Genomic DNA, 223,338 nt, shown 5'->3' on the forward strand with positions numbered 1-223,338 from the left:
GTATTCTTAGAAAGTCACTCTTTGCAGAAGAGAAAACTGTGCTCACTTGTTCACTCTAGACAGCAGCATCTGGGATGTTGGGAGAAGCAGGGTTAAGTCTATTCCTCACTGTTTGCTGTAACCAAACCTAAAATATTCAGTACTTTCAATACTAAAAAAAAGTCAATAACCTTGTTATAATTTTACTGGGCAAACATGTTTCACTGCAAACATTTCATTTTATAGGGCTCTTGCTAAAGCCGAAAGCACGGGCAGCAGAACAGAGTTGCCCATCAAACATTCTGCATCCAATTCATTAAACAGGGTTGTAATTGTTATTGTTGGTATTTATTGTTTGTGTTACTGTAGCACCTAGCAGCCCCAGTTAAGGACAAGGGTCCCATTGTGCTAGTCACTGTGCAAACACAGAACAAAAAGCCAGTCCCTGCCCCAAAGCGTCTACAGTTTAAGTATCAGATCGGGATCTCCCTGGGGGAAATGCTAACATGCCCCACAAGTAATATCCCCTTCTCCTCATCCCCAAGGAGGAACAATAAAGCAGAACAGGGAAGGCACTCAGAACACCTTATCCAGCCACTACTGAACTCAATGGGAGTCTTCCTATTGACTTCAGTAGGCATTGAACTAGTTCCAGCGAGAGCATCCCTCCATCATGAGGAGAACAATATTATCATTAAGGTTGTGTTTAGAAGCCTCAATCAAGACTGAGGCTCCACTGTCCTAAGCATTGTACAAAAGAGAGAGTTCTTGCTCCATAGAGCTCACAGCCTAGAATTGGGATAAGACTCAGCAGGTAGATAAACGGCTAAAAGGGGATGGACTGGGCTGGGGAACAGGGTGACAGTACAGATGGGTATGTTTGCCTAAGTAAGCAGCGTGTCAGTGGTTAGAGTAGTCATATGTGACTGCCAGCCTAGCCAAAGGCAGACAGTTGGGATTTGCAGGAATTAAAGCAGAGGGAGATTTTAAGGGGCTAATGTAGTGGCTTCGTGAATTTAGATGGAGGGTTCTTCCCATGCATACATGGCTAGTCACACTGTGTCTCCGGATTGTGGAGGTTTAGATCATAGCATATTTCTGGGATTTCAATTTAGTGGTCTGTACAACCCAAATGGTTTGTGGGTTGTTGTTATATATATATGCCTGCCTGTGAATAAACCATAACTCCTTGGTGCTTGAGTTCCACCCTAGCTGTGCAAATTCCTCTATGACTCCAGCTGACCAGTCACTGAAAATAACTTGCCAGGTATGAGGTACATTTGGGTCTACAATCATTGGTGGTCCAGGGGAAAGTCTCTAGCTTAATCAGAATGGTATGTGGCTGCTGCGGGGGGCGGAGGGGTCCACATAACTCATTGGATTGGCTCACATGTTGATTGTGAGCTGTGTGTATGAGTACCACTGTCCTCTAGTAGATGGGATACAGCAAACGTGCATGGGGGTATATCAGTCAGCTCCAGCTCTCACAGCTTTTGGAGGAGAAACCTGGACTGAAGCCAAAGGTGGTGAATCCTACTCTCTATGCCACATGTAAAGAGACAGTGAAATCCAGTGTTTTATATACACACCATGGATTGTTGCAAGACACATAGGCAAGAGCTGCCATTTATGATGCTACAACAGAACGGGAGGCTGTTGAATGCTGGAGGGAGATGCCCATCAGAAGTTGGAGTTGTGTGCGAGTGTGTATTTGCAGGGGAATTAAATCAACCCTCCCATTATCATGCAGAACGAATGCTGTTATATGAACATATATGAGAGTTTGCTTAGCAGCAAGAGAGGTTTCCTGCCACAGAGCTACACCCAAGCAGGCAACTTGGGTCTAATCACGTCAGCTGAAACGGAAAAAGAAATTTAACCACAACAAACAGATCCAACTTCTCCTTCCAGCAGCTGAGCTGAAGCAAGGATAAGGCCCTTTAGGCCAAGTCTACACTTAAAAATTAGATCGACCTAGCTACGTAGTTCAGGGCTGTGAAAAATATTGTGCCCTGTGTGACATAGTTAGGTCAACCTAACCCTCACTTTAGGCACAGCTAGGTCCATAGAAAAATCCCTTCCATCAATGTTGGAAGTGTCGACACTACAGTGGCACAGCTGCAGCGCCGAAGCTGTGCCACAGTCGTGTAGGAAAACCCTTAGTAAGGTTGCCAACAGTTCCTTATAAATAAGGGATGTCCTTTATTTTTTTATCTCTTTGTACAGGAGTTGTTGAGTGCTGCAAAAAACAGCAAGAAATATCCCTGGTGAATATAGGTGAGTACCAGACTATTAACTATTATTAATAATAATAATATCAAGAGGAGGGGTGGGGTAGGAGTGCTAAGAAAACAACAAACAGTCTCTTATTTTTTAAATACAATGTTGCCAACCTTAGTGTCTGAAATGTTACTTTGTTCTTGCAAGTGATGCTGGTCTCTGCCTCTGTCCCCCTTACCCTCCTTCAAATTGGTCTGCCTGTTCTTCTGTATAACACGACGTTTGTTTAATTTCCATCCTACTACACACACACACACACATAGACACAGACACACAGGGGCCAGCTTGCAAGCTGATTCATGCTCATTTGGGAAAGAGCATGTTTCTTACAGACTGCCATCAAGGCAGGACACAAGAGCTGTCTATAAACACACAAAAGCCATACTCACTGTGTGTGCTCCCTCCAGTCTCCAGTGCAGCTTGTAGCAGCAGTGGCACCAGCATCCAAATTTTAAAAGAAGATATTGCTTCACTTTCTATATTTCCCATCCCTGGCAGGAAGCAGAAATGAATGTGGCACTGCCTATGCTCAGAGAACCCACGTAGCATGCTGGGATTTGTAGTCATCTCTGCCGCTCTGCATCCTCTCTGTCTGCAATTCAAACAGGAAGGATTAGACTTCATTTCCCAGGCTGTGCTGCCTGGCAGGCTGAAAGGTTGTGGGGAGAGGTTTTAGTCTTTAGGGTGGATGCCAGGACACTTCTCTGGTAATGACAAGGGCTGGGCTCAGCCAGGCTACTAATGAAAAGGCGGCAATAATCTCAGAATGAGAGTACAGCTGACACGTTCTGTTATTTTTCAGTGGTCTGTTTGGCCATTCCTGCAATTCCGTCCGTTTTTAAATTCAGAGCTGTTTATAACTCTCTTTCAACCCTTTCATTTCATGCCCCTTGAAAATGGAACAGTCATAATTTAGACCAGTAAATATATATATACTCACCTACCCAAGAATACAAGTCATTCACAAAATATATATATATATATATATATATATATATATATATATACAGAAATGGTGAGCGGTGATTACACAGGCAAAGGGGCAAACACAGAATATTAATAGAATACAAGAAAAGTTGTCTTTTTATTATGTGAAAGTTTTAACATTTCTCACAGTTTTTTAAACATATTAAGCACTTTCCTCCCATTTTCTAAAGACCGTATTGAACTCCTCTCATCATCGGTAACCTTGGAACACTTAAAACTGCTGCTGGGCTCCTCTCTGGGGGCATCAAGGTGACAGAGAATGTTTTAGGGACACTTTGACCATCTAACAATGGTTCAGCTTCATTGCTGTTAGCAGCACTGGGAGTGCTCATGTAGTAGACAGAGGGCCAGATAATATCCAGCTCTTGTGGAGTGCTTTTCACCTGTAGATCTCAAAGGGCTTTACACAGTATAATTAGCCCCATTTTATTGATGGGAAAACTGAAGCACAGGAAGTGAAAGGACTTAATCAAAGTCACTCAGCAAGCAGGGAAGGAATAGAAGAACCCTGCACTCCTGAGTTCCAGCCCAGTGCTTTATCAACTAGGTCACACTACCTGCATCTAACAGTTTAAGCACTGTGTCGGCTAGTCCTTCTCAAGATAGGTGTAACTGATTTGTGCACAAACGCAGGAAAGCACATAAGTATGTGCTTAACTTTAGACATGTGTTTAAGTGCGGTCCTGAACAGAGATGCTTTCCTCACTAGGCCTTGGCGTTATAATGGTGCTGTTGTAACAGGCTTGGTGAAAGCACTATGTTAATGTGGGGTAAGATACATTTTCCCCTTTCGTGTGCCTCCTCAGACCTCTCTGCAAGGGTACAGCCCAAAGTTTAGCCTTTTCAGGACTTTGAGATGTCTATCTCTATATGTTACACAGAGTTAAATCTCTGAGAGAAGGAGAGTGACACAAAATCTCTAAAGAAAAAACATTTACTAAATCTCTCAATATGTATATATACACATGCATAACAGTTTACTTATAACTCATGAAACAATGTGAATATTATTGGTAACAACTCTTTTAAAGATAACACTTTCAAAGTTTCCCTCCCAAGTTTTAGTACTTGTTACTATCACATGTTCAAATGCAATATATAATTATGCATGGTCATATACATACTCCTGTAGGGTTCTTCTCCAGGAGTACCTACTCTTCACGGTCTCTGGGGAATGGTGTCCAATGTAGGTTCCTTAAAATTTGGGAACCAGTGAGAGTCCTACAATCACCTTCAAATTGCCTTAAAGTATCTGCAATGACAGTCTGTCATTTGCACAGAGCATAGCAATTCTAGTCCTCTGGTCCTCCAGTGGGGTGAGGGAATCTGTAGGCTAAATCCAACAAAACAGGCAATGTCCCTGGAATACAATGCTTATAGTAGACCTTTCTGGTCTTTGCGCTGCTCTACCACCAAGTAGTCCTCTTCAAGGGCAGTGTGCAATTCCCCCCTCTTTGTATTCATAAACTCTTCCCCTCCCCTTGAGTTCCCATTGGTTCCAGTCTCAGAGAATGACTCTGGGTGTGTCCACCCAGTCTGCTTGCCCACAATGGAAATCACCCAAGATGATAGCAAAGGAGCATGCCTAGTGTCTGTCAAACCCAATTTCTGGATGATTCTGGCCCATCCAGCAGAGTCATCCCACCCAGCTCAGGCAAGTTTGCAGGCACAAGGAGTACCATAAAACAAAATCAAGAACTATGGCCCAGATCCACAAAGGTATTTAGGCTCCTAACTTCCATTGAAATCAATGGCATATGCATCTTCCTCACCCTTTCTTCCTTTATTTACATCACTAAATGCTGTAGTGAAAGCATGTGGGTTAATCTAATGGTCTATCAAGACTCCAAAAGTTGTGAAGATTGGTGGATTCTGAACTGACGTTATCAATGGTGGGATATTTTTAGAAAATGTCCAAGGGTGAGAGCTAGTCTTAGGATCATAGCCTGAGAGAGAGGTGTAGGCCAGTGCTTTACGCATGAGAAGTCCTTTATTCTAATCCTAACACTTATTCCCTTTGTGGTCTCAAACAACTCTCTGCTTGTCTCAGTTTCTCTACCTGTAAAATGGGGATAAAAACCACTCCTCCTCTGAAATCTGTACTCCTCCTTCTGAAATCTGTACAAGAACTAGACTCCAGTTGATGCATTGTTCTGTTCCTCTAATCTCTTCATCTGACCTACTAAAAAGTCTGTTTTTGCTTTTAAAACATTTTCCTTTTGAAAAACAAACTAAAAGCTTTTTAACCTACCATGCCATTGGCATGACACACTGCATTCTCTACTGCACAGAAGCAGACTCTGCTTCTGTGTCTCACGATACTCCAGATCAGGCACAGATGGCCTTGATAAAATTGGCAGCTATGCGGAAGTGCTCATTGCTTCTTCATCACAGCAGGGTGGAGCCGATAAAATACCTGGGTGGGATGGCCTTCTTATGTCATACAGGTTAAGGAAGCAAAGTAGGATTTTAACCCTTTTGTTCCAGGCTGTATGACTGAGCCATGGCTGGGCTGTTTTCAGGCAGTACACAGCTGCGTAAAGACATACGCTCTACGGTTTCAGGCTCACATCCCTACCCTCATTCTTTTGCTGAACCCCCTTTCTCAATTTCTGCTATTATTGGTGTCTGTGTCGGTTTCAGGGGCCACATCCTCTGCTGAAAGCAGCATAACTCTGGTGGAGTCAATGAATCTGTGCCGATTTATGCCAGCTGGGATCTGGCTCTGCGTGTCATGTGTGAACCACTTGTATGTATGTTGATTGGCCCCCTGTTCTGAGTTCATAGCTTCTTTCACTATTGTTTTTTATGAACAGCTCACCCCTTCTCTTGAGAAATCCTCACTGTCTACCTTTAAACCACCAAACACCCTGAAATAGGGTTGCCAACCCTCCAGGATTGCCTCGGAGTCTCCAGGAATTAAAGAGTAATCTTTAATTAAAGATTATGCCGTGATGAAACCTCCAGGAATACATCCAACCAAAACTGGCCACCCTACAAAGGGGTTGGGTTTGTTACAGTTCCTATACATTTATCCAAATGCTGAGCACTTTTTATACTCCTGCCAGCTCCCACAGCGCAGGGACATCACTCTTTGTTTGGCATGGTGAATCCTTTGCCATGTTATTTTCTGTAGACCCTTATGTGCATCCACAGGAAGGTTATTCTTGAGGTTAAGGTTCTAGGCTATGATAAAGCAGATCTGAGTTCAATACATGGCTCTGCAGCAAGCTTCCTGTGTAACTTCAGGTGACTCATTTGATATTCCTCTCCCTCAATTCCCCATCTGTAAAATGGGGACAGTGATAATACTTCCCTGCCTTATAGGTGGGTTGGGAGCATTCAGTTGTTTGTGTTGTGCTCTCATATTATGGCCATTGGGGTCCTAGATCATTATGTAAGCGGGGGAATGGGCCCGCTATTGTGGGGAACATTCCTTGCTTGTACACTACCCCGGTAGAGTTGGCTAGCAAAAGGATCTGAGTCCCTGCTCCCACTCTCTTTACCCAGAGGCCCACCTGACCTCGAGGGCTTCCCTCCCACTCTCCTGTGTGGTGGAGTCCCTGTAACCCCGACAAGGCTGGGCCCAGGATTCCTGGGGCTCAACCCCCACTCTTGCCATGGTTCCTTAGGGCAGGGGCTAGGGTGTCCCCACTCCGGGGTACTAACTCTGCACTGGGCGCTTCCCTGACCCACTAATCATTGCATACAATGCAAAGCGATACTATTTATTAAACAAACTGCAATCAAATCATATAAAAAAATTAAGAAAAGAGGAGAAAGGTTAAAGGAAAACACCCAACACTGCCCCCTGGCACGGGGCACCACAAACAGTGTCTCTGGGGTTCACAGTCTGTGTCACACATTGCAGGCCCACTGTCCAGGCCTTAGCTGCGCTGCAGGGATGCCGAGTCAGATCCCTGCTCTGCCAGTAGCCACACACTCCCAGAGTCCCCTTCGCTCTTCCCAGCAGCTCAATGCACCCACCTCCAGACAGCTCCTGCCCCAGCTCACTCTGCTTCAGTGCAGCTGCGCTTGGCTCTCTGGGATGCCCCTCTGGTTCTGCTGCTGTGGGTCAGCTGGCTCCATTCAACTTTCTGTGTTCCTCTTCCAGCTGTTGGCTCCTTTGTCCTTAGCTCTGGTCAGTTCCACCCCTGCATGTCCAAGCAGGCAGCTCCAGCACACAGGGAGGGCTGGGCTCCCCCCACCCTCCTTAACCTCCCTCATTGGCTTCCTCATTAGCCTGCCCGCCCTGTCAATCAGGCTGACCTGAGTTGGCCTCTCTCCACTGGCCCTGGGGCTGTCCGTTCCAGGGTCCTGCTTCCTCCAGAGATGGCCAACCAAAAAGACCCACTAAGTTTCAGTAAGGGGCTAATAGACCCCTTACATATAGCTAGGATGTTTACACAGTCATGAGCTATGTGCCCCTCCGTAAGGAATTTGTCTATACTTATCTGTGCTGCTGTTTGTTCTGGTTCTTGGATTATGAATATTGCCTTTTCAAATGTCATATGCATCCCCTTAAGTAGCCTTTAACTGCAGCACCCTGAAACTAGTTGGCCTCTACTTAGGCAGTCTTCTAATATTCCAGATTCAAAAGACCGTGGGCCTGATTCTCCTTTCCTGAGTCACTGTGTTTGGAGTAGGGAATGGCAGGGGCAAAGGGATTTTTAAGCTATCTACGTGCTCCTTATATTCTGGGACTGTGCAGGGGCCTTCCTGTTTCCCTGTATCAATTAGGGCAGCCGCAGGGCTGCTCTAAGTGAGGGCTTGTTTACACTTACCTCCGAGATTTGGCAGCAGTCGACTGGAGTTATGCAAGCTACGCAAAAAACTTGCATAACTCCCGTCGACTTCTCTGCTTCTCTTCTGCGCATCATCTTCACTGCACTGCGCCACTTGAGAAGGTGGTCTTAATACGTTGATTTCTGGATCGACTGAGCGGGTCTTCACTGACTGCTCAGTCGATCCAGAGAAATTTATCTGATGGTGCCTTAGACTTTGTGTTGTGTCCCATAGCCCTTGGGAAGGAGACAACAGCCATGAGCACAGTGCATTGTGGCCAAACCAGCAATCCACCTCCTGTACCAGGCGCTGGGAGCAGAATCAGAGTTGAGCCGTTATGCAAGCCCTAAGAGAGGCCCTTAGTGCGGGGGTATTTTCAGAGGGCCATTTCTGCAACTGTTAACACCCCTTTAAATTGCCAGAGTAGCACAAAGGGGCTTTAGGGCTGTGGAGAATCAGGCTTTGATTCTTTGTCTTTTCTGCTTTCTTCTCTCCATTTTGTTCCTTATCCAGAAAATACATCTTTCACTGGTAAATTTTTTGCCAGGTTACAGTGATCTTTGCACTTATTACTTCTTCAGAGCTTTCATCTCCTGCCCCTTCATCATGCTTGGTATGAAATGCACTGTCTGGATGCAGTGCTTCTGCACCCTCAATAACTGGGCTTTTCTTTTTTTCCGTTTGACTCACTCTGTGGCCCTGGTCTACAGCTCAGATTATTTTCTGAGCCTTTCCTCAGATCTCCTTAGCATTCCCCAGGAGTTTTTGGGCAAGTGGAAGATTTATGGGTCGCGGTCACATAGCGCATACAGCAGCTGTTTTTTATTGTGCCTGTCTCCTGTTGGAGTCCCTTTCATCAGAGATTTGCAGTCAGGTAGAGTTTTCCAGCACTCCATTTTTTCCACTTCAGGCCCCATATCGTATTTCAGTGGTGACACAGGTAGCTCTTAGGGTAATTTATTTACAGACTGCTGCTGGTGCTGTAATCTAGCATGGCTGTATTCTCTGTGTCAGGCCTGCAGCTAGTTCACGTCTGCCAACAGTATGGCATTGCAAAACCTGGCCGGCAGCACATGTGGCAATTTCACACTTCCTTCTGAAGCATCTCTTTATAGCAAAAGTGTCAGCAGAGAGAGGGGCTAGCACCCTGCAGTAACACATCCTTTTGTGATAGTGGAGTGTTTTGACGGGGAAGGGATAAAAAGAAGTTGTGTTAATAAGAGGGTGTGTCATGCCCAGCATGGGTTGAGACGTTAATGAAAACCTTATGTCCACTGTAACAACATTAAACAGTTAAATGTGGCTTCTGTGTCAATTTATCACTAGAGCTGAGTGAACAATTGATTTTTCACTCAGGGAACTAGACTGAAAAATATGAAAAAAGAATTCAGGTAGTTTTGAACTGAAACTGATGTTTTTTTGGTTTTTCTCACCAAAATGAAAAAAAAAAATCATTTCAGACTAAAAACCACCCGAAACGCAACACTGGAATGAAATGAGATTTTTTTTTAGGGAGTTGTTTCGTTGAACTTTTCAGATGTTTTTCACACTTAAAAAAAATAAATCTGGCTAGAGTTTGAAATGACACATCATTTCAAAATGAAAACTTGAAATGTTACATCTTGAAATGGTTGAAACCAACTAACATAAGTTGGTCCAATAAAAGATATTCCCTCACCCACCTTGTGGTATTAAAAATGGTATTCACTCTCCTTTTTGGGGGGAAAGAAAAAGGTTTGTTTGGATGGTCTCAAGCTGCTTTGGTATCCTTGTTGTTGTCTGATCCTGTTTTCTTTAAGGCAAAACAAACACAAAAGAGGAGAGAAAAGAACAGGTAAAAAAAAAAGCAGCTTCTGTCTCCTGCTGATGTTACCTTGCAGCTTCAAAGCTGGGAACACAGGCCAGCACACTCTGATCAGCCACTCCTAGATCTGGCAAACTCATACCAGTGTTGGGCTGTTGAAGGTGTTATTTTTAGCTAGCTATTTGGTCATTGGTTCACGGCAGTGTTGCAAAAGGTGGAGCTGTCTTGGACGAGTAAGCCACACTCTGAGATAGGGAAAAGGAGAAATAAAATGGGGAAGGAAAATGACAGATGAGGGAAAGGGTGACAGCAGGAAGTCAACTCCTCACCAGAGACATTTTCTGTCTTTGCTGTTCTCTTCTCTCTCCTTTTGTTCAGGATTTAGCTGAAGATGGTGGAAGTGGTGATGTCATGTGGTTCCTGCTCTGTGGCTCAGCCTGGTCAGGATATCTTTCAGGATCAGGATGACAATGGCTCAGCTGTGTTATGGTGGACCCCAGGAGATGGCAGGATGGCAGCAGCTATGATGGTGAATCTTGCTTCTTCGAGTGCACCTATTTAGTTATTCCTCATATATACAATGTTCAACCAGGGGAGGCAACCCATTCCATTAAAATTAACTAATCAAACTCATTTTGGCAATTTAACCATAAGCATTTCCTCCCATTTCTCTAATCTTTCTTATCGTTATTATGCCAACATGTGACTTACCAGGAGCTTTGCAGACCATTCATTATAGTTTTTTCAAACAATCCAGTTTGTACGACTTGATTTGCCTCCAACTTTAATAACAATTTTATGTAACAACCTGATTTGGAGTTTTGTTAACTTGGACAACTTAAAGTATAGACCTCTGCACATCACCGCTTCCCACAGCCTCTATGTGGTTTAGGGGTATCTGTTGTGATTCACCAAGAGGCACTGCAATAAAGATGATATAAAATAGCTTTTCAGCATAGGAGGCACAGACACAGAGTCTACTGTAAAATGGGCTAGCCCAGCAGATTAGAAGCCATTCAGTGAGTTACCAAGAGGGGGAAACAAAGCTCATGAATACTTTTGTTCTAAGGCTGAAACATACTGGATCCAGTGGCAGTAGCTGGTCAGAGGCTAATATTCCACCATCATTTTAGCCCTTAGTAATTGCATCTTTGAGCCACTAGACATCTCTGTGTACTGTGTAGTGTTTCAGAACAGTGTGGACCCTGGTAAAACAAAGACAAAGCTGGAACCAAAGCTGTTGGGATGTCTGTTTGTTTTGTAAGCCAGGTCTGAATGTCTCAATGACACTCTCCCTGCTCAGCAGCTGAAAGGGGGGCACTTTATTTGCATGGGCTTTGTATCTGCATGAGTACAATTAAGTATTTAGCATAACTTACCTAGGTGCTGAGCATAATGGGAAATGGTTAGCAGGGCTGGTTTTGGGCTACAAACCACTTTTGTGTTAACTGCTGGGGTAATGAAATGTGTCCTTCAATTGTATGAACAGATGTCAGCAAAACTGTGCTTAGTTTGTTATGATAGAATCTGCACCCTAAACTAAACAGAGCTCCACAAGGGTGGCAGACAGATGTTTCAGCCTGGAAACATGGGGGTGTGGGAGAGGTGGAGTAGTGTCCTATTGGGATCACACTGGCCCTGGTAAAGGGCTGGCCCCAGGCATGGAGTGATTCTCTCTCCCCATTTTTAAAAGATAGAATTAATGACTCATCTTGGAGTCTTTTGTTTCTTGAAAGCAGGGACATTGCCTGTATGTCAGCAGAAGGTTTACCCATGAGCTGAAATCACTAAGAGCTGAACCAGAGAGGATCTGGGAAACCTTGCCTGACAACTAACAGAGCTGAGTGAGCACCAGGCAACTCTGATGAGAGGCTGGCACAGTCGGTGCCAGCTTGATGTGGTCGGCGGAGAGGCCGGCACAGTCGGTGCCGGTGCGGTCGGTGGAGAGGCTGGCACAGTCGGTGCCAGCCCGGTGCAGTCAACGGGAGCCAGGTGTGGTCGGAGCCAGCGGTAGGTGGGAAACAGGCGTGGTTGCTGCCAGCGGTCGGGGACTCATCGAGGCCCGAAGGCAGTAGGAGACAGCAGCAGAGGGGGCCTGGTCAAGCCCGTGTCGGACAGGAGCGGCATAGGGGGTGGAGCCACTCCCAAGAGGTGGACATTGCAACCATGCCGGTCAGTACAGGGGGAAGAAGGAAGGGAGAGGCGAAGGACACGCCCCGTACTCTGGGAGGGGTTTGGTTCATTGAGTTCATGAACTCTGTTTGCACTGTTCCCCAAACCAGTGCTGTGTTACCTCTGTTTTGCTATTAAAAGGTTTCTTTCTACACTCAGACTCTGTGCTTGCGAGAGGGGAAGTATTGCCTTTTGGGGGCGCCCAGGGAATAGTGTGTAATTTCCCAGGTGACTGGGTGGGGCTCGAGCCAGTTTGGTGTTGTATCATTGAGAGGGACCCCTAGATATAGAACCTGGCCCTTGCTGCTGCCGACGCGGTCTGGCAGAAGGGTTACAGGTTGAATTGATAATTTGTAATTTTCTTTATCAAATGTACTATTCTATACATCACAACACAGACCACTAACTTGTTGTTTATTGAACCAATGTTTTTTTCTTTCTCCTTCATCCTCTCTCAAAAAAGCCTTTTATTCATTCTGAATTTTTTTTAAGCAAATAACTAGAGCAGGGGCAGCCAAACTGTGGCTCGTGGGCCTCATGCGGATCTTTTACAGTTAAAGTGCGGCTCTCAGAGCCCCATATGCCCCTCCCCACCCATTCTTTGCCTACCAGATCTCAGGGGATCAGTAAGTTTGGCCACCCCTGAACTAGAGACAGGCTTAAACCAATCCCACTCCACTGCTTCTCTCTCTTCCTTCTTCTCCATTCCCTGAGCTGAACATACTGAATTTTGTGGCTTGAGCCCATTTCTGGATATAACAAAGAACTAGCTTACCAGCTTGACGTGTTGTTTCCCTGGCTTTAAACATTACGTATCTAAACATTTGTCTAAATGCCTTTACTGCCAGCGTTCCTGCATAGCTAGGACACAGCCTTGTCATTTATCTTCTGTGTAGCCATTTTCCGCATCCCAGTTGATGACTTGCTATGGAAAGGTTTCCTGACCACAGTGGTTATTATGGTTCAGTGTTAATAATTAAACAGGCCTGTTTGCTATGGGCTATTATCCTAAATGCCACACAGGAGAAGACTACAATAGGCATGATATACAGAGCAAAGTTGACAAAGAAAGGAAACTCCCTCTCTCAAGATAAAACCATAAGTATGATGTAATACGAGTCCACTGCACTGGTTTTTGTGACATGCCCAGTGGCTCAGAAACTTTGTCTGGACGGATAAAATTATTCTGCTGGTGGGAGGCAGCTCGCTGGCCACAGTCTTGATAAATTAGGCAGTGAGAGAGTGAGTGAGAGGGGCAGTGGTAAGGGAAGGATGGGGAGGATGTGATGTGCTGATTCCCACAGTTTCACATCTGAGAAGGGGATTTTAAAAGAAAAACAAATTGTGGGCATGCTTTCCGCAGAAAATAATGTTTTGCAGAATAAGCGTCCACACGCAACAATGAGCAAAAAATGATGTAGGCGCACTGGCTGTGGAGACCCCCTCACTGGTCCTCCAGCCCCACCAGGAATCATGATCAGCCCTGCTGCATCTCATTCATTTTTTTTAACCCTTTTGCACTGTCAAATGCCCCTGTGGGGAATTGTGTTAGAATACAATTGCAAGTGGAGAGTTTTACAGCGGGGTTTGGCTTGCCTGTGTAAATGGGAACAAATCATACTACAAGCATATTATATAATGTTACATCTCTGGATCCTGATTCTCCACTGTGCTCCTAAGGAGGGGGACATAGATGCTATACTGCGCCCCCAGATCCTGGGGGCTGGAGCCTCAGAGCTATTCTAACTGCACTAGCTAGAGAAGCTTCCGATGGCCAGCTTGCTGTCCTAGCTTTACACCAACCTGCACGTTCGGCTATGAAAAGGGAATTGCTATCTGCCTTGTCAAGGCAGCTCTCCATCCCCTTCGTGCAAAATGAATGGAGCAGGCGCCAACGATCTTGAACATAATTGTTCCAGGAGGGCTCCTAGTTAGGCCATGTCTACACTACAACATTACGTTGATCTAACTTGTGTCGGTATACAGCTGCTGCAGCAATTACATAGCTTGTGCGTGTCGACACTTTGCTCCTTGCATTGGCAGTGCACGATCCTCAACAGCCGTGCTGGTATTGATTGTACTGTCAGTGTGGGGGCATTGTGGGACTGCTCTCAACAGCCAGTGACAGTTGACGCGAGCAATGCAGTGTCTACCCTGACAGTGCGTTGACCTAACTACATTGACCATGACTCTACGCCTCTCGTGGAGGTGGAGTTATTAAGTCAGCATAGCGGAGCAGTTACATCGGCAGGAGATAAATTTTAGTGTAGACGGTTTCATAGTTAGGTCAACATAAGCTTCGACCTAGCTCTGTAGTGTAGGCCAGGCCTGAGAGTCACTCTTGGAAATGATGTAGGAGTGCTGGCTGTGGAGAGCTCCTGAGTACCTCAGTCCTGGTCACTGTAGAGAGACATGTAGAAACGCTGGCTGTGGGGCAGCTGCTAATGATTCCAGCCTCAAACTTCCCCAGTGAGGAGAAGTCTGTAACAAGCGGCTATGACAGAAGGTGGGGGTGTCAGGTGTGCTGATGTGGGTCAAAATAAGGAAGATCATTAACACCAAGTTTAATTAAGCTTCCCACTTCAGAGGTTCCTGTCCTCCGGATGCAAACAAGCAGCATAGCAACAATACCTGTCACCTCCAGTTTCTTCAACCTGTTAGCTTGTCCCCAAACTCCCCACACAGAGAGACAGTTTCTTGATTTTGCTTCCTGGTCCCACTGGGAGTTCCTTTAGTGGCTTTTTGTGTGCATAGTTTAATACCTGAGGTGGGGCTTCCTACAGCCTTTCCAATCGGTCTAGTTTCTCAGCTGGCAAAGAAGAATTTCCTGTTTGGGCTGCACTGTACAGAGAGACAGAAGGTGATTCAGGCTGTGCGCCACCAGCTCTGTGAGCTGAGGGGCAATGGCCCCAACAACAAGGTGTCCTTTTCAGGTTCCAAGGTAGGGAGAGGAATCAATATACCCAGGAGAAGGGCTTAGCTACTGCTGCTGCTGCTAAGGTGAGAAAAAGGGAGGCTGGAAACAAAGAGGTAAGTGGTTTTCTTCCCCTTATATAGCCCCCACCTGCTTATCTGGTGCAAAATGACTGGCCAAATGCCACTCTCTGTGCAACCCCATTGACTTCTATAGGAGCTGTAACTGATATCACAGTCTGGTCTCAAGCTCAGATGTCCCTCCCTCCATGATAATGACTGTCTCTCTCTTCAGAAATCCCAGAACGAAGCCAAGCTTTATCCCATCTGATCAGCTTAGTGCCCTGTGGCTTCAGTAAACTCATTCTTGTGCACGGCATTCATTTCCTGCCCACCAGAGCAGCACAAATCAGCTAGTAGGTGCAGACGGCTGGGGGCCTGTATACGGAGAATGAAAACCCATAGTAGGCTTTGATTTGCAAGTTTTGATCTGCTTCATTACAGCATGGCAGGAAGCAACCTGTTCAAATCAGAGAAAATCCAGCAGATGCTCTTTAGTTGCTAGCACAACTTGGCCAGTAATGCCTAACGAAGCATTTATTCCACATAATTCTTTTTTTTTCCTGTGTGCGAATTCTCCACAAATGAATTGTGATTTTTCTCCAGTTTATTTATCGCCAAAGTTATTCATTGAGTAACGTCTCCAATGAATTCTTATTCTGTAACCTGGTCCTGAGTAATTTTATTGCAAGTGTTCAATCTTCAAATTCGTCCTTCTCTGTCTGGATACATGCTACATTCCCTTTATCTGCTTGGATTGCATTGTGCAAATGCACATGACTGTGAATTCTCAATTTGATTTCAGTTGAATATTCTTCATTTTTTGTTCAACATTCCCTGTTTCACAAGAATTTTTGCCAGGATCATAATTGTTAATTATTTGTATGACAATAGCACCTGGTGGCCAGAACTGAGATAGAGGCCCCATAGTGGTAGGTGCTGTACAAATACATACATAAAAGAATAAGAATGGCCATACTGAGTCAGACCAGTGGTCCATCTTGTCCAGTATCCTGTCTTCTGACTGTGGTCAATACCAGGTGCTTCAGAGGGAATGAACAGAACAGCAATCGTCAAGTAATACATCCTGTCACCCATTCCCAGCTTCTGGCAATATGAGCTACTCTGATGTACACCCATATGAGACAGACCCTGTCCCAAAGAGCTTACAGTCTAATAGACAAGTCAGACAACACGTGGGAAAAAGGGAATTATTGTCTCTGTTGCAGACAGAGAGAGATTGAATGACTGGCTCAAGGTTACACAGGATGTCTGTGGTAGAGTGGAGAACTGAACCAAGATATCCTAGGTCACCATCCAGTGCTTTAAACACAAAACCATCCAGGAAACTCGTTTGTTATAATATCCATGGAACATAAACACAGAAAGGCTGGCAGTGTCAGCTGAAACGAATGCAAATAAATAGTTGAGAAAATATCGGCAGAAAAGAGTTTGCAGTATTCATTCATAGCTAGTTACTAGCCAAACAAAAAGTATTTATTTGCTTGTGTAGTCTGAGTAGAAAAGAATCTTCCTTGAGGGGCTGATGTTTGCTTCTACTTGTCATTCTCCTGATTAGATAGGTTATCAGATATGAACTATGAGCCAGCCTCTGTCGATGTCCATTGAAGAGCTACTCTGATGTACACCAGCTGAGGAAATGGTTCAGTATATATATGGTTCAGTGCAGAAGACCCTCTAATTTCTCTGTTGCTTTGGTACTCAACTTAGTTGGAGTAGAGCAGTCCCTCCTTTCCAAAATCTCATAGTTAACTGCACCTGCAGTTCTTGGGGGTCCTCCCCTGCCATATCAATGGATGTGAAGGACCTCACCAATGCCAGCTTGCAATCCACCAAGATGGCCTAGTATAAAAAGATCTGGCACTATCACCAGCAAACTGTATTACAGAACTTTCTGCTTACCTCCACCATGACCCCTGGCTTCCACGCTACCAGCCTAAGCTGGAACAAACATAGCTTTCCAACTTCACAGCAGCTTCCCCCATCCCCAGAGATTTACCCATGCAAATGAACAGGATGGAAGGGCCTGCTGCTACCTTATAAAGCCCAGAGACTTTTCACTATTCTCCTTACCAGAACAGTAGAACCTCTCCCGCTCTGGACTAACTTTCTTATACAGAAGCATTGGGTATTGCAATGTAAAATACTAGGGCAGGATATTTCTCTCACCTGATAGTGGTAACTGTGACTGAAGTCAGTGACAGCTGCTCAGACACAGTAGAAGAAGAATGGGGCCCTGGGATTTGAAGCTTAAGGAGGGAGCAGGGAGAAGTAAAAGGTGGCTAAAATGTCTTGCTTGTCAGTTCTTCCTACTGGAGGGGAAACAGAAAGTTTTACAATTCTGCTAAAGCAACTCTGCTTTACCTGTCCTATTACACACACAGATTGACTTCAATGGGACTGCATGTGACTAACTGTTTTTGATTGATGTTAAGCCTCATAAGATCAACCTGGTGTCCTAGCTATCAAAAACAAGATATCCTATCACGCTGGCTTTCTATACACAGGGACAGGCCTTTACTGCTGTTTTAATTAGCAGAGTGCCATTGATGGGAAGGAATGTTGATAGGCTGATACCAGTTGAGGAGCTTAAATATAAATTATATAAATGTGTGTATATATCTGTATATAAATGTATATATATGTATAGGTGTACAAATTTATATGTATGTGTGTGTATATATATGTATATAAATTAGAATCTCTCCATTCATATCAGTGGTGCTATGCTAATTAGCACGATCTGAAGAGCTGGCCCATAGTGTTAATAGAGCCCTTGGGCTAAAGAAGGAGTTGAGAGGAGAACAGCACCAGAAACAATTTTTCTGCAATGTTAAGTAATTAGTTGCCTGGAAAGGCTCCTTGGGGAGATGGCCTTGGGACACCCATTTCTGACTTTTAACAACCCCCAGTAAAGCAGGAGGGTTGCCATGCAATTAACAATCAGTGGGAAATTGCTGCTGCGGACACCTGGTCCCTACCTTTGTGCGTACACACACACCCACACGTTAATCTGTGACAGGCACACACCCATTCTCCCGCTGTACGTCACTCCAGGGTGTGTGGGCAGGCATTAATGTCGCATTTGTGGCAGATGAGGTGTGCGCCTGAGAAGAAAGCTGTGCCAGAGGAGTTGGGCAACAACACCTAGAGGAGGAAACGTGATGGTTCATAACTGGTGGAGCCAGCTAACTTCCTCCACGGCCCCTGCCCCTGGGCCTCACTACTGTCCTGAAGCCAAAGTATTAGAAAGTCTATGGCACTTATTTTAAAATGAGCAGAGGATGTTAGTCCCTGGTGTCCCACCCAAATTCCGTCCTCCACTCCTCTTACCTATGTTTTTCAGTTCTTTACTTCCTGTCTTAAACTGCTGTGTGGTGTTGCTGTGTGCTATTTAGCAGTTGCTGTGCTCCAGTCCAGAAGTGGATGATGAAATCTGTTCGCTCCCTCGCAGCGGTGTTGTAGAGCTAGTGACTTGAGACCCGGTGAAAGATGATACAGAATTAATCTCTGTGCTCTTCCTTCTTCTTACCTTATTGTTTTCTAGTGTTGAGCCCTAGCCATTTGAGCACGGGTTTCCCCCGGGCCACCATCACCACCATTTCTAAGGGACCTACCAATAAACAGTTATACAGTCTGCCTGGTTCCCATAGCAGTGCATAGATGCAGACCATGAGCCTGATTTTCATATACAGCCCCTTTTAAACCACTCTGGCAGTGGAGTAATGCACTCCTACTTTAAGGCCCCTGTAGGCTGTCACAATATAAATGAGAATCAGGCTGTGTGTGTGTGTGTGTATGCATGTATATGTGTGCATTTGCAGCTATCCATTATGTGTGTGAATGTATTTGTAAGTGTATGTCTTTCTTTAGGTGTGCTTGCGTGACAGCGAGTCAGCTGTCTATTCTTAATATATGCATATGTGCATGTCTGCAGGTGTACATTCAGTATACAATATGTGTATATGTGTGTGAGTCCATGTGGGTGCATGTCTACATCTAGTATAAGTATCTCTGAGTCTCAGATCACATGCCTGTCCCTTTGCATGCTGGCATCTGTATCAGCGCCTGTTTGTTCAATTGCACTTGCATGTTCATGGACTGGCTACTGTGAATTTGATAAAATCCACATTATCCAATGCAGTGGGGCAGTTTTCCTGACACTTTTCTTCTTGCTCTGTTCCGGATGCCAGCTGAGGGTTAATCACTGTTTGTTTATCACAGTTATCTCGAGGGCGTGGCACATGGCAAAGATCTGTTTGTTCCACGTTTACAGGAGGAATCAGCTTATTGTTCCTCAACTTGTATATTCTTAGGGCTAGATTGTGACTCCAGGCACAGTCCTGAGCAAGGGGTGAGGCAAAAACTGAATCAACCGGGGAATAGCCTGAGGAGACATTGTGCCTCAGAGACTTCCCTTTGGGTCCCAATGTGTCCTTCTTGCTCTCCTGGGGTAGTAATTTACTATACCATAAGTAAAGTCCTACTCACCCCAAGCTGGATCAGTGAGTAGGGAGTTGGAGCCAAGGCTATGCTTGTTCCTCACCCATTCCATACCCTTCCTTGCCCACCTGCTTCATGGAGGGAGTATGCAGGCAAATAAAGATGCTTGGACCCATCTGGCTGTCTTAGACAGAGGGGTGTAAGCAGCGTTTTTGTTCCCTCATCTGGGTGCATAGTCTGAGTCACAGTCCAGAAATTTGGGCACCAGTACAGAAGTCATAAGACTATTATAGAGCAAAAACAGTAGAAATTCCTGCACTGGCTTTCTTGAATTAATTGTGAATGGGAATAAATTTCTTAACTGATAGTTTACACAGACAGTTGAGGGGGAAAATGCACACAATTAGAAACCCAAAGTTCTTTACCTGTGGTGCTGAACACACCATATTGGATTATTAAAAGTGCAAGACCATTACAAATCTAATTTACTTTGCACCATTTTTATGGATTCTCTTTTTGCATTTCATGGAGCTTGGAGGGACATAGGTGCACAGGTTACTTTTCACTTTTGTTTATAGTCAGTTTCACTTTCTGATTCACAGTGCTAGCTGCTGGTTAGGGTTGCTGTCACTGCAGGGGAATATTTAAATGTAAAGAGAATTTTTTCACTGAAGTCAAAACAAAATTTATTAAAGTACTTTCTAATGGCTGCTTTGGAGCAATTTTACTTCAGAAAAAAGTATGCTCAGAATTCTAAAATGTCTTTCTTCAGCACTGAATAGAGTCCATTCTTTGTCCTGCCTGCCTGATGTTTGGAAATTTACATGAGATTTTCAAAAGTGCTCAGTATTAGCTGAACTCCGATCTTAGTTGGGGCCTGTATGTGCTACTATATTGCAAAAAATAATAGCCTTGTATTTAATTAAATTGTTAGTTAAGGTTTGCGAATCACTTTGAAAACAAAAAGCTCTGTGTACATTTATTAATGTTATGAAACATTCTCAACAAAACCTGAGTCAAGGGAAGTTTCTCTTTTGGAATATTCTCTGCACATTACTTGTCTCTCTGCTGAGTGGCAGCGTGGCAGGCAATATACACTTGCATTTTCTCATTCATTGGAGACATGCTCACATTCAGTAAGTGGTTGCTGGGAGCCAAGGTAAATAGACACATACTTTGCAGTGTCCATCACATCAATCTGGCGTGGCATTTATGAATATGATTCCAGGAGGAGATACACACACCTGGCTTTGATTATTGAACGGCCAGCACTCAGCACATTCATGGAAGGGGAGTTGAACACTCTTGCTTGGGGGAAGGACCTTGTATAGTGTAACTGTGCAGACATTCCTAGTAATAATGCTAATAATATGTAGAGCTTTTCAGCCGCAGACCTCAAAGCACTTTACAGAGTTCAGAATCATTATCCCCCTTTTACAGATGGTGAAACTGAGGCACAGAGGTGAAGTAACTTGCCCAAGGTCACCCAGCACGGCAGTGGCAGAACCAGGAATAGACCCCATGTCTCCTGACTCCCACTCCAGTGCTCCATCCACTAGCACACACTGCCTCCTGCTGACCTCCCTACTAAGGGCTTCTGTGATTGCTGACTCACTATCCCAGCGATTTTTTTCCTTTGCTTCCCACTCAGCCAAAATTGGGCCAGATGGTGACCCCTTTGTGCACAAGGCTGAGCTATTATTCATGACTGCCAGGGGAGACAGTGCTGACAGGTCCCAGATGCAATGCTCTCATAAAGCAGAGGTAACGCAGTCGCGGCCTAGGGATTAAGGATCCAACACTAGATTCTATGGTGCACTTTTATAAAGGTAATGAGATGCTCTCTGGCCATGTCTATACTGACGGTGGCAAATTCGCCCCGCCGCCAGATCGATCTTTCTGGATCGATGGAGCGGTCAGTGTAGACCCGCTCCATCGATCAGGAAGTCGATGCTGGTAAACCACCCCCTCAAGTAGCGTAGCGCTGCGTCGATGGGAACGCTGTTCCCGTCGGCACAGCGCAGTGTAGACAGCACACAGAAGAGAAGCAGAGCAGTTGACGTGAGTTACGCAAGCTACTCTGCGTAGTTTGTGTAACTCCCGTCGACTGCTGCCGAATCTCCAGGTAAGTGTAGACCAGGGCTCAGTGCTGGATGCTGTGATTAACACAGCAGAGGTGATGATGCGGTCATGTCTCAGGGCTGGAGACTCCCAGATCCTGCATAGCATATGATGAAGATGGTGTACTACGATGCAGATCTTAATGTCTAATATGCTCCAAGTTTACTAATGTGCTGTAGTTTCAACTGGACACAGTGTTCTTCACTTCCTGTGCTCAGCTGCAATGTGGAGTTACAGCCTGCTATTAATCATCTGTTACGTTCCACCCCAGACGTGGCTGCATTTCAGTGAGTGATAAACAGAGCTGCCTCTGTTTGCTTTGTGACACCTCCCAAACATGTTGGAATCCTTAGAGACATATGGGTGCACTATAAAAGAAAGAGGCCCATGATTCTGTATGCAGAGCTGGGCACTCCATGTATGAATCACTGACTTTCCTGTTTCTCCCTCCATTGCTTCATTTGAATACTCATTTGCTCCATGAATGGAATTCAGGAGCAGGAGAGAAACTGCTCTCAGTGGCATTATCTATTACCTCTCATGGGTCCCCTCTAAGGCTGCTACTGAGCAAGGGGATCCAGCCAATGCAAGTGCAGTTGTTGTTGCATCCAGCTATGCTGCCACAGGGAGAGATTAGTACAAAATGTATCCTGTTTCTGCGGAGAAGGAAGTTCCTTTCCTCATGGCTCCCTAAGATTTGCAGAGTTGGGAGGGAGCATGAGCTCCTACACCTACAGCTCCCCAAATCTCTCAAACCTGAGGGGATAGTTGCAGGAAAACTCCTTGAGGGTAAGCTAAGCTTTCCTCCTCCCTGTACCTTTCTCAGGAGTTTTTCTGCAAGAGGGGATTGTCACATTACATGGAATTACAGTCTTTCTTAAACAGGAGGTATTTATTAAAGAAAAGCACAAATGACAGACACAATCAAACAGATTTCCGCATAGCTTGAGTCCCAGCTTTGTCTCACTTGCTTATCAGGGATCACATCTTGCCTGGAACTCTGTCCAGCACACAGATACACCAGTGGTTGAATAGTTTAATGCAAATTAACACATTATTAATTAGGTGATCTGGTCCAAGGTATCATATTTTACTATGTTTGTTTCATGTTTTATCTGTATTTACTCTTACTGGAGTCTTGGGTTAGAGACACAACAGTGAAAAGGAAATGAACCACCCATTTATTTTATTTGTTTCTTCAGGTTGCCCACACTTACTCATGGCTAACAAAATGAGTTCAAACATCACTACTACCTCTCCTGGTCCCAGTTCCATCACGGCGACTACTGCTCTGACTACTGCTGAGCCTGGCTTCATAGATGGCATTATTAACAAAATACCATGTGAGTAAATTAAAGGAGGCAGAGTGGGCACAAGTGCCGGGTTCCTCACTCAGAGAGTTGCAGGAGTTCTGGTTGCAGGGGTTAACTTGTTTGCAGAATTCATCATGAGTCAACCAGGCTTCCTCCTGGTCTTATCCTTGATCTCAGTCTAAAAGGTCTTTCTAATGATCTGCCACTGCTCTGATCTGAATGCTGTATTAGTCTGCTCCTATGCTCCCATTCAAACACTCTTCTCTTGACTCCCTCCCTGGCATGCTAATGACATGAACTGCAGTGGGCCAAAAAACAAAAGAAAAATGAACACCAAAAAACCCCAAAAGCATTAAGCTAGATTGAGAGTGGGGCTAGAAAGTAACAACCGAAAAGGTGGCAATGCCATTGTAGCGATCAATGGTGTGCCCTCGCCTGGAGTCCTGTGTTCAGTTCTGGTCACCCCGTCCCCCCAGAAATACAGGAGAAGGAGAAAGGGCTTCAGAGACAGGCAGTGAATGTGTTTGGAGCCATGGAAAGGAGTGACTGCAGCGCCTGGGACTATTTTGTTTTGGGAGGGGTGATTAAAGGAGGACATGCTAGAGGCAAACAAGATAATGGATGCAGTTGCAATTTTGTCACAGATCTTGTGACATGCGGGTTTTCCCCCTAAAGCCCCATCTCCTGGGGTTATGAGAACCTAGCTTTCGCTTGGAAAAAAAAAAAGAGGACGTTTCTAGCCCTTGCGGTTGCAAAAAAAAGCTTGAAATCGTGATCCCTAAGGACTCAAAAAGCAGAAGGTGAATTAAAAAGAACACCTCGTGTATTATTTTAATGATTTGATTTAATGATTTGGAAGCCGATCTCATGATTTTTGGGGGCCCTGACAGGATTTTTAAATGCTTGGGCTGGCAATACATGGAATAGGTCCTGCAAGTGTCCCATCCCCCTCCCTTATCTAGGACCACATGCAAATGGCTGCCCCCAGGTCCCCCTAACCTCTGCCAGCAGCAGCCAGGCAGGGAGGGAGGTGTACCCTATGGACTGAGGACACTCCTCCTGGCCTCAGAGCCTCCTGGGACATTCTCCCAACCATCTCTTTTGCCTTTTCACCCCTCCAGCTCCTCTCCATGGTGACCTGAAGTGAAAACCCAAAAATGGGATGTCTTGATGTGATGACTTTGTCCTAAGGACCAGGTTGGAATGGTAGCTCCCTTAGCGACTGAGCACCTTAGAAAAAACAGTGAAGAAAAAGGGAATTTAGGAAATGATGGCAATGCCACCTAGTGGCACCATAGTTTAAGGTTGTGTTCAGCTGTACAGTATAAGCATGGTGCCGTGAACCTGGCCACAGGATGGACTGAAATTCTATGGCCTGATTCCTGGATTCTGCTGCATTCCAGTGGCAGTTTCTGATACATTTTTAAAATAGCTGTTAACCAAATTAAATCTAAAAGTGACTCGTACAAGCAGCACAGTGTTTATTTTGGGGTGGCAGGATGAGCAATTTTGCTGGATGTTTCTACTAGAAAGATCAGCCAGGAAAGAGTGAACAATGCGGCCATGAAAACTGGTAGCTTTAGCTTTCAGGTTTAATAACTTATTGAGATGAATACAGTGGCTCATGCTTGTCAGAATGCAGTTGTTCCAGGTGGCAACAGTGCAGCTGTTGTATCTGGTTATGTTCTGTATGTTTAGGTTTTTTAACCATAAACACTTTTTTCAAAGGGAAAGTTTGTATTTTGCAGCTCAGTTCTGCAACAAGGGAGGGAGTTCCCAGGCCAGGTCCATTGCTGCAGAACTGCAGGCTGAACTCCATCAGGAGCACAAGACTTAGCAAAGCCAATCTTCAAAACATTGGAACAAATATAGCTCAACTGGGGGCCCACATATCAACCTCTAAATAAATATGATGTCGCTTTGACACGAAGCTGGTTGTGTCACACTGACCTGTACTGATTCCTCAGACAGAGGCAGTAGGTCCCGTGCCATTAAACGGACTCATCATTGAATGATGGCTGGGAACGTAATACGTGACATTGCTGGATCTGATATTCACAACTTGTTGTCATCTCCCAAGCCCACGATGCTGATGATCAGGAAGCACATAAAGGGACCTGTCAGGATCTAAGTAGTGGGATTTAAAGGACATGGCAGCGTATGTGCAGGATATGACCTGTTTGCTTACTGCTGTCTCCTTGTAAAGATGAGAACAGCCAGCACTGCAGTGGTAGTAGGACATACTGCATTGGGATAAAACAGGCTGCGCGGGGCAGTGAATGCAATATCGGAGTCTCTGTTGACTTGACTTAGTGGAATTCCTTCTGCACATGCATATTTCCTTCTCCCTATGGCACAAACTGCTAAAGCAGCCAGTCAGTGGTTGAGATTTACAGAGCAGCCTAGGAGATTTAGATAGATATCTCCCATTAATTTCAATAGGAGATTAGTGTCTAGGGCCGGTCTACACTAAACAGTTAAATTGACCCAGTTACGTCACTCAGGGGTGTGAAAAATCCACTGCCCTTAGCGACATAGTTAAATCAACCTAACTCCTGGTGTAGACAGCACTAAATTGATGGAAGATTTTTTCCGTCGAGCTAGCTACCGCCTCTTGAGGAGGTGTATTAACTATGCCAGCGAGAGAATGCCTCCTGTTGCTGTAGTGAGTATTTACTCTGAAACACTGCACTTGTGCTGTTGTAGCGTTTCAGGGCGCATCTACATTTAAATCCCCTAGATTGCTTTGAAAACCTCAATCAGTTTCTCTACCCAGCTACCCATGTTTGAAATGAAGTTACACAGATCATTTGGCCTTTGATGATACTTCTCACTTCCTCCACTGGTCTCAAAGCACTGTACAAACATGGGTGAATTAACTCTCACTCCATCCCCATGGGGTAGTGGAGTATTATTTCCCCCACTGACAGTTGGAGATCTTAGGCACAGGAAAGATAAAGCCAGACTTTCCAGATGGGTGTGCCAAGCGTTAGACAATTATTTACTCCATATTCCAGCACATCAGTCACAGTGGCCTAATTTTCACAGGTGCTGATCACACGCAGCTCTGAATTACTTCAGGGGGAGTTGCAGAAGCTCAATATCTCTGAAAATCAGACCACTTTTATTTGGGTGCTGAAGTGTGGATGTAGGCACTTGACTTTAGGCACCTATGATTTCCCATTTGGGCCCAAGTGACTTGCCCAGGGCTCAGATTCTAAATCAGGAGTTCTGCTAACATCCTCTCCCTAGACACAGGGATTATTTAGACAGGCATTCCATAAACAGTGATGTAACCCCATTTATTTCTCTCTTTGTTTCCCACATGGTGCAACAGTACCCAAATGGGCTCTCATCGCCATTGCAGTTGCAGCAGGCCTTCTCCTCATCCTCTTTATCATCTGCATCATTAAGTGCTGCTGTTGCAAGAAGAAGAACAAGAAGAAGGAGAAGCTCAATCTGCAAAATGTCAATGGCTCCACCACTGCCAGCCTGGTATGCCCCTTCCGCCACCTTACTCCACAGCTGGTAGATGCACTCATAAGCAGCCGCTTGTTTTAGTGAACTGAGCACAGGGCTGGAGAGCCAAGAACTTAATGGGTTCTGCCACTGACATACAGCTGGGGTAGCTCCTGCTCAGAAAAGCCCTCAAGCTAAGTTAGCAACGTGTGCTGCAGGCCAGAACGATCATGGTTTGGCAGAGATGCATATGGAAAACGTCCCCAGCATCTGCCTGTCTGATGACTTGATGCTTCTAGTTAGTGCTCTCAGTTTTCATGATCTCCAAATTAATCAGATATGGAAAAAGAGGAAGGAAAATGGAAGTACAGGATGCAGTCTGTCTTTGAGTCTGGGAGCAGCCAGCATGAGAGAGATCTATGCTTAGTGTGGCAGAATAAGAGGTACCAGGGTCCCTTTTTGGAGCATTGGGGCTTAATGATGGAGCCTTCATGATCCTGAGGCTGTCCTGATTTTTGTTTGCTTGGTTCATTTCAATGTGGCCAGGCCTCAGACTTGTATACCCAGAATGTAACAGGGATCCTTTCATGATTTGATTGTGACTTTAAAACAGTGACCTCCAGGATTGCAGCATACATCAGGCCTGGCAATGCAGTGTATAGAAGTTAACATTCTCAGCTTGGTGTTCGCTCTTATCTGCTCAGGAAGGAGCAAGCAGCTTGGGCTGGCAGCCTCATTTCTGGAAGATGGTGACATGGTTAGAGAATTGCTCTGTTGCCCCTAGCTTTCAGCCATGGAGAGATATCCCAGAGATCCCAGCTTGAACCTCCATGAGCACTGTTATTTTGGAAGACACGATGCTGCTTTCTTGCTGTAGGTCCAGCCAGATATGGAAGATTTGGAGTCTGGACTTGAGGACAAGAATCGAGGAAGGCTGCAGTATTCCCTGGAGTATAACTTCCGTAGCCAGGAGGTAGGACTTGCTATACCAGGGGTGAGCTACTGAGTGCTGGTGGAAGTGGCAGGAAATGCTTTTTCCTTGCATGGTCAGATTCCTTCCCCTCACGACATTTCAAACCCTTTCAGAGCTGGCTCCACACCTCTTCCCAGTCCCTTTCACATGCCCCACCCCCACAACAGCCAGCCAGCATGCTGATCCTCCACGATGCACACAGCTCCAGCTCCTCCCCTAAACCTGTGGGCACAGTTGCAGATACTAAATAGGTCCTAGCCCACCAGCTGGCCAGCAGGGTCCCTTCTGCATCCCTGGTTACTGAGCTATAATGGCACCTCCAAAATTGCTTCCCACCACAAGAAGCACCTGGTATGCTTTTCTGTGTCCCGTTTGCCTACAGCCCCCCCGGGAGGATGCAAAGCTGAGCCAGATCTCTCTCCTTATATGGAATAACCTTTTGCTGTTGATCTTTTTTCAGATGAAGGTTGGAGTGAAGCAGGCAGCTGATTTAAAGGCCATGGACAGCACAGGGACCTCTGACCCATATGTTATTATCTACTTAACATCTGATATGAAGAAGAAGTATGAAACCAAGGTTTACCGCAAGACATTGAACCCTGTCTTCAATGAGAGCTTCACCTTCCAGGTGAGAAACACTCTCAGCTACTCCCTCTCATCCAGATCACTGCTGGAAGCGGCTCTTGACTCATTGCTTGTGAGCTGACAGCAGATCTCCGATAGCTAGTGCTGATCCTGCAGATACAGTGTTGCACATGCAAGAGTGAGGTAAACTGGTGAGCAGGATGAGAGCGTGATCATGTTAGTGAGAGCATGCTGCACATCCAACAAATTCCTCCTGCTTTGTGGCCAGAGTAAGGCCAAGGAGGAGAGACACAGAAGATGCATGTCTCCCCAGGCTAACCCATTCTTACCCATAGGCCCCCTTTTATACTCTGGATTCTTGAGATTAAGGAAACAGGGTCTGAGATTTTCTTACATTCACACTTACACCTTTCCCCCCATCACAGGGAGGCTCTGTCACTCCCATTGTAGCACACTGCCTGACCTGTTTCTTGGTCTCTTAACCACAAACACACATCAAGTTGGTACCCTTTTACCATGTGTGTATTTATTCTTCACTTGCACCGAATAACAGGATGCACTGCAGGCTTGCAGCGGGAGGAGATTTCTGTCTTCACAGCCATCTCTCCTCAGCTCAGACTTGCCCTCTGAGCTTCCCACTCCTGTTCCTCCCAATGTCATCTTCTCCATTACTGAACCAATTGCCTCCTGAGCCCAGCAATTACCACCCAAGGGTCATTAATCCCCAGCAGAAACTGACTAATTGGCTTCAGTGAAGCCTACACTCTTCCCAGTGCGGCAGCAATCTCAGCAACTAGAGTGCTACTAATAGTGCCGTGTCACACTCTCCCCCCGCCCCATCATGAATCCCTCACTTGGGTGTGCTGGAGCACAATCAGTTTGCTCTCCTGTTGTGCAGCACCATACATGCAATGGCAGGAGCAAGGCTCTGGTCTCCTGCACAAACACTGCTATGTCCTTCCAGTTTTTTCTGCTGAGTCTGAGCGGAAAAGGGGGACTTGTCACCTCTCATTGGTCCCTCCTGAAAATGGTCACGGCAACACGTCTCTCCTCCTTGCTTTGGGTTCCAGGATCCAGAGATCCATCCTGCTCAGGGCTTAGGGCCAGCAGAGCAATGTGTTGGGCATCCTAGAGGTGAATGAGTGTGGAGGCTGACTCTCACTCCGGGAAAGGAGGGCCTGCGGGGAGTGGCAATGGAGTGAGGGAAGCTCTGTTACAACTCTGCTGCCCCAGACTCATGAGACTGAGCTCTTAACAGAAGAGCACGACAGTGATCTCTTTACCTCCGCCGCAATTCCATTCTTGTCTCCTCCCTGGCAGATTCCCCAGGCGGAGGTGTCCGAGTCCACCCTGGTGATGCAGATCTATGACTTCAACCGCTTTGCCAAACATGACATCATCGGTGAGGTCCGGCTGCCTCTGGGTGATGTCGACCTACAGCACGTGATTGAGCAGTGGCAAGAGCTCACCGCTGCCAGTAAGATTGAGGTGGGTATCCAAGTCAAACCCTGGAGTGAGAGGGGCCAGCAAGTGGGCAATATATCGAACCAGTGGCAAAATATCTCACAGATCTCCCCATGAAAATCTTGATCCACCATCTTAACTCCTGCTGAGCAGCATCTCCATCTGCAAGAATTGCTGCTAAAGTTCCCCCGGCTAGGACTGTTGCAGCCCTTACTCAGTTGCACAGGGGAGTAAAGCCTGCCTGCTTGGCCCTGCTCAGAGTTCCCCTACAGACACAGTGGGGAGAACAGGGGCTACTCCATCCATATTCCATGCAATGAGCCAGTAGGTGAGGAAGAGGGAATGGAGAGGGGTGAGGAATGGGAGGAGTCTTCCACCACGCACTAGCCAGAATGGATGGCCAGGCACATTGTGGATATAAATTGTTCCATGAGCCTGGGTGAAGTAACTCATTCCTCCCCCAGAGGAGTAGGAAAAGAACATTTTGTAGCTGGAGTATTTGCCAAAAACAAATGTTGAATTGCTCTGTTTGATGTATAACCAGAAAACTGCAACTTTTGCTGAGATGCCTGATTGCAGAAGCAGGATGGCCTAAACCAAGCAGTCAAAAGTAATGAGTCAGTCCCCTACCCCCAAAATCATTTATGGCCTGACTTAAAAATCATGATATTTTTTCGAAATAATAAACATTGGGTTCTTTTTATTTGTCTTGCTTTTTGAGCCAGTAGGGATCACATTTTCAAATTTTCCTCTGCAATCACGAGGACCAGAAGACTAGAACTGTACTTTAAAAAAGTTGTAATGAAAATGGAAATTTTCTTATAATCACAGGGGCCCTGGAACCTTTCTTAAAACCCCACATATTGAGACTCATGATATAAATCACAAGAATTTGCAATGCTGTCTAGTCATGTGGAATTGTTTCTCTTCTCTGATTGGATAAAATGCTGCTAACCCACGCAGTGTGAAATGCAAATGTTGAAGATTAGTCAATCTACAGTTCAAAATTCATGCCATGCTGCTTATTCATTTTAAATTATACCACTTATGTAATTAGAGTTACATAAAAAATTGCATAAGTTAATTAAGAGAAAGTTACGTAAATGAGTCACATCAATTATAGCATGAACTATAGTTTGTAGTCCTGGTTGTAATAGTCATAATTCACAATTAGAATGAATTGCTGGTCAAGGAATATTTTCTAAATAAGTTGGCTATTAATTTTATCTAGTCACAAACCAGGACAATTCCTTGGTGTGTGTGTAGACTATTTGCAAATAGGGGAAAAAAAGGTAAAATTCAGTGAATAAAAGATTAATTTTAAATTATTTATTCACCTGATAAAAATCTAGAATGAAGTGTGAAGCAGACATGGTCAAAAATTTGCCAATTTGTGAAAATTTCAACAAAAAACTGGGACATTTTCAGTGATATTTCCCCTGCAAATATTTTCTCCCACTTTTCAACTAGCTGTATAGCTGGTGAAAATGTTGAGAAATTAGCAATCTCATCAAAATGTCCACAAAAAAGACAACATTTTCAACAAACTTTACCCTCAGAGGAACATGGCCTTTGTTGAGCTGAGGCTGTATGAGGCTGTAACTCCACACTATAGCAGATGAGAAAATGGGACATCATTTTCACAAAAGTTTTCACGTTTTGATCTTTTCTTTTCATTGCAATTTCAACCAAAAAGTGTTGTCCAAAATTTCAAATTTGGAAGTTTTCTCCCACTTCTGTAACCCTTTGACAGAATATCCTGGAGCATGAGGTGTAACCTGTGTCCTTACTGTAGTGGTCATGGGCACCCTTCTGATGGCACCCTTCTGAGAGAAATGATAAAATGCTGGTGAAAGATGCTGCATTCACAGGCCAATTCCTTTGTGTATCCGGAGGATAGGTGCAGCTAAGGCAGTGACAGAGAACCCTACCCTTAGTCACCCTAACCCTAGATGGGGATCCCTACTGGCCCCAGGCCTAGGGGGGGATCCCCACCCTTAGTAACTCTACCCATAGCCTGGGGAAACTCACTAGCCCCAGGGAGCCCTACCCTTGGTAACCCTAACTCTAAACCAAGGACCCCTAATGGCTCCAGGCCCAATCCTAGCCTGGGAATCCCTACTCATAGTAACCCCTATCCTAGGCCAGGAAGCCTTACTGGCCAGAGGCCTAACTGTAGACCGGATATCCCTTTCCTAACCCTAACCCTGATAGCCCTAATGGCCCCTAGCCCAGGAAGTACTACCCATAGTTACCCTAATCTTGCCTTGGAGAGGCCTACACATAACAACCCTAACCCTAAATCAGGGAAGCCCTAACACCCTGAGACCTAACCCTAGCCTGGGGGGCTTTCACCTTAATAAAGCTAACTCTAGTTTGGGAATCCCTCCTCTTAGTAACATTAACTCTAGCTGGGGGAATTTTACTGGCCCCAGGCCTAACCTGACACCAGGGAACCTTACCCTTAGTAGCTATAACCTTAACCTGGAAATCCCTACCAGCCCCAGGCTGAACCCTAGCCCAGAAAAGCCTATCCTTAATAACCCCAACCCTACCCCAGAAAGCCCTACTCTCAGTATCCCCAACCTTAGCCCAGAGAGGCCTAGTCTTAGAACTCTAACCCTAGCCCAGGGAGCCCTACCTGTCCCAGGCCTAATCTGACCCAAGGAAGGTCTATCCCTGGTAATACTAACACTAGCCTGGGCAGTCCTAGTGAACCCAGGTCTAACCATAGCCAGTAAACGCCTACCCTTAGTAACCCTAACTCTACTCTGGGAATTCCTACCCGCCCCATACATAATCCTAGTCTGGAAAAACCTCCCTTTGTAAATCTAACCCTACCTGATGTTCCCTACTGGCCACAGACCTCACCCTAGCCTGGAGAGCCCTACCCTTGGTAACCCTCACCTTAGCCTGGGGAGGCTGATCCTTAGTAACTCTAGTCTGGGGATCCTTACCCTTAGTAACGCCAACCTTAGCCAGGGGATTCCTACTACCCCCAGTCCTAAACCTAGCCCGGAGATGCCTACCCTTAGTCACCCTAATCTTAGCCTAGCCTTGTAATCTCAACCCTAGCCAGGGGTGTCCCACTGGCTCCAGGTCTAACCTGACCTCAGGGAGCCCTATGCTTTGTAACCCTAACCCTAGCCTGGGGATCTGTACTTACTGCAAAAGAAACCCTACTTTCCCAGTTCCAGGCCTAACCCTAGCCTGGGGACCATTCGTAAGGGTAGCTATTTTGACATGGATGCCTTTTGTGTGTGTATCTGTGTGTGTGAACCAAACTGAGACCAGTCAAATCATAAAGGAGTGGGAGAGGCACCCAAGGCCAGCTGCATAAGCTTTTTCTGTTCAAAAGACACACGTTAACTCACATATACTTTGTTCTCTATAGAAATAGATGTTGCACTAGCGGGCACTATGGAGTGTGAGGCATCAAGAACCATGGAACAAGCACGGCTCAGGCACTGAAAGCATGATTTATTCCTTGCATTGGTTGGTTTGGCTATATTGCTCTGAACAAGCCATCATGCATTCACCGATCACTGCTCTCTTGACTTGTGTTTTTAACAGCAAGAGCGCCTTGGGGAGATCTGTTTTTCACTCCGATACATCCCCAGCACCAGCAAGCTAACTGTGGTGATCCTGGAAGCCAAGAAGCTCAAGAGGATGGATTCAAGTGGATTATCAGGTAAAAGGCAATGGGCCATAATGGCTGTACAGTGTGGGATCAGGGAGTGTGGGGCACATAAGGAAGGATTCACCATGGCTCTGCATTGACAGATAAGCCCCAACTAGACAGGTTCTCCTTAAACCCAGGTCTCTTCAATTCAGGTTTGACTCCTATTACTGTAAAGGGAGTGAGATAAGACAGGCAGAAATACAGAAGGCACCAACAGTAAGAGCTGTGGATTCAGATTCTGCCTCAGGGGATGAGGATGAATGAGTTTGATGTCTAGTTCCAGTTTCAAAAATTCATGCCATATATTTGTAAGAGAGATAAGGGGTGAGGGAATATATTTTATTGGACCCACTTCTGCTGGTGAAAAAGATCACCCACCTTGTCTCTCTAATATCCTAGGACCAACATGGCTACAATAACACTGTAACCATGTATTTGTAACACAGTTTGGCAAAAGCTTGTACAATAGACAACTTCTGCATTTCTTCCCAGGAGGAAGGCTCTGGTGGCAGCCCCAAAGGGTGTGTGTGGGGACTTTGTGTCTGTGGGTGGAAAGGGCTCAGTATAGACCTCCTCTATATATGCGACTGGGAGCAATTCAACCTTGTGTTTAAGGGGGCTTGGAGAATCCCCTAACCTATGAGGTGAGAAGCACCATGCCCCATGCCTCTCCTTTGTGTCTACCCCTCTTCCTTCTCCCTCTCCTCCATTTTGCCTCATCACAATCACCGTGAGGAGTAGCAGGAAGGGCTGCAAGTTGGGATTTGGGTGCATTGGCAGAGCTGTATGGAGGCCCATGACTGGCATTGCAGGAGATATCACAGATCAGAATTGAGGCTGATTGACTGAATTGTGGGGGAAGCCCGGGGCTGTGAAAGCGGGGGTTGCTGCAGGTCAGGACTGAGGTGCACTGGCAAGACCATGGGTTACAACAGCAGAGGGCCTTCTAGATCAGGACCAAGGTGCATCGGTAAAGCCATGCAGAGGCCAGTTACCAGGAAAGCTAGGAGAATTCTGAATGTAAATGTTCCATGAAGCTGTTTCACAGGTGAGCTGTTGAAATCTTTGCATCAGGGGATTGCATTAATGATACTGCTTGGTCATGTCCTCTACTCTTTCCTATGTTCTTTGTTTCTCAGACCCCTACGTCAAAGTGCAGCTTATCCTGAACAAGAAGAAATGGAAGAAGAAGAAGACACATGTGAAGAAGAGCACTTTAAGCCCCTACTTCAATGAGGTGTTTACTTTTGAGGTGTCTTTCAACCAGATCCAGGTAGGTTTCCCCAGCCAGAGACAGCATTCAGTAGCAGACACACACGACTAGGAATGAACCCAATGTCACTGGCTGTGAAGTGGCTCCTAGAACTGAGGGTGCTAACAAAAAAAATTAGTCCTGTTGGTGCCAGAGGCTGCTGTCATTATGGTGGCTTCGTCCTGCTCAGCTGCTCTGTAAGGCTAAAGGAAATGAGGTGGTGGTGGTGTTCCTTTCAGAGGTCTCCTGCAATACAGAGACATGGAGTTTGGAAGTCAGGGATGTGAGGGCTGAAGGGTTTGAGTGACATAGGGGATGAGTGGCTTTCAGGTGCTGCCCCCTCTTGGCTGGTGTCATCCTCAGAGGAAACAGCTCACCCTGGATTTACACTGGGGAAGTGTAGCGGACCTTGCTGGTTGCATTTTTCATTCCAGACCCTGATACTGTATTTCTCACACTTTTCTGTAGCACAACTGGGAGCCAGGAAGTGCTCAGGAGAGGATGAAAAGGAATGGGGAGCATCCCAGAGTGGGTTCTCCTGCTCCCTGGTGTGATCATGACATTCCCAGCCCAACCAGCTGAACTTTCCAGCCCTTCCCTTTCCAGGATATAAGCCAAATCCCAAATAAAAGTTCATGCTTTATTTTCAAGAAGGGTTGGGAATGGATGTCAGTCTGTCTGTCCAATCACCCCATCCCCAGTCATGGCTGGCTTCTGCCTCCTTTTATACATGGCCACTAAGTATGCGGGGTTAACATACCTACCTGCAGTAGCCCTTACCCCTTCCCTGACTGATCCCTGCAGAGGCCTACAAGCCTCTCCCTAGGCAGATCCAGCCAACCTGCCCAGAGGGACACCTTAGGAGATGGAGAACATACTCTCCCAGTGAGGGGGTATTTTACACAGGCATCCCTATGGGAAAATCACCCTTCTCTCTCTAGCCCTGCCTTCCTCATTCTTTTTTCCTCTGAATTCCCTTCCCCCCCTTCTTCTGCTTCTTTTTATGTCTGCCCCCCTCCCCTGTTGTCTTTATTCTCCTTTCCATGCATCTCCTCCTTCTCTCTCTCTCTCTCTCTCTCTCTCACTCACTCACTCACCTGTTCTGTTTGTGCCTTCCCTCCAGAACATCGACTTGGTGATTTCGGTCTGGGATCATGACAAGGTGACCAAGAACGAACAGATTGGCAAGGTGTTCCTGGGCTGCAGAGCCACGGGCAACCAGCTGCGCCACTGGTCAGACATGCTGGCCAATCCCCGTCGGCCCATTGCCCAGTGGCACAGCCTACAGCCAGTGGAAGAAGTGGACAAAGCCCTGGGACTGAAATCCCACTTCAAGCTGCCTCTGCCCAGCAAATAAAGGGAGGCTCCTAGCTTTCTCTTTCCACTCAGGGTCATAAGGAAGCTGAGACCATGGACGTGCTTGGATGGATGGTCTGGAGTGCCAAGGAATGGCGAGAAGTGCCTGGGCTGGGAGAGTTGGGGGGGCTTTTGCTATGAAGAATCTGTATTGATTAGATTTGTAGCCAAAATATAAGTGAGCAAGAAGCAAGTTCCCCAACCATGTTGGGAGCTGGTAACTCGTGCATATGGCATCTTAGGCAATGACTAGAGCTTTGAGAGCACCAGAACCTACAATCCATCCCCAACATAACTGTCCTCTGCTTCGAGCCAGTGGAGCAAACTGTGTGGAACAGGGCTCTGCTAAATTTTGGGGTTGGGAGTTGACACAGACACACGTATACCCCAGGCAGTGTGGGTGGGGATCTGGAAACAGCCAGGCCTCTGGTTAGGAGATGGAGACTGGAGATGTATGGATACATGGAGTGGGTTATTGCCACCATGTCTAGGAGAGAGAAATACATGGAATTAAATAATGTAGTAATGATCCATCCTTTTCAATACTGCACAATAACACCACCACAGTTCAGTGGACTGCCTGGATGGACGGGCTGCTTGTTACTGTAAGGAGATGGGTAGGATGATCGTCCATAATCATGTTTTACTTGGGGAAGAGCATTCCTAGAAGATTTTTATACTAGGCAAAGATGTGGAGATGTGGCAGATTGGGGAAAGACCCTGAGGTCAAGAAGTCTGGTGCTCAAATTGAGGGGCAGAAGGACAGATATGCAATCAAGGCTCTGGGTTCAATTCCCTGCTCTGCTACAGGCTTCCAGTGGACTTTAGTCATGTCGCCCCATCTCTCAGGGCAGTGCTGGTATCACCATTGAGGCCCAATCTCCCAGGGGTGCAGTGGGGTATCCACTTTGACACAGTGGTCATGGGACTATGCTCCTAGATAGCCAGACCTTCTGCAAGGATTCCCTCCTGACTTCTAGGAGCCACCTCACAGCCAGTAATCTTGGGATCATCCCTCGTGATATGTATCTGCTACTGCATGCACTCCCTGGCTGGATGCTGCTGCTGTATTTCATATGGATTGACTCCACTTGATTGCAGCATGTAGGCACAGACAGGCTCTCCTAGTGCATCTCAGCCTTTCCCTTAGTGAGACGGAGAATCCTCCTCTCTGTGTGCATGCAGTAAGGAGCTTTCAGTGTCCTGTGGTTTATTGCTTAGCGCTGTGCTATTCAGTCCATAGCCCCGGGTGAAGAATGTGACCGAGGGCAACTTCAACGCTGTACACAGGCTTCATTATTGCCATGGTGCGGTGGAGCTGGTAGACCAGCAAGGTAGGGGGCTTGGTGGGAAACAGTGAAAGGTTGGGCAGGGAAAAGCCTCCATCAAAGCATGCTGGAATTTGTTGCTGGGAAGAGGGTTCCCTCGGACTGCAGCCTCTGCTTAAAAAAATATCAGCTGTCATAGCTGACAAAACAGCACTGGCTGGGATTCCCTGCACAAACCTGAGACCCCCTACCTGGTCCTTCAGTACAATGCACAGTCTCACTCCATCAGTTGTGGCCAAAGAACAGCTCACCTGACTACATATGAATGAGGAAAGGCAGCTGCATTAGTTCAGGCCAGAGAGAAAACTGCTAAGGGTTGCAATGTTGCGTCCTTGGGGATATATTTCTCCTGGTCCTTGAGATTGCATTCAAGGGGCCATTCGCTCTGGGGATTTTTAAGGGGTTTTTTTTGTCTTAGATTAAGACATCAACATGAGTTTTATGTCGATGCTGCAGGGCATCTGTGCCTGCCTTGGCCAGCCAGGGCTTCTCTTGAGAGAGGAAGGAATTACCTAGGTGTCAAACCGCATATTGGCCAATACTACAGGGAACCCTGAATACATGCTTAATCTGTATGCGTGCAGCACCCATCTTGGGTGGGGCCGCTAGGTGCCTCCATAATATGAATAAATCTTAATAATGATAATAATGACAAAACCCAACCTGTGCTGGAAAAACATCATACATACAGAGCAACAAAATCCAGGATGTTAAAGCCATTCACTCAGCCTTCTCTGCTGTGGAGAAAACCACCTGGGGCCACATATATCTCTGGTGCAGCTCCATTGACCGCAGTGGGTTTACACTATGCTGAAAGGTGTTCTTGCTGTAGCCAAAGGGAGTTAGGAACATAAGTCACTGGGATTTGTGCTCCTAACCCCCATAGGCACTTTTGAAAATACCACCGTAAACAGTTTAAGGAGTCAGATCGTTGTACATGAAAAAGTGAGGGAATTTTTAAAAAGAATAGTTAAATATTGTATCCTCCTTTACTGACCTGTCGGCAATCCTGACTGAGAGGACAAGCAAGATTCTGGAGCTTGGGTGGTCTAAACCAGCATCACTCCAATGACATCAATCAGTGGAGGATCTGGCCCCTATATCAGCTGTTGACAGTGCTGACTCCTAAACTGCACCCTCCATTTCTTGTACGGCTCTAGATTTCTGTGGTCTGGCATCAGGTGCTGCCACAGAAAGAACACAGAACTTGGGGCTGACCACATGGGAGGTGGCCTTCCAAAGTAAAGCACAGCATCAGTGTAAGCCACTGGAGACTCCAGGCATACACAAGCCTTCAGGTTACTGTTGTCCTTACTGATGGATAAACCTACAGACTACATGAAAGTAGCCTTTGAATTGTCTGTGGAGGTTTGTGAGGGCTATTGGTCTGTCATGCCCTGTGAAGCCAGCATGCTCTTGTTTCTGGATAGGTAACAGCCCTGCCCTGAAGGATCTCCAGTGCTGGGATAAGTCAGGGATGCACTTTTGCAGCCCTAACTTGGACTAGGGCTGGGTCGCCCGGAATCACGGAAGCACATCCAGCTCCCTGCAGTGCCTTCTCTCCAAGCAGAACTCATTTTTTAGTTAATTTCCTAAGACTGCTCAGATGTCACAGAGATGGGTACGAAATAAGATCCTAAAGAGAACGGCACGTTCTCCATCTCCAGCTACCTTAGCAAGCAGAAGAGCCTACTGATTACTGACAGCTAATAGGGCTGCAGGTTTGATCCTCCAGCATAAATCAGAGCAGGCTTCAGGCTGCTCCAGGATATGCCAAGGACCATTCCAGTAGCCAAAGATCAGTTGGACACAGGCACATCCTGGCCATCCTCCCTTTTCTTTGGTCACATCCCTGTGCTGGGGGCCAGAGCCGGGGGTTGGCATGGCAGCTGCTATGATGGCTCTACATCATCTGGGGATCTCCCTATGAAGGAAGAATCTTTCAGGCACCTGATCCTGCATTGTGCTGCTAGAGCAGTGCAAAACAGCCACAGCGCATTGGAAAATTGGAGCCATTGTCTCTGGACTTGGCCCCAAAAATGTAAGGGAGTTTTGACTGAGTGTAATTGCCTTTGATTTTGGCCCTTTGTTTCTGGAGAGAGAGCTGCAGGGACAAGTAATCTGCTTGACTTTGGGGAAGACAGAACTGAAGACATTAAAGTCTTTGATTTATAGGAGAAGGAAATTAATCTTAAATTATCTGGCGCTGCACCGAACGGCTATCGGAGAGTTAAATACTAAGAGGGTGCCAAAATCTGAGAAAACCCTTAATAGAGATTAATAATCTGAATTTGACTAAAAAAACCAATTGTGCATGGTCCTTAAATGTTCTGTGTTTAATGCTACTTATTATTGAACAAGTGGGCAAAAACTGAGATGATCATTCTGAAATTGATAGAGCAAGTGGAATGAGGCCTATCGTGGGCATATGGAATATAGTGGATACATTTAATGAACTAACGAATAAAATAAATCAGCTGAGAAATGGCTGTAGCATGGACATGCAGCAAATTAAAACCTCGGCCTTAAAACAAGATAGAATGGATTGTACAAAAGGTAACATTTATAAATGGAGGAAGGGTCCAGAATTCATCTTGGACAGTGGGTGTGGGACCTTTAGGTCTAAGCTGTAGTGGTTTTAGGTGGTATAATAGCAAGGGGGCTGTCAGGGTCACTCGAGATGAGTGAATTTGTGTGTCTAATTTCAGATTCTTTTGTGAATTGTGGCCTTGAAGGATTGGCTTGACTGTTACTGGGTTTTTGTTCTGCTGAGGAGGGGCTGAATAAAAGGAATAGAGGGGGTGGAGAGTAAAATATTGGTCCATTTCCCAGCAGAGACAAAATCAGTGATGCAGAGTGTGGGTTGATTCTAAGTGTTGCTTGCTTTCTTTACACATGTTCACCAATCCTGGAACAAAGATGGTTGAACAGCATTTGGAGCAGTCCCTGCTTCCAGGAACTTCAGCCCACACTAGTGGCTGGTTCCTAAGAAGCAACTCAGCCTCAAGAATTGACTATTCAGAGACAAAGATAGGGAGCAAGCTCTCAAGCTGCTTGCCCAGCTCCTTCTCTCTTCAAGCTGCCCCTACACCAAGCCTTGCCTAACCCCAAACTAGCAACTGCACTGCATGTCTTCTCAGAGCCAAAATTTGCTCCCACACCAAGAGAAGGAACTTAGTATTCTATGTATAACAGCAGCACTTGGTGACACCATCTGCCATAACAATACTTAATGAAAAAAGAAGGTGAAAGAAGGAGTGAAGAGCTGGGCAGAGAGAGAAAAAGCCACAGAGGGCTCAGTTCAGTTTTATCCAGTGGCTCCTTCGGGTCAAGGTGAAAACACCCCTTCCACTATGGGCCTCTATGCCATGTGAGATATGCTGGAGTGGGGAGGGGATGGGCACTCCAGGGTGTGGCCAGGAAGGGGGTGTGCTTGAGGTGTTCACTGTTCTTATTCCTCAACAGTTCTGTGGATACTGGCTGGGAGAGTTGAGGTCTTAGTGTGGGGAACTGGCACATTTGCCTCAGCTAATGGACAAGCACTGAACTGGAGGAGCACAGGGCCTGCTTACCTTTTATTCAGTCTGGGCCTGTTTCCTTGTGTAGTAGCTTGCGTGAAGCCTGCGGTTCTGAGGCTACAAACGATTGTCTGGTATTTTCCATGGATCTTCAGAAGTAAGGGGCATCTGTATGAGAATGGAAGGACGAGATGGTCTTTATCCAAGAGTTCTGAAGGAACTCAGATATGAAATTGGAGAATTACTAACTGTGGTATGTAACCTATTGCTTACACCAGCCTCTATACCAGATGACTGGAGGATAGTTAATGTAGTGCCAATTTTTTAAAAAGGCTTCAGAGGAGATCCTGGTGGTTACAGGCTGATAAGTCTAACTTCAGTACTAGGGAAATTGGTTGAATTATAGAAAAGAACAGAATTATCAGATACATAGATGAACATGGTTTCTTGGAGAAGGGTCAACATGGCTTTTGTAAATGGAAATCATGCCTCACCTATCAGAAGGAGTCAACAAACATATGAACAAAAGTGATCTGGTGGATATAGTGTACTTGGACTTTCAGAAAGCCTTTGACAGGGTCTCTCACCAAAGGTTCTTAAGCAAAGTAAGCAGCTGTGGGAGAAGAGGGAAGGTCCTCTCCTGGATCAGTAACTGGTTAAAAGATAGGAAGAAAAGGGTAGGAATAAACAGTCAGCTTCCACAGTGAAAAGAGGTAAATATCTTTGGGGGCCCCACTCTGTACTGGGAGCAATGCTGCTCAACATATTCATAAATGATCTGGAGAAAGAGATGAACAGTGAGCTGCCAATGTTTGAAGATGATACAAAATTACTCAGGATAATTAAGTCCAAAGTTGACTGCGAAGAGTTACAAAGGAATCTCACAAAACTGGGTGACTTGGCAACAAAATGGTGGATGAAATTCAATGTTGATAAGTGCCAGTAGTGCAACTTTGAAAAACATAATCCCAAGTATACATGCAAAATGACGAGGTCTAAATTAGCTGTTACCACTGAAAAAAGAGATCTTGGAGTCATTGTGGAGAGTTCTCTGAAAACATCCATTCAATGTGCAGTGGCAGTCAAAAAAACTAACAGAATGTTAGGATCCAGTAGGAAAGGGATAGATAATAAGACAGAAAATGTCATAATGCCACTATATAAAATTCATGGTATGGCCATACCTTGAATACTACATGCAGTCCTGGTTGCCCCATCTCAAAAACAGATATATTAGAATTGGAAAAAATACAGAGAAGGGCAAGAAATTGATTAGAGATATGGAACAGCTTCCATATGAAGAGAGATTAAAAAGATTGGGACTGTTCATCTTAGAAAAGAGATGACTGAAAGGGGGAGATATGATAGGGGTCTGTAAAATCATGAATGGTGTGGAGAAAGTGAATTGGGAAGTGTTATTTACCCCTTCACATAACAAATGAACCAGAGGTTACCCAATGAAAATAATAGGCAGTTGTTTTAAAACAAACATAAGGAAGTACTTCACACAATGCACAATCAACCTGTGGAACTCATTGCCAGGGAATATTGTGAAGGTCAAAAGCATAACTGGGTTCCAAAAAGAATTAGATAAGTTCATGGAGGATAGAGTAGAGTAGCTTGCATAACTTACATCGACTTCCTAAATCCTTTTCTGTGCGCCGTCTCACTGTGCCAATGGGAAATGTGTACCAGCTTATGCTTTCTGGAGAGGTGGTTTTACTGAATTGACTTCCGGATTGATTGAGTGGGTCTTCACTTCCACTTAATCAATACAGATAAATCGATCTGACATCAGCGAATTTGCCGCCATCAGTGAAGACATACCCAAAGCACAATTATAAGTCTTAGTTAAATGGTAGGGAAAGAAATGTTCTTTTCTAACTTTTAAAGAGGCACCACAAACTACCTTGTCTCTCTGGCAAATTTCTAAGGCTTCTATCCCCCTGGTACCTACCTGCCATTGTATAGTAGTGCTGCCAAATAATGCAGTCACAGAGTAAAAATAATACAGAATTAAACTACACAAAAGCATCAATCTTGAAAGGAGCTCTTTAAATTCTGATGAACACCATGATGTCCATGTGCCACTTTGCTATTTCCATGGCACACACTCACAGGTCATGGACATTTTTTACTATGAGCCCAAAGCTGGAGAAATTCAAGCAGCTTGAGAGCTTTTTGGAGCTTCAGCAGCCTACAAGTTACACATGAGACTGTGCTGGGAAACAGATGGAGTTCTCCATGGAAGTAACAAACCCCATCTCTGATGCAATGGAATAGGCTTAAGAAATCAGCCTCCCTCTGTCTTTCAGTGCTAATCCCACACAGAGCAAAGGAGGACAGTATAAGGGCTCCATTTACCTGAATCCTGACTTGTACCCAGTAGCCCAATTGCTTCTATGTGCCTTGTGATAGCCAGGGAATACACCATGCATAAAACTCCTCCTGGGCCTGCCTAGAGCTCCTGCAGAGGGTGAATATATATGTGTGTTGGGGGACGGTTGCAGAAATGTTTCTGCGCATGGCATAGAGGACCTCCTACAGGTGGGAGTACTAACCCAGGGAAGGAAAATGCAAGACAATCCTTGAACTTGATCCTGGAATTACTGGGAATTGTTTCATTCATTTCAGTGGGAGCAGCATCAGGCCTATGAAGGGAAGACTAGCAGAAACAGTCAGCTTACACAGAGCTCACTGGATGCACAGAGTCAAACTAGCAAGTGGAAGAGAATTCAATTAGTTAATATTGGTCACACAGGTGCAATCAAACAAGGCAGTTAAATTACAGTTTCCTCTGTGTTTAATTAAGTGCCTCAGAAGGATTGGTGCAAGGATCTTGAACTCTGACTCTGGTATAGGTTTCGCCTTTGGGAGAGAGATATAGTCAAAGAATTTGAAAATGCTAGAAAACTGTGGTGTTCTCCATAGGATTTAAAGCCGAATTAAAGGTCTGAGCTATAAATGTCCAGGTCTAAGGGAAATATTCTTTAAAGAAATCTCTGTGTTACTCTCACTGAAAAATCTGCACTGAGAAATTAGCTTAATGCTAAACTCAATGGAGAATTGGCACACAGAAATCACTGGATGCTGAACAATCTGAGAAACCAACACCAGAGAAACACTGGTAAGAAATGTAAGTTATTTTGGGCACGGAGGATCTTTTTGTCTTTTGTTTGTACAGCACGTAGTATAGTGGGGCTCTGGTGCTTGGCTGGGGCTCCCAAGTGCTACCATAATACAGATAATAAATATTCCCTGTATTTGAAATCATTGATGCCTGCAGCAAGCCTTAGCTATAGCCTGAGGAGTGAATTTTTAGCACTAATAGATGCAAGGACTCTTCTAATGTGTATAGAGCCAAGTATAGTACAGAGAGTTGCTGTATAAATGTCCATTACACTGTTCTGCCATTGCACCTAGGTTATTCACTGCTGTTCTAGTCCTCCCATCCTCCCAAAACTTTGTCAATACCACTCAGTCCCAGACTGCAGCAGCTGGTTATTTCGGCAGCCCTGGCTTTTTCTTGAAAAGCATCTGCACGTTGTGCCATACTCGGGGGTTTTTTGCAGCGTGACCTAACCTCCACTAGGGCCGTGGACAAGACCCAATCCTTCCATTAGTTCCTGATCTAGGTGTGATGCTGTGTCTCTGCAAGTTAGGAGCTGATAACTAACGCAGTAACCCTTTTCTGGCACCCATGTTGGGTTTTCTTTATGCAGCAGCTGTCTGGTTCTAACCCCTAATGACCTTGTTAGCCGTATCACAAACCTATTTCATGAGAGCCTTGGGTTAGATGAGAGTAGATAATGGAGACCACAGTATTACACCCCCCCTGCCACTCCCATTCCAGGCAGTTCTATTCCTAAAGTCATGGGGGAGACCATTTTCTCTCTCCTTCCTCCCCAACCCTTGCCCTTGGTTTTTCTACTTCTCATCTTGGAAGTCACCAGTCCTAGCCTTATGCCCATGAATAGCCACAGTGAAAGCATGGCCCCTTTTCTCTCTCCCTCATGTGCCTTTTTTGTATTTTAATCTCTCCTCAGTGGGTGGATTTTGCTGTCAGATGGCATGTGGCGGAGAGTGTGGGGGCAGCCAGGGCTCACTTTGGGAAGCTGGCAGTGCCGGTGTTCATGGTAGGGTGTCGTCTACTGGGGGCATCTGTAAAGCAGAGCCCCTTTCTCAGCTCTTAGCTATGGGTGGGATTGGCGAGAGCTACCAGAAGGAATCAAAGCAGGAACTCTCCAAAGGAGGTAGGCATGGCAATGGGAGGGTCTGCAGGGGTCTCTCTGAATATACCTGCCCTCCATTTTGTTACAGAGTTGTCTCTGGCATAACCGCTTCTTTTAGAGGCAAGATTCCCATGGCTCCGTTAAACTTTGCTAAAAGCCTCTCCACTATGTCTGCACATGCTTATGAAAATGCTCCCTCCCCACCTGGCGAGCCGCTGAGAATACTGTTCTAAAGAGAGGGAGGCTGCAGGTCTGCTTGCAAAGCGATCTCCACTGGGGCAAAGGAGCACAGGAGCCGTCTCCCCTCTGGAGAACTGGAAGAGTGGAAGTGGCAAGTTCGCAGGGCCTCAGCCAGAAAGTACAGGGCTGAGGGCCAGATGCCAAAGCAAGGCCTGCCTTGTGGCTCCACCCAAACTGTGACTGCCTAAATGTTCTCCTCTACCCACAGCTCTGTCTCCTTCCTCTGCAGGCTCACCTCCCCATTAGATTTATTCCCCTACTTTACCAGCACACACATTCTGAAGCTCTTATTTCAACCCCAGCCAGAGACTGGACTCACCCATCCATACTAAACCTCCCCGTCGAACCCCCTGATGAGATACCCACTCCTGCCCATGCTGGAACCGAGGTACATTCATTCATTCAGGTACCATGGCAAACACAGCCAGCCAGACACGTTTGCTGCCCCCTGATTTTCATCCCCTAATTCCTGCCTTTGGGGGATGGGTGGGCGTAGCAAAGGTGGCATTAATCTATCTCGGAGCCACTCGTTTTCTGGAGAAATAGAGAGTAGCTGTTGTGTAGGGTCACAGGTGCTACAGCCACACTCCTGATCTGCCCCTTATACTGGAGACTGGTATAAAATCTTAGTAGAACCAAGGTTGGTTTCGCTGGTGTAAATCCAGAGGCACTGAGAGCAGACTCCAGCTCCTACTATGGAAAAGTGAGATGCTTTAAAAGTAAAGTTTGCTGTAACTTGCTCTGCATATTCCTTTCCTCCCCTGCCATCTGCCTAACTGTGTCTGAGCCATCCTAGAGGGATTTATTGCTCACAGATCGTGTGACACTGGAAACTGTCTTTTCTCAGCTATACCACGCCACCCTCTTTCCACCAAGGAGCCTGTGAAGCACTCAGCTGTCTCTCTAGATCCGAGGCTGTGACGTGGGGCTACATCTAGAGAGCAGTATCCAGGATACCCAGAACCAGCAGAGCCAGCCAATCGCAGCCTCTGAGAAGCCAGTTCCACAGAAGAGCCGACCCTTCATAACTGACTGAGCCTTGCCTGTGCTTTTCAAGGAAGCCAGCAGCAGTGAAGTTAGCCGGGAGTGTTAAGAGGGAGAGACAGAACTGCTGGGTGCCAGCCGCTGGTGTTGCCATGTGGCGCTGTTTGATTTACAAGGGGACACAAGGTAAGTCATTCTGTAAACTTTGTTTCAGCAGCTCTCGCTTGGTGAAAAGCAGGATCCATCTCTGTACTTTACAGCCCTTGCTGCTGTAGTATCTGAATGCCTCATAGTTAGGGCTGCAGGTTTGTCCCGGTGCAGAAAAAGTCATGGCTATCCGGATTCCTTGGATTGTCTGTGACTCCTCTGTTTGTCTATGACTTCCTGCAGGAGGGCGCTGGGTGGGTTGCTGGCTTGGTATGGAGAGAAAGCCTAGGGACTGGGGGGAGAGGAGGAGGAATTTGTGTTGGAGAGTGAGCCCGCCCTTCATTCACCCCACCTTGGTGGCTCCTGTGTCCCCTGACTGGGCCTGGCTCCCTGCTCTGGGTGTTGCAATCTGGTGCATCGGGGGAAGGGGGGGGTCACAGCACCACTCACTCAGATTTGGTGCTGCCACCCCCCTGTCATGACAGAGGGGCATACCTGATTGGTGCTGCGACCCTGTGGACCAGATTGCAACACACTGCTGCTGCCCGTGTCCAGGATGAGTGTGGGGTGTGCTTGCTTTCCAGCCCCTCTCCCCGCTTCCCCAAACTCATGTTCCTGGGGCCTCCCCGCCTCATCATGCTGGGATAAGGCTGTGATGGCGGAGGGAATGGCACTGCTGTGTGTGGTCGGTGCCCCCGCATTTGTCAACACACTTTTTATAAAAAATCACAGACCAGCTGCCAAACCCGTGACTTTTCCTAAATTTACCATGCCTGCTCCATGATTTTTGATTTAAAAAATGCTGTGACAAATCTGCAGCCCCACTTGTAATCGTTAATGGATTTTATCCTTATCTGGTGAGGAAGGGAGACATTAACCCCATTTTACAGTTGGGGAACTGAAGTACAGGTCGATCAATAGAATTTCCCAAAGTCACCCTGCAGGTCCATGGCACATCTGGGAACTGAATCCTGGTCTCCTGAGATCTGGTCCAGTGCCCTGTTCACTGGATCATCCTTCATACCCTAGAGCAATGGTTCTCCATCTTTTTGGGCTCAGGGCCCATTTGTAAATGTTTATGGCCTGTTGCAACCCAGTCAATAGTCTGGGGGTGGTTTCAATCAGGTCCTGAGGGGGTTGGGTCCTGCCTGGCATTCACCCCACAGTGGCGACTCCTGCAGCTCCTGTGCTGTGGGGCTGGTTGGGCTTAGCTCTCTACTCTGGGTGTTGCAACCTCTGGTTTCCCAGTTTTCCCCCCCACCCCCCTCCCCACGCTCCCATGGCTGGACCAAATTTGTGTGAGTGGAGTTGTGACCTGGCTCCTGGGGTTGCAGTGCCACTGCCTCAGATTTGGCCTACCTGGACTCCCATCATCATGACAGCTGGGCCAAACTTGATCGACACTGAGACCCCAGAGGTTACAGTGCCTAGAGCAGGGAGGCAAACCCAGCCAGCCCCACAGCACAGGAGCTGCTTCGTGACCCTTTGAAATATTCTGGTCACTCAATTTTGGGTCCCGACCCATGGGCTGAGAAACCCTGCCCTAGAGCACCACCTGGTTAAAACAAGCTAGCCAAGGTTTTTTACAGCTGTATTAGCAACATAAGCAGAGTAGCATTTCAAAATACGGGTGTCAAAGCAAGCAAGCGAGAGAGAGAGACTGAATGTGCTCAGTGAAGAGTGGACTGGTCCGAGAAAGCTACTGGAATTCTGCAATGTCCTGATTTAACTGGCATTCTGCAATATCCTGATATAATGCTTCTTTACAAGGGAGAACCTGATCCTGAGTGAGATGGCAAGATGTTCTGGGCTCTGTTCAGAAAGGGACACTTTTACACTACTAACTAGCCCCAAGGGAAAACTTGATCGCTACCCAGCTGCATGCTGCTTGATCTTCTTAGAACTGTACAGAGAGACATTACTTGGAAATAAGGAAAACTATTTGCTGCAGACTTCATTAGAACCTGTTCACTCTCATCCAGGAAAACAAATTGTGAAAGGTGCATTTGCAACTTGGAGTTCGTGGGAGATGGAGATACCGAACACCTTGTCAGGATTTGGCCCTGACTGAGAGGGCTAGGGCATCAAGACGTTCTGTGGCTAAATGTTGAAGCTGGCTGTATGATCCCTGCATGTTGGCTACAATTATACCCTGGTACTTTGAGCTCAACAGAACAGTATTTGCTTTTAGTTGTACAGACAGCTGCATTGTACATACGTATTGATTTGACATTTATTAAAACACCCTGAGTACGATTAGTTCTGCAGGGAAACATTATTATCCTTTCCAAAAGTTTAAATTCCTGCGGGGCTCATGGCAATCCAAGAGGAGGCTGGAATAGGGTAGACAGGTTCTTCTACAAGTAATGACCTGGGTAACAAAGGCAATGAGGAGTAAATTAAAGTAAGATTCAGAACTTACATCTGGAGAGGGATGGATCCACCTGGAAGAAAAAGCAGAAGTGTAGTGCACAGATGTTTGCTACAAGCTGACCATCTGTTGGGATAGGGATGGACTGTCTAAGTTGGGAGGAAGATCAAGGATGCTGGATCAGGAGGAAGATAAGTCCTTCAGGGGCTTGAAAGGAACAGTCTGTCCTTGTGGGACAGGGCCAAGAGGTGAGGCTGGGAGGGAGATATTGTTATGGGGAGCAGAGTCCAATTGGCCAAGCTGCAAAATGTGAACCTGGATTTAGAACACGATAAACTTTGGGGTGTTTGGATTCCAAAGTGGGGAGCGGGAACAGGCTCAGCCCATTGGAGAGAGAGGGATAACTTGCAGAACTGCTCTCTGCTTCTGGTCTGAATTTCCAACACCATCATAGTCCTGAGGTTTTTTTGCAACTGAAGTTTTATTGTGAACGTGTCTCTAGCCACCCTACTGACAGTTGTGGGACTACTTTCGCCCCCCCTTCTCCCCTCCCCCATACAAACTGACTTTGGGCTGGGGCTAGAAGGCGAGGGATTTATGGAAAGAAGACTGTGTTGGCACTGGAGAGTTCTGCATGTGGAAAAGACATATGCTGTCCAAAAAGGTACGCATCCAGGGGACTTGAGTGTTCTGTTGGAGTTTGTTACACACAACGCTGGGCTGTCTCACTTGGCCATCTGTGAAACAGAGGAGGCAGTCCTAGTGGAACTTGCATCTCCATGCTGAAGACTCCTGCGGTGTGACAGTACAGAATCTGTGAAGTGGCATGCAGTCATGTCCGATGCTATGGGAGGCTCCAGCACACTATACTCTGAGGAGTTAACGAAAGCCACGTTCAGTTTATGTTTGGACAAAACTCCCATGGACTTCAGCATCTTGCAGGATCTGGCTATTTCTAGACATGGTAGCAGATGGACTGTTGATAACTGCAGACCAGTTAATTTTACCTCTGTTCCACATGAGGAATCTCAGTCTAGTTATAAAATGGTAGGTTATTTAGAGGATTCATAGATTCCAAGGTCAGAAGGGACCATTTTGACTATCTAGTCTGACCTCCTGTATAACAGAGGCCATAGAACTTCCCCAAAATAATTCCTAGTGCAGATCTTTTACAAGAACATCCAATCTTGATTTTAAAATTGTCAATGATGATGAATCTACCACAACCCTTGGTAAGATGTTCAAATAATAGGCTTAGAAGCAGGGTACTCTCTGTGATGGCTCCTCAGCTGTGGAAATCACTCCCTCCCTGATCTGAAATTGTCCTAGTTTGATGCCATCAGTGCATGCTGGTAGGCTCAACCTGAGAGAAACTGGGAGAGCTATCAGGAAGCCATAAAGATCGGAACTATGGTCTTGGCTGCTGTCTTGTGATTCATGTTAATTGGTTGGAGGGGATGTAGCTGGAGAAGCTTGTTTGTTGAACTGTATTTTTAAAATGTATCATGGAGCAAAGGATGGACTGTGTGTGTGTCTTTGCAGGTGTTATCGCATCCTTGCTACAGGCTAGAGAAGTGAGCCCAGGATTGGGCATCAGGAATTCCCAAATTCTAATCATCTATGCCTGTGCAAAGTGGCTGTTAAGTATCACCGGAGCAGCCTGCCATTCTGTCCTTTCATTGCACAGGTGTAAATTCATACATAAAGTGCAAGGCAGTGGAGAACTGGGGCCTGGGAGTGTAGAAATAGTGTGTGTGTGTATGTAGAGGTTTTGTGTGTAACAAACCAAGGACTGTTATTCAGTTACATGTGCATGCTAGTGTTCCACTACTTACTATGAATCACATTTTATTTTTCTGGGTTAATTATGTGTAGGTATGGAAATACTTGCTATGACAGAAGAACGAAATTAATAAAATATACAGGTAAACTGATAATACATGTGTGAACCCTGGGCAATAACCCTGATATGGTGTTGCCAACTCCCATGATTTTTATCACAAGTTTTGTGATATTTATTGGGATTTTTTTTGTTGTTGTTAAACCCCGACACCTGGTGCTCAGAATCTCAGCTTTCTTTAAAAAAAAATGGTTTCAGGCCTTCATATTTATGGAGGAAAGCCTGGAAGTGTGAATTGAATGCAACCTAAAGGCTGTGAAACCAAAGGAAAAATAAAATGAACCCACCATTTACTTATGGTTAAAATCTCTCATGATTTTTAAGCTGACGACTGGGGGGGAGGCCTGTTTTTTGAAGGCTAGGGGCTGGCAAAACTGCAAAAGATCAAACTCATCTGCATCATAAATACTTATTAACCAGTGTTGTCAGCTCTAATGATTTTAAGGTGAGTCTTGTGATTTTTGGTGTGTGTGTGTGTGTGTGTGTGTTTCCTTTAAAGCCTCAGCTCCTAGATTTATGTGATTAGGTGAAAATCTGAGCTTTCATTTTATTTGTTTATTTTTAAAAAGAACTACATTTCTATCCCTCATAGTTGCAGAGGAAAAGATTAAACATGGCACCTAATTGCTCAGAACACAGAATCTCACTTCTCGTGATTTTCTTTTTAAGCCAACCTCATGGATTTTTTTTGGAGGGGGCTGGCTAATGACTGTTGCTTGAGGTTGGCAGCATGTAACACCCAATGCTGTGGAAGTAAGAATTCCCATGGTGAGAGATGGCTAAAGCACTGGCGAGGGCAGGCCAGCCTAAGTGATGAGAGTAGGATGGGCAGACCTGATATTAGCAGGACCATCTTGATATTAGAGGCTTTGTCTTATATACACAACTCTACCCCGCCTGCCCCGGAAAAGAAGTGTCCCAGTTTTTCACACTTGCTATCTGACAGAGAAACAGAACAACAGCTAGGAGTGAAGGCAGGGCAGGGCAGGGCAGGGGTGGGAAGGAAGGGGCCAGCCCCAGCGAAGTGAGGGAGGGCCCACAGCACTGCTGGGACTGGGAGGCAGGGCAGCCAGCCTCTCTCAGCGCAGGGGCGGGAGCAGAGAGTGGTGGGACCTGCTTCCTTCCAAAGACTACATCTCCCAGCTGCCCCGGCACGGGCTCCGCGCTCCGGGGAGTCGAGTGCCTGCCTGCCCCTTGCACTTGCAGCGCAGGGGCTCACCAGCGACTGTAGCGGGGGCTGTGCACCCGCCTCCCCGGGCTCAGCCCCCTGGATCCCCCCGCGCCCCAGGTACAACTTCTAGGGGGAGCTTTGGAGTTGCTCTGAGCGCGCGGGAGAACTTCCTAAAGCGGCCGAGAAGCGCTGGTTGGGGAAACTCCTGCGGGGGGGAGGGTGACTGGGCTGGGGGCAGGCTGCTGCCCGGGGAATGGGGCTGGGAATGTGTTAGGCGGGATGAGACTTCGGGGGGTGCAGCATGGGGCGGGAGTGATGGGGCTGAGCCAGCCTGGGCTGGAGTTGAGGGTTTTGGCTTGGGGAAGGGGGGAGGGATTGGTGAGTGGTCCTGCCTAGGCTGGGGAGGGAGGCGCGGGGGGGGGGGGGGTTGTCTTTGTGCGGAATCTGGGGGAGAGGAAGGAAAAGGGTGTCTCTCCTCTGCACCTCTTTTCAGTCTTGTCTTTCTGGGGGAAGGGCAGAGTGGGGTTCAGCTGGCTCATCCCTCCCTGCTGCCTTGGGCTTTCTCCCCTTGCTGTGGTCTGGCAGGTGGGAATTTCCACTCTCAAAGGGAGGCCGGGAATTCTGGTTTCTTTGTGCAAGTGTGTGTTTGGTTCCCTGATTAATTCCTTGGCACCTGCTCCCCGCTGCTGGCTCCTGGCACCAAGGCTCCTCCATTCCAGGGCTTGCTGCTCTTCACCTTTCCGCAGTTTGGACCAACCCTAGGTTTGTGGATGCTCCCAAAGCTTGAGGGTGTTTCTGGCTTCTGCTTTTAGGGCTTTTGTTTGTTAGTTTTAGATCAGTCTCTTAAAAATTAAGACCGTTACAGGAATATTGCAGTGCAACACTTCAGAACTGCAACCTTGCTTTTCCCCGTCCCTTATCGCTTTCTGTGGGTCTCCTTTTGCTTTCTCACGATGGTAGACATTTTCCTTTTGGGGGTTCTAGGAAGAGAGGAAAACTCTTTCTCTCTCCCATAATCATCTGGAGGTGGGAGCAGGGGGATATAAATGCTGTAGGTGTCAACATTACAGCAGAGATGTAGGATTTTTTTTTCACCCCTAATGTTGCGCTTTTAGTTTAACCTCCTCGCAGATAAGTGACTTAAATGAGTCCTGTGCAACCTCCTGTCTTACCTGCTGGTCTTTGGCTTTGGGTGACATTGAATGGGACAGATTGTTTGTCCAAGGCCAGTTATATTTTTCAACACTGGATCCAAAGTTGGTTCAGCATCCTGACTAAATGCCAGATCTGTGATTATGAAATGTAAGGGAGGATGCTGCTGACTCCATTGTCCAACACAGTGCTTAATAGGAGTTATCTATGTATGTGCAACTACTCAGACTTCGATTTCTTTCAAGTGCAAAGAAGAGCTTTTCTCATCATGCAGAAGAAAAGGCATCTCTAACTTTAAAAGCCTGTGTGTTTCATATCTGAGCTCATTTTAGATATTGCTCTGAATTTTGCAAACATCCTGAAATTTGGGGGCATGACTGCATCTGGGCTTATCTCCATTTTTACATACACACCTAAGTGATCTCATCAGAAAAAGTGAACCAGTTGTTGTATGGATTGGCATCTCATTCTTCTGTCTCCCAGAGTGCCAGATCTTCCAGTGTAAAAGGTGCTTGTAGGTTTTGATTTCTCTTTTTTCAGTATTGTAGGCCTGAGCGTAATGGAGTCAGTGGAGAAATGGCACAAGGATTTCATAACTTTCAATCTTCTGGACAAAAAATGTAATTCAAAGAGGAATGGAGTTACAGGTGAGTGAGAGGAGGGGAAATATGCTGTAAGCCCAGACTCCCCCCAACAGGAGTCCCTGGAGGGAGGGGTGCTATGATGAATTTGCAGCCACATCAATCTCAGTCGGTTTCAAATGCTGTAATGTATATTTTAAAGCCTGCTGTGTCCCCTTCCCGCCATCACATCCAAAGAAGTGGCCATTGTGGCCTAATGGTTAGAGTGGGGCCTGGAAATCAGGACTCCTAGGTTCTATTCCCAGTTCTGGTAATTACTCAGGGCATGACTTTGGGCATTCACTTAATGTCGCCATGCCTCAGTTTCTCAAAATGGCTGATACTAACCCATCTCACATGGGTATTGGGAGGCTTAACCAGCATTTGGGAGGTACTCTTCCTACCCTCAGTCCTTACAAAAATGATGTGATAAAAGCTCTTAAGCAAAAAAAATTCAAATTCAATTTAGACCCCCTAAAGCCAAGCATAAGGCTTGTCTATATGGCCGATGGCACCAGTTTAACTAAAGGTATGTTTCAAAACCAACTTGGTTAAAACTTCTGTAGACCCCTGTGCAGACACTCCTATTTCAGTTTAAACTAAAATTGAAATAAACTTGTAGTCTATTAGGAACAAAGTTACATGGAACTGAAAAAAGGCTCCTGTTTTGCAACTTCTTAAGCACATACTTAACTTTTAAGTACTTGAAGTCAACGGGACGACACACACAGTGAAGTGTACCGCATACGTAAGTCTTCACAGGATCATGGCCTAAGAATGCTCATATCTGGGGTTTGTATCAGTTAAGCTAAACTAACTTAAGTTGTTTGTGTGTAGACAAGTCTTTGTCTATCTGATTTACAAGAGGTGCTGAGTACTTAACTGTTCTCACGGAAGCCAGCAAGAGCTGGAAGTGCTCAGTGGCTATGAAAATTAGGTCATTTTTATACACGTGCCTCTGTTTGGCTTTAGGGTCCTTGCTTCAGGCTCCCCAGTTAGTGTTTTGGCCTTTGTGTTAAAACAACGCTGCACAGGGAGCCTTGTAAAGTTCAGATGTGGGTAAGAGTATTGCTCATCTCTACAAAGCCCAGAAGTAAATACACTAAGGGCTCTCTCTTGTATTCCCTGGGCAGCTAGATCTCCCATTCACACCAGTGAGCGTTGAGTAACAGAGAACTCAGGATCCAGCCTGAGGGAGAGAATTCTCCTCTCTCATATGCACAATACTACTTGGTGTCGGTACAGCGTGTGACATGGAGTGACCCCTGTGATGGCAGTAGGGGATCTGGCTGTGCAGAGGTAGCAGACTCCAAGGCCTGATACAGCTGTGTGGGCATGAGGGGGGAGTTCTTCTCGAAGGTTGCCCATCGCTTGCCATACCCAGGTGCAACGAGATAACACATCATGTCTGATGTATGTGATCAGCTGCTGTTTTGAGGCACCATAATACTAGAGACAAGGGGATTTGTCATGGATGGAGTGGAAGCTGAAGTGTCACACTTCCTGGCCTCAGGAGAGGCGTTAAGATTGTCTGAAAATAATGTTTATGTGGTTCTATTCTGAAGTTAGCTGGCAGTGGCTTAAATGTGTGCTTTAGGGAGGGACTCTGTAATAAGCATGTTATTTTAGGGAAGCTGGGTTTAGGAGGTTGTGGAGTAAATTCAGTACAAACCTGACTATTTTAAGATCTCTGGCATGGGATGTGGATGGGTGGAAACAAATAGGGTTTCAGTTAATTAAAGAATTGGCCCAATGATCTTTGTAGCCTGCACTGGGTCTTTTAAGCCCTGATCAGAATAGAGGGGGGTTGGCATGCCTTTGGTACTTGGAAGTGTCTGCCGTCTGGATTTGTGGTTTGTACAGCACAGTGAGGAGGGGCTGGCCAGCAGGGCGTAACCCTGTATATGTGGCATATCCAGGGCTGTACTGTACCTGTGTAGATGGTGCTTAGTCATAGGCTGTGGCAGGATGCTTGTGAGCAATTGTTCTCTGTCCTGTGGGTCTATACGTAGAAATACTCAAAATAAAGAGGTTTTGCCCTTGTACATCAAGCTATGCCCTAGCTAATATGCGTATCCCTCTCAATTTTCCAGGCTTGATCGTAAAGCACCTTCAGAAAACCTTTAAGATGCCCAGCTCATTGCAGCTCTCCTCCTCAGTGGCTCTCTCCCAGCACTGCACAGGTGGGTGTAGGCGTATGTGATGTTCCAAGCTGCTGCCTATTTTTAAATCTGGCTTTTACACAGCTCCTGAGGAAACATGGAGTGCAGCAAAAGGGTTATTTGTGCAAAACAAATATTGAGGAGCAACTTGTTAGCAGGGAAGTGGTTGGCCTTGGGGTTTTGAGTGGATCATAGACAGGCTCTTGCTCCCTTCTTAAGGATGTACGGAGGGTTTCCAGACAAACAGCCCTGCTGTTGCTTGTTAGTGGCTTACTGAGCCCAGAAAGCTTTAGGTTATGGGGTGGGAGGCAGGAACAGGCTTTAAAATGTTTAAGCCTACTGGCATCTAAATGAATCCATCCTGCGTGACTGTCTCTCTCTCTCGGTACTCTGTTTGGTCACAGATTGGTGTCAGGGAGCAGATGTTGTATGCTTGAATTCATGATCAGTGCTTCTTGAAGTCCATTATCATGGATTGGAAAAGCTAACTGTTAACCTGTTGGAGAGAGGGTCTCATGGGTGCTTTCTGATGAACTCTATAATTGAAGAGTATATATAATTATATCTCAGCTTCTTAGCATAGTAAGTTCTGAGCACAGGGTTGGGAGCTAGAAACATATGGCTTCTAATCCTATCGCTGATTAGAACATCTGGTAGGAGGTGATGTTCAGAGGGTAGGTGGTTCTGTTACTCATGTTGCACAGACCCTACTTTCAAACCAGCTGTGCATTAGCATGATCAGAGACAGTTACATGCGGTAGGGTGTGTTCGGGCTGCTTCCCTGCCTGCTGTAGCCTATCCTTCCTTCATTCCCCCTGCCCTCTGTTATCTCCCTGCTCTACAGGTGCGGGAGAGCGAAACTGACCTGTCAGTTTCACTTGTTGCTGCTTCCATGTGGAGTGGAGCATTTGGTGGGGAGGGATGGGAAGGGAAGGGAAAACAAAGTTCTGGCTCATTGAACCTTTCTGTGGCCGGTAAGACATGTCATTCCACCTCTTGGTCTCTGTTTCCTCTTCTCCTTTAAAACTTGCCTTACAAGGATGTGAGGATTAATTAACACTAGTGCTTTTATAAAATAAGTGACAATGATGCTACTAAGCATATCCTCTATGTAAATAAGAGTTGTTAGGAGCTACTGGATCTGCACTAAAATTCTGTAATGAAACGCTCTGGATACAAATGGACTCCTAGCTCAATATTTCATTGTTTTGCCTTCCAAGAAGTGGGAAAACTGCAAGCACATTGGCAAATGGACTGAAAAGTTTCACTGTAGCTCCTGAGACCCTCTGTATCTCCAGCTAAAAGGTGCTTCCTACAATTGGTTCAAGCTCTTCTCTCAATGAATCACAATATTCGTGCAGCAATGGCAGAACATTAAAGGGAATGTTGAAGAAAGGCTTATTAAGTTGCATGGAGCCCCGTCTCTTTACAAGGCCGATCTTTATAATGAGAGCCACTTTCTGAGCATGGGTGGTTTTTTCTATCCCTGCAGGGTCCTGTCCAAACTTGATGATGAATAGGAATGAAGCGCTCAATCGAAGGCACGACAATGTGTCCCCTGCACCCCAGCTGCCCACCAGGAAACCTCGAACGCTCTGCTTATCGCTCTCATCAGATGGGGATGGCCAGTCTGATGGCCTGGTGCCCCAGGAGTGGCGGAGGAGTCTGCAGGCTCAGGTGAGGAATGATTTGGATGTGTTTTGTGGCACGTGGTCTCTCTGATACAAGGGTAGATGGATAGTTAGATGTCTGGGCATAGACATTATTGAGGCTTTTAAGGCCTTTAGTGTAACTTGCTCCTGTGGCAGTTTGATCTCTTGCCTGCTGGGCCGGGCTTACTGCCATCTGTGGCCCCTTCGCTGCTCCTGCTGCCTGTGAAGCGCTGAGAGACCAGGGTGCCAGTAGTCTAACCAGTTTTTCCTTGTCTTACAGATGGAGCAGGCTCACAGTGGAAGAACAGCCAGCAGCACAGGGTCTCTGGAGCGGGCATCCCTTTTCTGTGCCTCTAGATCCAATACCCCCTCTAGTTCTACCCAGTCCAGTCCCGTGGGACTGCTCACCAAAGCCAAATCCTCCAGTCGCTTCTCCCTGTTCTCTCCCCCATCTTGGAACAGCAGCTCCGAGCTGGATTCCAACCCTCCGTCCTGCTCCAGCTCCAAGAAGTCCCGCAACTACAGCCAGAGAGGGGGTCCGAAGCCTGAGGAGCCCAGTGATCCAAAGCCAGGAGGACCGGCACACTTCAACTTCTCGGAGCCTGTCATTGCCAGGGTGATGGACTGCATCTACCTGGGGAACCTCAATGCGGCCTACTGCGGGAGGGTGCTGTGCCGGAATAGCATTGACAGCATCATCGACATGAGCAGCCTGCCCAGTGACTGCAGCCTGAGCGTCATTCCATGCACGTGCAGTAGAGGAGAGCTCTGGCACAGCTGGTCCCGCCTCAAGGTGGACATCCAGGGCCCCCTGAATGGGGAATGTCCTGCTCTGAGGGAGCCTTGCTTCCAGGACATCAATGAATGCATTGAGGCCTCACTGGAGAAGAGGAAGCGGGTTCTAATCCACTGCCTGGATGGCTACTCCCTGGCCCCTACCTGTATCATCCAGTACCTGATGGTGAAGCACAACATGAGGCTGATGGCGGCCTATGAGTTTGTGAGGGCCAGGTACCCGCTGAACATCCGTGAATGCCATCAGGATATGCTGGTAGGCCTGGAGAGGTCCCTGCAGCCTGGAGATGTGGACATGAAGTGCTTGAAGCACTCCATGTCCAGGAAGGTGGCATGGACTTAAAAGGACAATGTGGTGAGGGACAGTGTGCTGTACTGCTTGGCACTAGCGCTGAAGGGGAACCTAAGGCAGCCAAAAAAAAAAAAAAAAAGCCTTAACTTCATCTCCCTGAACCTGGTGACTGTAGCTGTTCCATATGGGGAAAAGAGGACAAATGCTGGTGCATGTTGTAGAAGCTATGGTTAGTGGAGCAAGGCAGGTGGCTATCCCAGGCAGGGGCTGCAGTGGCCATAAATGCAGCAGCAGAAGAGGAGTGTGGGGAGGTCTCTCAGAGAAACACTTTACAAGTCACTCTGGATTAGGACTCCTGGAAGGGAACCTCAAGGCACACCAAGGCGTGTATCCGTGAGGTCCTGAGGAGACTCTGTAAAGCAGGGATAAGTAAGACATAGCTTTGTTCAGTGATCCTGGACAGGCTTTTCTAATGACCACACTCCCGACTAGGCAGCATATCTAGGTTCTTATGGAAGGCCCCATCTCTAGTGTCTAGAGAGCCAATTCTCCTAACTGTGTTAGGGGTTGTGGGGAAGCGTTGTGATTTGGGTAAACGGGACATGTTACACCTGAAAACAGGTGGCAGTTCTGGCATCAGAGCATTTGTGAACTGTAGGTAAACAGACCTTGTTTCGGTTATGAAGGACATTAGACTAGTGTCCTCGGGTGTCATGTTGGATTCATTCTTATGTGACACCCATGCAGTGCCTGTAGTGTGCAAAGTGCTTTACAGGTCAAGCAGAAGATGCAGCCCCTGTGCCCCAAGTGCTTACAATCTAATAATAGAAAAGATGAGATGATGCAGGAGGTAAGAAAAAAGGTGGGGAAGGGAGGACAATGGTTACAGCAGTGGCAGTGGATGATTGGTAAATGTATGCCAGTCAGCCTAGTCTTCCACCATCTCCTAGCAACATCTATATATGGATTCCTCAGAGCCCAGGACAATAGTGCAATAGTCAAATTCCTTTGGATTATTGGGTAGATCCTCTGTTGTGTGTCCAGGTCTTATATTTGTCTAAACTTCAGACAGGAGGAGCCCAGGCTGAGCTGTTCCTGGAGCCACAGTCACATCCATCATTCTGGGGATGTTGTACAAGTTCACCAGCTCCATGGAAACGGCATCTGTTCCTGAAGTTTCACATGTCTGCTCCTGGTCAGAGTGGCTTTCATGTCCTTCTCCTCTAACTCAGAGCAAACCTTCTCTCTGAAGGATCTGATCAGAGTTTCCTTACATTTCACTGAGTTTCTGCATGGATCTTCTCCTCCTTCAGTCTCTAGCTAAGTACTGCTCTTCTTCGGTAAGAAATTGGTGCCATTTCTCAAACTTGAACATTATCATTCTCCGATCTACTCTTTGATTTTCCTGACACTTGTTCGGTTTCCTCCTTGCCTGGGCTTCTAGTGTGAGCCTCTCTGATTGTTTGTACGTAACATAAAGAGCTTACTGGAGTTCCACCTTGCACATCTGGGCTGCCTACTCTAGGGGAACCCCGCCCCCCCACAGACCTGTGACCTCTGATCTGACCCTGGGTTACGAAGAATAGTAGCCTGATGGTCTCATTACCATGCTAACCCATCGGCAAATCTAAACCTTTCATTGGAACTTCTGGCCCCGTGCTCTGAGGGGGAATAGGACTGTTTGACCCACCCGTGGTTCAAAAATACTACACAACTTTATTAAAACAACAAAAGTAACAGGACCATCAGCTTCTATGACTTCAGCTCTTCTTATCCTTTCCGGCCAACATTTGAAGGTGTAAAGCAGTAACAAAACTCTTAAATAAAAGTCCATATCTGTTCTACCTATGTGGACTCTGATACTCCTCTTTCATCTTGGCCAACAAACAAGGCATTATTGAACTCTGGGAAGTGTGTGGAGCCAGGATCAGGACTCTTGTGTGTTGCAGTGGGTGTAGGATATGTACCGGGTGCTGTGGAAGTGAATTGGATAACTAACCAGTTCTGGGCATCACTCCTAATGACAAGCAACTATCTGTAAAACCTGTGGGCAATTTGTGGCTGAATGTATAGTTTTGCGTGCAGCAAGAATGTTGTTTAGCTGAAGAAATTGCAGTAGAGTCCTTGGAGAGAACAATAAAGACTTGTTTAGCCTTGGAAAATGTGGCTTGCCTAGTTGGTAATGGTATGATCAGAAGGTGATGCAATTCATCTGTTTTGCTAAATGGCTACTGTAGTGAGCTGGGGGGAAAGCCCCTATTTAAAAATGCTACTGTAACTTCCTTAGGAATGAAAAAGAAAGATATCTCTGAAAAACAGCCTCTTCTAGAGGAATCGAAGCAATGGGAGCAGATGTTCCTCCCAAGAAGTTGTGGGTATGTTTTCCCTACAGAGGCTATACTGCCGCTGCCATGTTGGTGTAGTTATGCCAGTATAGCCCCCTAGTGTAGATGCAACCTGCAGAGCCAGAAAGAGTTTTTCTATCAGTGTAAGAACACCACCTCCCCCAATGAAATTACCCATATTGACAGACAGGCTTCTGTCACCAGAGCTGTGTCTACCTGGGGGGTTCTGTTAGTATGGCTATGTTGGTCAGGGGTGTGGGTTTTTTTTCATCCCCATGACTGATGTAGCTATGCAGGTATAACTTCAGTGTAGACCAAGCCTGTCTCTCTTTGCTGACAATATTACGCTCCTCTGTCGTAACCGCTTCTGTCACGCAGACCTTGTCTACACTACCATTTTTCATCACTTTTCCCTGTTACGTTGTCATCAGTTCATCTCCACTCCCGGTAACTATTGGTGTAGGCAGGATAACTAGTAGCTGTGTGTGTCATAAACTCCACATTGGCTGGGCCAATTCTGAGAGGAGTAAAATGCTAGTGGCCTGTCTAAACTAGTGCTCCCACCATCACTACTGCTGCTGGAGCTCTGACTTGATGGAAAGATGCCACTGTAGACAGAGCCAAAGGGGTGACTAGTGTATGGCTCTGATCCCATGAGGAAGGGTGATCTACTGGATACAGCGCTGGCCTGAGACTTGAGAGAGCTGGGTTTGATTCCCTGCCCTGCACCAGGCTTCTTGTCAAGACTTCAGATTACTTAGTCTCACTGTGCCTCAGTTCCTTCTCTGGAAGAGAGGGTTAATAGTACTTCCCTGCCTCACGGGTGTGGAAGATAAAGAGGCTGGTGATAGGAGCCAGATAAGTACCTTAGATCTTGCTGTCGTGGAAGATAATGGCAAAACTCCCCTGGACGTCATTGGAAGCAGGATTGGGCTGGGTGGGTGGATTAAGCAGCCGTAGCAGATAATCGCATTAGCTACTGTCACTTCCTGACAAATGGCCTTAGTGACAACATCAGGGACAGAGAAATAAGTCCATAAGGAGACTGTCTTGCAGAGAGGCCACAGTTTCCTAGGAGGAGCCCAGCAGTTTCTCTGTTATCAAACTTCATGTAAACATAAGATTGAAAGTCAATGGGACTTGTGCTCCTAATTCAGGTGGGTGCTTTTCAATGTCCCTCCTTCAACAACCTGTGTACTCTTTTAAGGCTGGCTGTTTGGTTTAAAACAGGGCCTGCCTGGACAGTGAAGGCTGTAGCAGGTGTTTGAGGAAGGCCCCAATTGTTGTTAGGCCTCAGAAAGGTATGTTACCCCCTGTGTCCAATTTGGCTATTAAACCAAAACATACAGTCTGCTCTCCTGGCTCCTGTGAACTTGAGGGCCAGTCACAGAGGATGGAGATGGGGCAGAGAGCTGGGAGTAGAGAAAGGAAGTGAATCTTTGCTATGCTGCTGTTCTACCAGCAGAGGGCAAAAAAAACCACCTTCCCATCGTTACACACGCACTGTAAAAGTCAAGTTTGTCTTCAGGTATTTGAATGTGTCCATGTGACTGTCCACTGTGCTTCACTAGGGGGGAGTTCCGTTTGTGTGACATTTAATGTGGTTCTCTTTTTCAAGTAAACTTGACTTTCAGTCCTATTCAGCACTTGACGTGCTTCTGTGTAGCAGAGAAGCTCTGATAGCTGGGGCCCTGATCCTTGATCTTCCTAGGAACTACCATAATAGAAATAATAGTGCAAAGGAAAAGATTCCCTTCCCTTGCAAAGAACTTTGGCCAGGAAGTCATTTATGAAAGCAGGGATGCAATTTTACACACATGCTTGCTCATGCTTTAGCGAGGCAGCAACAACAGCACATATTAGGATGTATATCCTTCTTCCCTCAGCAGCAGGAGGCTTCTGATCAGCTAAAAGTCTTTTTGGGTATTTCCAAGCACCCCGAGGTGGATTTACAGCCATGAGGTCAGATCCTCAGCTGGTGTAAATTGGCATTAGGTCCATTGATTCAGTGGAGCTACACCGGTTTACACCAGCTGAGGGTCATACCCATCCTGTAACATCACGGACTAGTGTTATAAATCCATAGACCTCTCAAGCTCCCTTTCTTCCTCTCACCTCTAGCCCACAAAAAGATTGTTGGTGGGGGGGTGCTTCACTTCTTGCGAGGGACAAAATTTATCTGCTGCTAAGGTGAAAAATTGGCCCTTCATGTTGTGAGCTTTCTGTTCCTCTGCTGTGCTGCAGGCAGCAGCTTCTGTGGTTGCTCTGATGCGGGAAGGTGGCAAAACAGGAAGTCTGCATCAGTGAGCCTGCCACTTGCTGCTAAAGACTTAATTATTTTAAAGGTGATGCCGGAGCTGACTTTGTATTGGCCATGAAACACCAGTGGAATTAGGGTGGGGGGCAGAGGAGGGTGTGGGAGAGCAGGTATGGGATCTAGAGCCCCGACTTCTAATTCTTGCTTTGTGACCTTGGGCAAGTCATTTCACCTCTGTGCATCTGTTTCCTCATCTGTAACACGAAGGCTCTGGTACTGGTCCTTCATTTTAAAGTGCCTTGAGGCGGATGGGTGGGGAGTGCTAAGTAGCAGAATGAAATCCTGACCTCATTATAGTTGGTAAGAATGTTGCTATTGACTTCACTGGGGATTCCGCCCTTGGTATCTAATTCCTCTCTTCCCACCCCCCTGTGTCACACAGTGCAGTGTAATTCTGCCATGCTTTCACCCTCCCCTGGGCTGTGAGAGGAAGAAACACTATCCGCTTTGATGCCCACGGCAGACAATCTGAAAAGAGACAGTAACAGCCCTCTCCGTGTTGTGTTGCCAGAAACAATCGTTTCTTCCGAGGTGGGAATTTGGGCAATAACCTATCCTGCCACTCTTCAGGATAAAGTTTGTGCGTGTGTGTGTCCCTTGCTAGCAGAGATCTGCAAGAGGTAGCACCTTGAGCCGCCTTTGGCGCACTTTTGTACTAGATGCTGTGTGTATGTGTGCACACACAACACAATGAACATGAATGAATTCAACTGGCTGTTGAGATGAGCCCCTGGAGCCCCCAGAATTATTGAAATGCCTTTATTTTCTTGGGTACAGATTGTGATGTTTCATTTTCTAAAGATTATAAAGGGTGGGTTTTATTTAATCCCCTATTCTGTTTGCTTTTAAAAATGCTTTTAATTGTATTGAAGCATCATGTGCAGAAGGGATGGAGGGCTTGTCAGTTTTGGTCATGTGAAATTGAAGTTTAATAGAATTTATGATTGCATATGGATTATATGTTTGGGGACCAATATTTCCCCTGACAATTGCAGGAGTGGGGGGAGGGAGATGGTGGAAGGGAGTGAATGTAAAATGGAGGCTTCTTAGGCCTTGTCTACACTACACACTTTTGCTGATGCAAGTTATGTCGGCATAAAGCCACTGCATGTTGCTTGCTCTCCTAAAGTTGTAAACGAGACATGTTTATTGACCCTTCTGCTTCGGAGTGCTTGTGCACGGCACCACACACAGCACCAGCCAAGGTGAGGCCCACCAGGGTTGAGGGAAATGAGGAGGGAATTTTTTGGTTGCATGCAAGTATATGGGAGTATAGGCCAGTGGCGATAAATGCTGGCACCATTTTCCATAGGCGGTGGTGATTTTAGCTGATATCCCAGTCCTTGGGGTAACACAGCACAGAGAACACAGTTGTTGCTGGTGTCCCAAAGCTGCCCAGGCCCGTATGCTGCTAGCCTGTGTCCTGCAAATGGCACCTGCTGAAGTTATCACCCACTAGTGAGGGGAAAGTGTCCCACTGCGGAGGAAGAAATAAGGCAGCCATCCCTGGAGAGGATTGCAGTGTGTCTCCTTGAAAGTTTTCTCAGGAAGATTCAAGAGACATCTCTGTGAACCTAAACAGACTGCTCCGCATGGCCCCCCATGCCCACCTCTACAGGGGACCGTAAAGGACAACGCTACCTCTCTCTTGTACTGCTACCTCTTCTAGGATGCGTCATTAATGAATAGTTGTCAGCTGGTAGCTGGGCCCTGTTGAGTGGGAGTGCCATCAGTACATCATTGTAACGAGAAATACATTTACCCATTTACCTGAGGTTCCTTCCTCTGCATTGGGCTCGTGTGCTCGACTGCCTGGACTGGATGGAGTCTCAAACAAGTCCTGGTTTGGCGCATAGTGGGACCCCCCTAGTTGCATGCCCCCCATCCTCCTCGTCCTCACTGTGAGACCCCTCCCAGGGTTCTGTGACACTGGCTCCTCAGAGGTATCCATAGTGGTGTGCAGGGTTATGGTGGGGTCTCCAAGAATGGCAAGCAGCTCTTTGTAAAAGTGGTGGGCCTGCGGCTTGGCACCAGATTGAATGTTCGCCTTCTTGACTTTCTGGTATGCCTGTGCAGTTCCTTCTTTTTCACGCAGCACTGCTACTGGGCCCAGTTGTACCCCTTCTCCTGCATCCCCCACGCAATCTGCTCGTAGATGTGGATGTTTCTACGGCTGGTTCAGAGCTGTGCCTCCACAACCTCTTCTCCCCACAGGCCCAGAAGATCCAGTATTTCCTCCCTACTTGAGGCTGGAATGTGTCTGGAACGTGTAGCTGTTGTGGTCAGCTGGGTAGTCGCACACAATAGAAAACTGCTAGGTATGCTCACCAAGCTGGGCAATAGGAAAAGGTATTTAAAAAATTTGCCACATTTTAAAATATGGAGAAGGAGGGCTTCTGGTCTCCGTGACCCCGGCTAGTGGAGTTTACAATTATGGCCAAAATGATTAGTATCAGGCATTGTGGGACAGCTGCTGGAGGACTGTTCAGGTCTACATTCACACTGCATTGACCTCAGTATATCAGCCATGGCTCAACACTACTTGGGGAAGTGGTGTTACTGTGTCGCAGTAACGGGGCTTTCATCGGTGGGAGACAAATGTAAGTGTTGACGCATGCACAACTAGGTCAATGCAAGGTGTCTTGCGTCAACCTGATTTTGTAAGTAGACCAGCCCTTACATCCCTCATTCGCACTTAGGCCTGGTCTACACTTAAAAATTAGATCAACTTGACTATCTTGCTCAGGGCTTTGAAAAATGTTGTGCCTTGAGTTCTATAGTTAGGTTGACCTAACCCCTGGTGTAGACATAACTAGATAAATGGAAGAATTCTACTGCCTCTCAGACAGTTGGATTAATTACATTGACTGACTGAAAACCCCCTTCTGTTGATTTAGGAAGCATCTATAGGATGGTGCTGTAGCAGCTGTAGGGTAGACATGGCCTCAGTTAAGATAACAGCTGGTCCTAGGCCTTTGCAGGTGTGTGTCCTGCTACAAATAATCCTGATCTGCCTGCCACAGCCATCTCTTGTCTGACTCTGGTGTTAGTGGGCCATGAAATTGAACATTTCCCTAACCACCTTTCCCCCCATCCTTGCTTGGAAAATTTTGTCTGAGCTCAACCCCTGGCCACCTGGGACACCTAGATGGAGTATTGAAGCTGTTGAGCCTCATACACAGGAAAGGGGTTCACCACAGCCTGAGTGAGCATCCTAAGAAGCAAAGTTCTTGCCTTTAAGCCATGCAGAGTGTGTCCAGATGACTGCCTTTATCAATGCTGCTAACGAAGAGTCCATTCCTCCGTGATCACTGCAATTCCAGAGTTGCCCCTCTCCCCTCCAAGCTTTAAACCTCTGCCACCCTCCCCTATAGCAACTCCCTGATTCACTGCGGCTACTCTCTCCTCCAAGACGCCTTGAATGCTGGCTGGATTGACTGCTCCAGCCAAGGGTGGGGCTCTGTATTTCTGGACGCTTGCACATCATTGGTCTGAGGAGATCTCCATGCCCTTAAAGAGTAGGTGGCTTTTCTGCTGAGCCATCGGCGAAACCCATTTATACCTCCTCCTTGAGCCAGCTGCCTGTGGCTTGCCAGTTGATCCTGTCTTTCCATCAGTGCTGTCTGTTTTTCTCCGTGGGACTTAGGTGAGCCCTCTGCATGTCTCTTATTGATCCAACTTGCTGTTACAGGAATGAGGGGAAATGGAACTCACTTTCTGAGTTTGAGATAAGAAGGGCTGGTATATCTGGACTTTTGCTGCAACGGCTGAGGGGGAAAGCTTTAAACCTCCAATTAGCTTTGACAACCCATCTCCAGTAGTCTGATCAGCCTTAGCTTTCTCTAGAGTCTTATATTTATTGATTGCAACTGAAATTGTTCCTCCGGTTTATTGCAGGTATGCCCTCAATATTTGATTCTACCACCCCTCCCCCCCACCATCTCCCAGTCACTTGCTTTTGCTCACATAATAGAGTTCAAGGGAAAAAAAAGACCTACAATGCTTAAATCTGACCTTGGATCTAGTTCCCAAGGCTAAAGGGGCCAAATCATCAGCTTGTGTAAATCAGCATAACTCCATCAGCTACCTTGATTTACCCCAGTTGATGATCTGGTGCTATCTTAGTCTACTAGTAGAGAGTTATGATTTGCTGTTGATTTTGCATGTCCATATGTTAAGTAGGCAAATTAAGACTGCAGGGAGCAGATGCTAAAATACTTAGTCAAATACAAGAGAATATAAGGCTCTTGTTGTCTGGCTTCCTTTCCACTTGCCACTTAAGATGTCATTAAAAGGAGCCGGAAGAATTTTATTTAAAAATAATTTGCCTGGAGCTCCCCCATTCCTCAGATGCCAAGTCTCTTGTCTGTATCGTTGCCACCTGTGGTTGCCACTGCGCTGCCTTGACCTCCCTGAGTCATGAGGGCTGGCACTGGGAAAGGCTGCAGCCCAAGGAGACAGCTGGAGCTCCTTGGGAGCTGCCCTGACCATTTTTAGAAGCACTTTCTCCCCCAGTTACATGATGGCCCCCGCACATTTTCCAGGATAAAGTTTCCTTGGGGAACTCAGCATTGCGTTCTGCGCCTTGCCCCTGACCTTTATCTCTTCCTCTGTCCGAATTAACTCCTTATATCCTTTCCCTGCTGTCCCACTCTACAACTAGCTGTGTTCTGGGATTAGTGGGCACAATGCACTCCTTATGCTGGTAAATAAAAGTAGGAGAAATCAACTTTTCTAAAACCCTTTTTTGTATTAATAGAATAAAAGTGATGATAATATAGGTAATACAAATGTACTATGTTGTTTACACATGTATAGTGGGGTGTGTGGGTGTATAGATACAACTTCCCTTATCAGTGCAGTTCAGGAAATTACATAGGGAAATCATTCTGAACCCTTACTTTTGCAAAACAATCATTTTAAGGCCTATAATATATTATTTGTGTTTCTGTAGCATAGTGTTAGGGGCTGTACACAAACAGTGAAAACGTGGTGTCTTGAGCTCCCTATCTATCTGATTCTTAGCTGGTCCCCATTAGTGCCGTATCTGAGCGCCTCATATCTTTCATAAATTTATCTTCATAATGTCCCTGAGAGGTAGAGAAGTGCTATTATTCCCATTTTACAAATTGAGGAATTGAGGCCCAGAGGGACTGTAATTTGCCAAATCCACACAGGACGCCTGTAGTGAGGAAGGGATTAGATTCAATTCCCTGCCCTAAACTGTTTACAAAATAAGTATATGATGAGTCAACAGGTAGTCCAACAATAGTGTGTTCTCATAGTGCACTTGATGAAAAAAGGGGTTCCTGGGTGATCAAAGAAGATGGGGGGAGGATAAAGGAGGGCATCTGCTGTGGTCCTTTCACACATGAGGAATATTTTCCATGGCTGTCATGTTCCCTGAGCATTACGTCCAGTCCAAAAGACTGCGGATGCTGCAGTTTCCCTGGTTTTGGGTGAGAACATGTTTGGCACCTCTCCATAAACTGCTACCTACTTCTCTCTGAAACTGGATTTTGCGAAAGTTGGAAAACAAGCACAAACCATTTCCTCTTTTCTGATAAAACTGTACTTTTTTTTTTTAAAAATCAATCCAAGAAATTCACTTTGAACACAAATAATTTTTATACTTTTTAATTGCAGGTTCTAAATCAACTAAACCAAGATGGGAGAGTAAGTTCTTGATTTTGTCTCTAAAATGATAGCATTTGTTTGCTTTTTTAGTCTTTAAAATAAGTGTCAACTTTTTTTTTCTAAATTCCTTCTTTTGATTTTTGGTTATGATGCTAATCTCCTTCTTTTCTCTTCCCTACCCTCCCTTCTTTTTCTGTCTCTTTCTCCCTGAACAGTGAAGAAGTAAGTCTTTCTCTATGAGATTTTTTGTTGCATGGGGACAGCATGACCTCTGGCTTGGTGTTATCTTGTTAAAAAGACCAGCTTCTGAAGAGATATGGGGACCTGCCCACAGGCAAAATTTGCCCAACTAACTACTCAGGGTAAAAGGGTTTAAAAGGACAAAAACCCAGCAGCTGAAAGACGGGATAGTATTTTGTATGTTTATTGGCTGTAGCTTGCAAGTCGGATTCCCCCCCCAAGAGTATCCCTATTTTCTAAGCTGACCACAAGATGGTGCTGTAGATGGAAAATGTCCATGTCCTTACTGCCCCAGTGAATGGAATATGTTCATGATCCAGCATAGTTTCTCCAGCAACAGAGGAAATTATAGAGCCAGGAATGGCCCTGGAGGTGCAGCCTCTTTGGCTCAGCTGACCGTTGGTCACTATTCTGATCCATCTGCACCTACAAATCCTTGTCTAATCCCTTTTTGAAGGTGATTCTCTGTGACCTGATTCTGGGTTAGCATGACCCTTTCCGCTTAGAAAATCCCCTTGACACCAGTCAGAATAGGACCAGGCCCTTACAACACCTTGTGTTGGGCTGTGCTCGCTTCTGTGGTCAATATGGGAATGGCTGTGAAGGATTTTGAAGAGTCCCAACCCGGCTCAATGAAGGCAATGTAAGCCCGGACTGGGAGGGACACGTGAAATCCCCTCAGAAGAATTCCTCTCTCCTTGTAGAATATACCTGTTCCTTCTGCTGCAAGTGGCTTGTCTCTGACTCTCACTGAATGAAATTCAGTCCTTGTATATTAAGGCTTACGTGGTGTGTAGGCCTTGAGCTGGGGTGGATTTTGCCCAGAAATCTGTTACAGACTCAGTACCAGGATGAACTGCCCCCATAGTAAATTATAGGTGTGGAAGGGTGCAAGGCTTGATGCTGGTTCTGTGAGCATTGTCTAGAATACCCTTAGCAAGCTGCTTTGTGTGTTACCTCATGATGGAACATCACCAGACCTCCTAAGCGACGCAGGATGAGATCTGTAATTACTTGGATCGGGAGAACTCCAGAGAAACCCAAGAACTACATGGGTGTGGGTTGATTCCCTCTTGCACCGATGCTGCAACACAGGGTTGGGGACACTGCTGCTGGGGTGTGGCTTTTCAGATGACCGATAAAACCTAGGTTCTGCTCACCCATGAGATCACATCTTGAGCGTCATACCCAGTTTTTAGTCAGTTATTACTTAAGTTTGAAATCAAGTTTGAAAATTTGGCCCAGGGTCTTAAAAATCCCACAGCAATTCTTTTCAAAGTAAAAGTTTTAGCCCCAGCATCCTTATCAAATTCCAGCTGCAGCCATAAGAAGCCACTTCTCTAATTCTCCTTCTGCACTCTCAATTGTGCATAGAGTGTTCTTCACATATTCTAAACTGTTGTGTAGTATTGCTGTGTGCAGCTAATCTGCTGCTGCATTCCGTCTCAGAGGTGGCTGCCTTTCTGCCATGCTGAAGTGAGCTTTACATATTTCATAGTGAGCTCTGCATCTTTCTGTAGGAAAGGTGCAATCAAAATGTAAATAATTATCTACTGATCTAGTTTTTTTAATCTCCTTCCTTCTCCTCATCACCTCATAAAGCACAGAACACTTATTCCCCTCCCCCACAAACACATATCAAATGTCAGTGTTTGTGTATTTCCCGCACCCCAACCACATTCAGGCGCTAGGTCTCCCTGACGAAAGGCAGAGGAAACAGCTGCAGTGCAGTGTGGGACAGAGGTTGTGGCTTCTGTAAATAGAATTGCTGCTGCTAACCCATGTTGCTTGGAAACAAAGTTAGGTGCTTTGTATACATTAGAGAAGACATCTAAATTACTCAGGGGGGATTTCTTTTTCATATTAATTAAAAAAAAAAAAAAAAAACCACTGAAAAAGCTCCTTTGGATGTGCTGTCTGAATGTATCCAGGGGACTCCTGCAGCATTGTCTGATTGCCCAGGTTCTTAATGGGGAAGTGATTCTCACTTTCCTCTGCAACATCATGGTATTGGCCAATGCGTGAGACTTGGACCTAGGTTCTTGTCCTGTAGAGCAGTTTCTTTATTACCACAATCCTCCCTGCCCAGATGATACTCAGGTAACCAAGTACAGTCACAAACAAGGGGTCAGGGGGCAGCTTCCCCAGCCAGCTCAATGCACACTAAGTAACAGAGTTGTTGATGGCCTTATTTCATGCCTGCCTCCTGCCTGGCATCTCCCATGGCCCTCTTCTGTTTTACTTCTCCTCATGGAGCGATGAATCTGGCTTTTCCACTCCTCCGGCCCCTGGTTTTTCTCTCTCCCCTGCAGTGACCAACGTGGCTACGTCCCACCCCTCCTTCTGTGGGGCGGGGGGATTGTGGAATGTAAGTCTGGCTTTTGTCCTGCCTCCCACAGCCCTGCTCCTCTACCTGTTACCTTCGAGTGATGAATATAAGTGCTTCCCAGCACACAGAGCCTCACTGCTGTACTCATACTCCTGCAATAAGGAATCCCCTCATCCCACAGCCCTGTCTCCCCAGTGCCTAAAAGCCATAAATAGAAAGATAATTAACTGCTAGGCCTGGGATGAGCTGGAAAGTGGGATTAGTTCTAACATGCTGCCTCCTCCGCACTTCTACCCCCTGCATGCCATTCACTGGCCCTTTAATACTGTTGCCAATTCTCATGATTTTGATCATGAGTCTCACGATATTTGATGTTATTAAAGCCCCAGGTCCTGGAGGCATGGGATCACAATCTCAGCTTTAATTTTTTTAAAGCAAATGTCTAGCTCTCACGGTTGCAGAGAGAGCTAGAAAACGTGTCAAAACCAGAATGGAAATGGAAAGGACCCCAAATTTATTATTTTTAAAAATAAATCATGGTTTCTAAGCCAATTATGATTTTTTTTTTTTGGAAGTTTGACTTGTGATTTTTGAATGCTTAGGGTTGGCAATAATGAGGTCAGCAGAGAAGATCTGTGCTGAGCTTTAATGATAGATATGGATTGCAGCAAACTGTCAGTGGCTTCTGGTTTTGTGACCAGTTGCCAAGGATTTGGGTGGGGGCTTGATCCCAGAGCTCTCTGTGTTGTAGATGCAGTTCTTCTCTTGAGTCCACCATGCTTCCCAGTCTGGGCAGGTGCTGGGCAGGAAAATAGATACTAAAACTGTCATTAGTGTTATCTGGGAGAGAGTGGGAAAGAAACACTTGGTGACCCATCTTGTCTTTCTTTCTTCCCACCTGTAGAAAAGGAAGAGGGCAATCACTGCCCGCCGGCAACATCTGAAGGTACGTGCTAATCCTGATATTGCATTAAGCGTAGGATTTGAGTTCGTCCACAACCATCCTACTGTCCGTTCTTGAGCCAGCCAGTGATCCTGCATCTTTTCCCTGATGGCAGAGGCCAGGGTTGCAAAAACCCAGGAGCTCCCAAAATTGGTGCTCCTACCCCATTCCAGACAGTGCCTCCTGCTGGAACTGGAACAGCTTAGAGTCCCACACCCTTGGGGTATCCTCCTCCAGGCCAGCCAGTGGCTTGGGTAGCCCTAAGTGTCTCAAATCACTGCTCCTACAACATTCCTTATGGTCAGGGTCTAGCACTCCTATGCCATGGAACGTCCATAACCCCTCTGTGCTGACCACTCCGTCAGTGATTCCTGCTGGGGAATGCTGAGGTGGAGTAGTGGTGAGTGCTCTTTCTCCCCGCGGCTGCTCCCTGACACAAGTAACTGGGCTTCTCTTTTTTGTTTCCTTCAGAGTGTTATGCTCCAGATTGCTGCTACTCTCCTCGAGAAAGAAACAGCAGCTAAAGAAGCAGAAAAGGCCAATTACCTGGCAGAGCACTGTCCACCTTTGTCCCTCCCGCACTCCATGCAGGAGTTGCAGGTAACAACTTGGTCTCTTCCCTCTACTCTCACAGGAGAGCAGAAAGGTTTGGGGTTCTGTCTTACCCCACGTATATGGCTCTTCCAGCCCATCTCAACATGCCGCCCCTTTCTCTACATTGGTGCTGCCCAACCTTTTCAATACCATGAAATCCCTGCTGCTGAGCAGGGAGGTGGCTCCTCTTCGACAATCTAGGAAAGGCAGGATGGTTGTGATTCCCTGACACCTCCTCAGACTCTCCCTGGTGGTAATGACCCACAGTTTGAGCACTCACGGTGTACATCCTCTGCTCCACTTCTGGCACAGTAGCGGGTGAGAGGTGAAGGCCGGGCTCTAACAGTGCATTTGAGGTGCTGACTTGTTCTCTCCCACACAAAGTAGAGATGTGGGTCCAGAAATGGAATCTGGCTTTCTAAAATTTCTGCAGCGGGCTGGTCGACTCTGAATGTACCACTCAAAGCTTTGGAGAGGGAACCTTGCCCAGGTGCTTGCATATATCCAATAGTTTTGGTCATAAACTCAGAGGTGAGGTATTAAGTTGATTTTGTTTGGGACCTTCCAAATCACAGCCATACTAGGCTGCATTTATTCAACAGATCCTCTTGCCCAATGCAATCTTTCTTTAAGGTGGAGGAGAAAAGTGTCCTCCAGGTTCTCCCAAAGACTCCGTGTTAAGACAACTCATCATTCCAGCTGAGGGGCACGGGGGGGTTCTCTTGCCTTGCTCGAGAGCATTCTGTGCTACTCAGTTAAATGCACTATTTCCCCTTGGAGGTGGGCGCCAGGCGTATCCACCGCTATCGTATATGGATTTTTGACTGGAAATCAATTACAATTGAGAGTTTAAATGCCAAAGCCTCATGGAGCAATATTTGGGCTCATTTCTGAGTTGCACTAGAGCAGAGCTTGGGGCAGCTGAGCTGGAGGAAGCAAAAATGGCTTGAAAGCCTCTTCCCTGCCTCTCCTGAACCTGCACCCTTGGCAGAAGTAAGAGCAGCCTGTGCGATTCCCTGGTGCTTGGGCTGCTGGTTACCGCTGCGGTCCTGGGAAGCAGTCTACCGCTGCCACCGGGTCATTCCAGCAGCAGCCCTCTGACCTCAGTCATGTTCCTGACATGCCCACTACCCTGGGGCCAGTGTGCAGGGGAGGGGTGGGCTATAGTGGCCATGTGACACCTAGGGATTACCTTGTGCCCAGCCGATTGGGTGAGCCAGCTTGTCAATTGCGTTAAATTGTGGAAGCCTCGGAAAGCAGGTGGAAGAGAGACTGGGAACTGGTTCAGGCCCACCCCGAATACAGAGATTTGGAGCTACCCCTGAGGTAGGCTCTTCCAGAAGCAGAGGAAAGGGTAGGTGGTGTGAGTCATATGCTCTCTAATACTCAGCATCCTTTTTCTCTTTCTGCACAGGAGCTATGCAAAAAGCTTCATGCCAAGATAGAAGAGGTGGATGAGGAAAGATACGACACTGAAGCTAAGTTACAGAAAACCACCAAGGAGGTAATCTTCCCTGGAACCCCCATCTCTGCTGACTTGCAGATCAGTGGAGTGTGCCCAGCCCCACGCTTTATACTTCTCTACAGCACGTATCCGCATCCTGTGCTCCTTCTACACTGCCTCTGTACCTGCCTGCCTGCTCTCCTGAACACCCATCTTCAGAGCTTGCCCTCGCCACCTCACTTTCCTCTCTCTAGCCATCTCCTCTTTCTTTTTGTAGCTTGAAGACTTGAGCCAGAAGCTGTTTGATCTAAGGGGCAAGTTCAAGAGGCCACCCCTGCGTAGGGTCCGCATGTCTGCTGACGCTATGCTGCGTGCCCTGCTGGGCTCGAAACACAAGGTCTGCATGGACCTCCGAGCTAACCTGAAGCAAGTTAAGAAGGAGGACACTGAGAAGGTACCACACAATTTTCCCTGTTGTAAGAGGATCCAGGCAGTATTAGTTGGAGCTCAGACTTCCCTGTGTACTGGGGTGAAAGCCCCATCTTGGCCAATGCACTGGGGGTTAAACTGGTGACCTCCCTAAAATCATGAGCTACAACAGCTTAAGCTAAGGAGCCCTGGCTCCCCACCTGCAGCCGTAACTCTCCTCCTAGGGGTTGGACGCACAGGGGACCTGTCACACACACACTGATCTGGTGGCCCAGGGATCTCTGGACCAAAGATCCTGACTGCTCGGAAAAGGCTGCAGTCTCCCAGGTCATTGGCCTTCTGTACTTCCGCTTTCCAACCTGTGTATCGTTTGCACTTGGCATTGGGCTGCCTTTTCTAACATCTCGAAAGTGGTTCAGTCTCTGCTTTGTGATCATTTCCCCTATTTTCTCCTCTCTCTAAATCCTCCCAGCTGTCATGAGAATGTCTACGTGGTGTGGCCCAAAGCCACACAGTGAGAGGGGATTTGAGATTCTCTCACTGCCACAAATTTTTTTTTACTATCAAGTGGTAAAAGTCTAGATTTTAGTGGGCCCCTCTGTGGATGGATTAAGAGCTTGGTGTCAAACTATTTTACTTTGCCTATTGATGGTAGGTATCTAGGGGAGGATATTCCACTCCAGTTACAGGTTAGGTGACATTAACAAGAATGTCATAGTGAGTAGACCTGCAAAATTCAGACTTAGATCATCCAAATGCTCTCTCCTGTCCTTGCTGTCTATGATTCTGTGATAGATCTCTAGAATCCTGATCAATTTCCAGTTTGGGGTAATATCTTGCTAACCTAAATTCCTCCTATTAGATAAACTGTTCTTCACTTCCCGTCCCAAACTGTTGTGCAGTGTTACTGTTAAATAGTTGCCTGGTTCCACCTCAGAGGTGGCTGCATTTCAACAGCAGGTGAAATAATCTCTGTATGGATGGTCTGGAAAGCACGTGGGATGAAAGGCATTAGGGTGCGTTTCACCCCTCTACTAAGAACCAGCACAAGGCCTAGACACCACTTAAATCTCAATGAAATCCTCCAAAATATGGTTTGTGGGTCATAAGCTTTGAGCCACTCCTCTGCACGGGTGAATTTCACCCCTTACGAACATGAAATAGGTTTGCTAATAACTGGAATCCCAGGTGGTGTCATCGCCTATGCTACACTGGGATGGATGTTAGATAAAGAATAGGAGGGTGCGTGTGACCACCACCCAGCATTGTAAGTACTTCTGTTTTTTCCCCCTTAATGCCAACAGGAGAAGGATCTGCGTGACGTGGGTGACTGGAGGAAGAACATCGAGGAGAAGTCTGGCATGGAGGGCAGGAAGAAGATGTTTGAGACTAGTGAATCCTAAAGCCCATGCAGCTGTTCACTGTAATCCTGGTATCTAGTCAATTTCCAAACTTTTCCTTCTCCTCTCTCCTATTTTTTTCAGCCAGCTCTCTAGCAGCATTGTTTAGGGCTAAACTTACTTCCTGAGCCCCTGGTCACATTTCACAAAGCAATCCAAGACACAAGACCTATTTTCAGCCCCACCCCTCTTGTTGCTATGGAAACAACTGTCTTAAACCACAAAATGTCTTAACTACATTTTGAAACAATGATGGTGGCATGAATTTAAATCAAAAGCAGTTTAACCCTGTAATTTGGTAGGATCTGGTGTTTCAAAGTGACCTTAATTGTGTAAATAAAGCTTTGAAAGTATGGTTGACTTTTTAAGCCTTGGAGACCAAGACATGACATTTCTGTGTGTCACATGACCATTTATTTCCTGAGGTGGGAGGGGCGGTTAAATATCCCTATAGAGAACTCAGATGATCAGGCCATATGAATTATGGGCCTGTCAACTACTGTGACCATGTTGGCTAGTAAGAATCTTGTTGGAGCACCAAAATTAGTATTTACAAACACTGATAGGTTAACTAATGAGTCAGTGCAGCCTAGTGGATAGCACACTAGTGGACCAGAACTAGGACTAGGGAGAGCTAGGTTCTGTTCCAAGCTCTGCCATTGGTCATCTGTAAAATGGGGCTAAGAATACTTTCCTCCTTTGTAAAATACATTGAAATCTACAAATGAAAAGCTTTGTGTATCAAAGTCAATGGAGTTACTCTGGATTTACACAGGTGTAACTGAGATCAGTCTGGCCCAAAGACTATCTGCTTTAAATGGTGGAAAATTCAGGGTTAAAATTGCACCTTGTTATCTCTCAGAGCTGCTCCTGATGTGTCTCCCAAGTTTTAGTGCATAAGCTAGTGAACCTATTCTACTCTCAACTATTATTGGCAGGTGAAATGAGAATTATATTTTATTGCTTTATCCTTCCATGACAAGTGTCTCACTGCATTCTGATTCCAGATTCTCTCTTGTTGCCAATGGGGTTGAAAGCAGAAAGAACCTCTGGTTGATTTTTCACCAGATTATGTCTTCATTGGCAGGATTAGAAGCTCTTGTAATATTAGCAAACAGCCGTGGGAACCAGTGAAAGAATAAACATGAAACATCAGGATGCCACTTGTTTTCTTCTTCCATATAACTTTTTGGATCACAATTACCTTTTCAGACTAGAGGTGTAATGAGATTATCATTGTGTATCACACTAGGCTATGCCTAAAATTGATGGTAGCTATGGAGACCCTTTTCCCTCCCAAACATCTTTCCTTTGATCTGCCACATCTTGATAGCATCATGATGAATCTGTAGTAATTTATACTTACCTGTCCATGTGTCCACCCTGTAAGATGCCATGACAGAGTGGATTAAGAAGGGAGGGAACATTCCTTGTATACTTATCTACAAGATAGATAATAGGTTTCTTGTTTGGCTGCTGCATATCTAGCTGCAAGCTGTGCTTATCTAAAACCAGAAATCTGTTCTCACCAGGCAAGGCTCAATCCTCCATTGACATGAGTGGCAAAGCTTCTACTTACTTCAATGGGAGGAGAATTGGATCCCTTATGGGTGTTTGGTAGAGCTCAATTAAAACTGTGCTGCGCCAGCAAGCAAACACTAAGATTGGTAGATAAGCACTCCAACAGAACCCCTGCAGCTGTTTTTATTTATTATTGACACTGGTGCCTAGATACTGTAGATAGGATTGGGGCCTTTGTGGTAGGCACTGTGTAACCAAAGAGGGAACCTCCGGGCCTCCCTGCCACCTACCCAGGCCTACTGGGGAGGGCACCTCGTTGACTGCTGTGCTTCTTGAGCTGTAGCAGGATGGCTGGAGAAGAGGCATGGTGCATGAGTAGGTTCAGAAAGAGTGCAGGGGATTAATGCAATGAGAGACCACAGGAAGGAAATGGGTGCAATGTGCTTTACCACAGCCAGCTACTGGTGCCCCTCCAGGGCTTCTGGTTTCCTCTTTTTCCACGTGAGGAGGGACAGAACCCTGCACAACCCAATCCAGAAATCTGTTCCACGTTTCTCCCCTCCTGGAGGTTGTACTCAGAGTCCATATCTAGCTGAGCTAGGTGAAATGTCCCCATCCAGACCCGGACCTGCTGGGAGCAGCCTGGTCTCTGCTCTGAGAAGATGTTTGGGTAGCAGGGAAATCCAAACATCATCTAGTTTCCTTCTTTCCTTCCTCTGCTCCACACTATGAGCCCCGGAATCTCTTTTACTTATCACAGTGGAGGGGCAGGGAGGGATGAGGTGAGTTCTGGCCACTTTCCTCTCCCACTCCCTTGTGGGTTCAATGACTCCCTCCCTGGCTCTGCCCAGGGCGCAAGCTAAACCAGTCCTCCCTCTTGTGTTAGCTTCAGCTAAGGGCAGCTACCCCTCCCCAAGCCCCTGATATCTCCTGGGAGAGGGCAGGGAGTTCTCCTCCCCCTACAGAAGCTCTGCACTGTGTCTTAGAGTATGTGACACCCCATAAAACCAAGCTCAGGAACTGGGGAAATTTCAGGGTGCCCTTAGTGATTGGGGCTCTAATTCCTAGCCCTGCCCTCTGCTGCTGTCCTGGGTGGAGGGTGATCAAATTACATCCTTCCTTCACCAACAGAAGATACAAGAAGCGGGCTCCCAAGCTGGGAAAGAGACAACCAGGCCTTGCTCGAGGGCAGCATGATTAGGAGGTGGATACTGATCACTGAAATGATAGGTAGGGTGGTTTTTGGTGGGCATGGTCCATTGGAAATTTAAACTTGAACTTCCATGTAAGAGGAAGTGGTTGCTGCCACTTCCCCTGCAATCCAGCACAGGGTTTCGTTCTCAAACAATTCTGCAATCTGAACCTTGCCGACTGAGCACAGCACACCCACAGCAATTGCAGCTCTGTCAATTACATTTCAATTGAACACAAATCTGGTTCAGGTGGTTTCTCTTTACTGGTGGCTCTCTCACACTCAGGACAGAGAAATCCAGTTCATGACTTTTCCTGGCCAGCACATAAACAACAGAGGAGTTCCCCTACCCAAGCCAGCCTCAGCTGTGTTGGAGGAAAGGTTTGTTACCCATGATTGTCACAGGAATGTCCCAAAGTGGACTTTTGAGCCTATCTGGAATGCACCGCTGAGCTGCTTCTGCACACTCCGGTTTCCCTTTCAGTAACCCCTCACCCCTGTGTGAGTGACTGAAAGCATTTATGTGGGCAGCAGCACACACACAAGGGAATCCACCCAGCACTACAGCCCATTTGCATTAGCTATTTTGGTGGAAGGGGGCTGTACAAAGTTGCAAGGCCCCCTGGGGAATACCCCTAAGAGGACACCTTTGGGCAAAAGGGGCTACTGTTTTGGGCCAGAAGTGGGCCAGGGTGCGTGCGTGTGGTGGGGCTGATAGTGGGAATGGCTGGGACAGTTTTGCACTGTGGCAATGGGCTGCTTCAATTAAACCAGCCTGTGGGGCTTTGCTAATCAATGGCCAGGACAGAACCAACCCTTGGCAGGTGGAGGTTATCGAGGGTTGCCATTGAAAGATGCAGCCATTCAGTAGTTTAGCACCTACTACACCATGATTGGCTATGGTCTGTCTCTCAAACATCCTTCTATTCTAACAGCCCTACGAGCGGCTGTTGCCCCATGCTTCCCCTACAGCTTGGGCGAAGTACTTCCTGATTTTTAGACAACAGATTGAAACAAACCTTATACACAAGCTGAGTAAAAACTCCCAACCCCCCTCAAAACTTTGAGGCTTCCGGTTCATTTTGGTTCTGTGTTAAGACAGGAAGGCTGGTAGGAAAGTGAACGCGCGCGCGCACACATTGCACTCTTACTGAGCTCTTTGCACAGCTGGTCAGTTTGACAAGGTTGTTAGCAAGGAAATAAAATGTCAGACTCTGAGGTGTGCCAGGGAGACCCCGAGAGCAAGAACGAGGAGGGGGAAGAGCCACCAACGGATGCTGCCAGGTAAGGCCCTGGGGACAAGGTGAAATTTACCTCATGGTTGGTTTGGAATACTGAGGGGGCTGCAGGTTAGCCAAGGAACGTGGAGGTAAAAGCAAGACAAGGGGATGTTGTGGCTGAATGAGCCTAAGACAAACTTGAGCTAAGAGCCATTGCCGTTGGCAGTGCATGCACAAGGAGACAGAAATGCAGAAAGGGACCAGTCATTGGAAGTTCTGGAAAGTTCTTGACTAGCCTCCCCAGCTCTTTGACACAGGACCGCAAGAAAATCAGACTCTTTGCCTTTCCCGCCTTTTTTGGACTTGGGGGACAAACTACAGATTGCAGCTCAGGCCAAACTTTGCACTACTAGAATGAAGCTCCTTGGATGTTCAGTGTGATCCGTCCATGCCTAGAGTAGCCACCTGAAAATGCCAAGGTCAGGGCAGGTTGCAAAAGGAGAGCAGATTCTCCCAGCACTGATGGGTGACACTGAAGTCAGACTTCCCAACCAGCCACAAACAGTGCTTCTGATTCCCCACATTGGTTATCAAGAAGCCAAAATAAAAATATACACAGCGCCCTTTACCACATTTCAGTCTCTGGCTCCCAATCAGCCACTAGGTCCAGTAAAGAGACCAGTTATTTAAAACACTGTGCTCTTTACCAAAAAGGTTTCTCCTGACCCCAAAGGGTCAGCCACAGTACCGGATCAATATAAGTTTAGATCTTACCCAAAATATCACGTTGCCAGCCAATCCTTTAGTAGCTAAAATTAAAAGTTTATTATAAAAGAAAAGGAAAACGATAAGAAATGTTAAATTATTAAAGCAATCAGACACATACAATTGATTTGAAAGTCCATATATATCAGGCTTCTAATAGAATTGTGAAGTTTGCAGAGTCCCTCTGGTGTACATCCAGTACCTGGATGGGTCTCAGTCCTTTGTTTCACAGCTTCAGTTCAGTTGTAGATGAGTTGATCCAGAGGTAGGTAGGTGAAGACTGAAGACAAAATGGGTGTGGTGCAGCTGCCTTTTATGTCTTTTGGCCTTTGCCATGCTGCTTGTGGAAATTTACAGGAATAAGATGGAGTCCAGGGTCACATGAGTAAGTCTTGGTGACTCATCAGGTAAATCTCTGGCTTCTCCTCCTGGGCCCATTGTACCTGTGAGTTTCCTTACTGGGCCATTAAGCAGGCTAGTGCTGCAGCCATCCTGTCTGGGGCGTCGCCCAGACACAGCACAAGTTGAAATACAGATATATCAAACATATCCATAACTTCCATTACACATATAACACATGAACATAAACATCATCATCTTACTTAGCACATTATAGCCTTTCTAACAGTACCTGACATGGCATATCTCATATGAATTATGATGTTGACATATTGATGTTAAATAACATCATAAATGCTGCCCCAATCCAGCCAGCGTCACATTGAGCTCTGAGGTTTTGGCTCATTGTGGAGTTATGAAGTTCAGCTCTCCCTGTTCTGTAGGATGTGCACAAGTCCAGCATGAGAGGGAAGGGAAGGATTCTATTAGCTGTGCTATTCTATTGTCCATTCCTCCAACCCTCTGCAGCAAGTGTTTTGGGGCAGAAGGGAATGACTCCCATTTAGACTCTGGCTGATGGGGACTTTTATGGTTCACTTAATCTTTCTCCCTAAAGCATTTTGACTCCATATTCAGGCTGACCATAAATCTGGTATGAGTGGTACCTACTGAGGTAGAGCTGCATGTAGGAGAGACATTTGGAACATCCAGTGAAGGACATGATGAAGCATGTCCTTCTTTGCGGGTGAATTTCATGGAGGATGACCAGGGCAGGGGAAAAAGTCCCTTTTCTGACACTGAAAAAACACTGCTCTTTTTGCCCCAGCTATCATGACTTTTTGTAGATGGATGTACAATTAGATGTTAATTGTGAATGCAGGTGAGGGGCAGTGGATGGGAGTTGTTGCACTCTTGCAGCCTTGATTTCTTTCCCTATATATCATTTCTCTGGATGAATTAGACTGGAAGCTTCTCAGGCCAGGGGTGATGTCTTTAATGTGTTTGTACAGCTCCCTGTTCACTTAAATCATCCCATATATAACAGCAACCAGGGAATGATGCCTCCCTGGTTGGTTCGCCCCAGGGTCTGAACTTTGGACTGTTAGCTCCAAAGCAGACAGACAATCTACCATTTAGGCTAAAGGAGTAAGTCCATTAGTTGGAAGCAATAGCAGTTGTAAAGACATGCTTGGCCAGTGTGTTACACAGACCTGGGCTCATCTAGATCTGGATTCAAATTTTGAGCATCTATAAAGTTTGGGGTTATCTAGATGCAGGGTTTTTGACTCTGGCCTCTCTAAAAGTATAATAAATAATAATAATAATAGTCACCAAATTATATCCAACTTGTATTCAGAATATATAACACTTACCCACAAAAACTCTTTTGGAAATCGATAAAATAAAAATCTCTGTTTGTAGCACCTCAAGACTTTTGGGGCGATGGGGATCAAGAGGGGAAGAAGGATTCATGTTCAATGCATGCTTTGAGGTATCCAGTAAGTAAAGGGTTAATTGTTTCACAAAGAATGGAGGTGGAGTAGGCTGAAGTCTTTGAGGATTTCTGTGCTGCTATTGGTCGGGGGAGCCTGGGAACAGAAACAGTGATACATTGTTGCAACAAATATTCTAGCTGGCACCTATATGTAATTAGTGAGGCACTGGAACAGTCCTGGCATAGCACAGCTTTTCCACTCATTTCTCTGCCTGCAATGTTTGTATGTATAGATGTCTTTTTTTGGTGGGGACAGCTCTGCACAGGCTTCTGAAGTAATGTTGCGACTGTAGTCTGGGGATGTTCCCCTCTAGATTCCTGACTGAGACTTTGAAACAACCAAAGAAAGGGAGCAGTCTCTGCAGGCAACTCTAAGTTATTTATCCTGAACTTAGTGCATGCTGGGGGCCAGGGCAGGTTTTTGGGAGCACAGGCAGTGCTTGTGGGATGCTCATGCAGTGCAAATGTGATCAGTGGTTCTCGCACAGTCTCTCCACTGAGTTTCAGAACATGGGGTTAAGGAACTCCCTGGTGCATAGGAGCAAGACTCTTTTCCTCTGGTATTTCAGCCCTTGTGCTGCCGGGCAGGACCAGAGGGGGCAGCGATGCACGAATATTACAAACTAGAACAGGTCCAACCTTTTCAAATGTTGAAACTTGGATCAAAAAAGGGGGGGAAATACGAATGAAGTTGTTGTGATTCCCTCCATCCCTCATTGAATTTGGAAATTTTCATGAATTTTTAAATTTCAAAATTTGATAGGGGGGAAAGGGTTGAATTTTGTTTTTAAAATTGATTGCCATTTTCCCTCCCAAACCTCTTAATAGGTCCAGGCCAGAGGTCCAGTTCTAGGTTTATTTCTGTTCTAGTTTAACCTGTAGTTGTTCTAACATCCTCCTCTCCTAGGTGACAACCCCTTCTGAAATCTACCTTCCAACAATGTAGGAAAAGGGGTTTGCTCAATGTTTGGGGTGGGAGGTCTTTACCACCCAATGGTCAATGCCGTTAGCTCAGCTCATTGGCCTCTCTCTCTGTACACTGTCTGCTTTCAAGCTAAACCCGCTGCAGATCACATTACAACAATGCTCCTGAGACAGTAGGGCATGGAGAGAGCCAAACAGGGGCATGTGGGCCGTGGTTTGTGGAGGGAGAGTGAATGATGAGCTGACCTGGGTGGAGGTGGGACAAAATTTGGTCAGGGTAAGATGAATGCTAGTCAGAAAATTACCCACAGGTCACACTACAACAGCACAGGTTCTTTTCACTCCCTCACATGCTGCCAAACTAGATTCCTCACCAGATTCTACACAGTTATTCTGGGATGGACAGACAACAGTTGTTATCATTGTCTCTTGGCTCACCTATTCTGTTTGCTTCTGACCGTGCTGCTGGTGCACAAAGGCACCCAGGCCTTATCTATGTGAGCAAAAATGGGGCCCATAATTCACCTGTGGTAGTAGTTCAGGATGCTCTAGGGTATACAGGGTTCAAGCAAGGTTAGACGACATAGTGGTCAAAACTCCAGAGCCCTGTCTACACTACAGCTTCTGCTGTGATTGCTATAGCTGGAGCTGTACTGGTAGTGAATTACATGTGCCACTTGTGCCAGTGTACATCTGGGAGAAAGCGGGAGATTTGGCTCTGTGCATCAGCCTGTGTATCTCACAATGCCTGGTATACATGAGACGTTTAGGCAGTTCTTCCACTGTCTCTCTAGCACATGTGCAGCTCCATTGGTCCTAGTTCTAGTATGTAGACCAGACTGCAGGAATAAAGACAAGGAGAGACAAATTAGCACATGAGGATCTGCTCCTCTGTACCTGTGGGATCTAGATAGAGGGATGGCTGCTCAGACACCCCTGAGGAGAAGCTCTGACGTTAGTGGAAGGGAGGGGAGGGAAATGGCTACTTCCTGAAGATTGGATGGGAGTATGAGGGCTGCCAGGCCAGCCCTTGAGAAGATAATGCACTGTAGTTCAGAGGGAGATGGCGCTCCTACCTCAAAGAGGACAGCCAGCTGGGATGGGAGATCAGGGATCTGTTGTGTGGGGAGGGCACAGCTTACAAAAGGCTGGGACAATTCAGCACACAACGTGAATCTCTGAAGCGTCGGAGATCCCTAGTCACTCAACACAACATAGCCCTCCATCCTCCTAGTGATCACTTTGGAACCTGTGGCAGCTAATATGGCTGGTCTCTCCACCCATGCCCGTAGAGTGACTGGATAGCAAGGGTGAAAAATCAGGACGGGGGTGGGGAGGTAATAGGCACCTACATAAGACAAAGCCCTGAATATCGGGACTGTCCCTATAAAACTGGGACATCTGGTCACTCTACGTGCCACTTATCACAAATATATAAATAAACAAAAGCAGGTGCTCCTCTTATTAGTGAGCTTCAGAGCAAAGGCAAGAAAATAGCTTCTTACAGACACAATCAGCCATTCTAGCTCATCCTGCTTGTCCCCTTCCTTCTCTGGCCTCCTCTCCCCTGTGCTACAGGGAGCCCTGGGCTGCCCATGTATGGTCACTGGCTCAAGATGGCTTTGCTGTGCTAGGGGCCCCATCGCTTCCTTTGCCACGTCCATCCCCAGCTGTCTTGAATTCTCCAGATCCCTTAGAGGAGACTTGGAGAGTCCGAAGTAAGATTACCACCGTTGTAAGTATATCCGAGGCTGGAAGGAGATTGTCTGGGGAAACTGATACCTAATGAGCTATCTTTAAACTCCTCACCACCAAATTCCTGGGGGAGGGGAGAAGAAACTTTTGAGCCGTGCTCAAAGGGGTTGTGAAAAATGTAACTCAACTGTGTGCTTGGTGCTCCATCAAAGAAAGGAGTGGAGGGGGGGAAAGGAATAGGTTCTAGTTGAATGAGGAACAAAAAGAACTGGAAAATACCCTAGCCCTGGCAAAAGAATGCCACATATATGGGCATCTGGGACTGGCCCTTTGAGTTTAAGAATTATCTTATTTGAAGGTCACGTTAAAAAAAAATGTGGCTTGTGGCCTTTTTTATTTCATGATGGAGAAAAAAAGGTCTGAAAGGTTATTATTAGGTCTAGTTTCTTTTTTTTTTTTTTTCCTGCTTCATTTTTACCTTTGAAATTCAGGGCCTATCTAGGATGGAAGACTGTATGACAGGGGTGGTCTATTTTTTGCCAAGGTCCAAATTTCTTGGTCAAGGCATAGTCAAGGTCCAGACTCCAGAGAAAATAATAAAAAAGAAATAGTGATAATAATAAGTAAATAAAAAGATTTTGGGGTCTATTCAAAAGCGTCTGGTGGTCCAGATTTGGTCCACAGTCTGCCTATTGACTTCCCCCGCTCTATAATGACAGCATAACTAGTCAAATGGTGTCCCTACAAGAATGGAGAGCAGCTCTCAAGCCCAGTGGTGAGGCAGGGTTTAGCTCCAAAGGCTTGGGAGTACACAAAGCCAGTTTTGCAACATTCATCCTTAAGAGACAGCCCAATTTGGATTTTCAGTCTCACACAGGGCTAGGTGGAAAAGGTGGGTGAGTGGAGGGGCACGGGGCCAGCAGGTTTGCTAGGAGCATTCTCCCTGTTTGCAGATGAACTGGAAACAGTTTCCTGACACATACATCATCTCCCCTTTTAGCAGCTGTAGGTCAGAGCACTGTTATTTTTCCATTGAGCTGTTTAATAAAACGAAGCCTCAGAAGGAGGAGTGGAGGATGAAAGAGAAAACGACAGAGAGGAAAGAGGTGGAGGGACGAGAAAGACGAGGAGCAGAGACAGGCTTACACCAAAACCCCACATCCTTGCACCTCAGAATGGAGCAAAACTTCCAGACTCTGGAACTAAACTTAGCAGTTCAAAGACGTTTGGCAGGGCCACATGCAACACGAGGGGAGCTGTGTGGTGGAGCAAAAGGGCAGTGAAACCAAAAATGGTGGCACTGCACCAGTTGGGCTGACAATAGCTGGGCTGTGGCACCACAGAGGTTGACTTGGAATGGCATAGCTGTGGCACTGTGTGGGCTGGAGGACCAGTGGCAGAGCTGGGCATGGATGGGCAGTGGCATTTTATGGAACGGGCTGGAAATGACAGTGGTGTGGCAGATTTTTAAATAGATTGGTGCTGGAATGGTTGCAGCATTGCCCAGGCAAGGTGGGAGCTGACTGCTATATACAGTAGTTGATGATGGCACTCAAGTGACGATAGCAGTGTCCAGGTTAAGCTGGTGTCTGAGTTCTTCTTAGCAGTGCACAAAACAGAGGCTCTAGAATAGCTATGACACTGTGTAAGGGTGACCAGGTGGGGGAGGGAATCTCTTGTATTGCACCAATTTCTGTCAGTGAGAGAGACAAGCTTTTGAGCTAACGTGGAGTCCTTCTTCAGATCTGAAAGACGTACTCACAGTGTCACAGCTAAACGCAAGGTGTAACAGATTGTTAGAATAAGTAAACACGTATGTCAAGGTGAAGTGGCCTGTTAACCCCCCTCCAGTCATGGGGGGGAGGGGGAAGGAAGGAAGGGGAAGACATTTGGGGGGTGGTTAGTGGGTTATAGTTTGTTGTAATAAACCATAAATCCAGGGTCTCTGTTCAGTCCATGAATGTGTAAGGTGCTGCTTGGTTCATTGCACTGGTTAGGCGGGCACTGATTGCCTGTAGCACTGCACAGCTTAGACTTGTAAGCACAAATTTTCCAGCACCAGGGAACATACAGTAACATAGAACTACCAGGAGCTGTTGCTGCTGGTTTGGACATATGGAAAATGGGAGGACTCTGCCATACGAACACCTGTTCTTATGCCCAGGCAGCGATGTGATGCATTTGCAGCCATTGACCGCAAGGGGACATGCTCTGTTCGTGCTTATTTCATAAAGCAGCAGACAGAAGAGAGCTAAAATGAAGAAAGTCTATGATTCAAGGCAAAGTTTTGGGAGAGTGGAAGCTTTAACCCTTGCCTAACACAGCCAGCTATTCCCTAGTCAAGAGGGCAACGTTACAGAAAGTCTTTGTTTAGGGAAGCAGTGTGAATGCCCTTGGACAGCGTGGTCTAGTAGTTGAGACTAAATAGAAGACAAAATTTGTGCATTCATTCCCAGCTCTGCAATTTACTGGCTATGTGACCTTGGGTGAGTCACATAATCTTTCTGTACCTCAGCTTTCACATAGGACTGGTAACACTTACCTCCTTCACAGGGGTGTTCTGAACTTGATTCATTAATCATTGCAAAGCACTTTGAGAGCCTTAGTGGGAAGGTGTGAGAGAAGGACAAAATATCTCCTTCTCTTGGGTGTATATATTTGTTCCTGTCAGGGATCAGTCCTCCTGCAGAGGTTCTTATCCCTACACTGCCTGGCCCCGGCAACAGTTTTCCCAACTGTGAATGCAATTGCCCTTCCTATGCCTGGAACCGCAGGATTTATCCCAGCTGTCTGCCAGGACATTGGGACCACTCTACCTTTTTTCAGCTGCATATGAGCTGTCATTTAGCCACTACATGGGTTGGATCATTGCACCTCCATCCTGAACTGCAGCATGCCTTGGGATTCTGGTCATGAGGGCCCCACAGTTCTGACCCTCAGGCCTGACCTGCAATGACCTCTGCTATTCCAGGCCCTCTCAGAGCTCCACCAATGCCCTTCACTCTTGATCCACAGCGTCCCTTGTTATCCCCCCCAGCAGCTCTGCAATGCACCTAATATTCTGCACAATTAATGTGGACGGCGCTTTACGACTTCACAGGGCTGCACAAATGCTGGCTAATGTTTAATTAATTGTGGTTAATTAGGTTGCCCCACCTTTCCCTAGCAGACAGTTCAGCAAGCAGCTAAGGAGTTAAAACTAATCTCCAATACTCACCTGCAGCAGCCCTCTCTGTTCCATTCCCAGCACTGGCACCCAAGGCTGTACTGACATTGTCACTGTCCATGCTGAGCCTGTTCTGTGGGTGGGTAGGTAAGTATGGTGTGGCTTTACAAAGCTGGTATTATCATCACACTTTATATGACAGTAGCACCTAGAGGGGCCAGCTGAGATCAGCACTCCATTGTGCTCTGCAATGTATAAACATCTATGTAATAAGACACAGTGTCTATCCCAAATAGTAGAGAACCTAAACACTTGGCAGAGAAAGGATGGGAGAGAGGAAGCCATGGCTCCCTTTTTCCAGGTGGGGGAACTGAGACACAGAGACTTTAACCAAAGTCACCTAGGAAGCCTGTAGCATAGTTGAGAATTGAACTCGTATCACCTGTGTCCTAGCCCAGCACCTGAGCCAAGCCTATCATCCCACTGCCCTCCTGGGCAAGCCTGGTGTTCCACTGCTATGGGGATACATGGCTGTGATGACCTAGCAGTGAAGGGGTTAACCATTCTTGCTTGGAATCCGAGTGTATTTTCTTTGCCAGTGTATCCATCTTAATACACACCAGATGTGTGAGGCAGCCGCCTGAGTGCCTTAATCCTGGCCTTCAGCAGTCTGAGTTGTCTCTCTCACAAGAGGCAGGTCCACTCCAGACTCACTGGGGATTTCATCTAGTGCAAAGCGGGGACATGGTAGCTGGCAGCCCCCTGCCTTGCAGGAAAAGTTTGCAAAGACCCTGGACTACTAAACATTAAATCAGGGTGTTTTATTTACTGCCATGAGCCAGTCATTCCTAGGATGAGGAGTTGGGGGTAACACCCTCATTGACTCAGCAGTGACAGGACTATGGCCTACCGCAGCGACATCTCTATTCTAAAGATGGCTCCTTAGACAGAACAGATCAAAGCCACAGCTGGTGTAAACTGATGTAGCTTTACAGACTTCAGTTGTGCTGTGCTGGCTTGACGAGCTGAGGATCCAGCTCACTATGTCTGATAACAGGTTTGGGACTGCTAGGGTAAACTGGGCAATATATAGTAACAAAACTAGCCAACTATCCTAATTAATAAAAATAGAAGTGAATGGATTGGACCCTGGTGAGGATCTGGCCCCATTTTCATTAAAGGAGGGTCCAAACACAAAGCCAGATCTGAGCACCCCTAAGCTTTGATGGTTGAGAACTGAGTTATCCGGATTTTGCACGTGTCATTATCACACACTCAGTTGGGCCTGATGCCTGAGCTGGCGTAAATTAGTGCAGCACCATTGGCTTCAATAAAGCTGTGCCATTTTACACCAGCTGAGGATCTGGTCCTTTGTCCCAAGTACACTAATACGTGTGACAAATTCACCCGTTGCTGCTGCCGTGTTTTTGGGTTGCTCAAAAGCTTTCCCTTCCTCTGCTTTAAATGCATTTTGCCTGCTGCTGCTAAATTGACAGTATGTGTGATTCTTCTTATCAAGCGCATGCCAGACGTCATGGAAAACCTGATCTTTTCCCTCTGTGTGTGTGTATGTGTATGTGTGTGTGAGAGCACTCCTACATCACAGAGGCAATTTTCATTACAGTCCAAGATGGGCACTGCCACTAACATGGACAAATTGCAAGTTACTGACAGATCTTCACCAGCCCCAATCCCACTCTATTGCCCCCTCTGGGCCATACAGTGAACCCCTTACTCATAGGAGCAGACCCACTGAGTGAGGGCTTGACCCCTCCGGTCCTCTCTGAGGCAAACGCAATATGTGGGGCAGCTAGAATCTATACAGCCCATCTGTGCTAGGTCCCTTCTCTTTCTTGGCCTGGTATCTGCCCCTTGCTATGTTTCGTTGCTCTACATGCCTGTTGACTCCTGTGTGAATGCATTCACAGCGGCATCTTCTCTTGCTGCCTTTGGCAGAGATTGCCTGTGAAGTCCCCGCTTCTCTCATAACCCCCTTGGTGCCCAGCCCCTGCAGAGCCACATGGCCATTTTGTTTGCAGACCTCATAGCATTTCAGCTGGGGGCCTGATCCAAAGCCCGCTGAAGTTAGCAGATCAGGTCTAACTTTGTAGCATCTACCACCTCTGCCCCTCTTAGAAATCCATGTACCTCTATCATGCTGCTGCTTCTGTATCTAATTTTTCTGGGGAGCTTCAGCCTTTTATTTCTACTGGTTCTTACTGGTTCCCGTCATCTTCCTGGCCTAGGGTAAGGGTTGATTCTCTGTCCCTTGCAGTCTGGAAGTTAAAGACTGGATGTCATTCTAAACAATATGCCCGAGCTCAAACAGAAGTGATAGGATGGAAGCAGAAATTATTGGGCAAGGTTTTATAACCTGTGTTATTCAGGAGCTCAAACTAGATGTCCATAATGGTTCCCTCTGGCCTTACAGTCTATGATTCACCATCCCAGTCAAAGTAAACAGCACTGGAGCTTTGGCCCTGATTTCCCTACTAACCAACTTAAGGAGGGGGAAATGAAAATGGAGGGGAAGTTTTCAATACCATGGCAGAGTTTAACTCTGCTGGGCCCATGGCTGTAGCATCAGTAGGAGATTTTGGTTCAAATATGGATGAGCTCACAATTGAAATGAATGTGTTGGTCTCAATGGACACTTACATATGTTGCACGAATGCCATTCAGCAGAGCAGGGGCATGGCGGATCGCACCCAGTCCTGCTTATGATGGAAAATGGAAAAGGCTGAAGGTTTCTTCTCCGATAACCTGTACACCACCATCTCCACCATGGAATACCCTAATTTCTTTGCCAGATGGAAAAATAATGGACATCAAATACATCATCAGATTTTTGTAAACAAAAAAATAACGAGTGCATCTCAAATTTAAGGCTGAGGATAGTTTGCAGAACTGCCTAGAGGATTTGGATGCTCAATTTGTTTATTTGAATGGACATAGGCTGGCCAATCCCTTAGGGTAGCTTTGAATAGCTCAGTCTAAATGAATGCTGTATGGGCTGTGGTATGAGGATTGTCTTCTTTGTGGTTGGCCTAGGCAGCACCTGTCTCTCACTTTTCTCTGCTGTTTATCATCCTTCTCATGCTGGTAGCACCCATGGCACCTGCAGGTGTTACACAACCAAAAGTCCTGAGACTTTTACAGCTGTCTTGCAGGCTGAGACATACCTCCAGAAGACTGTTTCCAAGCTCCAAACCCTGTGATTAAGATGCTCTGGAGAGGAAGATGCTCTGTAGTTGAGACAGTGAAATGGTGCTTAGAACATCTAGGTTCAGTTCCCAGCTCTGCTATAGGCTTCCTGTGTGACCTTGGGCAAGTCCCTCTGTGCCTTAGTTCTCTGCTTGTAGAATGATAGTAGTTCTCTTGTGTCTATCTTAAATCGTAAGCTCATTGGTACAAGACCTGTCTCTTATTACATACTTGTACAGCACCTAGCGCAACAGGGCCCTGAGCTCAGCTGGGGTCTCTGTTCTACGAATAACAGTGGTGTCACCATCTCTCTCCCCTGCCCCCTTTTTTCTGTCTTTTTAGCATCTTTCTCTCAATCTTTCCGTCCTTGTCCCCTTTCCATCCCTCTCTGCCCTTCTCTTTGACTCTCCTAAGCAAGGTGTCCTCTCCGGGAAATGCTGTGAAATCTTGCTGTTCCTACGAGTCTGTCACCATGATCCTAAACAAACCATTTTGCCTCTCAGGTTGGGGACGGGAAGGTGGGTTTTGCCCATTGGGAGGGGTCTGCTTCCAGGGGCAGTCCTGAGAATGACCATTGATTCTGCCCTCTCTGTAACTCCCTTGCCTCTTGATGATAATGTTTTGCACATCTGTAGCCCTTGCCATCTGAGAATCTCACAAGGCTTTAGAAACATTTATGAATTAAGCCACGTAACATGCTTATCGAGTAGGTAAGTAATTTTGTTTCCATTTGTCACTGGAGGAAACTGAGGCACGGAATGGTTATGTATCTTGCTCCAACCAGCACGTATGTAGTGGAGTCGTGAACACGACCCAGATTTCCTGATTCCCAGTCATCGGTTTTATCCAATAGGCCATCATCTGCTTTATCCAGTAGACCACACCCCCACCTCACACCCACCTGTAGTTATACAATCTCTCATTATAGCCACCCATCTGCATCTGGGCCTTTTTTCAGGGCCTGGTAGCGCTGCTTCTAAATCAACTAGTAGGTGCTGCTAATGAGTGACACAAAACTCAACACCTTGTCAGTCCCTTAAGAGAGAGAAGGGACCATCTGCTGGCTCTTCCTTTCTTTCTTACAGGATTAAGCCCAGAAAATTGTAATAGTCTGATATAATCCCACAAAATGAGCCATCCTGATTGTGTATTCAATGAGTTTATAAGTGGCTGCTCCTACTCAAAGATATTTGAGACCGTGAAAGCCCCTGTGTCATTGGAATTACCTTTAAAGTGTTTGGCTATCGATCTTCAAGCCTTAGCAAAATGAGATGGGACATTTTAATTGGGATCCTAGTGTGTAATGGACGCATCAGTAAGTAACATTTGTTCTACAGGCTAAAGCGCAACCACCATTGGTTACTTACATATCCAATTAACACATCCCTTCTCATTTAGCCAGGGTTTGAAGATGAAGGACAAATGCTGTAAAGGTAATCCCAACAGACCTACTTCTGTCAGACTTTCCTAGAAATGTGGGTTCCCCTTGGGGGGGGGGGGGGGGGGGGGGGAGTGGAGAAGTGATGGGGAGAGTCGAACATGAAGATGGTGGTGTATGAAGGATTGTACCAGCTAGAAAAGAGGGCACCCCCTGCCATGTCATCAACACCAGGACTCTCACCACTTACACTCGAGCAGCCTCAAGACTACTCTAAGCGACACCAGGCCCTGGGTAGGGCCAGCTGCCTCAGACTGTGTGGAGCACAAAGGTGGCTCCCTCCCCCTCCATCTAAATGAAGTGCCTTTCAGTTCGTCCCCTGGTTTTCTAGTCACTCTGAAGCAGGCCGGGCTGTTCCAACAGGAATTCCACCCATGCTTAAACACCCAGGTCACTCCCACACGCCGCAGCGCTGGGGCCGGACCCAAGGCCTGTTGAAGTCAGTGGAAAGGCGAGGCAGAAGGGGGCAGATGATCTCAGAGGGCTTAGCATTCCCACAGGTCAGCACAGTGGACCGGACCATTCCACAAATCCTGGGCCTGATCCTGTGTGAGGTGCTGAGCACCCTCTGCTCCCATTGAAATCTCTGGGAGTTGAGGGTGCTCAGTACCTTCAAGGGTTGGGCCCTGGGCTGGCACTAGATATTTTACTGTCCTGGCTGGAGCTGTACTGGTGGAGTAGCTCCTGGCTACGGATGCAGGGGAAGCACACTTAAAGGGGCAGACCCGCCCCCCATTGAAAGCCGTGCTAGGGGTCAGGCAGCCAGAGCAGGCAGGATCTGCCCGGGGGGAGTGTCTTAGCCTCTCAGACAGCAGGCTGTGGGGTGTACTTAAAGCAACTGGGCTCCTGAAACTGTGCTGGTGCAGGGCAGGGCAACTAGGTGCCCCTAAAAGATTGGCACCCTAAGTAGCCAAATTACATGGCTCATGCCCAGCATTGGCCCTGACTGAGACCTTTGATTGCAACAGCGTCATAGCAAATCACTCTGGTTGCATTTCTTTGCTACAGTCTTGTTTTTTGCTAGACATACTTTAGCTTCCAATTGATTTTGCAACCGTGCTACATAGCAGAGCGATTGTGTAATTAATGGGAACTGGTGTGGTCCTATCTTGCTGGGACCCCCTCCCTCCATCGCAGGGCAACAGAACTGAGTCACTTCCTCCCAGGACAGCTCACCTTTAAAGTCTTTTGTCTGTAGCTGGAAGGCTCTTTATGAACCCTGGTTTAGGGGACACATGCTATGTACTAGCAAACTGCCCTGTGTTATTGCCCCTGTCTTGTCTTGTCTTCGATGTGCCACAGCCCTGCAGGGATTTATTTTTTGTTAAACTCCAGCAGGAAAATGAATCGTCTTTGGTTGTTGTTGTCTGTTTCTTACCACAGCAGTTGCTGCTGTTTCTAGAATGGCGCCCTGAGGTTTACGTTGGCGTTACGTCGGCAATGCTGTAGGAGCTGGGCAGATGGGACCATGCCTGATGCTAAGCCCTAGCTGCCTTTGAATGCAAATATAAATCATGTTGAAGCAGCTGTGCTCCATCTTGGGCAGTGGAGGGGAGTTACTAGGGAGAGGGGACCCCATCTTTCACAGCCTGGGACTGAAGGCTTCCCCTGCACGATTGCCACTGGAGGGTCAAACCATCTTGAGCTGCGAGGGGAAGGGTAGGGAACCTCCCTGCTCAGAACTTTAGTGATTTAAAAAAAAAAAAATTAAATAAAAAATAATGAAGTGAATTAAGTCAGGAGAAACGGATCATCCCCAAGTGCCACCGCTAGCATTTTCCCTTTGCAAACTAGAGAGATGGGTCTGGATGCAAGCCTTTAAACAGGAGCGCTCCCCTGGCCCCCATCCTTGGGGTCCTGTGTGACCCTCCCAATGCTGGAGTGTATGTTCCTCCCATGTGATCTCCCTGCATTCTCTGATAGAGATGAAAGGGGAGGGATGGAGATTAATCTTCACTATTGGAGGAGTATCACAAACGCATCACACCAGCCTGGTGAGGCAGAGAATCTGTAGTCAGGGAGTGGTACCTGGAAATTCCCTGAACCTATATAAGGCAATGGGAAGTGAACACCCAAGCCATTGCATGTCATGGTGTATTCCAGCCCTCACCCCCCAGTTATTTTGAATCACCCTCTGTTGATTCCAAAGATCTTATCTCTTCTCCCACCTTTCACCGGATTCCCTTAAGACAGCTAATCCGACTGACTTTTCCTTGATTCTAAATGCCCTGCTGGCTCAAGAAATCCATCTGCCATACAAGCAAACAAACACATACCAAATCCTCCACTGCATTGAGGCTTGTGCCCTGCCTGAGGACATGAGCAGTTGTGGGGAGGGGGTGGGTGATAAAAGGGCACCCAAGTCTAGCTTCTATGCAGAATTTATGACACAAGGATTTTAGCACTGCTGGGCTCTAAATCCTCCTCTAGGCTAAAGGTTTTGGTTTGCAAGCTCTTATATGTTTAATAGCAGGCTGTTCCATTTTGTTTCTTTGGCTCCTTTGCCACCAGATATGGTGCTGATTGACTGGAGGGATGTAGGCGAGACAGTTGTCTCAGGACCAAGTCCTCAACGGGTGTAAATCAGCATAGCTTCACTGAAGCAAATGTCTCTGTGCCAGTTTACACCAGCTGCGGGTCTGGCCTTGTATGCCTCCTGCTGGGCCCACCTCCACCCCATGGCAAGCATGCGCTCCCAGTCTCCCCAGAGTTATCAAACCCAAGTCTTTAACATTCCTTTCTGCCCCTCCTGAGTTTGCTATGGATCGTGTGGCATCTCTGGCTATAATAAGAGCACTGTGACCAAAGAACTGTGATTTCATTCAGCAGCAGTTGTTCTGGCGAGGCCATCGGTATTAGCTTCATCGCTCCTTTGGCTCCACCTGCATTCACCGCCGGCCCTTTATAAAAACCCTAGAATGGCACCATCTGGATGGTTGACCCCATACTAAGGGCTGGATCCTTCCTCACTGAAGCCAATGAAAGTTTGCTGGATCAGGCCCTCTAATCACTCTCAATCCTGCAGGAAGTCATTGGGCATTCGGCCTGTGACTTCAAAAAGGCCCTGATCCCGCAAATGCTTGGATGCGTGCTTAACTTTAAGCATGTGAGCAGTTGCCAGTGAAGTCTGTGGGAATGCGTGTGCTTCAAGCTAATCACATGCACGGGCAGGGCCTTTATCTTTTTGAATATTAGAGACCTTTGCTGATTGCTCTCCTAGTTCCACCTAGCAGCACAGAATTTAGAGATGTAAAAGAAATATATTCCAGTTTATATATTGCAACTAGTGCAAGAGCAATCACTGTATTTAGCTGCTTTTATTATTTCCCATCATTTATGGGCTGCTTGGTAAGAACATAAAAATTAACAGAGTGGGTTTTTTAAAGTGTGGGGATTTTTACATTTAATACTCTTCTGTACTCATTTTAGTGTGTTTTCTCTTAACAGCCCACATAATAAACGAAGAAATACCAGTAATCAGTCATCTAAATTTCAAACAACCAAGCTACAGAAAATAGTCCAGCATTACTCATCCAAAGAAAACATATGCAAATTTTATGAGATGCAGTGAGAGGGGAAAGTAAAAATCTCAGACCATGTTGGTCCTGATAATGAGAACACTTTGCAATTCTCACAATGCACCTTTTAGAGAGATCAGGATTGATATTCCCTTTCCACAGATCAGGAAACTGAGGCAGAGAGGTTAAGTGACCTGCCCACTATCACCCATCCAATGAATATCCAAGCAGGGATTAGATAACCCAATACTCAGATCATTAGACACACTCCTCTCTTCTTCTTTGTATTAGAATGGCACCTCAAGGCTCCCACTGAAGGATTGTATAGACACACCCTGCCCCACTGAATTTACAAAATAAAAGGACAAGAGGGACACAGGGTGGGAGGGGAAACAGAGGCCAGAGACTTGTCCAGCATCACTCAGCTGGATAGGGACAGAGCCAGAAATAGAATGCACATGGTCTTCTGAAACATAGTCCAGTCCCCCTAGCCACTAGACCATGCACTTGACAGAATAATAATGATTTCTAACTCTTATATAGCATTTTTCAGTAGATTGCAAGCCCTTTACAAAGGAGGCCAGTCTCATCACCCCCATTTTATGGATGGAGAAAATGAGACATAGAGTGGGGAAGTGTTTCACCCAGCAAGTCAGTGATAGAGCCAGGAACAGAACCTAGTTGTCCTGAGTCCCAGGTCAGTGCTCTGTCCATTAGCTCCACACTGCCTTCTCAGTGTTGTAGTCTGAATCAGTCTGATGCAAATGGTATCACATTGCACTTTATTCTTTGATACAGCACTTTTAACCACAAAGTGTTGCAATCCCTTTACAGATTGCTTAGGCTCGCAATTTATTTTTAAGAGTACATTTATATATTGGAGGCTCTGGGTCACATTCTCAGCTGGTGCAAACTGGAGTTGCTCCATTGGTTTTAATGGATTGCTGCTGATTTACATGAGCTCAAGATCTGGCTCAAGAGTTGTAAATCTGTCCCCTGCTATCTTTCCAGCTTTTGAGGGGTGTGTCTCTAATCAGGTTTTGTGTCCCTGAGTGGCTTTTGTCCCTACTTTATGTAATTAGTTAATGCAGAAAGAAACAGATCAGAAAGGGAAGAAAAAGAAAAGAAAAATAAGGAATGGGGGAGGGGAACAGAAGGAAAGAAAAAGATGGGAAACAAAGAATCATAAACCAGATGGAGTGTAAGAGATGAGAGAGAGAATTGGATATACAGATAGAAGAAGAATAGCCTTTAGAGCAAAGGAGAGGTTTAAGTCTTTGCATTGAGCTCACTCAGCAGTCAGATGAGAGCAGGGAGGGGACCCTGCTTTGCCTCTAACTACAAAGCTGCTCTCTGAAAGATTTTTCTTTGACATTTCCACTAGGCTGTGAAGGAGGAGGTAGAGGTGGAGGAGACAAGAGGGGGTTGAACAGGGGGCTTAGAGAAACAAAAGGAAACCAGCTGCAGAACTTCCTGAAGAGAAAGAGAAAGAGAGAGAAGGAGAGGATTATTTAAAAAAAAAAAAAAAAAAAAAAAGTAGGAAAAGGAGGTTTAGCAGCCAGGATCTGTGAGCCTGCCCTGAGATCAACCTCTCCCACAATGACCAGTGCGATCCTAAGGAGGAATTCCAGTAAACAAGGCTTACAGAACCTCATAAGGTAAGTCTGTACCTGCCTAGCAAAAATAGAGGAGGAGTGGATTCTTTGTTCCACAGAGCTCAGTCCATTGATTTTCCACCATGGCAATTTGATTTGGCTAATTCTAAACTCCACGGGCTGTTTATTTCACAGAGAGAAATTTGTCCGCTCCATGGTGAGAAGAGTATTGTTCCGTTGGGGTATATATGTGCACACATACATTTAAATCAGTTGAACCTATTAATTAACAGGACTCTTAAGCAGACAGAACATCCTGGAAGCAGGGAAAATAAATAAAACTCAAATAACAATATCAGCAAGGCAGATTTGAGTTTACTGATGGCTTTTCCAGAAGCACATAGTTAAAATAGCTAAACAAGACTGTACTGTAATATTTACCTGAACCTGATGGTTTTTCCTCTTGGCTTGGAGAGTTTTTGTGTGTGTGTGTGTGTGTCTTAGCTGGAGAAGAGGAGGTCTGTCTAGTAAAGTTTCTGGAGGCTAATATTATGTGCTCTGTATCTGTGTTTCTAGGCAGCGATCCTTAAAGGGTCAGATCCCCAGCTGGTGTAAATCAGTGTTGCTCTATTGATTTCGTTGGTGAAATGCCGATTTACACCGTCTGAGCATCTGGGTGTAATCGCTAGGGCAGCTGGTTGGACAATTAGAACATGCTTGATTCCTTTTTCCCATAAAGACTGAGCCCAGATCACTCTGGAGAGGATGACTGCATTCTGTTCTATTCAGTATCGGGGTGGGACTCTATTCAGTTGTAACTGTGCTGCTTTTTAATGAGGAGTGGAAGCACCACTTTTGCTCCTAGACCTTTTGCCTCAGTGTCCCTAGCACCCTGATCATTACAGGCATTATGGAAGCTTGTCATGACCCATGCAGCAAGGTGTTGAAAGCTCATATTCAACAAGGGAAATTCACTGCTCTGTTCTTTAGTTTAATGTTAAGTTTGACTTAGTGGCGTGGGAAATGGAGAGCACTGGAGACTAATGTTCTCCTTCGAACCACAGTTTGGGCATGTTAGTCCTCCCCTGGATGGACAACTGCCCCAGTGGATGCTTGCCCCCAGCTGCGAGTTGGAGGGGCCACCTGCAATGTGTGTTTTTGTGTAGGGGGGGATTCCAGTCTCCAGGCCCAGGTCAGTTAGGGGATTTCCCTGAGCACTACTGCAGCCTTAAAGCTGACCTCAGAAGGGGCTTTTCTCTCCCTGGATGCAAGAGGAATTTATTTTTCATGTCCATTCAACCCAGGCATTTCCTGTACTACCCTTTTTGGGGGCCTGTTCAATACCTGTGGGAGTCCACAGAAAGACTCCCATTGACTCCAGCCGGCGTTGAATTAGTGCCATGGAGAGACGGAGGTATGGCCACCTCCACTCTGACCCGTTCATGTTCCTCTCCTTAGCCCTGGCTCCAAGGGATTACTCCATTTGATGGAATTTCATTTTGTAACAGTGCGCTTGGGGCTGGCTCTGAAGGTGTAAACAAGTGCAAGTGTAATAGAACCATCAAATGCATTCAAATACAGGACACGCGGCGTAGAGAATGGGCCAGGATTGGGTGCTGCTGGGCAAAGGTAAAATAAGACTCCCCTTTTCAGTCTTCCTCAGATCTCAAAGCTGGGCTGAAACTCTTTGGAGGATACTAGGGTGATGAGCATGGTACAAATGCTCCATAGATATATAAATAGATAAATGAGCCAAACACTCTTACACCTTTCCGTGCCCCAGTCCAGATTGCCTCTTAATAGCTGTTCATAATTACTCTCAATGTTGATGGGGTTTACATGTGCCCATTGGGGAAAATACATGCCCCCTGATGTTTTATCAAATTAGAGGGAGATTTTAGGGAAGATAGGGATTAAAATTATGGTTGAGTCTGGTCGTTCGGTAAGTGGATTTTAAATTGGATTCTAGCGTTGGAGTTTGTATATATTGTCCCTATTACACATGGGGGAAAAGAGATGGATTTCACCTTAAGTTACACACATACAACTCCACTGAAGTCAAAAAAAGGCAGTAGGGTTGCCCAGGTATAAGCAGAGGCTGGTCCATACACTGTGCAGAACTTTTCATATACAGTGAAACCCTCCAGTTGAGGAGTCATTTTTCTGCACAGAACAACTTCATTTTAAGTTTTGCTATTAGCAGAATTGCTGATTGCACAGCTAAACAATTCAGGACTTCCTTTCTGCCTGCTCTGTCACAGGACTGGCGTGGGACTGAACTCATTCATGTTTCTAACGTGCTTTGAGATTCTTGGATTTAAGACGCTACAGCAGTGCCAGGGAGTATTGCTGCCATTCTGCTTTGCTGCATGAATGGAGTTTCCAGGTTCACTGTCAACATGGTGGTTGCACTGCAAGCCTACATAGTACACACACACATCTGTGTATGTCAAATGTATGTGGGTAACACAGGGACAGACTCTGATCTCAGTCACATTGGTGTCAAACTAGACTTAACTCCAGTGACTTCAGGTGATGCTGAATCACTGAGCTTTTTCCCACACTTGCCTGTTTGAAGCAACTGTTGCTGACAGCTTTCCCCACTTTTCGTTTCGACATGAAGGCACTGTAATTTTGTCCAACCAAGGGACCCATTGGCAACTTGCCAGCAGCCTCGCGTTTGCATCTAATCTGCTGGAAATAAAGAAATTTGCATCCATCCTTGTCTTTAACAGGGAGGCGTGGCCCCCAGGAACTACAGGTTCCAGCATACAGTGCTGAATGTGAATTCAAGCAGCCCAGCCCTGCTGCATGATGAGAGTTGGGAACAGGAGCCTAAAGAGGCTGCACCCTCATACTAAAGAGAAGGGCAGCCATGGGCTCCCTCAGACTCTGTGGGCTGCACGTAGGCCCCTCATTGGCCCCATTGCCCCACATAAGCTGTTCCCTGCTGTGCTCCTGTGTGGTGATGTGATGTGCATGCCAGGTGCATTCAGCAATACTTTGGAAGTGCTGTTTCCATAAGCATCATTTACTATCAGTGAAGGTCCCCCATGGAGAAACACAGGAAGAATGATATTTCCAGTTTGAACAGGAAAGTCACTTTCCTGACATACTGGGCTAGAGCCTTTGACTTCAGCAAATTTTGGATTGAAGCCTTAATGCCCGAAGGGTGGCATGAGAATGAGAGCTCTCCGGGAAGGCCCCCTGGCAGTTGTTCCCTGGAGGGCCATGAGCAGCATCTTGTTGCATCTTGGAGGTGGATTGTAAAACAAGCCCTTCTTGCTCTTTTTCTGGCCACTGGCAAAGGGTGATACTGGGGGGTAGCTAGAAGGTGTGGCGCCGGGCGGATGGCAAGGTCTTAGTTTGGAAAGAGCTTGACTATGGATCTATGACAGAAGCAAAGAAACAAATGCTTGTTTCTGAAGTGAACCTACTCCGTGAGCTGAAACACCCAAACATTGTCTGGTATTATGATCGCATCATCGACAGAACAAACACTACCCTGTACATCGTGATGGAATATTGTGAAGGAGGTGACCTGGCTAGTCTAATTGCAAGATGTACAAAGGAAAGGCATGTGAAATCTGTTCATGGGACTCTCACGCTCCCTCCTAAATAACCTGAGCATTTACTAAAATTAAGCTAAAGCACAATGCATGAAAACACTTGACAGGAGCACAGTCATTTGCATCTGAAAAGTTGGTGACTGGAAAGCGTCCATCAGGCTAACAGAGCTAGGGATACGCCTGATGATTGCAGAGAATGCCTTGCGCAAGTGACTGTAATTAACTAGAAATGACATCCAAAAAGAATAGGCAGTTTACAAGCTTATCTAACTCTTCTTCCCTCCAATGTGTACCCAGGATCTCCCATTGTTGGGGAGGGTCTCTATCAGGCAATGGATTTCAAAAGAGCATCCATCAGATATCAGGCTGCTTTGTCCTGTTTGTAATAAGTTAACAATGATAATACCTGAGAGACACGGTGGGTGAGGTAATAACTTTTATTAATATCTTGTAAGAGCTCTGTGCAAGCTGGAAAGATTGTCTCTCTTACCAACAGAAGTTGGTCCAATAAAAGATATTACCTTACACACCCCATCCCTCTAATGTCCTGGGATCAACACGGCTATAACAACACTCCATACAATTACGATAATACCTAACACTGCTATGAGACTTTGTATTTTCAGAGCACTCATCTATCTATCTGTTGATCTATCTATCAGACATGCAGCTATTGCTTGTCATTTTGATTAATTCAATTCACTAGCACCCCTGCTCGAATTTTACCTTCTCTGTATGTATTGAGTCTCAAATGTTTTACAACAGAATATTGCTATTTAATTAACCTACAAATCAACTTCTTCATAAATCTGTTGTACTGTATGTGCCTCTGCTCAATGGCAGATTGCAAAGCTTCTTTCACAAATGCAGCTTCCACTGTCTTCTGAATATGGGCAGCAACCTTGAGATGGTTTCATATAATCAGATTTCCTTAGTTATTTAATTAATTATTGCAACCGAAGTAGGGGTGTGTGTGTGGGGAGGAGGGGTAATAGAAAAGCCTCTACTTTCATAGCAGCTGGTGTTATTTTTTCCCTTATTTGTGTGGACGGACTCAAAAAGTTTAGGTTTGTACTAATGATGGGGCACGGATCATCTGCTGGGTCTGTGTTTGTTTGTACAGTGACAAGCACAATGGAGTCCTGGCCCATGATTGTACTGCAGTAGCATCTAGGAATGCCAAACAATAAATAATAATAATGATCACTTCCAAAGCATCAAAATCTGAACTCTGAATATCATCTCAAGAAAAGGGGTTGAAAGCTGAGTGCCAGGGAATCAAGAAGAGAGGTGGAGGCTGTCGGTGCAGAGAAGGATCTAAGGCATTTCTTCAGTCATACAGAATTATTGCTCCCTTGGTATCTCATCAGCCCAAGGAGACATTAATACTTGCAAGAGAAGCCAAATTACGGAATTTTAAACTATACTACCCTTACTTTCAGGCCCAGTGTAGATGGTGCCTTAATATGGAGATGCAGCTTGTGGAGACTGCTTGTCCCTACATGCAATGTTGCTTCTTGATCCAAGCAACCTAGCACCAGGTACCCACAGGCTCCATGGTTTATATCTCTTGATTAAAGGTGAGGGATGCTGTGATCTGCATTGTGTAACTCTCTGAATCATTTTAGCCCACGGGTCCTGTTCTAAATTCTCCTGGGTTTTAGGCATTTTCACAATTCCACTGGCTCCTCAGATTTTGGTGTCATGTCCATTTTTCATAGCTCTTGGAAGAAACATTTGGTTGGATGGAGGATCACCCTGCTTAGTTGTTTTCCCCGCCCCTCTTATCCTGCCTTCCCTTCCTCATGCACCTCAGTTTTCCCAGGGGTCACAAGGGTTTGTCTGACGGGGAAAATTCTATCCTCCGTTTCTTGGTGTTGCCTTGTTTGACTCTCCGGGCACTGAGCTTTCCGGACAAGATCTGCGAAGGGAGTGTTTGAAGGGTTGGGAGGTGGGGTGGTTGGCAGTGAATTTCTGGGCTGAAAAGAGAAATAGCCGTAGGGAGGGAAGTCTGTGGGAGGTGAGGGGGTAATGGTGACTGGGATGCAGGTCTGGGATTCTGGGATCAGGATGGGAATCAGCAGTGGGCAGCAAGGGCTGGGTAGGTTACCTATTCATCAATCACACTTTTTATGTGCCCATCATGTTATCTAGGCGCTAGATACCAGGGGGTGGGGAAGAGAATGTGCAAGGAAGAAGAGGGGCAGGTGAAAGTAGCGGGGTGGAGGGGCATAGGCAACCAGGAGGGGGTCGGGCTATTTGGTCAGGGGAGGGAACAGCTGTTACTGGAAGGTCAGGTTTCTTTCCCCAGAGCAGCAGGAGGACTAGAAGCTGTAGCTGAGTATCTCAACACAATTTACCCAAGGACAAGAACAGACCTAGGGGTTAAAAACGCTGCTTTCCACCCTGCCTCAATCTTTCCCCAAGAACCCAGAGATCCACAATGATCTCTTCCCTAGTGCAATACCCTTTCAGTCCCTCTGTTGTTGTTCTCCCCCCGCACAAGCTTTGCACCATTACTCACTCATCCAGGGCATAGCTGACAGGCACCTTAGCAAGCTCACTGAGGCAGAGGAATGAGTAGGGGGAAATGGTCATAAGCCATTTGCTGGAAGCAGGCGTGAGATCCGCTTTTCCCAGGAGCGGTGCTGGGCTTGCAGGACAGTAGTAGGGGCATGGTGTGCCAAACAGGAAAGTGCTGGAGGGGCATGCCCCATTCTTAGGATTCCCAAGGTGAGCCCCCTCCCCTACCTATCTCGAGTACGACTTTGGAGCTGCCTTGTTTGCAGGCAATATTGTTGTGCTGACATCTGTGTCTCAACACCGGGCCTGCAATCTTCTTTGTCTAGGTGGGAAGTGATGCGCTTTATGTGGGGAGCAGATACCCTCTCCCCACCCTTTACTGTCTAGGAGTGCCTGCGCCTCTCTCATTGCTCATCTCCACACGGGAGAGGGTAAGCCTGCCTGTAAGCCTCCTCAGCACCTATTGTCTCGGAAGTTGTAAAAGGGTGGAGGGGAAGGTCAGCAACACAGCCGGACCCTAGAACTAACACACCCACGTGCATGTAGCACTGAATTGTCTTTTGGCCTTGAGCAAAAACAGAGCCCTGCCAGAGGAACTGACTGTTATTTCAGAATATGGACAATTAGGCACCTTCCTTCACTCTGAATAAAGGTTGGAGGGGGGGAGAAAGGCAGGGCTTGGATAGCAAATCTGTCCCCTTCCCTCCCCCCAGAAATCTGTCGTCTTTGTTGTTATCTAACACTCTTTCATCCAAGGATCTCAAAGGAGCACTTTGCAACTACTAATGAGCAATTAATGGGTTAACCCTGTGAGGTAGGTAAGTGGTGTTATCCCCATTTTACAGAATCTGAGATTCAGGTGCTGTGTCAGGGATCAGCCAATGAATCAGTGGTCACGCTGGCAACAGAACCCAAGAGGCCTGGCTCCTGTGAAGCTCTCTGTCCCCTCCCGAAAACAGTTAAATCAACAACAGTTAGCGTCATGCCAGTAAATGGATTTGCAGCTCGAAAGCCAGACGCTCAGAGGCAAAATCCTTTCATTTGCAGATGGAGCCTCACACCCACTTCTGGAGCCTTGGGTGGAAGAAACACACCCTGCCCCATCTGAACTCTTGGTAGTCTGTGGAAGGCTCCGTTCCCCTTTCCAGGAGTGACTTCGCATTCATAGGATACCCACATTCCACTCTTCCTTTCCACCTGTGCCCCCAAAGCCTGCTGACTAATCCTCCTCTCTCCAAAGGAGGAATGTGAGCTTTCCCTCCTGAATACCATGTGGATTCATTCCCAGTGTTTCCTAGCACTGTGGATTGTTATATCAGAAGTTCTGCAGCTGCCATGCACCTAGCCAACAACTGTAACTTTACTGTTCCATAAAGTAAAGGGGCTTCCTACAGTGCTGTCAATTTTATTGCACTCTGTTACCACCAGCTCAGTTACCCTGCCTCAGATATTTGACTTCTCCAGACCATCTAAGGGCCCAATCCTGCTCCCATTGAAATCTGCAGGAGTTGGTCTGAGCCCTTTAGTGCACATGGAGTGCAGTTTATTCCCGCTAACCCTGAACAGTCTTGGTGAAGCAAGCAAATCCCCAGAGATGGATGAAGCATCAACTGATGGAGATAAATGAGGATGCTGAGAGAAAGGGTTTGGCTTGAGAGTCTAAACATTGACAAATAAATCTGAGAGCTTTTCAATATGAAGAGGCAATGGATAGAACAGTGGTCTGGGTCTCAGCACACCTAGGTTCTGTTTCTGGCTTGGCTGCATGACAATGTCTGCATGTGCTGATCTGTGCCTATGTGTCAAGGGCTCAGTGGAGTTCGGTAGAATTAAGTGGTGTATAATGAGTGACTTATGAGCTATTGTTGAGCGCTTGGATTCTAATATCTCAGCTCATCAGTACTATAAAAAGCATCAGGCCTGACTTTGATCTCACTTACACCAGTTTGAAACTGGCGTAACCGCTATGTGGCCGCTCATGGCTTACACCAGTGTAAACGAGAGCAGAATCAGGCCCATTGAAATTGGGGTTGGAAGACTATAGAGCCAAGTTTCCCAGAAAACGATCCCAGAAACCATCAGAATCTTTGCCTTATCGATGTGAAATTTCCTTCCTTGCAAGCGTTAAGTATCCTGTTGTTATTATTATTATCTAGCTCTGGTGCTAATCAAGGTTTATATGCTAGAATCTGATGTATAGGCCTTATAGCACTGCTATCCAGGACAGTGTTAAGGTAGTTAATTCATCACAATTCCTGCCATGTTAATCACAGTCTATATGCTAGAATTCAGGCAGTGCTATAGTTCTGCTATGTGGAACCCATCATGTTTTAAAAGATCTATGGTATGGTACAATTTACTCTTCTGCTTTTGAGTTTCAGGTTCTAAAATCCCATCTGCTCATTCAGTTTCTGGCTTTCTTGGGGTTTTTTTTGTAAACTTAGGTCACATTGGGTTACCCAGGGTATGTTAAAATCGTGTTATAGTGAAATGTACATTTTTAGAAAGCGCTTTTATTTACCTGGTTTGGTAGGACTGCAACCGTGTCAATGTCCTACTGAGGTCAGTGACCCCAGGTTCTGATTTACTTTCTCAGATAAGAAATCTGGGATTATTGCCAATGGAATTCTTTTGGAATCTAGGTGGGGGTTAGGGTGGGAGGGGGTGGTTTCTTTCCTGCAGCCTTTGCATAAGGTTATCTATATATGTCTAAAAAGCACAGAAGGAAGTGACTGAAAATCAGAAAGGGTGCTTCTGGTTGGCATAATAAACCTTGGCTTCTGGTTGGCATAATTTTAAAACGTTCTTGCTTTCAAACTGAGCTGTGTGGATGCAGCAAAGGCAGTAAATAATGCACCACAAGACATTCCAATCAGAGCAGAAGGGGCTGCTATGTCCCCACCAGTCCAGAGTGCAAAATGCTATGTATCCATCTGTGGCCTTTTTTGCATCAACACTTTCTGAGTTACAGCATGATGTGCAGTTACAGTGCCCTCCAGAGCAACTTCTCAGTTCAATAGCTCATTTTAATAGGCTGTCTTCTGTTTCATCCATGCAACACCCACTGATTTCAGAGAGCAGAATTTGGCCTAGTGAATCATGGAACAAGACTAGTTTCTTCACAATTAATGCTGAAGGTAGCTTCCCATTGGAGGCCTGTGGTAGAGAGAGAGAGAACAATCTAAAAAATCAGCAGTACTGGAGTTCCTCCTCCAAGATCCTCTCCCTTTTCTTCATCATCAGGATTCTGAAATGTGTCTCGCCTCACATGCTTTTGGAGCTTGTAAATTACCAGCTCTGGGTTTGAACTGCCCATTGCAATGTGCCATGACAAGTTGTCTTTTCAGAAGAATTTAACGGAAAATAGGCCTGGCAGGATTTTTTTAAAAAGCAATTAATTCAGGGTCCTATGGAATTCATTTACATAGCAGAGAAAGAATAATTTTCACCACTGCTAGCAGGAGTAGGTTAAATGTGATGGCCTGTGTTCTACAGGAAGTCAGATTAGATGCTCATAATGCTCCATTCTGATCTTAAAACACTGTGAAAATGTCTTCCCTGAATATTTTCTTCTGCTGTAGCTTGCATTGTGGTATCAGGATGCCTGCCCCAGGTTACCATCTGCTCTGCCACTCGGGAGCCTTGCATTCAACCTGGTCTCATTCCTCAGTTAGCACGGCACAATACAGGGTTTGTTACACCTCATCTTATTACGGTGGAAGTCCTGAGCAACAGATTGTGCTGACACATGAGGGGGGAGACTGATTTATAAAGGGGAAAGTTTTTTGCACACAAATACCTCAGTAGTTGGCCAATGCTGGTAGTGAAACTACAGAAAAAGTGAATGCTAGTTTGATGGGAGTGTAGGATAGTGTCTAACATCTGTAAAATGGGGATAATGTATAGAATGAAGCTCTTTGGGACAGGGATCTTCTTTTTGTTCTGAGTTTGTACAGCATCTAGCACAGTGGGGTAAATAATACAGTAGAACTTCAGAGTTATGAACACCAAGTTACAAACTGACTAGTCAACCACACATCTCATTTGGAACCGGAAGTACACAATCAGGCAACAGCAGAGACCAAAAAAAAAAAAAAAAAGCAAATACAGTACAGTACAGTACTGTGTTAAACATAAACTTCTAAAAAAAAAGGGAAAGCAGCATTTTTCTTCTGAATAGTAAAGTTTCAAAGCTGTATTAAGTCACTGTTCAGTTATAAACTTCTGAAAAAATAACCTTAAGATTTTGTTCAGAGTTACGAACATTTCAGAGTTACGAACAACCTCCATTCCCGACGTGTTTGTAACTCTGAAGTTCTACTGTGCTTCTTTTCTCACACACTTTGTCTGCCATGTCAATTTAAGAATATAAACTCTTTGGAGTAAAGATAATCTCCTACATTGCAGAAATGAGATGAGCTATGGTGCATGAAAATAAAAAATCATTAGAAGTAGCAGTGAAAACAATTATTTGTAAAGCCCAGTACAGTTTGGTTCAATTTCTGTTCAGGAGTTGGGTGAAGGTTTGGGCTGTTTCTTATTTTATCTGTACTACTTGGCCTGTCCTTGTCTGAAGATTTGCTTTGTTTTGTTTTCCTTTTAATCAAGCAGTGTTTATTTTCCCCAGCTTCTTGCACCAAACAGGTCACCAGGGAGGAGATCTGAGATGATTCAAGGGAGGTGTATGAGGCTCAGCTCTACCCTACTGTCTTGTCCGGATCCTGAAGGCAAAGCTGTGTTTTATAGGAGCAGTGGGGGGAAATGACTGAGATAGTTACAAGCATGGCAAAAAGCTTGGTATGAGAGAAAGGCATAGGATGAACCGTATGCATAATTTTCCCCCCTAAGCTCTTCTAGTCTAAACTCTGTAATGAAGAATCCATACTGATCTTTGCAGCCCAGGAATTGAACTAATAATGGCCCAGCACAGTGATGTCTTTATATGTGTGTCTGAACAATGAGCTAATCTTTCAGAGCCAGAATAAACATTTCCTCCCTGGAGGGCTTGGTTGTGAGACTAACCTTGCTGCCTATATGGGATATCTTTCCCTGGGTTTCCCCCATCTTCTTCACAAAATCCAACCCACTCCTAACAAAGTAGGTAATGATTTTACTGAGTCTTTGCTATTAAGCAACATTATTCGTAGGTCAGAGAATCTTGTCTCCTAAGAAATGAGGCACCATTGTCTGGTCATCTTAGGTTAAAGAGCCCTGTGTTGCAATCATTTTGTTGGCCTGCAGTAAAATGGTGCTTTGTGTTGAGGAGTGCAACCACTTTCTCCTGCATTCCACTGGGAGCCTGTAGGAAGAAGGATTGACCAGTGGTTGGGGTGCTAGCTGGAGAGCTGGGTGCACTTCCTTGCTCTGCTAGAGGTTTCTTGGTTGATCCTGGGCAAGTGACTGGGGGGCCTGATGTTTTAAAAGGTATTTAGATGCCTAAAGAGACAGCTGGGCACCTAGTGGGATTTTCAAAAGAAAAAGTACCTAGGCATCTACCCTCATTGATTTTTCACTTATCATAGGACTATGTGAGAAATCATGCTGGGTGCTAATTTGACCCATGGGATGTTTGGCTAGCAGTGATGGGAGTAAATTGAGCCAAAGAAAATTTACAGTGCATGTCCTCAAACCGTGATGTCTGATAGAGACTGTGGAACAATCTCCTCAAGGGAAGCAATGAAAGCCCCATTATTTGAGTACACAAAGACTACAAAAAGAACATGCCTTAGACAATGATCTACAGCATTGGTATTAAGAATCTTTTTTATTTATCATTTATAAAAGTTAATAAATGATTAATGGATGGTTTAATAGCTGGCTAATCAATTGTTAGAGGGTCATACAGGTCAATAGCTTACTTGTTACCCTGACTTATAATCATCTGCAGAACCTCCGGCTGATGCCCTTAAAACCATCTATGACATGTACAACTCATGTCTATAACATGCATATTACATCTATTAATCTTTTATGAATCATTTATGAACTAATTATAAATGTACTCTTAACATAAAGTGTGACCCTGTAGTCTTGCTCTGTTTGCAGGAGGAATTAGTTGATTGACACAGGCCTTTGTCTCTCCGGGTGTTCTGCAAGTCACCAAGTCACATTTGCTGGTGGTCACTAAAAATGAGTTAATTGGAAAAGGGAAGATCCCATGCATAAGTACATGGGATCTTCCTCTCTCTTCCTCTCCCTTCCTCCTGGCGAAAATTAATGGGAGCGGTGCTGGGGAAACATCCACAGGGCTGCCATTGCCATCTCTTTTCAGCTTAAGACACCCCTCCTTCACTAGGGAGGTGGTGTTTTCGGAAGCACTCAGCATTGGTCTAACCTTGCTCCCACTGAAGTCAATGGAACTTTTACCATTGAGTCCAATGGGAGCAGTTAGATTAACATTGAGAGCTTTGGGAAACAGCATCCGTAATGTACAGCTGCCCATGTAGTAAATTCCTGCTGCTACTGCCTTAGGCTTTCTTCACCTACCTTGGTTCTTGGGTATCTGGGCTATGGGGAGGCTGCCTCATATACACAGACTCCAAAGAAAACAACTTCATGGTACTTGCTGCCACTGCTAGCTCAGGAGAAAGGAATGCTGAATTCATTTGCATAGGGATATTGGATTCTGGCACAGATCTGTGGAGTCTAGACCCCCATTGGAGGCTTTTCCTTTTCCTTTCTGGAATTAGCTTCAGTGCTGAGAGTTGGCTCTGGGCCAGTAAAACTTCCTTTTAGCTATGAACCATGCAAAAGATTCCCAGAGTCTAGGGCACTTCCCTTAAAGACGGCAGAAGTTGTGCCAGAAATTTTCCTGCCCGGCCACTATCATTTCCTCAAGCATTGGTGAAGAATAGCCACAAGGGAACGTGACCTTCCTTAAATCTTCTGTTGTGGCGAGTGGGAGTTTACAGCCATTATGCTCAAAAGAGCAGAGTTAGAGGAAATCCAGATCTGAATCCAAATGTCACAGCTGGCCCAAATCAAACCTTGAGGCTTGAACATCCCTGAACTTTGGCAGAGTTTGAATCTAGAACTAGGTGTCTTGAGCCCATATCTAGATTTTGACTTTTTGGTAAGAGGCAGTCACTGCCCCAAATAACGTATAGTCTAAGTAAGCAAAAGGGAACAAGCAAGGGTACACAACAGATCAGTGGGAGAGCTGTGAGTGGAACCGAGGACTCTTGAGTCTCAGTCCAATGCTCTGCCCACTAGACCACACTGTCTCATTCAAATATAGTCCTTTCTAAGTTCTGAGCACACCTTCTGTGATACACTCGTGTCAGTGTGCAGCTGATCTGATGGCTGCACTGCCAGCAATAGGACACTTTACACTGGAGTGCAACATATATCAAAAATTCCATCCAGCTGTAGTGAAGAGAAAGAGTTAAAACTGATACAGGCTCATGGCTGGAGTGTCTTACTGAAGCCCACAACTGCCTTCTTCGCTGGCTCTGTAAATGGTAACATGCAGCAGTTGGCCCATTATGCACTTCTATACTGCGGCTAGGGGGCGGGAAGGGAAATGATTAGTCCATGCACAGCACATAGGCTGCAGAATAGCTACACAATCACTGGAGCCCCCTGAGCTGGAGTGGGGGCTTCAGTCAAAGCCTTGGGAATGAATGCAATCCCTCTCTCACTCACTCCCTCAGCTCATTAATTCTACACCCAGAGATCTATCATGTAAGGATGGGTTGTCAGGCTTGTCCTGCTCTCTGACTCCATCCCACGGAAAGGCGTGAGGAGGAAAATGGGGAAGGAGGAAGGAGCTGGCAAGTGGGAGGGAGGGGACATGAAATCTTGGCTTTTGCTCCGCACTGAAGTCCATGCTCACCCCTTGTTCCTCTGTGAGGAAGCCCTGGGCGAGGGGGGCGGGAGGGGAGAAGCTGGGTCAGACAGGTTAGCAGCTATTATTGTAGTGGCCTTTTTGTCCCAATTCCATGTCGGCAGGGGAGAACACTCCCCAGGGGCTTTGCGGAATAAAGGGGCCTGTTCCAGCCAGATGATACATGGCTGTTCTCCAGGGTTGATAGTGCAGGGGATGGGAGGGCAGGATCATAAAAGCTACTATAAAAAAGCCACATAGCAAGTGAGCACAGTTTAATCAGTAATGAATAATCCATTCCATTCCAAGGCGTTTAATGATGCCTTTTGGTATTAGCATGCCCTGGCCACAGTCATCCCTATGCAACCCCAAGGAGGTCAAACTCAGACTCACTGCGCGTGTGAGGCTGTCCAAGCTTTCCCCATTTTCCCCACCTCCTTTTCTTTGATTCTTCTCTGCACGTTGACCTCATGTTGTGTGCTCAGGATGTATTTGCAGCGGTCTCTGCATCAAGAAGTTAGGACGTCACAAAAGTTAGCACTCCTGAATGAAAGGGTAGGCTAGGGAAGATGCAGGCCTGTGGTGGGGGGAGGCTGTGCTGTGCAGAAGAAGAGATTTTTTACGTTGTTTGGTAGAAAAGCTGCTTTAAAGCAGACAGGCATTCTGTGAAAGGATATTCACAGGCAACAAATAGCAAATGGTCCCTAACACATGTGCAATTTCTGCATCTATTGGTTAGGCATTGTCATGTACATTTGCAACTGACAATAGGCAAACTCTTTCTATAGTGGGGGGCGGAAGGGGTGCAGGGGAAGGAATGGCTGGATACAGTGAGTTAATTGACTGTACTAATCTTTCCACTCTGAAGATTACTCATAAGGCTAAACTCCATAAGTGCAATGAACGTGGGTGTGCTAAAGCTGTGTCTACACTACAGGCTCTATGTTGGCATAGCTATGCTGGCCTAGCTCCTTAATGTAGATTCAGCATATGCCAACAGACGGAGTGTTTCTGCCAGTGTAGGAACATCATCTCCCCAAATGATGTTACCTAGGCACTCTTTGGTCAGCACAGGTGTGTCTACACTGGGGGTTTTGTCAGCATAGATGTGTCGCTGGGATGTGTGTTTTTTTCACATCACTGACCGAGGAGGCTATGCTGATAGAAGTTTTAAGTGTAAACCAGGCCCTAGTGGATAACAATCCATTTCTTCAAGCCATTGTGTACTTTAGCAGCTCCTACTTAGGACTGGAATAGTAGGGAATGAGTTTGAAAGGGTGTGTTGCATCCAGGCCAGTTTGGAGTCATGTCGGCAGAGCTGCCCAATGCCTGCTTGTGCAGTGCCCGGATCTGCTCGGTGCTCTCAACCCCTGCACTTCTTGAGTATTGCAATTCACCAAATCTGCTCAAAAGTTTTGAAGAGTGGACGTTTTTTGCAGCACCATTTACAAAACAAGTGACAGCAGAGAGAAACCCCAACCTGAGCTTCAGCTGGGGCTGCTCAATGCGCCCCCTTTTCCTGGCTGAAGCCTGGGAGAGGCTTTCAGCATGATGGCACTTCCCTCCATCTGGAGGTCTTGAGCCTCTGAGTATGGCGCAGGACAATAGAAAGCAGCGACCCACGTGTTTATATCAGAGGCTCTCAGCAATGGGATAATTGCAATGTGGGCCAGTTGGCAAAGAAGCCAATATGCCAGGCTGTCTTTTGGCAGGGTGAAATTGGTGGGTATCTTTGGACTGGGCAGAGCAATTGTTTTAGCTTCTTCCCCCGCACCCCACACTCCGATACAGTTCCTCTTGTTGTTGTCCTCCGTTCACATTCCCCACAGCCAGTTCAGAAGACATAGTGACAGAATAGTGAGCCGATGAGGTCATGGAGAAAGAATTAGCCAAATCCAACTGGAAAACAGAGAGGGCTGCAAACTAAGGATATTTGATAATGTAAAAGACTGTCACACAATTTCTCCTGGAGCCCCACCTCTGGGATTCCCCTGGGAGATTTCAGCTAACCCCTGGAGGGTAGTTATAATTCTTTCCCCCCTTGAGCCCACCTGAGAATTTCAGGGAATTATAAAAATCCCACTCACCCTGACAAAAATGTGGCCCTCATTTTTTATGACCAGGGCAGTCCAGGAGAGACAGGGTTAAGCGCCTTTCTGAATCAGAGACTCTATCAAGTACTGTCACATAAAGGAGAGAGGTCAAGGCGGAGTTTAATGAATGACTTCATTTATATATCTAACACCTCCCCCCCCCAATCCCACCTTGGCTTCTGGCCAGGATTACAGACAACTGTTTCTATGGGAACTATGGAGAAAACAGTAAATATGAGTGTGGAATGAATAAAGAAGGGGGTTTGCTTAGGTCATGTTTCTGGTGGCTTTATGCTCTCTGTTCCTGTATGGAGTACAGTGGGATGGAAGAAGCAGATGGGAGGAGGGGGAGGGGGAGTGCAATTTAATTCACGTAATGTAATTTTTAAAAAATGCAGTGTCCATTCTGGCAGTGGTGCTGGATTGTGAGCTGCAGATCTCCTCCCTGTGGGGAGAGGAGAAATCAGGGCTGGTCTAAGCACTCTCACTTTCCTACACGCCGTCAGGGAGCTGGAATGACCACTCTGTCTGCACTCTTTCAGTCCTCCTCGCCAGCTCCTCTGAAGTCCTTGGCATGCTTGCCACGTATGGTAGTGCCACACTGGGATGGCAAAGAGTTTTGAATGGAGTTGGGTTCCGACCTTTTGGCTAGTCTGAGAACACACACAAAAGGGCTGGAAAACAAGCTAGTCCAAGGAACATCCAAGAGGCTGGCCAAGATTCTCAAAGGTAACTGGTGATTTTGGATGCCTGGCTTGAAACTCCTTAGTGATGGCTCTTGACAGCTACCTGTGGAAAGCACTTTGCAATAATTGCTTTGAGGCAGTCTGGTCTAGGAGCTAAGACACTAAACTGAGAGTCAGGAGGCCTATATTCTCTTCCCAGCTCTGCCAGTCACCTGTTGTGTATCTTTGGATAAAGTTACCATGCCTCAGTTTCCCACCCCCACACTTTGTCTTGTCTGTTCAGATTGTAAGCTGTTTGGGGCAGGGACTGCCTTTCACTATGATGCTGTCTACACACCTGTTTGCACCAGGTTAGTTAAGATGGTGCAAACCACTGTGGGAACACTTTTATTCTGGTCTGAGTAGTTTATTTAGGTTTTTGCCTAAACTTGTCCCTAACTGATTTAAGGTAAGCCAAAATGAGCCTTGTTTAAACTGAAATAAGCATGTCCATGCGGCCTTTTTGCACCAAATTAACTAAGTCACATTCAAATCACACCTTTAGTTAAACTGGTGCAGCTCTACATGTACACCAGCCCTCTGTGTGTGTACAGTACCTAGCACAATGGGGCTAGCACTATGGGGCCTCGGACAGGGAGCCTCTGGGTGCTACTGTCATTACAAATCATAAACGTAACAAAGGACCTTGCTCTTTGTTCAAAAAACAGTGCTTTCCTCAAAGTTCTTCTTTATATATGTTTGCAAAAATATCTCCAGGGGTACATCTGACCCCTTCAAATCTTGCTTTCAGCCTGGAGCCCCCATTAGACCTGGGACCTTGTACATTGTGGGTGTGCTCATTGGCAGGAACTGGGTGGGGTCAGACTCAACACCACAATGAGGCAAAAGGGCTGGAGCCCTGTCGTATTGCAGCTGCAGCCGTGTTGATAGGGGCCATGAATAACTCAGTCCTCACTCTGTTACAGCTGTAGTCTGATGAGACCCTACGGAAGTAGGAGCCTGGTAAGGCTGGGCTGCTGTTCTATTGTGCTGAAGTTGGACTGGCCAGGGCACTGACGTGTAGAAAGGGCAGCTCGGCTCCCATGGCTTGTCCTTCTCACATTAAGATCAGCGTGTTGCTGAAAGACATGAGAAGGGGAGGAGTGGATCCCACACGAGAATTCATGTTATCACCAGTGTAGGAATGTTGCCACGGCCTTATCGTTTCCTCTGGGATCCGAGAGGTCGTTCTGCTGACAGAGGGTTTGTTATCTGGAGGCTGGGACATTCTGGGAGAAGCCACGCTAGGATTTTTTTCTATGCAAGGGAGGAAGGAAACAGCAGGGAGCACAGCTAGAGCCCTGCTGAGTGATAACGCTGGATACCCTCCTCCGACATTCCCTGCACCGTTGTAGCAAGAGAACAGCACGGCACAGGAATTCTGATTAAAATATAACTACCCAGCTTATTAAGAAAACATGTCAAGGTCTGCTCCATGTAGAGCTCTCTTCCAGGGGGTGCAGGGGTCCACAACCCTGGATTTGGATTTCTCATAGCACCAGGCAACCTCTCAGCTTCAGGGCCTGAGATTTCTGTGAGATGGTTTATTGTTGTGTATAATATTTGTCATTCTTTTCAAGTTATTTTAATGTTAGTGCAGGGGGCAGAACTAATAGTGCTGAGGGCTGAAATCCTTCCTCTCGCCCCAATTCTGGACTGAATCCCTGTTCTGCAGAGCACTTAAGCATGTGCTGAAATCCCTTTCAAGCGCATCTGCTTAAGTGCTTTTCTGAATCAGGACCTTTATGTACAGAACAGCTACGCAGCAAACTTCGCTCATGCTGCCCTATCAAGGTGCTTCAACTCTGACCTATGGGTTAGAAGGTGATTGTTTCCCAGGCCATCCAATGCTAGATCTTTTTGTTGAGGCTGTCAGAAAGGGCACCAGTTGCCATGATACCCGTTTGATACAAATAGTTACCCCCAGCTGGCGATCAATTGGCTCTTTTCACGTCATTTTCAGTCACTGCCAGCTGAGGGTGGGTGACACAGGTATGGAAAGCGAACAGATTATCAAACTGAAAAAGCAGGACATCTATCAGGCAGCAGGCGTGGGCAGGCTGTGGGCTGATACCTATCACATAGGTGGCACCAGCTGCTGCGGTCTGGGATTTCTAAATGGCACCCCTGGCTGAGGCAGTGTGAGTCGTGGTGCTGAGCGTGAAGTGGGATACTGGCGCTGGTTGGAAACCAGAATTTCTGTCCCATGGGAAATTCCAGCATTTTGGGGTAAGAAAATTCCAAATTGGAACAAAAATCTGAAATATGGAAATTTCCCACAAAATGAAAATCCTGAAAAATTCAAATTTGGGGCCATCAAAACGATTTTTTTTGATAAAGTCAATGTGTTTCATTTTGATAAGGAAAAATGAAACATTTTGGCTATCGTTTCAATTTATTTCATTTTGACTTTCATATTACATTAAAATATTACCTATAACAAATATAATGGAATAGTGAAATTGATGTTTAATATGAGGATAAATATGAAATGACTTGAAATGATAGTGAAAAAAAATTTTTTTTTTTTACCTTATCAAAACCAAACGAGAAATTATTTGTTTTGGCTTTTTCCCATTGAAAATTTCATTGAAATGGACACATGCCCATGAAACGTTTTGATTTTGACAACACTGCATTTTTTTTTATGGAAAACAGTTCCATTAATACATTTACACCAGGTTTATGGGATGGTTTGGTATCCTGTTTTAATTTCAAATTTCTGGTGCAGTCCACTAGAAAATGGGACTGTCTTGGAAAGAATGGGACATGTTGTCACTTCATATGTGAAAGACTCTACCATAGACACTGTTAACAATACCCTAAGAAGCAATCCAGTCCTCTCATACAAGGCCTGATTCCGCAATCCTACTTTCTTATGTTGTGTTGCACTTACACAAGTGGTTTCCTTGGCTTCCATGGGTGCTACTAGGGTGAGTAAGTGCTCCTCGGCAGGAGTGAAGCTTGCAGAATGGGGTCCACCCAGTGCTGTGTTTTATCATGAGAGTCCCAGACGTTTTCCCTTCATGTTTTCCCTTCCTTTCCCTTCCCTTGGAACTGGCTGCCTGCATTAAGAATGCATTTCCCTTCTGGTTGGCAGGCTGACAGCACAGTGGAGTGTGGAAGATGAGGAGGAGGCAGCGAGAGAGCGGCGTAGAAGGGAACGGGAGAAACAGCTGCGGTCCCAGGCAGAAGATGGATTGAACAGCCCCAACTCCTCCTCAGAGAGTGGGATGCCAGGAGAAGACGACCAGTAAGAAGAGCTTGAGTGTAGAACACTCTTCAGAAACGCACCATCCTAGTGTAAAAAATCCTCACTATAGGCTAGTGACTGTGAAACCTAAACCCACTTACTGTGCTGCTCTGTGCCTGTCTAGTGGTGGCTGGGCCACATCTAAAGGTTGATGGACTTGCTACAGCTTTGGGCAACACAGGCAGGGTTTTTTTGCTCAGGCAGATTGATGCTCATGTTTTAAGATTTATAGGTCCCAGTTTCTATCCCCACTGCTAACAACCCTTTCAGGGGTGCAGCTTTTAACTTACCTGTGAGATAAAAATGCAGGGGGCAAGGAGTTTAAATGAGGACATTTCAATAAGGGTTAAGTCAATGTATAAGACCCCAATTCAGTAAGGTGTTTAAGCACAAGGTTAACTTGTTTAAGCACAAGGTTTGTTTAAGCACAAGGTTAACTTTAAGCATATGCATAGTTTAAGCATATGCATAGTTGTGTTGAAGTCTACAGAACTTGTCTAAGCACATTGTGTTTTGTAGGAACTAGGCCCAAGTTAGACAAGAAGTGGAGCTGATTGAAAAAAGTAGTGAGAATTTGAATTTTTAAAAACTCTGTAAAGCTCTAAGCCTGCAACCACTTATACATGTGCTTAACTTCACCACTGTGATGGTAGTACAGTTAAGCACTTGTATAAGTGATTGTAGGATCAGGACCCAAGCACAAAACCAGAAAACAAAATTGTGGAAAAAAAATCAAAATTTGTTTATGAAAAAAAAATTAAAGGAAAGAATCTGAAATTATTTACAAAAACAATTCTACATTTTTCATGAAAAAATTCAGGATTAAAAAAAAAATTTCTCAAGATTTTTATTTTCAAAGGCCTTGCACCACAAAAACTTGCACACATGCTTAACTTTACGCCCTGTGAATGGTCCCATTTACAGCAACGGAGACTATTCAGAACATATAAAAGTTAAGCACATGCGTAAGCCTTTACAGGGATGGGGCCTTATGCATATGCTTAGCTTTAGTAGTCCAGAGAGTGAAAAAGGCACAGCAAAAGAGAGAAGGGAAATGAAGAATAAGGAAAAAAGATGTGTGTGTGTGTGGGAGGGGGGAGAAAATAGTTTTGGGGGTAATTACAGAAAGTTTGTTTGATCTGTTTGTTCTATATGATACAATGCAGGGGTTGACAGTTTCTGGCAATACCTAGATAAATAGGAACAAAATTCCCAGCTGTATTAAGGGAGGGGAGACCTGACCTCTATCCACACCTGACCTTTGCGGGATCCGGTAGCTCCTCATCATTCTTTTTCTGTTGATTGGCAGGCATTCAGCACATAGTCCAAAATCCCACTGATTTTACTGGACATTTTAGGTGTGCTAGAAAAAGTTAAATGGATCAGGCTCACGTAAGCTTAGTGTTTAAATTTAGACACCTAGAACCATATTTAGGTACCTCAATAAAAGTGGTCTGTTTGTTAAAGGTGCTGAGCACCTGGCAGTTCTTGATGCCTTCCATGGGCTTTTGTTGGTGCTGAGAATTTTCTGAAAAATCAGGACACTTTTATAGAGGTGCCTAAATATGGACTTAGGAGCCTAATTGTAGGCAGCCATATTTGGAGATTTTAGCTTGAGTGACCAGTGATCAAAGATCCAAGTGTACAGCGACAGATTAAAAGGTTGCTGATAAATGTCAGCCTCAAGGAAGGAGGAGAAACGGAGATGTGTCATGGAGAGATGTCTGAGGCATGATTTAAAATTTAAAATAAATAACCCTAGTGCAGGCGAACTGGCCTCACTCTTTGAGGAGGCGGAAAAGATCAGAAACTTGTGGGCATCTGTCCACAGGGGCCAGTAGAGACCAAAGTAACCCATGCTAGGATAATGAGACCCCTTGTTCTCCTCTGACAGGCAGACCACCTATAGAAGTTTATGAGTCTACTGCTACAGCTGAGCTGTGAGCGTTGGTCCCTTAGCTCATGCAGGCATGTTTGTGCTTTTTAGAGCCAGAGGTCCTGGGTTCAATCTCCATGCAAATAATTGTAGAGGGGGTGCTGAGGGTTAGGGAGAGCACTGGGAAGCCGCCAGGTTTCGTTTAGGTAGGGATGAGCCTGGACCCAAATCCCATATCAGATACCCCAGAACAATGGGGAAGTTTGATAATAAAATTCATCCTGCTGGCCATCTTGACTTCTGGCTTTTATGGATGAGCCTTAGTCAGCCTCTTTGCTTTGTTATACAGTCACATTGTTAGCACTGAGCTAATGTGCCACACTCCAGAAATAATGTTTCCTTCTCTCCAGTCATTTCTCTGATGCTTCTGCAGCTGCTGACGGCCACCTGGGCTGGTTTGCTGAGCTGGGGTCAGCATGCCATTAATCTTCCATAAGCCTTTGCTCTCTCTTGTGTAAACACCACTCCCCCGTACAGTGACTCATCCCATTCATGTAACTCATCTTTCTGTAAACAGGCCCTCATCGTTTCCTTGGGGTGAAGGGCTTTGCACAGCCCCAAAAGAAAAACTGGGTTACATCTTTTTTTCCAGACAGCTGTGGTGGCTTCCCTGTTCTGAATGCTGGAGTGAGGCCAAGCCACTTAGTATTGAAGTGCTGGAGTGCTGTTACGCCAGCCCCACTCTCACTCCTTTTATTTCTCCTCCCCAGTGATCTTGAGTTCTGAGAGGGGAAAAGGGTGACTAGGCTGTGGCATCAAAATTCCCCCAAACTCCAGCCCAGTGGCATCCGATCTTTGCAGCCTGAATGCTGAGCATGGCATTTCAGAAAGGTCAAGGGGCTGCAATCAGTATGTTGGGGGAAATTCTTGGGCAACACAGAGGGAATGGGGGCCACCTGCCAGTCCCCTGCTGGGAATTTGCACGGAGCATCATGTTCTCTCTGTCCCTGGCTCAAGGAGGACATTAGGGTCAGGGAGTGATTGGAGTGAGCTATGCTTTGGCTACCCGCAACTGGAGTATGATCTTTACGGGACTGTGGTATTGGGGGCTGTGCCTTTAAGGGTTGAGCTTCCCACTCAAGGACAGCTATTCTCCCAGGCACTGGCTGGAGACGGGAGACCTGGATTCTTTTCCTGGCTGTACCACAGAACTCCCTGTGTGTCCTTGGGCAGATCACTTCACCTATCTGTGATTCAGCTGCTCATCTATAAAATAGGAATAATACTGTCACTAATGTCTAGTGGGGATCACAATTGTAAGTGCCAATATTAGGTCAGACTGTCCAAACTGGTCAGACACTCCCAAACTGGTGATATATTCTAAGTTAGATTTAACCAAACCAGCAATAAACATGTGCTCCTGGATCACTAAATCAGCTCTCCATGAAGTTACAGACAGTCCCCTTAGCGCTCCAGTCTCATTTACCACCCAGATAAACTGGACTATTGTGATGAAAGCTTATTAAAACCAAAAATCATCACACGCTAAGTTCTTCCAGCTCTTGAGAGCTACTCACTTATCATCAGGTCAAGGTATACTCCAGATCTCACCAAAGACAGTACAGTTAGCCAACTCCTTAAGAAACAAACTAAAAGTTTATTATAAAAGAAAAAGCTAAGATAGTTATTCAGAGATTTAAAGCAGGTGAATTACATTACAGGTGAATTAAGGTTTATAAATAGAAAATGCTAGCAGGGATGTTATATTTGCTAGTGTTCTATAAGTCTCTCTGGTTTGCCCAAATAGTACTGGGGATTTCAATCCTTTGTTCAACATTTTCCTTGTTAGAGTTAATCAGTCCAGAGATGGTATAGGAAAGAGGTAGCCAAGGGCCTTTTGTTCTTGCCTTTTCTATCTTGATTCCCCTTCAGGAAAAAGACTGGCTGTATCATGGACTTAAACAGCTTTATGATGTACATGCTCTGCCACCAGTTCTTCATATCAATGGCAAATTTCTGCTCACATCTTTCTGCGTATGTGCTGTGTGAGGTATCTTTGGGACTGGCATGCAGAAGCTGACACTCACAGTTTCTTTGTCATTCATGAAGGGCTAACCTGTGGGCTTTCCTTAGACTCACAATATGTTTGAGTTACAAACATTATAACAAGATGATAATACACAGTAGATTATAACTTTTTCAATGATACCTCACCAGGCATACTTTGTACAAAATTTATCACAATTCTGTAAAAGTGGTGACCATATTAGTGTAGACGGTCATCTTTCCCTTTATACAGCATCACACCCCCAGTGCAAAACTGATGTAAAAAAGTGTGACACTGACACTCCTGAATATATCTTAGGGTTCTCGCATTCTCAACAATGCGTCCTCAACCACATTTTCTTTTCCCTTGATATGAATTACGTTCATATCAAACTCTTGCAAGGCTAAACTCCAACAGAGTAACCTGGTATTAGTTCCCTTAGCTCTGTGCAGCCAAGTCAATGGAGCATGGTGACTTAATACAATGAATTTTTTGTTATACAAATAATGCTTAAGTTGCTTAACAGCCAAGATGATAGCACAACATTCTTTTTCTATGACAGCATAAATTTGTTCAGTTGGTGTCAGTTTTTTGCTCAACTAGGCAATTGGGGTGTCTTTTGCCTCCCGCTCCATCTTGCATTAGCATTGTGCCCAACCCAATATTAGAAGCATCAATGCACAGCACAAATAGCCAGTTAAAATCAGGGCTGACTAAGACAGCTTCTTAGACAAATCATCTTTTATACTCTGGAAGTCTTTTTCACAGGCCTCTCTCCATATCACCTTCTCTAGTTTCCTTTTCTTTGTAGGGTCTATTATGGGGTCCACAATGTCACTGAACCCCTTTACTGACCTATGATAATAATTGCCCAACTAATAAAGGATTGGACCTGCTTCTTTGTTTTAGGGGCAGGCCAGGTTGTAATGTCTTCAACCTTTAAGGGGTCAGGACCAACCCATTGCTCACCCTGTGTCTTAGATAGGAGATCTCTGCAGCTCCCATCTTGCATTTGGAGACTTTGACAGTGAGGTTGGCTTCCTGCAGCCTTTATAACACAATTCCCATATGATTTAAGTGATTTTGCCAGGAGCTACTGAATATAGCCAAGTCATCTCTATATGCTTTGGTAAATATTTGTAACACATCTAATACCTTGTTAATAAGTCTCATGAAGGTTGTTCTGGAATTTATTAATGCAAAAGGTAAAACTTTAAATTCATATAGACTAGATTCCACTATGAAAGCAGATTTTTCTTGGGCATCAGCATCTAAGGGAATTTGCCAGTACCCGTGGGTTAAATCTTATTTGCTTATGAATTTTGCATCCCAAAATGGTCCAACAAGTCTCCTATTCAGGGTGTGGGGTAAGGGTCAGGTTGGGTGACTGCATTTAGCTTATTGTAGTCTACACGAAACCTCATAATCTTGTCCTTTTTAGGAACCATTACAATAGGAGAGGCCCAGGGGCTTCTAGACTTGATAATAATTTCCCATTTCTAACATGCTCTCAACCTCCTCTTGGATTTGTTTTTGCATTTCTCCCTTGGCTCGATATGTCCTGCTAGGTGCTAGGCGGGGCCTTTCATTTGAATAGAGTGTAAAATCTTGTTAGTTAAACCTGGGCGGGTAGAAAACACTTGTCTGTGGTGCTTCAGAAGGGCCAGCATATCCTGCTTTTGGGCTGGATTTAAAACCTCCCCAAACTCAATGCTTTGAAGTGATGATCCTCCTTTGCTTTCTCTGACCAGATCAATTAAAGGAGCAGAAAACGACTCTTCATCAGCACAACAAATCATATTGACATGTGCTCCTCTTCCATGGTAAGCCTTCAGCCTATTAACATGCACTGTTTGCACAGCTCCTCTGCTCTGGGGCTTCCTAACATTATATGTAACTTTGTTCACACTTTCTACCACTTCATAGGCTCCTTCTCAGAAATCTTGCATTTTATTTTCGTCAGAGGAATTAGCATAAACACCATATCTCCAATTTCAAAAGCTCTTTCCTCTGTATGTTTATCATACCAAACTTTTTAACTATCCTGACTCTTCTTAAGGTTCTGCTGCACCAAATCCATCATAACCTACTATTTCTCCTTAAACTGTGACACATAATCTCCCACTGGCTGTTCCGTTTCCTCAATATTGTCCTCCTAATAATCACAAATTAAATCTAAGGGTCCTCTGACCTGCCTCCCATACAGGAGCTTAAAGGGAAGCAAACCCAGTAGATTCTTGGGGTACCCTCCTATACGCATACAGCAAAAAGATCAACACGTCCCAGTTGTTCTCATGCCTAGACACATATCCTAAACATAGCCTTTAAAGTTCCATGGAATCTTTCCACAAGCCCATTAAGTTCCTAGGTGGTAGCGTGCAGCTTTTAAATGTTTTACCCCACATAACTCCCATAACTTTCTAAAGACAACAGACATAAAATTAGCACCAAAGTCTGTTAACATTTCTTTGGGAAAACCTACGCTGCTGAAAAGAGTGAACAGAGCTGTGGCCACTATTTCAGCCTCCATATTGGACATCGCTATAGCCTCCAGGTTCCTACCACCATGAATATATATTTCTTTCCATTCCTGGAAGGTTTTGGGAAAGGTCCCACAAAATATCTACAGATGCTCTGGCAAATGCCTCCCCGATAATAGGTAAAGGCTGTAGTGGTACCTTGCTAGGTCACATAAATCCCTTGTGCTTCTGACACAAGTCACAATTTCTTCAGTAAATTCTCACTATCTCAAACATATGTGGCCAATAGAAATTCTGCATTAGCCTGTCACACTTTCTTTCCACGCCTAAATGGCTTACAAATGGCCCATCGTGAGCTAAATGGAGCAAAACTCTCTGGCACAATTATTTGCTGACAAATTCCACCAAGATGCTGTTTTTTTGCCTGTAGGAGATACTCTATAAGTCTATATAATAAGCTGCCTTGCCTAAAAAATCTGCCCCTTCCTTCCACAGCTGGGGTTTGATTCTGGGCTTCAACTCTAGCTTGCGCTGCCTGCTAACAAAACATCATCTTGTTGAGCAGTAATAAATTCCTTCTGTGTTTTACTTAAATCCCAAACATTCTCTGGTACAAAAGAATTCTCAACTCCTTCCTCAGTTAGCAAACTGCTGTTCTCAACAGACAATGGTTCAGGGGACTCTTCCATTCTTCATAGCTCTCCTCACTGACAGCTGACAAAGTAGGAGACTCAGCTATCAACTTTCCCTGAGACCTGGTTATGATACTAACCTTATGAAACATAGTCATAAAGTTAAAACAACGAGAGTCCTGTAGCACCTTAAAGACTAACAAATTCCTGCGGGCATAAGCTTTTGTGGGCTGCATCTGACTTGCTACAGGACTCTTGTTTTTGCTGTATACAGACTAACACGGCTACCCCTCTGGAACTTTTCAGTCATAAAGTCATTATCTATCAATATATCGTCAGGTAGCAAATTCCTAATGCCAACTACAGTATCACCTTTAAAATCTTCCCCCTCAAGGTAAATTTTAGCCAGAGGCACAGTTGTTGTAAATTCAGTGAAGGCCAAAAATTTATGCTTTTGCCATGCAGTTTATCTTCCTCCTTGACATAACTTTCTTTCACCGAAGTTATATGAGAGGCCGTATCATGCCAACCCTTAGACTCAATACCATTCACTTTAGCATCCTTAATGAATTGTTCACTACCATTCCAAGATTCAGTTTTAACATAATTTATAAGATTGCTTTCCTCCTCCTCCTCAATTTTCTCTGGAATTAAGGTGGTAGCATTGACACTCACAGTGGGGGTTGTGGGTGCAAATTGTGGGGTGATCTTAAGTTTTGGGCAATTTGGTTTTATATGGTCAGTGGTCCCACACTGATAGACTACCGCCTCTCCCTTAGGGTAAGAGTTTTTTACATCTGGGCTCCCTTGGGATTTTTTTTTAACAAAGTTGGGGTTAGGTTTATTCTTAAACCCTTCCTCCCTCTTAAATTGGAGTTTGCCTCCCTCCCAAGCTCTTGATTCAACATATTCATCAGCAATTTCTGCTACCATCAAAACTGAGGAAAGTTTTCTGTCACAGATAGCTGCTTTGACATCATCAGTGACTACACTTAACAATTCTGGAGCATCTCCTTTGAAGTTACCACAAGTCTAGATGGTGGAGGAGAAAGGGAGAAGAAATGAGAATAAAATGGGCCTAAGCAGGCAGGCAGCCATGTGATCTGGAGGAGCCAATAGTCCTTCTGCTCAGCTGTGCCCTGGGCTTTTTTGTGTTTTTGTGTTAAATCACAGCCCTTGGGTTTCATCAGAGCTTTGGAATGTGGTCTGTATACTCTGCCAGTAGAGTGATGGAGCTCTGCAGACTCTTGCCAGTTGGGTAAAAGTGCTTCTTTCCCCTTTTTTGTTTCCTGTTTGGTGAGAATCCCCTCAGCAGTGGCAGGATAGGAAATCTTTCCAGAGGTTAAGTTCCTCTTATCACTCCCTCCTTCCCTCCCTGTAGGGCATTTTAAGAGGCAGAAGGATAAGCATTTGGCTGTGCCAAACTGTACATTGGCGTGCACCAATTCAGCAATTGGCAGTGGGTGGCTGGCAGGGAGGGAAGCTGCCAACATATGTGTTTTCAGGAGCACTTTAAAGTGCAGTTATGAATCCAAATGGAAAAGTGACTCTGGGAAAATGACACCTATTCACTATCCATACTTGCCACCTTGGGGGCAAATTCAGTTCTCTGTGACAAAACTTCCCTTGGTTTCCTTAACACTAGGCCTCTACCTTCCTGAATTCTTATCTGCTTATTTGGCTGGTGAAAGCAAGTGTGTTAAACTGCTATCAGCCGTGAAGAGTCCAGGAAGACACAAAAGAGCAAAGCCAGATTGTGTTCTGCCTCACATACCATCAATAACAGTTGCTGTCTAAAAACTGATCCCAGCACACTTATTGATGGCAACAAGGCATGAAAGCAGGAGGCACATAGGTAGGTTTGCACTGCCAGATGGGGATCAGTCCATCTAAGCTATTTATCTATCTGCCATTACCACAGATCCAAGCACCTTATCGACTGTAATGCATTTAATCTCACAACACTCCTGTGGGGGAAGGAAGTGCGATTATCCCCATTTTACAGATGGGGAACCGAGACACAGAGCGATTAAGTGACTTACCCAAGGCCACACATGGAATCTGTGGCAGAGCAGGGTAGCGAACCCATGTTCCAGGTTAGAACCCTAACCACCAGATCATCCCACCTCTCTGACTCATCCATTGCTGTGCAGGTGTGTTGTGATTTAAACCTGTGCCAAGTGAGTGCAAAGCACTACCAAAAGAGAATGAAAGTGCTTTGCACTCACTCAGCACTAATGTAAATGGCATACACAAGCTGCAGGGCAAAGGTGAATGGGATCCTGGGTTCCTAAATGCATTTAAGAGGATTTTGCATCAGAGTCTTTGGTCTGGCCAAACTGTGCTCAGTACAGGACCAGAGGAAGGGCTGAAGGCACAAGTGGGCTGAAAGCAGCCTGTGGCCCCAACAGGCCATTCAGGCAGCCAGGAATCAGTAAGAGCACAGAGGACAAGTCACTGTCTCTTTCACCCCAGGAATGGGGGTGATGTGGAGTTGCTATCCAGTTCAGGGATTCCCTTTATACAAACAGAATTCCTAACTGGCTAGTTAAGGATGCTCTGTGATCTCTCCTTTAATGGAGAATGAGGGTGGATGCGATTCAGGAGGAGATCAGGCCCTTACTAGTCCTGAAGCTGTGACTGTATGAAAGGAGCTAGAGGAAGGTTGTGATAGCCAGGTTAGTGCAAAGCAAAGGACAGTGGCCAGTATGGGTCCATCTGTACCAGTTTTGATCCTTTGCAGTGCCTCTGTTCTAATTTTTCTCCTGCTCTGTTTCAGGTTTGACTTTAAGCCCTCAGGGACCTCAGAGCTGGAAGAGGATGAGGGATTCAGCGACTGGTCCCAGAAGCTCGAGCAGCGCAAACAGAAGTGGGCTGGAGAAGGAACAGAAGAAGGGGAGCAAACATCCCACCGGGAATGGAGACAGGCCCAGGAAGCAGAGCCTACTTGCAGAGGAGAAAGGTACAGGAATGAAGGGGCTCCTCCAGAGGATAGCATAGCATAGAGCAGAGCAAGGTAGAGAGATGGGGGCAGGAGGGTTTGGGCTGAGCTAGAACAGCAGGAAGAACTCCGCTCACTATAATTTGTGCTATTGTGGAGAAACAAGCTCAGATCCAAATGCCCCCAAACTTTGTGATGTTTGGATTCAGATCCAGCAGCGGGGGAGATTCTGTGCTGTAACATAACGTCAGAAGGCACAGCACAGAAGGTTCAGTCCAAGGGCAGTGACTCAGTTGGCTCAGGGCACCTCCCCTAGCAGTGGATTCTCAGGAAGCAGTGGGTAATGTAGGGCTACTGTGTGCAGCCTAACACGCTGCTTGTGTCTGAGGAATTCTTCATTTGGCCCTTGGAGGTGGCTTATCATCACTGTTCCCCATCAGAGCTTGTAACCCCCACCCCCAGCTGAGAGGGTAGGCCTTTAGCTCTGGCCAGGCCTAGGCCCACCTACCCTAGTATCCGCAGTAGGTATATACCAGACAGACTCCCTCACTTTGCAGGTCCCAATCCCCCTACTGAGCTGATCCCTGGATGCTAACCGTTCCCTGGGGGATAGCTTATATCTGGCTCTGAACATTACGACGCAGCCCCAATATTAGTCTGATGTTACTGGGATTTTTGTCTGAAAATGTCTTAGTCCCTTTTTATCCAGAAGGGTGGAAAAGTTGCATGTTTAACATTGTCCCAAGAGCAGATGGAAATATAGCTTCTTCTCTCCTATTTCTTTTCAAACCTCTTCGCTAAATAAAATTTAAAGCGACAGCTCCTCCCTCCTCTTTAAGACCCCAGTCCTAAAAACACTCACACATACTTAACTTTTTACACAGGACTCATCCCACTGACTTCAATCAGATTTGTAGCCTAGGGCCTCTATTATGAAAGGGACCATTTCCCCCAAGCCCTCCCTCCTCTCTTTCTCCTCCTGTGAAGGTTTCTTTCTGGAAGAGGACCATTCTTCTCTGTGTGTGAGCATACAGACACGTGCTTTGCTTTAACAGGCAGGATTTTCTAGCCTCGTGGACAAGAAATGTTGCATCTTATTCTCCTGCTTTTTCCCATCAACATTACTTATTTAAAAAAAATTTGCATCTTTGTTTCTTGCTTGATGAACAAAGGCTGTGTGAGGTGAGGTTGGTTAGGCAGTAGCTGGGGGAGGGAAAATTGCAAACACCTGTGGCAGGTTGAGGCTTAGTGAGGGGAGTTGCCAAGCAGCTATCAGCTAGAAAACATTTAAATCCAGTGCAGCTGATGAGATTCTTATTAGGAGGGTGCTGAGATGACATAATAAGATTGGCTATGATAAGCTATCTACCTTGCTTGAGTCACTGTGGGTGTGATTGATGGGAACCTGAGAAGGTACCTTACAAACCTCTAGGAAATTCCCTTTGGCTCCATATATCCTGCTTCCTAAAAGCATCTCCTTTTCCACTTCTGCTGAGATTTTCAAAGAGCAGTTGGAGGCCCTGTGGTGAGCTCTCAGGTATGTCATGTGCTCTAGTTTCACCATGTTTTTCAGCAGTTATGTTGGCTATCCACATTGAAGGAACGTGGCTGTAGTGGGGAAGATGGTTCCATCTCATTCCTGAGCTGTCTCTAGGATTCCTTCCCTTAGGAGGGGGAAATGTGTTATTTTGTTTTGTTCTTGTTTTTCACAATGTGGCCATGAATCACTGTCAAAAGCTGGGGAGTAGGGACAGTTGTGCTCCACTGGCTAGAACTGTGACTTGTGTCATAGGCCTTGTACTGCTTTCTTTTAGCTTTGGTGTTGTGGCTCTGAGCTTGTGGTGCTATAGGAACCAAGTTTGATTCTTGCTGCAACTGTGACATTCTGAATAGCCAGGGCATGCAACAGCATGACAAGCTGGCTGTGGATTTGTTGTACTACGTGAGTGGGGGTGTCAGATGAGTTATCTTTTGTATTCCAGCACTCTGTAGGGTGGGAATATGTTCAGCATATCAGATGTGTGGTATTTTAATTCTGAAACAGGTCTGTGTTTCAGGTGTAGGCCTCATGTCTAGGCTAGCTCTCTTCAGAATGGGTAGTCAGCAGAGGCATTCAAACTTTCAGGGTATGTCTATGCTGCAGTTGAACACATGTGGTTGGCCCGTGTCAGCTGACTGGGACTCATGGGGCTTGGGCAGCAGAGCTATAAAACCACCATGTAGTGGTCTGGACAAGGGTAACAACTGGGCAACAACTGCTGACTAGACTAGGTAGTTATTTGCTATTTCAGCCAATACCTTCGCCCTGGTCCTGCCTGTGGTGGTCAGGAGGGAGGACAGGACTGCTGTTCTACAGTGACCTGTATCTTTATTGCTATGGAAAGTTGGATGGGAGGTGGTGACTCCATCCCCTTCCACTCACATCCCTGCCCCTTGTGCAACACTGCTGGGGGAGGCAGAGTTAGCATTTGCTGCTTTTTTCAGCATAGGCCACAGTGAAACTAAACAACCTTTCCGTCCATTTATCACAGGGCCTGTAGCTGCTATTTCAAGGGAGATAATGTTTTAATAAATAGGAAGCTGAGAAAGCTATTCTCTCCAGAGCATTCAAACTTAAAATAAAATCCCCCTGCAGAACTGTTGGCTCCTGACAGTTCTGCTTTTGACTAAGTGGGCATTAACACTCATCCACAGCCCACACCAAGTGGGGCTCTGCTATAAGCAGATCTCCTGCCATGGAATGTAGTTGTACAAACTGCTCGGATTCTGCCCACCTTTATTGGTCATCCCTCAAGTACTAGGAGGCTTTCCCCATCAGCGTTCCTGACTATGGAACAACGGAAGTAATCCAGCTCCCAGAATCTAGCTCAGGTTTTACCTAAGGCTCAGAACACCCTGGGACAGGACACTTTGGGAGTGGTTAGGGCAGCTACGCAGCACTGCACCCAAGGTGGGATTACGAGGGATGCTGTTGTTTTTCCCCTTAATAATGTTGAGACTTGGGGTATTCGTCAAAGGCTCTTGCTAACCTGGAGTGGAACGTGGACTATGAGGCACTTTTCCTTGTGGAAACTGACTTTTCAGACACATGCATGTTGATACAGTCTCAAGCTTGGGATGTGACCTCTACCTCTAACAGAGTATTGAAAAAAACAACACCCACATCTTAACATACTTGCTAAGCGGGTTGTCTCCTTCTAGTGTCCTGTCCACCCAGAGGACAGCTGACTTCCACTGCTACCTGGTAACATGTAATCCTTTAGCTCAAGAGGACAGGCTAGTGATTTAGAGGGGGGTGGGTGGGTGGGTGGGTGTGTGTGTGTGTGTGTGATTCACCCATGCAAGTGTAACCACATTATGACAGCTTTGTGCCCCCACATGGGGGTGGGTGTCCTTCAAGATAGATGCTGTGGCTGGGGAGAGATGTGCCCTGACTTTTCTGCAGTGGCATAAAATCTAGTGGCCCGTTACAGCAGGGATGCAAATTGGGGTACCCCTTAGGGCTGCTGTGTGTGTATTTTGGCTTCTGACATCAGTGTGCTCAAATAGTTTGTAAGCTGTTTAATACCTTGTTTATGGTGGCGCTGTTGTCGTGTTGGTCATGGGATATTAGTGAGACAAGGTAGATGATCATATCTTCTATTGGGCCAATTTTTGTTGATTTAAGGTATAAGCTTTTGAGCTACACAGAGCTCTCCTTCAGGGAGAGGAAGCAGTGTATTGGAGCAAGTTGGGACAAATTAAGTAGAAGGGTTAACACATGTGGAAAGTGATCACTTCAAGTGGGCAATTGGGGGTTGGATGGCTTATGCATAAAAGGTCTGAACTGGGCAATTAAGGTTAGCAAGCAGTGTGGTGTGTTACAAATTGTTGTAGTCAGCCAAAAAACCAGTGTCTTTGATAAGTCAAGTGCTTTTGGTGTCTAGCAAAGTGATGCATTTGAAGGTGTTATGCATCTCCCCCATCAGTCATGTGGTTAGGGCAAACAGGATATACAAGACAGGGCTGATGTGCAGTGGGTACTTATTGGCATAGTTATGTCTCTTGGCTTGAGAGACATTAACTACGCTGAACTAACGCATGGTGTAGGCAGTGCTGGGTCGATGGAAGAATTGTTTTGTCTAACTAGCTATTGCCTCTCTGGGAAGTGGATTAACTACAGCAAAGGGAGAATCCCTGTGGTTTGAACTCCTGCTCTGGAGCAGGGACTTGAGCTCAGACCTTTCTTCCTCTCTTCTTTCCTCTTCTTTCTCCTCCCCATCCTCCTTCCAAGTGTCCAAACTGTCAGTCTGTAGGCTATCATGGAGTGGGTCACTTTCAATCTCTCCTGTGAAGCTGTTCCACTTTTTGTCTCAATGCATATTTAGATATTTACACAGAGTAAGAATGAGTCTCTAGCCTGGTGATTAAGGCACTCCACTGAGAGGTAGGACTCGGATGTAATTCAGATCTTCTCTCTGTCTGATTTCAGAGGAGTGGTTTGAATCCACATCTCCTACATCCCAGTTGAGCACCTTAATCACCAGGCTAGAGATTTGTTCTCGAGCTCTCTCCTTGGCACAATGAAGGACTTGCTCGGTCAAATTTACAAATAGTTCTGGGTTGTCCAAAACTGCCTCTTTCACCAAATAAACCATTTGCCTGAAAAACTTCACCCTGTCCTAGTCCTGTAGGCTAGGAATAAAGTGACACAGGGCAGTGAGTCTGGTTCAGCTTGGTCCTTTCACATAAACAACTGTTGGGAAGAACACTCTGGGAGAAGCCAGGCTCCTGCTGTGTCAGCAACATATCACTTTATCTTGTAGACCCACAGACTTAACCAGAAGTAAAGGTTCAGGGCAAGTCTAACTGAACCTATTGTCTCTTTCTTTCATTCTCCTCACTGTGTCTGGCAGAACTGTCACTTTCTAATGGTGCCTAAATCCTTCCTTCAGCTTCCCCATTCACCCTTCAGCTTCCCCCTTCACCCCCCTCTTGCTCAACACACTGTCCATTACCTAATTTCCGCTCGCTCGCTCTCTCTTTTGCTGTGGAAAGATGGCGGATTGTAACTATTCTGAGTTCAGGTGAGGGGACGATGCCTGTGTCAAGGAGGCAACCAGGCTGCAGACTTGATGTATCTGATTGTTGGGCGAGCTGGCTGGCTTGCCTGGTAGCATTTAACAGCCTGCTATGATACCAGTGGCATGTGCTAGTATCCAATTGAGGAGGGAGGTGTGCATTTGTTTACTGCCCTTGTGGTTGGTGCCTGGCTGGCCTACGCCCGCTCAGCAGAGATTGTTGTAGGTTGGTTCTGTGAAACCCCTGCCAACACAATGTTGCTCTCTGTCCTCTCATGGTTGGGTTAGATATAGAGGTTTAAGTCCTCTATTGCCTTCATGCTAATGACCTCTGTCCTTCCTCTCAGGCAATAAAAGCACTTATGCTTTTAGAGCCAGAGGTCTTTAGTTCATTGCTTGTGGATAACCAATCTTGAGGCATAGCTACATAAACACAACGTTGGTCAGTAGCACTGCAACGAAGAGCTTTAGTGAGAACTATCGCATTCCTGGCTCTCTTATAAGCCAAAATGTATTTAATTTTATTGAGCAGTTTAGCTGTCTTGCTGGTAGTGACTGTCTTGCTGCAAAGGGACACTGTTGGTGACAGTGTGAAAACACCGAAAACTATAAATTGGCTTAACAGCAGAGCCACTATAAAATAACAAATCACTCTATAGAAAGTGGCATAGACCACCTGTAAGGTGTGTCTGTGGTCACTACAGTGCTTCCAGCAGTGGCACAGGAGCATGAGTACCAGCCTCGGGGCAGACTGTTTTTAAAAAACAAAACCAAGGCACAAACTCCAGATTGGTCATAAGTTCTAAACATAGATTTCACTAACCGGCTGTACCAAGTACAAACTCCTTAGGCACATTAACAGCCTTAAACGGAGTCAGACAGTCCTTTTGGGTACTCTAGTCTGTCTTGCCAGGCAGGTGAATATCTCTGTGACAGATGGGTCTTAAATATTGTTGTGATTCTTGGTCTTCAGTTACTTTTAGTCCCAGAGGACCAGTCCGTTATCACAGATCTAGTGCGCTTTAGGTCTCACTCCAGAGATAATGCTTGTAGTTCACCATTGGATTGGCTATGTGAAGATTAATTAAACAGGAAAAGGAAATTAGTTATTTACAAGATTAAAGCAAGAAAACAAGCACACAAATGAGTTAGTCTTAAGTTTCAAAATGTAATATAGGCTTCTATAATCAGCAAGTTTTGTCCTTTAGGGCTAATCCAGGCTAAGTAGCTGGGGATCTCTGGCTCATGTCTAGAAGCAGCTTGCTCAGGTCCACACTTAAAACACTGCATTGGTGCAGCTGTGCTGTTGTATTGTTTAAGTGAAGACACTCCTATGCTGACAGGAGAGCGGCTCCCATCAGTGTAGTTAATCCTCGAGGGCTTGTCTTCACATACAGCACTATAGTGGTGCAACTTCTTCCGTCAGCAGAGACGGTATTGATGTTGACAGAAGCGCGCTCATTGACTTAGCACTGTCTACATAGGGGAAGGGGGGGTAGGTCAGTGTAACTTCGTTGCTTAGATGTGGATTTTTCACAATCCTGAGTGGTGTAGTTAGATCTATATAGGTCTGTAGTGTAAATCTGTCCCTTGCTTCCCCAGAGTTGAAGCAGCATAGAGATATCTAGTTCCTTTTGCTTGTGGGGTTTTATTCCCTTACTGCCATGTGCTCTGAGCTGCAAACTCAGCTGATGGCAGGAGTCAACTTGCATGACTGATCTTCACTGGGAGAAGAGCAGAACACCAATAAGTCCTTAGTCCTTTTGATAACTTTTCCTTCATCCAGATGTGGGGAGCTTCCAGTTGTAAGATCTACCCATAATCTGTCTATCGATGTTATGCCCCTGTTGAAAGAGAACACCCAATTTCTGTAGAAGAGCAGCTCTTTACACTAATGTCCCTCTCCTGCGTGGCAATTCATACAGTGTCAGAGGCTCACAATACATCCACTCAAATATTGCATTACACTATGGAGCACAGCTATTACAAGCATTCATCTTACTTGTGAGTTGCTGCATGCATTAAATAGTTGAAACACTTTATTATATTAACAACCCACAAGTGAGCCAAATGGATTCCAGCTAACTATCTGTTAGTGTCCATTTGAGATATGGAGAGCTTGACATGAGCCGTCACCTGGCCTGCCAGTGTCCGTCATTTAGCATCTCTGGAAAATCAAGCCATGAGCGTCTTTCTAAATGCTTCAGATAAATATGTACTGTGGGTATCCTGGGCTTGGACTACTTGACTCAGGACCACAGCTGTTCGTACAACTTTTTTCAAAATTCAAAGATTCCAATTTTTTTAACCAGTCCTACTTTCGATAATGTAGATTTGAATGTTTGTCTTTAACATTTTTGGGTTTCCATTCTGCTTAGCTTGCATTCCAGTGGTTTCATCAGGTTCTGCTGGCTGGGAGGTAAGGGAAGAGAAGACGTGGGAGGGTCGGGGGTAGAATCAAGCAGAAGAATGGTGTCTAAAATAAAAAATGAGCAGAGTAGACAGATGGGCGTGGGCATCTTGTAGCCTAATAGATAAAATGCAGACTACCCTGTACTTATAAATCAATTCCCCCAGAAGGTGGCTGGGAAACAAAAGCTGGGTATAAAGAACAATGGGAGGCGGGGGGGGGAGGCGCTGCTTGAACTCAAGCTAGTCTTACCAGCTGAAAAACTGGGGTAAGCTTTTCCCAACCTCAGACCACACAAATTAGCCTAAGTGGCCCCTGAGTTAGACGGGCTCACTGCCTCTAGCTTAGATAGGCAGGGGAAATTCCAGCTCTGGAGCTCAGGGAGATCCCCGTCCCCTCTTATCCTGCTAAATACATCTGGAACTAAAACTATGGAAGCATTCTTATTTTTGCAGTTGAGACAGAGGCAGGAATTCTGTAGTACAGAGAAGAGACGTTTACTCCTTACCACTCTTCCTCCCCCATTACAGTACTGTACGCCTCTTATGCTGTGTCTTAACCCCAGACCTGTTTCAGATTGGACTTGATGCCTGACATGAAGGTTGAGAAATTGGAGGCTTGAGGTTTTGAAAGCACTCTTGTCTGTGTGATGCTGGCATATGGTATCTAGCACTCAGAGTTCCCTGTCAAAGCAGCTGGACTGCACAGCAAAAGTTGTTTAGAAGGGAAGTTGCCTCGTGTGACTAAGTACAGTACCTGAAGCCAAACAGATCTGATGAACAGCCTAGGACCTGATCCAGAGCCCCTTGAAATAAATGGAAATAATCCCATTGACTTAAATAGGCTTTGGGTCAGTTTCCTGGTGCTGGAATGAGTGTGGACCAGTGGACAGAACACTGGGCTGGGAATCAGGAGACCTGGCTCCTAGTCCCAGCTCTGCCATTGACCCTGGGCAAGTCTCTTCTCCCACCCCCTCTGTCTGTTTAGACCATAAGTCCTTGCCTTGAAGAGCTGTCTCTTGTTCTGCTTGTATAGCACCTAGTGCAGTGGGGCCTCTGTCTCAGTTGGGACTGCCACATGCTACCCTGATGCCGACCATGATAAAGGAGTGGGCTTGATTTGCCTTCTGTCCTCCAATAGGTAGTGGCGGTTTGTGTGGGTGGATGATGGTGGTTCAGAAATCTCAGAATAGCTCCCTTAAACAATCCTGTGTTCAGTTTGACCTCCTCTGAACAATGGGTTGGGAGGGGGGGTCTGTCTCCTCTTGAAAACATGGTCTTGTTCCAGAATGCCCCAGATGGGTTAAGTGTGGGGTAGGTGCATGCAGCAGAGGAATCCAGTGTGTCCCTGCTATGCAGGTGTGCTGTTGCCACTCTGCTAGGATGGCCCAGCAGGTAGGGCATTAGGCTGGGACTTAGCAGACCTGCTCTATCAGACTCCCTGTGAGACCTTGGGCAAGTCACTTAACCTCTTTGCCTCGCAGGGTGTTGTGAGGCTATACGCATTAAATCCTGTGATGCGCTCTGATATAATGATGAGGGGTGAGGGGGTGTATATAAGTTCCTATAATGAATGGATAGGCTGACACAAATGGTTCCAATTTGTCCTTTCTGCTCTCCTCCCTGATCTAGATACATTTGATAAAGCGGGGATTTTGGAATGCAAAACTCAGTTCTCCCTGGAGCAGTCGATGATAAACAAAGAATGCTTTGATAATCATTTGTGTTTTGGCAATACCTCGAGGCCTGGGATGAGATCCAGGCCACAGGGTGATGAACAGACATGTAGTAAGAGATGGTCGCTGCCCCAAAGAGCTTACAGTTTAAATAGACTAGACAGACAAAGGGTGGGAGAAAGGAAGTAGTATCCTCATTTCACAGATGGAAAACTGAGGCACATTAAATGACTTGCCCAAGGTTGTACAGGAAGCTGTGACAGAGTTAGGAATTAACTCTAGATCCCACAAGTCCTTAACCACAAACCCACCTTTCCTCTCAGGACCATTCCCCTGGCTTTCTTCTCTTAAACTAGTCTTACGTGAGAGCAGGTCTACACTTTTTAAACTTCAACAAAAAATTGTCAAAATAACTGACCACTAACCCCTTTGTCTCCTATCCCTAGGAAAGCAGTGATGCAGCTGAATTTTTTTGTTTTTGTTTTTTGACCAGGTATAGAGACAGATGAATTCTTTCAAAAATAGAAAAAATTCTTCAATCTTAGTGTAAATTTCCCAAAAGTATCGTCTGTAATTGTTCTTACTGTTCTGTTGATAAACTCTACCCTGCATTAAATCAAAACCCCACTTGCACAAAATCTGTATTTGCACAGTACTTTTAAAACTCCAGTGAGTTGTATGTTGGGCTATTACTAACAAAGCTGATGGTTTTAAAGGTACAGGACTTCCGATCTTCTGTGGGTTTGAAACACTTATTTCCCTTCTCAAGGGCTTCTTCCCCTTCCTCCCTCTAGGTCTCCGAGACACTCCGGTGAGGAAGAGGACAGTGGTCTGAGAGAAGCAGAAGCCAAGCTGGAGCAGGTCCAGCTGAATCAGGAGGGCCCGGAGGAAAACTCTGAGGAGAATGAGGAGATGAGGCAGGAGCAGCTGGAGACAGAGCCCCCTCAGCCTCTTTTTGAGGAAGAACACCTGCAAGAGGAGGAGGAGGAGAAAGCTGGGCAGGAGGTCAGAGCAGAACTATTGGATCTGTTGTCGCTTGGTATGGCTGGTGTCAGAAGGTCCAGGACTCAAGCCTGTTGGTTAAGGGCTTGCCTAAACTTGGGGAACTTGCACTAGTGTCACTGCATCAATGCATCTTCATGGGGGTACCCACACTGCAGCAATGTGTAAAGCAGGGCTTGTACCTGGGATCCTTACCTCTGCCAGTAGTTTGAGTGTGCACACTGCCTTACGACGGTGCAGTACGTCTACCCAGGCAGCTCTGTAAGCACCCCAGTTAGACATGGCTTAAGGGTATAGACACCGCTTTCATTTTCCCCTCTCATCATTCAGTACAGAGCGTGTCACAGTTTCCCTTGTCCTACAAAGGCACAGATACAGGACTCTTAAGGAAATTCTGAACCTATGTGCTCAAACTTTTTTTTTTTTTTTTTTTTTGCCCCATGCTCTGAAAAGCCTTGGCTTAATGTACTAATTAGATCTGAAATTGGGGTCCAGCATTGCTGCCTTGCAGCCACTAAGAGTGTCCATGCTGTGTATGGTTCCCAGGCACAGTGAGGCCCTGGTAAACCGGGGAGACAAAGTTGGAACTCAAGCTGTATGGAAGTCTGTCTCTGTTACTTTAACTTTTAATAAATGTTTTAAGATGCACTGTGATTGCCTAGATCATGACATCCCTCATATTAAGAGGTTATATGGCTTCATAGCTCCTCAGAATAAATGCGGTTACTTTCCCTCTCCCTTGCCTTAGAGTGGGGATATATATTTTTTTTCTGGCAGGGGATGGGCAAAATGGTCAGAAATGTCTCTGTGACAACTCAAGCAGAATACCTCACTAGTTCACTTTGTGACTTTGCACCTGTAAAAATGCTGTCTGTTTAAATGACATCCAGGAGAATGAATTTTTTTTTTGTGTGAAAGAGAGCTCAGGGCATCTTTGTCCAAAGTGTCACTGGTGGTGGTCATGGTGGATATGACACTTGTTACAGCGGGCACTTAATCATCTCTGCTCCTGACCTGCTTATTCTCTGTATTCAGGAGAAAAAGAGGAGGAGGGAGGAGGAAGAGGAGGAGGAGGAGACGACGACACCAGAAAAACACCAGAAAGCCCCAAGCACCTCCAGCTTGGAAGGGGACAGGGATGAACAATGTGATGGCCAGTCCTCGGTGAGTTCCACAAAGGTATGCTCTGAGCAGTGTGTGGTGTTTACAGCACTTGGGGTCAAGCTTTAAACAGGGAGCTGGCCTAAATGGGAGACCTCACCGTCTGCTCTGATATTGGTATACTATATAGTTGAGAGGAAAGAAGGTCTAATACCAAAGACCTCAGGAGACTTGGGTTCAGTTTCCAGCTCTACCACAGACTTCCAGTGTGACCTTGGGGAAGCCATTTATTCTCTGTGCCTCAGTTGTTACTTTCTCCATCTGTCTGTCTGTCTTGTCTACTTATAGTCACCTCTTTGGAGCAGGGATTGCTTCTCACTGTGAATATGTACAGCACCTAGCACAATGGTGCCCTGGTTTCAACTGGGGCCTCTAAGAATTTGTATAATACAAAAAAGGAATAGCCATGGCTGTTTTTCTGCATTCATGAATTTTAATTAAACTGATCTTGTTTCCTACTGTATTCTTGTATGTAATACTGAGCCTACTTTGTACACTTCCTCCCAGCATTATGTGGCTGCATAGTATTGTGTAGTCAGATATGAGTCATATGGGGAAATGGCTCCTTTCCTTCTCCTGTCAGGATTGATCTTGTTGGCCGTGGATTAGGAGGGAGAGTGATTCGTCCAGTTCATGCAGATTTCATTAGTCATCGGGGCCTCATAAATCCCTGTTAACGTTTTCCTCCCCTAGTGGCTCTTGAACCCCATGCTTTCTGCATGTGACTCAATCTTGCCTGGCCGGGGAGAATTATGTGATCATTTTCTAAAGGTTTTGTAACAGGAAACATATAGCAAGGGAAGGGCTTCATCTGTGACTATCAGAGGAGCTGCCCAGACAGGGAGCAGAGCTCTTTGTTATAGGGAAAAACAAAAATCAAACTTCTGGGGAGCAACAGAACTACCTGAATTCTGGCCACAGTCTATATGCATTGTGATTAGTGATGAGAAGGGGTGTGATTAAGGGAGGAGCAATAAATCCTCACTGCACTGGGAGAGGGGAATGGGTGGCAGAAGTAGAACAGTTTAGATTGAAGTGGTAAAGCTGCCAATGAGAGCAGAACTGGGCCAGCACTGAGCGCTTCTGAAAAATCTGCCCCCCCCCCCCCTTAGCTTTTGGTACTAGGTACAGAAACTCTCTTGCAGCACAGCCCCCAAATACCTATACCTTCACAGCGAACTGTTGCTATGAACAATCCAGTGCACAGCAGGGAAGGGGTTAAATATCCACTGCCTCCAAACTGGCCTTATGGAGGAGGTGGAGAGGCTTCCCCATGTATCAGGCTGTGCATAAATCCGTTCCCGGGAGAGATGGGCTCAGGATCTTTCCAGGAAGGCATTTTTATGCACTAGCAGCTGAAAGAATTTTTTGTTTAAACTATAAAATATATATTTAAAAGCCTGGATCATCAGAAAGAAACCAAGTATGGAATCATTCTATGCTGTGTCTGGTTTGGAAAGGCATGAGCCTGTGGGGGAGAGAGATAGGATTAGGAGGTCAATGCTCTTACAGCCTTAACCACAGTAGTCTCTACTGGAGTGGGGTGGTGAAGTTTGCTCCTTTAGCTCAGACAGTTGAGGCTTGTGGCTTTTAGATCCAGAGGTTTTTTGGGGGGAAGGGGGGAAGAGAGAGAAGGTCCATCATAAGCAGTCTGGCCAGGAAAGGGAGATTTCAAGAACTAAAGGAATGAAGGGGTTCCCAAGGCATGAAGTAGCCAGCCCCAGAAGAAGGGAAGCCAGGCACCTGAAGTTTCCCATGTAGCCCTTTAAATGAATGATGACTTTTGCAGAACTCCTGTAATGTGACCGTCTGGGCTGGGGAGCAGGATTTAGAGGGTTTGGTAAATGAGCAGTGCAGAAAGGCTGTTAATGGACTCTAGAGGGTCATGTAGAAGTGAAGCAACTTCACCAGTCTGTGCTTGTGAGAGCCCTCTGTGGATGTGGGAGCAGTGTTAATGCTGAACTCTTGGTGGGGGAAGGAAACAATCGAGCAATAGTTCCTGCATACTGCCTCTCCTCCAAGGATTACAAAACACTTACGGTAAATAGCCCACCAATGGGAGTTGTGCTGTGCTATCGCTACTTTACAGAAGCTGAGACACAGGTGGTGATATATGACCTGCCCAAGGTGCCAATTTAGTTGCTGGGAATAGAACCCAGAGGGCTGATTCTCTGTTGTCCTGTGCCTTTCACACCACTGCAAGGTGGTACCCAGTTAGAATGGCCGTGTGCAATGCACACTTTGCACAGGGACCAATGACTGCACAAGGGTGACAGACGATCAGAGCCCAGATCTCTGGATTCATAGTCCTTAGCTCAAACTGCAACCACTCCCCAGCCTCTCAAATGCTGATGTAGCTTTGACTGACTGAGCCCTGCTGATAAAGGAAGAACTTTCCAGAGCAGAAAACGAACCTGATATGAACTGCTCAGCGAGAGGTGCATTTTACAGGGAAAACTCCCAATCAGGTATTCTATAAACCAGCAGAACCATCATTCTAAAGTAATAGTTTGTTTGTAGCTGCGCTCAGCCTCTGCTAATCTGTCTTGCATATGTCTACATAGCAATTAAATTTGTCATCTTGGTGACAGTCTTGTCAGATGCTTTACTGCTCAGCTAAAACTGTCACTGACCTCAGAAGGATTTTAAAATGCCGTCAGCTTTTACTAAATGTTTCCCTCTGCTAATGCAGTGTACCATTCTCATGCAGCACGCAAAAGTATGTGCAAAGAGAATCTGTCTGTCAAGGTGACTTCCTAATTCTGGTTTTGTACAACTCCCTGGTAGTAAGGAATATATTGCATGCTGGCCTGAAGGCTCCTATGCTTGTGTTCCTGCTCCCTGTGCAGTTTGGTTTGCACTAAAACAATCTTGAGGAGTGGCAACACATCAGACTTGCTTCCCCTCTCCCCCCTTTTTTTTTGTGTGTGTAAAAGGATGTAATCAAGAGAGATGTAAGCTCCGCTGTGGCATTTTCTTGTATTTAGCATGTTTTCGGCTATGCACAAAGTTCTTCTTTTCAATGGGGTTTGCTTTGCCAGATGGCTTTGTCTTCTGATGTCTTGGTAATCGCTCTTCTGTCTTGGAGCCTCATTGCAATAGAATGGCCAATGTAAGCTATGTACTCAGTCACAGTTGCCACTGTCTGTCCACTTTCTTTCCTGTTCTCTTCCTCCTTCCTTTCCCCTGCTTTTATATTCTTGCCTTTACCTTTCTACACCTGCCCCTTCCATTCTCCTCATCACCAAGAGCCTAGTGAGTCTTAGAATGGAGAAGCCCTGTAGGTTGGCCCCAGAGTCACCAATGTGCTGGAGTATGATGGGAGGAGAGGAAAAGAAGCTTGAGTGGTCAGGTTGCTGCTTCAGCTGACAGCCAACATACATGTTAAGTGCTTCTGAGGCCAGATGAGTCGGAGAACAGGAGCAGGCTGTGTTTGCAGTGGGGAATGGACTATTCCTCCTGCACTCTGCCCTACACATGACTTTTTCCTTCAGGATGGAGGATCGCTAGGCTGGAAGCATGGAGGAACCTTTCTAAAATACAGATGTTTTGACTTTTTACTGCAGTTCATCTTATGATGCTCTGGAAGTTTGCTTTCCTGATAAGTCACCACTTTGAAGCCACCTCCAGAACTCATTGGTCCCCCCACTAGCACCATCAGGTCTGCAGCGTCTACCATCATTGCTTTTGCAACAGAAGATGCCACCTCTTTGATTGCAAAGTGGAGAGTTTCAGGGACATCCAAGGGGGCTGGATGATCATTCAGTCATTCCATGGTATAAGCAGGGAGGAAAATGATGCTTCTGAAACTACCCAAACTTCTCTGTTAAGGGTGGGGAGAACTTGCTGATTTGAGTTATGGCCAGTCAAGATGAGGAACTCGGGGTAGCTTAGAAAACTGATGCTCCTTCTTTCTCCCTGTTTAGATCACAGACCGAACCGAATCCCTGAACCGCTCCATAAAGAAAAGGTAATTCTCCTTCCACTGATTGGGTATGGCCCAGTGGTCAAAGACCAGTGGGGAATTATGGTAATGCCGACCCTCACATGAACTAAAGGCACAATTCCAAGTGATCATAGTTGGAGGGCTCTGCTGGTGGGTTGAGGGGGAGCAGTGTCTTATTGCTTAGTGGTCTCTTGAACATCTTTCAGAACCAGCATTTGTGACTTGGGGGAAGTAGTGGCTTCTTCTCAAAGAAGCTTGGGTAGATGTCACTCTGATGAACTTAAGGCAATAGCACTTATTCCCTCCTTCCTTTTTTTTCCAGCAACAGCGTAAAGAAGACTCAGCCACCACTTCCTGTTTCCAAGATTGATGATCGATTGGAGCAGTACACTCATGCCATTGAGGTGATGCTTCCAATCACATAAGTGGAGCTCTCAACCCCTCTGCCCCTGCATGGGCTCTATTCTCATTTGGATAGTCCTCACCTCCTTTGGTCCTTGTCGACTCTGCTCTAGTAGCTAGCTATAATAATACTAGAAGGGATTGAAGCTAATCTTCCTAAAACCCTCCATACATTTTAATTCATCAGAATAAGGAATCTTGTGGCTTTTGAGCAGGAGCATTGGAGATGTGAAGAAGCTAAGTTCTCCTAACTTACTACTTCAGAATAGTGCTGTCTCTTCCCTGTCTTGACTGAGCACTATGTTCTAGTTACGTATGTCTTTCCCATGACTCTGGGTTAATGTAATCTGGGAATATAATTTACAATCTTCCCCCAAGAATCTATTCACAGAAAAATCTGCAAGTGCTTGGAGTGCTATGACTTTGATTTGCTTATTTCCAGACCTCCGGGAAGACTCCGAAGCTTGTCCGACAATCTTCCCTTGAACTTGCCACCACGAGCATGGTTGTAGCCAGCACAAAAAACCTCTGGGAGACTGGAGAGGTCGCAGCTCAATGCCCTAAATCACCATCCTGTAAGGTAGGGCTGCTGAGCCTTATATGCCCAGCCAACTCTCATGCAGGTGAAGGGGTACAGCTCTTTGTTTAATATCAGAGCACTGCCCCTGTGTCTAACAGCACAAACTTCAGGAAGAAAACTTATCTTATTGCATGGTTGGCTGGCTTTACTGAAATTACTCCGCTGCATGTCTCTGTGGAGTAGGGACTTGAACAGACAATGGCATCAGGAGTAGCAATGTCAGGTCAAAATCCCCTTCTCCTTTTCTATTGATGACACCTATGTTAAAACTTTCAAATGTTTGATCTCTACTTCCTATGGTTCATTAAAGCTTGGTCTGCATCTGGGATTCACCCCAATTCAGCCATCTGTGTCCAGCCCCTGGTACAACTACAGTAGTGCAAACATCAAGGAAACTGGTAGAGTTTATCCCTTCTTGAAATGGTGTTAAACTGAACTGCTGGAAATGGTTCTTTCCTTGCCCACATTAGGAGCCAACCGCAGTTGCTGAGTATTGATGGCTCAATGGGCTCTAATCCCAGGTACAAGCAAGTTGTAAACTTGAACAGTGAAAAGAAGTTACTCCATTTCACTCCATTTCTAGTACATTGCATTTTCTGGTTCAAGAGCTAGCACAATGCTGTAACATCTAGGTTGCAAATGACACAAGTCAAAAATGTCTCCATGAAAACGGTTTCACTTAATGCTTCTTTGAAAGCCCTTTTTCCTACAAAATCTGTATCTTGGGCCTCATGCAGTGTCCTATTAAAATACCAAATGTTGGAGGATGGTTAAGAAAAGGATGTCTTATGTTCTCTGATATGTGGCCACATTTCTGCCCAGTTTTACTCTACCCAAACAGATGGCCAAATACTTAATAAAGCCACCTGCCCAATAACAATGTGTGACATGAACAAGGGCAGCTTTCAGCAGTGCTGGGGCAGAATGATGAGATTCGTTCTTACATCCCCAGGACATTGTGGCTGGAGATATAGTGAATAAGCGAAGCCTGTGGGAACAGAAAGGTGGCCCCAAAGTTGAAGCCAACATCAAGGTAAGTAGCTTTTCTCTTAGTGTCTGCCTTACCAGAAAGCAAGTTCTGTAAATGGGGCAGAGTTTGTTCAAGAGAGTTCTCCCTTTGGTCAAGCCCAAGTCTCTGATATTGTGTGCATTTGGATCGCAACTCTGCAGCTTGGGCTCATTGTTAATAGTATTTAAATTTTTTTAAAAAAAGTATAATTCTTTGGAAGATCAGAGTGGTATAGATACCTGGGGTTCTGTTGCACTTTGTATACTGCAGTTCTCCCAGGGTTGTCTGCTAGCTCTGAAGCATGTAGAGGCCTCCTAATAGTGCATGGGTGTAATGCATAAAATTGTAACTTATCTAAGGTCGAGAATAGCCTTGGCTCAGTATTAGAGGTGAAGTTCTCAGCCTCTCCTTTTGATAAGGGTGTTACCGTGAAGATGCAGCTCAGGCAAACCTCACCATTGATGTTATGATGAGTCTTAAAACTCTTGTATTATCTGGTAGTTCCAATGATGATCCACCTCATTACTGTTAATTTTTTATCTTGGCAAAGAGGTAGTAGGAACAGGTAATAGCAAACTCTAACCCCAATGTGGAAATCTGGGCCATCTTAAAATACTGAAATCCAAGAACCACAGTGGCTCCTCAGACTTCACTTAATTTGATTATCTTTTTGTTTAATTCTTAATATTTAACTCATCTGCCTTGACTAGTTGTTGGATGGGAGATGGGAACTTGAGGAAGGACCCAAACCCAAACTTCTTTTCTCCCATTCAGACCACCCCTTCTGGCAAGAAGTACAAGTTTGTCGCGACTGGACATGGCCAGTACAAGAAGGTGTTGATAGATGATGCAACGGAGCAATAGCATGTGTGCAATACCAATCAACCAGGTAGGTTGGACGCAGGCTTGGCTTTGGGAGAACCTCCTTGTACATCTGTGGCAGGACATAAAGGATGGTTCAGACAATAAGCATGAAACCTGTTCTTCAGCCCATATGTTCTATATTGCCAGCCAGACTTGAGTGGGTTGGAAGATGCTGTATGAAAAATGGTGGGTTCTACTTCTCCGCAAACAATCCTCTTTTTGGGGTGGAAGGAGAAGGGCATACAAGAAGAAATTCTTGCTAGTAGCTGTGGAGAGTAGGATGCCCCTGTTAGCTTCAGCTAGAAAACTTACCTTGCAGACCAGACTACTTGTAGAAACCGGGGTTCCCTTCACTCACCTCAGCCCCACTCAAAGTGCCTTAATTGAACTAGACATGACTTAATCTGGTAACTTATGCTGTAAAGAGTAAGAACTGCAGGTGCTGGGGGTAGTTGGAGTTCATTCCAGAGGGGCATGGAAGCTGACCAAGTCCTCTGTGTCCAGTGTGTTAATTGACATCATCCAATGATCACTGAGGTCAATGAAAGATTTCTATTGACTTCAGTGGCATTTGGATTGGGTCTGTGGGGGGAGGGGAAAGGAGCCATGTGGGAATGATCTCATGACAATGGCCACTATTTATAGCTAGACCAATGGAGCGGAAGGAACTGTCCTGTCACATTAAGCAAGGAGGGGAAGAGCATAGACGTTGTCTTTATGCCCACTTAGAACAGTCTCTGGATTTCCCACCCTCTTAGGACCATGGTGCTTATATTAATCAATATAATTGTGTTATCTTAAGTGGCCAGTAGTAGAAGATTTACGGGCTTAGAGGAGCTCACTTTGTGTGGTGTGATAATGGCAAAGAACCCTGAGTGTCTGTCGCTCTACACAGGAAAAACCAGCATTTGACTTTTCATAAAACCATTTATTTCCTTTCCAAGTTTTGTGTGTAGCTTGGTCTTGATGACAAACACCTCTTCCATCCCTCCCTAATTACCACGTGCAATACCATCCCATGTGATTATGTATTCAGATATGGAGGTCTCTAAGCAACTTTGAGACCATACCCACTTACTCTGCTCCCCATTTCTAAAACCTGCTTCAACTCTCTGCTTTCATCATATGCCTTATCCTCTTAATCCTATATAGATTTCTCCTTGCTCTACTCTCCTTTCATGTTCCAAGCTTGGCCTTGTGGAGCTTGGGTCTCCTGAGTGAGATCAAACTTCATTAGCTGAGTCCCTGACACTCAATTAAAGTGGCATCAAGGGAAATAAGCCACTTCATTAGTTTGAACCTGCCTAGGAGGATTAGACTCCTGTCTGAGTCACTCAAGTCCTTCCTCAAAGGAGAATAGGTAATGAATAGACCTCCCCTAGGACAGCCATAGCCAATAGTTTTAAATGGTGATGGCTTGGTCCTGTTGCCCCACAGTATCGCAGCTCAGTTTTTCTCTGGCTCCAAATGTTGGTACTTAAAGACACAAGGGCTGAAACAGTTTCAGGTGCTGGGCTTCACCTTTGCTTTCACTTGCTTCTGTGACTATCCACTTCATGCCTTGAGTCTCTCTTCTCCCCCACCCCAATTTTTTTCTCCTCTTGTTTTAGCACTTCCTCATCACTCAACTCCCTTTCACATTGACTTTCTGCTCAAGGAGGCCTGGGAAGCCCCAGGATGCTGCTTGTTAAGCAACTGGAAGGCTCACTATAAAGTGCAAGAGGGCAAGGTCTTGAGCATTCTCTCCCACACTCCCCTCTTTTGAGTGGCTTCCTCTTTGCAGGCTCATGGAACAAGAGGCTGTCTCCCATGTGATGGCTTGTACAGTTACTGATTGGCTGCCACCACATAATATCTTAGTAATGTCAACACACACTGAAGGGGTTTAATTACTGCCTTCCCTTTCCACAACCTGTCAGCTAACCTTGATCAACAGAGGACGTGATACATTGCAAAACTACCTCTGAGGAGACTCTAAATGACCTGTAGTAAGAGTGCAGATTCCAAATACAGCCAGTTCCAAAGGTCTCCTGCTTCATCTGGAAACCCATCATCTTTTCTTTCCAAACCAGGAACAAGCCCTCCTTTTATTGACAGTATCTGCTTCCTGCTCTGACACTCTGCATTGTAGGGCTAAGCAATGCAATGTGGCCTGCTCTAGTCTACTTTCCATTATGGAAACTGAGTTCCCTACAAGTTTTGTCTATGCAGCAGGCTGGGCTTCATTGTAAATGCAGTAAGGTGGGGGAAACAGTAAGAAAACAAGCAATCATACACCTTTCTAAAGTGCTAAACCAAGCAATCACTTTCATCTGTATGAGACCTGCCTTGTTCCCTGGATCACTGTCACTATAGGACAGAATGTGTGCTGAAGTTTCAGTAATTACTGAAACTTCGTCTTCTCTTGCCAAATTGGCCTAACCCTCCAGCTGTAATAAACTTTAACTGTTCTACTTGATGCTAATAATGCAGATCTATGAATGGTCATTATGGTGCCCTTCACGTACGCCAACTATGCTGCAGCGGAATTAATCTTAATAGGCAACAAATAGATTTTTTTTTTTCCTGTGCTTCTCAGCTCTGGTATTTTTTTGACGCAAACTTGTTTTGGCACTAGAAAGAGGCTACTGTATGCTAGCAGACAAAAGGGCTGCCAATCAAGGGCATCTGGTTGAAGGACTGAACTCTTGATCACCATTACAGGAGACTGCAAATAATTGATGACACCACAAAGCAACTATGCTGAAACAAACTTTAAAAAAAACAAACAAAAAAAAAGGGGGCTGGCATTTGGAAACCTTGTCATGCAGAGTTAAAATGAGACTTTCTCAGTGTATTTTTCAGGGAAGGAAAATTCCAAACCTGTATGTTATAAACGCTATCTTAAGATTTAAAAATCAGTGACCTGAACCCTTTATATTTGAGTTTAATGTGATTTCACCTGAGACAGGTTTCCTGGCAACAATTTGTAGTTGGCTTTGCTAGAAAATTAGGCCACTTTAAGATTCTTATCTTGATACGTCATTAACTAATTTGACTTTGCAGTCAGTGTACTGTAGATAGGGACAGCATGTGTTCGGTGTCTGTTTCAACTGTTCATGGCCAAACCTTGCCTGCGACCAGCAGACAAGTTGTTACACTACTTGTCCACTGTCTCTGCTGGCAGTGAAGTAGTGTTTTGTATCATGTGAATATTGGGTTGTATTTGAACTTCCTAGGGATGACAAGCTCCTTGTGCCGTATTTGAAGAGTTGAAGAATAGTAAATACTGTTTAAAAGGATTGTCTTGATTTTTTTTTTTTTTAGTAGGACTTCTGTTGACCAAAGCCTTATGTAAACTGGAAAGTTGTATTGCCTTGACTATGCTGGTATAGTCATGGTACAACCCAATAGTTCTGAGGTAGTTACATTGGTCTAAAAGTGCTTTTATATCAGAATATCTATTCCTACAAGAGAAGGTGAATAAGCTATACCAGCATAAGGCACCTTTATACCGGTATAACTGCATACACTATGGGTTGTACTGGTGCAACTAGATTGATTGATTGAACTTCATCTCTAAGTGACATTATTAGTTTTGTATATATATCAGGCCATTTCTGAATCCTTACCTCCTAAATATGTCACTAGCTACAAAATAGCAATGGGGAAAGGCTTTTAAACGATTGGGGGAAAAAAAATTCCAGCCTTATTTTTGTTCAACAGACTTCCCGGGAGTTAGATGTCCAAATCTCACTGAAATACAATGGAATATAGGTGCATGACTGTCTTGGATTCCTAAAAATACCAGCCTAACTGCACATACATTTTAATTAAAGAAAACTACCTCCATATTCAACAGTACAGTGTTGTCTGTAGCAAGCCACCCTTCTGTATCCGTGAGATCTTAGCTCCCTGACCATCTATGTAGTACTATATTGGAGCTCGTTCAAAAAATAGGAAGTACATCTTGCCAAACAAGTCTTATTTTCTCAATTTTTTCCATGGAACAATTTAAGATATTTTTCAGATTTTTATTTTACAAACACTAAATGTTTTAAGTCCCTGGGGATTTCCCTTTCTTAGTCTCTTCATTTTTGCCACTGGAAAATGGGCAGGGGCAAACACTAGAGTTCTGACTTTTCAAAACTAAGAATTTTCAGTTTTCATTTCTTATCAGAAGCTATACTTCATGAAAACCAAAAAATTTTTGTTTTGTTTTTAAGGCTGTCTATTTGGAATGAGACATTCCAGCCAGCTCTCTAGTCTGTGCATAGGCACAGACTGTAGAAGCAGGTATCAAATTTCTCTTTGGGACTAAACATACCAATCCTATATTAGCTATGCAGAAATACTCCTCCTTAAGGCAGTCTTACTAGGGAAGTGGAAATAGCTGCATGCTTACCCTGTGTGAGTCACTCCCTAAGCCTGGTGAGTATGGTCACAGATGCAAACATCTGTGAACATTAAAAACTAAACCAACAACCCACAAAACAAACCCACCCCCAAAATAGCCAGAAAAACCAGATCTCCATGTAATGTTGCTTAAAACTTAGAAAATAAAAAAGCCACTTGAGCAGCTGTGATCAAAATAAATGCAATACAAGGTCAGAAAGCCATGGGAAGTGCAGAGGCACTTCCATCTTGTATTTGTCCTTGTCTCCTACAGCACTAGAGAACTGATGGGTTTAAAAAATCCTAATTGTAAGGCCTTGTCAAAGTGTGCCTTGGCCATCTCACTGCTGGGCCCGCCATAGTGCATTGCATTGGGGCTTGGTTAGGTTTGGGAGAAGACGGAGGCTAGGGTGAGCCTTCAGGGAGACCAGAGGGTGAGTGCATGCCCATGTCGCCTGTGCTGTCCGTTTTGTAGAGCAGAATGGAGGCTGCTTGTGGAAACACTAGCCCGACGAATGTTACTGGTGCATTGTTGACTAGTATCAATTATAGGATAACCTGCCCCTAGGGATAACTTCCTCCTAACAGCCATTAGCTAGAGGCTGGTTCATACCCTGAAGGCTTATATTGCTTTGAGATCTCTTGGTTTCATTTATTATAACTCTGGTTTGTTTTGTTATCCGTATGAATGTCCAGGATGGCTTGCTGTGGTGAAAAAAATCTAAACCACCTGAAAACCTCATTAATTAAGGGTGTACTGTGTAATTCCTCATGCCATGCCTGAAAATGGCAGTGAGAGGAACTGCTGACACCCTCTCAACTGGAGCAGGGCTGAGGGAGGGGCTGCTATAGCTTGGAATCTTGAGATTCAGTCCAGTGCTCCCCATTTGAATCCAGCACAACAGCTCCATGTAAATGCTACCATTTATAGGAAACGTTTTAGTCTGTGCAAGAAAAGATGTTTCTGAATTTCTCTGCAAAAAACCCACTTTGTTTTCTAGAAATGCTGTTCTAAGCCTTGTGGTCTCTTTTAAACTTGGGGGGGGAAAAGAATCCCCAAAATCTGCTGGATTGAGCAGCCGAGAGTCACTATTGATGTTGTTGTGTACCCAATATGAAACACCTTTAAAGAGGTCTGATTTTTTCCCCCCACCCCGAAACTGCTGATTGTCTACTCTCTGAAGCTCAGACCCTATTAAAGTGTGTCTGGTGAGGCATCCTAGAAGCTGAAGCAAACAAAATCCTAATCATTCTGAAAATTCCCATCCAATAACTGCACTCAGAAGCATTTCAGAAAGTAAAACCTTTGATCATTGCAAACAAAAAAGGTCTCCCCCCACACCACCTACAATCTCAAATTTTTACTTGTAGGGAGTTCAAATTGATTAAAAAACTTAAAATTAATGAGATTCTATATTCTGGGCTGAGTAAACAGTGGTTTGGGAGCAGAATGAATTATACCACAAACCTGTCACCCATGTTCTATGTGAAGGGAAATAGTTTTGTCTAGTTCTGAGTGACCAGAAATTGAAGCTGCTGCCAAGGGGTTCCAGCAAAGAAGTCAAGAATTCAGTGGCTTAGAAACTGAACCCGTCTTTCTGTTTTAAAAACTGGATCCTACAGACTAAGAGGGGGACTATTAGATGGGGCAGTGTGGAGCCACTTGCCTTGCCACAACCTGTCCTGTTTCTGGGCTTGCACTGTTTGGGATTCACTTATAAATAAATCTACAATTCCATTGATTTCCTGTATGCAAAACTCTATGCATGGGGATTTTCTAAAGGTCACTTCACTGCTTTTCCTGGGTCCCTTGTCTGGTTTTGTAGCCTGCTCTCCAATTGGAATATTTTAAATTAAGCTGCATATAGCAATACAGCTGTTCTTCTTGGGTTCTCAACCTGCTGTGGAGGGGTGTGCATGCACCACAGATATGTACACTACAGATATGGACCTATCTCCTATGTGTACAGTTATCACAACCACCTAAACCCTCAGTATAAGGTTGTTAGAGGTGAGGGATTTTATTTATATTTTTCTTACACTTGGCTCCATATTGCAGGAAAATCTGGCTATAAAAAACACTTCGCTGCTCAGAACTCAGGCAGTGCCCTGGAGGAGGCTTGAGAGAGAGCGCGGAGGGCTTGTTGCTGAGGTGGAATCCAGTTGGCTTCACTTGAGCTGCCATCCTGATGCAGTCCTGTTAAAATTCTTGGGCTCCTCAGGTGTCTTGCGGTGGAGTAGGCTCAACTCTACCATGGTGGTGATCTTCGTCATTGGTTTGAAAGCCAGCTCTTTCAGCTTCCGGGCATCAAAACGTGGTCTGTGGAGAAGGGGCAAGCGGCACCAGAATGAGAAGCCCTCCTCTTTCCTTATCCCTTTTTCTTCCTCTTGCTGCTTTCTCCTCTTGATGGATGTCATGTGATATAAGATGGCATCCCACATTTTGGTGGCCCGTGATTTAATCAGCCTGTTGTCTTGGCTGGTGTTGCCTTGAGAGTCTTCTGCTTTACTTCCTGCTTCCTCCTGTTCGGACTTGGCTGGCTCGGTTTCTGGGAATGGGGGCATCTCGGGTTCCACTATCAAGTGCTTCTTGAGGCGAGACCATCCACTAAGCTTGGCTGTAAGAGGTCTGGCCTTATCCACAGATGGTAAAGGATGCTCAACTTTTGGGGAAGGACTGGCCCTGGGAATGGTGGGTGGCTGTTGCGGTGGAATGACCAGCTCCTCCTTTGCTTCTGTGGAGAAAGCCTTGGTACTGTCAGCTGGCACTAAGGCATCTTGCTTCTGAGCTGTATGGGAAGTCGATGGCCTTAGGCTCTTGCTGTGTGGCTCAGGGAAGTCAGAAACCCCCTCTGTTCTGGATTTTGCTGTGTCACTTCCAGGTGTTACAGGTCTGGGAGTTGAAGACTTAAGGGTCTTGTAGGAGGGCTCTGCCGTCATGGTAGGAAGCATGGGGTCCTTTGACTTGGAAGTAGCAGCTCCAGCCTTGTCACTATTGAGAGTGACTGGTGTCTGCCCCAAGGGTGGTTCTGAGTGGCTTACTTCAGATTGGGTGACTGAAGCCATCCTTTCCTCATTGCTGAGTACTGTAGGGGCCTGGTCTGAGGGAGGGGTCTTGGCGCTGGGTGCATGTACTATGGTGCTATGGGTAACCTCCACTGGGGCTTCTGGAGTCGTAGGACTGAGGCAACCAACCCTAACAGGCTTTTTCGGAATTGCAGGCATGGGGGCCTTTGATTTGGAAATAGCAGCTCCATCCTTGTTAACATTGAGAGTGACTGGTGCCTGCCCGGAGGGTGGTTCTGTGTGGCTTTTGCCAGTATGGACTGCTGAAGGCTGCCTGTCTTCATTGCTGAGGGCCGTAGAGGTTTGGTCTGAGAGGGGTGTCTTAGCGCTGGGTGCCCGTACGCCATGCACATGCACTTTGGTGACCGGGGTAACCTCCACGGAGGCTTCTATGATGGAGACAGGAGGATCAAGGAAAATGAAGACACCACTTGTCTGTGGAGGAGGCAACTGGGTGGGCATGTCTGGTTTTGTCATTCCTTTTGGTTGCCATGGGGAGTCCAGAATACCTTGCCTGTGCACAGGGGATGCTGCCGGAGAGACCATGAGCTTGAGGTGTTCAGAGATCCTCCTTTGCTCAGTTACTTTGAATGTGAAGGGCTTGGCCTTTGGGAAAGGAGATGAGACATGGTGGTGGGTGATGGGCTTGATGGAGAACCGGGGAGGGAGTTGGATGGTGATGTGTGTTGTTTCTGGGGTCTTCAGCGGAGATGAGCGCGCACTGCGCTCTAGATCTTGGCTGGCCTCGCTCACTGGGGAGAGGCTAGACTGGAACAATTTGGCTTGTTGGGAGGATAGTGGTGGTTTCTTTGCCTCTTTCTTCAAGAGTCTTTGGAGCCTAAGATTGTCCTTCCCAGGTTTTGGTAGTATGGCAGGGGGTGGAATCTGTGGGTGGAGGGAGGCTGGGTCGTAGGGTGGTGTTACAGTTATCAGCATTTTAACCGCCTGCAATGAAACACAAAGCTTAGAGTTGACATCAGCAACTGATCTACTTAGCCCTGAGCATGCTGCTGTGCTGTTTGTGCCTGCCATTGGACCACAAAGATGGTCTGCTGGCAGCAGGCTTCAAACATCTGTCTGTAGAGCCGCCCAGCGCTGTCCCAGAGACGTCTGGTTTGTTTCAGAAGTAATACTTTATCTGGGAGGAGGAGGAATGTCATACTTGTGCTTTTACCCCTCTCCCCCCATACAAACCCCTCTCTAATGAACATCTCTCCACAACACACTCTCACAACAGAAAGGCATGAGTGACCACCACTTCAGGGTTACGGGTGAGGAGGATTTGAGATGGTAGCAGATTGTTAGAAGCTTGCTAAGCATCTGTCCTCACTTTGCCTGGTGCTAGCAAGTCCATTGCTGCCTCAAGCACTAAAATGCATCTTCCTGCCTACTCCCACAACCTCTGGCAGTAACAATTGGTTCTCAATTGACCTGTCGGTTGGGTGGTGGTGCTAGCTCCTTCAACTCTGCACTAACAAGATCCCTTGCTCTGAATTGTCTGATACCCCAATCTGCACCCTGCAGCTGGAGCCACGTCAACAAAAATTGCTCTTGAGGCTCTTCTTAGAGTACACCCAGGCACCCCCAGAGGTAGGTAGTGCCCTCAGGATGTGTGAACCTCCACCACCCCAGCCACCTTCCCATTCTCACCCTGGCCTGCAACTTCTGTGACCCTGTCTAGAAACACAGCGAATTCTTCCTGACAGATTGTTGCTGTGTTGCGTAGAGAGCACCAGGAGAGGCAGACGACGCTGTGTGGTGAGCGGGAAGTCTGTGCCGGAGGTGTGGGGTAGGGAGTGATGGTGAGCACCTGCTTTATTCCATCCGTGTTCCCTGACACAGACTTCGGCTCACAAGTGCCACAGATCAAACCTTGCCTCCACTTATCACCTCACAGTTGCTGAGCTGGCTTGGCTAAGAAGTGAGGCACAAAGCAATGACCCTTTCAACTCCCAGAGTTGGCTGGTGTCAAGTGTTCTGAAAGAAGGAATGAGAGAGAAGAGGCTGGGAGGGCTCACTGGGGCTGTCAGGTGCTCGGCTCCTTTTTGGTGACTGCCCAGCTCATTCTAGCTTCTCTCTTGTTTATGGCAGGCAAAATTGTAGCTTTGGGCTGTGGAGTCCTAACTCAGCAGGTTCCAGCCCTTGAAGGTGATGCTGCACCAATGTCCCTAGAGATGCAAGGCTTACTTCACTTGTAAAAAATACCCTTTGATGGGTAGAACAGATGTTTCCACTTGAATGCACAGGAGGTTGAAATAGCCTTTGGCTGAGTTTGCAATCTCTTTCAGCACTGGCTAACTACTCCTGCTGGGAGGCTGGCCCTTGGCTTGTTTGCTACAGAAATTCCTGGCAGGCTGACTTCTCGAGAGGAGTGGTGGAGAAAGGGGAGAGCTAAAGCAAACGCTAAAGTTAAAGCCTGTGGGGAAGTAGAGAGCCCAGTTGCCCCCCCCTAATTCCAGGAAAATATTTTCACTGCACAGCTGGAACTTTTCTCTAGGGTGTAGGAGGTGTGATGGTTCATTGGCATAGGCAAAAAGGCATTTGCTTTGTGTGTGGGCATGTGTGTGTGCCTGCAAACATGGAAAGCCACAGAGCATTTTGTGAGGAAGCTTTGAAGGGACTTGTGCATGTGAAATGGCAACTCTTGGAAATGCCAAGCAGCTTATCACTTTTAAGCAAAGGCTAGAATTGTGCCTAGGTCTATTTCAAGAGCTGTTCTTATGCGTGAAACGTCTTTGACTGAAGAGAACTAGAAATCCATTTCCCCTCTGTTACGTTTCACAGCACGCGCAAACAGAAATTTAGATTAAAACAGATTCTCCTGCTGGAAGGTTGCACCGTAAGGCTACTTTGTTAGAATTCAGAACACACGAGAGCCCAAAACCAGAGACGGACTGCTCCCTCCGGCAGAGCAGCACAACTTGTCCTGGCTGGTTGCTGACTCCGCTGGAACACTTTGCTATGGAGCCTTCCAGCCTGCAAGCAGGATCAGGGAACCCTTCTCCCAGCTCCTAAAGTGATAGTTTGCAAATCCAGTCTTTTTAATACACCTAACCCACCCCACATACCACGTCCACATCCCCAGGGTTGGGGGTCTGAAAGGCTTCAAAATGCCTGACTTAAACTTTCAGCAGTGGAAGTGGGTTGACTCTCTGGTGCAGTTGGCTTTGGTAACTTACACTATTGCACCTTGAGCTAGTATGCCCAACTTCGCATCAGAGCCATACGTCTGGCAACGTCTACACTATGAGCTAGGCATGGGATTTCCTTGACTTGCCTTACTGAGCTGGCGTGAGTGTAAATAGCTATGTAGCAGCAGGAGCACTCGTAGTGACTGTGGAGGCATGGCTGAACTGTGCAGTGCACAAATCTGCCTGAAACTATTGGATGTGTACTCAGCACAGTCCAGCTGTGCTGCTGCTGCCTGCGCTACCATGGCTACGCTGCTATTTATGCTCCATCTAGCTTGCTCGTATGTGTCCGTGAGCAGGGGAATGGTAGCCTACATAAGAGGTTTGCATCCCTTTTGTATCCATGTAGTTACACCACTGCAAATGTCTCTCATGCAGGCAGGTCCTTCTAGGCATCCTTCATTTAATCTACTTTGAACACAACACTTTACATCTAGGGAGTATCTGGATTGTAGATTGGGTGGCGGGGGAATGAGGGGGCAGGTCAGTTAGATTTTTATATAAATCTTATTGTGGCCAGCAGTAAGCAGAACTCTGGCTTGCTAAAATATTGCCTGTTGGGCTAAGAACAGAGGCATTTCTTGCTGTTTATACTGATGTGAGACTCTTATGTTTCCGGGTGCCCAGTTGCTGAGTCTGTGGTTAGGAAGGCTTACTTGAAGCATCACTGTATAAATGACACATGTATCACCACCTTCTGAAAAGGAACCAAAATGCCACTTTAGCTTTTAATAGCTTGTGAACTCAAGGGAGACAGGTATATGGGAAGTACCAATCTTTTGGGTAGCTGTACGGGACAATCTGATCTAAGCAAAAGGAGGCAAGTGGAAACGCCTCTCCTGCCCAATAGTGTGACACCTCGTGTTGGAGTTGACCGTTTTCCCTGTGGCCCTGCTCCCCAAAGTGACCTCTAAAATATAGGAATTGCTACAGTGGATGAGCACAGTGCCTCATCAAGTCCTGTCTAATGGTTGCAGCTGTTTCAGAGGAAGGTGCCAAGTTCCCCGCAGTTAGGAGTAATTAGTCCAGTTTGAAAGATTCGTGTGTGTGTGTCTCCTCCCCCCCCCCCCCCCCAGTGCTTAGGAAGTGGCTTATACTGAAGCATGTGGATTCATGTCACTTCCAATGCTCTTGATATTTTTAAAAAGATCCTTGCTATTATAACTCGGACTATTCTTGTCTGTCTAGATCAATATCCAGTCCTTTTTTTGAATCCCACTAAATCCCTGGTCTCAGTGATACCTTGTGGCAATGGATTCCACAGGCTGGGTGTCTGGTGGAGTGGAAGTGATTCCTTTCATCACTTCCAAATTTGCTGCTTTGCAGTTTCATTGATCCATCCCTCCCTCCCCTGCACACACAAAGTCTGGTTAGACATATCTTCTGTCTCCCCTTCAGAGTTTTGCATGCTCTTGGGAGAACTCTCTCCCAGAGCCATCTGTCCTCTCAGTAGAGATCCTTCCCTCTCCCTCCGAAATGCTGTGTATTGGAACAGGGCAAAGAAAGATGCATTGCTTTGCATGGACTCTTATTAAATATTCACTGCAGTCAATAGGGATTCATTATAAAACTGAGGGGGGATGAACTGCTCAACAAACCCGAATAGCTTGCTAAGCTTCAGGAAAAGCAAGTGAAACTAGACTAACTTCATGGCTTTTTAGTGTTGTCTTCATGCTGATGCACAACCTGAAACCTGGCTGATCTTGGGATCCCTCTTACGCTGCTCTACTGTGCTTAGAGAGCAGCTTTATTCAGAACTTCACCTCTAGTTTGACATTAAACAGGGGAAGTGTCCATGTGGAAGTGTCATTAACTTCAAGCTGGAAAAGTACCTGTGCTTTGACTCCAACACCACAAGTTATCAGCTGTTCTGTGCACAAGAGTGAGCTAAGGGAACCTGTGTTGCTGCAACTGGTCACTAAGGGAAAGCTTTGCTTTAGTGTTTTTCTTGGGCATAGAGGGGAAAACAGGAGCAGCGTCACATACAGCATCTAAATGTCTCCTCCTAGGGATGAGGTGACTGCACTGAAATGCATCCGCTCTGCCACGGTAACATGACCTGTGCAGGACCCTTGCTGCTGTGTACTGTCTCCTGCCTGTTGCTGATTCCCTCCCTCCCACTCCCTCATGCCAGAGCTGCAGAATCCAGGGGCCTTGACAGTAGATTTGACGTCTTCTCAGCATAGAATCATAGAATTGGAAGGGACCTCAGGAGGTCATCTAGTCCAACCCCCTGCTCAAAGAGACTGCTCCTCCTACCTACCATTCTAGGCTCTGATTCGGAGTTGCAAACAGCTCCTGTTGTATGCTGGCTTATCCCATGTATAGGGGCTATAAACCCAGAAGGAACACGCAAAAGATGTGGGTGGGCAGGGAAACCTCTTGGGCTGACTTTCTGCTCTCTGTAGTCAAGGTGAGTGATCATCTGATCTGCTGCAGTAAGTTTTGTTCTATTTTTTCTTTTACAGCTGACCTTGGTCCTGGCTAGATGCAACCCTGTACTCAACGCTGATGTTTCCTCTGCTAGAAGGGAGATCACCTGGAGGATGTCTTTCTCCCAGTCTCTGGCAGGCAACTTCACTTTGCTCCAGAACAGTCTGGCTGTATCTTGGGGTGGGAGCCTCACCCCATGCTGCTTTCATTTGGATGACAGGAACAGGATCAGCTGGCTATTGTTCCTCATTTTAACTTTCTAAATGACTCTTTTGGCTATTTGTATTTGGCTCCTCTGGGCCCTTCTGTTTCCATGCTGGAGATGGGAGACTATTACTTTGGCCCTCTCTAATCTCTTGAATGTATGAAAAGAAAGATCTGCCAGCTTGCCTAACCAAGCAGGGGGTAGAGGGTATCTCAATAACCAGTGAGAAACCTCCGCTATTCCAGCAACTAATTATGTGGGAATAGGAGGTATAAAGCTGAAGAGAAAAAGATGAAGGGGGTGGGGCGGGGAGGAAGGGAGAACGTTCAATGGAAGGAAGTTAGAGGTGGTTCTAAGAATCATGCCACCACTGAGGCCTCCATAATCCTGTGTAGCCATAACTGTATTTGAAACATAGACCGTGTCCTGCATATCAAAGAACTGCCCATGGTCTTCTCAAGGGAGGGAAATGTACCCCCTATTTGTTTTGCCATCTCTTCCCCTGTGCCTCTTCTGCTGTGAACTCTTAATATGAGGCAGGGAAAACCTATGCAACTGTGACCCTTTCCTCTGCTTGTGTGTGGATATCCAGGCCAGGTTAGTCTATATTCCAATTGAATACGAGACTCCAGTCTAGGCTTTTTTTAATTCTACAGCTGTTTCCATACTGAGGTGGCTCCTTCAGCTGTCAATCCGTGCCAATCTCTTCTAGACTCCGATGGTCCCATTTGAACAGTGCTAGCCCAGACTTGGGGTTTGAGCTCTTGCCTTTTGATCCCCACTGATGAGTCTGAGGGTTCCTTTTCCATTTGCTACATGCTCATTAGTTTAGCTTAGTGGCTTTTTTTTAAGATTAGCCCCACTGGAGCTGTGTCAGATATTCCCAGCAAACTCAAACCGAGGTGCATCAGCAAACCTTAGCCTGTGCTCCTGTATGTGGGCTGTTTGTTGGTGCAGCTTGGACATCGGCAATCCTCACCACTTTTCTTCACTGTTCCCTTGTAGCTGCCTAGGTAGAAGGGTAAGCTGGTATTTCTTTTGGGAAGGTAGGGGCTTGCTGTGAGGGTGTGAGATCCTGCTGGAGACTAGCAAAACTCAGACCTCCAAGGTAACCTACAGGATTTGATTTGCTCCCGGTTCCTGCAAACCAACTCTCATGGGTCAAACTGTAAATTCCTTCATGTCCTCTGTCCCATACTATTGACACATCCCTGATCTCCTCCCATTACAAACCTTCCTGTTCTTCCCCCACACAGGAGGCTGGACAACTTCCCCCTGCAGTGTGCTTCTGTTCTCAGATAGGAACCCCTGCTTTAGGGGGCCTCTCTCTCTCTCCTCCCTCCGTTTGCTTTCTGCTTTAATTGACTCTATCCTGGATTTATTTTTGTGTGTGAGCATTGAATAAAACGTTTTGAGGAAGATATTCTAACAGTTGTGGCTCTGAGGGTTTCATTAACGGTTCAGTTCATACAACAAAGTTGTTTCCAAAGTCTCCACCCTCCCAGCTACAGCAAAGTGTTGGAGGGCGCAAAGTTTCCCCAGGTTCTCTGAAATGAACATGGCAAGAGTTCAGCAAATATTACAAGTTTTAGGAAAAGATCCTGCTGTTTAAAGTTTTCTGTGGTCGGCACATTCCTGACTTCCCCCAGTAGCGGGGAAAGTGGTAAGTAAAATGACACAGGGAATTTGCTTTCTTAAACAGACTTCTAGCAGGCACAGAGGAAGTGGAACTGGAGATCTCTGTAGGTGGAGATGGTCACAGTCAGTTCTTTGGCTGCAATGTGAAAATTTGTCAACGGTGTAAATCTAATTTTGGAAAATGTTGTACAGCTCTGTTAGTGTATTGGAGGGAGCAAATAATTGGCTAGTCCCTAGAGCCGTCACTTTACAGGAAGTTGAAGCAGTGAGGAAGGACAATGGTGCTGGTACAGGTAAAGGCCCTGGCTGTCCTTACTGGGAATCATCTAAAGAAAATGTTGCCAAATCCATTACAAAGGCCAGTTTGCCAAAGCTAAACAGCCTTAGCAGTCAGACCTCCCTGGCAGTTTCTGTACCATGCGCTGTGTGCACAGGCAGAAGTCGTACATGCTCTCCTTACCTATGCTATTCAGCCAGGGTTGGAAAAGGAAGGCCAGTCTCCTCTTCAGTTATCTAGTCTGTCTGCAATACCTCTTTGAAAGCCTGAAACTAGGAGTCTTCTCAGCATTGCCTTAGGCAAAACTTTTTTTCTTTTAATTTGGAGAAGGGACTGCCCCACCCAGCTCTAACAACCCCTTTATCCTTTAATAAAGCTCGCACTGAAGATGCTGCTTTCATCAGGGCCCTGAACTTATCTCTGGGACTGTCAAGCTGGCACCTTGCCCAACATTACATTTGACTTTGGGGTGGCAGGGAAGCAGCGGGACATCTTCTATGTAGCAGTAGCATGAATGTCACAGCAAAACACTTAACAATATTTGTGTGACATGGGCTGTCTTGTAATATGAAATCCCAAAGAGAAGCAGACCTATATTCTGTTGGGCTTTAATTGTGCCAGAGAGCTTGGATGGGGGCTAGAATAGCTCATCTTCCATGTGCTAAACAAACTTTTGCTGAGATTTCACATTGGTCCATTTTTCACTGCTTTCGGTCTAGAGTCTACTACCCTTATTCATATTGTGCAGCAGCTTAGACAGTGACTGGTCACCACTGACTTCTGTTGGCATAAGGGTGACAGAATGGGCCCTTAGGGAGATTTACCTCTGTTCCATAAAATTAAACTGCTCCCTCTCTAGTTGCTAATGTTGCTCTGATCCCTGACCCTCACAGACAGTAATGAATTTATCCTCATCACCTCCTAGGATGTAGCAAAATAATATCCCATTTTTAGAAATGGGGAATCAAGGTACAGCTACAGTCACCTGCTGTCAGTCAGTCTGTGCTGGAGCTGGGAACTGAAGTGGGATCTCTTGAATCTTAGTCCAGTACCTTAACTGCAAGACCATCCTTCCTCCTCTCTTTGGCTGCTTTAACAATTCCAAGCAAGGTTCCCCTGCAATGCTGTCAGGAGAGGCTTGAACCAAACCTCAGGCGACACCTTGAATGTGAGACATCCAGACCTGGACTGAGCCTGTAGGTGCTACTGAAAAGATTACTTATTCCCTTCTTTTACTAACACACACACTTTGGTGCTGCTTTATCTAAACAAATCAATGCCTAAAATCTGGCACTTTTTATGATCAAGCCTAAAATAACAAGTGTGTGTGTAATTGGTAATTGCACTGAAACATGTCTAGATTGAGGCTTTGCAGCAGTGTTTAAAATTATAGAAAAATGAAAATAATTTGAGAAAATCCTTGAGTATTCACTATTTCCTGTGCTTGCTCTGTTTAAAGAACGAAGCTTGGAATTGAACTAACCTCTGTTTCGATCTATAACATAATTGCAGGTGCAGTTTTGTGACTGCACTTACATGTGCACACACTTTACATAGCTAAGAGTCTGACTGAAAGCCCCTTGAAATAGACAGGCTTCCACTGACTTCAATGGGCTTTGTATCAGGTTATTAGTGACCAGCCAAAAGCAGGGGCATTAGGTAGATTTCAAAATTACATTAATGGTGATTTCAAAAAGAAAATTGTACTTTTACTTTGCACCCTCTGGAACTAGAGGCTGGTGCCTGAAAATCTGGCCTGAATGTCAGGTTTTCCTCATAGGAAAAATTGGTGGAATTCCCACAGATAATGAAATGGTACTTGTAAAGTGTTTTGAAAGCTCTCAAAACAAGTATACTGACATCTCATTCTCTCTTTAGCTGGGTAAATATCACATATAAGAATACAAAACAAGTACCACTGGAACAAACATTTTTCCACTCTAGCTATATAAAGAGTGGGTCTGAGGTGGGTTGAAATAGAGAATAAAAAATTCATATATCTTAAGGCTAGATGGGACCATTATCATATAGTGTGACCTCCTGGATGACACAGGGCTTAGAACATCACCTAGTGATTCTTGCCTTGAATTCCATAATGGTTGTATGAAGAGTGGTGCTGTGGTTGATCTAGAAACAGATCTTTTAGAAAGACATCCAATCTTTGTTTAAAGACTCCAAGTAATAGGGGATTTGCAATGCCACACATTTTAAATTTTATTTTCTTTATTTAAATAACAGGGTAAAAGAAAGTGGAAAACTTGTCACTGCAATCCAGGTCTCTGGCATGCATGCATGAATGGTTACAGATTACACAAGAATGAAAACAACTCTTCAACCCAAAGTATAATCAGATGTTTTATGAGGTTTGAAAAAGGTTGGGTAACTCTAGCTGATATCCATCTTTTTTAATTTTGCATAACTGCACTGCCAAGTTTTGGCCAGAAGCAGCAGCAATAAAGTCTGTCTCAGTGTTATGCTGGCTTTAATAAAAATAGCAACCATTAAGCATCAAGCCCAAGATTTAAGATAATTATGGCATGACTTTAATGGGAACAGGATTAGTCCCAGTTTAAATAAAGCAGCCCTTGCAAGTTTCAAGTCTGATTTCTACACCAAAAAAGTTTGGATAAGCTTCAGACAAGTATGTGACCTTTCCCTTCCAAACTGAAATATCAAGATTGCTGGAAGTTTGCCAGTCACTCGGCAGTGGCTGGAATGTAAGAATACCTCTTAATAGCTATTCCACTGATGAGTCTTCAACTTGTGCTTCTCATCTCTGGTTTACACAGGACAATGTTTTAGAAATTGGATCTAGCTCCTTCCTGTAGCTTGCTCAAAATTCATGCTTAACACCAGGTGGTGGTGATCAATTCTAATACATTAGAAGCAAGAGGAAGACTAAGGACAGGGTAGGCCTGTTACTCAATGGGTGGGGGAGGAGGGAGAGGGAAACAATAACAGAAAATGCAGAAATGGCAGGGGTGCTAAACGACTTCTTTGTTTCAGTTTTCACCAAGAAGGTTGGTGGCAATTGGACATCTAACATAGTGAATGCCAATGAAAATGAGGCAGGATCAGAAGCTAAAATAGGGAAAGAACAAGTTAAAAATTACTTAGACAAATTCGATGTCTTCAGGTCACCAGGACTTGATGAAATGCATCCTAGAATACTCGAGGAGCTGACTGAGAAGATATCTGACCCATTAGCGATTATCTTTGAAAAGTCTTGGAAAACAGGAGAGATTCCAGGAGACTGGAAAAGGGCAAATATAGTGCCCATGTACAAAAAGAGAAATAAGGACAACATGGGGAATTACAGACCAGTCATCTTAACTTCTGTACCGGGAAAGATAATGGAGCAAATAATTAAGCAATCAATTTGCAAACGTCTAGAAGATAAGGTAATAAGTAACAGTCAGCATGGATTTATCAAGAACAAATCATGTCAAACCAACCTGATAACTTTCTTTGACAGGGTAACAAGCCTTGTGGATAGCGGGAGGTGGTAGATGTGGTATATCTTGACTTTAGTTAAAGCTTTGATATGGTCCAGCATGACTTTCTCTTAAACAAACTAGGGAAATACAACCTAGATGGAGCTACTATAAGGTGGGTGCAAAACTGGTTGGAAAACCGTTCCCAGAGAGTAGTTATCAATGGTTCACAGTCATCCTGGAAGGGCATAATGAGTGGGGTTCTGCAGGGATCTGTTCTGGGTCTGGTTCTGTTCAATATTTTCATCAATGATTTAGATAATGGCATAGAGAGTATACTTATTAAGTTTAAGGATGATATCAAGCTGGGAGGAGTTGCAAGTGATTTGGAGGATAGGTTATAATTCAGAATGATCTGGACAAACTGGAGAATTGGTCTGAGGTAAATAGGATGAAATTCAATAAAGACAAATGTAAAGTACTCCACTTAGGAAGGAACAATCAGTTGCACATGTACAAAATTGGAAATGACTGCCTAGAAGGAATACTGCAGAAAGGGATCTGGGGTCATAGTGGACCACAAGCTAAATATGAGTCAGCAGTGTAATGCCATTGCAAAAACAGCTATCATGATTCTGGGATGTATTAGCAGGAGTGTTGTAAGTAAGACATGAGTAGTAATTCTTCCACTCTACTCTACACTGATTAGGCCTTAACTGGAGTATTGTGTCCAGTTCTGAGCCCCACATTTCAGGAAAGATGTGGACGAATTGGAGAAAGTCCAGAGAAGAACAACAAAAATGATTTAAGGTCTAGGAAACGTGACTTGTAAGGCAAGACTGAAAGAACTGGGTTTGTTTAGCCTGCAGAAGAGAAGACTGAGAGGGGACATGATAACAGTTTTCAAGTACATAAAAGATTGTTATAAGGAAGGGGAAGAAAAATTGTTGTTGTTAACCTCTAAGGACAGAACAAAAAGCAATGGGCTTAAACTGCAGCAAAGGTGGTTTACGTTGGACATTAGGAAAAACTTCCTAACTGTCAGGGTGGTTAATCACTGGAATAAATTGCCTAGGGAGGTTGTGGAATCTCCATCACAGGAGATTTTTAAGAGCAGGTTAGACAAACACCTGTCAGGGATGGTCTAGATATTACTTAGTCCTGCCATGAGTGCAGGGGCCTGGACTAGATGACCTCTCGAGGTCCCTTCCAGCTCTATGATTCTATGAATTTATAGATGCACAAAGCCAGATCCTCAGCTGCTATAAATCAGCACAGCTTCATTGAAGTAAATAGACCTGTGCTGAGGATCTGGCTCATGGATTTTTAAGTTCAGTAAAGGCCATTACAAGTATCTTATCTGATCACCTGCATAACACAGACCATAGGGTTTTCACCCTGTGATTCCTGCATTGAACCCAATAAGTTATGGTTGAACTAGAGCAGTGTTTCTCAATTAAATTTGGCCATGGAACCCTTTTGAACTCCATAAATAATTGCAGAACCCCTCAAACTCTTAACAGTCTTAAAATGTTGAAATAAGCAAACATCAGCATTTCTCAATTAAATTACACTTACATTACACTTACACTCGATACCTTCCGCCGAAAAATCCGGGACATCTTCCCTTTTTCGGCGGCACGGAGAACAGCTGCTCCGTGGCGCGGAGAACAGCTGATTGGTGTTGTGGAAAACAGCTGCTCTCGGTGGCGTGGAGAATAGCTGCTCGCGGAACCCTAACAGTTTTCCCGCAGAACCCCAGGGTTCCGCGGAACACCAATTGAGAAACACTGAACTAGAGTTTATCTTTTGGAAAGATATCCAACCTTGATTTAAAGACTCCAAGTGGTCCATCTAGCCCAGTATCCTGTCTTCCAACAGTGGCCAATGCCAGGTGCTTCAGAGGGAATGAATGGAACGGGCAATCATTGAGTGATCCTTCCGCTGTCATCTGAACCCAGCTTCTGGCAGTCAGAGGCTAGGGACATCCAGAGCAGTGCGTTTCATCTTGGCTAATAGCTACTGATGAACCTATCCCCCATGAACTTATCTAATTCTTTTTTGATCCCTGTTATAGTTTTGGCCTTCACAAAATCCCTTGACAATGAATTCCACAGGTTGAGCGTGCATTGTGTGAAGAAGTACTTCCTTTTGTTTGTTTTAAACCTGATGCCTATTAATTTCATTGGATGGATGCTGGTTCTTGTGTTATATGAAGAAGTAAATAATACTTTCTCATTCATTATTTTCACACCATTCGTGGTTTTATAGACCTTTGCCATATTTCCCCTTCCTCTCTTTAGTCATCTCTTTTACAAGGTGAAAAGTCCCAGTCTTTTTAATCTTTCCTTATATGGAAGCTGTTCCATATCCCTAATAATTTCTGTTGTACTTCTCAGTACCTTTTCCAATTTTAATATATTTTTTTTGAGATGGGGCTACCAGAACTGCATGCAGTATTCCTGGTGTGGGCATACCATGGCTTTATATAGTAGCATTTTGATATTTACTGTCTTATTATCTATCCCTTTCCTAATGGTTCCTAACGTTAGCATTTTTGACTGCTGCTGCACATTGAGCGGTCATTTTCAGAGAACTATCCACAGTGACTCCAAGATCTCTTTCTTGAGTGGCAACAGCTAATTTAGACTCCATCATTTTTTATGTATAGTTGGGATTATGTTTTCCAGTGCGCATTACTTTGCATTTGTCAGCACTAAATTTTGTCTACCATTTTGTTGCCTAATCACATAAGATCCTTTTGTAACTCTTCACAGTCTGCTTTGGCCTTAACTGTCTTGAGTAATTTTGTATCATCTGCAAATTTTGTCACCTCACTGTTTACTCCTTTTTTTCCTTTTCCATTTATGAATATATTGAACAGCACTGGTCCCAGCACAGATTCTTGGAGGATACCACTATTTACTTCTCTCTGTTCTGAAAACTGACCATTTATTCATACCTTTTGTTTCCTGTCTTTTAACTAGCTATTAATCCATGAGAGGACCTTCCCTTTTATTCCATGACTGCTAACCTTGTTTAACGGACCTTGTCAAAGGCTTCCTGAAAGTCCAAATACATTATATACACTGGATCACCCTTTGTCCACATGTTCATTGACTGCCTCAAAGAATTCTAATAGGTTGGTGAGGCATGATTTCCATTTACAAAAGCCGTGTTGACTCTTCCCCAACTAATTGTGTTCATCAATGTGTCTGATAAGTCTGTTCTTTACTGTCTAAAATGGCATGTAGCCGATCTGTGGCTGCTAGCAGCAAATATCTCCAAGGGCTGGTGATGATGAGACATTAGATGGGGAGAACTCTGAGTTACTACAGAGAATTATTTTCTACGTGTCTGACTGGTGGGTCTTGCCCACATTCTCAGGGTCTACCTGATTGTCATATTTGGGATCAGGAGGGAATTTTCCCCCTCGTCAGATGGCAGAGACCATGGGTATTTTTTGCCTTCCTGTGCAGCATGAGGCACAAGTCACTTGCAGTTTTAAACTAGTGTAAATGGTGGATTCTCTGTAACTTGAAGTCTTTAAATCATGATTTGAGGACTTCACTAACTCAGCCAGAGGTTAGGAGTCTATTACAGGAGTGGGTGGGTGAGGTTCTGTGGCCTGCAATGTGCAGAAGGTCAGACTAGATGATCATGATGGTCCCTTCTGGCCTTAAAGTCTGTGAATCTATAATTTCAACCAATTTGCCTGGTACTGAAGTTAGACTTACGAGCCTGTAATTGCCAAAGTTGCTTCTGTAGCCTTTTAAAAAAATTAAATAAACTATGTAGATTGAGCTTCTTAAGTCACTCGTTGCAAGGTGAATTTTCCAGGCCATGAATCATTCTTGTAGTTCTTCTCTGAATCCTCACTAGTTTTTCAACATCCTTTCAAGTTATTGCCACTACAGCCTAATACATTTACCTCTATCAAACTAGGAAGCATCGATGTGGATAAATGAATCATGGAGCTTCCACCTATTGCAATAAATGGGAATAAAAATGAATCTAATGAATTTGCATTTATCATTGATACTCACCTTGGCTGTCTCTTGTGTCCATCAGTTGTTAGATGGATCCATAAAGGCAGTGGTTTCAATTAACAAAATTAATGGACCACCCTTGTCTCAAGACTATAGTGAGCTGAGGTCTAATTTTTCTTTGGGCCTTCAGAGTTTGAGATGGAAGGCAAGCTACTAAAACATTGTATGGAAAGAGAACTGGTGGCTTCTTGCTATTTATAGTACCAAATAAATCCAGGAGATTAGTGTTTCTAAATAAAACATCCTCTTTGACAGATGGAAAGTTCCATTGGTTAAATGTAGCATGAAGATATGCTATCAGGTAACAACATTATATGTCACTTGACTTTGCTTAGCAAGATTTGGCATCTAAACAGTGTAGATTTGAAAGGCTGGTGATGGAGACATAGTGCCAGGATGAATATTCTGGGATGGTCACTCCAGGTGAGGAAGCCAGTGTGGGGCTTTTTTAAGTTCACCTTTCAGAGCTGCTAGTCTTCTGAGAGATCACAATCACAGAATGATTTTTAGCTGAAAGCTTGAATTTGAGCACTGGTTACTACTGTACATGGAGAATGAAGGTAGAATCTTGGCACTAGTGTTGGCATACATATGGGGCCTGTTGCATAGAGAGGCTAGAAGCTTGAATCTGACTGTACTGGCATGTGGATTCCACTGCATTTAGAACAGAGGAGTGTGAGTCCTGGTTCTATGCTATGTTGATTCTGCCAGAGAGGCTGCAAATCCTGCCTTGGAACTAATATGCCAGCATCTCTCCTGCTTCACTCAAAGGGTAGGAGTAAGTCTCCTGGCATTAGCTAGTGAGCATGGCATTCAGTATGGAGAGAAAAGGCTCATGGCCATAGCAGGGACATAAGAAGGCAAATGGTGATACCAAGACACAGGCACAGTAGTAAGTGTCAAGACAACTGTTGGTGATTGAAAAAGTGAAATACCAGGGCAAAGATCAGTCATTTCAAATAAAATGTGGTTAGAAAACATCTCCTGCTACCTATATCAGCTCAATCCTAGGCTCACCAGGAGAGCAGCAACATCATCAACAAAAGACACCTTTTCTCCATTCTTGGATAAAAGTCTTGTGATGTTGCTGGCAAATAAAATCTCTATCTTGTGCTACACTGACCAAGTGAGTTGTCTGAAGTTTGTTCAGTTAATCTCTTCTCCGTCTTTGTTCTGCACCTGGTGCTCTGATGACCAATGGATGGTGTTGTCCATTAGTTAGCAGAGATTTCCTTTCAATCTCTCATTCTCATTACATGATTCATCTGCTGTTGCCTTTTGCTTTTCCACAGTCTTCAAGATGCCTTTCACATTGGTTTGCTCTCTTACACCTATGCTCCACACAACTCTTTCTTCATACCCCGATGTCCAAGGCACAGCTTCCACATCAGCTTCTTGGAGAACACTCTACTTTTGCTAAGATGCCTTTACTGACAGCACATAAGTATCAAAACAGACATCAGATTAAACAGATGAATGAAAGAAACATTTTCAAGACTGCATGAAACATGGCAGAAGTGATTTTTCTGAGTTCCCAAAGTAGCTTCAGAGTTCAGTCAAACTTACTCTCTCCTGCTTGGTTTAAGAGCAGGTGAAACATGCCAGGATCACAACCCTGAAGACTGAAGTCCTCTGCTTATCTAGCACTACCATGAGAAATCCAAGCTTCCTCATTTGCTCACCCTGAGTATTAATATAAGTCAAATCTGACCAATAGGGATCACTTCTAGGAGCAAGAGGATAGTTCGTTTTCCATATTCATTCAATCTATGGCCTCTCTTCTGAGACTACCAATGAGGGTAGCAATAGTGATGGTGGTGTCTTTGGTGGTGGACACGTTCATTAGGAATTGCATGGAGACCACCAACTCATTTCATGAATGTCACTAAAGAGCCTTCAGGTGGTAACAACTACTGGCTTCGTCTGACCTGATTCTAAAAATGAAAAGTTCCATATTCTATGACCAGTCCTGTATCTAGCCAGTCCTCTTATTTAAGAACATAAGAACAATCATTCTGGGTCAGACCAATGGTCCATCTAGCCCAGTATCCTGTCTTCTGGCAGTGCCCAATGCCATGTGCTTCAGAGGGCATGAAGAGAACAGGTAATCATCAAGTGATCCATCCCATCAGCCATTCCCAGCCTCTAGCAAACAGCAATCCCTGCCTATCCTGGCTCATAGCCATTGATAGACCTATCCTCCATGAACTTATCTAGTTCTTTTTTGAACCCCATTATAGTCTTGGCCTTCATAAAATCCTCTGGCAAGGAGTTCCACAGGTTGACTGTGCATTGTGTGAAGAAATACTTCCTTTTGTTCATTTTAAACCTGCTGCCTATTAATTTTATTTGGTGACCCTTAATTTTTGTGTTTATGAGAAGGAGTAACACTCCTTTATTTTCTCCACACCAGTTATGATTTTATAGACCTCTATCATATCCCCCTTACTTATCTCTTTTCCAAGCTGAAAAGTCCCAGTCTTATTAATCTCTCCTCATATGGAAGCTTTTCCATATCCCTAATCATTTTAGTTGCCCTTTTCTGTACCTTTTCCAATTCCAATATATCTTTTTGAGAAGGGGTGATCAGATCTGCATAAAGTATTTATGATGTGGGTGTACCGTGGATTTATAAAGAGGCAATTTGATATTTTCTGTCTTATTATCTAGCCCTTTCTTAATGACTCCCAACATTCTGTTAGCTTTTTTGACTGCCGCTGCACATTGAGTGGATGTTTTCAGAGAACTATCCACAATGACTACAAGATCTCTTTCTTGAGTGGTAACAGCTAATTTAGATCCCATCATTTTATATGTATAGTTGGGACTATGTTTTCCAATGTGCATTACTTTGCATTTATTTTGGTGCATGCAAAAGATAGATCCAAAAAATAAAATACAACTAAGAATATTAACAGAATAACCGGCTATAATGGACCAGCATTTCATTTGATGTATGTCATCATAGTTCCACTGACTTTTATAAAACTAAGCTGATTTACATCAGTTGAGGATCTAGTCCTCTGTTTTCTCCTGCTTGACTTATAATCAGTGTAGATAACCAGCGCCCTTTGTTTATTCCTGATGGTTAATAAACATCTGGCTTTCTGCCTTTGCTGTGACATTTTGATACCTAAACTTTCCCCTTGCATGGGTGTGACGCTTTAGAGTTTGACAAAAATCCCTGCTTCCAGGATTTCAAATAACTCTCCTTCATTACTAGGGCACCACCAGAATCCCCTGCCTTTCCTCTGAAACTTGGGCAGCATAACTTGGCGGGTTGTTATTCACCTTCAGCTGCAGTTTGGGGTGAGGGTCTCTTGCCATTATTATCTGGGTATATCTCACTTAATTATTCCTCTGCCGCTGCAAAGGCCTTGGACACTGATGTATCTTAGTCCCTCCTATTCTCTGCCTATGGCACATAAGAGTTTAGTTTGCTGAAGGCTGTAACACTTTGGTCTCATTTTGTTTGTTGGTTTAAGTTTGCAGGTACTGGGTGGTGTTGGTGGCATGTGATATACTAGAGGTCAGACTAGATGAACTGGTGGTTCTTTCTGTCTTAAACTCTATGGCTCAAGCAAGCACTTGATCACCCTATGGTAATGAAGAACCCAGGGTTTGTTTTTACATGGGAACATAAGCATGAGAGTTCCTGTATCCTGAATCCCGCGGCCCCCTCCCTCCCCCCAAACTATGCTCTTCTGATGTTTTTGATTCTCCTTGAGACACCTAATCCTAGAGGCTCTTCTCTTGGGTGCAGAAAATGAAAGCATTCGATACACTTCCTTAAAGGCCACTTTTTGGACCTCTGCACCTGTCTTTACAGTCTCCCTTCTTTCCTTCTCTCTACGATAAATAGCTCCATCATAAGTAGGCTTAGACAGTTTACATTTATAGCCCTTGGATAAATGGGATTTAGGATGAGCAGGGCGACAGTGCTTTGTATGGATAAGTAGCATAGGTTTGTCATAATGGGGCTGACTCTGGTGACTCTTTTATCTTCAGTGGTGTGAGTGGCAAGTATTGCGTGGTATCTGATCCAAGAGCTTTAGTGATCCCTTGATAAGGAATTCAACTTCTCCTTCTGAGAGGGAGGGAGAAAGAGAGTAAAATATGCCAGTCGCACACCCATCCATAAGTACATTTGTTAGAGTTCTCTTCTGAGTACAAGGATTTCCATTAAACAGTCAGTAGTCTGACAACACTTAAAATAGCTCCGAAATTTTTAAGGCTGGAAGGGACCATTATGTCATGTTTCTCAACCCAGACACTTAAATGGTTTCTATCACCTTAGTATCTGCCTTTTTATTGGCAAGCAGTGTAATACATTGAAAAGAAGTGCTATCTGTCTACTTGGGGCTTCCTTTTTTTTGATCCATGGCTGTTGATCACAAGACCCCTGTAAACACCCTTTCTCTCAGATGCAATGCTATGTCCCAGAGCCTTTTGTGGCTTATTCCTGGAAGAGAAGCATAAGGCAGAGCTGGATGGGAAATGGGATGCATCCCATGAGAGTTTTCAAAATTTTGAAAGTTTCTTCTATTCTAACACAGGACAAAGAAAAAATCTTGAACTTTGTGAACGGATAATTTGAAAAGGTTTCAGATTGGGTCCATTGAAACATTTTGTTTAGCTACTTTTGACGTTTCATTTTGATTTCCAATTTTTCAAGATGTTTTAAAAGTATAAATCAACTAAGATTTTGAAATGAAAAAACATTTCAAATTGAAAAATGAAACTTTTTGTTTAAAAAATCTTGACATAGTTCAACAACTTTGTAACTTCTGTTTAAAAACATCTTCCAATGGGAACTTTGATGAATCAACATTTGGACAAAAAAAAAACTGCACTGGAAAATTCCTGACAAGCTCTAGCAAAAGGATTATAACACAATAGAGAATCAGGAGGAGACAATACACCAGTGTATTTCAGAATAGGAGTAAATTCTTTCCTTTTATTATCTTGGATATAATTTTATAATTATAAATACATTGTCAAATTGGGAGGGCATATGTAGGAGAGACAAACAGGGACATTCCTGTGTCTGCTACTATTCAGTATTTTTATTGATGACTTGGAGTGGAGAGTGTGCTTATAAAATTTGCAGATGACTCCAAGCTGGAAGGGGTTGCAAGCACTTTGGAGCACAGGATTAGAATTCAAAAGGACCTTGACAAATTGGAGGATTGGTCTGAATTTAAAAAAATGAAATTTAATAAGGACGGGTCCAAAGTACTTCACTTAGGAAGAAAAATCAAATACACAGCTACAAAATGGGGAATAACTGATTTGGTGGAATACTGCTTAAAAGGATCTGGGGTTATAGTGGATCATAAATTGAATGAGTCAACAATGCGATACAATTGTGAATATCATTATGAGATGTATTAACCGGAATGTTGTGTGTAAGACATAGGAGGTCATTGTCCTGCTCAACTTGGCACTAGTGGGCCTCAGCTGGCAGCTGTGTCCAGTTCTGAGGGCTGCACTTTAAAACAGATGTGGACAAATTAGAGAGAGAGTCCAGAGGAGAGCAACAAAAACTGATAAAAGATTTAGAAAACCTGACTGATTAGGAAAGGTAAAAAAACTGGGCATGTTTAGCTTTGAGAAAAGAAGATGAGGGGAGACCAGTTAACAGTCTACAAACATGTTAAGGTGTGTTATAAAGAGAACAGTGGTCCGTTGTTCTCCATGTCCGCTGAAGGTAGGACAAGAAGCAATGGGCTTAATCTGCTGCAAGGGAGATCTAGGTTAGACGCTAGGGAAACTTTCTAACTGTCAGGGTAGTTAAACTCTGGAATAGGCTTTCAAGGATTAATATGTGTGATCAGAGTGATTGATGTTTAAGTGATACACAGCCTTACAGTCCTCATGGTCCATGGAAATGCCAGAACTATACCAAGCACATCTTCCTATTCAAAATTAGTATGTGGTCAGATTGTATTAATCCTGGATATAAGAAGCTGGTTGTCAAACCCCGGTAAGTGTTTGCAGTTTGTGAAGCCATACAGACAAATATGAATGTGCAACAGTAAGAAAAGAATTAAAAAACACTGGACTCCATCTGTGAGATGAATGATTATCTTCAATAGGTCAGCTTAATAGAGGGAACATATGAGGAGAAGCTCTGATTCCAGCTCCTACAAAGAGCAGGCATGTGATGCAGTAAATTACTTATTGACACCCCTGACTATTCACCTTGGGCACATTCCCTATTGAAAGGAGGTGCAATGTTTGCTTAACTTTATTCTACGGGTGTTTTCCTACGGTCTATATAGCCCAGGCACTGGTTCCTAATAAAAGGTGAAACTTGGTATCAGGTATCCTATTCCGGCAGAAAGGTGTGTCATAAAAATACAGCAAATCCTCCCCATAAGGTTTGGGATAAGCAACAAAATGACCTTTATCTAGTTGTCTGTGACTCAAACATACATGCATGAGATGTACTCACGCCTACATTTGTTTTTCCTAATGTCATCTTATAGACAGATTGATAGTTATATGGTGGAGGACAGGGGGTCCAACAAGTCATGTGGCTTGCCACCTCACTTAATGAAGTCCCATAGCTCTCAGATCCTAATGTAAGACTGGACATGAATTATTGTCTTCCATTGTTTGGGGCCTTAATTCATTGGACAGTATGGGAAAGTTTTCTGCAGGTAGCTTATTCTTTACATTGACGATGGTGTACAGAGAACAAGTTGTTGTACTGCAGCAGCTCATGGATGATTCAAGGAATAGAGAGATGGGTGCAAGGAGCAAAAAAGATGTTGTGTGTAACAAAGTATGGCTAAAATAAAAAGATAGTACACAGAGCAGATAGGTAATACAAGAAGCAGAAAAAAGGTCAGTGCGGAAAATACTATAGGTAGTGTATGAAACAGATGCATGGAAACAAGAAACAGACACCTTGTACGTGGATAATATATGAAGCAGATGGATGAAGCATGAAACAAATATTCTTGATATAAATGGTTATTATTATGAACCAGGAATGAAGCATGAGCCAGAGGTTATATGCAAAAAGAAGCCAGAGAATGCATGCGAAGTACAGATGCGGCATGAGTCAGAGACATGATATAGTTATGATCCAGATGATCATGGAGCAAAGTGAGAATGCATGAATCAGATAATCTCCTTCAGAGAAATGACACATGCAGCTGAGTAATCATGTATGAAGAAACAAATATATCATGCTAGGAACAGAAAGATAATGCATAAATTAGGAGATGTTATGCATGTAGCATGAGATGTATACATGAGATACATGTATACATGTATTCAGAGAGAGAATTCATGAAGCCAGGAGGTGAGGCATAGAATGTGTAGGCAATATATGGAGCAGCTAGTTGACTCATTGAGCAGATGGGCCATGAATGAGGCAGAGAAGGGAACTATGGAACAGATGAATGATGCAAAAGCACATAGATATGGTATGGAGCAGCTACACAATGCATGGGGTTTATGGACAGTGCCAGCTGCGTGGATTGAATGATCAGAGGGGTGTTGTGTGAAGCAGATTGATAAAATGCTTCACAGAGCAGATGGACCACATAGGGCCTGATCCTCAACTCTGGAGTCAATGGGAGTTTTACTGTTGATTTTCAATGGGAATTGGAGCAGAGCCCTAGGGAGCAGCTACAGTAGATGATGCTTGGAGTAGAGGCTATAGAGTTTCAGTATAAAGCGTGGAGCTGAGATTGGATGCATGAAGCATACAAGTGAGTCAAGAAGCAGAGAGATGATGCAGAGAGAGACACAGGATTAACAGTCCACCAAATAATCTATGTGACGGGAGTATGGAGAGCTGGGTGGGCCTCACTGTTAGAACACCTGTCCTCTAGCACCGTGTCTGTCTGTCATGGGGGTGGTAGTGGGGCCTGGTTCCTGCCCCTAGGCCGGAAATGTTTTGGCCTCAACTCCTGCCTGGATCTTTGCCCTAAGGGGGACGGGGGAGGGGGGGGGGAGGTGGTAGGGGGTTTCAAGCCCTCCCTCTCCATTGGGTCCAGTCCAAGGTCCTGTGGGAAGAAACAGCGGCAGGGTCCTCCCTCATCTAAATCTGCTATCCTGGGCTACTTCCTACTTCTGTGCTCCTTTAGTTTGGGGTGTGGCCCCCTACAGTCCAAACAGACAATAGCTTAAGGAAAACAGTCCAAAAAACTGGATCTGCTGGCTCTCAAAGGGGATGGGGGCTGGAGAAAGCATTGCCTGTCGACTTTACATGTTCTGTGGTCCCCTCTCAGGCTCAACCTTCTGCCTGGCTTCCCAGAGAAAGATACATCTCTCCTGACGTCTGTCCCCCACCCTTTGCCTGGGCTTCCTAGCTCCTCTCAACCCATTCTACCAGCTGCTCGGCAGGCCCAGAGGGCCAGAGCTACCTAGTATTGCCCTTTAACCCCTTCGGGCCCAGTGTGGGGTTTGTATACCCCACTACAACCTAAATCAAAATGTTTGTTTTGACTGCCATGCAGAAGGGAATCCTGGTGATTCAGCTGCCTCTAAGCTGGGTTGAAAAGCCCTGGCTACCTGCAACGTCATGCATGGACAGCCAGATGAAGGCTTCCCATTTTTGCAAGATGCTCACTTTGTTTCCACCAAAGGACTTAAGACAAATGGGCCAGATCCGCAGCTGATGGTGGCAATGGAGCCGCTCAGATTCACGCCTGCCGAGGCTGCAGCCCAATAGATTTCCAGTTTCTTTTCTCTCTTTTCACTTTGGTTTTGGTGGGTGAATCCAGTGAATTTTCCTTCTCTGCTACCCCTGGTTCAGCTGACTGGAGACAGACACACTGTGAGCAGGCACTGTCCACTTTTGCCCTGTACTCAGCGCTGTCAGTGCACCTCAGCCCTTGAGCCCTCTACTGTAGAGTAGGACAAGATGCCATGTCAGCACTAAAGACAGACACTATAATAGGCAAGCAGTTAGTCAAGTCAGACTAGTGAATACATTCCCAGAGACATTGCCAAACATGGTACACAGGCCATATAAAAGAAGGGGAGAAGGAAATGTGCTATTCCCCTACGTTATATCCATGCACCACTACTTGATCAAAGGCAGTATTTCTTGGAGAAAGGCCAGCCATTCGATTGCCTAAGGGAAATGGACTAGCCAAACATAGCAAAAATGCTTAATGGTGCCGAAAAGGCAACATAAAGGTGTGTTGGTGGCATTAATGGCACTGAGAGGAAAAAAACAACAGTATATGTCCTAACAACTGTGCAACTTTGCTAGGGATCCCCCCTTCTCAATTCTGTGGGGTTTCCAACCCAATTCATACACTACTCAGATTCCTTCTTCTCCCACATGAATTATAGAATAATAATAGCTCTGAGGACAGATGTGAGCTCTTTCCACTTTTTAGCAATAGCTCCCTCCCCTCCAGTGAACTACGAAGAATCTTGTTTCAATATATTTCAGGGGAGGAAAACAAGAGCCTACTTCTAAAGAATGAAAAACTCGAAACACAATTTTTGCTTTTGTACGTTACCTGGTGAGCGCTGAGTGATGGTTAGAGGCTGCAGCTTGTTGCTCCTAGCTCCGTGTGCTTAAAAACCTGTCCGAACATCCTTGGTTTGGACTCTTCCCTTCTTACAAATGCCAGGGAGCAGGGAAAGGACTTGATCTATGATGCATGCCAAAAATAAAAACAGCCCCACAGCTCCTGACCTAAAGGTTTTCTCTGCTCTTACAGGCTGGTAGCAAAGAGGCTGTTAAAGCTGTCAGCCCCACTGGAGGGCATTGTCTATATTGCTGGGGACTCCTGCCAAAGGGAGATAGAGTGGGAGGGGGGTGAGTGAGGTGAAGCCTGAAGGCTTAAAAAAATGGAAACAGCATCACAGGGGTTGTCTTAGGCACTGCAAACCTCTCCTGGCAAATTAATGCAACTGCACCAAGGGCATGAACAAACCAAATCCTTCAAAGGGTTCTTTTTCTGTCTGTGTTTGTTCTTCTATCTCCAGGCCCTAAGGAAATCTATACTATTTCCCTGATTCCCTTTCACCTTCACAGATCTGGGTGCAGTGATCAGCCTGGCACGCTTCAATCATTTATAGCGGGAGAAGCCCTTTTTTTACAAAGCCTCTTCTTATTGCTATGAAAGGGACTTGAAATGCATCTCCTGGAGATGTTCAAACAACCGTCCTCGCTGCATTATAAAAAGATCGTACTCCTCCTTGGCATGTCCCTAGAGCCTGCTTAAAACTTCTGCTCATTTCTTTCAACCCTCAGTGGTGTGCGCATATGCATGCATGCTCGTGCACACACACACACACACACACTCACATCACGCTTCTGATCTATTACACACCAGGGTCACTCCACTGAGTTCCTGCTGGTGGAAATAGGAGGAGTAACAAGCTGAAAAAGGGGGTCTGTCTGCTTTTTCTTCCTGACTCCCAATTGCACGGTAGAGCCCAAGTCTTTTAAACCCTTAGCCTAGCAACAGAGAGAGTCTCTGCCCGGCCTAGAACTAGAGCGGCGGATATTGCTGTGGGAATAGCTGTTGAGATTGCAAGAACGAGGGGCCATGACTGACTTCTTTTAAATACCATGCGCAAAATAGCTCTGGGTTTCTATGAGAACCACACTCCAGTGCATACAGGAGAGCCTGTAGCTTCTTTGCCTTGGATACCCCTCTTTAAATTTTGCTTGTCTGGTTGGGTTATAAATATAGAAACATAAGCCTCCAGGTTTTTTTCTCCAAACATGTCCCTCCCATCTTAGCATAATCTACTCAATTCCTCCAGCTGCTCCTATACTTGGTATGAGTTTTTCTCCCCTTCTCCTCCTCCTCCTCCCACTCCCTTGCTCCTTCCCAGGCTGACATTGTGGGCCTGGTGGCCAATCGGCTTCTCCAGAAGATCAAATGTCACTATAACATGAGGACTTAATTACCTTGGAACGTTTGCAGATCCTGCAGCCCGTCCCATTCGGCAGGGAACTCACCACTTCTCTCAGCTTCCCCCTCTCAGGTAAGAAGGAGATTAGGTGGGGGACATGTCTGTGTGAGTGGAGAGGGGACAGCAGACAGGGCCCTCAGTCTAAATGGGGAAAACCAGGGGGGCCATGACTCTTGCTCATGAATAAGACTGAGTCTCAGACCTCCGGCACTCAGATGAAGGTGCTGTGGAGAGAAATGGACCTATTCTTTTTCTTACCTACTCAGAGGGGGATTTGTTGACCTTGTTGGAGGCTTAAGAATGTTCATGAAGATCTGAATTGTCTGATATATAGTAGAGATTCCTATGGATCGGGGAAAATCCGCACCAAAGCCCAAGGCCCTGTGGATGAGAACTAAGTGACATGGCACCTCCCATGACCTTGAGGTTGTCATGAATATTGAAGTGATGAAGCAAAAAGTACATGTGCCAAACACGCTTTGTAAAGCCTGGGATGAGCTGACTGTTTAAAGCACTGCCAGGAGTTTTGTTTTGAACCCAACCCTGCAAGAAAGCAAAGGGCTGAGGCTGGGGGAGAGGGTTACATGAAGAAGACGTGTTGAGTATTGGTACACCTCAGGAAGATGTCCAAAGGCAGGAAGGGTAACTGTAAAAGGATGAAGCAGCTTATTGCTTGGATAAGCCTAGTATTCATTTTTAAAGGAGAAAAGGGAGTGTGAGAGAAAAAAATGAAGGAGCCCCTCCTCATCTGTTAAAAAAATGCGTGTCTGTTTTGGAGCTGGGGAATGAAGATGGGTTAAATTAAAAGTAGCACTATGAGATTTTTTTGTTATTAGCTCAAAATGCCATGAACTACAGTAGCTATCTCTCTGAGATCTGACCTCCTGGTGTGTAGTGCTGAGTTGTTTCTAGGGGCAAACAGGAGAGTGTCAAAATCAAGATAGTTCAGAAAAGAGGACTAAGATGGGAGGTGCTACAAAGAGAAGATTTCTTTATGTGTTCTTTCTGCCCTCCATGGAGATAATTCTAACAAGAATGCCTCGTCCTGGCAGGGATCTGTCAGCTAGGTGATCACTTACAGCAGTAAGTAAGCAGTGATTCGGTAACTGTGTAGGGAAGCAGAAGAAACCCAACAGACAGCTTGGACACCAAGGGGGGTGGGGGACACTGGGCTAAGTTTCTAGCATCCCAGAAGAGTTGTCAGCTCACACTGGCTAGCAGGTGCCATTTTGTGGAAGGGGTTACACCAAGATGTGTATTGAAATTGAAGAGAACTGTAAAAAGGCCATGCGTTCATGTGTGGCCCAAGAGCCCCTTTCTCAACCCTCTTCAACAGCTTGCTTGGTGAGTGAGTATTGCAGACTACTCAGCATTCCTCACAACTCCCCAGGGTCAGATGGGATATTATTACAGATGGCTCACTGGTGTGTTTTTCTCCTTATGCAGCCAGGCCTAATTATCTCTGAAAGCTTGGGAGGGAGGGTGTCAGCAAAGAGGGTGCCTGCCCTTTGCATGCTGAGTACATACACCATAGATCAAGTTGAGGTGGAGGCTAGTGGCTAAAGTGTTGATTGCTGTGTTGCGTGAATGCAGCTGTGTGGTGCTAAACTGTCGGTGACAAAGCGGGGGAAGCCTAAGTGGTGCAAGTCACCTTTCATACCGCTGCACTGTGTCCTACATTAGTGGTTTGCACTGGGTGTGGCTGCACTGGTGTAAAAGCCCAGGGTAGATAAGCCCTCTTACAGTGAAAGGATTGGTGGTTGCAAAGGCAAGTTGCAAAGGTAGGGGTGCATGCGCAGGAGTGGAGAAGAAGGTGGGTTTGGGGTTTCATTTCTCTTTTTTAAAGTCATCTTATTCCTAGCAAGCCCTGGCACTGGAGTCAGAGAGCCCACAGGCACAAATGGATAGGATTATGATTACTGATACTGTAAGCTCTTTGGGGGCAGGGAGTGTCATTTTGTTCTGTGTTTCTACAGTGCCTAGCACAATGGGATGCTTGTCCATGAATGGATTTCCTAGGTGCTACAGCACTACAAGTAATAAATTACTGTGTTAAGAGTGAACAGGATGCAGTTTTCACTTTGGGTGTTGGTTTCTGGCCCCCAAAATAGAATCACTTTTATCTTCCAAAACAGTGAATAGTTCAGGGAGGAAGAATTCCACCAAAGGGGGAAGGGGAGGGAGGGAATGGAGGATATACATAGAAAATGTTATTAGATGTGTCAGATTTACAGGAGTTCCTGCCAGGGAACTATACCCATCTGCTGCTTGATAGATTGTACCCAGACATCTCACCTGACAGCTATTCCTGCCATTCCTGCCAGGTCTGCTCTTTGATGCATGTGCATTTTCTTCCTCCCTCCTTTTTTAATAATCTCGCTACCTTACATCCCTTGTATGGCAGGCAGTGTCTGGATAAGGAGAGAGAATGATTGATAAGAGGTTTATTTTCATAGATGGCCTCTGAAGAGCAAGGGAGTGAATTCAATCTGTCAGCTGGCAGATGGGTACATTCTCAGCTGTTAAGATGCTCCCTAGGAGATGGTAGCTGTGTTCTTTATGCCAAGAAGGAACTGATTTGGACCAAATGGAACATATAGTTCAGAGCAAGACACATAGACAAGTTTGCTGGACAGAATTATGGTCTACCTTAATATGACTAGGAACAGAATATTTACCCTTTACATTGACCCCATAATAATTTATGGGGCATCATTCATATATGGTATGAAATAAATATACTCATTTGCTTCTTCTGCTTTTTGAATGGTGAATGAAGCACGTATATTTTTAGTTTAATTTCTGGAGGCCCCAAATATCAAGCCCTGAAAATCTTAAACTTAAAAAGGAAACAATGTAGGTCTTACGCTCTTGAATTAAATATGGAAAATAAACCTTGGCATTGACAAAACTGGGGTTTAGAAGGCAGACTGATGATCAGTCAAGCCAATATTTTTTGCATATGTTTAGATTTGGTTCAAATAGTGGGCATCAATAATAATAATAATAATAAATAAATTATTAACCCATAAACCTCAGTCAAGTTCAGGGCCCATGTTGCTGGACACTGTACAGGTATAAAATAAAAGACAGTTCCTGTCTCAGGAACTAAGTCTAAATTATTGGTAGTTTTTGCTTTGTAATATCTGTGATGACAAAAGGTGTCTCTACTAGGGGCCTGATCCAAAGCCAACTGGAGTCTTTCCATTGACTTCCATGAGCTTTGGATCAGGCCTCAGCTGCACAAAATATTGCTATTTGTATTTTGTTGTATTTATTTATTTCCAATTGAGTGTAAGCAAAGTTTCATTTATTCATTGTTTGAACACATGAAGTAACTACATGAATAATGCAATGAAGCCAGTCGAATAAAGTGATTTTGGCTCCCATTATAACCAATGGAAGTTTTGCCACTGACTTTAATTGAAACTAGATAAGGCCCCCTACTCATTGAGAGCTATTAAGGGTCCAGTCGTGCTGTCCTTTCTCAGGCAAGAGCTTGATTAGCCTCACTGTGCGGGGCGGGCTGCCTGGGCAAGATCTCAGGAGCAGGCACTACATATCAACTCTTTGTTGGAATGAATAAACCTGATGTTGTGTTTGGCAGAGATTGCCATGCCAAAGTGCTTTTGTCAAGTATTATTGGTCTTCATCAGTAAAACAATGGATCTCCATTCCAGTGAGACACACTCTAACCCCAACCCCTCAATAAGAACAGTCATTAAAAATAAAGGCTAGAATAACTGGGGAGGGGCACAAGATGGAAAAATTCTATTACAGATTCTGAACATCATAAGACTAGGGAGTATTTGGAGCCAGGGTTTTTGTGGATTTTTTTGGCCCATTATAAACCTAAAGGCCATTTGCAAACTTTAGTTCCTGATCTAGGCTTGGATTTTGTAAATCAGAGTCTGGGAATTTGGGGATCTGGAGCCTTCTTTTTATTGATTCTGGCCCATCTCTGCATATTGTTTGCCTTCTTCTTTGTATTACTAACTATTATTATTATTAATGTATCTATTTACTAATTTTGCCTACTTCCCAGAAGCCCCATCCGGAGTGGGCCCTCACTGTGCAAGGCATTGTACAAACAGATACAAAGATGTGGGCCCTGCTCAGAAGATCTCACAGCCTCATCATATTTTATAGCATGCTAATGGGTGCCTTGTAGAATCCCACTGGTTTTCTCAGACTGTCAACAAGTATGGAAGAATTTGTGGGAAAACCTGATATGCCCACACCTCATCGAGATGTCCTTAAAGGAAGAGAACAGCGAAATGTCAACAGGATGAGCTCATTCTGAGAATCGTTAAAAGACTCACTTTGTGTCCCAAAGAATCCCATTGATTTCAGTGGGTTTTGGTTCAGGTCTTTAAAGCAGGATAGCATGCACTGCACTGTGTAGCTACCCTGGATTTGATCACAAAAAAGTGTGAGCCCTTAAATACTCACAATATAAATGTGCATCAAGACCTGTCTAGGCCTCAGTCCCCCAAATACACTACTGCAAGTCCGTTGACTCCACTGAAATTGGATTGGCAAGAGCGAGGGGAGAAATTAGTTCAAAGTTTTTTTAAAAAGCTATGCTACCTTCAGACTTTAAAGGACAGAAATCCAGGTATATATACTGCAGGGAGAGAAAAAGAGGGGGATCGTCCAAAATTCCCACAAACCCTTACAGGATCATCTAGATTGGAAAGGGCCGATAGTTGGTCTTCTAGGGCATTCCCCTGGCTCATGGCAGGATTTGCTCTGTAATGGCTCTGCTGCCCCACTCTATAAAGTATGGTACTTATTATTTATTAATTATTTGTATTATGGTAGTGCCTGGAAGCCCAAACTGAAATCTCCCATTTTGTTAGCCACTGTTCAAATACATAATAAGAGACAGTCCCTGCCCTGAAGAGTTTGTAATCTAAATAGATGAGGGGTAGGAGAAAATAAATATGATTACCCCTATTATACAGATGAACAATAGATTAGAATCCTGGTTCCTTGTTTCTTGGGGGAGCTGGAACCAGACCTGAGTTTATAAAACCAATCTCTAGTACTGATATATACAGCCACAAAAGGTACCTGGCCGCTACAACTTTCAAGACGTGTTTGGATGATGGAAAGGCGATAAAGGAGTAAATGAACAGGCAGAGCATTCCTGACCAGAATATATACATTTTAAGTCTTTTTAGGTGTTTACTCATGCTGTCCAATGTTATTGTTGGGAACTGGACAGGATCCCTTATACGGCAGGGCTAGTGCCTATGGGATTATTATACTCATCTGAAATAGAAACCTTCTGAGCTGCAGTTGTTCCTCTTGGACGTAAATCAGTCCGCCTGCTCCTTCAAGACTCCTCTCATATGTCGGCTAAGTAATGAAGTCATGAAAGTCATGGTTTGGGTTTCTCCGTGCGAAGAAGTCTTGTTTTCTAATTTAAGACCCATCCCGGACTTAGAGGAAGGTTGAGTGAAGGATCCCTACCCTCCGGAGCTCCTATTCCCTCCCCCCACCACTTCGAGGCAGCTAATTCCTTTAAAATAGCCATCTTTTCATCTGCCTCTCTCTCCGGAGAGCAGGGTGTGGAATTAATAGTTCTGCAGTGTTCACAGGAAATGCCAGCTAAGTCATCCTCTCTGGTAAATCACAGGACTATAGGGCCAGATCCTCTGCCGGTGTAAATTGGAACTCAATGGAACTATACTGATTTACACAGCAGATTTGAGGGCTAGAAAAGATCAGCTGAGCCATCTGGTCTGACCCCTTAATTTTTCAGGACTCTACTCCCTACACTACATCTACCTCTGTCCATTGGTTATAGTGCTAGCCTCGGACTCAGGAAACCCAAGTTCAATTCCCTGCTCTGCTGCAGACTTCTTGGGTGGTGTTAAGCAAATCACTGTCTCTCTGTGCCTCTGTTCTCCATTTGTAAAATGGGGATAACAGCATTTGCCAACCTCACAAGTGTGTTGTGAGGACACACACATTAAAGAGGGTGAGGCGCTCAAATACTGAAGTGATGGAGATCATACAAGTAACATAGACTTGTTTCAGTATCTATCGTATGATGTGAGTCTCAGCTGCAATAAATACTACAACCAGCCAAATAATACTGATCAAGCCCTCTCTTCTAAGAATCAGGCAAGTTTCCATACCCCAAGTTAGTCAGTGGATAATTTTTCACATGATTCAATTACATTTTCAAAGCTGGTACTATTCATTCAATAATTAAGGCCCTACTTACTGTGAGAGAGTGTGAAAATTGTGGCTCCCACAATATTAGGTTTCCACCACAGATTTTATTTTAATTAGCTTACTTTGCATAGTCCACAATTTTGCAAACATTTTGAGGTTTGCAACACACGCTTTCCCCCCATTTGTACAATAGAACCCCATTTATCTGAGCTGATAGTGGCTGGGGCTCAGGTTGTTGGCCCCACACATTAACAATTGTAAGATAGTTGCAGCAAAATGTCTGGTTATCCAAAAAAAAAAAAAAAAAATTAGCAGGCATAACGTAATACTTGAGTGTTTATATTGTTCGAGCGAATTTTTCTTAAACAATTAAAAAAAATTTAAAAATTGCTGCAATTAATAAAGGTCCATTGTTACTTTTCCAAGATTTTCCATGTCTTGTCCACAACTCAGCTGCAATTATTTGACAATAATCCCGCAGTTCAAGTAGGGCCTTAATTTATTTGACAGTTTTTTGGCATCAACAATCAACTAGCTTACTGCCAATATTTTTTTTACATTATTCTACCAGCTCCCATACATGCTTGGCTCTGGTTGTCCTTTTACCTACTCTACTTATAAAATTCATTGAACTCTTTGGAGTGACACCAGTGTCACACAGCTGTGAGAGAAGAATCGGGACTAGATTACAGCTGGCCAGTGGGGATGGACCTGTTTCCAAACACCTCTGATGTTTGAAATGCAAACCCAGATCCCAACCTGAACTCTTTGCCGCTCCTTGCATCCATGCTCATTAGCTTTGGTACAAAGCTAAAGGGCTGTATCTTTTTAGCTGACTTACTTTTCCTTTCCTCTCTCCCTCTCATTTGGTCTGACCAGCACAAGCCTCTATAGTTCCAAGAATGGTAGTGGTGGTGGGGATTTGTTACTCTCTAAGGCATCAAATGTCTTTCTTTTCAGCTTCAAACGTCAGCCCAACTGCTTCTGTTTTGGCATTTTTAGGAGACCCTGTTACTAATAACTTGCCTCTTGATTTCCGCCTTCTTCTAGAAACCCACCGGCAACATGTCTGACACCGAGGAAGTGTAAGTAGAAAGAAATCTGTCTGCATGTTAATCTGTTCAGCTGGGCCATTTCAAGCCAATCTGGGGGTTTCCGTGTGAAGGCAAAAGACTGGACCCCATGCTTACAAGAGCCAAGAGCTGTCCATTGAAGTCAATGGAAAGAGCTTGACTGACTTCAGTGAGCACTTGATGATGCACCAAGAGTCCAAACGCAGCCTTCGCTTCCCCCAGCCTTTGCCTGCCCCAAACTTTCCTACCAGGGTAAATCTGGAGCAGCAACACAAATCAGTGGAAACTGGTGCTGTTTCAGAACGTAGCAACCGATGTATATGGAGGGGGTGAACCAGGGTCATAGTGGATGGAAGTTTCCTATTAAACAGAAGTTAGACCTTACAATGTGCCCCCAGATAGGGTTGCATTATGGGGAGAGAGATCGCAGGAAGTGATTATTCCCCTCTATTCGGCATTGGTGAGGCCGCATTTCGAGTATTGTGTCCAGTTTTGAGCCCCCCACTACAAAACGGATGTGGAGAAGTTGGAGAGAGTCCAGCGGAGGGCAACAAAAATGATTAGGGGACTGGAGCACAGGACTTATGAGGAGAGGCTGAGAGAACTAGGCTTGTTTAGTCTGCAGAAGAGAAGAATGATGGGACATTTGATAGCAGCCTTTAACTACCTGAAAGGGGGTTCCAGGGAGGATGGGGCTAGGCTGTTCTCGGTGGTGGCAGATGACAGAACAAGGAGCAACGGTCTCAAGTTGCAGTGGGGGAGATCTAGGTTGGACATTAGGAAAAAGTTTTTCACTAGGAGGGTGGTGAAGCACTGGAATGGGTTACCTAGGGAGGTGGTGGAATCTCCATGTTTAGAGGTTTTTAAGCTGCGGCTTGACAAAACCCTCCCTGGGATTATTTAGCTGAGGTTAGTCCTGCTTTGAGCAGGGGGTTGGACTACATGACCTCCTGAGGTCCCTTCCAACTCTATGATTCTATGATTCTAACATCAGGTCAGGCCAGCGGACTTGAGTTGTGATGATTGAGGACCCTAAATCAGCATGAAGCAGCTTTTGCTTCACCCCATGCAGCACTGGAGAATGAGCAGTAAACCTCCTCCTTGTGCTGTAGACCCCAGGACTTAGGGAGCTCTTGCCACTGCTGATCTGGGAAAAATGGGTTTTGCCAATAACCCAATGCAAACTTTTACTACCTACAACCCACTCCCCTGCAAACATTTACCCACATGAGTGACTGGGGTTATTTGTGTGTGTACGTTTACACACATGAGTAAGACTTTGCAAGGTTGGGGCCATAATTGGTATTTTAAAATATGTAGTGATTTTATTAACCTAAAAACAAATGGGGATTGGGGGAGGGAAGGGAGATCTACTTGTGTTTTAAATGTAAATGTGGCATCTCACTGAAATACAGCCTAAAGCAGCACATTAACCTATTGTTAATGTAGAGTGGATGAAATCTAAATTCAGTTTGATCAAATTCTCTCTCTCTCTCTCTCTCTTTTCACAGGGATCAGGTAGAGGGTAAGTCTTATATCTCCTTGTCTCTAATTCTTTAAACATCAGCCGGGTGTATTTTTTAAGCAGCCTTTTTCCATTTTATGTTTCTACTGCATATTATTTTTCTTTTAAAAACGTACTTATACATATATATTTACTCTGGGTAAGGTTCTCAGCTGGTGTAAATACATGTATGTAACTTTTTTGACTTCATTAGAGCGATGCTGATACACACCAGCTGGTATCTATCTAATCTATCTAGCTAATCTAACTAGCCCCAGACTCTGATCACTTATATTGAGTAGCCTTTAATTCCATAAGTGGCCTTGTTGAGTTTAGTGGGGCTGTTTGTGGAATAAGGTCTCTTGAATTTGGCTCATAATAAATATAAAATCCTTTGTTATTCACCCAGTGGAGAATATATAATTCAGACTTTAAATGTGCTAGTTAGCAGCAGATTCATGTTTTGTTGGGTGTGGATGGATTTATTTTATTTTTGTAGGGCTGCTGCCATCTGCTGGTGATTGTTTTTATTTGCAACTTTATTCCCTGTGCATTTTGATTTTTTTTGTATTGTTATACCGTTTTCTACATTGACCCTTCTGTGTTGCTGTTTTGTTTTTACTTGCTAAAGTACTTGTAAGTCTCAATGGCCAGGACAAAATTTAATAAAATATTTCCCCCCATCTTCCCTCTCACTTTTTAATTCTCCCTCCTTCCCTCAAAGTCATTTAATTCAGTATTTATTTTTGTCGGTTTTGGACTGATCTCTCAGAAGCCATCTGTCTTGTGTCCCTCTTCCTGTCTGAGGTCATAGATTCAAACACAGGAGCTCTCTCAGAATATGTGCATCTATGAGGTGAAATACACTGTACGTTTGTTACGACATTTGGCTGAATGTTTGTTCATGTAGATGGTGCCACCATCGTACGTATTACATACATGACATTGGTTAGTGGTCCTGACTTTGCTCACTGCTGTGAAATGTTACATTAAATGTGGGCCTGAGTTCATCAATTATGTTCCTTTTTCTCTATTATTTGAGTTAGGTAACACATCAGTTTTTCACTGCAGCAGACTTTCCCCTTCAAACTGAGGCAATATGCCAAAATTTCAATCAGGGCTACATCTGAAGCTCACTGAAGTCAATGGAAGCCTCCCATTGACTCCAGTGGGTTTTGGATCGGGCCCTAGCTGAGCAAAACTGTTCCTAGCATGAAATTTCATAGCCATTTAATCACCTTTTGGAGCAGTTTAGCCATCATTTTTCTTCACGCAGGCATAACCTGCCTTTTACTAATAGCTGCAATTCAGGAGAATACTCAGTTGAAAAACCCAAACTTGGTACTTTCACTTAGTCTCACTGGGGATCTCTACTACTGTATATCCTCTTGAGCTGGTTGTTGCTGTCAGATCCAATGACAGAATCATTGCAGTCATTGAAATGATTCTGCACGTGTCACTTGTATACATGGTATGTATATGAAGCCACTGATTCCACAACCACCTACCTACAGAGTCTGATATCAGAGTATGAGAAGCCCATCAAAGTTTTGTTCTGATGACATAATACATGCAACTTTATACCTGCTGGAAAATGTTGGTGGGTGGAGTTCTGTGAACTCAGACAGAACCAGAATTTCCTGGACCTGATTCTGCTCTTGTTCGCAACAATTTTATACTAGTATTGATTACTTTGGAGCTGCTCCTGATTTACATCAGGGTGAGCTGGATTAGAATCAGACCTTTCCATTACAACTTGCTCATGAAGTTTTAGTTAAGCTGAGTGCAATAAGCTCAGTGCAATCACCCTCTTGATAAAGTGGTTATTTTTCTAACTTGCCCATGGATTCTTAATACGATTACACCAAGCAACTTGGAAATCGTTATGTTTTTTATAAGGACAGGGCTCTTTGTTGTCACTGGCTTCTTATCATCATGTCACCTTTTGCGGTCTATGTGTTGGAATGCTCAGCCTTGTTGTTCATTTTGCTGCTTTTTTTTTTTTTTATTTCAATGCAGAGGAATACGAAGAAGAAGGTAACAAAAAACTGGAACGTAATTTCTCTTTCTGTGACCCCACCTCTTTCGTTGCCTGTCTTTCACCTATCTCTTTGTTACATGCCACTAAAGGTGATCTGGAATGCTTGTTCAATAAATCAATCCAAACCCTTTTGGAGCCAAACATGTAGAGATGATGGCCAGAGCTATGAAATTTAGAGTGGGGTATGAATTTAGAAATAATCATAGAAATATAGGGCTAAAAGAGACCTTGAAAAGTCATCTACTCCTTCCTTCTGCATTAAGGGAGAATGAACTACATTTAGGCCATGGCCCTTAACATGTTTGAAGACTGTTAACTGGTTCCCCTTCAGTCTTTTTTTCTTAAGACTAAACATACCCAGCTTTTTTAACCTTTGCTCATAGGTCAGGTTTTCTAAAACTTTTATCACTTTTGTTGCTTTCCTCTTGACTCTCTCTAAGTTGTCCATATTTGTCTTAAAGTGTGGCACCCAGAACTGGAAACCATCCTCCAGCTGCGGCCTTGCCAATGCTGAGTAGACTGGGACAACTACCTTCCTTGTCTTACATACGACAATCCTGTTAATACACCCCAAAATTATATTAGACTATTTTTGCAACTGCATCACATTGTTGACTCATATTCAGTTTGTGATCCACTATAACCCCAGATCCTTTTTAGTAGTACTACCACCTAGCTAATTTCCCAGTTTGTAGTCAAGCATTTGATTTTTCCGTCCTAAAAGTGTTGTATTTTATATTTATCTTTACAACTTTCATTTTTTGCCTTCAGGCCAATTCTCCAATTTGTCAAGGTTATTTGAATTCTAATCCTGTCCTCCAAAGTGTTGGCAACTCCTCCCAGTTTGGAGTCATCCGCAAATTTTATAAGCATACTCTCCACTCCATTATTCAAGTCATTAATGAAAATATTGACTCGTACCAGACCCAGAAGAGACCCCTGTGAAACTGCAGTAGATATATCCTCCCAGGTTGATAGCAAACCATTGATAACTACTCTTGGAATACAATCTTTCAACCAGTTTTATACTCACTTTATCGTAATTTCATCTAAACCACATTATGCTGAGATCTGAGCATTTGGTTCAGCCCATTATACAGACAGAAGGTAGTTGTGAGTTTCTGAGCTGAATCCATATTTGGTTTTCCAAGTTCAGAGCTGTTCAAATTCGGGGTTTGCATATGGATCCTCCCCTATTAAAATACCAAATATCCTGGGCCAAATGCAGCAGTCCTTACTCAGGCAAACCCTCCATTGACTTCAACAACATAGCAAACATTTTGAACAAAATAGCTGAAAAATGTTTTCCTCCTTTATCTATCTGCTAAGATTAACTCACAATACGAGATTCTGTGCTTTCCTCTAAATGAGCTGATCAGCTCACCAGTACATAAAATGATGTAAGGAAAGCAAATGCTGCAGATTCCTGTGTTCTTTTAGGCCTTAAGTGTAGTTAGCAACAAGTAAATAACTCACAAAAATTTCAACTAAATTTATCCCCTTCTTTTCACTGAAATTCAAAATTTCAACAGTATTTTTCACTGAAATTTTGAAATTCAAAAATTTCTTTGGTCCAGCTTCAGCCTGAAGGACATCAGCAGCAATTGCTAAGAGAAACACACAAGCTGAAACTCAGAGTTTGGCAAGAGTAAGGTTTTTCCAGCTCATTTTTACCTGGCCAATGATTTGACAAGCTACTATAGAAATATAGGAGATTTGAAAAAAAGATGGAGTGTGAAAGGCCCTCTTCCCCATGTTTTCACTGAACTATTTCACTGGTAAGATTTTTCCCTATGGCGGGGAGAGAAAGATTTCAGAGACCGAGCACTATTGTCATGGCTCAGACACTGGCTAGAGCCATTCTGCATATTGCTTGCATGTAGCCAGCCTTCAAGTTAGGCAGGTGTGCTTCAACATTGGCTGTCTTATTTTCTTCGGAAGAAGTGCGACTGTAAGGAAAGTGCCCACTAGCCATTCCCCCTCCCCACCATTAAGCTGAATTCTTTTCAACTCTCTTTAGATATATGTTAAAATCCTCCTGAAACAGAACTGAGGGCCAAATTCCAAGAAGTACTAAAGTCAATTGGACTTGCAGGTGCTCTCAAGATTTGACCCCAGTTTTTAAGCTTTGCCTGTGATAAGGGTAGGATGAAAACCCCTTTTGGGAAATGAAGATATTTGTTCAGCGAGATTATGACACCAACTCGAGCTCAAGGGTTTTTGCTGCCAAGTGTTTTCTGAGGTATGTTTTGTCCTTCCTTCACCTCACATTCCTTCTCAGAGGTTTTGTGTACATTAGGCATTTTTTATCCCAAATTTCCCCACTGTTGCTACAACCAGTTCCTTCCATCAGGGGTAGTGATGGTGGGGCCTGCAAATGTAGACAGAGTGCTAACATTTTAAGGGCTGCGTTGTATAGATTTGCCCAGAACAGGATTAGATATCGTGGTGCTAGTAACGCCAGCATCCACCTGGAGCCCTGCCTGTGCTAGTGCTCCCGCCATTGCAGCAACAGATGGAGCTCTCTCATGCGTTTCTGGCGGCTGCAGAGCAACATTCTATAGATGCAGTTGTAGATCCATAAGATATTGCAAGGCCTGCTCTGTGACGTAGTCGATACCATGGACGGAGCTGAAACAGTAGCAGTGGTAAGAGATTTTTTCACAGACAAGCCTAATACAGACACCCTCAAAACCCCAGAGCAACTCAAATGTCTTGCTGCCCCTAATATTCCGCTGCCTATCCTGCCCTGAGTCACAAAGCCACCCTTGTACTGGAGAAGTAGCCAACAGAAAATCAGAAGCATGCACTGACGTGGGTGAAGGTGCCATTCATGCTCCATGTTTATTCACTTCTTGTCAAACATGCAAAGAGATAGTTGAGAGTGTTAATAAGACAGGCAAGTGTACCCATTAAAAAAGATTCTTCCTTCTCACCTTTGTACATTTCCCCTTTCTTACCTAACTTCCTCCCTTCTTTTGGATTTCAAAAATAAATATTAATATGAAATGAATAGACCAGGTGATTTTTCCTTTCTTTAATCTGCATGCTCCTATGCTCTAAGCATGCTTCCTCTCACTTTTTTCTGGTTTCCCAATTCATACCTTTGCTTGACTTTTATTTTGCCCTCTTCTGAGGTGATTCATTTCCTTTTCATATAACCCCTTTTCCCTCCAAGCCTTAGCTTGCAAGAGTTCAAAGGTCTAACGATTTTCTGTTTTATTTTCCCATATGCTATTGCTTTTTTGTTGTTGTTCTGTTTTCTTTTGTTCTGAAGTTTAGTAGGAAGGTATGTGGCATGACTGCTGATTTCTTTTTCTTCAAATTTGGAAGAGGATTTTGTGTGAAGGAATCTTCAGATGGAAGAAGAGAAGGGACAATAGAAAAAGAAACATTAACACTAAAGGTCCAAGGGCTTGGTCAAAGCCTATTGACATCAATGGAAAGACTCCTGTTGGTGTTAATGGTAGAGCTAATCAGAAAAAGGGCTTTATTTCTGTGAAAAATAATGATGAAAACAACAACAAAAAATCATTTTCATCTAAAGTTTGACATTTTTGGTGAAAAATTAAAATATTTAGACCAACCCCCTTTTTTTTTTCATCCAAAAACTAAAATATTTCAATGTGGAAATGTCATTGTTGTGCCTCATGAGCGTTGCGATATGGGTTCTTCATGCTTCCATTTTCCTGTATAAGCTGGGCTCTCTGACTGGACTAAATGTCCTCTGATGTATCATGGTCTCCATTCATGGTGAGGGAAGGCAGTTGTATCACGGGAGTCCCTGGCTGTTGTGCATCATGAGAGATGTCATCAGCTGGGAAGCTGCCCATAGAGGAGAATTAGGACATGAGGAAAATAAACTACAACTCCCATGAGGCATCCCAGCAGGATATCCAAATCAAAATGTTTTAGGCATTTGAGTTTTCAATTAAAAATCAAAATTTTCTGTGGAAAGCAAACATTCTTTACAAAAATTTTCATTTAATGAAAAACAATTTTCTGTCAAAAATAATTTTGAAGGAAAATTTACACCAGCCCTAATCCGAGAAGTTTTGGATCGGGTCCCAACTCTGAAGTCCTTGCAGACCCAAAAAGTCTTGGATCACACCAGCATCAGGCCTTTTATAATGGAAAAGAAGTAAAATGAAATGCTATCATCACATAATTATTAGACCTGGTTGAAATATTCTGAAATTTAAAAATTTCAAGTGTTTTTTGGACAATCTTTGCCCCATTTTTTTGTCAAAATTTTGAGGATAAATGTCCTTGCAAATTCAAAATCTGAAAAATGTTGACCAAATTTTTAGCCAGTTGAGAAATGTAGAAAAAAATAATGAAAAATATGGTACAATCCTTTTTCATTTGGCCAAAATATCATTACAAATCCAATTTAGTAAAATTTCAACCAGATCTAATCTAATAATAATATAATCTATAATTTTGTTATTGGTATTTTTTATTTTTTATTTTGCATGCTTTCTCACCTGGTCATGTTTTCACACCCGTATTTTTTCAGCTTACCATCAGATTGTTCTTTTGATTCATATCAATTTTATTAATTCTCTCTCTCATCTCATAACTCCAACATTTCTAACTCTTTTCTCACACCCACCTCATTAATTTAACAGAATTTGACTATTTTAGTCAGGTGTTTCTTTTTCTAATTTTCTTTTTGTCATTGCCTCTCATTCCATGATGCTTCCGATCTGAAGAAGTTCATGAGGAAGGTATGTGAAATGACTTCTGAATTTCTCTCTTTCCATCAGCAGTGCTAGCAGGCACAGGAATTCTTAAGAAGGTGGAAGGAGAAAAGAAAATGTTTCATTCATGACAAATTATTACTCACACAGCATCATTTGCATCTAAAATGTCCCCCTGTACATTAATATATTAGCAATACTCACTGCATGTAAAAAGGCACTAAGTTTGAGGGAATATGTAAATGCTTTGAAAACCTCCATTTGTCAAAACAATACAGGTCCTGATCTTCCCCTTTTACCAGTTTTCCAGGGTTGTAGATCCATTGATTTCATTGGAGTTACTCCTGTTGTCACTGGAGAGACAAAAGAAGCAGATTCAGTAGGCATATTGGGCCCTTGGTGATGTGTGTCTGTCTCTCCCATTGGACAACACAATCTCTTCTTTGTATGCTCAAATCTCCCACTGACTTCAATGAGAGAATTGGGTGCACAAAAATACAGGAATAGGTCCTTATTATGTGCCACACAGGAGCATTTATTACAGGATAATGTTTAACCAAAGATATTTGAATAATGGATCCTTTTGCATACCTAAGCATTCCTTTATAAGGTTTTAGTCCAGCTATGAAGCTTTCTACTAAATGTCAAATTTGTTCTCTCATGTAATTTTGCAGAATGTAAACAGACGGTTTTTTATTTTTAAAATGTAAACTTTACAAGGCTGTTGTAGCATATATAGCCAAATTTGGGTAGCTATGCTTCACAGCAGAATGTAGGGCTTATAAAGTGGATTTAACTAAACCTTTGCATAACAATGACACATGGATTGTACATGATATTTACAAGATAGGTAGGTGCATGCGGGAAAGCAGAATGTTGGAATTGAGATTTGGGAACCAGAACATAGTAAATGAGACATTTGTAAACCTACATTCTGGATATGAATAGCAACACGGTGTGTATATTCCCATCAGCTTTGTACTTTTATGTTTATGGCCATGTTCAAAATAAGTGTAAATACCTTAGTAAGCCATATGGATCAGGACCACTTGGTTTACACTTTATTTTTTATTACATATTATGAAGATTTACACATCTTTCCATGCACCTGCATGCTCCATTTACCTGTCTCCATTCCATAACATCCAGCATTTTTCCATTTCTCGTCTTTGTCTTTCTTTTAATGGTATGAATTTTCTTCCCCTGTAACCAATTCATATTCCCCTCATTGGCTTGAAAGGTTTCAGATGGTTATAATCATGTGTTGCTTGTTCTAATTCTCTTGTTTTCCGTTGCATTGATCTTGTTCCCTGACACTTCCCACCTGATGAAGTTCATGAACCAGGTATGTGACATGACTTCAGAATTCCTCTTTTCATCCTGTCTTAGTGTGTGCAGGAATTCAAAGGTGGCAGAAAGGGATGGGATGCAATTCTGTTACATCATCACTTACAGCATTTTGGCTTTCAGTCTTTCTTCTCTAACTTTCTCTCCGTAGATTGAGAAGTGATAATGACAATCACTGCATGAAAAGTATTATACATTTTAATATGCTGGGCCAGAACCTCAGCTGTGTAGCTCCGTTTGGGGATCCACTTATTTGTACCAACTCAGGATATGGTCCCACTTTCCCTCTGAGGGCAGGATTTGGCCCAATACATTTAGACAGTGTTTTCCTAGCACACTAGTACATACATTTTCCCAGCTGCACAAAAGCATACTCATACACAAAAGCATGTGTAAAATTTTTATACTAAGCTACAAGTCTACTTTAGTCCATAGCTTTGTAAACCATTCACTAAACTCTCTGAGCTCTACTCTTTACATAAGTACACAGCAGAGCCTGTGCATGAGAGTCCATTATTTGGGCCGGGTGCTGGAAGAAAGGAATGGTTGTCTGTCCTGTATGATCCTCATATCCCCCTGGCTCCAATGAAGCCCCTGCTTGGGGACTCTTCAGGTTTGTAGAGAGGAGGGCAATATAATGGGAATGGAGGGAGCTGGTCTGCCAGATTCTCATCCATCTATCCACAGGGAAAGTCTATAGTGCAAACCAAAAACCAGATCCAAAGTCCACTGAAGTCATTGGGAGGCTTTCTATCGACTTCACTGGGCTTCGGATCAGGCCCCATGATTGTGGCTGTATGGTCTTTTTTCACCTCTCCTTTGTGAAGACCCCACTGCAAGATGGGTCCGGGGAAACGGAGGATCTGTGCAGAAGTTGTGCTGTCCCTGTAAAACTGGAGTGAGAGCAGAATCACCTTTCTATTTGAACATTTTGCCAGCTTTCCATTTTGTACCTGCAGGCTCTTTTTAGATGTTGCAGTTCTTCCCCATCACTGTGTCTTTCTAATTCCCAGCCTGCTTTGCCCTTTGTACACCTTTAATTAAATTAATTTTCCTCCCCTCTGACTTATTCTCTGGCTTGATAGAGTTTGCAGTTGTAAGAATGTTTTTCTCTTAACGACCTAATATTCCTGTTCCGTGACACTTCACGCTAATGAAATTCATGAGGAAGGTGTGTGACGTGACTTTGGAAAATTGCTGGCGTGGGTAGGAATTCTTACGGTGGTAGAAGAGAAGAGCAGATAAAAATAGACTTGTTAATGATATATTATAACCTACAGCTCCTTTGCTTCTCATTTTCTTTCTGTAACCTTCTCTCCTGACATGAACAAGTGATAGTGATGACGAATAGTGATTGCTGCAAGGAAAAAATGTACTTTAAACTTTTGGGAAATGTAAACCATTTAAAAAGATGATGGTGACACAATTCTTTTTGGACCCTGATCGTTGAGCCCATTGAAATCCATTGAGAGACTTTTTCTTTTCTTTGGGCAATCTTCTGGTCTCCTATTCTACATAGCAGATCAATCCTTGAATGTAAAGAGAGGATCATCTTGAAATTAAACTTCACTGTGCAGATCAGAGAGCAGTAATCTGCTCATGGTGAACATAATCCTATACTCCAAAACTGAAGTATGGCCCCATTGAAGTCAATGGCAAAACTCCTACTGACTTAAGTGGGGCCAGGATTTCATCCCATATGCATATGAATAGATATATGGGACCTATACCATTTACACTTGTAAAACTATGTTGTTGGGCATGATTTAAATAAATGTAAATCTTTGTAAACCAAGGGGAGCCAGTAGTACCTGGGTCATACAATATTTATATATTTTACAAGATTTACATTTTTGACCATTCATCTGCATGGTCCTTTTATCTCTCACATCCAGTTCCATGTCTTTCCATTTCACATCCATATATACCTTTTGTTCTTTTTTTTACTGTTATTCATGGTCTTTCCCTGTAACCTATTCAGAAATCCCTCCCAATATTGCCTTCAAAAAGTTTCAGGTTGTTGCTATCCTGTGATTCTTGGTTTGAATTCTCTTGTCTTCCTTTGCTTGTTTCCTGACACTTCCCACCTAATGAAGTCAATAAGGCAGGTATGTGACATGACTCCTGAATTCCTGTTTCATCTTAAGTGTTATTGCATAGAGCTGTGTGGAGAATGGAAATTCTGTTTTGCAAAGGATTTTGACATTTTGAAATCTGGCTTTGTTCTGAATTGGAGCAAAACCTGAAAAGTCTAAATTCTCCATAAAAGAAAATTCAGTAAAATATTTTGCTTCATTTTGATTTCAACTTTAAAAAACAAATTATTATATTAAAAAAAATAAAAAAATATCAAAACAAGAAGTTGTTTTGAAACAAAAATTCAATTGTTTTGCTCAGACAATGTCAAAATGGGACGTTTCAACATTGTCAGAACTTTTCTACCCTTTTTTCTCTAAAAACAAAATTTGAGAGAAATTGACACAGCTTTGCGAAGCGTTTTGATTTCAATGCAACTGTGTTTTCCAATGGAAAAGGGTTCCGTTGAAGTTTTTCTGACCAACTCTATTATTATACTCAGGAATTCAAAGATGGTGGAGAGAAACAGGAAATAAACATAGATACACTGATGATAAATGATAACTTACAGCTTCTTGTCTTTTCGTCTTCTGTTAATAACCTTCTATGTATCATGAGACAAATAATAATTATAGTAAATGCTAACTGCTGCATGAAAAAACATAACAACATTTTGAAGAACATATAAACCATTTTATTGGCCACTGAGAAATTCACAATTGTCATTATGCTGTGAACAAATGTCACTCAGAGCTTCACAATGACAGCAGAGATACTACTCAGATCTTCCTACTGCAGAAGTATAGGCCACTTCCAGTTTAGCTAAACGAGACCCTCCACTTTCCAACAGTATAGGTCCTATGACACAAAGTTAAGGTGTGCTCATTCCATCCAGTAGAGGTTAGTGGTGCATACATGAGCCAATGGAGCTAGATGAAAAGTTTTGAATTTTCCATTTTTTTCAAACTTGTGATGTTTATATAGTGCTCAAAATGTTTCAAACATTTAAAAATTTCAATGAAAAATGTTCATTAAAATTATTCTGTGTATTTTTGACCATCTCTGTTAGCTACAGCATTAAAAAACTTGTAAAGAGTTGCAGAGAGAGAGCCAAATTTTGCACATGATTATGTGTGTAAGACTACCATACCAACTAGAGCTGCATAGGTAAATGTGAGGGCAGTATTTTGGGCAATATATTTGGATAATGTTTATATAGAATTATTTTATGAATTCTCGTTTTATATTTTTCCCAGTTGTTAATAAGGTTGTGTAAACTTTACACCAAAAGTGTAGTTGGTTCTAGTCTGTAACTTTAATAATGACAAATGACTATTGGTTGGTTTTTAACTTATATTTATTATTTTGTTGCAACTTGTAAGAGTACAATTACGGCTGAGACACAGTAGCTTGATGGAAAAAGATCCCAGCCCAAACTCATTTTCAGTGCTGCATGCCCCCATTTTTCTTTATGGACTGGATTCCCCAGTTGGACTACAGCTCCCATGGTTCATTGAGGCCCTTATGATGCATCACAGCAGCTCTGCAAGGGGGAGACTGTGATACATCACAGGAGATGTAGTCTAGCCAAGGAGCCCGGTGTATAAAGGAGAATGGGGGCATAAGGCACCTGAACTACAATTCCCAAGAGACTCTACAGCATCATTTCCAAATTGATAGCGTTTGGTTGAAAATTTTAGGTTTTTGATATTTTGTTGAAAAGTAAAAATTTTCTGTGAGAAGGAAAAACTTGCAAACAGCTGAATTAAAATATTGTATGTGTTGCTTACAAGAAAACCACATTTAGGGCTCTCATTCCTCCAAGGCAGGTGACAGATTAGTTTTGCACATACAGCTTGATCCAATGAAACTGAAATCTACAGGAGCCCTTGTGTTGGCTTCAGTGTGCAGTAGATCAAGTCTGTGTACAGAGAGTGTCATATGGGAGTTGAGTTTCACTGTACAGATCTGAAAGCAGGAGTTTGCTTTTACTAAATATCTCAGCTATAAAACTATTGTCCACAAGCACAGAATGGAAACATGATGTCTCTATTCTGTTCACATTTATAAAACTGTTTTAAAGAAACGTAATTCTCTGTAAACAAATGGGAGCCAGCAGTACTTAGTTCATATAATATTTATGTATTTTTCAAGATTTACACTTTTTACCTTTCATCTGCATGCTCCTTCTTCTCATTTTCCCCTTCTCTTCCCATTTCACACCTGTATGTGCCATTTGTTCTTTCATTAATGTCCTTAGTTTTCTTTTGTTGTAACCTATTCCTAGATTACACCCAACCTAGGCTAGAAAAAAGTTAAGGTGGTTGCCATTCATTGTGTCTTGTTTCTAATTCTCTGTCTTTCTTTGCATCTTTTCCCCCTGACACTTCCTATCTAATGAAGTGCATGAGCCAGGTATGTGATGTGACTTCTGAATTCCTATTTCAGTCTCAAGGATTAATGTGCATAGGAAATCAAAGGAGGTGGCAAGGGAACAGGAGATAACAATAGATATTTATGATAATTTTTTACTTACCGCTTCTCTACTTTTAATTGTTTTTCCATAAACATGTCTCTAGAAAAGAAAAAATCATGATAACTAATGCTAATTTATGGGTGTAAGAAAAATACATTTTAGGAAAAATGTGAACCATTTTAACATCCACTTAGAACTGGATCTTTGTCACTATGTTGCACACCGGAGCTTTGTTCTGATAGCAGGGATAGAGCTCAGATCCTCAAGCCCCTGCTACTTGAGCTAATGGAGAGCCTCTTCTAGCCCCTTTTGAGCCCCTCTTTTATGAACTAATGGGGGACTAAGTTCATAACACTGAAAAGTTCCTAAAACTGAACATCTCAAAATCACAGTAGGGTATGGTGCATAAGCTAATGATTCAACAAAAGCGTCACTAATGAATGATGATAAATATATACTGAGTGTCTGATTTTCTTTATGAGAACTGCATCTCCTCTTTGCACCCGATCTCTTTCTTTTCAAACCTGTGCAGCTATTTGGATGTTGGCTGAAGTGACATTTGGTGAAAGAAAGATGACGTTGGCGGCAGAAAGATGGTTCCTGGGAACCAATCATTCATAAGACAGATGTTCAAAAAACTGCGCTTTGACTGTATTAAGAGTAGTCTGGGCAGAATTCAATTTTCTCAATAGATGTGGGTAAATTTGATTTCACAGTACACCCACAAACCGACATAAGGTATCTATGTTTATTTTAAAGCATTTAAAAAGATTTTTTATCAATTTAAATGTTCACAGTTGTGCAGAATTATGGATTTTAAACATTTTTTATTTTCATCTATTTAAATGTTCATAGTTGCAGGAAATTATGTGGGATTCAAACAATGTGGGGGTTAGACAAAATTATTTAATGACAGTAGATGTTGAGATTCAAAAAAAAGCTTTATAACCGTTAAAACACAACACCACATATCAAAATATGCACAATAAATACCTTTAAATCAAACTGTAACAAGTTCTCAAGCAGCATTTTTCTTACCTAACTGTAAATTTCAATTATTATTGGTGGAAATATTTTTTCCATCAGTTTTGTGTGTGTACAGTGAAATCGACCTTTAGGGATATTTACCATTAAAAATCTAATACTTCCAATCCTAATGAAGAGTATAGATTCCATCATACAAAGTTGAGCAGTTCTGATTCCACCCCGTAGAAGGCAGTGTTGCAAATAGGCACTCTCTAGTTCAGTACAGACTAGTTGAAATCTATCAGAGAAAAAGCTATTTTTGGCCCATTGATTATATAAAAGAATCTGGGCACTGTTGGATCTTTGCTTTCCGATGCACAGGGTCAACCATTTTGCATACTTGGAAGGTAGAGTATTGAAATTCAGATCCTAACCAAGCTGAAATTCACCACGCAGACCTGTAAGCACGTTTGTCCCCTTATGAAATGACATGTTTATAAATCAAAACTGCAAAAGGATGTAAATAGCAACAAGAACATGCAGATATGCCCTTCCAAAACTGTATTCAGGGCATAAAGCGGCATGAGTCGTAGATCCAGGAACAATATAGAGAGATTTCTGATGTTAGTTGATTATTAGCGATGGACCATTGTATGTATTTAAGCAGGTTTTCAAGCCCTATAATGTTATAATACAAATGAATGAAATTACAGGGTTGGAAAATGACAGACCCAGTATTTCTCTGAGATCACTTTAAGCCCTACGTTCACTTGTATGTTTAAAATGAAGATAAACCTTTATAAATCATGGTGATCAGTTCCTCTTGTTTTACACAATGTTTATAGGCTTTGCAGGCTTTACATTTCTTATCATGAAGCTGCATGTCTAGTTCACCTAACAGAATCCTTTCACAACCCTGTCTTCCCATTTATTTGCCCTTTTAAATGTTATTAATTTTATTTACCTATGATCTACTTTCCTAAGCACTCTCCCCTCACCTTCCTTGTCTTGAGAAAGCTTTAAGGTACTTATAATAACATGTTTCTTGTTCTCATTCTCTTGTTCTCCGTTGCATCTTGTTCCATGAAACTTCTCACCTGACGAAGTTCATGAGCCAGGTATGTGACATGACTTCTGAATTCCTCTTTGTAGTTCCAAAGTGCGTGTGTGTATGTGTGTGACCAGGAATCCTGGGTTGGTAGAGGAGAAAGAACATAGAAACAAATATTAACCACAAATGATCACTTACAGCGGTTTTCTCCATGCTTGCTCCTACTTTAACCTTACAGTGTCTTTAATTCCCAACAGCTTTTCCAGATACCCTTATTTCACCGTTTCTCACTTCGTTGCATTAATATCCTTATTTTCCTTCACCCATTCCTTGATCTCTTTCTCAGGCGCCAAAATGTTTACATATGTATTCTGTTTTCTCTATTTCTCTATCTCCCATCACTGCTTGCTCCATGACACTTGCAGAAGAAGTCCACGAAGAAGGTATGTGACTCACTTAAAGAAATTCACTCCCTTTCTTTTTCAGTGCTGGGAAAACAATATTCAAAAAGGTTAAGGTTGCACAAGATGAGGAGCAAGAAAGGAACATGGGAGGGGAAATTACCTCTTTTCTGAATGGCTTTGAGTGAACATGGAGAAAATGGTTGTGTTTGCCAAAACAAAAATAAAAAAAGTGTTATGGTTTCAAGCAAATATGAAAAGAGTGTTACAAGTTCTATATTGAAGCTTCTGGCCTAATTTTCAGGTGTGACCTCAAGTTTTGGCTGCTCAACTGGAGACAGCTTAAAATGACCTGATTTTCAGAGAGTGGGTGCTCAGCATTTTCTGAAAATCAAACCCCTTTAAAGTGTCTTATGTTGGGCACCCAAAAATTGCAGCACTGAAAATCACTAGACACTTGAAAGTTTAGGCGTTTGATTTTAACTAGAGATACTGAAGCAGCTTTGGGCTCTAGATAAAATTACCAGGACTGGTGTAGGTTCTAGACTGAAAAAATTAGCATGATGGGCAGTTCCTTCAATGATGTTGGAAAACACTTGAAAGGCTCTTGGGTGCTTTATGGTCTTTGAGAGAGATGAGGAAATTAAAATTTTGCTCTCAGAAGTGCATATTTTGCTGCCAAGTTTGTTGATGACTCCATCCCTCAACTTATAGGATGATATTTGCCAAAATTGTAACTCAAAGCACAGGTTGATCCATCTTGTCCATCTATAATTCTGTAGTGTTTCTTGGAGAATCTTCCCACACATGGTTGAAGGGTTGAGAGTCTTCCCACACAGAAAGAAAAGAAATAATGGATGAACATTTAGATGGGAGGAAGGCTGTCTAGATGAGTGGATAACAAAAGTGACTATACAGAATTCTACCAAAGTGAAAAACGTTCTATACAAAATAAAGCCACCTAATTGCACAAAATATATTAGATTATTTTTTCATGGTCCCAAATTCATGATTTCTGTACCTAATATACCTAATCTATAATGCTCAGTATAGAACTGTACAGATGGATCTGGAAGGTGTACATTAAAGAAAATGTCAGTAATTCAGTACCCATGTCTCAGATTGGGGATTAACTGGAAATTGCTGCAGAACTGGTTTGGAAATTGTTTTCCTATTGTTAGTTGAAACTATCTTCTGTGTAAAAAGCGCATGGCAAAATGCTGTTGTCTGTTGAGTCTGGTGTTCTCCTTTCTTTGTAAAATAAGCTAAACAAAGCACATATTGCATGGTTGAGAGAGATTCGGAGGAGGCAGCATCTAGAATACAGAGTGATGTGCTTTTCTTGTCTTTGTTCAAACCTCCACATATTTGATTACTAGTTTTCTTCTTATCGAAATAAGACCATCCCACAATAGGGTAGAACCTTCTGGGTTTTCACTGAATTCCAGTTGCTTGGGAGAAGGTTCTCCCTTAAACTGTTTCCTTGACACCTTTTATGATACCTCAAATTCTTCTCCGCTGTAATTTCTAGGAGGTTGGAATTTCGTATGCTAATGAGTATGGTCCCATGAAATTTGGTCAAGGGTCTGGCAAGCAGAGATGCTGGCTTAATGACAGGTGATTTTGATTATACCTATGTCAGTCATATCCTGACGGATTCCAAGCAGCTTAAAATATGGATGTTTTCTTAGATTTTTGTTGGAAGTGGAAGAAAAATGCAATAAAAAAAATTAAGAAACAACTCCATATGAATATTCACTTAAAATAAAATTGCTTTGACTGTATTTGCTCACCTTTTATTATGCAAATATGAGGATATATTTGTGCAAAGCAAATTTTGAATTCACAAATGTGAGTGTTAGCACTAGAAACCTGATTCTAAAAAGGATCAGAAACAATATATGTCCTATGTCCTATCAAAACTAACCAACAGAACATGAATTTCCAATATTCAGTTTCAATATTCTTATTTGAAGTATATAATTCAGACTCAAAGTTCTGCATATCTGGAATTATTCTACAACCAATTTAGAAATTCAAGACACTTGTTAACTTCTAGCAGGCAATTTGCAAACAGATAATCTGATTCAATTTGTCAAATAAATCACATGCTTCTAGTTTTCACCAAGTCTTCCTCCTAAATTCTATACTCCATCTTTTACTTGCCATGCAGAATTATGGGCATATGTTCTCACCTGAACTAAGTCTTCAAGAGACAGACAATGGGACCAGTGTTTTTAAGGCTCTTTTGAAAATATCACCCTTTAGGTGTATAAATATGGACTTAGGAGCCTATCTTTAGTTTTTTATTTTTGTAAAATTTGGCCAATACCAATTTCTGCACTTATTGGGTAACTGGGGACATGCACTGCGAATCAAACATGCAGTGTGGTGGAATCCATAGTATGCATTTTGCCACAACTTCTTACTTCATTAGACATGCAGAGGAGCAGAGAGGAAAAGTCACTTTCCCATGGGTCAAATATTGCTTTTGATTACACAAGAGTAAATCTGGAGTATCCCTGTTGAATGATAGCAGAGTCTGGCCCTAGAAGAGTAACTGAGGGGAATAAGTGCCATCACTAGATAACATTATCCTTTGTTTCATCATGACTTCATTGCCCTACAATAGAGCTAATTTGACTTCTCCCGCCCCAAGCTCCTCCTGTTCATCTCTAATGTCCCTTGTGCTTTCTTGCACTTGCTTTTCTTTTGTATGTGTGTGTTGGCCTTTAAGAAGAGGCCCCTGAAGAAGAAGAGCAAGAGGTTGGGTATGAAGAAGGTAAGTCTGTCTTTCTTTCTTGTCCTTGAATCTGAGAAGTCATGTTCTTTATGGGATGCTGTCAAGTCTTAGCATTGCTGCTATGTGGTGCTGTCGTATTGGTCATATCTATTAAGTCTGAGTTGGTGTCTCTTGTCTTCTGCTATGGTATTTTTGGCTGACTCTGAGTTTGTTGCTTTACTCTGGCTTTAGCATGACTGGAGAGCAAAGGTTCAATCTTCCTACGGACCAGAAAGTTTTTGGGGGAGGTGAGAAAGGTTGCACTTGTTAAGACAGTTTAGAATCTGTTAATCAGTTCCATTTAGGATGAGGTTAGTGGGCCTAGAGGCCTTAATTTGTGCCAGAGCTGAGCCTTCGCACCTGTAGGCTTTGCAGTTCATAGCCCTGGCACCTCTGGGCATATGTGTCAACTATGGAAGTAAAAAAATTGCGTGAGCCCCGACACCTAATTGTTTGAGCTCTGGCATCTTTTTCATTACAAATTAAGCACTGCCTAGAGGTGTGGTACTTCAGACAGACACTGAAAAAACTGATGTAGGCAGAAGTTTACCCAGCAGATCAACTCACTGGAATTCTCTGAGATGAATGGGAGGGAAGTTTTCTGACAGTTGCATCAACCTTACTGTCCTCCATCACAGCATTGGGAATGCACATTTTAGGGGAGATTCTCAGCTGGTGTAAATCAGTGAGGCTTTATTGAAGTCAATGGAACTATACTGATTTGCACCAGCCAAGGAACAAGCCTTGTTTCTTTATCAGAGCTATATTTTACTGAACTCTGTTCAGTTCTGGTAAAAAAAACCAACCAACCAACCAAACAACCCCAGCCATTCAAATTAAAATGAGTGGGTTGATCCTTTAACAACTTTTTATCAGCTATAAGCTAGTCAGGAGTAACAATTGCTAACATAATTCATACAGTTACCACAATAATTACTCTAATAACAATTAATACATTAATAAACTACGTTAATGTGTGTTACAGTCAGTAGCTCTCACTGGTTTTGGGACTTACAGTATAATAATTACAAGTCACTTTGCCATTTTAGTAGCTCTACTGGACAAATGTACTAAGTCCCAGGCTTCCTCTGGGTAATTTCATTTAATTCATTTGAGCCATTGGACACTCCCCTCTTGTCTCTCCTTTCATTTCTTTCTTCATTGTTATCCAGCAAGTTCAAGATTCCAGGAGTAGTGGAGAGGGAAGGGGAAAGAGTAAGTGGGATATTTACAGAAGAACAGTATCAACTGTGGATTGACTAGTGCACTTTCTTTCTTTTGCTTTTGTTCTTCACCTGCAGCTGGAGACGAAGGAGAATACTATGATGGTAGTTTGGTGATGTTCTGAGACAACAAAAATATCTTTCTAATTCCACCCTTTTGTTCTCTATCTGCTTCTAATCCTCACTTCATTTAAACTCCAGGAACTGGGCCAAAACGTCACTGCTGCAAACATCCATTCACTGTGCACATCCAGTCTTTCTGTTGTGTCTGAGGCGTTTATTCACGCATTCCATCAGCAGGGAAAATTAGCAATGGGAGAACCTTGTATTCTAGACTGTCCAACTCTAGAACCCGCTCTTAGGTTTGACCTAGAACCTTTAATAATGTATTTTCACCAAGGCTCCATTCAGAAAGACTTGTAAGCAGGGGCTTAAATTCCATTGACACGTTTAAAATTAAGAAAATGCTTAAAGGCTTTGATGAATAGGGAAATACTTAAGCACATGCAAAAGTTGGGCACATGCTTAAGTGCTTTGTTGAATCAGGATATGATGTCATTGATCTAAATGGAAATTGATTCGGGATAAAACAAAATAATTCACATTAAAATAGATGGGTAACTGACAGAGGATTTTTAGAGTTATAAGCAAATATGCATGATATGCAAAACTTGAAATTATGCCTCCCAAATATACAGCACACGTGCCTTAACCTGAAAGCTGATTTGTACCAATGGCCCTGTACTCCCACCACAAGGAAACCCATTGTATTCAGTGAGGCTGTGTATGGGTGCTAAGATCTATCTGCATGTATGGAAAAAACATCTGGGTAAACTAGCTTGCAAAATCATGGTCTCTGGCACTGATCCTTCAAATATTTAAACCCCAGTCCAGGAAAGCACTCGAGCACATGCTTAACTTCAAGTATTAAAGCTGATGAGATTAAGGCATATGCTTAAGTGCTGTGGTTGATCAGGGCCTTAAGTATGTATTTAACTTCTCTTCTGTGAGGAGTTTAATTGGCTTCAATGAGGGCAATTTACAAGGGCACGTGCTTAAGTGTTTCAGGATTGGGGTGTAAAGAAGTTTTGGCACAGCAAATAAACAGATATTTGAAAAGTTTAGGGAAGATTAACAACTCTATAACAGAGGAACTGCTTTTATGTAGCTGGTAAATGTCAATTATTGGTAACTTAATAACTATTATTGTTTATTTTATTATTACCATATCAAGGTCTATTGATGAGAAGCACTCCACAAGAGCTATGTGATAGATTATTTCCTTATTACATTTAATCTCTGTTTGGAAATTGCTTCCTGACTGAAAGATTTTTTTTTTAACAGATATTTTTTTCCCTATATGAGTTCTTTGTGGTCATCACTGAATAGAAAGGACCAAATTTTCTATTGTGTAAAAGGATACAGTTCAACTGAAGTTAAGTGGACTTTTGCCCTTTATGCTAGCAGGGAATTTTAGCTCAGTAGCCGTGCTAGGTGGAAAGACTCCCACTGATTTTAATGGGCTTTGCATACAGTCTTAAAGGCAGCCCTGATGTCTTGATGTGGTTTTGTTGCTTTATGAATCCCAGGAGCTAGAGAACTCATGGACAGCAGGTTCTAAAGTGAGAGTCTGTGGTCTTCTAACTTTAACTCAAGTCAACTCATTTTTTCTGTTTTATTACTTTTATTATTATTTTCTGGCTCATTTTTCAGCCTTTTTCTTATTTTAGGAAAAAATGGTTTGAGAACTTTTCTGGGCCCTTTATACCAGTTTTCACTTCAGGATGTGAATTCTCTCTTTCATTTTTAAAAATATATTGCTTTTCAAGCTCTTAATATTAGTTAGAAGTGTTGCTTCTGGAAAATGAGAGGAAAGGAAGCGACTAGAGAAATCTGATTCAGATGAGGTGTAGTGAAGTTGGAGTCTCAGAAAAGGGAGAGGACAGTGAGAATATGTTATAGATGTAACAAAAAGAATGGAGGATGCCTTAATGATACATATGGAGTTCCTGCACTAGCCCACTGTAACTACCAGCAACTCCTGGAATATATATATATTATTGCAGTATCGGTGAACCTGGATTTCCAGTGGTTCTTGGCAGAACTGGCTTCTTTTGGCAGGGTTATTGCGGGGATTTTGTCACAGATCCATGGTTCATGGGCAGAATGTGCAGAATATAAGAGTCAAAATCTACCATGTGCATCAAAGAATAGGAATTTGCTATAACAATTGCTGAGTGTTAACAAATTTTGGCCCAGTTCCTTGACTGATAGCCCTGAAAGAGAAAGCATCTTAAAAATAAATTGCAGCCCTGTGGCTGGTTTTAGTGCATACAGTATGTTCTGTGTGGGTCATGCACTAAAAGGGGTGTTTTTTGGATGAAAGATGAAATTTCTTTCTAGTCTCACCCTTTCCTGTTTTCCTGTAGGTGCATTTAGATGTCACAACTACAATGCTTTATTTTGAGAACAGCAAACTAACTTTCTTTCTTTCTTTCTCTCTTTCTTTCGGTATTCATTTGTTCATTGAATTATTCAGAAAACAGCAATTTAGCAGCAACTGATGCCAAAGTTTAAGATGTGGTTGGATTCACCCAGTCAATGACTGACGGGTCAGCCAATAGTAACAAACAAACAAACAAAAAAACCAATCATTCCACAGCTCATTTTCTCTCTCTTATGTCACAAATGCTACTAATGTACAATTTTCTGGTTAAACTGGAATGGTTTGGTTATTTTCTTAGTGCTTCATAGGGGAAGGGAATCCTGTGTGTCTCTGCATAACATCTGTGGCAAACTGGTTGAAGCAATTTTCCCCCTCCCAAGTAAACAACAAAAATAACAATGAAAAATCAGACAAAAAGCTCACTGTCTATTGGGCAAGTCGAAACAAAAGAAGAAGACGACAACAAAAATCTACCTGGAGAAATAAACTAATGTTGCTTTCACCAGGGATGATCTGTGACTTATTTTTTTTATGTACTCTACTCTTATGGGAGTACAGTAAATCTCTGCCTATTTGACACTTTATTAATTATTTATTATTATTGTTATTTATTTATTTATTTGCGTTACTGTAGCATCTAGAGAGCTGCAATCTGCGCGGGTACACATGCTCCATTTAAAAAAAAGAAAAAAAGATCATCCTTTGAAATGCATCAAAATATAGTTATCTGACCTCAAAGTATTACAGGGAAAAAAGTATAGTTTCTGGATAACTGGGGGCTTGGACCAATTCCTGAGTGAAGCTGAGCTCCTCAAAGCTGACTCTCTCCATAGTGGAATCAATAGGCTGTGAGCTTTTTATTTCTAATCCACCCCACCAAGCAAACAAAACAAGAGCATTGTGTGGCGGAATTCAGCTGAATTCCTAAAAGTTCACATTTAGCATATGGTTATGAAAGTCAACCTGCATCCATAAGAGACAACATTAGGATAGAAGGTCTGGGCTTAATACTCCTCCATTTCTGGGAATAACTCCATTGAATTTGCTGGCCTTACGCTGGTATAAACCCAGTATTAGAGAGATGAGAATCAGGCACAAAACAGCACATCACCAAAACAGTAAATGGCTGTTTTGTGCAGTAGGACATCTCGTTATGAAAAGCCCAGTTCTGACTATTTTGGAAGTGGTGTACACTGCATCTGTCCTCTCCTAGAGACATATGTTTCGCTCGCATTAACATTCATGGGAATTTTGCTCTGAATATCCACCAGTACATCAACTTGGGAAATCCTCTCAAACAGGATGATGAGGTTGGGTTTGAGGGACACTGCTGTGTATGAAGGAGAGAGAGAACATAGAGACTTTGGGAAACATAGAGGCCATGTGGGGATGTCTGGGAGTGAATGCAACTGGAGATGATTTACCATAAGGCTGTTCCCCTTCTGGTCTATGTATGCAACATTTTAATAGATCTGGAGCCAAGTTTAGTTCTCATTTACACATCAGTGTAAACCCAAAATGACTCCATTGACTTTATTGGAATTGCTGAGACTATTCACCCATGTAAAAGGGATCAGAAACTGATACTAGAAGGGGGAATGTTTTCTTTTACCCTCCAGCTCTGCGATCCTCCTATAGTTTTGGTCTCCAGGGGGTAAGAACTAGAATTCAGCACATAATTGAAACCATCACCTTCCAGATGCTACTTTAGGACTTTTAAACAATCTCTTGTTTCTTTTCCTTTTCTGTAGAGTTCTGATTTGAGGTAAAATCAGCTCACATCAAAGGGGAGGGTCTCTTTTGGATGTGTCTGTGGCTTAACCAATTCCTCTGAGATGTTTTTCCTAAAATTGGATTTCACTTCTGTTTCCCTGCTTTAACAAACTGCAGCTGGCCTTGTCTCTCTTGTTCTAACTGTTCTCCCTCTTTTTTTCTCTCTCTTCCTGTTTTGTGTCCATGTTTCCAAACTCAGAGGAAAAGCCCAGACCAAAGTAAGTGTGCATTAATGGGAGCTTTATAAAATACCAGTATAAATGTGCTGACCATCCATAGGCCTCCTACCAGAGAAATGTCCCCCAATACCTATGAGCAGCCTTCTTCTCCCCACCATTCATGCAACATCCAGCATTTCTGTAGTCTTTCCTAGACTGCCTCCCTCTATCAGATACTATTGGAAGGGTAGCTACAGGCCAAATGGGGAAAGAGCGTATCAAGAGGGGAAAGGCAAGTGTGCAGTATGCTCTGCCCACATTTCTCCGCTTGCTCTGTGGCCCCTTTGCAACAAAATGTGAGGATAAGAGACTGTCTGAGAGGTGCGTGGCAATTTGCCACAGAAAACAAACGCTGAAGGGTTCAGCATTAAATCCTTTCCATAGTTCTTCAAACCATGAAAGAAGACATGAGTGGGCAGAGTGGGGTGGGAGAAGGGACAGCCAAAGGCAGCATGTCATGGGAGTTACTCATACTTCCAGTGTTGCTGGCAGGCAACCAAACTATTGGGTTTGACCAGGATTCCCCAGGGATCTGCTTGCTCTAATGGATCAGTGCCCTGAATTTCCACCAGGCCAGTCTCCCCAGATGGGGCATTCAGTGGTTTTTTTGCATTAGCACCGGCATGGAACTTTACATGTGAGTTGTCCCATTCTGGGCCTTTGTGTGCAAAATGGGATGACACCATAAGCATTTGGGATGGATCATCTCCCCTGCATCTATTGGGTCATCTTTCTCCCCCCACCCATAGGGGATAGTGCAGATTGTTCCCTAGCACTACTTCCAGGATAGTTTTCAATCAAGCCATAGCTTCAGCTGTACATCCCCATCGACATTTCTCCCTCTCAGCATGGCTCCATTGGGTAAGTTAGTTAAAATCTTGGTTCTTTGTGGTTCATTTCCTTCTATTTTTCATCCCCTACAGACTGACTGCTCCTAAAATACCAGAGGGTGAGAAAGTAGACTTTGATGTAAGTATTCCTGACACACGTCCATCACACATGCACACCCGACTCTCCCTGCATCATTACTGGCCTTTGTGAAAATGTCACTGCAGTATAGCCAAGGGCAAAAGGACCCATTCTTTGGAGCCTATTTTCAGTGAAAGATTAATCTGGAGTCCATATCTGAAAAACCTGCTTACACATTGCTTTAGTTGTGCTGCTGTATTTAAGTCTTAATTCATCTTGGAAGGAGAAATTTGAAGGGTAGAATTAGTAACTGTTTATAAAGCCTTTGGTTCTCCTTCCCTGCAGACTTTTACTGTGTTCTTTATCTTTGTCAATTAATTATTCCTCAGTTTCTCAAGGACAATCCAACTGTCCCTTCATCACTTCCTAGTCCAGTCTTTTTGCTTAGTGTTCCAGGCAGCTCCCCTGACTCAAGAATGATGATAATGAGATTGGTGTTGGAGTTTAGTAAGTGGCCAGGAAAGGGATTTCATGCTATCTAGAAACTGCACACAGTGCATGGGAAATGATTATAATCTTTAGGCCACATAATAGATTTAAGCTAAAAAAAATCCCAACAGCGCACCAATAAGCAGAAAAGAGATTTAAAGGAGCAGGTTACTTGGAGGAGGTTTTCCTAGCTGTGTATGGGCCTGCAATGAATCCATACACATGAAGCAGGATATATATAGTCTGTCTCTGAGAAACAGGGCTCAGAATGACATCACTAAATAACCAAACAAATATGGACCCAAATATGTTTCTAGTAAGTCAACAGGAAAAGAAAAAAGCCCTTGTGATGAGAGGTACATGATTACATCAGGATAAGTCATATGATCATTCAGGGTCATTGTAGTGTTCACCTTGTCCACAAGAAAATGAAGCTTCTATTCATTCTGATGGTGTACAAATACTCAGGTAAAACAAGGAGCATGCCGGGAAATAAAAATGGAGGGTAAAAGTAGGTGATCCAAGATGGTCCATTGAATACAGAGGGAAGTGGGAGCTGGGAAACCAGGACTCTGTTTCCTGCTTTGCCCCTGGCTATGAACTTGGACATGTCACTAAATATCTCTGTCCTTGATTCAGCACCCATCTGAGTCAACAGAAAGGCTCCCATCAACTTAATTGGGCTTCAGATGATGCCCCTTGTGTTTCAATTTCCCTGTCTGTAAAATGAGACTGTTAGTACTTCGCCACCTTTGTACAGGAGGCTGAGAACTCAGATGGAAGGAGCTACACCAGTATTAGATTGTTATTGTAATAACGCCTTACTGCTCCTTCAGGACATTCAAAAGAAGAGGCAGAACAAAGACCTGATTGAACTGCAGGCCTTGATTGACAATCACTTTGAGGGCAGGAAGAAGGAAGAGGAGGAACTGCTCGCTCTGAAGGACAGAATTGTAAGTCTTTATGGTGCCATCATCAGTGAGGTCTGCTTCATGAGGATAGTGTATGTGGTTACCTCAGAGACTCAGAACTGAACTGGAACCTTTCAGACCAAATTGTTCCTTCTCTCCAACAAGTGGAGATGGGGTAGTAGGGGAAGAGAGTCCTTCACGGTGACTACATCTTGTTCCCAGTATGATCAAGATAATGGCTGTACATTTTTGGCTTGCGTCGAGTGAAATGTGCCCAGGGACTAAGGTGGAAATCTAAGATGCCCTGCAGTGGTAGCCTTAATGAGGAAACAGTTGAGAAGCTCGGGTCACTGCACTAGCCTCTCATTTCTGAAGAGCTAAATGCAAACCTGGGTTAATCCCCAAATGAAAATAAGTCTTGTGATATTCTCATCCTTCCTCGGGGGTGTGTTTGCTTATACCATAAAACACCACATACAGTTAAGCACAGATCAAGGCCACAGGCCGTTTCTGCTTTGACATATCCAGGATGAGGTTGCTGAAGGCCAAAACTGAGGTGAATTGGTAAAGTGATGTGGTAGATTCAAGATCAGAGCAGCAAGGCTTTGGCCGGTCAAGGATGAGGTAAAATGGCAGAGGTGTGTGGTGGGACTAAGAACTAGAACATCAAGGGGGTGTTGCAGGCCAGTAGAGAGCTGCATCAACAGAACTGTGTATGAAGCCCATAACTAGGATAGCATGGGTTGTTATAGGCCTGATTGAGGACACTTGACTGAGATGTGAATGGGAAGCTTAGACACCACTACAAGTGAGGAACTGATACAACAGCTAGTGCCCGTATAATGTCTGAATCTAAGCAATGGTGTCACTTCCATACTTACAAGAGCACTGAATTCACTCAAATACATATAAGTTATAAGAACAGAGGAAACACTGTGGGAGGAGACCATTCTCCCATGGGTCTGAAACTCAGACCTACATAAGAGTAACCCTCTTCTAGCCTTAGATAAGGCAAGGATTACAAGATATGATCACTCTAGCCCCTAGCTACACTGGGACTAAAATCATTATTCCTGAACTGGTTTTCAGTGCAGTTTAAAACTGGTGCAGTCTAATGCACTTTGAATACGGTGGATGAGGCATAACCATTTTAAAACCAGGTGTAGAAATGACCTGCTAACCTAGGGTTCCCTCTGTACATGGACAGTCTAGTTTACTTGCCCAGATTCTGACTTGAGGGAAGCCTGTCCCACACTGCACAGAGGTGACCGTACTCATTGTGATCCATCCCTGTTCTTAGTCTCACACACATTCCTTTATTTTGGGCAGGAGAAACGCAGAGCTGAAAGGTCAGAACAACAAAGAATCCGGGCTGAGAAAGAGAAGGAGCGTCAGGTCAGGATTGCTGTAAGTGCCTCTGCTTTCTGTTTTCCTTTTGACACATAACAGTAAAGTTCCTGGGATCAGACATAGTTCAGGAACTTTGAAAGGAGATGGAAAGAAGCTGCAGGTCCTGCCTGCCTCAGAAATGCCAGAGGAGATACCCCTATACTCTTAATTACAGTAAGTATAACTGGTCAAAGCCTGGGAAAGAAGCAGCTGTAAGTTCCCAGATGCATATATTCCTACTTCGTTCCCTGCAGTGACTCCTGCTGCTGGTGGAGTGGGTGTGGGTCCCCCCCCCAGACAAAGTCCTTATCGTAAATTGCTTTTTCTGTGTTGCGTTCTGCAGGAAGAGAAGGTAAGAAGAGAGGAAGAAGACGCTAAGAGAAGGGCTGAGGATGACCTGAAGAAAAAGAAGGCTCTGACCTCCATGGGTGCCACATACAGCAGCTATTTGGCAAAGGTAAAGGCATTGATCAATTGATGAAATAAGAAGGCACTACACACACTTCTCTGAGTTTTATCACAGCGCATACCTCTCTGTCCCCCCCAAGACTCCTAAATTCTCTACCAATCATTAGGAATTATCTAAGTTCGTTCCAGCAGTTGCTAGGAATTTCATAGACTTTCGTGACAACTCCGATAACTGCTTGGGATTCCTTGAAGTTTCAAGGCCTTGCAGAACTTTTAGGAGGTTCTCATCTCCTGTGGAGTAAGTGTTGTTGGGAATTCTCTAATGTCTCAAGATTGCCCCAGTACATCTGCCTGGGATGCTCCAATATGTGCCCAGGGTTCCTTAGCCCTTTCACAATACTCCCTTGCTTCATCCTGAATTTGTGCAGGGCAGCATCCACTGATGTTCTGGAAATATGTTTCCTCCAGGCTGACCAGAAGAGAGGAAAGAAGCAGACTGCTAGGGAAATGAAGAAGAAGATCCTGGCAGAGAGGCGCAAACCACTAAATATTGACCACCTGAATGAAGACAAGCTGAGGTAACATGCCCTCTTCATTTGCTGCAGGTAGACTAGATAATTTCTCAGGGCCACATGGGGAGGTCAAGGCTGACAGTTCTGAATGCAGACACAGAAATTTCTTTTAGTTGTCTGGGGCCTCCTCCACTGAAGGAGCTTTCTGCTAAGGCTACTGTGAAGCCCTTATGAGTCCAATGCTAAATTCTGTCTGTGGCTGTGCTGGGACACAAAGGGGAAAAGGGGGCAATGGATGTCATTGTATATGGTGAGGTGGACGTCCAGCCGTGGTCATGGCATAGTCAGACCACCTTCCTTTTGTTGCTATTCAAGAGAGGGTTGCCATTCATCTCAAAATTCATGGGACAATAAACCTGTAACCATGGGACTGTCAACCTGCAGACTAGTTCAGCTCCGTTGAGCACAACTTCAGCCTGAGATTCATTTTCGGCACTGTGGTATAGTGACATTTCAACATGGTGCCTTGCCACAACAACATGCCGCGTCTTCATTTTACGAGGTGTGAGGATGTTACATGGGGACAGGTTGGTGCAACATCAACACACACTGAAGCAACATCATGATGGGTTTGTGTCGTAATTCTAGGAGTACTGCAATCCAAGGAGGTGGATGGGTGAGGAAAGGGAGGAAGAGCAGGCCTCTGCCAATGTCACTAATAGTAGAGATGGGTCTGAACTGCAAAGATCTAGATGTGAACCTTCTCAGAGTTTGGGGGTTCTAGAGATCTAGTGTTCTGGCCCAGGCCAATCTCTAACTAATGTTACACTGGATCAGTTTTGCTCATCCACCTTAGCCCTGAGACTGGTGAAAGCTACCATGCCAACTATTTGGCATGGGGATACAAGCTTTGCAATCCCACTCACCACTTTTCCTCCAGTTCCTCTGGGTTCTTCACTGAGAGACAAAGAGCCAAGTAAATAAATAAACTTGTGAAAGGGTGTTAATGCCTGATAGAGGAAACAGTACAGGGCTGAAATGTTAACAGGCTAAAGCTGAGAAAAATAAAATCTGACCATAAAAATGGTGAGTGACGTGAAGATGGGGAGGAGTTTGAAGGGAAGCTGTATTTGCTGCACAAAAAAATATTTTGCTACTAGTGTCCTGAAAGCCACAGCAAACGTGACATTTCAAATGTGTGAAATATTTCTCCTGTCTTCCTCCCTCCTGAATGCACAGGGATAAGGCCAAGGAAATGTGGGACTGGTTATACCAGCTGGAAACTGAGAAGTTTGAATTTGGAGAGAAGATGAAGAGCCAAAAATATGAGGTGGGTTGAGAAGCAAGTTGGTCATGGCACTAGTCACCTCTGGGTCCAATCTGCAGGAACTTGAAACTCCCTTAGGAGATATGGGATGGGGATGTCATTAAGTTAATTCAACACACAAATTTTGGAATATTTACCCAGTAGGGTACATTGTCAGAGCCGTGTGTGGCACACTGGAATCAAAGTTCCCATAACTATGTACCTACCTTGTGCATGGGGCTAATACTAGCAGTCTGCAACTGAGTTTTAAAGTTGGAATTGATTAGACCAGAATCTATGAAAATGAGACACCCCTCACAGTGGGAAAAGAAATAACTCCATTGTTTATCAGCCTCGAAGGGTGGTCTGAAAAGGGATCAGTTAGACTCTTCAGTCGCCTGTCTCCATCATCAAGTGACTTTCTTAATCACATGTTCAGTGTCATACTTAAATTTTGGAATTTTTATTTCCATAATAGAGTTGAAACAAAAAGAGTGGAACGGGAAAGACTCCCTGTGGACTGAACTCTTAGGAGGCCCTTGATGAAATCTATGCCACTATAGTTGTGCATCTTACTAAAGTGTCACATGGTATCAGGGTGCTGACATGTCCCTTTCAGGTTTGATCATGGGATATGTCCACACTCGACTGCACTAAACTCCTGCTGGGATCGATTCTGGCTGTTTCTCTCTCTCCACTTCCTCTTTTCAATTTTTTTTAAACACCTGCACTGAAAACAACCCATACCAACTTGATTATCTTAATCTCTCTTAGATAATATCACTACGTAGCAGGGTGCAGGCGCTATCTAAGTTGTAAGTACAAAGAGTTCGCCCATGTGACAGCAGCAGCAAAGTCTGCTAAAATGCATGCGCCTCCTGCATGGCGAGATTCTGGGCGCTTGCACACCCAGGTGGACAGCACACTGGCACTCAGTTCCATCTAGCAGAGGGAAGAAGAGACTGAGCCTTGCGCATCTCCCTTCACTTCATTTTTCATTCTTTCAAAACATGGTGTAGTCTGAACAGTGGAACAAAATCACAGTGGTGTTTAACAGCTGTTGTTGAATGATTCATGTATGTTCAGATGGAATGAATCTTCTGGACATAGCATGACGTCCACCTTGTCTAAATGGAAAGCAGCAGCACCACAGATAGAGTGGAAATTGTTATGTTCATGGCATTCATACAGAAAAGTTAGATAAAAACATAAAAATACTCTTGCTGGAAGGTTGCAACATAACACTACTTTATTTCTTAGACGTTAGAATAACACACAAGAATCCAAAAACAGAGAGAGACAAAGCAGGCTGCTCCCTAAACCAGAGAAGCACAAATTAACCTACCTTACTCTAAGCAGGCTCTGTGCAGCACTGACTGCTGAAAGATCCAGATTGCATACTTCCCTACAGAGCCCCATAGTTGCAAGAGGGACCAGGAAACCCCTTAAAATTAGAACAATAGCTTCTCATACCCCACAAGAATGGAATATGATGCCACTAGTGAAGGGACTAGAGAACTGAACTGTACTTCACAGAGAGACTGTCTCCAAAGGGAGCTGTCTACCCAGACCTCTCGTGTTCTCTGGGAGCCAGCCTCATAGGGCCAATGCCACAGAAGTTTGTCTCTATGAAAAAGATTAGCAAGGTATATACCAGAATCAGAAGAAGAGACCTTTGCAGAGTTTGGAAAAACTGACCTTGTACAGGACATGCTTGTACAAACCTATGACTATGCTGTCCAGGTGGGGCCTTCTACAGATAAAGGGTCAATTTATTGGAGCAGCTACATAGGATTCCAAGATTGTCACTCTGTCTGTGTGTCACTCTGAAGCCTAGAATGTCTGTTGAGTCAGTGTGAAATGATGGAAACAGCTACAAGCATAGCTGAGAGCTCTTTTTTGTACAGAATATCACCAGGTACAATAATCACTGGGATTTGTGGTCTGTTATCACTCAATTTTTAAATTCTCGGCCATTTTCCACTTTTTCACACTTTATGAATTACACCCATACAACAGCATGGGCTTTCACATAGTGACAGAAATAAAGTGGAGGAAGGTACCTAGGTTCTATGGTGATGAAGACCTTATAAGTAGAAAAACAGACAGACCGATGGAAGGGAAAGAATACAGAGAGAGGATGAGAGAGAAGGAGGATAGAAAGTACAAAAGGAAAAAGAGAAGAGGACAAACAATGTAATAAAGAAAGAGTGAGAGAGGAAAAAAGGCAACAGAAAGAAGAAAGGTCAGAATGAGTAGGAAGGAAGAGAAGAGTGAGAGAGAAAGGAGAGAGAGTTGGGAAGAGAAGATATAAGAAGGAAGGAAAAAGAGAAGGCAAAGTAACAAAGAAAGCAAGGGAGAGAAAAAGGAAAATTGGACACACAAAATGAGACAATGAGGGATCCTGGTTTTCAGCACTGGTTTCTGTGTGTACACTGCATTTTAAAACCCATGGCAGAGAGTCTCAGAGCCCACATCCACAGACTAAGGCCTTGCTCTATAGTGCTAAAAACAGCTGCATAGATGTTTGGGGTCATGCTGGAGATCAGGCTCTAAAGCCCAGGGCCAGGGGTGGGCTTGAGAGCCCAAGCTCCTGCCTGAGCTGCAATGTCTACATTGCTGTTCTTAGCACCCTGTGAGCCTAGTCTTCAGACTTGGCCTCTGAGACCTGCTGCTGGAGGTTTTAAAATGCAGTGGAGATGTACCACGACTGCTTACTGGTGCTGTGTAGGAGACTGAATGCTGTGCCTGCTGTCACAGGTTTAACAGAAAAGGTGAGTTGCAAGCCCTTGAGTCAGTTTGAAGGGCAAAGCTGAATCTCTGCCACTGCCAGATCTGAAAAAAATACCCATTTGCAATAAATGACTCAAATCCTGGAGCAGATTTTTAAACTTCCGTGAGTAAGTACAGAATGCAGCAGATCTTTCCTTTTTGATGTTGTCCTGTTGCCTCTAATGTCTCAGTCTCTTTCTTTTTGTGTGTGTTTCCCATTGGTAAAAACTTGGGCCCGGAAATCCAAGATGGCAGACCATTCTGAAATGTGATCTTTTCCTATTTCAAGCACTGGGAATTTTAAATGCCATGCGATCCTTGCTGGGTCATCAGTTCTTGGGCTATGAGTTTGCTCAGAACATGGAGTCCAGAGGCAATGGAGAACTCTGAATTACACCAAGAGCAGAAGGAAGGGGGCTCAGCAGGTTAACCTTCATGGCTGGTGACATGGGTTCGATCCTGACTGGGTTACACAAGAAAAATGAAACAATTACAAGTGGGTTGTAGGCTCATTCTAGTTCTAAGTGGACTTGTATTCACAGTACAAAGACCACTGCAAGACTAAAATAGCAAGGCCGGTGCTGCACGTCCGAATTGAGGTGCTAAGTCAGGCAAAACTACACAGCGGCCACACGTTGGGTCTAGCTCGTGCTCTATGTGCTAGCCCTTCACTTTCCTGAGCACCAAGTTCAAGTCTATAATTCCTCCATGATTAAGAGAGGATGAGCTCATCTTGAGCTCAAACTTCCCCCACAAGTGTTCCCACGCCACAAATTGCCGTAGTCTGGAAGATGGCTTGGGAAGGTACTCACATTCTCCTCTCCAGCCCTTCTTTCTGTGATTGTTGTGTTTCCCTTCTAATATTTCCTCTCTATCCCCTTATCTCAATTAGGTAAATGTCTGGCAAGGGCCCTCACCTTTGCATTGTGCATTATCTACCCGCTGCTCCATTAATTAGGCTGCAGAAGGTACTAGGAGAGCATGTGACTCATCATCTTAATACTTTGGGGCCTGACCCAAAGCTATTGAAGAGAACAGGAGTGTTTCCATGGACCTATGGAGTCTAACTATCAAAACCTCATGAAGTGCTGAAGCCCAATTGCCCGCAATTGGAGTATCTCCCATCCCCAAAGTGCAGCGGCCTGTTTTATATGATATTAATGGAGGGAGGCCAGAGCAGTCTGCACCCCTCCAATATACTTCCCCTCCTATGAAAGCCCTGGAGTTATTTGTTGCTGAGCATACTCACTAGTTTGCCTCCAGCTTGGAGCTTTTCTGTTTCCAATTTCTCACCTGTCCAGGTCAACCCCCCCATTCACGTCAATGTTGCTAGCTGCCTGGTCAATTTACAGCTGGGATGGCAAGTCGTGGTGGAGGTAGGGTGGGAGGGTGAGGACGGCACACACAAGGGGATCACACCTCCGGGGTCTCCTGAGCTTTCAGAATGGCCTATTTATGAGTTTCTAGTCCACTTACCTGAAATTTAGCTATACATGAGTTCATCAGAAATGGGTTCCATTGAACATGTAGTAATGCATTTATTTTAACAAGGGCAACTGCGCTGTCCCTTGAGCGGGATCCCTGATCCGTGCCTCCTTGTAAGACATGAAATTAGCTTGTAAATTTACTGCCAGTTAGCAACGTCTCACTCAAGAGAGCTTTCATTTGAAAAGAAAGAGTTTCTCCCATCACAGGCACCTGTCTCCAGACCTCTAGCCAGGTAAGCCTCTCCTCCCCACGGTCCCTTGGCAGAGCCCTTTAAAAACCCTAGTCGTGTATGTTGTTTGCAGATCACCACCCTCAGGAATCGGATTGATCAGGCCCAGAAGCAGTAAGTACCCTTTCCCAGACCATAGTCTGGGATATCACTTCAGCCTTGATGCTGACATTTTCTTCTCAGGAGGGAATGAGGCGAGAGGTGGAAGGGCAACCTCCAACCCTTCCCATCCTTAGAAAATGGTGGTCAAACTGAAGTGAATCCACAACCTAATGTAAAAGAACCATCCCCTCCCCAACACACACCCCTTCCTACAATCTCTGCAAAGATGCCAGCCACACAAGCCAGGACCATTCACATTGGCTGAAGTGTTTTGAATACAGGAGTGGAAATGGCCCTTGCTTATAAAGGATGGACTAGTGATTGCTGAGATTGTAAGGAATGGTGCGTAATAAGACTGACATCCAGGATTACCCCGTCACGTGGATGTCATATGATCAGGGGTATGGATTCTTTTAATTGGTATGTAACCTCCCACTTTCCTTCCCCACCTTACCTCTTTAATTTAATTTCTTTCCTGCTTGTGAGTCCCATTTCTTTGTTGTTGCATGTTTTCATCAGGAGACCTCAGTACATCAGAGACAAGGGCTGGGGAGGGGTGTGTAGAGAAGTAAAAGGCAAGGAGGAGGAGCCATGGGAAGAAGGCATGGGAATCTCTCTGAATGCTGAAACCTGCTCTTTGCAGTTTCCTTGTACCAAGAAGAGCTCAGGTCACACAAATAATTCAAAGATATAGGTATCACCGAGGACCAAACACTCTTTCCTCTCCCCCCATTCACACTGGAATATCAAATGAATTTAACATTTTGGGTGCAGTTCTGTGTAGATGCCAAACACAGGGCTTGATGTATTTACTTCATAGAGAGTATGAGGGCTCATGGAAGTCTTTCATCCTTGTGTATTAGCCTTCTATGGTCCCCCTTAGTTTTAGGGGACATTAAATCCCCAAAAGCATAATCTAAAGGCAGGCATAACATGAAACATCTTA

At 44.5% G+C, this 223,338-nt stretch overlaps 6 protein-coding genes and 2 long non-coding RNA genes across 18 annotated transcripts; 6 read left to right on the forward strand and 2 right to left on the reverse strand.

Moving 5' to 3' along the window:
* Positions 1-14,869: 14,869 nt before the first annotated feature.
* On the forward strand, positions 14,870-36,145 carry SYT8 (synaptotagmin 8). Of its 2 annotated transcripts, none has more exons than XM_067540585.1 (9): positions 14,870-15,037; positions 22,768-22,908; positions 26,216-26,373; positions 27,215-27,310; positions 27,771-27,938; positions 29,216-29,383; positions 32,933-33,050; positions 34,181-34,314; positions 35,417-36,145. In XM_067540585.1, exons 2-9 carry the CDS (start codon positions 22,785-22,787, stop codon positions 35,648-35,650), a joined length of 1,200 nt encoding a protein of 399 aa, XP_067396686.1. In that variant the 5' UTR covers positions 14,870-15,037; positions 22,768-22,784; the 3' UTR covers positions 35,651-36,145. The 2 variants fall into 2 exon arrangements, with proteins under 2 accessions (XP_067396686.1, XP_067396687.1); XM_067540586.1 differs by having other exon boundaries at positions 14,870-15,007.
* On the reverse strand, positions 33,898-42,954 carry LOC137148078 (uncharacterized). Its single transcript, XR_010918433.1, has 3 exons — positions 42,860-42,954; positions 40,550-40,663; positions 33,898-34,206 (listed from the first exon to the last, which is right to left on the reverse strand). It is a non-coding gene; the product is annotated as an uncharacterized lncRNA (long non-coding RNA).
* A 381-nt stretch (positions 42,955-43,335) lies between these two features.
* On the forward strand, positions 43,336-70,019 carry LOC137148075 (uncharacterized). 4 transcript variants are annotated; one of them, XM_067540584.1, is made up of 8 exons: positions 43,336-43,631; positions 45,815-46,137; positions 53,233-53,339; positions 55,406-55,495; positions 56,967-57,151; positions 57,407-58,137; positions 68,522-68,551; positions 68,728-70,019. In XM_067540584.1, exons 3-7 carry the CDS (start codon positions 53,252-53,254, stop codon positions 68,526-68,528), a joined length of 1,101 nt encoding a protein of 366 aa, XP_067396685.1. In that variant the 5' UTR covers positions 43,336-43,631; positions 45,815-46,137; positions 53,233-53,251; the 3' UTR covers positions 68,529-68,551; positions 68,728-70,019. The 4 variants fall into 4 exon arrangements, with proteins under 4 accessions (XP_067396685.1, XP_067396681.1, XP_067396683.1 ...); XM_067540580.1 differs by lacking the exons at positions 68,522-68,551; positions 68,728-70,019 and having other exon boundaries at positions 57,407-60,375; XM_067540582.1 differs by lacking the exons at positions 68,522-68,551; positions 68,728-70,019 and having other exon boundaries at positions 43,336-43,622; positions 57,407-60,375.
* A 1,852-nt stretch (positions 70,020-71,871) lies between these two features.
* On the forward strand, positions 71,872-76,282 carry TNNI2 (troponin I2, fast skeletal type). Its single transcript, XM_067540587.1, has 5 exons — positions 71,872-72,027; positions 72,496-72,624; positions 74,033-74,122; positions 74,340-74,516; positions 75,796-76,282. Exons 2-5 carry the CDS (start codon positions 72,502-72,504, stop codon positions 75,892-75,894), a joined length of 489 nt encoding a protein of 162 aa, XP_067396688.1. The 5' UTR covers positions 71,872-72,027; positions 72,496-72,501; the 3' UTR covers positions 75,895-76,282.
* Positions 76,283-79,744: 3,462 nt separating this feature from the next.
* Positions 79,745-160,734, forward strand: LSP1 (lymphocyte specific protein 1). Of its 7 annotated transcripts, none has more exons than XM_067540590.1 (12): positions 79,745-79,888; positions 117,799-117,951; positions 123,626-123,697; positions 127,766-127,948; positions 137,867-138,077; positions 139,110-139,253; positions 143,162-143,205; positions 143,504-143,585; positions 144,026-144,163; positions 145,116-145,196; positions 145,947-146,061; positions 152,633-152,825. In XM_067540590.1, the coding sequence occupies exons 1-11, from the start codon at positions 79,809-79,811 to the stop codon at positions 146,034-146,036; spliced, it is 1,278 nt and encodes a 425-aa protein (XP_067396691.1). In that variant the 5' UTR covers positions 79,745-79,808; the 3' UTR covers positions 146,037-146,061; positions 152,633-152,825. The 7 variants fall into 7 exon arrangements, with proteins under 7 accessions (XP_067396691.1, XP_067396692.1, XP_067396689.1 ...); XM_067540591.1 differs by lacking the exon at positions 152,633-152,825 and adding an exon at positions 149,742-150,058; XM_067540588.1 differs by lacking the exon at positions 152,633-152,825 and adding an exon at positions 159,136-160,734 and having other exon boundaries at positions 79,746-79,888.
* Positions 152,472-178,273, reverse strand: PRR33 (proline rich 33). Its single transcript, XM_067540422.1, has 2 exons — positions 178,198-178,273; positions 152,472-154,421 (listed from the first exon to the last, which is right to left on the reverse strand). The coding sequence occupies exon 2, from the start codon at positions 154,410-154,412 to the stop codon at positions 152,580-152,582; it is 1,833 nt and encodes a 610-aa protein (XP_067396523.1). The 5' UTR covers positions 154,413-154,421; positions 178,198-178,273; the 3' UTR covers positions 152,472-152,579.
* A 1,207-nt stretch (positions 178,274-179,480) lies between these two features.
* Positions 179,481-190,399, forward strand: LOC137148081 (uncharacterized). The gene is made up of 3 exons (XR_010918434.1): positions 179,481-179,680; positions 186,848-186,882; positions 188,382-190,399. It is a non-coding gene; the product is annotated as an uncharacterized lncRNA (long non-coding RNA).
* A 13,047-nt stretch (positions 190,400-203,446) lies between these two features.
* Positions 203,447-217,834, forward strand: TNNT3 (troponin T3, fast skeletal type). Its single transcript, XM_067540423.1, has 8 exons — positions 203,447-203,477; positions 206,173-206,217; positions 207,519-207,553; positions 214,112-214,228; positions 215,516-215,593; positions 215,919-216,032; positions 216,452-216,561; positions 217,735-217,834. Exons 1-8 carry the CDS (start codon positions 203,447-203,449, stop codon positions 217,832-217,834), a joined length of 630 nt encoding a protein of 209 aa, XP_067396524.1.
* The last annotated feature ends 5,504 nt before the right edge of the window (positions 217,835-223,338 follow it).

This window comes from Emydura macquarii, unplaced genomic scaffold (genome assembly GCF_026122565.2).
Source record: "Emydura macquarii macquarii isolate MOO-44397 ecotype Brisbane River unplaced genomic scaffold, CSIRO-AGI_Emac_v2 contig_587, whole genome shotgun sequence".
NCBI classification, from domain to species: Eukaryota; Metazoa; Chordata; order Testudines; family Chelidae; genus Emydura; species Emydura macquarii.

What these genes read in the sequence shown, in the direction of transcription:
- SYT8 (XM_067540585.1), top strand. Translation starts at nt 22,785, where the DNA reads ATGGCTAACAAAATGAGTTCAAACATCACTACTACCTCTCCTGGTCCC. An exon ending in ATAACTTCCGTAGCCAGGAG is followed by an intron (nt 27,311 to 27,770) that starts GTAGGACTTGCT and finishes ATCTTTTTTCAG; the next exon opens with ATGAAGGTTGGAGTGAAGCA. An exon ending in ATGAGAGCTTCACCTTCCAG is followed by an intron (nt 27,939 to 29,215) that starts GTGAGAAACACT and finishes CCTCCCTGGCAG; the next exon opens with ATTCCCCAGGCGGAGGTGTC.
- LOC137148075 (XM_067540580.1), top strand. Translation starts at nt 53,252, where the DNA reads ATGGAGTCAGTGGAGAAATGGCACAAGGATTTCATAACTTTCAATCTT. An exon ending in AAAGAGGAATGGAGTTACAG is followed by an intron (nt 53,340 to 55,405) that starts GTGAGTGAGAGG and finishes TCAATTTTCCAG; the next exon opens with GCTTGATCGTAAAGCACCTT. An exon ending in GGAGGAGTCTGCAGGCTCAG is followed by an intron (nt 57,152 to 57,406) that starts GTGAGGAATGAT and finishes CTTGTCTTACAG; the next exon opens with ATGGAGCAGGCTCACAGTGG.
- TNNI2 (XM_067540587.1), top strand. Translation starts at nt 72,502, where the DNA reads ATGCTCCAGATTGCTGCTACTCTCCTCGAGAAAGAAACAGCAGCTAAA. An exon ending in ACTCCATGCAGGAGTTGCAG is followed by an intron (nt 72,625 to 74,032) that starts GTAACAACTTGG and finishes CTTTCTGCACAG; the next exon opens with GAGCTATGCAAAAAGCTTCA. An exon ending in AGAAGGAGGACACTGAGAAG is followed by an intron (nt 74,517 to 75,795) that starts GTACCACACAAT and finishes TAATGCCAACAG; the next exon opens with GAGAAGGATCTGCGTGACGT.
- LSP1 (XM_067540590.1), top strand. Translation starts at nt 79,809, where the DNA reads ATGTCAGACTCTGAGGTGTGCCAGGGAGACCCCGAGAGCAAGAACGAG. An exon ending in ATGCCAGGAGAAGACGACCA is followed by an intron (nt 117,952 to 123,625) that starts GTAAGAAGAGCT and finishes TTCTCTGACCAG; the next exon opens with ATCAATTAAAGGAGCAGAAA. An exon ending in AGGAGAAAGCTGGGCAGGAG is followed by an intron (nt 138,078 to 139,109) that starts GTCAGAGCAGAA and finishes CTCTGTATTCAG; the next exon opens with GAGAAAAAGAGGAGGAGGGA.
- TNNT3 (XM_067540423.1), top strand. Translation starts at nt 203,447, where the DNA reads ATGACACTTGCAGAAGAAGTCCACGAAGAAG. An exon ending in AATACTATGATGGTAGTTTG is followed by an intron (nt 207,554 to 214,111) that starts GTGATGTTCTGA and finishes CTGCTCCTTCAG; the next exon opens with GACATTCAAAAGAAGAGGCA. An exon ending in CTGAATGAAGACAAGCTGAG is followed by an intron (nt 216,562 to 217,734) that starts GTAACATGCCCT and finishes CTGAATGCACAG; the next exon opens with GGATAAGGCCAAGGAAATGT.
- PRR33 (XM_067540422.1), bottom strand. Translation starts at nt 154,412, where the DNA reads ATGCTGATAACTGTAACACCACCCTACGACCCAGCCTCCCTCCACCCA.